The 259554-nt window shown below is 40.6% G+C and overlaps 8 protein-coding genes across 16 annotated transcripts; 5 read left to right on the top strand and 3 right to left on the bottom strand.

Moving 5' to 3' along the window:
- Window positions 1–18554: 18554 nt before the first annotated feature.
- On the top strand, window positions 18555–51019 carry LOC100559147 (IgGFc-binding protein). 3 transcript variants are annotated; one of them, XM_008117067.3, is made up of 12 exons: window positions 18555–18800; window positions 21350–21417; window positions 23050–23103; window positions 26247–27485; window positions 30252–30874; window positions 32513–33077; window positions 35731–36329; window positions 37166–37733; window positions 43544–43743; window positions 47314–47694; window positions 50102–50388; window positions 50671–51019. In XM_008117067.3, exons 3-11 carry the CDS (start codon window positions 23052–23054, stop codon window positions 50381–50383), a joined length of 4509 nt encoding a protein of 1502 aa, XP_008115274.2. In that variant the 5' UTR covers window positions 18555–18800; window positions 21350–21417; window positions 23050–23051; the 3' UTR covers window positions 50384–50388; window positions 50671–51019. The 3 variants fall into 3 exon arrangements, with proteins under 3 accessions (XP_008115274.2, XP_008115273.2, XP_062818697.1); XM_008117066.3 differs by lacking the exon at window positions 21350–21417; XM_062962627.1 differs by lacking the exons at window positions 18555–18800; window positions 21350–21417 and adding an exon at window positions 21169–21232.
- A 2075-nt stretch (window positions 51020–53094) lies between these two features.
- LOC100554827 (IgGFc-binding protein) lies at window positions 53095–87621 on the top strand. Of its 2 annotated transcripts, XM_008117065.3 has the most exons (12): window positions 53097–53253; window positions 55817–55885; window positions 60389–61618; window positions 63911–64110; window positions 66964–67105; window positions 70317–70918; window positions 71818–72382; window positions 75836–76422; window positions 77990–78560; window positions 80410–80609; window positions 83340–83720; window positions 84583–87621. In XM_008117065.3, the coding sequence occupies exons 2-12, from the start codon at window positions 55834–55836 to the stop codon at window positions 84859–84861; spliced, it is 4809 nt and encodes a 1602-aa protein (XP_008115272.2). In that variant the 5' UTR covers window positions 53097–53253; window positions 55817–55833; the 3' UTR covers window positions 84862–87621. The 2 variants fall into 2 exon arrangements, with proteins under 2 accessions (XP_062818696.1, XP_008115272.2); XM_062962626.1 differs by lacking the exons at window positions 83340–83720; window positions 84583–87621 and adding an exon at window positions 82123–83115 and having other exon boundaries at window positions 53095–53253.
- LOC100554633 (IgGFc-binding protein) lies at window positions 85583–108081 on the bottom strand. Its single transcript, XM_008117063.3, has 10 exons — window positions 107262–108081; window positions 105576–105648; window positions 101912–101965; window positions 98948–100225; window positions 97374–97409; window positions 92218–92253; window positions 91668–91798; window positions 89453–89740; window positions 86804–86941; window positions 85583–86514 (listed from the first exon to the last, which is right to left on the bottom strand). The coding sequence occupies exons 3-10, from the start codon at window positions 101961–101963 to the stop codon at window positions 86350–86352; spliced, it is 2124 nt and encodes a 707-aa protein (XP_008115270.2). The 5' UTR covers window positions 101964–101965; window positions 105576–105648; window positions 107262–108081; the 3' UTR covers window positions 85583–86349.
- A 1891-nt stretch (window positions 108082–109972) lies between these two features.
- LOC100554439 (IgGFc-binding protein) lies at window positions 109973–186218 on the top strand. The gene is made up of 34 exons (XM_016996022.2): window positions 109973–110156; window positions 113141–114370; window positions 116138–116478; window positions 119513–120086; window positions 120473–121077; window positions 122422–122989; window positions 124220–124812; window positions 126058–126643; window positions 127282–127481; window positions 127723–127864; window positions 130208–130548; window positions 131792–132365; window positions 132533–133137; window positions 133810–134377; window positions 135608–136200; window positions 136918–137503; window positions 138382–138581; window positions 138822–138963; window positions 140452–140792; window positions 144003–144576; window positions 146360–146964; window positions 151113–151680; window positions 160228–160820; window positions 162434–163013; window positions 164541–164740; window positions 165617–165752; window positions 167480–168703; window positions 170390–171009; window positions 172245–172809; window positions 176187–176785; window positions 178187–178757; window positions 179621–179820; window positions 181322–181699; window positions 184925–186218. The coding sequence occupies exons 1-34, from the start codon at window positions 110096–110098 to the stop codon at window positions 185210–185212; spliced, it is 16551 nt and encodes a 5516-aa protein (XP_016851511.2). The 5' UTR covers window positions 109973–110095; the 3' UTR covers window positions 185213–186218.
- A 4108-nt stretch (window positions 186219–190326) lies between these two features.
- On the top strand, window positions 190327–198444 carry LOC100558953 (fish-egg lectin). Its single transcript, XM_062962628.1, has 5 exons — window positions 190327–190485; window positions 191324–191377; window positions 192533–192766; window positions 194538–194886; window positions 198039–198444. Exons 2-5 carry the CDS (start codon window positions 191326–191328, stop codon window positions 198181–198183), a joined length of 780 nt encoding a protein of 259 aa, XP_062818698.1. The 5' UTR covers window positions 190327–190485; window positions 191324–191325; the 3' UTR covers window positions 198184–198444.
- Window positions 198445–202989: 4545 nt separating this feature from the next.
- On the top strand, window positions 202990–214388 carry LOC100558754 (sushi, nidogen and EGF-like domain-containing protein 1). Its single transcript, XM_016996027.2, has 7 exons — window positions 202990–203026; window positions 205300–205332; window positions 206314–206444; window positions 207930–208211; window positions 210419–210556; window positions 212506–212721; window positions 214233–214388. Exons 1-6 carry the CDS (start codon window positions 202990–202992, stop codon window positions 212677–212679), a joined length of 795 nt encoding a protein of 264 aa, XP_016851516.2. The 3' UTR covers window positions 212680–212721; window positions 214233–214388.
- Window positions 214389–219971: 5583 nt separating this feature from the next.
- LOC103279889 (membrane-spanning 4-domains subfamily A member 4A) lies at window positions 219972–237581 on the bottom strand. Of its 4 annotated transcripts, none has more exons than XM_062962632.1 (9): window positions 237459–237576; window positions 233894–234035; window positions 233638–233771; window positions 230780–230915; window positions 227552–227668; window positions 227362–227418; window positions 224838–225005; window positions 223696–223815; window positions 219972–222074 (listed from the first exon to the last, which is right to left on the bottom strand). In XM_062962632.1, the coding sequence occupies exons 4-9, from the start codon at window positions 230894–230896 to the stop codon at window positions 221994–221996; spliced, it is 660 nt and encodes a 219-aa protein (XP_062818702.1). In that variant the 5' UTR covers window positions 230897–230915; window positions 233638–233771; window positions 233894–234035; window positions 237459–237576; the 3' UTR covers window positions 219972–221993. The 4 variants fall into 4 exon arrangements, with proteins under 4 accessions (XP_062818702.1, XP_062818700.1, XP_062818699.1 ...); XM_062962630.1 differs by having other exon boundaries at window positions 230780–230967; window positions 237459–237575; XM_062962629.1 differs by having other exon boundaries at window positions 230780–230938; window positions 237459–237574.
- A 3040-nt stretch (window positions 237582–240621) lies between these two features.
- fxyd5 (FXYD domain containing ion transport regulator 5) lies at window positions 240622–259239 on the bottom strand. 3 transcript variants are annotated; one of them, XM_003224959.4, is made up of 10 exons: window positions 259094–259238; window positions 253840–253888; window positions 251221–251298; window positions 248665–248742; window positions 247345–247437; window positions 247185–247232; window positions 246274–246315; window positions 244241–244315; window positions 243180–243228; window positions 240622–241064 (listed from the first exon to the last, which is right to left on the bottom strand). In XM_003224959.4, the coding sequence occupies exons 1-10, from the start codon at window positions 259139–259141 to the stop codon at window positions 241040–241042; spliced, it is 585 nt and encodes a 194-aa protein (XP_003225007.1). In that variant the 5' UTR covers window positions 259142–259238; the 3' UTR covers window positions 240622–241039. The 3 variants fall into 3 exon arrangements, with proteins under 3 accessions (XP_003225007.1, XP_062818694.1, XP_062818695.1); XM_062962624.1 differs by lacking the exon at window positions 259094–259238 and adding an exon at window positions 257820–258091; XM_062962625.1 differs by lacking the exon at window positions 244241–244315 and having other exon boundaries at window positions 259094–259239.
- Window positions 259240–259554: the final 315 nt, after the last annotated feature.

Raw genomic sequence — 259554 nt, 5'->3', positions numbered from 1 at the left:
GAGGAACAATAACATTTAAGTCATAGTCTCCTTTGACCCCCTTTTAAAACCGTGTAATGATATCATACAGTCTATCCTGCAAAAAGTTTCTGGAGAATTTGGGTGCATATTAAATGCTAGTTGAAGGTTATCTATTTAAGTAAATAGCTTCTATGCTTTATTCAGAGAGCAAATATGAATGTTTAAACTTGATTCATTTCTGGCTAAACAAACAAGAGCAGAAATATTGATTACATTCTTGGAATTATAGTGAAAAGGCCCATTATTCTAGAATTGTTCTGATACAGAACTCAGATACTAATGTGTTGCCTTACAACATGTATGTCTTTGTCCAAAATCCAACAGTTCCACCCAATAAGAGTAGAAACATAGCATCAATGGGCAAAGCAGTATTTACAATGACTGATACAATGATTGATTCAATGGGACTGTTGTAGTTGGGATCAATAATAATATTGAGGCAATTATATAATGTACAATATAATATATAATAATATAATGTATATACATATATTATTGATAATATTATAATGTAATACAATATAATAATAATGATACTATATAATAATATACATTATATATTATACTAGCTGTGCTCGGCCACTCGTTGCTGTGGTGAAGTATGGTGGTATGGGAAATAAAGTATTGAGGAATTGGTGGTAGTTAAGGTAAAGGGTAAAGGTTTTCCTCTGACATTAAGTCCATTATAAATGGGTTATATAGCTGTGTGGAAGGGCCGTGAGTCTACACTGCCATATAATCCAGTTAAAATCAGATAATCTGTATTTTATAGGCAGTGTGCAAGAGGCCTAAATGAGGCCTAACTCTACCTGTCCCCTGGGAGACCAAGTGGGCGGAGCTTAGCCTTCTAACTGGCAGCAATTGGATAAAAACAATTATTCCTCTCCCTCTAATTAGGACTTTATTTTTCTTTTCTTTTTGTTGTATGAACGTAGAGGCATGGATGACGGGTTTTGCTGCCAAGTTTAGTGTTTCTGGGATGTGTAGTTTTGTTGTTTTGTCCTAGGCCGAAATTTCATTTATATATATATATATATATGGTGTATTTCAGCATCCAGTGCGAGTGGATTAGGAAGTTTTGCTCAATCCCTTCCCTCAAAGAATTTTCCAACCTTTTGGAGCAGATTTAGGGGTATTCTAACAATTGCAGGTGAGAAGGGGTTGCTCACTGTAGGAGAGACATCATGATATTCTTGAATTGTGACTCTGATTGCACTCATTCTCTTTTATTAGTTTTATTACAATCAAAACCACATATTGGGTCTCCACGCCTCACGAAATTCAGCGAAAACTTTCCTGCAAATATTTGAGGAAGCAAATGATCTCCATATGGAAGACACTTCCTTTGTTGACAGAGGTCTTGTAAAACAGGGCAGAGTTTATTTTTGCTGAATTGCCTGATTCCGGTTGGCACAGGGCAATCTCTGAGTTTAACTGTGCAAAAACAAAGATTGTACATTACTTAAGACTGACAATAATGATGTATCCATCTATAACTGGGCAGTACTTAGAAAGATATTGTGGGATTGGCATCATCCACTTTACTGCTCATCTGAGGACTGAGGGCGCATCCAGACAGGGCAGGAAATGTGGATTTTTAAATGGTTCTTTTGTCCGTTTTAAAGAAACAGGTTCTTCCTTACAACTCCTGGGCAGGACCCTCCATTCTCTTCCTCTTACAAAGACTTACAAACTTCTTCAAACACCTTTGCAGAAGGATATGGAAAGTTTGGCCTCTGATTGAATATTAAGAAAGTTCAAGTGTTCTACCAGCAGGCACCAACCCATCCTTCCGCAATGCCATAAATAAAGCTTAATGGTGTAATGCTAGACCAGATCACTCTGAGCCCATTCGGGAAGATAGGGCGGAATAGAAATCAAGTTGTTGTTGTTGTTGTTGTTGTTATTATTATTATTACCATATATACTCGAGTATAAGCCGACCCAAATATAAGCCGAGGCACCTAATTTTATCACAAAAAAATTGGGAAAACATTGACTCCAGTATAAGCCGAGGGTGGTAAATTTCAGAAATAAAAATAGATATCAATAAAATTACATTAATTGAGGCGTGAGTAGGTTAAATGCTTTTGAATATTTACATCAAGCTCAAATTTAAGATAAGACTCTCCAACTCTGATCAAATCATTATTCTCATCTTCTTTAATGTCAATGTGCTTTTAATAATAATAGAGTAAAATAATACATGTAATAATAATAATAAATACAGCAAAATAATACATGTAATAATAAATAGAGAAAAATAATAAATGCAATAATAAGATCAGAGTGAAATAATAAATGTATTAATAATGATGATAAAAATAGAGTAAATAAATGTAATAGTAATAATAATAACTTTATTCTTATACCCTGCCCCATCTCCCCTAAGGGACTCGGGGCGGCTTACATGGGGCCATGTAAGTAGCAACAATAGAGAAAAATAATAAATGTACCATATATTCTCGAGTATAAGCTGACCCAAATTTAAGCCAACCAGGATCCTCACCCGAGTATAAGCCAAGGGGGTCTTTTTCAGTCTTAAAAAAGGGCTGACAAACTAGGCTTATACTCGAGTATATACAGTATTTATTGGTGCAGTAATCATTAAAGCCTCTGAAACCCCAACAAGGGTGGGAAATCAGTACTGCATCAGCATAAAGAAGGATTAAAATTGTTTTTGAGTCAGTTTTGGTGAGTGAGATGATAAATACATGAAGGATTGTGTTCTCCACTGAATAAAATGGGGGCAAGAACATATTCCAGTTTTACATGTCAATCTTGCTACAGTGGACCTGGGCAGGTGTGTTATAATAAACGGACTCTGATTGGATCTACACTGCCCTAAAACCCAGTTTCAGAATGTAGGTTTACTCCATTGATCTGGATGATGGGGCAGTGTAGACTCATTTAATCCAGTTCAATGTGGTTAATCCACGTTCTGAAACTGGATTATAGGACGGTGTAGATCGTTTTAATTGGAAATAGAAATCACCTATCAATTGAGTTCTGTCCCAGTTTACTCCAGAAACAATAATGTGGGATCAAATAAAATGCTGCTTTAAAATGAATAATTTAAGTAAAGAGTTTGGTTTCTTTGGTGCAGTGTATTTAAATGCATGATGGTCCAAGACCTGGCAGTGGTCAATTGTGGTGTGTCCCACTTTAAAACCAATTGGCTCTTCTTCCAGAATTGCGTAGTCATTGATTCACACTTAATTTGAGCCCTGGGATAGATCTGCACTGACCATTTATCCTGGGGCCAATCTGACGTGGTGAATCATAGATTGGCCCAGGGATGGTTCAGACCTCCACCTCCACCACCCCAGACATTGCAGAGACAGAGACAAATCTGTAAACTTCCAGTGGCGCCAGACCCAGTGCTGCACCTACCACACCCTCCTTTTTATCGCAGTCAGTTGGTAGTTTTGGAATGTCATTTTGTCAATTGTAGTTTAGTTACTTTATATTTGGCTGGGATTTTGTAATTTTTATATAAACAAATGTTCTTTAATAGAGATTTTTCAAAAAGAAAGTTGGCAGGAAAAACTGAACCTATTTGACATGTGAGTATGACTTCTTAATCAGTATATTCAGGCCTGTAAAAAAGCATGACTGAAAACAACAAGGAGTCCCCCAGGCAGGAAGCAGCCAGGCTTTGAAGTTGCAAGGCTATTCAATGCTAATCAAGGTGGCCAACTGCAACATCCACACTTGCCTCAAACAGATGAGAGTTCTTTCTCCCACCCTAGACATAATTCTGCAGATATATAAACCCCACTTGCCTAGTTTCCAACAGACCTCACAACCTCTGAGGATGCCTGCCATAGATGCAGCTCTCTCTCTTGGCTTGGCTTGCTGCTGGTTATTGCTCTCAAAGATGTGCTAGGTCTTATTTTCAGGGGATGTCTTATTTTTCCATGAAGAAGAATTCCCATTTATTATTGAACCAAAAAAAAGAACATTTATTATATACTGTTCAGTAGTTGTCATCACAAACCAGCATAACCAGACAAACTGTGAATCCTATCAAGAATTTCTTGTTACTATCATTATTCCCATGTACAACAATCTATGGTATGTACATTTACCAATCCTGCATGCTCTGGTGTTCTGTTCAGCGGGCATGCTTCCAAGTAAAAACTTTGCTAGGTCTTACTTTTGGGGGAGGCCTTATATTTAGCAATTCAGCAAAACCTCTACTAGGTCTTATTTTCAGGGGATGTCTTATTTTCGGGGAAACAGGGTATATATAATGTTCCTTCACTTATTGCGGGAGTTACATTCCAGGACCACCTGCAATAAGTGAAAATCCATGAAGTAGGGGCACTATATTTATTTTAATATTTATACATTATTTTAGTAGTTATACACTATTATTCTCCTGCCAACCTAGAAGTTCAAAAACATGCAAATGTGAGTAGATCAATAGGTACCACTCCGGCGTGAAGGTAACAGCGCTCCATGCAGTCATACCGGCCACATGACCTTGGAGATGTCTATGGACAATGCCGGTTCTTTGCTTAGAAATGGAGATGAGCACCAACTCCCAGAGTCGGTCACGACTGGACTTAACGTCAGGGGAAACCTTTACCTTTACCTTACATTATTTTAAGTCTTTATCAACCAATTGTGTTTGATAAATCTCCTCCTTCTCCTCCCGTTGCCACTTGGGCTCCTTTTCTCTCCCTTTGGCTTCTCCTACCTCCCTTCCTTAGGCTGTAAATTGTAATTTTTTATGATTTATAATAATATTTTAGAGTTTATTGAAAAACTGTGAAACAGCGAATCCGCGAAAAGTGAACCGTGAAGTAGTGAGGGAACACTGTGTGTGTGTGTGTGTGTATATATATATATTAGTGTCAGGAGCAACCAGAGTTGCTTCTGGAGTGAGAGAATTGGCCATCTGCAAGGATGTTGCCCAGGGGACACCCAGATGTTTTGATGTTTTTACCATCCTTGTGGGAGGCTTCTCTCATGTCCCCGCATGGAGCTGGAGCTGGAGCTGATAGAGGGAGCTCATCCACGCTCTCCCCGGGTGGGATTCGAACCTGGCAGCTTTCAGGTCAGCAACCCAAACTTCAAGTCACGAGGCCTTTATCCTCTAGGCCACCAGAGGCTATATATATATATATATATATATATATATATATATATATATATGTCTCAAAGAAAATAAATTGTTGGGCTTCACTTCTCTGTTTAGAAATCAAACCTCTCTCTCTATAACTTGCCCTTGGAAAATCTACTCTTATTTTACTTTATTTTATTTTCACCCCTCTAGCCCAAAAACTGAGCGGGGGGCGAGCCTCCGAAGCCCTCCCTTTGCCGCCAATTCTGCTGCAAATTTTTGTTTTTTCGTATGCAAGACAAAAATCCCATTCGTATAGGCGTCCCATTTTCGGAAGTGGTGACAAATACGAAAACGAGACAAAACTAATGAAATAAAACAAAACGAACAGTGATTCCATACAAATGCACATGACTACTGAGTATTAAATATGACTTTTTACAGGAAAAGTAGGCAATTGTAGGGAAGCCAGGAAATAGCAAACTAGGAGAGTTTGGAGTTCCACTGCCCTCTAGAGGACATGTGAAGAATTTCACCATGTTTTCAGCCCTCTGTCATATTTGAAGCATAGGAGGAGATTTTGCAGCCTCTACTAGGCCTACAGTGCTGGGGTTGCCAGTATGTTCCTTACGTCTCTTAGAGAAAATTGGGAGCGGGCCATGTATGTCTTCAAAATGTCTCCTTTTGTCAGTTCCAAGTTGATTTAGTGCTGTTTGCTTGCATGCAAAAGGAATAATAAACCCTCTTATATTATTGTGTTCATCTTCCTAAGGAACTCTTTTAATAAACTAGTAGCTTAATTATATAGACCAGGGGTCCTCAAACTTTTTAAGCCGAGGGCCGGTCCACAATCCTTCAGACTGTTGAGGGGCTGAATTATCATTTGAAAAAAAAAATACAAACAAATTCCAATGCACACTGCACATGTCTTATTTGTAGTGCAAAAACAACAACAACAAGAACAATGAAAGAACATACAATATTTAAAAATAAAAACAATTTTAACCAACATACATTTATCAGGATTTCAATGGGAAATGTGGTAGTGCGATGTCTCATGGGCCACGTAGTCCCGTTCCTAGTACTATTGTGGCAGATGAAGAGGAAAACTTAGGTTTCCCACCATTTCTGCCAGAATTGGAGCCCTTGCACCTGCAAGATGTTTGCCCACAAGAAGACAGCCAAACAAGCCTTGAGCAGAAATCTCCCCCTTTTTCTCGCCGGATTTATTATAATCAAGATAGAAGCGCTCGAGAGGCGACTCGCAGGAGCGCCAGGATTGCTGCCAGACAATTAGCTGATTAAGGCTGCTTCCCTTGGGAAACTTTAAGGAGTCATGCATCTGGACACAGTAGGTTTCGTTTCTTGTTCCCCAGAGAAAGTGTTCCTGGCGGGAAAACAAGATCCTATATAGGTGTTTGGCCACAAAGGATTCCTTGCGGAGTCAATTCGTCAGCTTCGGGAGTAGTTTGTGTGTGGACTACGCTACTCCAGTTCCAGGACCTCGTTCTCGTTCCAGCCCTGCCTTGTTCCACGGATTTCGCCAGGGACCCTGTTCTTGCTCCTCGCTTCTTGTTGCCTTGAATCAAGCCTTGTTTGCCAAGAATCTAGTTTGCTCTCCAGCCTTGCATCAAGTTCCATGGACTAAAGAACCTTTGTCATTTCCCCTCACTTTGCTTGGCAAAGTGTGTGTTTCGGTTATTGGATTACAACTTTGGACTTTAATATCTCATATTGGACATTGTTTTCCTGGACTATATTTGACCTTTCCTGAAAGGTCTACTTCTGAACTATATTTTACACTTATTTTTATTGACTTTATATATTTCCTTAATAAAGATATTAGATAGATTCTGGTCTCTGCGCATGGTTATTGGTGCTCTGCAGCCTGGGTCTTGACAGGTACTGCTTCTGGCCAATGAGATAGTCAAGTTAATTAGGGTTGCTGTTGTGGTGGTGGTGGTGGTGGTGGTGTGCCGTCAAGTCATTTCAGATTTGGGCGAGCCTAAGTCTAAAATGTATTTATTTATTATTTATTTATTTACTGCATTTATTTACTAGATTTGTATCACACCCTTCTCACCCCAAAGGGGACTCAGAGTGGCTTACAAATTATATGTACATACAATATATTATATTATTAGCATAGCACAATGTTAGCATTATATATTACTATATTGAACTATACCACTATACTGTAATATTATTAGTAATATAGAATATATAATTAATGTTATTATATGGTATTATTATTAGTGTTATATTGTATTACATTATAATATTATTATCAATATTATATGTATATACAATATATTATATTATAAAACTGAGGGAGGGGGCCAGGTAAATGACCTCGGAGGGCCGCATCCGGCCCCGGGCCTTAGTTTGGGGACCCCTGATATAGACTTTGGCTCCCCTTGAGCTCCCTGGTAGCATTGCCCCTGAAACATCTTAAGACTTGAGTAGGTGCAGAGTATATATTGGCATTGTAGATAGTACATTTGCAATCACCAACTAAGATGGAACGGCTTAGAAGAGCATGATGAGGTGTTATCAAAAAATCGGATCCCTCTGCATTATATGGGTTTGTAGCATTGTAGGCCTAGTAGACACTGCAAGATTATTCCCCCAGGCTTCAAATATGACAGAGGGCTGAAAACATATAATTCTAACCACAAGATCTTCTCCCAGGCTTCAACTATGGCAGAGGGCTGAAAACATGTAATTCAAACTGCATTACATGGCGGTGTAGATCCTGCTCTAAATAGCGCCCTTAAAACCGGGAATAAAAATGGAAGGCTTCTTTGACATGGGAGCACCAGCCTCTGTAACCTGCCACTTTTGAATATTTATCTGCCAGACATGTCAGTTACAGAGGCTAGTGCTCCCATGTCAAAGAAGCCTTCCATGTCAAAGAAGCTGTGGCGCAGGCTGGTAAACAGCTGCTGCAATAAATCTCTCTGACCATGAGGTCATGAGTTCGAGGCCAGCCCGTGGTGAGCACCCGTCAATTAAAAATAAAAATATAGCCCCTGCTTGTTGCTGACCTAGCAACCCGAAAGATCGTTGCATCTATCAACTAGGAAATAAGGTACCACTTTTAAAAAGTGGGGAGGCAAGTTTAACTAATTTACAACGTTGGAATGAGGAAGTGAGGAAGTGCCATCAGAGTGGATGATGAAGCAGATGCTCCCCCCTGTGGCCAGAATCAAACATTCCCTCAGGAGAAGGTTAAATTGCCTCTGCGTCTGTCTGTCTGTTGTCTCTATCTCGGTTTGATGTGTTTATGGGCATTGAATGTTTGCCCTATATGTATATAATGTGCTCCGCCCTGAGTCCCCTTCGGGGTGAGAAGGGCGGAATATAAATACTGTAAATAAAATAAATAATTCTTACTCCTGGTTATAAGAGAATGTTAAATAATTCTGAACATCTCCAAGACCATTACTCTACAACAATATTTTCCCCAAGCAGCATATCCCATGACAATCCTCACTTTCTCTATTATTTCTGCGGTCTAGATATCAATATTAATAAAAATGATTTCTGCCTCAGCCTAGATGTTATTGCAATGAGTGAAAGAACAAAATCTTCATATCATGGCTATTTTTCTTCACTACAAGCCATCTCTTGAGGAAATGCACTCTTATCTTGTTCTATCTTCTCCAATTATTCAGTATCCTCAGTTTCTGATATCAGCAACCTTTTATATAAAGCAGAGAAGTGCTTATCGACTAGATCCATGTTCTTTGTAAACATTCATTTTAAAACAGTTGGCTAGTTGCAACCAAGAAGGCTATTGTAAACAAAATTAGGTGTTTGGGGTGTGAATTTAGTTACAAAACACAAGATGCTAGCTTATTTAGGGTATGAAGCAGATTTTAAATATTTCAAATGCTCTAGAGGGCACTGTTGAATTATATACATCCAAATTCATGGGATTGTGAGACTTTTTTTTCTCCCTCCGAAACGACACAGGTGTCCAAACAGAGCAATAAGAACTAAACCCCACTTTATCTTTTGGGACTGGCAATCTCAATGTCAGACATGAGTGAAAGATAAAGTTTTATAGGATGCAAAGTCTGCCCATCATTCTAATGTATCTGATTTTCTTCATTTAGAAATTAAATTGCTGCCACAGACTCTTCTGTGGGTGTCCAGTGTCTTGACTAATCTGCTCATATCTTCATAGAATGATCCACCAAAGGCTGGATGGAAGGAATATTTGTTATTGTTCATGGCTCTCTGCACCAAAAGACAAAAAATAAAAATTCTACAAATGCGAAAAGCAGCAGCTGAAACCACAAGTAGATAAATCGCGGACTGATAGGTAACTCTGAGAAGACAAAGTATCCATCCTAGCAAAAGGAGGCATTTTTGCTGTTACCACCACCAGGATCCCAGCAGAAAATGTTGAATCAGCAATTTATCGTCTTCCTAGGAAAAAGTGGAGGAAGGGGGTTGGACTGGATGGCCCATGAGGTCTCTTCCAACTCTACTATTCTATGATTCTATGATTCTAAGAGGAGAAATGGAGAGGATCCTAAGAAAGGCAAAACTTTTCCCCAATAACATAATAAGGAAAGCAAAACAATCCATCAACAACCACATCTCAGATCCAGAAATTATCAATATAGTCAAGGAGGATATCATGGTAATCATGAAAACAGAACAATACAAAGAAAAACATCTGACAATCCTGGATCCCACAACATGTTATGATTTTATTTTTAATCCTGCTTCCTCACGATCATGTAGTGTACACATTCAAAACATATTTCTGTTCGATCTTCTATTTCCCACTTCTAATTTAGGAAGAGTATTACCCCATCAAGCTACAGTAGAGTCTCACTTATCTAACATAAACGGGCTGACAGAACGTTGGATAAGCAAATATGTTGGATAGCAAGTAGAGATTAAGGAGAAGCCTATTAAACATCAAATTAGGTTATGATTTTACAAATTAAGCACCAAAACATCATGTTACACAACAAATTAGGCAGAAAAAGTAGTTCAATATGCAATAATGCTACGTAGTAATTACTGTATTTTCGAATTTAGCACCAAAATATCACGATGTATTGAAAACATTGACTACAAAAATGCGTTGGATAATCCAGAACGTTGGATAAGTGAGACTCTACTGTATTTTGTTTGAGAGAGCATCCATGTAAACTTTTGTCAGGCATAGCTTTATTTATTATTATTTACTTTATTTATATCCTACCTTTCTCCCCATGAGGACTTGAGGCTAACAACCATACAATTGGATCACAATTTAAAACAAAGTGAATACAAAACAAGCAAATAGTTTTGTTTGGACTTAGGTTAAAACACAGTTAAAATATAATGAATGCAATTTAAATTGTATTTAAAACTAACCCCCCCCCCCCAAAAAAAAATCCCACCCACAACCTCCCCAGCAGTGTGTCTTGTTATCCTTCCCCAAATAATCCAAATGTTATAGTATTTTTACTTTGTTCTTTTGCAGTAAAGGCTCCTCAAACAGCTTACAGGGGAACAACTCTGGATCAACTTGCAGGTCCCTTAGCCATTGGTGTAAAAGGGCTACAGAAGCACTCCGTACCTACTTCCCTGTAGATCTTTGGATACGGAGAATGTTACACCCCTAGGCAACTGGAGCACCGAAAACCAACACAAAGACCAATAACAATATAATATCTTTATTAAAGCAAATAAAGTTCCAAAAGGAAATAAGCAGCAAAGTTGAATAAGCAATTGACCTTTCAGGAAAGATCAAAATTAGTCCAATAAATAAAAGTCTTATGTCCAGTATTAGAGTCCAAAGTCCAGAAACCGAAACACACTCAAACTCAGCTTGAGTATTGAGTGGGGAAAAGAGCAAGTAGCAAGAAGAGTTCTCTAGAATAAATGTCCATAAATAGGATTTCAGGGCAAGGCAGAAACTAGATGTTCAGGAGCTGAAACGCAGTCCAAACTTGGCAAGGAGGTAGACTGGCGCCCGATCTCCAGTTCCTGCTGCGTGCTACTCTCGAGTAGACCAGGCGTTGTGTCTCATCTCCCTGCCACGTCTGAACTGCGATTCAGTTCCACCACGACCAACTTTGCCTTGCCTTGTTATCCTAGCCTCGGACATTAAACCTAGGACTCTTTGAAGACCTTGCTTATTTCCCCACTCAAACTGCTTGGAAGTTTGAGTGTGTTTCGGTTATTGGATTTAAAACTTTGAACTCTAATAATGGACATCTAACTTCATATTACTGGACTATATTTGACCTTTCCTAAAAGGACTATTACTGGACTAAATATTCTGCTTATTTTTGTTTGACTCTTTTATTTCTTTAATAAAGAGATTAGATTGTTTATTGGCCTCCGTGTCTGGTTCCCAGTGCTCTCGCAGCTTAGAGGCATCACACTCCTGATGTTTCGCCCACATCTATGGCAGGCATCCTCAGAGGTTGTGAGGTATGGAATACCTCTGAGGATGCCTGCCATAGATGTGGGCGAAACGTCAGGAGAGAATACTTCTGGAACATGGCCACACAGCCCGAAAGACATACAACAACCCTGTGATCCCAACCATGAAAGCCTTCAACAACACTTTTATTGAAGTTCATAAGCTCCCCCAAATCAGGTGCCTAACTCCCTAAAACTTCCCAAGAGAACTGAGCTTGTTACAGTCACTGCACCAGGTGTCTAACTCCCCAATTCTTCCCAAGAGAATAGGGCTTAGCCATAGTCACCACGCTCCGCTAATCTGGCACTTCTCCATAGGCTTTGTCTTTGTGATCTTTCTGTTTGTACAAATGCTCTACGATCAAACACTAAACTTTCCGGAGAATCTGGGAAAGCCGGCACTGTTTCAAGGGCATTCTTAATTGGCTCTGGCTTGGAGATGTCAACATGAGGCATCTGGAAGGGTGATGAATCTTGTTGACTTGGGAGAAAACCAAAATCTTCTTCGTCCTGGTCAGAAATGGGTACAGGGTCAGGAGCCAAAGGTGCCCTAGGCATCACAGAGAAACTGAAAAGTTATCAAAAAGGTACAATAGAGATACCTATTGAGATAAAGTGAGTTTATTGTCTTCAGCAATTTGGTAATTCTACCTTGAACTGGGAAAGGGAAAGAAGAAAAATCTACCCTTTCACTTGTTTCCCAGCTGTGCTGTCTGTTTGATAAAAGAAAAGGAATGACCCCTGTTTCCGATTAATTTATCGAAAAGTTTGCATATTACCAAAGGCTGGGTTTACTGGAAGGTCAAATGGAAGAGCCAAACAACCTTATTTTGAAGCTAGACAATCACAAGGGCTGTGGTTTTCATTCTGTGTGAGAGGCAAGTCATTTCGGCAAGAGGACAAAAGGGCCTTGGAGTGATTCCAATTGTATTTCTGCTTAAGCCAGAAGGTCATAAGACTGATATTTTTCTGGATTCCAACGAACTCTCTGGAAAACAGCCAGCCTTTTGGAAAGACCAGTTCTATGTGTTTACACCAAGAAGTGGACATGATTTATTGCTGGGCATTTCCAATTTAGATACAATTTTTCTTTCAAAAATACAAATGTTAGTAAGATAATTTCAAGAGAGTGAAACTATCTTTCCCTGACATCTCTGCTACATCTTCATTGTGCTGTGATTAGTGTCATGCTATTTGTCTGGCTATTTGCAATACTCATATCTCTGCCTTCATTCCAAGAGTTTTTCCCTTCCTAAATGTTTTCCTCCTAGGTTACTTCCAGACAAGCCCTATATCTCTGGATCTGATTCCAAGTTTTCTGCTTATCTCAGATTATGTTGGGCTGTCAGGGTCTAAATTGGAGATTGCTTCTATATCTTCAAAAGCTGGGCAGTAGAGTAATTGCAGAAGGTCATACAACCAGGTAACAAACAACATATACTGAAATTCCTCATTAACACAAGCATTCTGCATTCTTTGCTCTGATGTTAACCTCAGTCCTAGGCCAAATTTACAAGGACACTATAAACCAAGTCAGATGAAAATTGACTCCATGACATATATGATGCAAAGACAATGTGGGGCACAGACCTTTATATCCTTGCCTAGATATTGGATACCTACTTCAGCCTGTGGAAATTGTGTGTGATGGGCTATATTATGTTTATTTAAGTTCAATTATGTATTTTATTTAGTTTTATAAGTTCATTTTTATCCCCTGTTTTGATTTGATTATCATTGAATGTTTGCCATTTTGTTACTTTTATTGGAAACCTCCCTGAGTCACCTCAGGAAGATAGAGCAGGGTACAAATAAAATTGTTGTTGTTGTTGTTGTTGTTGTTGTTGTTGTTATTTTATTGTATGACACAGCAAACAAGATAGATATGCTGGATTTCGTATCACAAAATCACAAGTCGAACACTTCCCAAGTGTCTAGGACTATGTGATGTATTTTGGGATGATGCGCACAGATGCCAGTAGGGTGGCCTTTTGCAGTTGGCAGATCGTAATTTTGTCAATGTCTATTGTTTCCAAATGCCGGCTGTGATCTTTTGGCACAGCACCCAATGTGCCGATCACCACCGGGACCACCTGCACTGGTTTCTGCCAGAGTCTTTGAAGTTCAATCTTGAGGTCCTGATAGTGGCTGAGTTTTTCCTGTTGTTTTTCGTCAATGCGACTGTCACCTGGGATGGCAACATCAATGATCCAAACCTTTTTCTTTTCCACAACTGTGATGTCTGGTGTGTTGTGTTCCAGAACTTTGTCAATCTGGATTCGGAAGTCCCACAGTATCTTTGCATGCTCATTTTCCAATACTTTTGCAGGTTTGTGATCCCACCAGTTCTTTTCTGCTGGGAGGTGGTATTTGAGGCATAAGTTCCAATGAATCATTTGGGCCACATAGTTGTGCCTCTGTTTGTAGTCTGTCTGTGCGATTTTTTGATCTTGGCCTTAATTACCTTTGTCCTGATGGCTTGCTCCTGAGCTGCAAGGATCAGGTCTTCTGTCTCCTTCTTCAGGGTCCCATTCGTGAGCCATAGCTAGGTCTTCTCGTTGCCAGCTTTTCCTTCAATTTTGTCAAGGAACTTTCTATTATTACTATTATTATTATTATTATTATCATTATTATTATTATTATTATTATTATTATTATTTGAAGGGTTGAATTGCATTAAATTAGTTATTCTGTAACAAATTTAAAGATTGTATGTTCCTTGTAACATGCAATGTATAATACAAAATTTCAATTTGTTTTGAAGTAGGAGAAATGCCACAGAATGGAGATTGCGCCAACTTTGCCCATTATCAGGAAGCTTATAAAACTCAATATTTACTGGAAATGACCTTTTCATTACTTCCCTGTTACTTCTTCAGTCCATGCAAATTAGAATTCTTGGAATTCATGCAGATGAAAGGGAAAAGCCCTTCGGGTGAGAAGGGCGGGATATAAATATTGGAAATAAATAAATAAAGCCCCAATACATATGTAGTTAAACATCTATATCAGGCATGGGCAAACTTTGGCCCTCCAGGTGTTTTGGATTGCAACTCCAACAATTATCCAGCCTTCCTGTGGACTCCTAAATGTTTCAGGATCATAGTGGGATAAGGTTCATAGTGTTACAGTTTGTCCAGTGCAGATGGGGCCTTCAAGTTGCTCAGAAAGGTTTAATCTTCACCCTACTCTGCAAATCCCTGAAATTACACCAACTTAAAACAATTTCACAAACTCTGATGTTGTAATCAAGTGGAATGAGAAACAATTTCCAAACCACATAATGGCCTGGAGTTGACCCGGTTGCTACACAAATCACTGGAGCAATAGAATAGAAAGGATCTGCATTTTAGTTTGTGCAAACAAAAGGGGGGAAAAACCTAGTATTTTGTCCAAAGTCTAAAATGTACTGTGACATGAAAGCCTTTATGCTGTAGCACTCCCAACATTCATCCATTTAGGACATTTCCTTGATGGAGATGCATGATTACAAAAGTTTGGTAAAACAGACCTGAACTGCCAAAAAGAGCACAGGAATGGGCTACACATTAAACATGGTTGCTATAATTCCCTTGGCTATGGAATTCCCTCCCATTCCTCCTGGCATTTAGAAAACAACTTAAAACTTGGCTATTCAAGCAAGCATTCAGTGAGTGACAGCAATAATGAAGTACTTAAATGACAACCTTGGGATTGGTGCCATGTTTAATATTTTATGTCAATGTCCATGTCTGATGTTTTATAGTTTTAATGGTTTTAATCCACAGTTATATGCTATTTTTAGATATGTGATGTATTTTTACATATACAGTAGAGTCTCACTTATCCAACATTCTGGATTATCCAATGCATTTTTGTAGTCAATGTTTTCAATACATCGTGATATTTTGGTGCTAAATTTGTAAATACAGTAATTACTACATAGCATTACTGCGTATTGAACTACTTTTCCTGTCAATTTTGTTGTATAACATGATGTTTTGGTGCTTAATTTGTAAAATCATAACCAAATTTGATGCTTAATAGGCTTTTTCTTAATCTCTCCTTATTATCCAACATATTTGCTTATCCAATGTTCTGCTGGCCCGTTTACGTTGGATAAGCGAGACTCTACTGTATGTGAGGCATCGAATTTTGCCATTTTTTACATTGTAAAAAGCTTTGAGTCCCCGTTCCCCCCCACCCAGGGGTGAGAAAAATGGTATAAAAGTGCAATAAATAATAAATAATAAACAAACATAAAGTAAACTTTGGGGACTGAGATCTGTTTCATTCATTGCTTAACATGCTAGAATTAACGACTTTGCACATTCTGATTGCAAAACAGCTACTCGAACTCCCCACCCACCACTAAGAACCCAACTTTTGGAGCCTCTTTTGCAACTATTTGAACTCTGAAGTAACAGGATATCACCCTTCCACAAACTCCAAGAAAGTGCAACTCCTTGCATAATGACATTTGCTACCATGCAAGGCCCCATCAAGAGTCCGGCTGGGACCAGTTTTCGAATTCTTCTGAAAGTTGTTGAGCAAACAAGTACATTTTCAAGCTTTAGCAGAGACATACAGAACAAGAAAGATCACGTAGTGATGTGGTGGTACTTTAATCGGCTGTTCTATCTTGGGATGGGCATGCTTTGCAATTAGACCATGTTTTCCACTAAGGACCTCATCAGACGGACAGGACGTTTCCTCCCGTCTTTCCACATCTTCTGGGATGGTTAACCATCCCACGTACTTTCCCTGTCTTTCCCCTGCTTTCTCTTGCATTCTGATGGTTGGAGTTGGGTAACAACCAACTCCTTAAGATCATCTTTGGACTCCGTTTCCATGCGCTGAGAAAATCCTGAGGATAAATCCAGACACCAATAAATAGTATTGTCTTTCCGCCATCTTTCACTGGAGCTGATTTGTTCAAATGAGTGTATCGGATTCCATTATGTCCCCACCTTTTGGGATCCCTGCCCTTTAGATACAGCAGTCCAGATTCTGGGAAGAACCCAGGAAGATATGTTTACAGGGAGTTATACATGGGAGTTAGGGGTATGGGGCCTCCATGAAAAAAGGCTAACATTCCTTTTGAGGACATCTCTCTTGCTATATCTAGACTTAGCACAGTTTCCTGGTCAACATAGAATCATAGAATAGTAGAGTTGGAAGAGACCTCATGGGCCATCCAGTCCAACACCCTGCCAAGAAGCAGGAAATTGCATTCAAAGCACCCCCGACAGATGGCCATCCAGCCTCTGCTTAAACGCCTCCAAAGAAGGAGCCTCCACCACAGTCCGGGGCAGAGAGTTCCACTGCCGAACAGCTCTCACAGTGAGGAAGTTCTTCCTGATGTTCAGGTGGAATCTCCTTTCCTGTAGTTTGAAGCCATTGTTCCGCGTCCTGGTCTCCAGGGCAGCAGAAAACAAGTTTGCTCCCTCCTCCCTATGACTTCCCCTCACATATTTATACATTAGCTATCATGTCTCCTCTCAGCCTTCTCTTCTGCAGGCTAAACATGCCCAGTTCTTTAAGCCTCTCCTCATAGGGCTTGTTCTCCAGACCCTTAATCATTTTAGTCACCCTCCTCTGGACACATTCCAGCTTGTCAACATCTCCCTTCAACTGTGGTGCCCAGAATTGGACACAGTGTGATTCCAGGTGTGGCCTGACCAAGGCAGAATAGAGGGGTAGCATGACTTCCCTGGATCTAGACGCTATACCCCTATTGATGCAGGCCAGAATCCCATTGGCTTTCTTAGCAGCCGCATCACATTGCTGGCTCATGTTTAACTTGTTGTCCACGAGGACTCCAAGATCTTTTTCACACGTGCTGCTGTCAAGCCAGGCATCGTCCCCTATTCTGTACCTTTGCATTCCATTTTTTCTGCCGAAATGAAGTATCTTGCATTTATCCCTGTTGAACTTCATTTTGTTAGTTTCGGCCCATATCTCTAGTCTGTTAAGATCGTTTTGAATTCTGCTCCTGTCTTCTGGAGTGTTGGCTATCCCTCCCAGTTTGTGTCGTCTGCAAACTTGATGATCGTGCCTTCTAACCCTTCGTCTAAGTCGTTAATAAAGATGTTGAACAGAACCGGACACAGGACGGAGCCCTGCGGCACTCCACTCGTGACTTCTTTCCAAGATGAAGACGACGCATTGGTGAGCACCCTTTGGGTTCGTTCGCTTAGCCAATTACAGATCCACCTAACCGTAGTTTTGTCTAGCCCACATCTTATTAGTTTGTTTGCCAGAAGGTCGTGGGGAACTTTGTCGAAGGTCTTACTGAAATTCAGGTATGCTACATCCACAGCGTTACCTGTATTGACCCAACTCACAACTCTGTCGAAAAAAGAGTTTGGTGGAGGTTGACCACAGAGTTGCACAGGAAGGAGGACACTGGGCTTCTTAGAGAGAACATATAAATTAAGGACAGTGTTCCCTCACTTATCGCGGGGGTTAGGTTCCAGGACCACCCGCAATAAGTGAAAATCCATGAAGTAGGGACGCTATATTTATTTTAATATTTATACATTATTTTAATAGTTATACACTATTTTAAGTTTTTATCAACCAATCGTGTGTTGATAAATCACCTTCTCCTTCTCCCGTTGCCACTTGGGCTCCTTTTCTCTCCCTTCGGCTTCTCCTTCCTCCCTTCCTTAGGCTGTAAATTGTAAATTTTATGATTTAGAATAGTCTTTTAGAGTTTATTGAAAAACTGCAAAACAGCAAATCTGCGAAAAGTGAACCGTGAAGTAGTGAGGGAACACTGTACATGGATAATCAAATTTGCAAATGTTAAATTTGCAAATATGGTGGGCTAACTGTTTTCTGTGTTCTTTCCTATTGGTTTGCAAAGTTGTTGGGTTACACGGGCAATATCCCATTTGTCCAAATGCTCCTGATACATACTGAGGAAAGCCATTGCAGCCGAGCTTGTCTGACATCAGAGAAATGTCAGACAAGAACTTGTGGCCGGCAGAAAGGCAGCTTCTTCTTTGTGAAACTGCCAGGTAGGGCAGATCGATTCAACAATCAGAGCAGCAGGAAATACAGTTTGCTGAGTCTACGCCCCCACCCCTCTGGGTAGTCCATTCCAGTTTGGGCCTCGTCTATTTATCTGGCAATAACCCCACAGAGCTTCCTGGTCAGGTCTGTCGAACAAGCCCTTAATTCTTCATCCCTATAAAAGAGGAATAAGCAGCCAAGGGTGGAAGGCAGATGGAGTGAGCAAGCCCAGTTGTTCTTTGCCAGGCCAAGATCTGTTCTCCGATGGAAGGTAAGACGACCCTTTGCATTGGGCATTTATAATATTTGAGTTGTTTATTATGCTTGTATCTTACCCTTCTTCCAGGACTCAGGATGGTAAGCATATTTTCGAGCCACATTCTTTAATTCATGCAACAACGCTGCAAATTAAGATCATGATCTCGTAACAAACTTCATATGTGAATGGTTGGCTGGTATTTGAGCAGAGGTGTTTGTACAGTAGAGTCTCACTTATCCAACATAAACGGGCCAGCAGAACGTTGGATAAGCGAATATGTTGGATAATAAGGAGGGATTAAGGAAAAGTCTATTACACATCAAATTAGGTTATGATTTTACAAATTAAGCACCAAAACATCATGTTTAACAACAAATTTGACAGAAAAAGTAGTTCAATACGCAGTAATGCTATTAGTACTTACTGTATTTACAAATTTAGCACCAAAATATCACAATGTATTGAAAACATTGACTACAAAAATGTGTTGGATAATCCAGAACGTTGGATAAGCGAGTGTTGGATAAGTGAGATTCTACTGTACTTTAGCCTCATCACGCTTGAGCATTTATCCACGTCAATCCACTTTAAATGCTGTGATTGCCTCCTGAAGGATTCCGGGTCTTGTTGTTTAGGGAGCCCAGGGCTTCTCTGGAGTAAAATACAAACTCCAGAATTCTGCAAGAGGCAGTCACTGCAGAATTCTGGGGTTTGTAGATTAGGAAGGAACCTTTAAACTGTTCATCCAAAGAATCCCTGGGCCTCCCTAAACTACAAGCCCCAGAATTCTGCAGGAAGCACTGACAGCATTTAAAGCAGATTAGTATGGAAAATGCTCAAGTGTGATTTATTTATTTTGTGTCCAAAGCATTGCATAAGTAAATACGTTTGGCCCTGTGAGCTTGACCACATTGCTTCTCATGGTCATTATATTCATCAGCAGCTTTTATGGAATCTAACTAGCAAAGAAGAGATCTGGATGGCGGAAGGATGCATTTAGTCATAACAGTCATTCATCATCAATGGCTAATTAGTTTGAAAAAAATCCAATTTTTTCCTACACTGTCACATAATCCAGATTATCTGATTTGAACTGGATTATATGGCAGTGTAGACTCATATAATCCAATTCAAAACTGATGGTGTGGATTATCTGCTTTGATAATTGGATTATATGGCAGTGTAGAAGTGGAGTGAGATTTGAAATGTTCCCTTTTTTGGGTTATAATTTCCCCAAATTCCTCAGCCCATGTGGCCACTGATTGTGCAAGTTGGAGACTCTGGGAGTAATCACTAAAATATATACATTATACAGTATGTATATGTATGTGTGTGTATATATCTATATATATAAATGAGTGATGGCATCACGGCGACCAACAAAACAACAAAACTACAGCCCCCCCCCCAACCTCGAAATTTGACAACACAACCCATCATCCACACCTCTAGGTTGATACAACAAAAAGAAAAGAAAAATAAAGTCCTAATTAGAGGGAAAGGAATAATTGTTTGTATCCAATTGCTGCCGGTTAGAGGACTAATCTCTGCCCACTTGGTCTCCTAGCAACCCACTCATTCCAGGGGACAGGCCGAGTTAGGCCTCACTTAGGCCTCTTCCACAGATTATCTGATTTGCACTGGATTATATGGCAGTGTAGACTCAAGGCCCTTCCACACAGCTATATAACCCATTTATAATGGACTTAATGTCTGGGGAAAACCTTTACCTTTTACCTTAACTACCACCAGTTTCTCAATACTTTATTTCCCATACCACCAGACTTCACCACAGCAACGTGTGGCTGGGTACATCTTTTTAAATATCTTTTCCTCTCTGCTCTCAGGCCCCTTCTACACTGCCATATAATCCAGATGTTTCTAAAATAGTTATTGTAATTCTGACTCTATGAACGAAGGATACCCAAAAGCCCCAGTCATCAGAAAAGCAGTGAATAAGCCAGCTGTGGAAGATCTTAAATCAAAGAGAGGCTGGTATAGAAAAAGATACTCTTTCATGTATTTTATCTTCAATCATTTTAAATCTTTAAACATGGAAGGTTTAACAAACGCAAGCTCGCTGTCTCTATCTCTACACACAAATAGAGAAGCTGCAATTAAAGGATAAAGGCTACCGATTGGAGACCATCCAGAAATAAATATCAAATCTGCTTTGGACAGAATGCCTTTGTATTATTATTATTATTCTTTTGCCAAACCAGGCTCTACTAAATACAGCATACCTCATGTTGCAATCCATGTTGCAATTGTTCTGATGCTTGAAATCACAGCTAGGATTCATTTCTGCTTTTTTCTATTAATGATTTGTTTCTTAGCAGCGTCCCATTATTCCCTTTTCCCGCAGCTAAGTTGGAGTTTCTTTCCCTCTTTTCCTTGGCTTTACTCTGCCTTTTGTATTTACCCAACTATTACGTTGTGTGATGGTGAGTTTCTGTATAAGATGGAAAAATGAAATAAGTTTGGGAATTGAATGCAGTTTGAGAGAGCACTCACTCCCCCAAGTGTAAATAGGTATTTCTATTTCTCTTCCTGCCCAACAGGTTTTTATTTGAAGTACCAGCTCTCTTGCCATACAAAAATGTAACACAATCCCCTATACGTGACCTAGGTAGATCACCACTTCTTTTTTGCCATTGACATTTTAATGTAATACTTGCATCATGATGCTTTGGAGTAGTCTGAAGTTTCTGTGTTGTTGATGTGCTGGGTAAGGTAATGAAATCATGCTTGTCCTCCAACAATATTTGATCTTTGCCTTCTTCCTTTATTTCAGATGAAGTAAGGTGCCTTTTAAGACGATCGGACTTGGCTGGGTCTTAATGCTGGGGAAGTCTTTTCTTTTTGGTTTGCGGTGAGTTTTCCAGACTGTATGGCCATGTTCCAGAAGCATTCTCTCCTGACGTTTCACCCACATCTATGGCAGGCATCCTCAGAGGTTGTGAGGTCTGTCAGAAACTAGGCAAGTGGGGTTTATATATCTGTGGAATAATGTCCAGGGTGGGAGAAAAAACTTTCGTATGTTGGAGGCAGGTGTCAATATTGCAATTGGTCAAGAGCCTTGCAGCTTCAAAGCCTGGCTGCAGCCTGCCTGGGGGGATCTTTTGTTGGGAGGTGTTATCTGGCCCTGATTCTTTCCTGTCTGGAATTCCCCTCTCTTCTGAGTTTTGTTCTTTATTTACTTTCCTGACTTTGGAGTTTTTAATATTGGTATCCAGATTTTAATAATTTTCATGGTTTCCTCCTTTCTGTTAACACCTACCAACAAAGGGTTCCCTCAAGCAGGAAGCAGTCAGGCTTTGAAGCTGCAAGGCCATTCAATGCTAATTAAGGCGGCCAATCGCAACATTCGCACTTGCCTCAAACAAACAAGAGTTCTTTCTCCCACCCTGGACATTCCACAAATATATAAACCCCATTTGCGAGGTTCCAACAGACCTCACAACTTCTGAGGATGTCTGTCATAGATGTGGGTGAAAGATCAGGAGAAAATGCTTCTGGAACATGGCCATGCAGCCCAGAAAACTCACAGTAACCCAGTAATTCCGGCCATGAAAGCCTTCAACAACTTTTCTTGTTGATTTTATGCAACTGTTAAAAGCTACAGAAGCCCCTTTCACATTGCCCTATATCGCAGGATCTGATTCCAGGTTATTTGCTTTGAATTGGATTATATGTGTCTCCACTGCCAGATAATCTGAGATAAACAGATAATCTGGGATAAGATCCTGGGATATAGGTAAGTATGGAAGGGACCAGAGCCTCCTTCCCAAAATCTCTGTATTAGTCAACCACTAGGTTTAATAAGGCTTGGCAGATCTTGCAAAAACTGTTAAAACAGTGTTGGAACATTGTAATTTTGCTGGCTAAACATAATACTGTTTCTTTTGCAAATAATGTTGTGATTAGTCACATTGTTACAAGTTTCTTGTTATTTTGGAGAGATAAATTGTTTTCTTGGGATCGTTTGAAGGAATTTGAAACCATTTAAAAATTGGTTTAGATATACCTTTTAAAAAACAGGAATGATAATAAACCATGGATTTATCAAGGTGTTATTTTTTTCTACAAGACTCTCAAATGGTGGTGGGATGTGTGTGGTGTTTTTGCAATGTTATGCTAATGAAATCCTTCTAAAGTAATGTCTCAAGCTCTGCTTCAGAGATTGCATATATGTGCAACAATTAAAAAAAATACAGGAACACTTTTCTGTTTATTTCATGCTAAATTATTTGTTTTGCAGCCATGGCAAGAATGAGGATTCTACAAATTTTGGCTGGCTTGATGCTACTGATGAGTGAGTAAACAGAGATGGAAGATGTCTCAGCTCCCCTTTACTAGTATACACAGTAGAAAAGGAACTGAAATATGATTCTGCCACTTAAGTGTGTCCGACTCTGGGGGTTGGTGCTCATCTCCATTTCTAAGCTGAAGAGCCAGTGTTGTCTGTAGACACCTCCAAGGTCATGTGGCCGGCATGACTGCATGGAGCGCCATTACCTTCCTGCCGGGTTTGAACCCGGGACTTTTCGGTCTGCAAGTTCAGCAGCTCAGTGCTTTAACACACATAAATGTCATTTCCTAATTGTTTCTATTATAAAAACATGGGAAGAGTTTATTACACTGCAAAAAGTTTATTAAGCTGCATGTTTTGCTATGGTTTTTTAATTGTTGCTCCATTGTCACAGCTGTTATTATATTATTATTATTATTATTATTATTATTACAACAACAACAACTTTATTTTTGTATCCCACCTCCGTCTCCCCGAAGTGACTTGGGGCAGCTCACACAGGGACAAGGCTGATCAGCATAGATTAAAACATAGATCAGTAAAATTAAACATTATAGCCCCATAAAACAACATAAGACAACATCAACAGCAATTTAGAACCTGAACAGTAATAATTACTGGAAATTCAGCGGGTAGGAATTTGTGCATAGAACTCTGGGTAGGGTTTGTTGGATGGTGTAAGGGATGGTGTAAATATTCCTTAAACCCATCCTAAAATCTAGTAAAGGTAAAGGATTCCCCTGACGTTAAGTCCAATCGTGACCGACTCTAGAGATTGGTGCTCATCTCAATTTCTAAGCCGAAGAGCCGGCGTTGTCCATAGACATCTCCAAGGTCATGTGGCCGGCATGACTGCATGGAGCGCCGTTACCTTCCCGCCGGAGCGGTACCTAGTGATCTACTCACATTGGCATGTTTACGAACTGCTAGGTTGGTTGAAGCTGGGGCTAACAATGGGAGCTCACCCCACTCCCTGGATTCAAACTGCTGACCTTTCAGTCGGCAAGTTCAGCAGCTCAGTGGTTTAACCCGCTGTGCCACTGGCGGCTCCTAGGTTATTTGATATGATAATCTTAATCTGGATTATGTGGCAGTGTAGATCGAGCCTGAGGCCCCTTCTACATATAAAATCCATATAAAATCTACAGTTCTGTATAAAATCCAAATTATCTGCTTTGACCTGGATCATATGGCAGTGTAGATCCACCCTCAGTATCTGTGACACACATGCACACTGCAGCACCGCCGATGGCTACCACCTCTTGCAACAGTTGGGAGTGCATATTTTGTAATGCTGATCACTCACATTTTGGGGGAAGCCTATTGAAAAGAGAACCACAAGGAGAAATCCAGGCTCTCATTTCCTGCTTTTTCCCAAAAGAGGAAGCCTGTTGTTCTTTCTTATTTGTTTTGGTTTCACTATTGTTGCAAGAATTGTGAGGGAAGGTGAGCATACTAAATTCCAGCAACTGGATGGGTTTTGTCAGTTTAGACAGCTGACTATGCATTTCCTCATTGGATTGACACGTTTGTTGATTCCTTCATTTGTAAATATGAATAAGTGACAACAATGTTATTCAGTCCTTCAAAATGTCAGAAGATAATTTAGTAAATTTCGTTTCTTCTTCCGTATTTTTTTTATATGTGTTTTCAAGTCATGAGATGACTTGGGGTGACCCTATGTTTTTGGGCAAGAAATACCAAGAAGTGATGTTTATTCATTGGCAGTATATATATATAGCAAACAAATAAGCATCACTTCTTGGTATTTCTTTCCCAAAAACATAGGGTCACCATAAGTCATCATATACTGTATATCCTCGAGTATAAGCCTAGTTTTTCAGCCCTTTTTTAAGACTGAAAAAGCCCCCCTCGGCTTATATTCGGGTGAGGGTCTTAGTTGGCTTATATTTGGGTCAGCTTATACACGAGAATATATGGTACAGTTATTATTTTTCTCTATTATTATTGGTACTATTACATTTATTATTTTTCTCTATTATTGTTGCTACTATTACATTTATTTTACTCTATTTTTATTATTATTAATACATTTATTATTTCACTCTGATCTTATTATTATTATTATTATTATTACATGTATTATTTTACTCTATTTATTATTACATGTATTATTTTCCTGTAATAATAATAATAATAATTATTATTATTATTACATGTATTATTTTACTCTATTATTATTAAAATGATACATGAGCACATTTAGATTGAAGAAGATGAGAATAATGATTTAATCAGAGTTGGACAATCTTATCTTAAATCTGAGCTTTATGTAAATATTCAAAAACATTTAACCTACTGATGCCTCAATTAATGTAATTTTATTGGTATCTATTTTTATTAATGAAATGTACCACTCTCGGCTTATACTGGAGTCAATGTTTTCCCAGTTTTTTTGTGGTAAACTTAGGTGCCTCAGCTTATATTCGGGACGGCTTATACTTGAGTATATACGGTGTGTGTGTGTGTGTGTGTGTATAAACTTCTTAAATGTCTTGCTTCTTAAATTGTAAGTCCTGACCCCAAATAGAATCTCCTTAGCTTAGAAGTTTCTTATTGTCACCCATTTACACAAGAAAAGTGACAATCTTAGGGTCTCAAGCCTAAATTTTGAATCATATGTTATTTCTATTGTAATTCAGTTGTTATAGAGTAGGCATGGGCAAACCTAGGCCCTCCAGGTGTTTTGGACCTCAAGTCCCAAAGTTCCTAACAGCCTCAGGCCCCTTCCTTTCCCCCCTCAGTGTGATATAAGGGGAAAAACAGTTCTACTTTTAGATCTGTTGCGGAATTTCATTTGGATACGGGTGAAGAAAGCAGACTTGAAATAAAATATTCAAGAGCTGCTCCATTAGATCCATTTAGATATCATCATCATCATCATTTAATTACTTATTAATCGCCCTCCATCCACGATGCTCTAGGTGATTTACAAGATAAAATTGTAAAGGATAAAAATACATACATACAAATATTGATTAAAAATATTAAAATAGATTAAAAGCTCTAGTAAAGAGCCATGTCTTGAGTGCTAGGGTAAAAGGCTGTAGACAATATTTATCTGTAGACAATATTTCACCATTGTTGCCATGTTGGTTTCTTCAGATCTCTTTTCTTTCCTTCAGCTTCTGGCAGAGCAGTATTCCAAGGGAAACAATTCATCACAGCCTTCATGGAAAATTTTGAGACGAGATGGCCCTCTGAAACCAAATTGCAGCTGTTCCTCACCGGTTACAGCAGTTCCACCATAGTAACCGTTACTTTGACCAAAAGTGCTAACCGGAAAAGTTACTTGGTTGAAGAAGGCCAGACTCTGCCAGTGGAAATCCCAGTGACGGAAGAGATGAAAGGCAGCGGCACATTTGAGAATTCGGTTTTGATCCAGGCTGACAAGGACATTTCTGTTGTCTTGATGGACAGGAAGTTATTTTCTGTTGCCACTACAACGGTATACCCAGTCCACCAACTTGGCACAGATTATTACATCATTACTCCGGCTGGAACCAGATCAACAGGCTACTTCAAAGAATTTGCAGTCATAGCTTGGCAGAATCCGACACGAGTTGATATTCATCTGAAAGGGAAAGTGGTCTTTGATGGAAAGAGCTACAGCGCAGGAAGCAAACTCACAGTTAACCTCGGCGCTTTCCAGGCTATCCAGCTGCAAAGCTCCGACGATTTGTCTGGTGTCAGGATTGAGTCATCAGCACCCGTGGCCGTCCTGAGTGGGCACGTTTGTGTGCAGCAAAACTATTATTGTGACCATGTTTCTGAACAGCTCCTGCCAGTCCCTAGCTGGGGCAACACTTTCATTGTCCCTCCTGTGTTTTTCCAAGGCAGCGTTGATCTTGTATACGTGGTTGCATCCCAAAACACACGGATACATTATCAATCCGGAGATCTAAAAAGCTTTCAAGACATGGTGGCTGGGGAGGTAAGCCACTTTGAAATCCAATACCCACAGGCCTTTTATGTGTCTGCTAATGCTGGAATCCAGGTATTTCTGTTCTTCACTGGCATCAAGTCAGGAAATACAGGCTACGATCCATTCCTCATCAACATCCCACCCATAAAAAGCTATGGCCTGTCCTACTATACTGATGGAATGTACAAGTTTGAGAACTATATCACCATCATAGCCAAAAGCTCTGAAACCAGTCGTATTACTAGGGATAACTCAGCTATTTCGGACATTCAATGGAGAGAGATTCCTGGCGTACAGTATTCATGGGGGGAAGGCAGGTGGCCCACCAACAGCAGATCTGTCTTGCTGAAGCATCCTGACTCTCCCTTTGCTGTCTTCCTCTTTGGTACCAGAAACTATGAAGGATTTGGATTTGCTCCACCACCTTTTGGCTCAGTCGGTAAATATTCTCACATTGTGTGTAAATCTAGAAAGTAGCCTTACACATTTAATTATCCTGACTTCTTGGCCTGGTAGAATTTGCAGATCGAAGAGATAAGCAAACACTATAAAGGTTCAAAACATAAAAAGAGATGTGACATGTAAAGGCCACAGAAATAGTCAGGCCTCTCTGAGTATAGAGCTATCTTCTTTCTAAGTGAAAAAGATAAGCAAATATTATAAAGGTTCAAAACATAAAATGCGCTATGTAATTTAGAGCATCATGTACAAACATTATAACCTGAGAGTTAACAACAATAATGAAAATAATAAGTACAGTCAACTTTTGTAATTCACAGTAGTATCTTCCAGACTGTAATGTTTAAAGGAAACTGTAATTATCAAGGCTTAAATGTGGACTAAAGTCAAAACATATCAAATAATATCCACTATTTAAACAGTTTCTGAAGACTCCAATTGGATTTGGCAACCAACATAATTATGTAGTTATTATTTTCATTATTGTTGTTTTTCACTTAGAAAGAAGATAGCTCTATACTCAGAGAGGCCTGACTATTTCTGTGGCCTTTACATGTCACATCTCTTTTTTATGTTTTGAACCTTTATAGTGTTTGCTTATTTCTTCGACATTGTATAGACATTTGTGTGTATTTATCATTAGAATTTGCAGATCAACATATTCTTGATCTTTAAAGAATTGTAGGACTCTGTCGAGAATACAGAGACATTAAATACATAGTCTCGATTGTCCCACACCTCAGGGTTCCAGGCTCTGGATTTATCTGAAGTTAGAAAGCTGTCCTACCTATTCCTTTATGAATAATTGATCTACTAAGTTATATTTCTCTGCCAATTGTCTCTAAAGGTTAAAATAGACACAACGTTCAGTCACCTGCAGTTTGTTCCCTGTTTGTGGACATCATAACTTAAAGCTTCTTAAATCATTCCTTTTGGGCAGAATTTCTACTAAAATCACTCAAGTAGTTTTCATTTTCATATCATGGAGCCCCAAGTGGCACAATTGGTTAAATCCTTGTGTCAGCAGGACTGCTGACTGAAAGGTCGGCAGTTTGAATCTGGGGAGTGGGGTGAGCTCCTGTCTGTCAGCTTTAGCCCCCCATGCGGGGACATGAGAGAAGCCTCCCACAGGATGGTTAAACATCAAACATTTGGGTGTCCTATGGGCAACGTCCTTGCAGATGGCCAATTCTCTCACACCAGAAGCGACTTGCAGTTTCTCAAGTCGCTCCTGACACACATACACACAAAATATCATATCGGAAAGGAAAAGTGTAAACTCTTGTACAAACATATGTAGTTGAAAAACTATATTCTACAAATACTGAAAAATTGATTTTTTGAATATACTTGTCTTAATTGGTACCTCATCCATTCAACAGATTGCTGGGGAGAAAGTCGGTTGTCTTTTCAATATATTTGACTTTTTATATTCTTTAATTTATTTATTATATTAAAGGCGGGGTAGAGTTTAGTGGTTAGTTTTAGTTGGTAAGGATGTGGTCGTGGGGATATTATGGCATTATTTTTGTATCAGATTTTTTTTTGTTTTTTTATTTTAAATTGCTTGTAAAAAAAATACAATAAGAATTCAATATTTTTAAAAACACCTCAAGAGCTAGAATAAAATCACATTTGATGAACCGCTGAAGACATTTTAAAGCCTGAGGAAAAATACAGGATAGTTTCTCCCTCTTTCTTATGGCTGAGATCCTGTATTGTACTTGCATAAAGTAAGCATAAACTCACATAGTTACACGATAGTTAGATTATTCAACTGAATAATATTAACATTGTGCAATCAACTGTATAATTGTTCCATTGTGTAACAGGAATGCACAGTGGCTGATGCTGCAATCTCAGCGAATACAGTGGCACATTGAAAGCACTGGTGCAGAGCTACACACCATCCAAGAATGCATAGTTTCATGGCTAGAATCCTATTGGTTAATTCGACTAGAATATCAAATGAAATTTAGTTGTTGAGTCAATGCATTGGTAAATCCAGCTGATTAATTGGTTCTACTCTAGTTAGGACTAACACAAAGTGAGATCTGAAATGGTTAAACCTGGGGAATTACATGATGCAATAACGGACTTAAAATATATATTGCACAACAGTCAAAATATGTAAATTTATTTATTTATTTATTTATTTATTTATTTGCAACATTTATATCCCACCCGTCTCACCCGAAGAGACTCAGGGCGGCATACACAAATGGCAACAATTCAATGCCTACACACATTTGAAACATAGCCTTCACATGTGAATAACACCAACATGTTTCTGATTCACATTTATTTATTTATTTATTTATTTATTTGCAGCATTTATATTCCACCCTTCTCACCCCAAAGGGGACTCAGGGCGGATCACATTACACATATAGGCAAACATTCAATGCCTTTTAACATAGAACAAAGACAAACAAACATAGGCTCTGAGCCTTAACATTTCAGTTAAGTAGAGAGAGTGTTGGATTTTGCATATACGTGATAGGACATTATCTCCCAATGCACTCCAGAACAGCATATTGTTGGGATAGGAGAGATCACCTAAGGATATAAAGCTCAGTCAGCTCCCCTTTGCTGTCTAAGGCTGGACTTTAATCTGCCTGGACAAATTCTTGAGCAGTGTATTATAAATTAAGATTTGGTGCTTGTATCTATCTCAGTTGAGGAGGCTGACTAACGGATCTGAGAATTCATCTGACTTTTTAATTATGATTTATGTTTCGTTCAGCTCCATCCGCCTCCCCAGTTTCAGTCCCATTATCCTGCCCTGAGAACAGCCACTATGAGGCCTGTGGAAATGCCTGCCCGGCTACTTGTTTTAACCGAACTGCTCCTTCTAAATGCAACCTGCCCTGTGAAGAAAGCTGCCAGTGTGATGAGGGCTATGTCCGCAGTGATGAGGCATGTGTCCCAGTGATGAGCTGCAGCTGCACTTACCAAGGCGTGAAATATGGTCCTTTGGAAGAGTTTTGGGGAGACGACTGTCGTACCCGCTGCAGATGTGAACCGCGATTAGGCCGAGCTACATGCATGAGGTCTTCGTGCAAGAGGAATGAAAAATGTGTCATGGCCAACGGGGTTCTGGGCTGCCATGAAGTCACCTACACCTCTTGTACCGCATCTGGGGACCTTCATTATACAACCTTTGATGGAAAGAAATTTGATTTCATGGGGACCTGTGTTTATCAGATGGCAGGAGTTTGCATTGACAATCCCAGGCTCACCCCATTTTTGGTCACAGTGGAGAATAACAACCGAGGCAGCAAGGCCGTGTCCTTCACCAAAGTGGTGACTCTGGAGGTCTACAACATGACTATCAGCCTGAGCCAAGAGGATCCACAAAAGGTTCAGGTAGAGATGCTTGAGTCAGAATCACTGCATGGGACTGTTTCCTTTTATGGGTTGGGGAGTTTGTCTCAGTATATTTTTCTAAGCATAAAGATTTCCCTCTCCCCACCTGTCATGCTATCTACAAAGCTGACCACAATGGCAGCAGATTTATACCCCAACTTTACTATGAAGACGGCATCTCCCACCTTGCTTAAGAGTAGCAGATTAACTTGCATAGGTGGCACAACAACAGCAACAACACTTTATACCTATCTCCCCAAGGGAGATGCTGTTTTGTACAGATAGAACAGAACAGACAGAAAGGAGGTATGTTGTGTTTTCAAGTCCAGCTTCGGTGCCTTGGAGGTTGTGCTCGGATTCAGCCACAGGGGGTGCTGTTGCTCCATTCTCTATGATGAAGAGCCATCAGGACTTCCTCCTTCCTTTTGGTCACCAGTCACTGGCATTTTATGGTATTGTACAATACCTCCCCCGCTAAATTAGCGGTACCTAATTGGCAAGGCGAGCCTCTGGTGGCTCAGTGTGTTAAAGCGCTGAGCTGCTGAACTTGCAGACCGAAAAGTCCCAGGTTCAAACCCGGGAGCAGAGTGAGCACCTGCTGTTTGCTCCAGCTTCAGCCAACCTAGCAGTTCGAAAACATGCAAATGTGAGTAGATCAATAGGTACCACTCCGGCAGGAAGGCAACGGCGTTCCATGCAGTCATGCCAGCCATATGACCTTGGAGGTGTCTACGGACAATGCCGGCTCTTTGGCTTAGAAATGGAGATGAGCACCAACCGCCAGAGTCGAACACGACTGGACTTAATGTCAGGGGAAACCTTTACCTTTACTGTTTGGTAAGGCTGGTATCTGAGAACACACATCTCTGCCCTCCAAAAGAATACAATGGTCAGTGATTTTTCCTCACCATAGAATATTTGCCACTCAACATTACTTCCTTAGCTCACCTGAGGAATAGGGAAAGTGCAACTTCTAGTATTCCACACTATTGAATGTGGAAATGGACTAATGAAAATTGCAATCCAAAACATCTGGGAGGCTATGCTTTACCCACTCATTGGGCTAATGGTACAGCTAGCCCTGTTTGTAAAGCATACAATGAAGGCAATGATGCAGTAGAAAATATTGTTTTCTGCAGACTAAGATACGGAACAATGGCTTGAAACTACAGAAAAGGAGATTCCACCTGAACATCAGGAAGAACTTCCTCACTGTGAGAGCTGTTCAGCAGTGGAACTCTCTGCTGCAGACTGTGGTGGAGGCTCCTTCTTTGGAGGCTTTTAAGCAGAGGCTGGATGGCCATCTGTCGGGGGTGCTTTGAATGCGATTTCCTGCTTCTTGGCAGGGGGTTGGACTAGATGACCCATGAGGTCTCTTCCAACTCTACTATTCTATGATTCTATGATTCTATATTGGAAGAGAAGCAGCCAAATCCTTCCTAAACTCTGTGTCGTGAAGATGTTTAGTCTTCTCAAGACTAAGCATCTTATTTCTAGTTTAGGCCAGCAGATGTGAATAGTTTTTGTGGAGGAACACATACATTTCTCATTTGTCATGCAACCAATTAGAATTGAACCATATGCTTGCTTTCTGTATTCCCTGAAAACCCTTGATGGTATTTCTTATGTGTTTTCTAGGTCAATGGCGTTTCTGTGAACCTCCCATTCTCCTATGAAAATAAACTCAAGATCTACATCAGTGGCGTCCACGGCTTCATCAAAACAGACTTTGATCTGAGAGTCAGCTTTGACTGGTATAGCTATGCCAGGGTCATTATTCCCAACAGTTATTCTGAATCTGTCTGTGGACTCTGTGGTAATGCTGATCGAGATCCCAGTGATGATTTCACTATGAAAGATGGTACTCAAACCAGGGATGCAATCCAGTTTGCAAATAGCTGGAAACTGAAAGGGTCCCCTCAGTGCTCAGAGGGCTGTTCCAATAACTGCCCAGTGTGCAGTGAAGCTCAGAAACAAATTTATGGCAGTGAACATTACTGTGGTCTCCTCATCGGAAAGGATGGACCATTCAAGCAGTGTAATGCCGTCATTGACCCAACATACTACTTTGAGGACTGTGTCTATGATACTTGCCTTCACAAAGGTTTCCGCAATGTTTTCTGCGGTGCCATCAGTACCTACGCAATCGATTGCCAAACTCAAGGCGTTCAGATTGAGGAGTGGAGATCAGCTTCTACCTGCAGTAAGTGTTGCTTTTAAGGTCTGGGTCTAATGAAATATGTTTTTTAATCAATTTTTTGATATGTGAGACTTCCAGTGTCATGCATGAAATATGAATTTGTACTATAGGGATTGTTGTTTATCTTATTGATATAACAATAGAGGGATAGCATCTTTGGTCTGTAAAATGTTGCCAGTGCTAATGCCAAGTGCATGTGTGCCTTCAAGTCATCTTTTGATTTATGGCAACCCTATGAATACTGGGAAATGATTTTTCAAGTTTCTTTTTCTGAAATATGCCTAAAGCACCTGGGTTTTGTTCGCCATCCCTGCTCCAAATACTAACCAGAGCTGGCCTTGCTTAGCTTCCAAGATCAGACTTGTGGGTTTTTCTTTTCATGTCAGGAGCAACTTGAGAAACTGCAAATTGCTTCTGGTTTGAGAGAATTGGCTGTCTGCAAGGAAGTTGCCCAGGGGACGCTCGGATGTTTTTGATGTTTTTACAATCCTTGTGGGAGGCTTCTCTCATGTCCTGAGCTGGAGCTGACAGAGGGAACTCATCCACACTCTCACCAGGTTGGATTCGAACATGGCAGCTTTCAGGTCTGCAACCCAACCTTCAAGTCACAAGGCTTTAATCCACTATGCTACCGGGGGCTCCTATACCTTGTGGGTCTCTGGGGCACGTATGTCATGCACATGCTTTAAAAAAATCACATGAATCTCCTGGAGTTCGGTACAAAAATATTCAATGATGGACACTTTTTCCCAAAAAATGAATGAATATCAAGACTATTTTGGCCCCATCTACACTTCAATATAATGCAGTTTAGCTGCACTGGACTTTGGATACTTGCAAGATTCCAACTTTGTGGGAGCCTAAAATCCTTGTAAGATACCGTCCTCTTGCAAGACACATTGAAGACTCTATATATGTTTGCATTGCATATATCAGATAGTTCTGGTATATGTGAATAGAGATGGCTATACCATACTGTTGTTTTAAAAAAACCGGCACTTGTAGGTGTGATGATGTAAGGTAGACTTTTCCACCACTTGAGTCTCTAATCTGCTCTCAGCTGTCCTGGTGATGTTTTATATACTCATGATTCTTTTATATACTCATGGTTTTATTTTGTATTGTACTGTCTGTTTATTTTATGAGTTGTTTTATACACCTTGTGCCATATGTAAGCCATCCCGAGTCCCTTTGGGGAGATGGAGGTGGGGTACAAAAATAAAGTTGTTATTATTATTGACATAAAGACATAGTATGACACAGCAAACGAGATCTATATGCTGGATTTTGTATCACAAAATCACGTCGAACACTTCCCAAGTGTTTAGGACTGTGTGATGTATTTTCAGATGATATGTACAGATCCCAGTAAGGTTGCCTTTTGCAGTTGACAGATCGTAATTTTGTCAATGTTTATTGTTTCCAAATGTCGGCTGGGATCTTTTGGCACAGGACCCAGTGTACCGATCACCACCGGGACAACCTGTACTGGTTTATGCCAGAACCTTTGTAGTTCAATCTTGAGATCCTGATAACAGCTGAGTTTTTCCTGTTGTTTTTCGTCAGTCCGACTGTCACCTGGTATGGTGACATCAATAATCCAAACTTTTTTTTATTTTCCACAACCATGAGGTCTGGTGTGTTGTGTTCCAAAACTTTGTCAGTATGGATTTGAAAGTCCCACAGTATTTTTGCATGCTCATTTTCCACTACCTTTGCAGGTTTGTGATCCCACCAGTTCTTTACTGCTGGCAGGTGGTACTTGAGGCATAGATTCCAATGAATCATTTGGGCCACATAGTTGTTTGTAGTCCGTCTGTATGATTTTCTTACAGCAGCTGAGGATATGATCAATAGTTTCATCAGCTTCTTTGCATAGTCTGCATTTTGGGTCATTAGCTGATTATTATTAATAATAATTTATTTATTTGACCATTTATTATTATTATTATTATTATTATTATTATTATTATTATTATTATTATTTTCTGCAATGATCAGAAAAAAAATCTTAATTCTGTTGTATGTCATTCAGGCTGTGTGGCCATGTTCCAGAAGTATTCTCTCCTGACGTTTCGCCTACATCTATGGCATGCATCCTCAGAGGTTGTGAGGTATGGATAAACTAAGGAAAGGAAAGAATATATATCTGCGTAGAGTCCAGGGTGTGGCAAGAGTCCTTTGTCACTGGGAAGCCAGCATTAATGTTTCAGTTAATCACCCTAATTAGCATTGGAAAGGTTTTTGTCTCTTGCCTGGGGGCATCCTCTGTCCTCTGCCCTCAGAGTGTTGGTTCCCATCTACTGTTTTGATTTTGAACCAACACTCTGAGGGCAGAGGACAGAGGATACCCCCAGGCAAGAGACAAAAACCTTTCCAATGCTAATTAGGGTGATTAACTGAAACATTAATGCTGGCTTCCCAGTGACAAAGGACTCTTGCCACACCCTGGACTCTACACAGATATATATTCTTTCCTTTCATTACTTAGTTTATCCATACCTCACAACCTCTGAGGATGCCTGACATAGATGTGGGCTAAACGTCAGGAGAGAATACTTCTGGAACATGGCCATACAGCCCGAAAGACATACAACAACCCTGTGATCCCGGCCATGAAAGCCTTCGACAACATATCTTAATTCTTTCTTCCCAGGCCTTTCCTGTCCTCCTAACTCCCATTATGAAATCTGTGGACCCGCCTGCCCTGCCACATGTCATAGCCACTTCACTGGTAAAAGATGTGATGCTCCATGTACAGAAGGATGCTTCTGTGATTCTGGATTCGTCCTCAGTGGTGATAAGTGTGTCCCACTTACAGAATGCGGCTGTGTGCACCAGGGCAGGTATTACAAGAATGGAGAGGAGTTCTATCCACACACTTCATGCCAGGAGAAATGCCAGTGCAAGAACCATGGTGTCATTGACTGTCATCAGTTCTCCTGTGGACATGATGAGGAGTGCAAGGTTGAGAATGGCATCCAGGGTTGCTATCCTGTGGGGTATGGAACAACAACAACATATGGAGGCCTTCATTATATTTCTTTTGATGGAAGAAGTTTTGGGTTCCGTGGCACTGGAACTTTTGTCTTGTCCCAGATCTTTAGTGAGGAGGATCCTCAACTGGAGACGTTCACTGTCTTGGTGGAGTATGAAGAAATTGATGCTGGTTCTTTAACGCTAATCAAATCTGTTGTGATCGACATAAATGGTACTACTATTGTCTTGGAGAGGGGAATGAAATGGAAAGCTATGGTAAGTGAGGTTGGATGAATCTGCCTAATTCATTTTAATTCATTTCCTCATTTTTCCAGCGTTAAGTTGGAAACAGCAACAGCTTCCATCATTTAAAAGTGAATTGTGACCATGGCAATTGGAATTCAGCACTTACATCTTTAAAAGCATCCTCAGCTCATTTCTCGTTCAGTCATTTTCGACTCTTCATGACCTCATGGACCAGTCCACGCCAGAGCTCCCTGTCGGCCGTCACCGCCCCCAGTTCCTTCAAGGTCGAGCCAGTCACTTCAAGGATACCGTCCATCCATCTCGCCCTTGGTCGGCCTCTCTTCCTTTTTCCTTCCATTTTCCCCAGCATCATGATCTTCTCCAAGCTTTCCTGTCTTCTCATGATGTGGCCAAAATACTTCAACATTGCCTCTAATATCCTTCCCTCCAGTGAGCAGCCGGGCATTATTTCCTGGAGGATGGACTGGTTGGATCCTCTTGAGGTCCAAGGCACTCTCAGGATTTTCCTCCAGCACCAAAGTTCAAAGCACTAAAAGCATCCAGTTTTTTTAATTTATGCACAGGAATGTTATGTTTTACAAAATATATTTGGAACTAAAATATTGAACATAATATGTTTCTACAAAATATTGCGTTTTGTGAAATATAATATTTTGCCAGAATAAAGTTTTCAACAAAATTCCCAAAACATGACCCTAACCTCATCCACTAGAGAGGAAACTTTTTTATCCTCAGATGTGAGAACCAAATAAACAAATATTTACATCCAAAGTGATGAAAACTAATTCCCCATGGGCATTATTTCTATTGTTAATTACGATGCTTTTGTTTTGTTTATGGTCTAGGTGAATGGAGAGGTCCATAGTTTGCCAGTGAATATAAAAAATGAGAAACTCTGGATCACTCAGGAAGGAAACAATATAATTTTCCAGTCTTCTGACGGATTCACAGTCGTTTATGACACTGCCTCCTATGTCCACTTCTCTGTTCCCATCACCTACCAGAGAAAGGTGCGTGGGCTGGCTGGCAACTTCAATGGTGATGAGAGTGATGATTTCATGATGCCCAACGGAACTCAGGCACAAAATGTGGCTGCCTTTGGGGCATCCTGGAACATCCCTTTGGCTGGCATCAGTTGCTCTATTGGCTGTATTAAAGAACGGCCTAACATGCATCCAGACGAAGTAAAGAGCTATGAGGACGAGACTTCTTGTGGAATGATCAAGTCTGAGTCAGGCCCCTTTGCAGACTGCCACTCACTTGTGAATCCCGAAGACTACTTTACTAACTGCCTGTATGACATGTGGGCAGCTGGGACCCAAGAACACCTCTGTCAAAGCCTTCAAGCCTACACAATTGCATGTCAGACAGCGGGAGCTCAGATCGAAGCATGGAGAACAGACTCCTTCTGTTGTAAGTTGGCCGTACAGGGCTCTCTTTTCTCATAATGAATGTCCCTAAGGTGTAGTAGCCAAATATTGCTATTGTTTGAATTTTACCAATCAGCGTACAAAAGTGTGATTACAGTAGAAGTCATGACTGTCAAAAATTAATTTCTATGTCCGTTCTGATGGGATAGCAGCATTATATTGTTAATGTGGGATTTGTGTATTGGTAGTGTTTAAATGAAATTTGTGTCTTGCCTGTATTGCATACTAATTGCATCATCCAGAGTGGACTATAGTCTGTAAAGAGTTAATTACTAAGAAGCTGTGATGACCTTAATGTGTGGCTGGAGCTGGGGAGTATCCAGACACAAGTGTGTGTGCATTGCTGATTGCATCAGTTCAGTTCTGTGTTGAGTGCTGTCTGCCTAGGTGTTATGTCCTGTGTCTATTGTCTGCAAGTCTGTTTGTCTTGTACAGTAAAACTTTGTATATAGTTTTACCAGCACCTCTGGATGTCACTACTTTCTGCGTTCCACTGATTCCATCCAACTACTGCTGCACTGCAAATTACTCTGACATGTATGTGTGCATGTGCACATCTGTCTTCTAGTAATTCCTACTGAAGGTGACTCCAAAAGCAGTGGTTCTCAACCTGGGGTCCCCAGATGTTTTTGCCTTCAACTCGCAGAAATCCTAAGAGCCGGTAAACTGGCTGGGATTCCTGGGAGTTGTAGGCCAAAAACATCTGGGAGCCTCAGGTTGAGAACCTCTGCTCTAAGGTAAGTCTATCATACAGTTTTCTTTGCAAGATTTGTTCAGAGGAAGTGGGCCCGGGCTGTGGCGCAGGCGGGAGAGCAAGCCAGCTGCAATTAACTGCAATGAATCATTCTGACCAGGAGGTCGAGTTCGCGGCCGCTCGGAGCCTATGTTTGTTTGTCTTTGTTCTATGTTAAAAGGCATTGAATGTTTGCCTATATGTGTAATGTGATCCGCCCTGAGTCCCCTTCAAGGTGAGAAGGGCGGAATATAAATGCTGTAAATAAATAAATAAATAAATAAATAAGTTTGCCATGCCCTTCCTCTGAGGCTGAATGTGACTTGCCCAAGGTGACCATGTGGATTTCCATGGCTGCGTGGGGATTTGAACCCTGCTCTCTAGAGTCTAAGTTCAACACCAGTTTGGGTCCATAGCAACAATATTAAGGACAAATGTTTATATCTAGAAATCCTAGTTGTTCTTTGCTTTCCAATATATAACTTTTAGTTCTCCCAGATCTAGTTTCCTGTCCACTTTCTCTCTATTTGGGACTCTTCTGCTCTGGATCATCTTCAATTTGCCCAGTTTGCCCAGTGTCCACACTTTCAACTCACTCTCTTGCAGGGATGGAGAATGGGTGGCCTTCAGATGTTTCAGCTCAAGATGTTTTTGGCCAGGAAGTATATAAGCTGCAGCTCAGTATTATCTGGAAGGCCATGCGTTCCTCACCCTGGTATGAGGATCCATAGATTTGAGCTCACTGCTCACATTGTGTAACATCATTTTGACCCCCTCCTTCTTGGCCAGTCACCCTTGAACCCTTGGCCAGTCATCCCTCCTCCCCGTTGTAGGACACGGCTCTACAAGGGCCGGAAAAATAGTACAGGTCAATAACTGGCTCAGAAAATGGTGTCAAGAGGAGCATTTTGGCTTCCTTGACCATGGTCTACTCTTCCAAGAGGATGGACTACTGGCAAGCGATGGGGTGCATCTCACACAAGTAGGAAAACATCTTTTTGCACACAGACTCACAAACCTCATCAGGCACACTTTAAACTAGATCCACTGGGGGAGGGGAACAACAGCCTGGCGAACACTATATTACCCACGACCACAGGGAACCGCCAAAAGGCTAAACGGAGGGCTGCACAAACACAGCAAGGACCAAGTACAGAGAGCACAATAATCCCAAATAAACAGTTCGAGGGGAGGTCACAGGGGCTTACATGTCTTTACACTAATGCTCAGAGCATGGGAAATAAGCAAGACGAACTCCAACTCCTAGCACAGCACCACACATACGATGTCATAGGCATCACTGAAACCTGGTGGGATGACTCCCATCACTGGAATTTAACCATTGAGGGCTATAACCTCTTTCACAGAAATAGAACAAAGGGGAGAGGAGGGGGAGTAGCTTTATATGTCAAAAACAGTTACGTTGCAGAAGAAATGCAAGACTGTAATCCGGGAAACCAGCTTGAAAGCATCTGGATAAGAATCAAGGGAACCGGGACTCAAAAAGATCTTGTCGTGGGTGTCTACTACAGACCTCCGAGTCAGGATGAAGGACTTGATGAAGCCTTCTGTCAACAGCTGACCAAACAGGCACAAAGAAGAGATATAGTAGTCATGGGCGATTTCAATTATCCCGATATCTGCTGGAAAACAAACTCAGCCAAGAGTACAAAGTCCAACAAATTCCTCACTTGCCTTGCAGATAATTTTATGGTCCAGAAGGTAGAAGAGGCAACAAGGGGATCAGCAACTCTTGATCTACTCTTAACAAATGTGGAAGACCTGATCAATACAGTTGAAGTGGTTGGATCCTTAGGGGCAAGTGACCATGTGCTCCTGCAGTTTGCAATACAAAGGAATGCTGAAACTAAGACAAGTCAAACACGCATTCTGGACTTTAAGAGAGCTGACTTCCAAAAAATGAAGGAATTACTGAGCGGCATTCCATGGACGCCGATATTAAAAAACAAGGGAGTTAAGGATGGATGGGAGTTTTTCAAAAGTGAAATACTCAAGGCGCAAATGCAAACAGTGCCAACAAAGAAGAAAAATAAGACAAGTGCAAAGAAGCCAGAATGGATGTCCAAAGAACTTCTAACTGAGCTAAAGCTCAAAAGTGACATGCACAAGAAGTGGAAAAGGGGAGAAATCACCAAAGAAGAATTCAAACCTATAGCCAACACCTGTAGGGAAAAGGTTCGCAAGGCTAAAGCGCAAAATGAGCTCAGGCTTGCCAGGGACATAAAAAACAACAAAAAAGGCTTTTTTGCTTACGTTGGTAGAAAAAGGAAGAAAAAGGAGGCGATAGGGCCATTGCAAGGAGAAGATGGGGTGATGGCGACAGGGGACAGGGAAAAGGCAGAACTACTTAATGCCTTCTTTGCCTCGGTCTTCTCACAAAAAGAAAGCCATCTTCAACCTCAGCAACATGGAATGGATGAAGGATTGGGGGAAATCCAAACCCAAATAGGGAAACAAGTCGTCCAGGAACACCTGGCCACTCTAAACGAATTCAAGTCCCCAGGGCCAGATCAGCTACATCCAGGAGTACTGAAGGAACTAGCGGAAGTTATTTCAGAACCACTGGCAATTATCTTCGAGAGTTCTTGGAGAACGGGAGAAGTCCCAGCAGATTGGAGGAGGGCGAATGTGGTCCCTATCTTCAAGAAGGGAAAAAAGAACGACCCAAACAATTACCTCAGCCTCACATCAATACCAGGCAAAATTCTGGAAAAGATCATTAAGGAAGTGGTCTGCGAACACTTAGAAACAAATGCGGTCATTGCTAATAGTCAACACGGATTTACCAAAAACAAGTCATGCCAGACTAATCTGATCTCTTTTTTTGATAGAGTTACGACTTGGGTCGATACAGGGAATGCCGTGGATGTAGCGTACCTGGATTTCAGTAAGGCCTTCGACAAAGTCCCCCACGACCTTCTGGCAAACAAACTAGTAAAATGTGGGCTAGACAAAACTACGGTTAGGTGGATCTGTAATTGGCTAAGCGAACGAACCCAAAGGGTGCTCACCAATGCGTCGTCTTCATCATGGAAAGAAGTGACAAGTGGAGTGCCGCAGGGCTCCGTCCTGGGCCCGGTTCTGTTCAACATCTTTATTAACGACTTAGATGAAGGGTTAGAAGGCACGATCATCAAGTTTGCAGACGACACAAAACTGGGAGGGATAGCCAACACTCCAGAAGACAGGAGCAGAATTCAAAACGATCTTGACAGACTAGAGAGATGGGCCAAAACTAACAAAATGAAGTTCAACAGGGACAAATGCAAGATACTTCACTTCGGCAGAAAAAATGGAAATCAAAAATACAGAATGGGGGACGCCTGGCTTGACAGCAGTGTGTGCGAAAAAGATCTTGGAGTCCTCGTGGACAACAAGTTAAACATGAGCCAACAATGTGATGCGGCAGCTAAAAAAGCCAATGGGATTCTGGCCTGCATCAATAGGGGTATAGCGTCTAGATCCAGGGAAGTTATGCTCCCCCTCTATTCTGCCTTGGTCAGACCACACCTGGAATACTGTGTCCAATTTTGGGCACCACAGTTGAAGGGAGATGTTGACAAGCTGGAAAGCGTCCAGAGGAGGGCGACTAAAATGATTAAGGGTCTGGAGAACAAGCCCTATGAGGAGCGGCTTAAAGAGCTGGGCATGTTTAGCCTGCAAAAGAGAAGGCTGAGAGGAGACATGATAGCCATGTACAAATACATGAAGGGAAGTCATAAGGAGGAGGGAGCAAGCTTGTTCTCTGCTGCCCTGCAGACTAGGACACGGAACAATGGCTTCAAACTACAGGAAAGGAAATTCCACCTGAACATCAGGAAGAACTTCCTCACTGTGAGGGCTGTTCGACAGTGGAACTCTCTCCCCGGGGCCGTGGTGGAGGCTCCTTCTTTGGAGGCTTTTAAGCAGAGGCTGGATGGCCATCTGTCGGGGGTGCTTTGAATGCGATTTCCTGCTTCTTAGCAGGGGGTTGGACTGGATGGCCCATGTGGTCTCTTCCAACTCTACTATTCTATGATTCTATGATTCTATGATTCTATCTGCCTACTTAGTATATTACCAAATGTGATCCAAAAGTCTGTATGGTTTCTTCATAGGTCCTTCTGTTTTTGTTTCCTTGTTCTTCCTTTGCCTCATGGATCCTCTGCCTTTTTCTCAATAGTTTGCTCTTCCCTCATATTTCTCTACTGTATCCACTTTTGTTCCTTCTAGGGATTCTAGGCAAAGTGTGTTAAAGCACTGAGCTACTGAACTTGCAGACCAAAAGGTCCCAGGTTCAAATCCCGGGAGCGGAGTGAGCGCCCGCTGTTGCTCCAGCTTCTGCCAACCTAGCAGTTCGAAAACATGTCAATGTGAGTAGATCAATAGGTACCGCTCCGGCGGGAAGGTAAGGGCGCTCGATGCAGTCATGCCGGCCACATGACCTTGGAGGTGTCTACGGACAACGCCGGCTCTTCGGCTTAGAAATGGAGATGAGCCCCAACCTCTAGAGTCAGACATGACTGGACTTTACGTCAGGGGAAACCTTTACCTTTACCTAGGGATTTCATGTTTCTTTCATCTACTTTTCTGAATCAATCAGAAAGAAATTGAAACCTTTTTAATGGGATTTTTTTTTCGTGTCAGGAGCAACCGGAGTTGCTTCTGGAGTGAGAGAATTGGCCGTCTGCAAGGAATGCCCGGATGTTTTGATGTTTTACCATCCTTGTGGGAGGCTTCTCTCATGTCGCCGCATGGAGCTGGAGCTGATAAAGGGAGCTCATCCGTGCTCTCTCCGGGTGGGATTCGAACCTGGTAGCTTTCAGGTCAGCAACCCAACCTTCAAGTCATGAGGTTTTTATCCCCTAGGCCACCGGAGGCTCCTTTTAATGGGATGGTCCTGATACTTAGTCTAGATTTAAAAGTGTCTTATATTTCTCTGAATGTTTCACAGAGGGTTGGAAGCTGGAATGAGAGAGCGATCTTGCTATATTGTGACACTGTTCTATTTGGCATTGGTGAGACTAAGAAAATGCCCTTTCTGCTTCCTTGGTCTGCAGCCATGACCTGCCCAAACAACAACCATTATGTGACCTGCACTTCCCATTGCGATATGACCTGTGCCAACTTGTACATGCCACTGAAGTGCACAAGGCATTGCTTTGAAGGCTGTCAGTGCAATGAAGGTTATATATTTGATGGAGATACCTGTGTGCCTATAGACAAGTGTGGCTGTGTGCGTGATGGATTCTACCTCAAGGTAAGTGGCTTAATCCTATTATTAGTCCTGATTAAAGTAGACCCATTGGATCTACAGCGTAGATGCACCTGTAACACCCCTAAGCAGCATGATACCAACACTGGAAACCAACACGGAGACCAATAAACAATCTAATATCTTTATTAAAGCAATAAAAGTTGTAAACAAAAATAAGCAGAGTATATAGTCCAGCAGTTGACCTTTTAGAGAAGATCAAAATTAGTCCAATAAAATGAAGTTATATGTCCAGTATTAGAGTCTAAAGTCTATAATCCAAATAACCGAAACACACTCAAACTCTTTGGAAGTTTGAGTGGGGAAAGAGCAAGGTTCCGCAGGAAGATTCTTGAAGTAAAGTCCAGAACAAGGATTCAAGGCTAGGCAAGGTATTTCGTGGTGGATCTGAAACACAGTCCAAACTTGGCAAGTAGTGGGACGCAACTCCCAGACTACTCGTGAGTAAACGCGCCAGTGGGCCGCTTGGAAGCTCAGGAACAAGAGACGATGTTCTTCATTCAATAGTCATGTTGACACCGCGATAGGGAAAACTCAGTGCAGAACTTTTATTGAAGTTCAAGAGCTCCCCCCAAGCAGATGTTTGACTCCCCAAATCTTCCCAGAGAATGGAGCTGTTTCAACATCGTACCAGATGCCTGCCTCCCCAAAACTTCCCAAGGGAACTGATTTAGCCACAATCGCCTCTCTCCGCTAATCTCGCGCTTCTCCTTAAAATCTGCCTTTGGGAGCGATCTGTTTTGAGAAAAGCCCTTCTATCAAACACCAAGCTTTCTGGAGAAACAGGCTCCGTTTCAAGGGCGTCCCTAATTGGCTCTGGCACTGAAATGTCAACAGGAGACATCTGGAAAGGGACGGAATCTTGCTGAGATGGAAGAAAGCCCAAATCCTCTTCAGTTTGATCCATGATGGCTGTGGGGTCATGGGCCAAAGGTGCCTGAGACATCACAGCACCCTGAGAGAGCATGACTTGCCCAAGGTCACTCAGCAGGTTTCACAGCTAGATCATAATTTGAAGCTCCCATCTTATGCTCAAAGTGCTACATCATGCTGGATCTCTATAGTTAGTACGTTTTCCCCAGAAAGAAGTCTGCAAACCATGTGTTCAATCTGTTCTTCATTTCTCAGCATGGTGTCTCAAATATTGCGACATCCTTTTTTCATTGAGGATGACAATATTTACAGATATTCTTTATAGTCCTAAGAGGAATCCTTGGTAAGTCACAGTACCTTGTTTTACAAGACACTCTATGGATGAAATCAGAGGTTGTGTTTGTCCTCAGAGATAAAGTGAGTGGACTGTCATATACAGTAGAGTCTCATTTATCCAACACTCACTTATCCAATGTTCTGGATTATCCAAAACATTTTTGTAGTCAATGTTTTCAATGCATTGTGATATTTTAGTGCTAAATTCATAAATACAGTAATTCCTACATAGCATTAATGCGCAATGAACTACTTTTTCTGTCCAATTTGTTGTATAACATGATGTTTTGGAGCTTAATTTGTAAAATCATAACCTATTTTGATGTTTAATAGGCTTTTTCTTAATCTCTCATTATCCAACATATTCGCTTATCCAACGTTCTGCCGGCCCGTTTATGTTGGATAAGTGAGACTCTACTGTAAGATAATGTGTTATTTGTGGTGGCTTCCAAACATTGGAATTATCTTGCCAGCTTATTTGTTTATTTAAACATTTTATCCATCCTTTACACGAAAAATATAGCTCTCCAAAATTTAATCCTTAAAATCTAAACAATAATCAATAAAGATGTTGTTAAGATCAGGGATACAGGGTATAGCATGGCATTTTGTATCTGAGCATAATATTTCTGGCAGATATGTTTCTTGATCCAGGCAAGTTTGTTAGGATCTCTTGGAGTAAGTATAGAATATATCTTCCAGGTATTCTCACATGATCAATTCACTTTTTCCCTTTCTTTCCCTCAGCTCTAGGTCCAAACCCCTTATTTATTTTAAGTGGTATAATGAAGAGTATGTGGGCTAAGTTTGGTCCAGATCCATCAAGCCATGTAGGAGTCTTTGTGGTACAACCAACTAGCCAATTAACCAAAAACATGCATGCATACTTTAATTTAGAGAGATAGATAGATAGCCACATGCAATAGGTTTGTGTACAAGGTCTTGTGGGCGAATGGCTCAAGTATTTTATATTGTACTAGCTGTGCCCGGCCACGCGTTGCTGTGGCTTTGTCTGGTGGTGGTGGTGAGAAATTGTCGAGGTAGTGGTGGTATTGAATGTCTGTTGTATGGTTGTCTTTATGTTTAGTATGCACACTGAAGTGGATTATATGGCAATGTGGAGTCAAGATAATCCAGTTCAAAGCAGATAATATAAGATTCTAAATGGGTTATATAGCTGTGTGGAAGGGCCTTGAGTCTACACTGCCATATAATCCAGTTAAAATCTGATAATCTGTGGAAGAGGCCTAAGTGAGGCCTAACTGTGCCTGTCCCCTGGGCTGAGGAGGTTGTTAGGAGACCAAGTGGGCAGAGCTTAGCCTTCAAACTGGCAGCAATTGGATAAAAACTATTATTCCTCTCCCTGTAATTAGGACTTTATTTTTCTTTTCTTTTTGTTGTATCAACCTAGAGCCGTGAATGATGGGTTGTGTTGTCAAATTTCGAGGTTGGGGGGCCTGTAGTTTTGTTGTTTTGTCCGCTGCCCGATGCCATCACTCTTTTATATATATAGATGGTTTTAAATCTATTTATTGTACTTTATTAAATTATCTAATTGTTTTAATTGCTTATGTTTTATCTTTTTGTATTGTATATTGGCATTGAATTTTGCCAGACTGTGAGCCACCCTGAGTCTCTTTGGGTGAGAAGGGCGGGATAGAAATGATGGAAATAAAATAAATAATAAATACATATACCCTGTTTCCCCAAAAATAAGACAGTGTCTTATATTAATTTTTGCTCCCAAAGATGCACTAGGTCTTATTTTCAGGGGATGTCTTATTTTTCCACAAAGAAGAATTCACATTTATGGTTGAATTTTATAAAAAATGAAAATTTATTATCTACTGTACAGGAGTTGTCATCACAAACCAGAATAACAAAACTGTGAATCCTTTCAAGAATTTCTATATTTTATTGCTATACTGTTTTTAAATTACTGTTTTAAATTTCTGTCTATATGTAAATTTATGTTGTTGTTGGGCTTGTCCCTGTGTAAGCTGCCCTGAGTCCCTTCTGGGAGATGGAGGTGGGATACAAGAATAAAGTTATTATTGTATTATTATTATTTCTTGTTACTACCTTTATTTCCATGTACAACAATCTATGGTATGTACGTTTACCGATTCTGCATGCTTCCAAACAAAAACTTTACTAGGTCTTACTTTCAGGGGAGGCCTTATATTTAGCAATTCAGCAAAACCTCTGCTAGGTCTTATTTTCTGGGGATGGCTTATTTTCAGGGAAACAGGGTATTTAAATAAAAATAAAGAAAGCATTCTTGGAATGTTTATGACTTTTTTCAATTGCCGTAATTTTTCTGCTTACCTGGGTATTTGTCTACAGGCTAAAGAGACTGTTTTCTCAAGTAACTGCACGGAAAAATACACCTGCCATGCTCCAGGACAACTCACCCATGAAAAAACGACCTGCCCTCCGGATGAGATTTGCACACTTAGAGATGGCGTGTGGGGCTGCGAGGCCAGAGAAGGCCAATGTAAAGTCACACCAGAAGCCAAGTTTACCTCCTTTGATGGAGCCTCGGGGAAGTACTTTTGCAGTGGGGTTTATGACTTGGCCTCTGTTTGTGATCAAAATGATGCCTCCTGGTTCAGGGCCTTAGTGAACATTGGAAAGGATGTGGAAGGTGACCTGGCAGTTGGGAAAGCTGTCTACTTTTACTTCCAGGATGCATCCATCACTCTGAAGACCAAGAATAAAATATGGGTAAGAACACCAGATGCTGTAGGCTGTATTTCAGAAAAAAGAACTGGCAAAACTATCTCTTAGTATTCCTGACCTAAGAAAACACTATGACACTCATGGCGGTACCTTGAAGGTACACATAGGAGGTTAGACAGAAGAAAAGTTCTTAGTCAAATTCAGCATGCACCATTTTAATCCCCTTTTTAAGTACAGTAGAGTCTCACTTATCCAAGCTAAATGGGCCGGCAGAAGCTTGGATAAGCGAATATGTTGGATAATAAGGAGGGATTAAGGAAAAGCCTATTAAACATCAAATTAGGTTATGATTTTACAAATTAAGCCCCAAAACATCATGGTATACAACAAATTTGACAGAAAAAGCAGTTCAGTACGCAGTAATGTTATGTTGTAATTATTGTATTTACAAATTTAGCACCAAAATATCACGATATATTGAAAACATTGACTACAAAAATGGCTTGGATTATCCAGAAGCTTGGATAAGCGAAGCTTGGATGAGTGAGATTCTACTGTACATGTCATGCCCGGTTTTAACTTGTATTTTTAAATGTCTTTGGTTTTAGTGTAATTGTTTATTTTATTGTATGTTTATTTATGGCATCCAATTGCTGCCTATTTTGTAAGGCTGTTCTGAGTTCCCTTCGGGGTGAGATGGGTGGGATAGAAATGAAGTACAGTAGAGTCTCACTTATCCAAGCCTCGCTTATCCAAGTTTCTGGATTATCCAAGCCATTTTTGTAGTCAATGTTTTCAATATATCATGATATTTTGGTGCTAAATTCATAAATACAGTAATTACAACATAACATTGCTGTGTATTGAACTGCTTTTTCTGTCCAATTTGTTGTAAAACATGATGTTTTGGTGCTTAATTTGTAAAATCATAACCTAATTTGATGTTTAATAGGCTTTTTCTTAATCCCTCCTTATTATCCAAGATATTGGCTTATCCAAGTTTCTGCCGGCCCGTTTAGCTTAAATAAATGAGACTCTACTGTAAATAAATAATTCAGCTTTTATCTGGTTACATGACCCAGGACAGAGAAAGAAAACCTGGTTAATCTCAGATGTCGCTGGACCGCTTTGCCCATTAGCCCTGCTAGAATGGCAGTGATCTCGAATTATTTAGGTTGTAGTCTATAACATCTGGGTTGCATGCATGCAAGCCAGGGGTTTTTATAGTGTCAGAAGCAACTTGAGAACATGCTGCAAGTTGCTTCTGATGTAAGAGAATTGGCCGTCTACAGAGACGTTGCCCAGGGGATGTGTTAGCTGGGAGGCTTCTCTCATATATCTGCAAACTAGAGCTGAAATACAGAAGCTTACCCCATCTCAGAGATTCAAACCGGCAGCCTTCAGATCAGCAACCCAACCTTCCAGTCAGCAGTTCAGCCAACATTTAACCCATTGTGCCAACGCAGCTCCAACAGCCAAGATTTAATCAGATACCTCTACAAACTGAAAACAAAGAGGGACGGTTTCTGTATGTTAAAAATAAGAGGACAGAGATATGCATAAAATGTGCCTGTGCTAACTTGTATGTGTAGATGCAAATTGGGAAAAGATTGTTGTTATTTTAGGTACAAATCACTATATCTCCCCATTATGGTGCATTTTAGTTAAACTAGACATTAAGAAGGATGATTTTTTCATGCAATTAATACTTTCCTCCCAGCAATGCAAGACATATTAACTCATCAATCAGAAATGCAAAATAAGCATGTGCTATGATAAGCAAACACGTTTTACCATTTGTAATTTCAATTACAGGCTGTGTATAATTATACCTAAATAGTGTCTAGAGTATGTAACTGTGGTAAACAAACCATGATAAGGAAGATCATAAAACCATAAATCTCGTACTTTCTCTCACTTCTCCCTCATCCTTCCCAGTTCAAAAACAGGGACACAAACATGGGGCACAAATGCAGTCCATTCTCTTATTTTCAGTACATAGAGAGCGGCCTTTAACTTTATTTACAAAATATTTACAGCGAGCATGTCTGCTCACTGTGAAATCATGGCAAAAGGACAACACACTTTTGTCTTCTGATACTGGACGTTACATAGCTTGCATTCCTTCAATGTTCCTCCCTTCTATTGCATTAACTCATGAACTACTGTAACTTTTCTTCACATGCAGTTTAAACTAAATGGTATTTTCACTCAGACACCAAAAACACTGACAGTAACTTCATTTCATTCATGGCAACCCCAAAGGCTCCTTACCTTTTCAACACCAAGGTAAAGTGAGCCCCTGATACTTTCCATATGTCCATGTTTAGCCTGCCCTCCCTGCTATAGCTCAGCCTTGTTCAGCTGGTGTACATTTGAACCTCAAGATTATTCTAGTTTCTTAGTCTTTACTCAAAAGAGCATCTAATGACTGCAACTTTGTTTTATCCAGGTAAACGGGCGCTCTGTGAAGTTACCATACAAAGTCTCCAAAGCAGTAACTGTGAGCCAGGTTCAAGATGGGTTACTGATTGATCAAGCCCCCCTGGTTCAGGTTCTGCTTCATTTTGATGGGCAGGTGACAGTGAAAGTCAGGGAGACTTTATCTGAGAAGCTCTGTGGCCCATGTGGAAACTTCAATGGGAACAGATCTGATGATCTGAAGCTGCCCAGCGGGAAATCTGAGATGGATATTGCCGAAGTCCTCCATGCCTGGAGGTCCAAGGACTACTGACACTAGTAAGTTGCTTTATGGACAGTCTAATGACACATCTGTTTATTATTAAGTTCTTGTGTGATATTGAGCTTTAATTAGAACCAAACTACATCATTACTTTGAAAAAAGAAGTAGTGATCTGTTCCCAAGCCAGATCAAGGCCAGCTATTGTCAGTCCTGGCTAAAAAAAGATCACCAAAGGGGGAATTTAGTTGCAGGACCCTAACCATAGCCTTCCCTGAATCAATGCACTTTCAAAAATGGTGAAGTCAAACTCTTTTTTTAAAATTTGTTTTTCTTTGCAGTAACTCTTTGGGAAATCCCACCACCACATGCAGTGAAAGGCGGCAAGCAACTTCAGAGAAGTTCAGATTCAGAGAAGAAGCCATACAATGCTCAAAATGTTAACTATTAAACTGTCTGGTACAGCAACATCTCTATAATCCAATGTAATAAAAAGACAAGATTAACTTCAAAAGCATAACGTCCAACATTTTTCAGATTTGTTATTACTGGGAATTTCCCAGAGCTAGAAGGGAGCTTCGCTTATTATGCTTGATGTATAGCAGAATTACCACTGATTTACATAAGTACTGTACTTAGAAATAGAACTGTCAGTCAATTAAATAAAATGTTCTTGATTATGAGTTTCAACCGGTTCATTCACTCATTCCAAAGATTGCTGATGCCTCAGTAAACTACAACTCCCATGATCGCAGAGCATTGAGCTATGGCAGTTAAAGTGGTATCAAACTGCATTGACTTTACTATGTTATATGCACTCACAGAAGAAGAAAAGATATTAGATCACAGATCAACTCTGATGACAGTTAGGATGGTGTTGAGTGAGTTCAATGTAAATGGAGTTCATTCTTTGCCATATCAGGACTAAGGATAGAGTCAGATTAGAAAATTTTAACTCCATTGGTAACATAAAAGTAACTTTACTTAAGATTCAGCAATTTCTGTTTTATGCGAAGCCATCTGGTCCTTTTTTTTGACAGAGAACACTGAATTTCTCAAGGAGTCTCTGCACTGTATAATAATAATAATAATAATAATAATAATAATAATAATAATAATAATAATAATAATAATCTGAATCCAGACTGACAAAGTTCTGGAACACAACACACCAGATATCACAGGTTTGGATCATTGATGTTACCATCCTAGGTGACAGTCGCATTGATGAAAAACAACAGGAAAAACTCAGCCACTATCAGGACCTCAAGATTGAACTTCAAAGACTCTGGCAGAAACCAATACAGGTGGTCCTAGTGGTGATAGGCACTTTGGGTGCCGTGCCAAAAGATCTCAGCCGGCATTTGGAAACAATAGACATTGACAAAATTACGATCTGCCAACTGCAAAAGGCCACCCTGCTGGGATCTGCACGCATCATCCGAAAATACATCACACAGTCCTAGACACTTGGGAAGTGTTCGACTTGTGATTTTGTGATACAAAATCCAGCATATCTATCTTGTTTGCTGTGTCATACAATGTTGTTGTGTCAATATAATAATAATAATAATAATAATAATAATAATAATAATAATAAAAACACACTTTATTTATATGTCACTTTATCTCCCTGGAGGGACTCAGAGTGGATTACAGAATACACATATACAAACATTCAATGCCTTTTACACAGTGAACAATGACATACAATACACAGACAAAGGTAAAGGTCTTCCCTGTTTTCATCTCCAGCATCTGGAGGCAATGCTGAAATCTGCCCATGGGGAGGTGCTCTTCTTCCATTTTTCCATGCTAAGGTGCATGTTGTTATTTGACATCTGTCACTGGCATGTCTGCATATCTGCACAGGGCACCCTTTTACCTTCCTGCTGAGGCAGTACCTATTGATCTACTCGCATTGCATGCTTTCGAACTGCTAGGTTGGCAAAAGCTAGGGCTGACTCGAGGCTTCAAACTGCCAACCTTCCGGTTTGTAGATTTCCTGCAGCTAGTTGTTTAACCCACTGCGCTACCATGGCCCCAACTTTTAATATCCGGAAATGGAACTATAGAAAATGGCCAACTATTACACATTGAAAAAAATGGTAAGAAATACACCCCATAGCTGCTATTATGCAAGATATGACAATTTTGCCACCCCCAAAAGGGTCTTACATGTAGTGGTGACCAGGGCTGTAGCCAGAAAAAAATTTCGGGAGGGGTTTTGAAAATTTGGGGGGGGGGTTTAACCCCTAGCACACACCCCTCCCCGCTACAAACCTGTCAATATCTGCTTGAGATAGTGCCTGGAGGGACTCTTAATGTTTTGTGTCTCATAGACTTAGCATGGGGATTTGGTTAACCAGTTAAAATTCATGAGTAAACCAGTTTTTTTTATAACCTGAAAAATTTCGGGGGGGGGGGGGGGTTGAACCCCTAACCCCCCCCCCCTCGCTACAGGCCTGGTGGTGACCATTGTGCAGTGAAATACGGTATTCACTATTTAAAACACTCCAATGAATCTCATCCTCAATTGAGGCCATAAGGATTATATATTTTTCAAAAATTATTAGACTTTGTCTACTAATACTATGTTTGCTCAATTCATGCCACATTTTGATGAATGTTGTTACTTCCAGCTATTTCAGATGTTGAATTATATTTGGGAACAACAGAAATCTTTGCCAGTTTAACAAACAGATTCAATCCAAGATAGTTGGCTGTATTCTCTGGGGCGGGACATGTCTTTGTTACGTCACAAATGCATTGGTCCTTCCCATTTGGACTACTGGAGCTTCCTCTAAAGTTAACTGGGCAATAGGTTTTTGACTCATTTCTCTTATAAAAGTGCCAGATTCAGCAGAGTTATAAAAGAAACAGAAAGAGCTCTTCTTCATCAAGCCAGGACAACTTTACTGAAGGTAAAGGAATGGGGAAGTGTGGAGAAGGTATCAATCAGTTTTGACTTGTGGTATTGATCAGTTACAGCTGCTAAACCTAATTAATCAATTGCAAGTCAACTATGGATTAACAAGAATCTATCAATCTGTGTTGGGGATGGTGCCTTTAGGATCCCAGGAGGCCCTGTGAAGTATAGTAAATAGTCAAAGATAATGTTAGTTGTAGTATATTGTGCTTTCCATTTTAAAGGGGGTGGGGTGGGATCAGTGAATTTAACCTTTTCAGTGCCGTTGGTGTTGATACAAAAGGCATTCAATGTAAACAGGATTGCAGAGAGTATTAGTTTATTACTATGTAACACGATTTTTGTTCCTGGGTTATAAATGTCATTTCCTAATTGTTTCTATTATAAAAACATGGGAAGAGTTTATTACACTGCAAAAAGTTTATTAAGCTGCATGTTTTGCTATGGTTTTTTAATTGTTGCTCCATTGTCACAGCTATTATTATTGTTGTTATTATTATTATTATTATTATTATTATTATTATTATTATTATTATTTTATTATGACACAGCAAACAAGATAGATATTCTGGATTTAGTATCACAAAATCACAAGTCGAACACTTCCTAAGTGTCTAGGACTGTGTGATGTATTTTTGGGTGATGCGCGCAGATCCCAGTAGGGTGGCCTTTTGCAGTTGGCAGATTGTGATTTTGTCAATGTCTATTGTTTCCAAATGCCGGCTGAGATCTTTTGGCACAGCACCCAGTGTGCCCATCACCACCTGCACTGGTTTCTGCCAGAGTCTTTGAAGTTCAATCTTGAGCTCCTGATAGTGGCTGAGTTTTTCCTGTTGTTTTTGTATTATTATTATTATTATTATTATTATTATTATTATTATTATTATTATTATTATTATTATTATTATAACAACAACAACAACAACAACAACAACTTTATTTTTGTATCCCACCTCCGTCTCCCCGAAGTGACTTGGGGCTGTTCACATGGGGACAAGGCTGATCAGCATAGATTAAAACATAGATCAGTAAAATTAAACATTATAGCCCCATAAAACAACATAAAACAACATCAACAGCAATTTAGAACCAGAACAGTAATAATTACTGGAAATTCAGAGGGTAGGAATTTGTGCATAGAACTCTGGGTAGGGTTTGTTGGATGGTGTAAGGGATAGTGTAAATATTCCCTAAACCCATCCTAAAATCTAGTAAAGGTAAAGGATTCCCCTGATGTGAAGTCCAATCGTGACCGATTCTGGGGGTTGGTGCTCATCTCCATGTCTAAGCCAAAGAGCTGGCATTGTCCGTAGACACCTCCAAAGTCATGTGGCCAGCATGACTGCATGGAGCACCGTTACCTTCCCGCTGGAGCGGTACCTATTGATCTACTCACATTGACATGTTTTTGAACTGCTAGGTTGGCAGGAGCTGGGGCTAACAGCGGGCGCTCATTCCGCTCCCGGGATTTGAACCTGGGGCCTTTTGGTCCGCAAGTTCAGCAGCTCAGCACTTTAACACACTGTACTACCAGGGGCCCCATCCTAAAATCTAGGCAAGGAGTTTTCCAAGGGCACTGAAGCATAACATCTTCAACCCTCTCCTGTCAACAAGTCATGGTGCAACAAGGCATTTCAACAGAACTCAGAGCTGTGCTTCTATTTGTTGTACCATGGCCGGCTGGCTATGTCATTGTTCAGTGCCCGCCTCACCATTGCATCAGAGCTCCTTTATTTGATACAGATGTCTAGGTTTTAAAGAGGGTTTGGTAAGTGAAAGGAGAGAGATAATTGTACAAAACTTTTACGGTCATTCATTTTGGTGTCACTCTGTCCAATGGTGCCACCCAATATGGTTCATACATCACACATCCTCCTAGTGAACATCAGTGGATATGGTTTCATGGCTGCATGTTTGAGACAGGACCTCAGCCATTGTTTAATAATCAACATGAGAACTAGAGGGAATGAGAAGGAGAGAAAAACTGGGACATTTTAGAAGTAGTTGAAAAAGCAGAACAGCAGAGGAATAATTGGAACTATCCCTACCATATCAAGGCAGTAGACAAATCAAGCTCCTTCCATACAGCTCAATAAAATCCCACATTATCTGCTTTGAACTGAAATATATAGCAGTGTGGACTCAGATAACCTGGTTCAAAGCAGATATTGTGGGATTTTCTGCCTTGATATTCTGGGTTATATGGCTATGTGGAAGGGTCCTTAGTTGCTGTCTTTGTCATTGTTACATGGCAAGTGTGGCGAAAAATACAAGTAAACAAGAAAATGACTATAGTTTTGCTCAATTTAAATTCTCACCTCGACTGCATAAAGAACCAAGTGCTGGTGATGTTAGAAACAGTCCATGTTTTATTACGATGTGTTTTGTACGGATAGAACATAAGAAAGTAGGAACAGTCATGTAACATTGCCCAGTCACAGGCTAGTTCAAGATCTATGCTTCTGGTGAAAGACTGTTTTTTTAAGTTCGGAAAAGTAAAAGTTTGGTTGTGCTAAAACAACACTAAAAAACAACACTTCATTTTTTTCTTCCATTAGTTCATTCTTTTTCAGCCATGGCTATGAAGAGCATTGTATTCCTCTTGATTGGTTTGGCACTTTTGTCTGGTAAGTAAAAAGGAACTTGAAGATATTGCTTCAGTTTTTCAGTCTAGTACAGATATGATTTCTTGTGGCATTCTCTCACTAAACAAAAAATGGTGACCAAGAAATGTTAATGTTCATCCAATAGGACCTACCCTCAAAATGACTTTGTTTTTTTCAAAAGGCATTTATGGATTGTTATTAGTGGCTTTTCTGATCATATTGAGGCACAGAAATACTCTTATAAGAGTACATATAAGAAAATAAGATTAATTTGTTTATTTGATTTTTCCATCCTAATTGCACAATGGATGTTTCTAGTACAGTAGAGTCTCACTTATCCAACACTCGCTTATCCAACGTTCTGGATTATCCAACGCATTTTTGTAGTCAATGTTTTCAATACATCATGATATTTTGGTGCTAAATTTGTAAATACAGTAATTACTACATAGCATTACTGCGTATTGAACTACTTTTTCTGCCAAATTTGTTGTATAACATTATGTTTTGGTGCTTAATTTGTAAAATCATAACCTAATTTGATGTTTAATAGGCTTTTCCTTAGTGCCTCCTTATTATCCAACATATTCGCTTATCCAACATTCTGCCGGCCCGTTTATGTTGGAAAAGTGAGACTCTACTGTACTTCTGTGCTCACTCAACTTACGAACACTAAATAGGGCCAGTTCTACCATGAGGCAAAGTGAGATGTTTGTGAGTGAGTGAATTGTTTATTGTACTAGCTATAGGCCACGGCATCAGTAATATACAATATTTAGAAACACTTTCCAATATAAACATTGAAACATATTCAAAAATTAAAACTAGCTCTTTAAAATTATGATAGCAGAAACATAACAATGACAGTGTCCGATTTGTATCATCCCAAACTATCTCCATTTCCATTTTTGACATCAAGTATGGATTTTGCTACTTTAGCTCCGATCTTTTGGGCTACGATTACAAATGTAGCAACCTTTAGTGTTATATTTTTGGAATAATCTGCTAGCAAGTCACAGATCACAGCAGATTGTTGCCATACTGCCCTTTCTTCCAAGAGTGTTCCCAGGAGATTTTTCTTAGGATCATTATACAAGGGGCAATATAACAGATAGTGTGTTAGATCTTCTTTTTCCCCCGTGCAACAAATGCAAAGTCATTGGACATGGGGGAATGCCTTTATATTTTCCCTCTAGCCAGTCTGATGGCATTGTTTGGAAGCGCAGGGCTGTAAATGCTTTCCTAAGGACTGGAGACGTTAGGGCTTGAAGATATTGTTGACAATATTGGTCACTCTTTAGTCGGGGATACCAGGTAGAGAAACCTTGCCATTTACTAATCTGCAGGTTGTCCGCTGCATCCATCTCAAAGATTTTGTCTCTAATCGCCTTCTTGTCCAGATGCATTAGAGTTGTTGTTGACCCATCAAAATACTGATGGGAGCAAGTCTAGCCAGTATTGAACCCATCCTCCCCGCTTATATTGTTCCATCATGCATTGCTTTGTTATACTTTCGTCCTCCATTCCCAGAAGTCTCTTCCCGTATGAGATGTTGCAAAGATCTAAGAATGACTGAGGTTCTTTCAGGCAGGGGGGAAATCTTTTTAAATCCCACCTCTGCCACCAAATTGCAAAGATGTCAGAAAGGGGGAGAAATCTTTTTTAAAAATCCCCACCGCTGACACCAATTGCGGAGATGTAGAGATGGAGATTGTTTTTATTAATTATATTTATATTATTGTTATATATTTTATATCCGCTGCCACCAGTTATTAAAGATGTTTTTATTTAAAAGCTGCCACCAAATGTCAATGTCTCCACAATGCTGCCACCAAATGTCAAGGTGATCATCAACTCTTGCCACCACTATAGGAATACGTAGCCACTGGCTACTTAGAGAAGAGACTTTTAAATTGTGTTTTTCTTCTTTCTTGTTTGCTTCAGATAGTAATATAGATTTCAGAGACTGAGATGTTTGAGAGAACAATAACACGTTTATTGAGGCACAAGCTTAATGGTTACAATTCTCACTTAGAGGCAATTTGACTGACAGTTGCAAAGCTAGAATGAGGTGATTCAAACTTCCTAAAATGTCACTTCTTTCTCCACTGCTTTAATCTGCAGTCACCCTGTGAATTTCAGTCACAGACTATCTGTTCCTTATCTGGAAACAGACTACCTTAAAATAAGTCACCAAACTTATTTTAAACTTGACTCAAATAAGCACTTGAGCCTCCCTGATTCTCCAACTGAGAATCAGTCTTCACTGTAATTCATCCGATTACAGACTACCTTAAAATAAGTCACCAAACTTATTTTAAATTGACTCAAAATGAACAATTGAGCCTCCCTGATCCCCTAACTTAGGATCAGCCTTCCCTGAGATTCAACAGAGCCCAGACTGAGTTTCATTTTAAATTGACTGAAAATGACCAATTGAGTCTCCCTGATCCCCTAACTTAAGATCAGCCTTCCCTGAGCTTCAACAGAGCCCAGATTGAGTTTCATTTTAAATTGACTCAAATGACCAAATGAGTCTCCCTGATCCCCTAACTTAGGATCAGCCTTCGCTGAGCTTCAACAGAGCCCAGACTGAGTTTCATTTTAAATTGACTGAAAATGACCAAATGAGTCTCCCTGAACCCCTAACTTAGGATCAGCCTTCCCTGAGCTTCAACAGAGCCCAGACTGAGTTTCATTTTAAATTGACTGAAAATGACCAATTGAGTCTCCCTGATCCCCTAACATAGGATCAGCCTTCCCTGAGCTTCAACAGAGCCCAGATTGAGTTTCATTTTAAATTGACTCAAATGACCAAATGAGTCTCCCTGATCCCCTAACTTAGGATCAGCCTTCCCTGAGTTTCAACAGAGCCCAGACTGAGTTTCATTTTAAATTGACTGAAAATGACCAATTGAGTCTCCCTGATCCCCTAACTTAAGATCAGCCTTCCCTGAGCTTCAACAGAGCCCAGATTGAGTTTCATTTTAAATTGACTGAAAATGACCAAATGAGTCTCCCTGATCCCCTAACTTAGGATCAGCCTTCCCTGAGCTTCAACAGAGCCCAGACTGAGTTTCATTTTAAATTGACTCAAATGACCAAATGAGTCTCCCTGATCCCCTAACTTAGGATCAGCCTTCCCTGAGCTTCAACAGAGCCCAGACTGAGTTTCATTTTAAATTGACTCAAAATGACCAATTGAGTCTCCCTGATCCCCTAACTTAGGATCAGCCTTCCCTGAGCTTCAACAGAGCCGAGACTGAGTTTCATTTTAAATTGACTCAAAATGACCAATTGAGTCTCCTTGATCCCCTAACTTAGGATCAGCCTTCCCTGAGCTTCAACAGAGCCCAGACTGAGTTTCATTTTAAATTGACTCAAATGACCAAATGAGTCTCCCTGATCCCCTAACTTAGGATCAGCTTCCCTGAGCTTCAACAGAGCCCAGACTGAGTTTCATTTTAAATTGACTCAAAATGACCAATTGAGTCTCCTTGATCCCCTAACTTAGGATCAGCTTTCCCTGAGCTTCAACAGAGCCCAGACTGAGTTTCATTTTAAATTGACTCAAAATGACCAATTGAGTCTCCTTGATCCCCTAACTTAGGATCAGCCTTCCCTGAGCTTCAACAGAGTCCAGACTGAGTTTCCCTCCAAATTCTGCTCTCTCTTCAGCTAACCCAGTTGGCTCCGCCCCCTTCTCCATGGCAACCAGCCTCTGAGTGCTGAGGTGGCTGTTCCCTTCATGCAATAACAATAATGCTTACCCTTTTAAAACATAACCACACAATTAAACATGGCATTGGTAAACTAAAATTCATACTTCTTTACAAATGTTAAGCTTATGCATTCTGGCCTTAAGTGAGGGAAGATCCAATTCAAGCCTTAACAAGGCAGCTGGAGTCCCAGGGGGAAGGACTAAAAGAGCTCTTGCAAACTTATTCTGAATGTTTTCAACCTTTTTTGTATTGCCCTGTCCCCAGATTTCTGCTCCATATAACAGTTGGGGTAAAGTGAGATGTTTGATCCAAGCAGTAAATGTTATGTTATGAAAGCAAAATTATCTCCAAAATAGCTAACATATTGGATTTCTCTAATGTTCACAATGAAACCCAAAGTGGATTCACTGTTTCATTGACATCAACCTCCTCTGTGCATTAAGATTGTTTTGTTGGTATTACAGTAGAGTCTCACTTATCCAACATAAATGGGCCGGCAGAACATTGGATAAGCGAATATGTTGGATAATAAGGAGAGATTAAGGAGAAGCCTATTAAACATCAAATTAGGTTATGATTTTACAAATTAAGCAACAAATTGGACAGAAAAGGTAGTTCAATATGCAGTAATGCTACATAGTAATTACTGTATTTACGAATTTCGCACCAAAATATCATGATATATTGAAAACATCGACTACAAAAATGCGTTGGATAATCCAGAACGTTGGATAAGTGAATGTTGGATAAGTGAGACTCTACTGTATTTCTCCCTCCTCCCTCTCTTCCTCTTTCCTTATAGGACCATGTTTATCAAGCTCCCTTGGAAAGAAATTTGTCACAGCCTTCCTAAACAACTTAAATCAAAACCAACGCAATACAAAGTTTGTGCTGCACATTACTGGATATCACCCTGCAACCAACGTCACAGTGACAGCAAACAGCATTATGGAACCGAAAACCATTTTTATTACCAAAGGAGAAACATTTCTGATGGAATTTCCAGAATCCCTGGAGATCTTGCAGAGCGAAATCTCTGACAAGACAGTTTGGATCCAAGCAGACAAAGAGATCTCTGTGTTTGCCCAAAATAATAAGGATTACACAACGGGTGCCACAGTCGTGTTCCCAATCCATCAATTAGGAACTCTGTATTACGTGGTAACTCCGGAGGGCAACATACAGAATACATTCAAGGAATTTGCAGTTGCTGCCCATGAAGTTCCTACTAGAGTTGATATTCAATTGCAAGGGACAGTGAAATTTAAAGGAAAGGTTTATCGTGCAGGGGACAAGCTCACAGTTGACCTTCAAGCCTTTCAGACCATCCAGATTCAAAGCTCAGATGATTTATCCGGCACCCTGGTTGAATCCAATGCAACGGTGGCTGTCTGGAGTGGACATAGCTGTGCCATGAAGCACACACATTGTGACCATGTCATTGAACAGCTCTTGCCTGTTTCCAGCTGGGGAACCATGTTCCTTGTCCCTCCTCTGTCCTTCCAGAGGCGTTACGACATTGTGTATGTAACTGCTTCTCAGCCTACTTCCTTGTCTTACCAGTCTGGGTCAAATAAAAACTCTTATCAAATGGAAACTGGAGAGATTCTCAGGCTATACGTTCATCCCTCTAGGCCACTTTATATATTGGCTGACCATGGCGTCCAAGTCCTTTTTTTCTTCACTGGGTCTGTCAGAGGAAGTCAATTGTATGACCCATTCCTCCTCAACATCCCTGCTGTTACAAGCTATTGCAACTCATACCATATAGATGGAATGAGTTCGTTCAATAATTATGCTGTCATCCTAGCCAAAACCAAAGAGTCAGGTGAAATCACACTAAACCAAAAGGCCACCAATAACATCCGTTGGAGACCAATTCCTGGCATGGAATATTCTTGGGCTGAGTACAACTTGGGCAGAAGAGCAGCTTCTGTCTCCCTAGAGCACCCAAGCACCCCTTTTGGACTCTTCCTCATTGGGCTATCAGAACGGAATGGTTACGGAGCTGTGGCGCTTTGTTCATCCTCCTGTAAGTATTCATTTGTATTTCAAAATTCAGTTGTAGGATTAATAAATACTTTGAGAATAGTCTAGAAGATTTTTTGCTACATGGGGAAATATTATTTATTTATTTATTTATTTATTTACAGTATTTATATTCCGCCCTTCTCACCCCGAAGGGGATTCAGGGCGGATCACATTACACATGTAAGGCAAACATTCAATGCCTTTTAACATAGAACAAAGACAAGACAAACATAGGCTCTGAGCTGGCCTCGAACTCATGACCTCTTGGTCAGAATGATTTGTTGCAGCTGGCTGCAGCTGGCTGCTCACCAGCCTGCGCCACAGCCTGGGCCTATCAGACATTTTGGACTATACCACCAGCCTTCTCTGGGTTTTTTTTTTTTTTTTTGCATGTTCATCATAACTTGGCAAAACTAAAGAGGTTCCTTTCTCTTCTGTCTTAAGGATTCTGTAGCTCCACTTTAGCAAAATTAACAGGGAGCCATGGTAGCGCAATGGGTTAAACCCTTGTGCCAGCTGAACTGTTGACCTGAAGATTGGGTTGCTGACCTGAAGGTTGCCGGTTCGAATCCGCGAGATGGGGTGAGCTCCCGTCTGTCACCTCTAGCTTGCGGGGACATGAGAGAAGCCTCCCAGTTGGATGATAAAAACATCAAAACATCTGGGCATCCTCTAGGCAACGTCTCTGTAGACAGCCAACTCTCTCACACCAGAAGCGACTTACAGTATGTTCTCAAGTCACTTCTGACACAATAAAAAAGCCAAATTAATTTCTTAAAAATTAGATTCAAAGTGTGATTATTTTGTGAATAAACTCTTATTTTAATATAGCCAAGACGACCATTTTGTACCAAACCAAATTACACATAATGTATTTTATGCCTGCATAGGAACAGAATTATTTTATAATGTAGATAGTAGACACTGCATTTTCCCAAAATTACGGTTCCCACACCCAAACTAAGAATAAAGTTGATTTTTTTTCTCCTATGTCTTCAACATGTCTGGAATTGTTTTTTTACATCTTTACTTTAGTCTAAGGCTTGTCTGGTCTCACCTCCCATAACTTTATGCATCAGATTGAGAACCTAGTAAGGTAAAGGTTTCCCCTGACGATAAGTCCAGTCGTGACCGACTCTGGGGGTTGGTGCTCATCTCCATTTCTAAGCCGAAGAGCCGGCGTTGTCCATAGACACCTCCAAGGTCATGTGGTCATAGGCGCCTGCATGGAGCGGACGCTCATTCTGCTCCCAGGATTTGAACCTGGGACCTTTTGGTCCGAAAGTTCAGCAGCTCAGCGCTTTAACACACTGTGCCACCATTGAGCCCCGATTGAGAACCTACTCAACTTCAAAATAATATATATGCTTTCATCACCATTTGTTATTCCTGCTGCTTGCACCAGTTTTCTCATTTCCTAATCTAATACTGAAGTTGGGATTGTGAGTCTCTCTAGATGCTGTGGAACTGCAATGCCTAACAGACATAACCAGCACAGAGACTGGTGAAGGGTGCTGGGAGTTGTAGTTCAGATATTTCTAGTAGCCACACTCCCATTATATGGATTTCTAACTAAAGGTAAAGGTTTTACCCTGACGTTAAGTCCAGTCGTAACCGACTCTGGGGGTTGGTGCTCATCTCCATTTCTAAGCCGAAGAGCCGGCGTTGTCCGTAGATACCTCCAAGGTCATATGGCCATTGGCATGACTGCATGGAGCGCCGTTACCTTCCCTCTGGAACGGTAATAATAATAATAAAAAAACTTTATTTATACCCCGCCACCATCTCCCCAACGGGGACTCAGAGCGGCTTACATGGGGCCATGCCCAAAACCATACAATATGGTACCTATTGATCTACTCACATTTGCATGTTTTCGAACTGCTAGGTTGGCAGAAGCTGGGGCTAACAGCGGGTGCTCATTCCGCTCCCGGGATTTGAACCTGGGATTTTTCGGTCTGCAAGTTCAGCAGCTCAGCGCTTTAACACACTGCGCCACTAACTAAACTCTAACCTAAATTCAAAAGAATTTACTCAATTTGACTTTTTCCCATTTTGAACAGAACTGCATATGTAGTGTAGCGGTTTGAGCACTGGATTACAACTAGAGGTTTGAATCCATTCTTGGCTGTGAAATCTGCTAGGTGATGCTGGGCAAGTCAGACTCTCAACTTTTTTTGAAAATCTCTTGCCAAAAAATCCTGTGATACGCTGACCTTCAGGCGGCAATATATCAGAAATGACTAGAAGTTTGTTGCTTACATTCTAACATATATGCCATCTACTAATTTAGCCCCCAGCTGTCCAGCTAATAGTCACCATGAAGACTGTGCCGATATCTGCTCCACCAAATGTGCCGGATACACAGATCTTGGACCGTGCCCACAATCCTGCAATGCAGGCTGCCAGTGCGACGATGGCTTTCTCTTTGATGGCGTTAGCTGTGTTTCTCCTGAGAACTGTGGGTGCTTTGTGAATGCAGGCCAACTCAAGGTAGGATGATATTCAGGAACCCAACTTCTGTTTCCTAGGGGTCATATAATCTATTTCTTCTTCTAAGCACCCTGTGTGGCTTTGCTACATTCATTCCAATGGCTATCACAAGCAATTGTGATCAACATCTATGTTTTTCAATACATAGGATGGCTAAGGATTGCAGAGTCAATATTTAAGTTCAAGAGATTTATTAAAGTAAAAAATGAAATGCATTCTTGATAGAAAAGCCTTGGAGATAACTACAGTAGAGTCTCATCCAACATAAACGGGCCGGCAGAACGTTGGATAAGCGAATATGTTGGATAATAAGGAGGGATTAAGGAAAACCCTATTACACATCAAATTAGGTTATGATTTTACAAATTAAACACCAAAACATCATGTTTAACAACAAATTGGACAGAAAAAGTAATTCAATATGCAGTAATTCTATGTAGTAATTACTGTATTTACAAATTTAGCACCAAAATATCACGATGTAATGAAAACATTGACTACAAAAATGTGTTGGATAATCCAGAACGTTGGATAAGCGAGTGTTGGATAAGTGAGACTCTACTGTAACTTGCTAAATCTCATCTTGTAAGAAAAGTAAAAAATCCATGCAGCTATATTTTGCCTACAGAGAGGCAAAATGCGTTCTTCTTGGAGCAATCTAAACTTAAATTGAAGTTATTATTATTATAATTACTGTATATACTCGAGTATAAGCCTAGTTTTTCAGCCCTTTTTTAAGACTGAAAAAGCCCCCCTCGGCTTATACACGGGTGAGGGTCATGTTTGGCTTATATTTGGGTCAGCTTATACTTGAGAATATATGGTACATTTATTATTTTTCTCTATTATTATTGGTATTATTACATTTATTATTTTTCTCTATTTTTGTTGCTACTATTACATTTATTTTACTCTATTATTATTATTATTATTATTATTAATACATTTATTATTTCACTCTGATCTTATTATTATTATATTTATTATTTTACTCTATTTATTATTACTTGTATTATTATCCTATTATTATTATTATTATTATTATTACATGTATTATTTTACTCTATTACAGTAGAGTCTCACTTATCCAAGCTAAACGGGCCGGCAGAAGCTTGGATAAGAGAATATCTTGGATAATAAAGAGGGATTAAGGAAAAGCCTATTAAACATCAAATTATGATTTTACAAATTAAGCACCAAAACTTCATGTTATACAACAAATTTGACAAAAAAAGTATTTCAATACACAGTAATGTTATGTTGTAATTACTGTATTTACGAATTTAGCACCAAAATATCACGATATATTGAAAAGATTGACTACAAAAATGGCTTGGATTATCCAGAGGCTTGGATAAGTGAGGCTTGGATAAGTGAGACTCTACTGTATTATTAAAAGGATACATAAGGGCATTTACATTGAAGAAGATGAGAATATTGATTTAATCAGAGTTGGACACTTATCTTAATTAGAGCTTTATGTAAATATTCAAAAACATTTATCCTACTGATGCCTCAATTAATGTAATTTTATTGGTATCTGTTTTTATTTCTGAAATTTAACACTCTCGGCTTATACTGGAGTCAATGTTTTCCCAGTTTTTTTGTGGTAAAATTAAGTGCCTCGGCTTATATTCGGGTCGGCTTATACTCAAGTATATACGGTAATTCGTTTCTATCTCGCTTTTCTCCTGTGGATGGGATTCAAAATGGCGTACAGCATATACAATTCATACAAATACACTGAACAGCAATACATAATCAATTAAAACATCATATCCTGATTAAAACCTAATTAAGATATCAAATAAAACAATTTTTAAAAAGTTCCCTCACAGAATTCCATTACTCTGTCATCAAAAGGGAGAAGGAGACAGTGGCTAGCAGTAAATACAAAGCCCTTTAAAAACATGCACAGGAATGTGGTGAAAGGAATCCCTGAGTTTGGCTCCATCTGTAGTCTAGCTACTCACTGAGGATTAGAAACTTGATGAAACAAAGACTTGTGCAGTCCAGGGAAGAAACCCAACAATAATAGATAACATGATATGGGAAGAGTACAGATGAATGAGAAATTTATTTTAGTTCAGGTTTGATAAGAAAGTCTCACAAATGACTTTATGTTATAGATGTAAACTAGCTGTGCCCGGCCATGCGTTGCTGTGGCAAAGTATGGTGGTATGGGAAATAAAGTATTGAGGAATTGGTGGTAGTTAAGGTAAAGGGTAAAGCTTTTCCCCTGACATTAAGTTCATTATAAATGGGTTATATAGCTGCGTGGAAGAGCCTTGAGTCTACACTGCCATATAATCCAGTTAAAATCAGATAATCTGTATTTTATATGCAGTGTGGAAGAGGCTTAAGTGAGGCCTAACTCTGCCTGTCCCCTGGGCTGAGTGGGTTGCTAGGAGACCAAATGGGCAGAACATAGCCTTCTAACCAACAGCAATTGGATAAAAACAATTATTCCTCTCCCTCTAATTAGGACTTTATTTTTCTTTTCTTTTTGTTGTATGAACGTAGAGGCATGGATGAGGGGTTGTGCTGCCAAGTTTAGTGTTTCTGGGATGTGCAGTTTTGTTGTTTTGTCCTAGGCCGAAATTTCATTACCCTTTTATATATATAGATAACTTGATGTTTTAAGAATTCGGCTTCTAAAGAAAGTGAAACTGATGTTCTTCCTTTCCTTATTTGAAATAGTTTTACATCCAGTAGCAAGAGATAATTCTGAACTTTTGAGTAGGTTCTTTTGCCATCCAGATGTACATGTTTTCATTAGATCTTGGTGTTCTAGATTTGGATTCTGCCATAATTCTATTGCTTTACCTACTTTTTTTCTAAACCTCATACCAGCCCAATGAAACATTTCTGCTGAACGAGTGCCAAAAGATCTGCACCTGTATCCCAGAACAGGGTCTAAAATGTGAGACTCACAGCTGTGCTGCCAATGAGACTTGTGATTTGCAAAAAGGAGCCCTGAGTTGTGTTTCCAATGGTAAGAAGAAATTTACATTGCCTAGAATATATATGTGTGTGTATTGCCTAAGAGTACACTGGCTCAAGTACAAATACTGAAACTTATTGGGATAGTCACCCTTCTGCCTGAACTTCTGTAATTCTGGAACTTTGCTTCTCCCAGAATACTGTGGCCAGGTTCTTTGTTGGGGCAAAAACTCTATCTTATAGCAGTTTTATAGCTGCAAATATATTTATTATTTATTTATTGCAACATTTATATCCCGCCCTTCTCACCCGAGAGGGGACTCAGGGCGGCTTACAGTAAACACATATAAAAATTATACAGTACACATAAATCAGATTAAAAATTATTAATTTACATCAGCATTCATAAAAACATTCTAAAATACAAATAGACAAGTTCAAGTTCAAAAGACTGGGTCTGTCAATTGGTGTGTGCGTGTGTGTGTACTTGAGTATAAGCCTAGTTTTTCAGCCCTTTTTAGGGCTGAAAAAACTCCCCTCGGCTTATACTCGAGTGAGGGTCCTGGCCGGCTTCTATTCAGGTCAGCTTATACTTGAGAATATATGTACATTTATTATTTTTCTCTACTATTATTTGTATTATTACATTTATTATTAAAGTCTTATTATCTTAAATTGCAGTTTTATATAAATATTCAAAAACATTTAACTTACTGATGCCTCAAATAATGCAATGTTATTAATATCTATTTTTATTTTTGGAATTGACTCATAGCTGCTGCATTTCCCATCCTCGTCTTATACTCGAGTCAATACGTTTTCCCAGTTTTGGTGGTAAAATTAGGTGCCTCGGCTTATACTTGAGTATATGTATGTGTGTGTGTGTGTGTGTGTGTGTGTGTGTGTGTGTGTGAAATGACCGAGAGGAGGGCCCCCTCAGCTGACCACAGCACTTGTGTTGGTTTGTACACAGAGAATAGTCTGGGCCTGAATTGTTTACGGCTTTATAGGTAATAACCAGCACTTTATATTTACTAGAGCTTTTAATCTATGTTAATTTTATCAATATTTGTATGTATGTATTTTTATCCTTTACAATTTTATCTTGTAAATCGCCCAGAGCATCTTGGATGGAGGGCGATTAATAAGTAATTAAATGATGATGATGATGATGATGATGATGATGATGATGATGATTTAGCACAGAAGCAGTTTGGTAGCCAGTGGAGCTGTGGTAACATAGGAATTGTCCGCTCCCTGTACAGCGCTCCAGTTAGTAATCTGGCTGCCAATCTCTGAACTGTCTTCAAAGGCAGCCCCATGTATAGAGTGTTGCAGTAGTCCAAATGGGATGTGACCAAGGTGTGGACTACCATGGCCAAGTCTGGGGTCTCAAGGTATGGGCACACAAGTTTCAGTTGTGCAAAGGTGCTCCGGGCCACCACTGACACCTGGGGTTTTAGGGTCAGCAATGAATCTGGGATCACCCCCAGATTGTGAACTTGTGTCTTTAGAGGGAGCGCAACCCCATCTAACACAGGCTGTAATCCCATACCCTAGTCCGCCTTCTGACTGACCAGGAGTACCTCTGTTTTGTCTGTATTTACAACTTCATAGTCTCTTTTTTATCTGTGAAAGGGAGTGGGGTCTGAGCAGGATAATCCTGTCCCCTGATGTCACTTCTGTGCCACTATGCAAAATCCCAGAATTCTTGTAAAGTATCTATACAAACACAAGATAGTCTATGTACAAAGAAAATGTGTCCAAATAACATATATTATTAAAGTTCCCCATACAAAGCTCAATTTGGCCGTATCAGACAAAATGAAAAGGAGCAACAGCTCTAACACAAAAGTTATTCAAGTCTGGTATTGGTTCCAATGTATATAGGCTTCAGGGATACATAGTCAATGAAAATATCTTCCAAACAAATTAAACAGATGGTTGGTCGTGTTGCTGTATACTGGAATGAAGAAAATAATGATGGAGCACTGCTCTCAAAAAAGTCTTTGAAAGTAAAGTCCAAATAAAGTCCCAAGTCTACAGGGGTCCCGGGTATTTTTGTACCGTGTTTCAGGGAGAAAATCCCCTTCTTCAGGAGTTGTTATACTCAGCAACAATGAATTTATATCTAAAACAAAACATAGAGTAACAAGTATTTTACCAGTTAACAGAAGTAAAGGTAACCCATATAACAGTATTATACTTACATAGTGCCTAATTGCTTACACTGAGTGACTCTGCTTGTGGTGATTTCAACTGCGAGTGATTCTGGAGGTTCATTCAAAGGTTTTTAAAGAGTACATGGTAATTTAAAGGAAACAGCTAAAATTAAGTGATTCATTAAGTCCCTGAGGGGAAAAGGTTTTAAACTTAAAGATCCAGTACATTTCCCTTTGGGATAATAGTTTTTCCAAGTCCATGTAAGGTTTTTGAGTAATGCATTCCAGAGCACCATCTCCCCAACGGGGACTCGGGGCAGCTTACATTGGGCCATGCCCAAAACAATACAATACAGATCACAGTCACATGTCAAGAGATAGATTACATTGCTGCTATTACAAGTGGAAAAATGTTTTAGTGTGGTACCCACTTTGTTCCTATAATTATATATCTCAGTTGGTCTTCCAAGATTGAGGACAACACTTACAGTGACCACAAGGATAATGGCCTCTCAGGGTGCTCTTCGGTGTACCAACCATCTGTTTAATTTGTTTGGAAGATATTTTCATTGACTATGTATCCCTGAAGCCTATATACATTGGAACCAATACCAGACTTGAATAACTTTTGTGTCAGAGCTGTTGCTCCTTTACATTTTGTCTGATACGGCCAAATTGAGCTTTGTATGGAGAACTTTAATAATATATGTTATTTGGACACATTTTCTTTGTACATAGACTATCTTGTGTTTGTATAGTCACTTCTGTGCTGGCATGCCCCGAGCTGTTGAAAGAATGGCTTGAGGATTGGCTTAAATATTCCCATATCATTATCCTATGTTGTTCCTCAAATAAGGCAAAAGTCAGATTTGGAGACAGATGTTTGAATCTGTCTGTTCTTGGCTGTAACTGATGTTTGCTGTGAGAATAGAATACTATGAATTATTGGAGGTAACAATCATCGTTACAAAGATGAATCTTAGCATTTAGATATTATTTTTCAATTTATACATGTGGAGATTTAGCTTTGTAGTGAAGGCTGCAATGAGAATTCATGTGAGCAGATTTTGTATTTTCTTTTCCATTCTGATCCCATTCCAGTCCCCTTATCCTGCCCTGAGAACAGCTACTATGAGGCCTGTGGAACTGCCTGCCCTGAAACCTGTTCTGACCGCACGGCTCCTTTGACATGCAAGGATACCTGTGTTCCCACCTGCCAATGTAACAAGGGCTATGTTCTTAGTGCTGGTGAATGTGTCCCAGTGGAGACCTGCAACTGCACTTATCAAGGTGCAACTTACAAGGCAAAGGAGGAGTTCTGGGTTGGCGAAGACTGTCATACTCTCTGCAAGTGTGACCCCACATTAGGCAAGGTTGTGTGTGAAGAAGATTCCTGCAAAGGCAACAAAAAGTGTATGATGGTCAATGGGGTCCGGGGCTGTCATGCCCTCGAGCACTACACCTGCATAGGAACTGGAGATCTTCACTACACCACCTTCGATGGGAAGAAATTCGATTTCATGGGAACGTGTATTTACCAGATGGCGGGGCTCTGCTCAGAAGACCCTACCCTCACCCCATTTTTGGTCAGCGTGGAGAATAACAACCGAGGCAACAAAGCAGTGTCCTTCACTAAAGTGGTGACCCTGGAGGTATACAACATGACCATCAGTCTGAGCCAAGATTATCCAAACAAGATTCAGGTAGGTTTGCTGGATGAAAGAGAAGATAGGAAATGTGGGACTTCGAAATATGCATTCAGTCTGTGAGTCCGCCACCTGATAAACTGTGAAGATCACTTTCAACGAACGTGGGTCTTTTCCTTATGTGGGGAAAACTGAGTAGTTTTTAAGGAGGGGAACTTGTTAATACACTTATCACACATTTACAGGGTTAAGGGAGCAAGGCTTCTTTGAAGACATGATCCCTATTCAGATGTTTAAAATGGAAAATTCTAAATGTGTGAGAAAGAGAATGGGGGTGTTTTTGCCAAACAAACAAACACAAAAAAACCCCACATTTTTTCTGTGAAAACCACATTTTTCTGTGCGTTTTTGCATTTGTTACCTATAGAGTATTTATTCTTTACTGATGTTAGCAAAGGCAATATATGGCTCAGAGAAGAAGGAGAGGAGGGGCTTACTAAGCTTCCAAAGATCCACAGAGATACTTGCAGGAACACCTCAGCAAGCGAGAGTTCAATAGTGGCAGCCTAAAACCCAGAACCTCAATACATGGCTGATACCAGATGAGAAACTCTCCCTCTCTTAGATGCACAGCACCCTTGCTAGAGTTCACATTAGTAAAACCAAGGACTAGGAACTGTTTGGACCTTTGTAGCCACCACTACAACAATAAACAGTAACAAAGGTAAAGGGGAACTGTCCATCAAGGCTGAACTGGGTTCAGTCTGACTGGATAGTGTGGACTCATTTCCCATCACTGATACAGTTCAGGAAGAGGTCTGAATGATAGAATCTAGGGCTCGTCTACATAGGGCTTCCTGCTCTTGTAGATTTGCACTTAATTCAAGAGCTAATGCTAGTCCAAACAAATCCATCCCCTTTCTCAATGCACCAAAAGTCTTCTTTATGTTTTTCAGGTCAATGGAATCTTTGCCGAGCTACCTTTCTCCTATGAAAATAAAATCACCGTCTACACCAGTGGAGTCCATGGCTTCATCAAAACAGACTTTGATCTGAAAGTCAGCTTTGACTGGTACAGCTATGCCAGGGTCATTCTTCCCAGAACATATGCCAATGCTGTCTGTGGGCTCTGTGGCAATGCCAATCAGGATCCCAGTGATGATTTTGCCATGAAAGATGGCATTGAAGCCAGCGATGAAATCCAATTTGCAAACAGCTGGTTGCTGAAGGAGTTCCCAGGATGCTCAGGAGGATGTACTACTGATTGTCCAGTATGCCAGGAAACAGAAAAACAGATCTATAAGGGGGACCAGTATTGTGGGATCCTTGTTAGAATGGATGGGCCATTCAAGCTATGTCATGCAGCCATTGACCCAATGTCCTACTTTGAAGATTGTGTCTTTGACACCTGTGCATACAAAGGTCACCATGACACACTCTGCAATGCCATCGCTGCCTATGTGACAGCATGCCATAATCTTGGTATTCAGATTGGGCAGTGGAGATCAGCTTCTTTCTGCAGTAAGTATTGTTGGTTATGGCATCATGGAGTTCAACTAGATGATTTGCTTTGAATGGTTTTAGAGGAGGTGCTCCCTTAATTGATAAAGATTATGAATATTGTTACAGGAAAGGGTGGATTAACTGAAGAAAAAGACATCCTTTTTTGTGTCTAAATTGAGCCTGTTTCATTATATATTGAAGTATTTTCTGAAGGAGAGAAGGGGAGGAGAAAAATAAGCTAATGAGTGACTCAAGGCTCTCAGAAGCACCCAAATATTTTTTAAAGAAAAGCACACCAAGAGCAAATAGATACTCTTTCTTTCTCCCAAGTCCCCAAAGACACACACACACACCCCATCCACCCATCCTGCACTTTCCCAACTCCCAGTCTGTAATGCTCCTAGGCAGCGTGAACACTGGGAACCAACACGGAGGCCAATAAACAATCTAATATCTTTATTAAAGCAATAAAAGTTTCAAACAAAAATATGCAGAATAGATAGTCAAGCAGTTGACCTTTTAGGAAAGATCAAAATTAGTCCAAAAAATGAAAGTCTTATGTCCAATATTAGAGTCCAAAGTCCAAAATCCAATAACCAAAACACACTCAAACTTAATGGAAGTTTGAGTGGGGAAAGAAGCAAAGTTCCTCAGGAAAGTACTTGAAGTAATAGTCTAGAACAAGGTTTCAAGGCAAGGCTAAGGCTGTTCGTGATGGATCTGAAATGCAGTCCAAACTTGGCAAGGGACGAGAGACAACGGCCAGTCTACTCGAGAGTAAACGTGCCAACAGGCCGCTTGGAAGCTCAGGATCAAGAGACGATGAATTCTTCAATCAGAAGTTCAGTTGACACCGCAACAGAGATTCTCTGCGCAGAACTTTTATTGAAGTCCAAGAGTTCCCCCAAAGCAAGTGCTTGACTCCCCAAATCTTCCCAAGAGAAACGAGCTGCTAACAACGAGGCCCCAGATGCCTGCCTCCCCAATTCTTCCCAAGAGAACTGGCTTAGCCATAATTGCCTCGCTCTGGTAATCTCACACTTCTCCTTAAACTTTGTCTTTGAGAGCGGTCTGTTTTGAAAGTAGCCCTTCTATCAAACTCTAAACTCTCCGGAGATCCGGGAAGAGCTGGCAAAATCTCAAGAGCATTCCTAATTGGCTCTGGCACGGCAATGTCAACAGGAGACATCTGGAAAGGGATTGAATCTTGCTGAGGTGGGAAAAAACCCAAATCCTCTTCAGTTTGATCAGCAATGGCTGCAGGATCAGGGGCCAAAGATGCCTGAGACATCACACAGTCCCAGTAAATAAAAAGAATCAAGAAAATAAATGAAAATAAAGAAAAACCAAAAATATTAGATGCTAGAGAGAGTCCAAGCCAAGCCAAAAATAAAGCTGAGAGCAAGCTGCAAGGCAATAGGATTGAAGCACCTCTCTAGAGCCAGGACACAACTGGAAGCAATGGAGGTGCTCACCCCATTAAATAGACACAGCTTGCATAAGACATGTTATAGCATTCTTCTGCTCTGATTGGCCCAATAGGCAGGGTTCATAGGAAAACTCCGTGCGAGCACGTGGCAGCCTCTTTGCGCGCTGCAAGATGTCGAATAGGTGAGGAGCAGCCATGATCGGTTGCCGTGTGGCCCGTTTCAACCGAAAAAACATGGCAGTTAAGCCCTTACCGTTATGGCCAGCTGAACAAGCCAAATAAGCCAGATTGGTTGAAGGGAACCGACCAAGCCAAATCTGTGCACAAGCCTAGTAATAAGCACTTGTTTATATTTGGATGGGGACAGGTAAAACTATAGGGAGACTATCCAGGGTCCTTAACCATTCCCATTGTTTTAACTCCTGTGGGGTTTCACAAGCCAAACAGCTTGATCACAATGTTTTAGAATGTTTTTATGTAAGAGGGTTTTTTTAGAGGTGCAGGAGGTTTCCTTGGGGAGTTTTAGAAGTATTACGCATGGGAAGTATTTTGTGTAGGGAAAGGACACTGCATCATACAATATACCAGATTCTTTTCAGCTGAATCACCCAATTTCTTTTGATTTAATAAACTAAATAGGCTTGGGTCTGGTTAATACTTCGCAGGTACAAAGGCATAAGAGATATACACCAGGAGGGTCCTTAGCTCCATAGTAGACAACACTTAGATAAGGTCCCAGGTGCAATCCCCAGTGCGCTCCAAAATAGTATAATTACTCAAGGTGCTGATTTAAATGACCTACATCATAGAAAGTAGTAACTAAACACAGATGTATATTCTAAACAATAACTGAAAGATATGCAACCATGATAAAGGTTCAAAACATGAAACACAATATGTATATTAGAGCATCATATACATAATAATGTTAACAATAATAATACAAATGATAATAAAATACACACAGTAGTAACTTACAGAGTATAAAGATTTAAATGCTAAAGAAAATCTGAAGCAGAGCCAACAATACAGATATTCAAAAACATTGCCGCTTACCAGAGGAAGGGTTAACCAAAACTGGAGTAGACCCAGGAACCAGTAGTAAACGGCTTACTTCAGCTCACAGCCAGCCACTCTAAAACGACATCTGTATTTGATCGGTTTTCCTGGCTGGGGAGCTGTAAACGGCTCTTATTGACCTGCAGCCATCTACTTAGAATCGGCATCTAAGCAACATTTGTTCCCCCCACTTGGAAGCTTATCTCTGACAAACTGAATTTATTTTCAACAAACTGAAGCTACTGCTAATTGACTGCAATTACAGCCTGAGGAGTCCTAAAGAATTGCTCCAGTACTACAGAGACTTTGATTCGATTTGATTCCATGCCAAGTTTGAGTCAATTGTATTATCTACTGATTTATTTAGTTTCACAGCATATTATCACATACCATTTTTGGAGAGGTTGAATGTACACATACTGTGTTGTTAACAAAATTTGGTTGGAGTGTTGTAGATATTGTTCTGCACTGAAAACTGCTCTTTGTAGCATTTAAATCTTTATACTCTGTAAGTTACTACTGTGTGTCATTACAGCTGACCGTATTTGATTATCATTTGTATTATTATTGTTAACATTATTATATATATGATGCTCTAATATACATATTGTGTTTCATGTTTTGAACCTTTATTGTGGTTGCATATCTTTCCGTTACTACATCTTAGAAAGTCAAGAGAAAAATCATGGGAAGAAGAAGAGTAAAAAAAGCATTCCTAAGAGCATCATTTTATATCACAGAGGCATCAGGATAGATAGACATAGAGGGAGGACACTTCAGGTCACTTAATCTATACAACCTTTACTATTGTCTACTGTGAGGCATGTTTCATTTTTCACTGCTAAGTGTTCTTGCATTTCCAACAATATTGAGCTAGATGGTCTGACTCGATATAGGCAGCTTCCTATGTTTCTGTGACATTTCAGATCAATCCAATTTATATTTCAAATGGCAACAAAATGATCCTCTTTCTGTCTCTTCAGGCCTTACCTGTCCCCAGCATTCTCACTATGAGCTCTGTGGAAATAGCTGCCCTGCTAGGTGTCACAATGTCTCTTCGGAAACATGTGAGGCATGTACAGAAGGATGCTTTTGTGATTCAGGATTCCTCCTCAGTGGGGATGAATGCATCTCTCAGGAAGAATGTGGCTGTGTGCATTTTGGTAGATACTACAAGAAGGGAGACGAATTCTACTCTTCCACCTCCTGTGAGGAGTGCCAATGCATGGATCACGGCACTGTCAACTGCCAGCAATTCTCCTGTGGATCTCATGAGGTCTGCATTGTGGAGAATGGCATTCTGGGTTGCCATCCCATTGGATATGGGACTGTGGTGGCATTTGGAGGCATTCACTGTATATCTTTTGATGGGGCAATTGTTGGATTTTATGGCAATTGCACCTATATCTTAGCCAAGGTCTGCAGCAAGGATCCACAGGTAGCGAATTTCTCTGTGTCGGTGGAAAACGAGAAGCTTGATGGTGATCCCTTGACGCTAATAAAGGCTGTTGTCGTCTCTGTTCATGGATATACCATTGTACTGGAGAGAACAGTGAAATGGAAGATTATGGTAATATAATATATAATATTAATAATATAATAATATAATATATTGTAATAATATAATATATTGTACAGTAGAGTCTCACTTATCCAAGCTAAACGGGCTGGCAGAACCTTGGATAAGCGAATATCTTGGATAATGAGGGATTAAGGAAAAGCCTATTAAACATCAAATTAGGTTATGATTTTACAAATTAAGCACCAAAACATGTTATAAACACATTTGACGGAAAAAGTAGTTCAATACGCAGTAATGTTATGTTGTAATTACAAATTAAGCACCAAAATATGTTATATTGAAAACATTGACTACAAAAATGCCTTAGATAATGCAGAACCTTGGATAAGCAAGTCGTGGATAAGTGAGACTCTACTGTATATATATATATAACTTGTAAGCCACTGAATACCCTTTGGGTTGAGAAGGGTGGGATATTAATGTAGTAAATAAATAAATATGTAAGGTCCAGGGTGGGAGAAAGAACTCTTGTTTGTTGGAGGCAGGTGTGTGGTCTATTGATTGGTTAAGTATGTTTTTATTGTATTTTATTTGCCCTTGTTTTTATATGTTTATATGTTTTAAATGCATTTTGCTGTTGTAGTTTATGGTATATTTTGGGCTTGGTCCCCATGTGAGCCGCCCCAAGTCCCTTCAGGGAGATGGGGCGGGATATAAGAATTAAGTTGTTGTTGTTGTTGTTGTTATTATTATTATTATTATTATATTTTATTATGACACAGCAAACAAGATAGATATGCTGGATTTCGTATCACAAAATCACAAGTCGAACACTTCCCAAGTGTCTAGGACTGTGTGATGTATTTTCGGATGATGCGTGCAGATCCCAGTAGGGTGGCCTTTTGCAGTCGACAGATCATAATTTTGTCAATGTCTATTGTTTCCAAATGCTGGCTGAGATCTTTTGGCACGGCACCCAATGTGCCCATCACCACCGGGACCACCTGCACTGGTTTCTGCCAGAGTCTTTGAAGTTCAATCTTGAGGTCCTGAGTTTTTCCTGTTGTTTTTCGTCAATGCAACTGTCACCTGGGATGGCGACATCAATGATCCAAACCTATTTCTTTTCCACAACTGTGATGTCTGGTGTGTTGTGTTCCAGAACTTTGTCAGTCTGGATTCGGAAGTCCCACACCATCTTTGCATGTTCATTTTCCAATACTATTGCAGGTTTGTGATCTCACCAGTTCTTTGCTGCTGGGAGGTGGTACTTGAGGCATAAGTTCCAATGTTGTTGTTGTTGTTGTTGTTGTTGTTGTTATTTGAAACACAACAAGATGAGTCCACAGCAGACACTCTGCTGGCTGTTGTATTGGATCAAACATTGGACACTTCCCAAGTGTCTAGAACTATGTGATGTATAGGCGAATAATGTGAGCAGATCCCAGTAAGGTGGTTGTTGTTGTTATTATTATGGTATGTATCTAACATTAATTAACGAGTAGGGTCTTTTATAATCATTCCACTGATAGAAATGTCATGTGTACAGTGTAAGCATATATTTGTGCGTGACCAGAAATGATCTCCCAAATCATATTGTTTATTATTTGTATAGGTTGATGGAAAGTCTTATACTCTGCCAGTGAACAAAGAGAATGGAAAACTCTGGATCACTCAGGAGGGGAATAACATCATTGTGCAATCCTCCTTTGGCCTCACGGTCCTCTATGACACTTCTTACTTCGTCCGTGTGTCTGTGCCTAGCAACTACCAGGGACACATGTGTGGCCTGGGAGGCAACTTCAATGGAGACAAGAGGGATGATTTCATGCTACCCAATGGAGTACTCACTGAAAACAATGAAGAGTTTGTAGCCTCTTGGAAGGTCCCTGTGGATGGTGCCATTTGCTTTAATGGCTGTGGAGAGAGATGCCCCACCTGTACGCCAACGAAGGCTGAATCATACAAGGCTGAGAGTTCCTGTGAAATGATCCTGTCCAAATCCGGCCCATTCAGACATTGTCACTCCTTGGTGAGCCCTGCTGCGTACTTTGGGCAGTGTATCTTTGACATTTGTGCGGCTGACAGGACACAAGAATCTGTCTGTCAGAGTCTTCAGACCTATGTGACTGCGTGTCAAGCATCTGGAGCCAAGATTGAAGCCTGGAGAACAGCCTCTTTCTGCCGTAGGTTTTCAGAGAACCAAACTCTTTCCCATTTTTGCTATAAGGCACCTTCCTGAATTATATACGCATGCTCTGAATTGTTAGTTGAAGTTTAAAGCTTCACTTCTATTGTTAATTCACGTCTCTTTTCTTCAAGTCATTCTTCCCATGTTCTTTTCTACTGTGTTCCTAATTCCCTATCTGAGCTTCCTATCTCTTGCCTCTTGTATTTTTCTGAAGCTATATTTTTCGCATTCTATAGTACTGACATAGTATTTTAAACACCAAACCAAATGGATCATATTTATGTTCATCACAGAGGTTAAACTACAAATATTCTGACATTATTATTCCCTAAAGAGTTTGAATGTGCACACTCCAATCCAACCACTGTGTTTGAAAAGGCCCCTTACTACACAGATACATACTATACAATACACATAGTATTTATTTATTTATTTATTTATTTACAGTATTTATATTCCGCCCTTCACCCTGAAGGGGACTCAGGGTGGATCACATTGTACACATATAAGGCAAACATTCAATGCCATATAACATAGAACAGAGACAGAGACAGACGCAGAGGCAATTTAAACCTTTCTCCAGCTTCCAGCTTCCTGAGGTTATGCTTGATTCTGGCCAAGGGGGAGCAGCTGCTTCATCATCCACTGCGATGGCAACTTCCTCATTCCAACGGCGGCTGGGTGATTTTTATGGTGTCATAAATTAGCCTCCCCACATATAAGTGGTACCTAAATTTTGTTCTTGATAGATGCAACTATCGTTTGAGTTGCTTAGGTCAACAACGAGCAGGGGCTATATTTTTATTTTAATTGTCGGGTGCTCACCCCAACATGGGCTGGCCTCGAACTCATGACCTCTTGGTCAGAGTGATTTATTGCAGCTGGCTGCTAACCAGCCTGCGCCACAGCTGTACACGAGAGGTAAAGCAACATGTCTGAAAGTAGTTCCATTAAACTTTCATATTGGGCTGAATTCTATTCTGCTCCCAATAAGAGTTGGCATATTGACATCAAATGGGACATATATATTTTCAGAGTAATGCGCACAGCGTAGCAGCAGATGAATGACGTCAGTTGAGCGCAGAACGAAGGAACGTCAGAGACGATGTTAAAAAGTATTTACAAAGTTTTACTTGACAAGACAAACAGACTTGCAGACAATAAGACTTTCGCTCTAGAGAAACAGCACAGATCTTCTCAGCAGGCAGAAAACAGAACTCATCTGATGCAATCAGCTATATACAAACACACTTGTAGTCTGGACACTTCTATCTGGCTCCAGCCACATATCCAAGGTCAATACAGCTTCTTACCAAATTAACTCTTTACACACTATAGCATTTCCTGGATGATGCAATACATGCTATACACAAATTTCATTTAAACACTACTAATACACAAATCCCACATTAACATATATGTGGTGAATAACATGTCTTGGAGCCCCCTGTAGTTCAGTGGATTAAACTGCTGAGCTGCTGACTGAAAGGTCAGTGGTTCGAATCCAAGGAGTGGGGTGAGCTCCTGCTGTTAGCCCCAGCTTCTGCCAACCCAGCAGTTTGAAAACATGCAAATGTGAGTAGATCAATAGGTACTGCTCCGGTGGGAAGGTAACAGCACTCCATGCAGTCATGCCGGCCACATGACCTTGGAGGTGTCTATGGACAATGTTGGCTCTTTGGCTTAGTAATGGAGATGAGCACCAACCCCTAGATTTGGACATGACTAGACTTAATGTCAGGGGAAAACCTTTACCTTAACATGTCTTACATATCTCAATCCATCCACTGTAGTTGGGATGAAAGCTGATTTTGCCTCATTGCCTTTCCTAACTCTTTCTGCAGCTCTCGCCTGCCCACCCAACAGCCATTACGAGATCTGCTCTTCACCCTGTGTCACTAGCTGTGCCAGTTTGTCCACTTATGTCCAGTGCACAAAGAATTGCTTTGAAGGCTGTGAGTGTGATGAAGGCCATATGTCTGATGGGGAGGCCTGTGTGCCTATTAAGAGGTGTGGCTGTGTACATGAGGGACTCTATCTCAAGGTAAGTCTTTCTGTCCAATCTGATATTTCCATTCTTAGATAAGAACTGAGCTGAGACAATAGGAAGTGAGAGAAATCTACCCCTAGGAAGGGAAATTCACTCCTGGAAGAGTTCTTTGTTAAAATAATTTTTTATTGAGTGTATTAATGACATACAGAATATTAAATACATCTAGAGATAATCAAATACACAAAGTACAGATATACAATTTCCCCGAATCTCCCACCCATGACTTCCAGCACCACCTAGTGTGAAACTAATATCTCAAAAAAAAAACCCTGCCCTTATTTTACATTGATAAATTCCCATTTCAACTACTTTAAGATCTATATTTGTCTTCCTTTCTAGATATCCAAATACAAGTTTCAATTTTTTAACACTTAATTGCTTTCTCCTGGATACAATTGCTTAGCTTGGCCATTTGGATATATTCTAATATTTTCTCTCTCCAGTCCTTGAGCATTAACTCCTTTTCTCCTTTCCAAGATTTTGCTGTTATTATTCTTGCTTGACATATTTCAACATTGTCTTTATTGCATTTTCCACCAAACAGCCTTAAGAGGTATTTCTCTGGATTTTTCCAAAACCTTTTGGCGATCATATTATTTCTTTCTTTAATTACTTTTTCCCAAAAAGTTGGTACCAACCTACAAGTCTACCAGGCATGAAAAAAGGTACAGTAGAGTCTCACTTATCCAACACGTGCTTATCCAACATTCTGGATTATCCAACGCATTTTTGTAGTCTTTGTTTTGAATACATCGCGATATTTTGGTGCTAAATTCGTAAATACAGTAATTACTACATAGCATTACTGTGTATTGAACTACTTTTTCTGTTGTGACTGCACCTTCGAGGATTATGGTTGATGGTGATGGGATTCGAAGAGGAAGAAAAAACCCTCGTGATGAGGGTTCACTGGAGGAGTTGCGCAGGAAGTGACTTAGAGAGCTATATGGGGGATCTTCTGAGGAAGATTCAGATGGGGAGTTTGGGGAAATGGATGCTGAGGAACAGGTGGTGGCTGGGGAAGTGGGCACTGAATGGGCACAGCCACCGGAGATGTCTGGGGATTTGGGGCCTATGGATACTACTGAACCTGGGGTTTCTGCAGGAGCTGATCCCACTTGGGATGCTTGGAGAAGGGAGGATGGTTCTTTAAGTGTTCATGGCGCTAAGTGTGGGCAGGATGATTGGGACTCTGACGAATTGCTAGGTACTCCGGATCCACGAGCTCTAGCTGTGTGGAGTTCGGACTCTGAGTAGATTTGGGACACCTGGTGTTTGGGTGTGAGTGTTTGGTCACCCAGGAGGAAGGGGAATAAAATGAGAATGTTTGGCCACTGCACTTTGCGTGTGGCAAGGTGTTGCTGAGGCGCCATTGGGATCTCTGTGTTTCCGTGAAGACTGGACTTGGACTGTGATTCGGATGTAAGTTATCTGGGACTGCTTTACAGCAGAGGGATGGAACTGTGTGGGTTTCCCTGGACTGCATTCTGATTACTATTTCTAGCTGCTGATACCATCTGGCTTGGCTCTCGCTGTGTCTTATCGTGGACCTGGTTTGGATGACTGCACCCTCTTTGGACTTTGGATTGAATTTGACCTGGCTTCTGTCTACGCCCTCTGACTGACGACTACTCCCGGCTTCTGACTACTGGTTTGCCTTTCGGAATTTGCTGCTGCCTCCTGGCCTGACCTTGGATTCTCCTGACGACGGCTATTCATCATCCCTTTGAAGCTTTCGGCTTTATCTGCACCGTGGAAGCAGTTTACTGCTCTTCTAGTTTGTTTGTTTTCAAGCCAGTTTGTTGTTTTTCTTTTGGGAACTGTCCCTTTAAATCCGCAGAGCCGGCTGTCTGTTTTCAGAAACGGTTTGGAACCAAAAGAGGCTTTTGCACTTTCAGTTATACTCTGAAGCTTCTGGAAGGTTTCAAGCCTTCGTTTATTTTGCATATTTTCTTGCAGTCAACTCTATTTGTTTTCCAAAGCTGAATTGAAGCGTCTTTTTAGTTTTTATTGAATGCCAGCATGGGAAAATAGCGTGGCTTGTTTTTGAGTTATTTTTGTCCAAACTACTCTTGAAACACTGATAAGTGAAGTGTTTCAAGGATACTTTCTGTGTTTATGTTATTTTTGGCTTATCTTCGGAATAAACTCTGTTTTGTTTGTTAACTGGCGTCTGACTCTTGACATTTTCTGTCAAATTGTTGTATAACATGATGTTTTGGTGCTTAATTTGTAAAATCATAACCTAATTTGAAGTTTAATAGGCTTTTCCTTAGTCTCTCCTTATTATCCAACATATTCGCTTATCCAACGTTTACATTGGATAAGCGAGACTCTACTGTACTTTTTTATACTTTACATCAACAATCCCCCTCCCAATGATATCTATTTTAGCTATTATCTCAGGTTATTTATTTTGTGTCAAAAGCATTGCATAATAAATTATCTCAGGTGTTATATAGCTTCTGTAAAGCATATATTAATGCAAGTAAATGCCCTATATTCAAATATTATCTACTCCGCCTTCTTTGGCATTTTTTTAGAACTGTTCTTTTAAAAGTTGTGTGTATATGTGCATGGGTGCGCTTTAAAATGTATGTGTACACATACCGATACATAACATGGTAAGGTAGACTGTAAACATTGTAATTAAATGCCTATATACATAACAAGATTTTATTCCATCTCTCACAAGGACATTCTCTCTTTTTTATATAATAGGCTGGAGAGAGCATCATCTCAAACAACTGCACTGAGAAGTGTACCTGTAGCAGTATCTCTAGTCAGCTCACCTGTGAAAAAGTGAATTGCCCATCTGGAGAAACCTGTACATGTACAGATAGGATTCACATATCTGAACAGGGAGAAGGCCAGTGCGAGATCTCCCCAAAAGCCCAGCTTAATTCTTTCGATGGTGCCTCTGGACATTTCCTCTGCAGCGGGGTCTACAATTTGGCTCTTCTTTGCAATGATCATGCCATCTCTTGGTTCAGGGTCTCGGTCCACATTGGAAAGGACAGTGATGATGGACCAGTTGTTGGGGAGGCCATCTATGTCTTCTTCCAAGATACATTTATCACCATGAAAAATAGCACGATCTGGGTAAGCAAGAATGGCAAATGTACAGCAATATTCAAGATACATGTAATAATAATAATAAATACAGGAAAATAATACATGTAATAATAAATAGAGCAGAATAATAAATGTAATAATAATAAGATCAGATTGAAATAATAAATGTATTAATATTAATAATAAAAATAGAGTAAAATAAATGTAATAGTAGCAACAATAATAGAGAACAATAATAAATGTAATAATACCAATAATAATAGAGAAAATATGGTACATTTATTATTTTTCTATATTATTATGGGTATTATTACATTTATTATTTAATTCTATTATTATTACATTTATTATTGTACTCTATTATTGTTGCCACTATTACATTTATTTTACTCTATTTATTATTACTTGTATTTTCCTGTATTTATTATTATTATTATTATTATTACATGTATTATTTTACTCTATTATTATTAAAAGGATACATAAGCACATTTACATTGAAGATGAGGATAATGATTTGATCAGAGTTGTACAGCCTTATCTTAAATTTGAACTTTATGTAAATATTCAAAAACATTTAACCTACTGATGCCTCAATTAATGTAATTTTATTGGTATCTATTTTTATTTCTGAAATTTACCACTCATGGCTTATACTGGAGTCAATGTTTTCCCAGTTTTTTTGTGGTAAAATTAAGTGCCTCAGCTTATATTCGGGTCGGCTTATACTCGAGTATATACGGATATATTGACCTAAGTTTTGATTGCAGATTTTTGCCTTATTTCATTCAGGTTAGGACATTCATAATGACTTTTCTAAGGCATCTTTTTTGTGCCTAGGCCTTCATTTAAGCTTGTATCATCTCCAACCAAATCTGTTTCTTTCCAGGTAAATGGACACCCAGTATGGCCGCCATACAACAAAAATGCTGTGTCTGTGAGCCAGATTCAGGATGGGACTATGGTTGATCTGGATTCGCTGGTGCAAGTTCACCTTCATCACAATGGAGAAGTGATGGTGAAAGTCAAGGAGACCCTTGCTGGGAAGCTGTGTGGCCTGTGTGGAAACTTCAATGGGGACAAGTTTGATGATTTGAAGCTGCCCACCGGGGAGTCAGAGGAGGATACTGCTGAATTCCTTCATGCTTGGAAGGCCAAGGACTTATAAAGGTTCTATATGGACATTTGCTCAAGACCTGCACATTGGCTTCTCTTTCTTTGGCCTTCTTCTGGAAGTGACGTGTGACGCTTTGGATTCACACCAAATGAATAGACATTAAGAAGAACATGCATGTCCCATGAAAATATCATTTCATTATTGTTTCCCACTTCCATCATTCTGTAACCAGGAATAGAAAAAAAATGTTGAGCCTCTAAAGGGGTTATTCTGGTCTTGGACATGTTCAAGAGCAATGGCCTTTGAATTGGAGTGATCTCATTCCAAATTCTTTCAGTTCCCAAAATAAAATTAAAATGTATCAGAGCTGTTTCATACTACATAACAGCAATATGATTCTATTTTTTATTTCCATGGTAACATTTCATAGAATCCTGGGTGAGAGCTTTTCAACAGTGGAACTCTCCGCCCCAGTGTGTGGTGGAGGCTCCTTCTTTGGAGTCTTTTAAGCAGAGGCTGGATGGTCATCTATCGGGGGTGCTTTGAATGCGATTTTCCTGCTTTTTGGTAGGGGGTTGGACTAGATGGCCCATGAGGTCTCTCCCAACTCTATATTCTAGGTGTTGTAGCATGTTGAGGCACTAGATATTAACATTCTGAATATCTCTCTACTGCACATGTCTAATATGAATGGGACATTGGTTACTTTCCGGCTTGACACTCCTCTTCATTGCATATGAGAAACTGAATTTATATAAGTGAGAGCTCAAAATAAAATTAAAAATTTATTCTTAATACTGTCAAATCTTCCCCCAAATCCCTCTCTTCTTGTTTTTATGGCACAACAAGGACTCTTAATCCTCAGATGAATACATTCCCAAATCAGATATGCTCCAGTATTTTTGCAAGACATTGTATAATTCATAAATATACCATAGCTTTTTCAAATGACTTTTTGCTGTGTTCTGCACTGAAAGTGTTTTTGGAGGAAGTATTATATTGAGATCTAGGGGATAATGAGTAACACATTGAATGACCTTGGGTAGAATTGGTGCACTTTGACACCACTTCAACTGTCAGGACTCAATGTTATGGAATCATTGGCTGAAGCATCACCACTCCTTGCAGACAAAGCTAAAACCCCTGCAAAATTACAACTCTCAGGATGGTATAGGATTGACCCATGGCAGTTAAAGTGGTGTGAAACGACATTAATTCTTCAGTTTCGAAATGCCTTTACTAGTCCGTCAAGATGGGTTTTGGAGATACTTATTAGCAGTTCATCTGAAGATTCCTCAGAACAAAGGCAAATATGGTATCTATTAAAACTAGAGTTCAGAAGGACTGTATCATGTCAAAGAAAGATATGCAGAGGCATGGAAGAAACGCGGTGCTTTAGATCATGTTGGATTACCGTTTCCATCATCTCTCAGCATAGGCTATGTAGGTGAGAACAAATAGTCCAAAATAACCCGCAAGGACACAAAAGGCCCTAAGGCAAAGTCCCGAAGGTCCGAGCTGATCCGGTTGTCCTTGTGCTCAGAAGAAACAGTCCATGGTGTGGTCAGTAACATATTCATCCACTTGGAATACCCAGCGACCTGGGTAATTCACATTGCTTATTTTTGTTATATTGAGAATATCAGAGGTCCGGGAACCAGGCATGATATAGTAATTTGTCTTGTCTCCATTGTCAAATCCAGCCTAGAGCAGAAAACAAAGAAGAAATATATTTTTACAACACAGTAGAACATATTCAAGATAGCACATGCTCCTTTTGTTTGTGTGGATGTGTACAATGTGTGACCGTTGGTCTCAATGGCAATAAGATGCAGATTTGCATATGCATCCTTCTCACCTTGTTCTTTCCCTCTATCAATTGATTGATTCCATTGAGCTATTTATCTATCCATCCCTCTATCTATGGATCCTTTAATCCAGAGCTGGAAAGGAATGAAACTACCTGCATGGTGCAAATTTTGCTCAAAGCTACCTGTGCTGGGATTCCTCCAAGGCCTGTCTTAGCATCTCCACCACTCGATGTCCCCGTGGTCCACTGAATATCTGCATAATTCAATGTGATGAAGGATAATTCCTCATTGGTGGTCAAGACAGCCTGAAAGGTGTTGACCTGAAATAGCAAAGAAAGAAATGAGAAAGTAGGGATTGAATACAACTGGACTTTTTTTGCACATGGTAGGGCACATCCATTCTATAGTGACAACAGTGAGAACGTGAGAGCAACAACAGTGCATTCCCTGTGCTAAGCCTCAACAAAAGTGTAAAGAAGTATGAATTTTTGGTTTACAGATGTTATGTTTAATTGTGTGTTTGTGTTTTAAAAGGGTAAGTATTACAGTTATTGCATCTCAGCACTCAGAGGCTGGTTGCCATGGAGAAGTAGGCGGAGCCAACTGCCATTTTGTTGAAGAAGTGCAGAGTTTTTAAAAAGGGGGATTCAGTCTGTGCTCTGATGAGGCACAGGGAAGATTGATCCTAGGTTGAGGGGATCAAGGAGACTCAATTGTTCATTTTTGAGTCGGTTTAAAATAAGTTTGGTGACTTATTTAATGTAGTCTGTGTCCTGGTAAGGGACAGATAATCTGTGATCATATATCACAGGGTGACTGCGGTTTAAAAGTAGCAGAGGAAGAAGTTCTAACTACTTTAAGTAAAAGAAATGACACTTTAGGGAGTTTGACTCACCTCATTCTAGTATTGTAACTGTTAATAAAAGTGCCTCTAAGTGAGAAACAACATTGTAACCACTAAGCTCTGTGCCTGAATAAACTTGTTATTGTTCCTCCAATATCTAAGCCTCTGTCTGTCGCATATATTATAAACCAAGTTGCGTTACCATCTAAAGTGAATAAGAAGAAGAAGGAAAAAAATTGAAAGGTCTCCTCTCTGAGTCTTTGGTGGTTGCATCTTTGCAAATTGGTGGCAGCCGTGGGATAAGAAGATTCCCCCTGCCTGAAAGAACCTTAGTCGTTCTTAGTCCTTTACAATTGGTGGCAGTTGTTATAAATTCTTTACAAAAAGTAATTGAATTTTTCCTTAAATCAAGTTGACTTCAACATATGGCAGCCTTATGACTGAAGGACTCCAAGAACTTGCCTTGTTCAGATATTTAGACTCAGGCCTATGACTTTTTTTGTAAGCATTGATCCATTCGAAATGTATGCCTGTTCTTTTCTCATTGCATTCTACTTTACCAGTCACTTTTTTCCTTTTCTAGTGTCTATGATTGTGCAAAATAAAACAGTTTCAGCTTTGGCTTCTAAGGAGACAGCAAAAGTATCGCTGTTCTCATCTCTAGAATTCTCCCTGCATTGCCAGAATCTAATTATAGAACACGAGAAGAAAACCCATTGACCGCAAAGAAATTGGAGTCTTTATGTAATTTGGCCTCTCATCAATCCCAGCCAATGCGGTCAGTGGTCAAAGATGATGGAAGCTGTGATCCCAAACAACTGGAAGGTACCCAGTTGGAGAAAGGTTGGTACAGAAAGTAGAATCTTGCTTTTTTATTGTGTCAGAAGCTACTTGAGAACATATTGCAAGTTGCTTCTGGTGTGAGAGAATTGGCCATCTACAGAGCCGTTGCCCAGGAGATGCCTGGATGTGTTACCATCCTGCTGGGAGGCTTCTCTCATGTCCCTGCAAGCTAGAGCTGACAGACAGGAGCTCACCCCATCTCGCTGATTCGAACTGGCAACCTTCAGGTCTGACCCAACCTTCAGGTCAGAAGTCCAGCTGGCACAAGAATTAACTCATTGTGTCACCGCAGCTCCTTAGAATCTTGTTGATAAACTATATTTATTGCAGGACTGACAATGATGGCAGAAGGAAGACAGTCTATAATGGCATTCTGTTGGTGACATTGGTAGTAATAATTGCAGATTTATTTATTTATTTATTTATTTATTTACAGTATTTATATTCCGCCCTTCTCACCCCGAAGGGGACTCAGAGCGGATTACAATGAACACATATATGGCAAACATTCAATGCCAACAGACAAACAACATATATAGACAGACACAGAGGCATTTAACATTTTTTTCCAGCTTCACGATTCCGGCCACGGGGGAGCTGTTGCTTTACTGTCCACTAGTGGCTGTACTTCCTCATCCCTTTCCTCGCGTTTTGCTGGCAGTTTTATGATGTTGTAAATTAGTTAAATTAGCCTCCCCACATAAAGCGTACCTAAATTTCCCTAATTGACAGATGCAACTTTCTTTCGGGGCTGCATAGGTCAACAGCAAGCCGGGCTATTTAATGGTCAGGGGCTCAATCTGACCCGGGCTTCGAACTCATGACCTCTCGGTCAGTAGTGATTTATTGCAGCTGGTTACTAGCCAGCTGCGCCACAGCCCGGCCCAATTGACTCGGGGTATTACTTTTTTGAACCTTCTATAAGGGTTAGGTCTGAAAAAGTGCAATATTCCCCAGGACCTACCATTTTACAAGGCGGATATACTTGAGTGCAGATATATATAGGAACAACTCCTTTACTTTGGCCATTGAGAGATGTAACCTCCAAAAGTAACTTATCTACATTTTGCTTAGTTCGACGGCTTACATGCATTAAGGGGAAATCTGAGAAGGTACAACAAGTTCCAGGCAATCAGAACCTTACTTTCTTTGATTTGGATCCAAAATAGGCCACTCGGTCCCAAGTCGCAACAAAAGCCCACGTGGCTGTGAAAGACATCTCAGGGTAGTACTGATTGATTTCTTCAGTGCAGCGTTGAAGGAGCTTTGGGTCTTGAGTCTGCCTCCAGAAGACATCCCCGCGGATAGGATTGTAGACATCACCCCAAAATGGAGCGACAATAGGTGGCCCCCCATTCAGAGGTAAAGTGTCAGGTGTTCCGGCAAACTCTGGAACTGTTGCACTAAAGGAGATCAGCCCATTGTTATCCACCTGGAGAAATAAGACCCAAAAAAGAGAGAGAGAAGAGAAAGTGGGAATCAATTATGAAATGATAGTTTCATGAGACATACATGTTTTTAATGAATGTGTTTTCCTTTGGTGTGAATCCAAAGTGGAGAAAAGCGAGAGAGAAATGTTAGTAGAATTGTAGTGAATTGCCAAGGAGGAAAAGATAATGCAAACTGGTTGCTACTGTAACATCCCAAGAAATGAGAGATTTTGTGTCTGGGGAGAACAAATAGTGGAAGAGATCGAACATTTTTTGATTGACTGCCCAGCATATGCTGAACTTCGACACAGATATTTACATCCATTACTATCTAATTTTAGGTCCCCCAACAGAAATGATCTTCTGACAGTCCTCTTGCAAGGACAAGAAAGATCCACCATAATCAGAGTAAGACTTTTTATCCTGAAAGCTATCAAGAAAAGAGCACATTGCCTGAAAGAAGAATCAGGAAAATAAGATTTTGATGGCAAACAGAAGGTCAGCTGCTGTCTTCCCATCCTTTTTGCCTTGTTTTTATTTATGTTGCACTCTGAAATGGTCGTATGACTGTTCAAACAAATAAATTATTATTATTATTATTATTATTATTATTATTATTATTATTATTAGTAGTAGTAGTAGTAGTAGTAGTAGTAGAATTGTAGTGAATCGCCAAGGAGGAAAAGATAATGAAGAAAAAGCAGCAATCTAAAAATGAACCTATAAAACTATTTTAAAAAAAGAGGAAAGGGGGAAAGGAATGTACAGTATTATCATCTTTAGAACTAACTGGGTTTTTTTTTTATTTTAGCATGAGTGGTCATAGACATTAACCCACTTCATTAGATGCAGTATAAATTGGTATCTACTACTCTTTCCTCTTGATATAAGGTATATGTTGTGCATAGTCTGCAGTTTTTGTCAGTGTCATGAATAAATGAATTCATCGCACACAAATATAGTAGAGCGGGTACTCCAGAATATAGATCTGTGGTATTAAGAAAGAGAAGCAAATGGTTAGCTAACTATTTATTTTTTTATTGTGTTTTTACCATCCAGGATTGGGAGAAGTGCTTGAGAGCAGATAAATGGAAAGGTATATTATCACACCACATAAAATGTGGGGTCCTCTGATAGCTCCACATAAATCACAAAGGATAAACAACGACATACAAGGGTTTGAAGTTACAGTAGAGTCTCGCTTATCCAACATAAACGGGCCGGCAGAACGTTGGATAAGCGAATATGTTGGATAATAAGGAGAGATTAAGTAAAAGCCTATTAAACATGAAATTAGGTTATGATTTTACAAATTATGCACAAAAAAACATCATGTTATACAACAAATTTGACAGAAAAAGTAGTTCAATAAACAGTAATGCTATGTAGTAATTACTGTATTTACAAATTTAGCCCCAAAATATCATGATGTATTGAAAACATTGACTACAAAAATGTGTTGGATAATCCAGAATGTTGGATAAGCGAGTGTTGGATAAGTGAGACTCTACTGTAATCCCTAGTAGAGTAAATCTAGTGAACCAAAGAAATAAGTGTTGATTTACCAAATAACAACTGGATTTAAGGTGAAGCAACCATCTATCTGATTTTTATCATGTCAGAAGTGACTTGAGAACATACTGCAAGTCGCTTCTGGCGTGAGAGAATTGGTTGTCTACAGAGACGTTGTCCAGGGGATGCCTGGATGTGTTATCATCCTGCTAGGAAGCTTCTCTCATGTTCCCGAAAGCTAGAGCTGACAGACAGGAGCTCACCCCATCTCGCAGATTCGAACCAGCGACTTTCAGGTCACCCAACCTCCAGGCCAGCAGTTCAGCTGGCACAAGGAGTTAACCCATTGCGCCACTGTGGTTCCTATCTGATAAAGAGGTATGAGGGTGTGGTTCATTCAGATTAGGGGTTACTTACATAGATAGAGTTGTATGTCTTGCCATAGAAGGGGAAAGGCACTGCTGTGGAAATCTCTGGAGACACCCCATCATCTGACTTGGGGTTCCTTGTGTCACCATGGTCCTTCCCATAAGGATACAGCAGCGGTTCTAGAACAGGATAGATTTTGTTCATTTCAAAGTGCTGTTTCTTGGTCCTTGACACCACTTTTACTGCCATAGCTCAATGCTATGGAATCCTAGGAGTTATAGTTTGGGGGGGGGGGGGTTCATGTCAGGAGTGACTTGAGAAACTGCAAATTGCTTCTGGTGTGAGAGAATTGGCCGTCTGCAAGGACGTTGCACAGGGGATGCCCAGATGTGTGATGTTTTACTATCCTTGTGGGAGGCTTCTCTCATGTCCCTGTGTGGGGAGCTGGAGCTGACAGAGGGAGCTCACCCGCTCTCCAAAATCTCTCTGAAACTGATATTGGCCCCTTGGTTGAAAAGGGTTCCAATCCCATGCTAAACATATCAATTAATTTATTCACCCCAACGGCAAGTCTTCAATCCCAACCCATCCATCTTACCTTTTATCTTGGGGACAGAAGAAGTTAATGCTGACCCTAAAAAAAAAAACAGCAACAAAGTTTATTTATTTATTTCCATCATTTCTATGCCACCCTTCTCACCCGAAGGGACTCAGGGCGCCTCACAATCTGGCAAATTCAATGCCGGTATATAGTACAAAAATAAAACATAACTATTAAAACAATCAATTTAAAATAATCCAACAAATACATTTAAAACAGTGCAATAAGTGCCCCATCAGAGCTTTGACAGATTTCACAGAATCATAAAACTGGAAGAGACCATAAGGACCATCTAATCCAACCCGCTGCCACTTAGGAATGCACAGCCAAAGCACTCCTTGGCAGATGACCATCCAGCCTCTTTTTAAAAACTTCCCAGGGAGACTCCTCCATACTTCAGTATGGCCCAAGATCCAAACGAGCCTGACGCGGGTGGAGGAGAGTGACGACGAAGGGGAAAAGCCTCCGAGAATCCCGGCTACGCTCCCAACTGAGACCCTGGTGCCCCTGGCGAATGCCGGGCGTGGCACAGGACAAAGGGAAGCAGCAGCGGGGCCCACTGGCCCGCAAGGGGGCTTGCGACGGGCGGAGAATTGGGGATTGCCACCACAGGGACCCCTACCGAGACGAGAGGAACTAAGGATCGAGTTTGGGGGAGAGTCCTCTGAACTGGATTTTTTCCTGACCACGGTGAGGGGCTATATGGAGGACAATGCCCACACTTTTAGAACGGAATCCAGCCGGGTACGGGCCATTGGTGCAGTGTTGAAGAGGGGAGCGGCCAGCTGGTACGTTCAACTACACGCGCGGCGCGACCCATGTCTGGGGTCACTCCGACGCTTTATGGGGGCCCTGGAGACCCGTTTCCGAGATCCACTGGAGCAGATCCGGGCGAGGGAGGAGTTGAAGACCGTCTCCCAGGGGCAGAGGTCGGTATCTGAGTATGCGGAGGAGTTCCAATGCCTCGCTGAAAAGGTGCCGGAATGGTCTGCAGTGACAAAGATAGAACTCTTCAAAGAGGGGCTCAGGCGGGAGATCCTCTCCTGGGCGGTGCATCGTGATGAGCCTGACACACTGCGCGGATGGATTCAGCTGGCGGGGCGCATCGAGACATCGCTGGCCCAGGCGAGGAGGCACCGAGGAGGGCTACAGCAGCGGCCGCAGATGAAAGAGGGGAGCCGGAAGGAGGGATCAACCCCAGCCGGGAGGAGAACGGAGCCGACAGGGAACGTGAGCACCAGCAGGAGGGGCTGCTTCGTGTGCGGCCGTTTGGGCCACAGGGCTGCCGAGTGCTGGCAGAGAAAAGGGGAAGGCGGAGGCCCGCCCAAACCAAGAGCCGTGGCAGGGAAACGCGCCGAGGAAGAACCACCGATGAGGCACCACTCGGGGGGGTTGGTAAGTCAGGACAAAGCCATGATAGTGGTCCCCATTCAGCTGGAAAGTGGCAGCAAACAAGCAACCTGCAAAGCATTTGTGGATTGTGGATGTTCCAGGAACATCATCTCCCCTGAATTAGCCGAGGGATTGGGGTGCGAAAGAACGAACCTAGAATCCCCAATAGCTTTTTCGCAGTTGGACGGATCCACAGCATCGGGATCATTAGCTAAGTACAGTGCCGAAGATGTAAAGTGTAAGATAGGGAGTTGGGAAGGAAAGGTGTCATTTGTGATATCACAAATAGCCAGCTATAATGTTATACTAGGCATGCCATGGCTGGGGCAGGCCAACCCGCAAATCAACTGGGAGGATAAGAGCATGATCTTCAGGATGAAGTTGGAAGGAGGGAGCCAGGAAGTGGAAAGGGAGCCGGGGAAAAGGGGGGAGGAAGACTCTATCAGGATAGCAGAACTGGCAGATAAATTACCCCCAGAGTATCGGGATTTTGTGGACGTATTCGATGAGAAGGAAGCAGACAGTTTCCCACCGAAGCGGAGAGTTGAAGTGAAGATAGAGCTAGTCCCAGGAGCAGAGCTTCCTAAGGCAAAAATATACCCAATGTCGGCTAGGGAAAAGGAGGAACTGAGAAAATACATTGATAAAAACCTAGCGAGGGGTTTCATAGAGCCTTCAAATTCCCCTCTAGGGGCGCCTGTGTTGTTCAGGCGCAAAAAGGACCAAACGCTGAGGCTCTGCATTGACTACAGGGGCCTGAATGCAATCAGTTCTGGAAATAAATACCCCCTACCTTTAGTGAAGGACTTGATCGCCCAGTTATCGGAGGGACAGATATTCACTAAATTGGACTTAATTGAAGCGTACCATAAATTGCAGATTAAACCAGAGGACAGGTGGAAGACGGCCTTCTCCTGTGCATTCGGATTATTCAATTATCGTGTGCTCCCTTTCGGTTTGTGCGGCGGAGGCGCCGCGTTCATGCAATTAATCAACGAAGTGTTGCATCCATTGTTGTACAAGGGAGTCTTTGTTTTTTTAGATGACATATTGTTAGTATCTCGGACTAAGGAGCAACACATAGAACTAGTCAGGGAAGTCCTGCAAAAGTTGAGAGAAGCAAAACTGTATGCGAAGCTTGCCAAGTGCGAGTTCAATAAAGACCAGATAGACTTTCTGGGGTATAGGATTTCCTCCCAGGGAGTGGCGATGGACCCTGCGAAGGTAGAAGACGTGAGGGGGTGGGAAGCCCCCAAAACACGGAAGCAGCTGCAATCCTTCCTAGGGTTCGCAAACTTCTATAGAACATTTATCAAGGACTTTGCGCGCCTCACTTTGCCATTAACGGATTTGTTAAAGACTAAAGGTAGGGGAGAAACAGCCAAAGTGAAGGCCCCAGGGGCCAAACTGACCTGGACAATAGAATGCCAGGAAGCTTTCGAAGCCCTAAAAAAGCGTTTTACTGAGGAGCCTGTCCTACAGCACCCTGATATGTCTAAAGCCTTTGTATTACATTGCGATGCGTCAGACCGGGCATATGGGGCAGTTCTGCTACAGAAAGACGAGGGGGGGAACCTGAAGCCATGTGGCTATCTGTCAAAAAAGTTTAGCGATACAGAAAAAAACTGGCCGATTTGGGAGAGAGAAGCCTTAGCGATTCTAAAAGCACTAGAGTGCTGGAGACACTTTCTGGAAGGAAGTGGAACACCGTTTGAGGTGTGGACTGACCATAGAAATTTACAGTATCTAAGATCCCCTCGTAAACTATCAGCGAAGCAAATTAGATGGGCCCAATATTTCAGCCGTTTTGATTTCAGACTCAGATTCTTCCAGGGGAAACATAATATACTCGCTGACGCTCTCTCTCGGATGCCTCAGCACGGGGGAGGAATTCAGGAATCTGAAGGGAGTATTTTTCTTGATAAGCAATGGGGCCTGGCAGTACTAACTCGAACACAAGCGGCCAAAGAAAACAAACGTACTGCCATTTCCACGGGGGGAGGAGAAATATGGGAGGAAGAGTTGAAGCGAGCGTATGGAATGGACAAATGGTTACAAACAAACAAAGAAAAGGGAGAATTGTGTGGGGATTTGGTGTTTGTAAATAAGAAATTGTATATTCCTGAATGTTTAAGACGAGAAATGTTAAGGAAGTACCATGATAACAAGGGTGCGGGTCATCTAGGCCCCACCAGGACTATTAAACTGTTGGCCAAACAATGCTGGTGGCCCGGAATGAGGAAAGACGCCAGGGGATACGTCACGCAGTGTGAATTATGTGCAGAGGGAAAAACACCACCGGGGAAGCCCCAGGGGCTATTGCAGAAGGTGGTGGAGGCCATGAGGCCATGGGAATGCGTAGCCATGGATTTTGTAGGCGAACTACCCCCCAGCAGAGGCCACAGATACATTTGGACAATATTGGACCTATTCTCAAAACAGGCACACTTTGTGGCTCTGCCAAAACTTCCTTCAGCTGAAAAACTTGCTGATTTGTATGTGAAGCATGTATATCGCCTACATGGGTGTCCCGACAAGATAATTAGTGACCGGGGAGTCCAATTTACTGCAAAATTTTGGGGAAAATTCTTACAGCTGTTAGGAGCAGAAAGGAACCTGAGCTCGGCCTTTCATCCCGCGACCAACGGGGGGGTCGAACGTACCCAACAGACACTGTGCCAATTCTTAAGGATGTACACCAATTATAGACAGGATGATTGGGCGGACCTTCTTCCGTTTGCTGAGATGGCTTTTAACGGGGCCGTACATTCGGCCACAGGTCGTGCCCCATTCGAAATAGTATACGGACAGGAGGTGGCACCTTTCCCCAGGCTACCCGAGTGGAAGGAAGGGGAGGGCCAGACCGACGAGGAATGGCCGGCCAAAATCAAGCAAGGGTGGCAAACCGTGGTAGAGGCATTGCGGGAAACACAAAAGAAGTACAAGCTCTTTGCGGATCGTAGGCGCCGAGAGGGGGACAAATTGGGCGAAGGAGATCTGGTTTGGCTGAGCACAAAAAACCTGAAATTGGGGTTCCCATCCAAGAAATTGGCTCCACGCTATATAGGGCCATTCAGGGTAGCAAAAAGAATAAACGAAGTGACCTATGAGCTGAGGCTACCAAAGGACCTAGGAAAGGTACACCCGGTATTCCATTGCAGCCTGTTAAAAAAGTATAAAGGAACTCTGGACAGCGGAGAACAATAGTTGTGTTTAATCTTTTCCTTCCAGGACGAAGGGGAGGAGGACGCCATGTCAGAACCCTGCTACTAGAGCCTGGATGTGGCTCTGAGTTTCAGGGTCACTGACAGTGATAAGACACCTGCGTCCCAGGACTCGGAGGAGAAACGGCTGATGGACTTGGCGGGGAATTTGCGCGGGGTTTTACTGAGCGGGAAGAGACTGTTCAAATGAGGGGGAGGGTATATAAAGGAGGGTTGGCCGGAGCCTCCCATTCTTGGCTTTTCTGATGTTCATGTTTCCTACAGTAAAAGTTCCTGGTGATACCACAGAGAGTCTCGTGTGTTCATTCAGGAGCGGCTGTGGTGAGCTGACATTCCACTGTCAAACACATCCAAAGATTTTAAGATCTATCAAAGGGGAAGGATGATGTTTACGTTATAATTAGTATGTTTTTAATAAATCGTCTTTGAAACACAATAGCAACTGTATATTTTTTTTCAAGACATTATTGGTTAGGTTAGGAGAAGAAGTCTTAGGAACTTTTTTTCATTCCTGGTCATAGCTTAGTTGCAGCTTACCTTTTGGATTTTTGGCAGAAGACTCTGGTACTGATTCTAAAAGGGAAAAAGAAAGAGATTGTGAAATCTGTACCTGATCTGTACATTTTAATAGTAGATTTAACTAAAATTAAGACCACAATCCCTGTACCACAGAGCATTTCCAAATGTTAAGGAGGGATGACCAAATTCAGTCAGTGATGAATCAAATATTCGTCAGTGCTGTAGGTTAGAAATGTATGAAAACTCTCATTTTCACTTTGGAAAACAATTGCAATCTCATTGTTTGTATCAGGGTGTTAGCATTTCTTTTTTCCCCCATTAAAATTAGTATTTTTTGTACATTTTCCCCTAACATTCATGCCAGCCACATGACCTTGGAAGCTCCAGCTTCTGCCAACCTAGCAGTTTGAAAACATGCAAATGTGTGTAGATCAATAGGTACTGCTCCGGCAGGAAGGTAACGGTGCTCCATGCAGTCATGCCGGTCATATGACCTTGGAGGTGTCTATGGACAACGCCGGCTCTTCGGCTTAGAAATGGAGATGAGCACCAACCCCCAGAGTCGGACACGATTGGACTTAACGTCAGGGGAAACTTTTACCTTTACCTTACTTCAAAACAGATACACATGGATATCCATAATTTTATATGTCTTCTTGCCGTATTTAATAAATGCCTGTTCAGAATTATGGTCCACATAAAGGGAATTACAGGTAAATCAGAAAAGGATAGCAGCTTTATTTCATGAAGCTCATGCTAATTTGGGAATAAATCATATTAAATTGATGGGGAAACGCTATGGTATCAATAAGAAGAAAGAAGAGTAGAAGAAATCCTGACGTTTCTTCCAATGCTGAGAATTATTTTGACTGTTGTAAGGACACAAGATGCCCATCCTTGTGCTTCTCCTATGCATGTTTACTTTAAATTAAGCTCTATAAGATTCAGTGGATTTTTTCCCCATGAGAATACAAATAAGAACACACATGTATTTCATTTGGTGTTTTTGCTGCTGCAATTGGCACATAGCTGTGATTTAGCAGATCAAATTGGCCAGGATGCCAAAAACACATAGACAGTGGGTTACTGTGCATTTTCCGGGCTGTATAGCCATGTTCCAGAAGCATTTTCTTCTGACATTTCCCCCACATGGTACATCAATAGGTACCATTCCGGTAAGAAGGAAAAATAAAATTACTTACTTACTCCCAGGTTCAAATCCCGGGAGCGGAATGAGCGCCCGCTGTTAGCCCCAGCTCCTGCCAACCTAGCAGTTCGAAAACATGCAAATGTGAGTAGATAAATAGGTACTGCTCCGGCGGGAAGATAACGGTGCTCCATGCAGTCATGCCGGCCAAATGACCTTGGAGGTGTCTATGGACAACACCGGCTCTTCGGTTTAGAAATTGAGATGAGCACCAACCCCCAGAATTGGACACCACTAGACTTAATGTCAGTGAAAAACTTTTACCTTTTATCTATCTAGGTACTGACCAGGGCCGACCCTGCTTGGCTTCCATGATCAGATGGGATCTTGTGCTTTAGGGTATTTAAGCCACACTTTATCTATAAATAAACATGCAAACACTTACTGCAGGAGCAAAGGGCCACAGAGCCATAGCCACTGCGGTACAATCCTCCAAGGATGATGAGCCCAAAAGGAGAAGTGGGGTGCTCTGCAGAGAGGGCATTTGTTCCTGTCTCTATGAGATATTCAGCCCAAGAATATTCTGTTCCAGGAATTGGCCTCCAGTGGATCTTTTCAATGGCCCTTTTTGCTAGTTTAACCTGGCTGGATTCTGAAGTATTGGCAATGAGGACAGCATAATTATCATTCTGCCTCATCCCATTAACGTGAAACAGTCTACAATAATTTGTTAAGTCTGGTATATTGACAAGGAATGGATCGTAGAGTCGGCTTTCCTTGGGTGCGTCAGCTGGCAAGGGTATTAGCTGCTCATAAGATGTATTTCCAGTTGTTGCTCCAGTGAAGAAAAGCACAACCTGGAGTCCAGCACTGGCAGAGATATAAAACGGTTGCAAACTTTGCATCTCCATTTGGATAACTTGCCCAGCCACCATGTTATGAGAACCTTCAGTGAGCGTAGAGTGATACTTCATCAAAGTGTTTTGAGAAGCAACAATATAGACAATGTCAGTTTTAGTTTGGAAAGACAGAGGCGGGACGATGAAGGTGGTTCCCCAGCTGGAAACAGGAAGAAGCTGTTCCACAACATGGTCGCAGGCTGTGTTTTTCTGAGCACAACTGTGTCCTGTGAAGACAGCCACAGGTTCCTTGGAGTCAACTCTAGTGCCGGATAAATCATCTGAGCTTTGGATCTGGATTGCTTGGAAGGCCTGGAGATTAGCAACAAGTGTGCTGCCCTTAGGATAAATGTGTCCTTGGTATGCCACAGCTCCCGTTAGGTGGATGTCAACTCTGGTGGGAGTTTGATAGGATACAACTGCAAATTCTTTAAAAGTGTTAGGCAGATCACCGCTTGGTGTCACTACATAATACACTGTGCCGAGCTGCTCAACTGGGTATACAACGGTGGTACCAATGGAGTAGTCCTTGTAGTTGAGAGCAGATACTGAGATGTCTCTGTTAGCTTCGATCACCACAGTTTTGTTATAGATGCCAGTTTGCAGCATCTCAAGAGTGCTTGGGAGTTTGACAGAGACTGTTTGTCCTGTACTGACAGAAATGGTTTTCTCAAAGCTGGGACTTTTTGTTGTCACCGTGACAGTGGTTGCAGGATGGTATCCAGTGATAAGCAACTCAAACTGAGCACTGGGTTGGCTTTCCCAGATGTTAAGTAGAAATGCTGTGACAAATTTCTTTCCACGAGACCTGGCTACACAAGGGCCTAGAAGGAAGACAGAGAGAACAAAGAAAGGGTTGTTGGAACTGATATAACATACAATGGGATCTAGTGGTTTCTTCATCAATGAGGTGGCAAATCTACTCTGGGTTTTAGTCTAAACTTTAAAGTAGCGGTTTGTTTATTTATTTACAGTTTTTATATTCCACGCTTCTGACCCCTAAGGGGACTAAGGGCGGACCACAATATACATATACATGGCAAACATTTAATGCCATATATTATTATTATTAATATTAATAATAATAATAATAATAATAATAATAATAATAATAATAATAATAATAAGTTTATTTTCATATCCCACCCCATCTCCCCGAAGGGACTCAGGGAGGCTCACATGGGGCCTAGCCCAACAACATACAATAAAATACAACAGTATAAAATACACAATTTAAATACAACAATATAAAATACATTATATAAAATACAACAATATAAAATACATAACAATCACAGTAGATCAATATCACAGCTTCAACAGGGTAAAAACATGGCCATTAGAAGAGGCGATAACATGGCACTTTAGTCCATAGTCTTGGTGGAGAGGTAATTTGACATACAAACAGAGACAGAGAGTAAGACACAGAGACAATTTAACATTTTCCAGCTTCCAGGCTTCATGAGGGTGTGCTCGATCCTGGCCACAAGGGGAGCTGCTACTTCATCATCTACTGTGACAATGAGTCCTTGATGGATTACTTCCTCATTCTTTTCCACACACTGCTGGACTATTTTTATGGTGTTGTAATTAGTTAAATTAGCCTCCCCACACAAGTGGTACCTAAATTTCCTATTTGACAGATGCAACTGTCTTTCGGGTTGCTTAGGTCAACAACAAGCCAGGCTATTTTTAATGGTCGAGCACTCAATCTGACCCGGGCTAGCTTCGAACTCATGACCACACATGCTGCCATATAAAATCCAGATTTGAACTGGATAATATGGCAGTGTAGACTGATATAATCCTGTTCAAAGCAGATAATATGGATTATCGGCTTTGATAATCTGGATTATATGGCAGTGTAGGTCACAGTTGAGCTACTTGTTACTGTGTTTAACTTGACTTTGACTCCTTACGGTTGGAACATTAGAGTGTCACTCTTACAACAACAACAACAACAACAACAACAACAACAACAACAACATCAACAACAAAAACACATCAAAGTCATTTAGAAGCCCATGACTCAAATCCAAGCAGGTATTTAAGCAGGGACCATCGAGCAGAGAGAGAATGGCAGTAGAGTCTTGTTTATCCAACATTTGCTTATTCAACGTTCTGGATTATCCAATGCATTTTTGTAGTCAATGTTTTCAATACATTGTGATATTTTGGTGCTAAATTCGTAAATATTGTAATTACTACATAGCGTATTGAACTACCTTTTCTGTCAAATTTGTTTCATAACATGATGTTTTGGTGCTTAATCTGTAAAATCATAACCTAATTTGATGTTTAATAGGCTTTTCCTTAATGCCTCCTTATTATACAACATATTCGCTTATCCAACATTCTGCCGGCCCATTTATGTTGGATAAGTGAGACTCTACTGTAACTGCAAAAATAAATTTCCCTCCATGCGCAGACTGTGCTGTACCACATGCTCACTTGTTAGTCAGTCTGAAAATGAAGCTGCGAGTGAAGGTAAGTAAGGCCAAGTTGCTTACCACTCAGTAGCATCAAACCAGCCAAAAGGAAGAACATCCATCTCATTATCATGGCTGTAAAACAAGAAAGAAATAATGCAAAAGCAATGCCTTATTTGTTCTTTCATTCTGAGCCAAATTCAATAATTACTTCCAAATAGGGAATTAGTAGGAACATGGTGAGTCAACACTTGTGTAACTTCTATTGATTAACTGGATTTATTCCAATTGGGACTAGTGTTGGATATAAGCCTTTGCCCACAAGAAGAAATAGAGCCTGGTATCACAGCATACTAATACTTCTTCATTCATTTTCTCCCTGTGAATACAGCCAGTGGTTCAATGTAGATTTTTTAAAAATTGGGACACACATTGGAACCTGCAACACTCTAACGCAGGCCTGCACAACATGCAGCCCAGGGGTTGGATGTGGCCTTCAAAAGAACTTGGTGTGGCCCACAAAGGTTTTGAGCCTAAGCCTTAGAAAGGTAGGTCACATGCAGCGCTACAGCTGAGTAACAATCGGAACCCACCAGTCCTTCTTCTGAGTGTTTTTACCTCTACGCATTTTTTTTCTGTATGAACCAAAGTTAACAAACTAACCTGTGACAAAGGGGGCATCACTGATAGATCTGGTCAGGATGCTGGAAGTGCTGGTCTTTGACCTTTATTTGGGGAGATTGGAATCTTGGGCTCCAAATTATCTTAAAATTTAGCATTAGGTTGGCTATTTTAGAGCGAGAAGGAGGCAATGAAGAAGACGTAAGTAAGTAAGTAACTTTATTTTTCTATCCCACCACCATCTCCCGGCTGGGACTCGGGGCGGCTAACATGGGACAAAGGCCTGAAAACACTAGACAAAGTAGAACGATTAAAACATATTACAATAAAAACACAGTAAAATCGACATTATGCAAAACAATTACATTAAGCAGAACAGTACATTAAACCATAAAACTCATTTAACATATACAGTAGAGTCTCACTTATCCAAGCTAAACGGGCCACCAGAAGCTTGGATAAGCGAATATCTTGGATAATAAGGAGGGATTAAGGAAAAGCCTATTAACCATCAAATTAGGTTATGATTTTACAAATTAAGCACCAAAATATCATGTTATACAACAAATTTGACAGAAAAACTAGTTCAATATGCAGTAATGTTATGTTGTAATTACTGTATTTACAAATTTGGCACCAAAATATCATGATATATTGAAAACATTGACTACAAAAATGGCTTGGATTATCCAGAAGCTTGGATAAGCGAGGCTTGGATAAGTGAGACTCTACTGTATAATGAGTAAAAATAAAATAAGATGGACCACCAGGGCCTTCCTTTCTCTTTGCCTCTGTCGTCTCTTTCTTATCTGTGGCAAAACTGTCAATTCTGCCCGGGCTATGGCGCAGGCTGGTGAGCAGTCAGCTGCAGCCAGCTGCAACAAATCACTCTGACCAAGAGGTCATGAGTTCGAGGCCAGCTCGGAGCTGCGTTTGTCTCTGTCTTTGTTCTATGTTAAGGAATTAAATGTTTGCCTTATATGTGTAATGTGATCCGCCCTGAGTCCCCTTCAGGGTGAGAAGGGCGGAATATAAATACTGTAAATAAATAAATAATTCTGTACTGTTTGCTTGTGAGAGAGAAACCTGGCTATGCCACTTTTCCTTTTTGTTTGCCTCTCTCATCTCCTCCTCCTCCAGTGGAAAAAAACACCAATTACTTACGGTTCATTTGCCTCATTTGTGAAGAAGAAACAGCTTCGCCATGAAGTTATTGTGGGATCTTCAAAGCATAGCAAAGTTTATCCCTCTCAGATGAGGGAAAGGAGTGACACAGAATTGGCTGTTTTTCCTCTGTAGGAGAATGAGATGAAAGGGGCAACCCACAAAAGGACTGCAACTTGCCACAGCTCTGAAGGGAGGCAGGGAACTTGAGAATATGGACCTCTTCACATGGGGCTAAATTTAGCAGCATGTGCTGGTCACCCATGGAGCTCACCAGCTCCCATCAGTCAATGCCGGCATGGTTCCGTGGTGAAGGAGAGTGGAGTTGGTGCATCCATGGAGGGAAGCTGCATGCTCCTCAAGTGCTCCATGCTTCCCCCCATCTGATAACGCTCAGACACAGCTGGGCGATGCAGGGCATGGGGCACTGGTTTCCCCACATCCCTCAATGAAGCAGAACACCTCTGTCGGCCACGTGTCAAGGTCATATATTGCTGTGCTGCTTGCTCTAAGAGAAAGACACCCTCATGCAAACTTTGAGTGGGGTGCTAAAAGGATATCTGCAGCCCGAAGAGGTTTAGTCTACTTAATTTTGGCTCCTTACTACTGCCAAGTTGTGCAGGTCTGCCCTTAAAGGGTAGAGCAGCAGCTTCCCACATGTCTTGAATAGCAGTTCAAAAATCATTATGACACATATATGTTGCATCATTGACAAAAACAAAATCCAAACTTCAGACCAGTTGTGTAAACATAAAAATAAAAACATGACTTCCATCAAATGTCTGATGTCTTTATAGTTTGTACCTTCCCTAATTGATCATATATGTGTACGTATCTATATATATATATGCATAGATGCATTAATATATATGTGTGTATGTATGTTTATATATACATGCATATCTGTGAGGGAGAATAATGTTATAGGTAATTCGATATTATCTTATTTTATGTATATCCTTTTCCATTTTCCCCCTTTTTTAATTCTTATTTTATTTTTATTTTGTTTTGCTCCCCTCTTCTCCCTCTTCTATCTTTTCTTCTCTTCTCCCCTTTCTTTCTTTCACTGGGGGACTCACAGGGGTGTTGGTTTTGTTTTTTTTTGTTTTTGTCTGTTTGTTTGTTTTTTCTTTTGTAAAGTCTTACCGTGTGTCTATATTGTTTTTGTGTATTATAATCTTCTTGGAAAGCACTAATAAAAATATTATATAAAAAAATCATTATGACACTGCTATTCTGGCTGACACGAGGATTGTGTTCTACTATTGTGCCAGATTAAGGGCTTATTCACACAGGGCATTTTAGCCCCATTTTGCCATTTTTATGCATGGCAAGGACAGGGCCTGCCATGTGCCATTTCTCCAAAAGTGGAGGCACTTTCTCTACCACTATAAGGAGGAAAATGTGTTTTGGGTAGCTCCGATGGAACCACCTACACTTTCCTCCTGTTTTCCCCGTATAATGGGGGAAAGGGCAGCGGGGAGACACACATTGCCTTGTGTTGTCACCCATTCTCCTATCTAATGGGGACAGGGGCAGGGTGCCAACGCATCCTGTCCTCTTCCCACTGTATAATGGGGGAAGTAGGGAGGGCGCACAAGGTGTCATGAGCCACCCCATGCACCTTCCCTTTCGCCTGCAAATGCCGGCGAAACGAAATGACACAGTCATTAGTTGTTTCACCCAGGTTTCTAGAGGGGAAAGAATTGAAGCCTCTGTGTTGAATCACCTGCTGCCACAATTTAATGATGCAGCATCTCTGGTTTCTTCTGAAGAGCAAGAGAATGGAATATAGTAGTTGCACCTTAACAGTGTTTTTCATCACTATGAAATAATTACTATATAGGATTTAAACTCCCAAGATCCCACAACTAACATGGCTAAGGGATTTGGAGGTATTATAACAACAACAATAATAACAACATAGTTCTGACAAATTTTGTCCAGAGGAGACTCTTACCTTCAGATCTTCTTGGCTTGAAAAAGAATAATGTTCTTCGGTCAGCCTCCTCTTTATCAGTCACTCTCTTTCACTTTTTATAAGGAAAAGGACATCAATCAAATCCCCCCTATGCTTTTCCAAGGAAGTTCCCTAAGCACCAAAGTTTTTTGAGGTTATTGTTTGGACAAAAGCAAAAGCAAATACCACAATCAATCAACTGACTTGGCTCTTGGAAAAGCTTAAGGGAGGGGTGGGGATGCTCTCTGCACCTAGAGACATGTAATTGTAGTCTGGGTGAAGTCCAAAAACTCATCATGACACTCCACTCATGACAAAAACTCACAGATTTGCAAGATTTGTGGAATCACAGACCAATTTAAAATATACATATTTTTCAAATCCACATCAATATGGCTTAGTCAATTTTGAGAAATGAATAAAAGGTTTCCCATGACTTTAAGTCCAGTTGTGGCCGACTCTGGGGGTTGGTGCTCATCTCCATTTCTAAGCCAAAGAGCCGGCGTTGTCCGTAGACACCTCCAAGTTCATGTGGCCGGCATGACTGCATGGAGCGCCGTTTCCTTCTCGCCGGAGCGGTACCTATTGATCTACTCACATTTGCATGTTTTCGAACTGCTGGGTTGGCAGAAGCTGGAGCTAACAGCGGGCGCTCACTCTGCTCCCCGGGTTTGAACCTAGGACCTTTCGGTCTGCAAGTTCAGCAGCTCAGCACTTTAACACACTCAGCCACTGGAAATGAATACATGAGCTAAAATGCATAAATAAATTTCACGTTGCAGAAATGCATTAAAATCACACCTGAATTTCTCTGCAGGAAGGAAACACCAATGAATCACAAGCTGATATGAAATGAGAGCAAGAAGCAAACACAGGCTAACAAAATATACACTATATTCTAGGTTATTGGTGGTTGATGTTGGTTTTGATACATTTTTATCATGTTTTTGTACTCTGCTGGTTTCAATTGTTTAAAATTGTTTAGGAGCCTCCGATGGCCTAGGGGATAAAAGCCTTGTGACTTGAAGGTTGGGTTGCTGACCTGAAGGCTGCCAGGTTCGAATCCCACCTGGGGAGAGTGCGGATGAGCTCCCTCTATCAGCTCCAGCTCCATGCGGGGACATGAGAGAAGCCTCCCACAAGGATGGTAAAACATCAAAACATCCGGGCGTCCCCTGGGCAACGTCCTTGCAGACGGCCAATTCTCTCACTCCAGAAGCAACTCAGGTTGCTCTTGACACGAAAAAAATGGTTTAAATTAGATTGTTTATATTATATTATATTTTACTATGGTTTTAACTGTGTCTTAACCTTGTTTGTTTATGCTAAACTTGGTCCCCATGTAAGCCGCCCTGTTGTTATTATATTATTATTGTTTGTTGAGCTGTTTCCTGGGGTTATTTGGGGTGCTGATTCGGAAAAATGCATTGGATAGACCACATCAGCTCTAGTTTCTTAGGTTATCATGGTTTTCTATGCAGGAGTGTCATGAATATTTTTTGAGTTTTAAAATGTTATTTAATCAATTTTTCAATGGGATAGGGTGTATTAGACACTTTCAGAGAAAGAAGTGGACACACAGTACTGGGTTTTATAATAACTATGTTGATATACAGACAAAAAGAGAAACATTCACATGTACTCTAATATTCATTCATAATCCATTCATTCATCGTTCATACTTACCATCCTTCTTCACTAAGTTGATGAGCTTCTTGAGAGGAGACGGTGGCTCATAATGCTGTTTAGAATGGTGGTCCTGCAGGTCCCATATACTTTTTCTGAGATAAAAAGGTCCCTTTTATGTAGTATTTTTGCTGTTGTTGTTCTAAATTGATTGACAACTTATTGTTCAGCTAAAGCTTGACGAAAATCCATACGTTCTGGACAGATGTGGTTTTTCTTCCTCCATTCTGAAAACCTTCAAAGGCACTTAACAATGTCTGTGAGTTTTTGGTATAAGAAGTAAGATTAACAAAGTGTGCTGGATTCTCTCTTAGCACTTGAGTTGACCATAACTCAAGAACCTGTCAGAATTAAGAATAATTTGCAAAAAAGTAAAGTCAGCTGTCCTGGAGACTAAAATCCCCAAAGCCTCAATATTCTTCTTCTCCAGAATTTATTATCTCTCCGCAAACAGCAGCTCCTTTGAGACACATATTTAAGTAATGACTAGTCTGTTGGGCCTTTGCTTATCTTCTAATCACCAGTCCCAAAACAAAGGACACTAATAAATGCAAGGTGAGGGAAATTACAGTATTTTCCATGGAAAAGCAAGCTAAACCTATTTGATTCGCTCTTTGCCAAAATTTATCATGTTGCAATACTCCGAATGCAGGGATTCCAACACTCTCACCTGCAAACTTTCTCTTTCTGCATCGTAAGCAGTTTGGCAGAAATCTACAATGACCTTGGCTTCTGCTTTTGGCACTTTTCCTCCTGTAAACAAATGGGCTTCCCTAACAAACCTTTTCCTAGGAAGAGCAGTGACCTGACCTCTGAAAGACCCAAAACTTCCCCAGAAATCATGTGTTTATTTGGAAGTAAAATTGGTTTGGATCTTTTGTTATAACTTATGGTGCAGCTATACTGTAGAATCAATGTGGTTGGACACCCCTTTCACTGCTGTGGGCCAATACAATCATTGTTTCCCAGTCTCATTGATACAAAATAATTTCCAGTCTGGGTCACCTTTACATGTTTACTCACTGCTCCATACTATTCCATTTCCAGATTGATCTACATTTCCTTGTTTTTTAATGTAGCTTTTCTGCCTGCTTGTTTCCAAACATTTCTTAAGCTGCTGCCACTTTGAAGAACTCTTTGGGAACTGATGAATCAAGTCTCCTAATGACTTTGGGCTATGCAGGGTGACTAAATTTGTTTCAAATAATGGCATTGGAAACCTCTTTATTTGACATCATGTTAATTGCAAACATGCTTTCTTCTGTGTATCACAACACCTAACTGTTTTAAAAACCTTTAAAATGCTTCATGCTCACTTTCTAGAGATTTGACTGTGGTTTGTTCCAAAAATCCACAACTCCAGCTGACTCCTTTCCTCTATGGGCTGCGATGAGCTGGCTTCAAATCTCTTGCTTTTGCCCTGCCAGTAAATTTAGCTTTTGGTGATTGTAGGGGATTCTCTGGAAGTTCTTTGGAAATGAAACCTCCACCTTCTTTTCTATAAAAGGAGAAGGAGCGAATGAAAAGGTGAAGGGAAAACAGTGTTGTTTCCCTCTCATTCTGCTTTGCCATCCAAAGACAGATCTGAGGGGAAGGTAAGTGACTCCTTACATTGTGCCTTATGATCATTGTGCTGTAAAAAGGCAACAGGTTGTTCCAGAAAAGATAGTCACATTATTTTATCAAAAAAAGTTGTGGAGTTGTGGTGGCGCAATCGGTTAAACCCTTGTGCCGGCTGAACTGCTGACCTAAAGGTTGGGTTGCTGACCTGAAGGTGTTGGAGGTTCAAATCCGTGAGATGGGGTGAGCTCCCATCTGTCAGCTCTAGCTTGCGGGGACATAAGAGAAGCCTCCCAGCAGGATGGTAACACATCTGGGTGTCCCCTGGGCAACGTCTCTGTAGATGGCCAATTTTCTTACACCAGAAGCAACTTGCAGTGTGTTCTCAAGTCACTTCTGACATGATTAAAAATATTTCATGGATGACACTGGAAGTCTCAAATATTAAAAAGCTGATTAAACAGTTTGTTCATAAATAGGGAAAGGCAGTGGCTAGTTGATAGGAAATTCTGGGAGTAACTTTGTAAGTAGTAATGAGCTAACAGGAGCTATGCCGGGCCAGTTTGCTTTTTTTAGGGTCCCCGTCTATACTGTCATATAAAATCCAGATTATCTGCTTTGAACTGGAATATATGGCAGTATGGACTTGGATAACCCAGCTCAAAGCAGATATTATGGGATTTTCTGCCTTGATATTCTAGATTTTATGTCTGTGTAGCAGAGCCCCAAGGCCATATAATCCAGATTATAAAGGCAGTAATCCACATTATATGCTTTGGATTATATATGTCTACACTGCCATATAATCTAGTTCAAAGCAGATAATCTGGATTTTATATGCCAGTGTAAATGGGGTCCCTAAAAAAAGCAAACTGGCACAGCTCCTCTTAGCTTGTGTGTTCTTCCTCCTTGATACCTTTTGCCATCTTGACCCCACTCCGATGGTGCTTGGCCACATGGGTCCAGGTTTTTTATCTGTCAAATATTGGAGGATATGCTACACTCCACAAATTCTAGTGTCAAAGCCAGAGACCAATTTGTGTGATTTGTTTTTTTCTTGCAGTTGCCCTGCAAACAAACCTAACCTTTGGAATTGTAGAAAATTCTGTAGAATTTCGTTGGAAATCAGGCTTTGACCTTTTTGCTAACAAAAAGGGAGAGGGCAACTGAAAGGAGTTCTCTTAGTTGATTTGTTCTAAGAGACACTATAGGTCTAAAGAACTGAGGAAAAATAAGTGAATAGTCCTTAATATATTGTTTTATTTTCTATTTTGATGTGCAGCATGTCTATGAAAAGGATTGTGTTCTTCTTGGTTGGTTTGACACAATTATGTGGTAAGTAAACTGGGCTAGGAGGTTCTATTTTATTTTCAAAATGACTATACAGTAGAGTCTCACTTATCCAAGCTAAACGGGCCAGCAGAACCTTGGATAAGCGAATATCTTGGATAATAAGGAGGGATTAAGGAAAAGCCTATTAAACATCAAATTGGGTTATGATTTTACAAATTAAGCACCAAAACATCATGTTATACAACAAATTTGACAGAAAAAGTAGTTCAATACGCAGTAATGTTATGTTGTAATTAATGTATTTACAAATTTAGCACAAAAATATCACGATATATTGAAAACATTGACTACAAAAATGCATTGGATAATCCAGTAGCTTGGATAAGTGAGTCTTGGATAAGTGAGACTCTACTGTATCTCTTTTCAACTGTGTATTGTCTAGGCATAAAATAATCTATACCTGCATAGAATTCACCAGTATTTATATGATGTATAAAAGGAGGGAAATTCAGGACCTGATGCTCATTCAGTGTGATGCACATGCTCAAACGTTTCTAAAGTTAACATTCTCTGGACTTGTTCTCCTTTTTCACCATTGGAATCTTCTTCATGTGCCTTCAGTTAATATAATTGTTGTTTTGCTTATTTGCTATCTGGCAAGAGACTAAGTTGTTTCAATGATGGATAAGAGGAGAAGGAGCTGATGACAACGACAGTGAGAAGGCAGACTAAGGGACTAATTTGGCATCATTCCAATACATCTCTGGAGGAACACACTTACTATGGCACCACAGCTGCAGATGAGTTCACACAACTGAGGGGACAATATATAGTCCATGTGCCACATGTTGCTCATTCGAGCAAGTGTCCATGGATGCTATCTTGCCCAGGTTCCTTCAGAAACCTGTAGGTGTGTATTACACACAAGTATACAAACACATTAATTCTCACATTCACAATATATCTCAATTTTCTCTGTCCACATTCCGTTAAACCATGGTAAGGGAAATGTTGGACTTTTGGCTGTCAGTTTCAAGACGTCCTAGTGAGTATGATCAGTGAGGTGGAATTATGGGAAATTCTGAGTGATAGGGATTTTCCATCACATCTTGAAATTTAGTAGGTACTCACATTCAGGTTCTCTCTACCCTTTTCCAAGCCATGCAATATCATTTTTGGAGTGGAGTTATAAGAACAATGCAGGCAGATCTTGATTTACGTTAAACATACATCCCTGAGCAGGGGCGGTTCACCCGTAAGGCAATTTAGGCAGTTGCCTCGGGTGGCACAATTTGGGGGGTGCAGTTGAGGCACCTCAGCAGGTGGCAGGACCGAGACAGGGGGCAGGACCGATTGGTAAACCGGCGGCGACATAGGTGGCCGCCCGCTTGTGCCATCGAAGGATATGGGGCAGAGCCAAGCGGCCGCATAGCGCAAGCAGGCAGCCACCCATCTCGCCACCGGTTTACCAATCGGTCTTGCTGCCTGCCTTGGAACATTTTGCCCACATCTATGGCAGGTAGCCTCAGAGGTTCTGAGATCTGTTGGAAGCTAGGAAAGTGGGGTTTATATATCTGTGGAAAGTCCAGGGTGGGAGAAAGAGCTCTTGTCTGAGGCTAGTGTGAATGTTGCAATTGGCCAGCTTGATTAATAATAATAATAATAATAATAATAATAATAATAATAATAATAAGAAGAAGAAGAAGAAGTAGTTGATTTATATCCCACCTCCATCTCCCCCGAAGGGGACTCGGGGCGGCTTACAGCAAAATCAAATACAAAGCAATGATAACATATGAAACATCAAAGAACAATAACAAAACCAATAACAAAATATACACAATAACCGGAAGGAAAAAAATGATTAGCATTTAATGGCCTTGCAGATTCAAAGCCTTGCTGGTTCCTCCCTGGGGGCATCCTTAGTTGGGAGGTGTTAGCTGGCCCTGATTGTTTCCTGTCTGTTTTCAGAGTGTTGTTCTTTATTTAGGCTTTTCCTTAATCCCTCCTATTATCCAACATTTTCGCTTATCCAACACTTTTATTTTTCAGTGATTGATTTGGGGGGGGGCGCCAAAATTCTGTTCACCTACACTTGAAAATGACCTTGGGCCGGTCCTGTTCCCGAGACTAATGTAAAATGGGTTGTAGGATGGTATTGGTAGGAAATCACTGGATACTAGAGACTAGGCCCGGGCTGTGGCACAAGCTGGTGAGCTGCCAGCTGCAGCCAGCTGAGACCAATCACTTTGACCAAGAGGTCATGTGTTTGAGGCCAGCTCGGAGCCTGCATTTGTCTTTGTTCTATGTCAAGACATTGAATGTTTGCCTTATATGTGTAATGTGATCCGCCCTGAGTCCCCTTCGGGGTGAGAAGGGTGGAATATAAATACTGTAAATAAATAAATAAGGAACCAAAATGTTTGCTCAACCTACCACTAGTTTTGAAGCAGTTAAATGCAGCAAATACAAGAGTTTACTTTTTCCAAGTTTGACAAAATGTGTAGTACTTTGCAGAGGGACTAGGAGAGGAAGAAACTTCCAATCCCATGACAGCTTGGCTAGGGTCAAATGTCTTAACGTAGGCCCCCATCTACACTGCCTTATAATCCAGTTTCTGAATCCAGATTAACTGCTTTGAACTGGATTCCATGGCAGTGGAGACTCATATAATCCAGTTCAAAGTAGATAATCTGTATTCTGAAACTGGATTATAGAATTGTGTATATCCAGCCATAGATTATAGTTCCTTTGCAGAGGAGCCCGTAGGCGGAGAGCAACTGGTAAAAAAAGTTGTTCTTCTACAGAGCCTTCTCCATAAGGCTCCCAAGGTGAAGAAAAAACATCAGGAAAGAGAAAGAGAGGGGCAGCAAATCTCATTTATTACTTCATTTTTGGGGAAGCATTAGAAATTAGGGCAACGCAAAGTGTTTCTCTCCCATTTTTCAAACATAGCTATACCATTCCTGAATGTGTGGTCTCACTGTCATTTGCTTTCTGAAAGATCTTTCTGTTCTTTCTTGCAGGGTCCCAGGTATCAGGTTCTCGTGGGAAGAAATTTGTCACGGCTTTCATGCAAAACGATCAGAAAAACCTCCCAAATGATCCCAGTGCTAAGCATGAGCTTGTTATTACTGGTTTTTCTCCTAAAACCATGGTGAGAGTAACAATAGGCAAATCCATGTACAGAAGAACTTTCCCTCTCAAGGAAGGACAGACAGTGACTATTAAGCTTCCAAATACCATAGAGTTAGTGGGGACCGATAGCTTTGATGGGACGGTGCTCATAGAAGCTGACAAGGACATCTCCATCTTGTCTCGCAGCCGTGACAGGACTTCTGTTGGTACTACAGTCCTGTACCCAGTCCAACAATTGGGCACACTGTATTATGTGGTGACTCCAATGGGAAACAAGGCAAATACCTTCAAGGAATTTGTGGTTATAGCCGATGAAACTCCCACTAGAATCAATATTTCCCTAACAGGGACTGTGACTTACAAAGGCAAGGTTTATCCTTCTGGAAGCAAGCTTGTTGCTGATCTTGAGGCCTTCCAAGCAATCCACTTCCAAAGCTCAGATGATTTGACTGGCACCAAAGTTGAATCCAGCGAACCTGTGGCTGTTTTGACTGGACACAGCTGTGCTCAGAACAACAAAGCATGCGACCATGTTGTTGAACAGATCTTGCCCATTTCCAGTTGGGGTTCCTTCTTCATTGTCCCTCAGATGTCCTTTCAAAATAGACATGGCACTCTTTATGTAGTAGCTGCCCAAAAGACTTCCATCAAATACCAGCATGGAAATATAGAGAAGTCCCTGGACATGGAGGCTGGGCAAGTTCTGAAGTTTGACCAGCAGTCTTCTGAACCAATGCACATTTTGGCCAACAATGGAATCCAGGTCCTTTTCTCCCCTACTGGTTCTGAAGATCAAGACTATGGGTCTTCTCTCATAAACATTCCAGCAGTTACAGGCTACTGCATTTCCTATAGCACAGGTGAAATGAGTCAGTATGATAGAGTTGCTGTCATCATAGCCAAAACCTCAGAATCCAGTGGGATCACAGTCGAGAGGAAAGCCATTGAAACCCTCCAGTGGAGGCCAATCCCAGGAACAGACTATTCTTGGGCTCAACACAGTTTCAACAAAACAGCAGGTGTGCTCTCCTTAGAACATCCCAGCTCTCCTTTTGCCACCTTCATCCTTGGAGTCTCACAAAATGAAGGTTCTGGTTCAATGGCTGTTTGCACCACTGGTAAGTCTCCTACATATAAAACATTTTGCCTTTTGTTTTGTCGAAGGCTTTCATGGCTGGAATCACTGAGTTGCTGTGAGTTTTTCGGGCTGTATGGCAATGTTCCAGCAGCATTCTCTCCTAACATTTCACTTGGCTTTAATTTGATGTTAGGTTTTAATGTTCTTCTTATATGCGTAGTTTCTCTGGGATTTTATGTCAGTATTGTTTGTTTACGGAGACATTGAATGTTTGCCATTGTATGTTGGAATCTGCCCTGAGTCCCCTTGGGGAGATAGGGTGGAATACAAATAAAGTTATATTATTTTATTATTATTGCATCTGTGGTTGGTATTTTGGCTTTTTTCAATGAATCATTAGTATCACTATTAGATGTATATTCTGTGATTCCAACTATTTATGCGCTGAAAAAGCCTCCCCCTGCTTATAATTGGGTCAAGGTCAAGGCTGGCAATGGAGTCTGCAGGCTATTGCTTGCAATATGTGATGTATTTCTCTCTTCTCCTCCCTTGTCAGTGTTTTCTTTTGCAAAGCCTCCCTGCTCTTAATCAAGGGAATGTTTTGCAAAGAGAGACACCCTTGCAAGTCAGGAAGAAGAAAAATATATATTCATTAATCTTATGAAAGCATTTTCCCCTGAAATATTTGTTAAACTCTCCAACAAATATATAGGCATTAACCCTTTGCAAGCTTTTGCAATCCCTAAGCACATTTATATGTGTATCTATCTATATACATTAATTTTATATATATGTGTGTGTGTGTGTGTGGCTTAAAATATTGTAGGGGAAATGCACACACACAAACATAGAGAGAGGGGTGGATTTGCAAACATTTCAGAGGGAAATGCATATGTGAAATTAGTATCTATAATTATAGATCTATATCCAGCTCTGCATGGTTTATATAAGCATTGAATATTTGCCTGTTACTATGTTGGAAGCCGGCCTGAGTCCCCATGGGGAGATAGGGTGGGATCCAAATGAAGTTTTGTTGTTGTTGTTGTTGTTGTTGTTGTTGTTGTTGTTGTTGTTATTATTATTATTAGGTTATTGTTGATACCATATTGTTTTTGTTGCCCCTACTTTTCCACTTATAGGGCTAGTTTATTTTTTTTCTTTGAAATACGGTAAATAGTCAAAAACATTTAACCTACTGATGCCTCAATCAATGAAATTTTATTGGTATCTATTTTTATTTTGAAATTTACTCGTAGCTGCTGCATTTCCCACCCTCGGCTTATACTCAAGTCAATAAGTTATTCCAGTTTTTTGTGGTAAAATTAGGTGCCTCGGCTTATATTTGTGTCGGCTTATACTCGAGTATATACGGTAAATGCAATTGTAAGTATATTAGAGCGATTCAATTGGCATATGTACTATTTAAAACATACTGTGCTGCTTCCATCTCTGTTTTTATTCCAGTCTGATGTAAGAATAGATGTGGAAACTACCATAAAAGTTTCCCCAGAGCTGGGTTGCTGTGGGTCTTTTGGGCTGTATGGCTATGTTCTAGAAGCTTTCTAACCTGATGTTGTATCTCACAACCTGTGAGAATGCCTGCCACAGATGTGGACAAAACATCTGGAGAGAAAGCTTCTGGAATATGGCCATAAAGCCTGAAAGACTCACAGCAACCCAGTGATTCTGGCCATGAAAGTCTTCGACAATACATTTTCCTGAGCTGTTGTTAACTTCACAGAGTATTTTTTTTAAAATGAATGACACTATTATTTAGTGAAATGACAAGGCAGTTGTTCCATTCTAGGTGCACCAGTTGCGTCATGCAGCTTGATCCAGTGCAAGAAGGAGGAGACGTGTGAGATTCAAGAGGAACGTCCAGTGTGTGTGGCAGGGTCTGAATCTACTTGCTGGGCACAAGGAAATCGCCACTATCATACTTTCGATTCGAGGAACTATGACTTCAGAGGCAGCTGTACCTACACTATTGCCAAGACTTGCAGCCTGGATGCGGCCGTGCCTTTCTTCAGCATTAAGGCTAAGAATGAAAACAAGGGGGATGTCCGTTCGTCTAATGTTGGTTCAGTGACTATAACTGTCTATAACATCACCATCTCTATCATCAGAAATGAGAATGGATTTGTCAGGGTAAGACAGGAAGACAAAGATATTTCCGTTTCTTATGACTTCCCAATTTTTAAAGAGTAACTGCATCAAAATGGCTTACGTATTTCCCATTCTTTAAAAGTAATGGCATCACTGGTGGCTCAAACGGCATGCATGTTCTATTGAATTTGCAAACATTTCTCTTTCTTATGCTTTAAGTTAAAACTGTTATCCAATATTCTTTTCAGAATGCGAAACTAAGCACATTTCTATTTTAACATCCTAAACTTCCTATTTATGTCTTCTTCTAAAATTGATTTCATCTGAATCAAATGCATTTAACTGTTTTATTTTTACGGCAATAACATCTGAAACTCTGCCTCCACAATCATTCTTCCTTTGGTTAAATTTATTATTATTATTATTATTATTATTATTATTATTATTATTATTATTATTTTATTATGACACAGCAAACAAGATAGATATGCTGGATTTCGTATCACGAAATCACAAGTCGAAAACTTCCCAAGTGTCTAGGATTGCGTGATGTATTTTCGGATGATGCATGCAGATCCTAGTAGGGTGGCCTTTTGCAGTTGGTAGATCGTAATTTTGTCAATGCCTATTGTTTCCAAATGCCAGCTGAGATCTTTTGGCATGGCACCCAATATGCCGATCACCACTGGGACCACCTGTACTGGTTTCTGCCAGAGTCTTTGAAGTTCAATCTTGAGGTCCTGATAGCGGCTGAGTTTTTCCTGTTGTTATTATTATTATTATTATTATTATTATTATTATTATTATTTTATTTGACCAGTCATATGACCATTTCAAAATACAACACTAATAAAAACAAGGCAAAAAGGAGGAGAGGATGGCAGAAATGTTTTAAACTCACATACTAATCCACATGTATTTGACTGTTTGGTTTTTTTTTTTTTGCCTTGGTTTGGTTTTTTGTTTTGTATACTGACAATACTTCTACAACTCCATATTTTGCCATTGTTCCTCTTTACTGGATTTTCCTGTTGAGAATTGCCCATCATTCCAATGATTTTTATGATAAACCAACTATTTATGCTCAGAGGAACAAGAATTGGCATTCTGATTTTAACAGTGACACTTGAAATTGCTTTGGCTCTTGGTTTTTCTACCACTTAGCACCAAAAATATAATATAAACTATGATGGTAAATACCCCCCCCCCCCCTTCTAAGAAGTTCTATAAGGGAAGTCATGTTGTTTAAAGTATCCTCTATTCTATTTGTAGTTGAATTGAGCTGAAAATTCTAAATACTTTTGCCTAAACTGCAAATTTCACTATTCCATAAGATGTCGCTATGGCATTGTAGAATAATGTAATGTGAAAGTGAATGTAATGTAATGTGAATGTTTCAAGTCTACTATTGGATAAACACAGATGTCTATTCTAAACAATGTAATGAGCTATACAAAACACAATAATGGTTCAAAACATAAGTAGTACACAAAATGTATATTAGAGCATCATATACATATTACATACACAGAATCAATGCTCAGTCCTATGGTATATAACCCAAAAGTATCTAACTCAGTATTATAAATCAAACAAGATGATATAAGTCTCTGCATTCCTAAAAGGATTTGATTGGCTTAAAAGCAAACTGATTCAGAGTCTCTGCAGTTCTGGAAGGATTCCTCAGGACTCCACAGGTTTAGAATCAATAATAAAGCCAAGGAGACAGAATCAATGCTGATGTAGATCATGAGTAGCTGGTTATTGACTGGAGTAGGTGGTAATATTTTGAAGCTCGCACTACAAAATCCACAGCAGCATATTGATACTGCAAACATAATACCTGAAGCAGAGTCATCAATAAAGAAATTATAAAACATTTGCCGCTTACCAGAAGAGGAGTTACTGAAACTGGGATAAAACCCGGGAACCAGTTGTAAACGGCGTAAACTGATATATTATCACCTACTCCAGTCAATAACCAGCTACTCAGGATCTACATCAGCATTGATTCTGTCTCCTTGGCTTTACTATTAATTGCATTTAAGGCAATCAAATCCTTTTAGGACTGCAGAGACTTATATCATCTTGTTTGATTTATAATACTGAGTTAGACACTTGAATGTTTCAATCTAGTCAACCTTTGAGATGGCAAAGTAATGTTATCCTGAACTTTGTGTTCTTAAATGAACCATTACATGCATATTTCCTTCGTATATTTAGAGGGTGGCTAATATGTTGTCTAATGTTATCTTTTAAATTTATTTATTTATTTATTTCGTGTCAAAAGCATTGTACAACAAATACATTTCAAATAATGGAAATTAAAACAAAAAGAGAAGAGAAATCACAAGCAACTAAATAGTTTTGGACCAAAAACTGGCAACAGCAACCGCATTGTCTGTAGCTTTAAACAACTCCTCCTCCGTACATGAGGCAGGGCATTGTGGGCAAGCATACATATGCTGAGTTGTTTGTTCAGCTCCACAGTCACACAAGGTGGAGGATTCCTCCAGGTAGTGCCACCTTGCCAAGTTGTCTTTTGATCTGCCCACTCCACTTCTGAGTCTGTTCAGGGACTTCCAAGTTGCCCATTCTTGGTTTGCCCCTGGAGGAAGACCCTCTTGGGGGGCCATCCAGTTGGGATTGCCAGGTTTAGCTGCCCAGAGAGACACCCTTGCTGCTGCTGGAGGAACATCAAGAGGAGTGGTGGTTCTCATGAAGCCCTTCCTTGATTTGAGTCTGGTGGGAGGAGGGTGATAGCCATGCAGTGGGTGGCTTTCACAATGTTCGACCTTTTTTCTCTCACCGTTAGCAGCAACTTCCCGTCGCACGTCAGGAGGGGCAATGCCAGCTAACTTGTAAATGTTATTATTACTATTCGTGTGGTCTTTCCCTCTAATATATGCCTTTCTATTGTTGATTGGAAACATACATAGCAAAAGGTAGGAAGCAGCAATCTTGATAGTGGAGTGAGCATGTTTCACCTATCAGTAGGATAAATCATGCCTTTATTTTTTTTATAAAAAAAAAGCCCTCACCCACTGTTCTTGGTTGTGTTTGTTCTTTTCTGCAGGTGGAGAACCAACTGTCCCACCTGCCCATTTCCTTGAATGAAGGGAAGCTCCGTCTCTACCAGAATGGAGGCTCTGTCTTTATTGAGACTGAATTCTCCCTGAAGGTCTCCTATGACTGGGATGATTTTCTTTTGATCAAGATCCCAAGGGGATTTTCAGAGAGTGTGCGTGGCCTTTGTGGGAACTACAACAATGACCCCGCAGATGATTTCACTACCCCCAGCGGAGCCTTGGCCTCCAATCCCGTGGAGTTTGGGAGCAGCTGGAAGGTGGAGGACGAGGACAAATTTTGCTGGGATGACTGTCCAGGGGGTTGCAAAAGCTGCTCCTCTGCCCTGGCCAGAAAATATAAAACTGAGCCCTTCTGTGGCTGGATCAGCAAAGGAGAGAACGGCCCATTCAGCCAATGCCATTCTGTGATCAGCCCTGAAACCTTTCTGGAAAACTGTGTCTACGATGTATGTTTGAGTGATGGGTTGAAGGAAGTGCTGTGTAAATCCCTGAAGAATTATGCAGAAACCTGCCAGAAAGAAGGAATTGCTGTTTCTGACTGGAGAACACCCACTGGTTGTGGTGAGTATCTCAGGGAAATGCCGGGAAGGAGGATTCAAAACAAATGGAAATGTTAGGAATAGAGATTGCCCATGAGACGACTGCATTAAAGCAACAGTTGCCCATCTGTGGCGCAGGCTGGAGAGCAAGCCAGCTGCAACCAGCTGCAATGAATCACTCTGACCAGGAGGTCATGAGTTCGAGGCCCGCTCGGAGCCTATGTTTGTCTTGTCTTTGTTCTATGTTAAAAGGCATTGAATGTTTGCCTATATGTGTAATGTGATCCGCCCTGAGTCCCCTTCAGGATGAGAAGGGCGGAATATAAATGCTGTAATTAGTAATTATCTTTGTAGCTTTGTCTCCATTAGATCTTTTTGTTTTTAACTCCTGTCTTCTTCCTTCCACAGCCTCCTTAGTCTGCCCTGCAAACAGCCAATACAAGGCCTGTGGACCTGCATGTCCCATTACCTGCAACAATGAAGCTCTTCCCAGCAGCTGTGCCTCCTTGCCTTGCATTGAGACCTGCCAGTGCAACGAAGGCTTTGTGTGGGATGCTGGGAAATGCATTCCCAAGGGTGACTGTGGCTGCCTCTTTGAGGGAAAGCTCTTCTCTCCAGGAGAGCAATTCTGGGGAGATGGCAGCTGCACAAGACGCTGCTCCTGTGACCCAGAGACCAAGCGTGTGATCTGCCGGAAGACGGGCTGCAGGAGCGGAGAGCAGTGCAGGGTGGAGGGTGGCATCCAGAAGTGCTCTCCCACCAGTTATGCCACCTGCTCTGCTTCCAGGGGCACTCATTATAGTAGCTTTGATGGTCAGAAGTTTGACTTCCAAGGCACTTGTGTGTATCAGTTGACAGGGCTCTGTGAGAAGAGAGAAGATTTGGTGGACTTCCAGGTCCGTGTCCAAAATGACCATCCAGTCAGCTCCTCTGCAGTCTTCCCCAAAGTGGTGGAGATCAGGGTGGAAGGAACAGTGATTGTGATTAGTAGAGAACACCCCGGAAAAGTCATGGTGAGTTAATTCCTTTGAAAAAGTGATTTCATTTTGTGCAATCATTTTTCCATATTTTCTAAAACCACACATTACAATATATATAACAAAGACAGCTGCTCCCTATTCTAAGCTTCATTGAGATGTCTCCTAAATGGGGGAGCGGGATCCTTTAGTGCAGGATTAGGGGGAAAATTCACTTCCCCAGTTGTTGGAGCTTAGTTCCTATGAGTTTAGATCAGACTGAATATGGACTGTGACATGTGTAGTTAAACATACCTGAAAGGTTGGATTACATGTCATTAGATTAGGTTGGCTCCCTCTCTATCTTCCTTCAGGAAACAACTGAAGACTTGGATGTTTCAGCAGGCCTTTGGAGATACAGTCATTATTTAATCAGCCCCAGAGGGTTTTTAATAATCTATCCTGTATTTATTATGGTCTTACCTTTTATGTGTTTTTAATGTAATTTTTTATCCTGTATTGTTGTTTTAATTGATATATTGCATTACTGTTTTATCTGTTTTATATTGTGATTGTATTATGTTGCTTATATTTTGTCCTTATGTTGTTTGGTCCTCTGCCCAAGTAAGCCGCCCCGAGTCCCCACGGGGAGATGGTGGTGGGGTATAAATAAAGTTTTATTATTATTATTATTATTATTATTATTATTATTATTATTGATCCACTGGCTTGGTGTCATACATAAATAAACTCCAAAAAATAAATAAAAATAAAAACAAGAGTAAAATTGCTCTTTGAACCATAGAAGAAAACAGAGCAGAATGTTATCAGACAATACCTGTTTACCATTAGGCAAAGGTAAAGGTTTCCCTTGACATTAAGTCCAGTCGTTTCCGACTCTGGGGGTTGGTGCTCATCTCCATTTCTAAGCCGAAGAGCCGGCATTGTCCGTAGACACCTCCAAGGTCATGTGGACAGGATGATTGTATGGAACGCTGTTACCTTCCCGCTAGAGCGGTACCTATTGATCTATTCACATTGGCATGTTTTTGAACTGCTAGGTTGGCAGAAGCTGGAGCTCACTCCACTCCTTGGGTTTGAACCTGACCTTTCAGTCTGCAAGTTCAGCAACTCAGCGCTTTAACACACTGAGATATAATTAAAAGTCAAGAAAAAATGTATTATTCATTTTAAAACTTTATCATCCTTTCAATGGACAGATTTGAGGACAACTAAACCATAGAAAACTGTGCCCTACTTTAAAAAACAGTGCTCTGTGTGTGAAAATTTGATCTCATGATAAGCAAAAACATTCATTACCCCGGGAGGGAAGTGAAAATATTCTTGGTTTTTGTACATCCAGAATTATTTTCCTGTTGCTCTTCTATTCAATGTTCCCAGGTGAATGGCTTGTTGACGCGTCTGCCTTACAGCATCAGAAGCAATGAGATCCTCCTCTTCCGGAAAGGGAAGGAGGCAGTGGTCCAGACTGACTTCCACCTGACTGTCACCTTTGACTGGCAAAACCGGGTCACCGTGACAGTGCCCAGCATTTATGCCAATGCCCTTTGTGGTCTCTGTGGGAACTTTAATGGCAACAAACTGGATGAGATGACCATGAAAGATGGGAAAGTGGCTGCGAGTCCATCCTCCTTTGGCCAGAGCTGGAAAGTGAAGGATATTCCAGGCTGCACTGAGATGGACAAAGAAGAATGTCCTGGGCTGTCAACCATTGAGAGCCACCAACGACACCTTGGGACAGAATGTGGGCTCATCCTAGCCAAGAGCGGCCCCTTTCAATGGTGTCACAGCACAATTGAGCCTGAGGAATACTTCCAGGATTGTGTGTATGATTATTGCTTCTCTGAAGGCCAAGAAGCTGTGATTTGCCAAGCCATCACCAACTACGCAGAAGCCTGTCAAGCAGCTGGGGCAAGCCTTGAGGCATGGAGAACCAAAGCCTTCTGCAGTAAGTGCAAACCATGCTGAGTAAATTTTCTGGGTGAAATAAAGCATTTGTATAATGTGTGACAAAAATAAAAAGAAAGGAATACTGTGTGCTTTGTGTTCAGACAGCAGTTAAAGTAACCTTCCACAGAAGAAAAAATGTATTTAATAGCCTAGATCAGTAGTTCTCAATCTGTGGGACCCCAGGTATTTTGGCCTACAACTTCCAGAAATCTCAGCCAGTTTACCAGCTGTTAGGATTTCTGGGAGTTGAAGGCCAAAACATCTGGGGACCCACAGGTTGAGAACCACTGGCCTAGAGTTACAAAACTTGGCTTCACCTGTATTTGTACTTGGGTACTTTGGTGCCAGACTGGCAGATACAGAAGGGAGCAAGATTCCTTATATTGTATATAAGGCAAGAATACAAACAATAGGAAATGTATTCTACCACTGAAGAGGAGACAGGAAGGATGATGTGCTGACAAGGAAGAAAACGGGACAAGCCTGTAGCTCTCCATTCTGTTGGGGTGAGAATCTTATTGTCCTCCTAGCCTTGTTGAACTGCAGTTCCAAGCATTGTACCTGCTGCTTAAGGCAGATATAACTTATTGTTCAGCAGCATCTGTCGATCCTCCTAAATTTATCAGCCAAAACTATAGCATCTTTATATGTCTCCAAAAAAAATCTGGAAAAATATAGAAAATTGGGGTGGAAGGAAGAATGAGTTAGAGGAAAGATGGAATCAGATGTAGTAAGGTAAAGGTAAAGGTTTCCCCTCTGACTGACTCTGGGGGTTGGTGCTCATCACCATTTCTAAGTCGAAGAGCCGGCATTGTCCATAGACATCTCCAGGTCATGTGGCCAGCATAACTGCATGGAGCGCTGTTACCTTCCCGCCGGAGCAGTACCTGTTTTTCTGCTCACATTGGCATGTTTTCGAACTGCTAGGTTGGCAAGAGCTGGGGCTAACAGCAGGCGCTCATTCCGGGATTTGAACCTGGGACCTTTTGGTCTGCAAGTTCAGCAGTTCAGCACTTTAACACACTGTGCCACCAGGGGCCCCTAGATGTAGTAAACGGATGCTTTATTGTCCACCTGAAAGATGGTTTCATAATATGGCCATGGTATCCAAACAGAAGCCGTTTGTATGCAACCCTGGATAGACTGAGTTTAGCATGTCATTCTAGATTTATTGATTGATTAACCTGTTTCATTCCCCCACCACCACCTTTTTATTTCCAACGACCAGGTCTGCCTTGTGCTGCAAATAGCCACTATGAACTCTGTGCTCAGGACTGTGCCCAGACTACCTGTGGCAGCATCTCTGTCCCTGTCCCTTGTTCATCCAAATGCCAAGAAGGCTGTGTGTGTGATGAAGGCTTTGTGCAGAGTGGCGACCAGTGTGTCCCCATGTCCCAATGTGGCTGCCTCTATGAGGATCGCTATTACTTGGCAGAAGACACGTTCTACCCAACATGCCAGAAGCGTTGTGTATGTCAACCTGGAGGGACTGTGAGGTGTGATGCTGTTTCTTGTGGTCCTGATGAAGAATGCAGACTCCTTGATGGTGTTCAGAAATGTCACTCCATTGGCAACGCTACCTGCTCAGTCTTTGGCAACCCTCACTATGTTTCCTTTGATGGACTATACTTTCATTTCCAAGGCACATGTACATACACCTTGGCTAAAAGTAATACAGAAAATGGGAAACTGCTTCAGTTCACTGTGAATGTGGAGAATGAGGTTTATGGTGATGGGAAGAGCTCAGATACCAAGGCAATCTCTCTTGTGGTTTATGGTCTTACGATGACATTAGTGCAGAACAAACCAGGACAAGTGAAGGTGAGTATGTTTTTGAAGCAGTTCTTCTCAACCTGGGGTCCCCAGATGTTTTGACCTACAACTCCAGAAATCCCATCCAGTTTACCAGCTCTTAGGATTTCTGGGAGTCGAAGGCCAAGACATCTGGGGACCCACAGGTTAAGAACCATTGTTTTAAAGGAACCAGTTAATTTTAGGTGATGTTGCAATTACCATTATTAAATCCAAAATAGGTTTGAAAGTTACTTTTAAAACCTATTAATGATGTAATTCATTAAAAGACAATTCCTTAATTTATTCATTACTAGCTGTGCCCAGCCAAGCGTTGCTGTGGCGAAGTATGGTGGTATGGGAAATAAAGTATTGAGGAATTGGTGGTAGTTACGGTAAAGGGTAAAGGTGCCGGCCTGTTTATGTTGGATAAGTGAGACTCTACTGTATATTTATAATCTTGTATTATCTGCTTAGAACTGGATTATATGAGGCCCCTTTTACACAGCTGTATAAAATGCACACTGAAGTGGATTATATGGCAGTGTGGAGTCAAGATAATCCAATTCAATGCAGATAATATAAGATTATAAATGGGTTATATAGCTGTGTGGAAGGGCCTTGAGTCTACACTGCCATATAATCCAGTTAAAATCTGATAATCTGTGGAAGAAGCCTAAGTGAGGCCTAACTGTGCCTGTCCCCTGGGCTTTTCTTTTTGTTGTATCAACCCAGAGACATGGATGAGGGGTTGTGCTGTCAATTTTTGAGGTTGGGGGGTGTTTAGTTTTATTGTTTTGTCCGCTGCCGTGATTCCATCACTCTTTTATATATATAGATTGGTAAAATGGTCTGTTGTGAATATGTAACTACTTTTGTTATTTGTTTTGCTGTATATTGTTATTCTGTTGCCTTTTTCTTACTTCTCTTCAAAATATGAAGAGAATGGCATTAAAATGGAAAGTTCTAATTTAATTAATTGTTGGAGTCCCCTTAGCAAAAATAACGTGTTATCTGTTATTTTAAATTTTTTAAAAAGGATAGATTTCCCACTCAATATTTTGCTCCTGAAATTTGCCTGTGTTATACCCAAAAGCTCAATCCTTGTGGATGTTCCCATTGTTTGTGACTAATTATTTCAAAGGCCTGGTTGTTTCCAAAAATGTGATATCCTCAGCTGCAGGGATATGCTTTCCCTCCAGTTGACTTTTGGTTATCAGGCATGGCTTTTGAAAGCAAACGAATGTGACTTAATCCAAATTGTTTTCCTCTTAGGTGAATGGTGTGTTCCAACCCCTTCCTGTGACCCTTTCTGTTTCCGGAGGACAGCTTAGAGCCTACCAGCATGGCCTGAAAGTATTGATACAAACTGACTTTGACCTCATTGTGGGTTATGACTTGGTTTACCACATGATGGTCACTGTCCCAGGCATATACCGAGGTGAAATGCAAGGCCTGTGTGGGAACTACAATGGCGTGAAGGATGATGAGTTTCTACTCCCTGACGGCAGGGCAACCTCCGATGTAGATACATTTGGGACGTCCTGGAAGGTTCTGATTCCTGGGAGAGAAACATCCTGTTCGGATGGATGTTCTGGGAGTAGCTGCCCGGTCTGCGAGGAGAGGAAGAAGGACACGTTCAAGCAGCGCAACTACTGTGGGATCCTCAATGCATCCGATGGGCCCTTCAGAGCTTGCCACAGCCAGGTGGACCCCAGTGTGTACTTCAACACCTGTGTTTATGATGTGTGTCTCGCCGATGGCGACAACCCTGCCTTGTGCAAGAGCATCCAGAGCTATGTGTCTGCCTGCCAAGGGTCCGGAGCTTCCATCCAGCCTTGGAGAACTCCATCCTTTTGTCGTGAGTTATGTTTATGCAACACACTGTATCCAACTCAAATAGATCAACCATTCAGCTTCGCTACATGATCACAATATTTACCCATTCCCACCTTCCCTGTCCTTTTGTATAAAGAAGTTGCTGTGCCCGGCCACGCGTTGCTGTGGCGAAGTCTGGTGGTTTGGGAATTAAAGTATTGAGGAATTGGTGGTAGTTAAGGTAAAGGGTAAAGGTTTTACCTTACATGAAGTCCATTATAAATGGGTTATATAGCTGTGTGGAAGGGCCTTGAGTCTACACTGCCATATAATCCAGTTAAAAGAAGATAATCAGTGTTTTCTACGCAGTGTGGAAGAGGCCTAAGTGAGGCCTAACTCTGCCTGTCCCCTGGGCTGAGTGGGTTGCGGAGACCAAGTGGGCGGAGCTTAGCCTTTAACTGGCAGCAATTGGATAAAAACAATTATTCCTCTCCCTTTAATTAGGACTTTATTTTTCTTTTCTTTTTGTTGTATGAACGTAGAGGCATGGATGAGGGGTTGTGCTGCCAAGTTTAGTGTTTCTGGGATGTGTAGTTTTGTTGTTTTGTCCTAGGCCGAAATTTCATTACCCTTTTATATATATAGATCTTTCCATCTAATTCATTTTTTCTTCCAATTCAGCTCTCAGCTGTCCAGCCAACAGTCACTATGAGGTGTGTGCCAATCTCTGCTCTGCCAGCTGTACCAATATTACTGATGCCAGAGCTTGTCCAGAGACCTGTGCAGAGGGCTGCCAGTGTAACAATGGCTACTTTTTTGATGGCCTTGGCTGTGTTCCTGTGGAAAGTTGTGGTTGCTACAAAAATGGACGCTACTACAAGGTAGGCTTATCTTGACATCTGCAGTTATGACCCTATTAGGAAATGGGCAGGGCAGAAATCTCCACCAGAAATCTCCAGGTAGTCTCTGGTTTAAAGGCTACTCCTTTTTCTTCAATGGCCTGGTTACCTTCACACATTTTGGGGGATATATTCCTTCAAAGAGACCGCATTCTAGCAACAATGCAGAATTTATTTACTCTTTCCACTATCTCTTTAGGTCTAATCTTTATTCCTCTTCTAGCCCAATGAGCAGGTTCTTCTGAACAGATGCCAGGAGCGCTGCCGCTGTCTCCCGGGCCAGGAAGTGACCTGTGAGGCTCACAGCTGTGCCTCTGATGAAACCTGTGAGATCCAGAATGGAGTCATGGCTTGCATTGAGAAGGGTGAATAACATTCTTTAATTCCTCTGGTTATGATGACTGTTAAACAATTGCAATATTTTCCCTCACCCTTGACAATAAAACGATTCTTGACCAAAAGGGGATAACAAGATTATGTCCTTTCCATATGAAATTGGCATGTTTATCTTGTCAGTAATGGTGACAGGAAAAATATCCTACCCTGTTTCCCCTAAAATAAGACATCCCAAGAAAATAAGACCTAGTAGAGGTTTTGCTGAATTGCTAAATATAAGGCCTCCTCTGAAAGTAAGACCTAGCAAAGTTTTTGTTTGGAAGCATGCCCGCCAAAGAGAACACCAGAGCATGCAGGATCGGTAAATGTACGTACCATAAAGTGTTGTACATGGAAATATTGGTAGTAACAAGAAATTCTTGATAGGATTCACAGTTTGTCTGGTTATGCTGGTTTATGATGACAACTACTGTACAGTATATAATAAATGTTCTTTTTTTTTTTTGTTCAACAATAAATGTGAATTCTTCTTCATGGAAAGATAAGACATCCCCTGAAAATAATACCTAGAGCATCTTTGGGAGCAAAAATTAATATAAGACACTGTCTTATTTTCGGGAAAACACGGTAACCCTTCCTAAACCCTTTCCTAAACTCGTATTGAAAATAAAATTCTTATCCCTTGTACTCTTGCCCAGTAGGGAGGAAGCTCCTCTATTTTTTGGTTCACACATGGAACCAAAATAATTGCAATTATATCCCAATTTGCATATCTGCTGAGTCAGCCTTTGCTTGGACTGTTGTGCATATGCAAGAATAATCTGGTCCACCAGTGCACACAAAGACATCGTAGTGCAAAAATCCAAGAAAATATTTTCACCAAAAAGGTCCCAAATATGGTAAAGGTAAAGGTTTCCCCTGGCGTTAAGTCCAGTCGAGTCCGACTCCATTTCTAAACCGAAGAGTCAGCATTGTCCGTAGATACCTCCAAGGTCATGTGGCCAGCATGACTAGATGGAGTGCCATTACCTTCCCGCTGGAGAGGTACCTATTGATCTACTCACATTTGCATGTTTTCAAACTGCTAGGTTGGCAGAAGCTGGAGCTAACAGTGGGTGCTCACTCCGCTCCCCAGATTCGAACCTGCGACCTTTTGGTCTGCAAGTTCAGCAGCTCAGCGCTTTAACACACTGCGCCACCAAGGGCTCCCAAATATGATAAACTCTTAATAAGTATATATTCTTAAAAACCATATCCATTGAGAGTCTCCTTGTTTTCACCTTTGCTTCTTCTATATGCACTTTGTGAAAGTCTTTTTACCTGTTGCATTCACAGATCTAAGATGTCCAGCATTAGTCAGCTTAAGAATCAAGTCATCTTTTTACCATTGTTTTCCACATGGTTTTCTGCTTTCAGTTCATTAGTCTGCCAACTGAGAAGTAATGCTCAGTTCAGTCTAGATCAGGGGTCCCCAAACTAAGGCCCGGGGGCCGGATGCGGCCCATCGAAGCCATTTATCCGGCCCCCATGGCACAAGGGCAGAAGGGGGTTGGGCTAAATGACCCAAGCGGTCTCTTCTTCTCTTACAACCCTTATTATTATTATTTTATTGTGTGACACAGCAAACAAGATAGACATGCTGGATTTCATATTTTTTGCTGTGTCATACAATAAAATAATAATAGGGTTGTAAGATAATAATAATAATAATAATAATAATAATAATAATAATAATAATAATTGTTATTATTATTATTAACATTGAGCCTGGGTGGCCATCTGTCAGGGGTGCTTTGCTTGTGCACAAAGGCAGAAAGGGATTGGACTCAATGGACCAAGGGGTCTCTTCCAACCCTTTATTATTATTATTATTATTATTATTATTATTATTATTATTATTATTAACATTGAGGCTGGGTGGCCATCTGTCAGGGGTGCCTTGCTTGTGCTTTCGGTGCACAAAGACAGAAGGGGAATGGACTCAATGGCCCAAAGGGTCTCTTTCAACTCTTTTATTATTGTTGTTATTATTATTATTATTGCTCGGTGGCCAACTATAGTCCGGCCTTCCAACGGTTCGAAGGATCATGAACTGGCCCCCTGTTTAAAAAGTTTGGGGACCCCTGGTCTAGATTAATTCACAATAGTGAATTTTATCTTATCATCCAAGTGGTAAACAAAACATATACACACACAATTTTAACTACATTAATGGAAACAAATTTCATTTGCACAACATCTATCTTGTTTGCATGATTAGTAAGTTGGGACCTTAAAGTTCTCCAAATGTAGCTTTTGACTGACAACACATTTAGAGATGCTATCGGGTATTAGCAGTTTAAAACAAATTGCTTGGAATTGCTCCTCTCTAGGTGACCCAGTTTCTTCATGCAGCTTGATCAAATGTGGGAAGGAGGAAACATGTGAGATTATAGAGAGCCGTCCAGTATGTGTGCCGAAATCTGAATCTACCTGCTGGGCACAAGGATATCACCATTATCACACGTTTGATGGGAGGACCTTTGACTTCATGGGCACTTGTACCTATACTGTTGCCAAGACCTGCAGCTTGGATGCAACTCTTCCTCCTTTCAAGATTGAGGCCAAGAATGAAAATAGAGGCAATCCTCGTGTTTCTTATGTTGGTTATGTGACCATCACAGTCTACGACATCAGCATCTCTGTCTCCAGAAATGAGATTGGATTTGTGAGGGTAAGGCAGGAAGATGATTAATTTTCCATTTAACTCTCGCTTTCTCAAATATTTTTTTCAAAGGCCTGTTAGGTTACCTGCTTTGTCTTTTGTTTGCATGTTATATTGGGCAGAAGCATCCCTCTCCAGTAGCTGAAATCAACTAGTATAACTAGTCTATGCTTAGAAAACAATGGTAAACTGAAGAAGCACATCAGGGAAAAAGTGTGGTAATGGTAATCCTAATTCATAACAGAATTGGGTCCTGAATACAGGGATTTGTAGTTAGTTTTGAAATTTCAGAATTCTAAGCCCAGGGCTTGGATAAACAGCTTCCAGGATTCCTAATTTCAAGATCTTTCCATTCTGAATATGACTCTTTTATGAGTAATTTCATGTAATCATGTTTACAAATGAGCTCAAATGTTATTCCTTCTTTGTTTCTTCATTTGTTTCTCTTTGGTTTTCATGGTGTGATGAGTTCTCCAACCCCAAGTTTGAAATATTTCCTTCTCCTTGACTTGCTGCTTACAATTTCCTGTCATTTTTTGTTTTAGTAATATATCAACATGTTATATTTATAGTAACAAGAACAAGCATTCTGATTTAACAATGAAATGGCAAGAAGCTCTGAATGATCCATAGATAGATAGGCCTAATTTTTCAATCTCCGAGGCAAATATATAAAGGAAAGTACCTAGAACAACAATGATAGAACAACCTTCCAAGTTAGTGCTTTAACAATGTTAACAACTTTGTTCTATCTCCAACTAGATCAGTGGTTCGCAACCTGGGATCCCCAGATGTTTTTGACCTACAACTCCCAGAAATCCCAGCCAGTTTACCAGCTGTTAGGATTTCTGGGAGTTGAAGGCCAGGAACATCTGGGGACCCTAGGCTGAGAACCACTGAATTAGATTGAGAGTAAAATAAGTGACTCTATGCAGAAAAATAGCGTTGACTTCGCTGATAATTATCTGAAATTGATCTCAGAAGCCAATTTTCAATTGAAAATAGACTTTTCAAGATTTAGTGTTTATGTTTCCTGTATATTTCCTCTAGTGGAGTGCTGTTTCTTGCTGTCAAGTTCCGATAATTTGAAACAATTATTTTGGAAAAGATTCCATGCCATAACTGATCAATTAAAAATATGAAAGTAATTTTTAAAAACCCTACTCTAAACCTGTCAACAGACAGATATATGATACCTTTATAACAAAATAAAACATCCACTGTTCTTGGTTGTGCGTGTTCTTTTCTGCAGGTGGAGAACCAACTGTCCCATCTGCCCATTTCCTTGAATGAAGGGAAGCTCCGTCTCTACCAGAATGGAGGCTCCGTCTTTATTGAGACAGATTTCTCCCTGAAGGTCTCCTATGACTGGGATGACTTTTTGCTGATCAAGATCCCCAGGTGGTTTTCGGAGAGTGTGTGCGGCCTTTGTGGGAACTACAACAATGACCCCGCAGATGATTTCACCACCCCCAGCGGAGCCTTGGCCTCCAGTCCCGTGGAGTTTGGGAGCAGCTGGAAGGTGGAGGACGAGGACAGATTCTGCTGGGATGACTGTCCAGGCGGTTGCAAAAGCTGCTCCTCTGCCCTGGCCAGAAAATATAAAACTGAGCCCTTCTGTGGCTGGATCAGCAAAGGAGAGAATGGCCCATTCAGCCAATGCCATTCTGTGATCAGCCCTGAAATCTTTCTGGAAAACTGTGTCAATGATGTATGTTTGAGTAATGGACTGAAAGAAGTACTGTGTAAATCCCTGAAGAACTATGCAGAAACCTGCCAGAAAGAAGGAATTGCTGTTTCTGACTGGAGAACACCCACTGGTTGTGGTGAGTATCCCAGGTAGATGCCGAGAAGGAGGATTCAGAACAAATGGACAGGCTAGGAATAGAGATTGCCCATGAGAAGACTGGATTAAAGCCACAACTGTTCATCTTTGTAGCTTTGTCTCCATTAGATCTTTTTGTTTTTAACTCCTGTCTTCTTCCTTCCACAGCCTCCTTAGTCTGCCCTGCAAACAGCCAATACAAGGCCTGTGGACCTGCCTGTCCCATTACCTGCAACAATGAAGCTCTTCCCAGCAGCTGTGCCTCCTTGCCTTGCATTGAGACCTGCCAGTGCAACGAAGGCTTTGTGTGGGATGCTGGGAAATGCATTCCCAAGGGTGACTGTGGCTGCCTCTTTGAGGGAAAGCTCTTCTCTCCAGGAGAGCAATTCTGGGGAGATGGCAGCTGCACAAGACGCTGCTCCTGTGACCCAGAGACCAAGCGTGTGATCTGCCGGAAGACAGGCTGCAGGAGCGGAGAGCAGTGCAGGGTGGAGGGTGGCATCCAGAAGTGCTCTCCCACCAGTTATGCCACCTGCTCTGCTTCCAGGGGCACTCATTATAGTAGCTTTGATGGTCAGAAGTTTGACTTCCAGGGCACTTGTGTGTATCAGTTGACAGGGCTCTGTGAGAAGAGAGAAGATTTGGTGGACTTCCAGGTCCGTGTCCAAAATGACCATCCAGTCAGCTCCTCTGCAGTCTTCCCCAAAGTGGTGGAGATCAGGGTGGAAGGAACAGTGATTGTGATTAGTAGAGAACACCCCGGAAAAGTCATGGTGAGTTAATTCCTTTGAAAAAGTGATTTCATTTTGTGCAATCATTTTTCCATATTTTCTAAAACCACACTTTACAATATATATAACAAAGGCAGTTGATGCCTATTCTGAGATTTATTGAGATGCCTTCTAAATGGTGGAGCAGGATCCTTTAGTGCAGGATTAGGGGGACAATTCACTTTCCCAGTTGTTGGAGCTTAGTTCCTATGAGTCTAGATCAGACTGAATGTGGACTATGACATCTGAAGTTAAACATACCTGAAAGGTCGGATTACATGTCATTTATCCACTGGCTTGGTATCATACATAAATAAACTCCAAAAAATAAAAAATAAAAACAAGAATAAAATTGCTTTTTGAACCATAGAAGAAAACAGAGCAGAATGTTATCAGACATTACCTGGTTATGTCAAAAAATAATGTATTACAGCTTTATGACATTATTGAATTTAAAACTCTAGCATCCTTTTCATGGACAGATTTGAGGACAATTAAACCATAGAAAACTGTGCCCTACTTAAAAAAACAAAAAAAAAACCAGTCCTCTGTGTGTGAAAATTCGATCTCATGATAAGCAAAAACATTCATTACCCAGGGAGGGAAGTGAAAATATTCTTTGTTTTTGTACATCCAGAATTATTTTCTTGTTGCTCTTCTATTCAATGTTCCCAGGTGAATGGCTTGTTGACACGTCTGCCTTACAGCATCAGAAGCAATGAGATCCTCCTCTACCGGAAAGGGAAGGAGGCAGTGGTCCAGACCGACTTCCACCTGACTGTCACCTTCGACTGGCAAAACCGGGTCACCGTGACAGTGCCCAGCATTTATGCCAATGCCCTTTGTGGTCTCTGTGGGAACTTTAATGGCAACAAACTGGATGAGATGACCATGAAAGATGGGAAAGTGGCTGCGAGTCCATCCTCCTTTGGCCAGAGCTGGAAAATGCAGGAGATTCCAGGCTGCGCTGAGATGGACAAAGAAGAATGTCCTGGGCTGTCAGCCATTGAGAGCCACCAACGACACCTTGGGACGCAATGTGGGCTCATCCTAGCCGAGAGGGGCCCCTTTCAATGGTGTCACAGCACAATTGAGCCTGAGGAATACTTCCAGGATTGTGTGTATGATTATTGCTTCTCTGAAGGCCAAGAAGCTGTGATTTGCCAAGCCATCACCAACTACGCAGAAGCCTGTCAGGCAGCTGGGGCAAGCCTTGAGGCATGGAGAACCAAAGCCTTCTGCAGTAAGTGCAAACCATGCTGAGTAAATTTTCTGGGTGAAATAAAGCATTTGTATAATGTGTGACAAAAATAAAAAGAAAGGAATACTGTGTGCTTTGTGTTCAGACAGCAGTTAAAGTAAACCTTCCACAGAAGAAAAATGTATTTTAATAGCCTAGAGCAGTAGTTCTCAATCTGTGGGACCCCAGGTATTTTGGCCTACAACTTCCAGAAATCTCAGCCAGTTTACCAGCTGTTAGGATTTCTGGGAGTTGAAGGCCAAAACATCTGGGGACCCACAGGTTGAGAACCACTGGCCTAGAGTTACAAAACTTGGCTTCACCTGTATTTGTACTTGGGTACTTTGGTACCAGCCTGGCAGATACAGAAGGGAGCAAGATTCCTTATATTGTATATAAGGCAAGAATACAAACAATAGGAAATGTATTCTACCACTGAAGAGGAGACGGGAAGGATGACGTGCTGACAAGGAAGAAAACAGGACAAGCCTGTAGCTCTCCATTCTGTTGGGGTGAGAATCTTATTGTCCTCCTAGCCTTGTTGAACTGCAGTTCCAAGCATTGTACCTGCTGCTTAAGGCAGATATAACTTATTGTTCAGCAGCATCTGTCGATCCTCCTAATTATATCAGCCAAAACTATAGCATCTTTATATGTCTCCAAAAAAAATCTGGAAAAATATAGAAAATTGGGGTGGAAGGAAGAATGGGTTAGAGGAAAGATGGAACCAGATGTAGTAAGGTAAAGGTAAAGGTTTCCCCTCTGACCGACTCTGGGGGTTGGTGCTCATCACCATTTCTAAGTCGAAGAGCCGGCATTGTCCATAGACATCTCCAGGTCATGTGGCCAGCATAACTGCATGGAGCACTGTTACCTTCCCGCCGGAGCAGTACCTGTTTTTCTGCTCACATTGGCATGTTTTCGAACTGCTAGGTTGGCAAGAGCTGGGGCTAACAGCAGGCGCTCATTCCGGGATTTGAACCTGGGACCTTTTGGTCTGCAAGTTCAGCAGTTCAGCACTTTAACACACTGTGCCACCAGGGGCCCCTAGATGTAGTAAACGGATGCTTTATTGTCCACCTGAAAGATGGTTTCATAATATGGCCATGGTATCCAAACAGAAGCCGTTTGTATGCAACCCTGGATAGACTGAGTTTAGCATGTCATTCTAGATTTATTGATTGATTAACCTGTTTCATCCCCCCCCCCCACCTTTTTATTTCCAACGACCAGGTCTGCCTTGTGCTGCAAATAGCCACTATGAACTCTGTGCTCAGGATTGCACTCAGACTACCTGTGGCAGCGTCTCTGTCCCTGTCCCTTGTTCATCCAAATGCCAAGAAGGCTGTGTGTGTGATGAAGGCTTTGTGCAGAGTGGCGACCAGTGTGTCCCCATGTCCCAATGTGGCTGCCTCTATGAGGATCGCTATTACTTGGCAGAAGACACGTTCTACCCAACATGCCAGAAGCGTTGTGTATGCCAGCCTGGAGGGACTGTGAAGTGTGATGCTGTTTCCTGTGGTCCTGATGAAGAATGTAGACTCCTTGATGGTGTTCAGAAATGTCACTCCATTGGCAACGCTACCTGCTCAGTTTTTGGCAACCCTCACTATGTTTCCTTTGATGGACTATACTTTCATTTCCAAGGCACATGTACATACACCTTGGCTAAAAGTAATACAGAAAATGGGAAACTGCCTCAGTTCACTGTGAATGTGGAGAATGAGGTTTATGGTGATGGGAAGAGCTCAGATACCAAGGCAATCTCTCTTGTAGTTTATGGCCTTACGGTGACATTAGTGCACAACAAACCAGGACAAGTGAAGGTGAGTATGTTTTTGAAGTAGTTGTCCTCAACCTATGGGTCCCCAGATGTTTTGACCTACAACTCCAGAAATCCCATCCAGTTTGCCAGCTCTTAGGATTTCTGGGAGTCAAAGGCCAAGACATCTGGTGACCCACAGGTTAAGAACCACTGTTTTAAAGGAAACAGTTAATTTTAGATCATGTAGCGATTAGCATTATTAAATCCAAAATAGGTTTGGAAAGTTACTTTTAAAACCCATTAGTGATGTAATTCATTAAAAGCCAATTCCTTAATTTATTAATTATCGGTAAAATTTCCTGTTGTGAATCCGTAACTACTTATGTTATTTGTTTTGCTGTATATATTTTATTCTGTTGCCTTTTTCTTACTTCTCTTCAAAAGAAGAAGAGAATGGCATAAAATGGAAAGCTCTAATTTAATTAATTGTTGGAGTCCCCTTAGCAAAAATAACTTGTTAAATGTCATTTTAAATAAAAAAGGATAGATTTCCCACTCAATATTTTACTCCTGAAATTTGCCTGTGTTACACCCAAAATCTCAATCCTTGTTGATGTTCCCATTGTTTGTTACTAATTATTTCAAAGGCCTGGTTGTTTTCAAAAATGCGATATCCTCAACTGCAGGGATATGCTTTCCCTCCAGTTGACTTTTGGTTATCAGGCATGGCTTTTGAAAGCAAACGAATGTAACTTAATCCAAATTGTTTTCCTCTTAGGTGAATGGTGTGTTCCAACCCCTTCCTGTGACCCTTTCTGTTTTCGGAGGACAGCTTAGAGCCTACCAGCATGGCCTGAAAGTATTGATACAAACTGACTTTGACCTCATTGTGGGTTATGACTTGGTTTACCACATGATGGTCACTGTCCCAGGCATATACCGAGGTGAAACGAAAGGCCTGTGTGGGAACTACAATGGAGTGAAGGATGATGAGTTTCTACTCCCTGACGGCAGGGCAACCTCCGATGTAGATACATTTGGGACGTCCTGGAAGGTTCTGATTCCTGGGAGAGAGACATCCTGTTCGGATGGATGTTCTGGGAGTAGCTGCCTGGTCTGCGAAGAGAGGAAGAAGGACACGTTCAAGCAGCGCAACTACTGTGGGATCCTCAATGCATCTGATGGGCCCTTCAGAGCTTGCCACAGCCAGGTGGACCCCAGTGTGTATTTCAACACCTGTGTTTATGATGTGTGTCTCGCCGATGGGGACAGCTCTGCCTTGTGCAAGAGCATCCAGAGCTATGTGTCTGCCTGCCAAGGGTCCGGAGCTTCCATCCAGCCTTGGAGAACTCCATCCTTTTGTCGTGAGTTATGTTTATGCAACACACTGTATCCAACTCAAATAGATCAACCATTCAGCTTCGCTACATGATCACAATATTTACCCATTCCCACCTTCCCTGTCCTTTTGTATAAAGAAGTTGCTGTGCCCGGCCACGCGTTGCTGTGGCGAAGTCTGGTGTTGGACATGAAGTCCATTATAAATGGGTTATATAGCTGAGTGGAAGGGCCTTGAGTCTACACTGCCATGTAATCCAGTTAAAAGAAGATACAGTAGAGTCTCACTTATCCAAGCCTCGCTTATCCAAGCTTCTGGATTATCCAAGCCATGTTTGTAGTCAATGTTTTCAAAATATCATGATATTTTGGTGCTAAATTCATAAATACAGTAATTACAACATAACATTACTGCATATTGAACTACGTTTTCTGTCAAATTTGTTGAATAACATGATGTTTTGGTGCTTAATTTGTAAAATCATAACCTAATTTGATGTTTAATAGGCTTTTCCTTAATCCCTCCTTATTATCCAAGATATTCGCTTATCCAAGCTTCTGCCGGCCCGTTTAGCTTGGATAAGTGAGACTCTACTGTAATCAGTATTTTCTATGCAGTGTGGAAGAGGCCTAAGTGAGGCCTAACTCTGCCTGTCCCCTCGGCTGAGTGGGTTGCTAAGTGAGTGGAGCTTAGCCTTCTAACTGGCAGCAATTGGATAAAAACAATTATTTCTCTCCCTCTAATTAGGACTTTATTTTTCTTTTTGTTGTATGAACGTAGAGGCATGGATGAGGGGTTGTGCTGCCAAGTTTAGTGTTTCTGGGATGTATAGTTTTGTTGTTTTGTCCTAGGCCGAAATTTCATTACCCTTTTCCATCTAATTCATTTTTTCTTCCAATTCAGCTCTCAGCTGTCCAGCCAACAGTCACTATGTGGTGTGTGCCAATCTCTGCTCCGCCAGCTGTACCAATATTACTGATGCCAGAGCATGTCCAGAGACCTGTGCCGAGGGCTGCCAGTGTAACAATGGATATTTTTTTGATGGCCTTGGCTGTGTTCCTGTGGAAAGTTGTGGTTGTTACAAGAATGGACGCTACTACAAGGTAGGCTTATCTTGGCATCTGCAGTCATGATCCTATTAGGAAATGGGCAGGGCAGAAATCTCCACCAGAAATCTCCAGGTAGTCTCTGCTTGAAGGCTACTCCTTCTTCTCATATGGCCTTGTTACCTTCACACATATTGGGGGATATATTCCTTCAAAGAGACTGCGTTCTGGCAACAATGCAGAATTTATTTACTCCTTCCACTATCTATTTAGGTCTAATCTTTATTCCTCTTCTAGCCCAATGAGCAGGTTCTTCTGAACAGATGCCAGGAGCGCTGCCGCTGTCTCCCGGGCCAGGAAGTGACCTGTGAGGCTCACAGCTGTGCCACTGATGAAACCTGTGAGATCCAGAATGGAGTCATGGCTTGCATTGAGAAGGGTGAATAACATTCTTTCATTCCTTTGGCTGTGATGAATGGTAAATGGTTGCATTTTTTTTCCTCACCCTTGACAAGATTCTCGACAAAAGGTGATAACAAAATTATGTCCTTCCCACATGAAATTGGCATGTTTATCTTGTCAGTAATGGGGAGAGCAAAAATATCATAACACCTCCTAAACCCTTTCCTAAACTCTTATTGAAAATACATTTGTACTTTTGCCCAGTAGGGAGGAAGCTCCTCTATTTTTTTGATTCACACATGTTAACAAAATAATTGCAATTATATCCCAATTTCCATATTTGGTCAGTCATCCTTCGCTTGGACTGTTGTGCATATGCAAGAATAATCTGGTTGACCAGCGCACACAAAGACATTGTGGTGCAAAAATCCAAAAAAATATTTTCACCAAAAAGGTCCCAAATATGGTAGAGGTAAAGGTTTCCCCTGACGTTAGGTCTAGTGGTGTCCAACTAGACTTGCTGCTCATCTCCATTTCTAAACTGAAGAGTTGGCGATGTCCATAGACACCTCCAAGGTCACGTTGCCAGCATGACTGTATGGAGCGCTGTTACCTTCCCGCTGGAGCAGTACCTATTGATCTACTCACATTTGCATGTTTTCAAACTGCTAGGTTGGCAGAAGCTGGAGCTAACAGTGGGTGCTCACTCCGCTCCCCAGATTCGAACCTGCGACCTTTTGGTCTGCAAGTTCAGCAGCTCAGCGCTTTAACACACTGCCCCACCAGGGGCTCCCAAATACGATAAACCCTTAATAAGTATATATTCTTAAAAACCATATTGATTGACGACTCTTCTTGTTTTCACCTTTGCTTCTTCCAGCCTCTATATGCACTTTGTGAGAGTCATTTTGCCTGTTGCATTCACAGATCTAAGATAATAATAATAATAATAATAATAATAATAATAATACTTTATTTATACCCCGCCACCATCTCCCCGTGGGGACTCGGGGCGGCTCACAATGTTACAAAAGTAACAGCGCAAATACATTAACTATACACATAGTTTAAAACACAAGAAGATGATAAAACAAGTTAAAACAGAGATTTAAACAACAGTAATAATATCAATAATAATAATAATATCAAACAACCACCAATGTGCAGCATTAGTCAGCTTACGTATCAAGTCATCTTTTGACCATTGTTTTCCACTATCACACTGTTTTCTGCTTTCAGTTCATTACTCTGCCAATTGAAAAGTAATGCTCAGTTCAGTCTAGATTAATTCACAGTGGTGAATTTGATCTTATCATCCAAGTGGTAAACAAAACATATATACACACACAATTTTAACTACATTAATGGAAACAAATTTCATTTGCGCAATCTCTATCTTGTTTACATGATTAGTAAGTTAGCACCTTAAAGTTGTCCAAATGTAGCTTTTGACTGACAACACATTTAGAGATGCTATCGAGTATTAGCAGTTTAAAACGAATTTCTTGGAATTGCTCCTCTCTAGGTGACCCAGTTTCTTCATGCAGCTTGATCAAATGTGGGAAGGAGGAAAAATGTGAGATTATAGAGAGCCGTCCAGTATGTGTGCCGAAATCTGAATCTACCTGCTGGGCACAAGGATATCACCATTATCACACGTTTGATGGAAAGACCTTTGACTTCATGGGCACTTGTACCTATACTGTTGCCAAGACCTGCAGCTTGGATGCAACTCTTCCTCCTTTCAAGATTGAGGCCAAGAATGAAAATAGAGGCAATCCTCGTGTTTCTTATGTTGGTTATGTGACCATCACAGTCTACGACATCAGCATCTCTGTCTCCAGAAATGAGATTGGATTTGTGAGGGTAAGGCAGGAAGAACAATAAATTTTCCGTTTAACTCTCACTTTCTCAAAAAAAAAAAATTTCAAAGACCTGTTAGGTTACTTGCTTCGTCTTTTGTTTGCATGTTATATTGGGCAGAAGCATCCCTCTCCAGTAGCTGAACTCAACTAGTATAACTAGTCTATGCTTAGAAAACAATGGTAAACTGAAGGAGCACATCAGGGAAAAAGTGTGGTGATGGCAATCCTAATTCATAACAGAATTGGGTCCTGAATACAGGGATTTGTAGTTAGTTTTGAAATTTCAGAATTCTCAGCCCAGGACTTGGGTAAACAGCTTCCAGCATTCCTAATTTCAAGATCTTTCCATTCTGAATATGACTCTTTTATGAGTAACTAGCTGTTGCTGTGGCGAAGTATGGTGGTATGGGAAATAAAGTATTGATGAATTGGTGGTAGTTAAGGTAAAGGGTAAAGGTGTGGAGTCCAGATAATCCAATTAAAGCAGATAATATAAGATTATAAATGGGTTATATAGCTGTGTGGAAGGGCCTTGAGTCTACACTGCCATCTAATCTAGTGCAAATTAGATAATCTGTGGAAGAGGCCTGAGGCCTAAGTCTGCCTGTCCCCTGGGTGAGTGGGTTGCTAGGAGACCAAGTGGGCCAAATTTAGCCTTCTAACTGGCAGCAATTGGATAAAAACAATTATTCCTCTCCCTCTAACTAGGACTTTATTTTTCTTTTCTTTTTGTTGTATCAACCTAGAGGCATGGATGATGGGTTGTGTTGTCAATTATCGAGGTTGTGGGGTGTTTAGTTTTGTTGTTTTGGCGGTCGCCAGGATTCCATCACTCTTTTATATATATAGATTTCATGTAATTATGTTTACAGATGAGCTCAAACATTATTCCTTCTTTGTTTCTTCATTTGTTTCTCTTTGGTTTTCATGGTGTGATCAGTTGTCCAATCCCAAGTTTGAAATATTTCCTTCTCCTTGACTTGCTGCTTACAATTTCCTGTCATTTTTTTTGTTTTAGTAATATATCAACATGTTATATTTATAGTAACAAGCATTGTGATTTAACAATGAAATGGCAAGAAGTTCTGAATGATGTGTAGATAGATAGCCCTAATTTTTCAATCTCCAAAGCAAATACATAAAGAAAAGTACCTGGAACAACTATGATAGAGCAGCTTTCCAAGTTAGTGCTGTAACAATGTCAACAACTTGCTCTATTTCCAACTAGATCAGTGGTTCTCAATCTGGGGTCCAAAGATGTTTTTGGCTAACAACTCCCAGAAATCCCAGCCAGTTTACCAGCTGTTAAGATTTCTGGGAGTTGAAGGCCAGGAACATCTGGGGACCCTAGGCTGAGAACCACTGAATTAGACTGAGAGTAAAATGTATTTATTTATTTATTTATTTATTTATTTATTTATTTATTTATTTATTTATTTATTTATTAGACTTGTATACCGCTAATCCCAGTTTGGCTCAGAGCGGTTTACAGAAATAGATTAAAACAATACAATTAGCTTTAAAATAACAATAAAAAGAGACATAATCCCGAGTTTTTCACTCATCGAAAGCTTGTCAGAAGAGAAAGGTTTTGCAGGCTTTCTGAAAGGCAAGTAGGTCTCGGATAGTTCGAGTTTCATCTGGCAAGGCATTCCATAAATGAGGATCTACAATCGAGAAGGCTCTCTGCCTAGTAGAAGACAAATGATAAGTCCATATGTTAGTGACTCTATGCAGAAAAATAGCATTGGCTTGGCTGATAATTATCTGAAATTGATTTCAGAAGCCAATTTTCAATTAAAAATAGACATTTCAAGATTTAGTGCTTTTGTTTCCTGTATATTTCCTCTAGTGGAGTGCTATTTCTTACTGTCGAGTTCTCATAATATGAACTAATTATTTTGAAAAAGATTCCATGCCAAAACTGATCAATTAAAAACATTAAAGTAATTTTTTTAAACTCTACTCTAAACCTGTCAACGGACTGATATATGGTACCTTTATAACAAAACTAGCTGTGCCCGGCCACGCGTTGCTGTGGCTTTTTGGATTTGTTTGTTGGCCAGGTGGATTAGCAGCAAACTCTCAAGCAACCAGAGACGCCTCTCAGTTATCCGACATCGACCGCTCCCCACGGGTGCCGGTTAAATGAGAGTCAACAGTCATAGCATTAATACAAACTCTCAAGCAACCAGAGATGACTCTCAGTTATCCGACATCGACCGCTCCCCATGGGTGCCGGTTAAATGAGAGTCAACTGTCATAGCATTAATACAAACTCTCAAGCAACCAGAGACGACTCTCAGTTATCCGACATCGACCGCTCCCCATGGTGCCGGTTAAATTAGTCGACTGTCATAGCATTAATACAAACTCTCAAGCAACCAGAGACGACTCTCAGTTATCCGACATCGACCGCTCCCCATGGGTGCCGGTTAAATGAGAGTCAACTGTCATAGCATTAATACAAACTCTCAAGCAACCAGAGACGACTCTCAGTTATCCGACATCGACCGCTCCCCATGGGTGCCGGTTAAATGAGTCGACTGTCATAGCATTAATACAAACTCTCAAGCAACCAGAGACGACTCTCAGTTATCCGACATTGACCGCTCCCCACGGGTGCCGGTTAAATGAGTCGACTGTCATAGCATTAATACAAACTCTCAAGCAACCAGAGACGACTCTCAGTTATCCGACATTGACCGCTCCCCACGGGTGCCGGTTAAATGAGTCGACTGTCATAGCATTAATACAAACTCTCAAGCAACCAGAGACGACTCTCAGTTATCCGACATTGACCGCTCCCCACGGGTGCCGGTTAAATGAGTCGACTGTCATAGCATTAATACAAACTCTCAAGCAACCAGAGATAAGTCTCTAATGTTCTGACCATTTCTAATTTAAACTAAACAGCGAAACTGAGGCCCTGGGCTGATTGGGTTGCTAGGAGACCAAGTGGGCGGAGCTTAGCCCTCTAACTGGCAGCTATTGGATAAAAACAATTATTCCTTTCCCTCTAATTAGGACTTCATTTTTCTTTTCTTTTGTTGTATCAACCTAGAGCCGTGGATGATGGGTTGTGTTGTCAAATTTCAAAGTTGGGGGGTCTGCAGTTTTGTTGTTTTGTCCGGTGCCCTGATTCCATCACTCTTTTATATATATAGATAAAACATCCACTGTTCTTGGTTGTGTGTGTTCTTTTCTGCAGGTGGAGAACCAACCGTCCCATCTGCCCATTTCCTTGAATGAAGGAAAGCTCCGTCTCTACCAGAATGAAGGCTCTGTCTTTATTGAGACTGAATTCTCCCTGAAGGTCTCCTATGACTGGGATGACATCTTGCTGATCAAGATCCCCAGGAGGTTTTCGGAGAGTGTGTGTGGCCTTTGTGGGAACTACAACAATGACCCCACAGATGATTTCACCACCCCCAGCGGAGCCTTGGCCTCCAGTCCCGTGGAGTTTGGGAGCAGCTGGAAGGTGGAGGACGAGGAGAGATTCTGCTGGGATGACTGTCCAGGGGGTTGCAAAAGCTGCTCCTCTGCCCTGGCCAGAAAATATAAAACTGAGCCTTTCTGTGGCTGGATCAGCAAAGGAGAGAACGGCCCATTCAGCCAATGCCATTCTGTGATCAGCCCTGAAATCTTTCTGGAAAACTGTGTCTATGATGTATGTTTGAGTGACGGGTTAAAGGAAGTGCTGTGTAAATCCCTGAAGAATTATGCAGAAACCTGCCAGGAAGAAGGAATTGTTGTTTCTGACTGGAGAACACCCACTGGTTGTGGTGAGTATCCCAGGGAAATGCCGGGAAGGAGGATTCAGAACAAAAGGAAATGCTACCCTGTTTCCCCCAAAATAAGACAGCGTCTTATATTAATTTTTGCTCCCAAAGGTGCGCTAGGTCTTATTTTCAGGGGATGTTTTGTTTTTGCACAATGAAGAATTCACATCTATGGTTGAATTTTTTTAAAAAAATGAAAATTTATTATCTACTGTACAGTGGTTGTCATCACAAACCAGCATAACCAAACTGTGAGTCCTTTCAATAATTTCTATATTATATTTTATTGCTATACTGTTTCTAAATTACTGTTTTAAATTTCTGTTCGTATGTACATTTATGTTGTTGTTGGGCTTGCCCCTGTATAAGCTGCCCTGAGTCCCTTCTGGGAGATGGAGATGGGATACAAGAATAAAGTTATATTATTATTATTATTATTATTATTATTATTATTATTATTATTATTATTTGTTACTACCTTTATTTCCATGTACAACAATCTATGGTATGTACATCTACCGATCCTGCATGCTTCCAAACAAAAGTTTTACTATGTCTTACTTTCGGGGGAGGCCTTATATTTAGCAATTCAGAAAAACCTCTACTAGGTCTTACTTTTTGGGGAGGTCTTATTTTCAGGGAAACAGGGTAGGAATAGAGATTGCCCATGAGAGGATTGGATTAAAGCTGGGGTCCCCAAACTAAGGCCCAGGGGCCGGATGCGGCCCTCCAAGGTCATTTACCTGGCCCCCGCCCTCGGTTTTAGACTTCGGCTCGCCCAAAGTCTGAAATGACTTGAAGGCACACAACAACAACAACAACAACAGTCCTACTTAACTTGACTATCTCATTGGCCAGAAACAGGCCCAGACTTCCCATTGAAATCCTGATAGGTTTACAGTATGTTGGTTAAAATTGTTTTTATTTTTAAATATTGTATTGTTCTTTCATTTACTAATATTGTGCTATGGTAATAATATAATATATTGTTTATACGTATAATATTGATAATACAATAGAGTCTCACTTATCCAAGCTCACTTATCCAAGCTTCTATATTATCCAAGGCAGTCTGCCTTTTAGTAGTCGTTGTTTTTGTAGTAAATGTTGTAATGTTTTGGTGCTAAATTTGTAAATACAAATCCTTCCTTATTATCGAAGATTTTCGCTTCTTCAAGGTTCTGCCGGGCCGTTTATCTTGGATAAGTGAGACTCTACTGTAATATTATAATGTAATACAATATAATACTTATTTATTTATTACAGTATTTTTACCCCCGCCCTTCTCACCCAATAGGGGACTTCAGGGCGGCTGATAATAATAATAAGACAATATAATAATATTGTATAATATAATAATATTAATTATATATTATATATTAAATGTAATATTACCAATAATATTACAGTGTAGTGGTGTGGTATAGTACAATATAGTAATATATAATGCTAATATTGTGATATGCTAATAATATAATATATTGTATGTACATACAACTTGTAAGCCGCTCTTCGGGGTGAGAGAGGGTGGGGTATAAATGTAGTAAGCAAACAAATAAATAATTGTTGGGGGGTATTCGCACTACAAATAAGACATGTGCAGTGTAAAATTTGTTCATTTCTTTTCAAATGATAATTTGGCCCCTCAACAATCTGAGGGACCATGAGCTGGCCCTCCACTTAAAAAGTTTGAGGACCCCTGGATTAAAGCAACAGCTTTTTAATTTTGTAGCTTTGTCACTATTAGATCTTTTTGTTTTTAACTCATGTTTTCTTCCTTCCACAGCCTCCTTAGTCTGCCCTGCAAACAGCCAATACAAGGCCTGTGGACCTGCCTGTCCCATTACCTGCAACAATGAAGCTCTTCCCAGCAGCTGTGCCTCCTTGCCTTGCATTGAGACCTGCCAGTGCAACGAAGGCTTTGTGTGGGATGCTGGGAAATGCATTCCCAAGGGTGACTGTGGCTGCCTCTTTGAGGGAAAGCTCTTCTCTCCAGGAGAGCAATTCTGGGGAGATGGCAGCTGCACAAGACGCTGCTCCTGTGACCCAGAGACCAAGCGTGTGATCTGCCGGAAGACGGGCTGCAGGAGCGGAGAGCAGTGCAGGGTGGAGGGTGGCATCCAGAAGTGCTATCCCACCAGTTATGCCACCTGCTCTGCTTCCAGGGGCACTCATTATAGTAGCTTTGATGGTCAGAAGTTTGACTTCCAAGGCACTTGTGTGTATCAGTTGACAGGGCTCTGTGAGAAGAGAGAAGATTTGGTGGACTTCCAGGTCCGTGTCCAAAATGACCATCCAATCAGCTCCTCTGCAGTCTTCCCCAAAGTGGTGGAGATCAGGGTGGAAGGAACAGTGATTGTGATTAGTAGAGAACACCCTGGAAAAGTCATGGTGAGTTTATATATTTCCTTTTTTATGGTAGATTTAATTTCTCACTAATTCACATACAGTAGAGTCTGACTTATCCAACACTCACTTATCCAACGTTCTGGATTATCCAACGCATTTTTGTAGTCAATGTTTTCAATACATTGTGATATTTTGGTACTAAATTCGTAAATACAGTACAGTAGAGTCTCACTTATCCAACATAAACGGGCCGGCAGAATGTTGGATAAGCGAATACGTTAGATAGTAAGGAGGCATTAAGGAAAAGCCTATTAAACATCAAATTAGGTATGATTTTACAAATGAAGCACCAAAACATCATGGTAGACAACAAATTTGACAGAAAAAGTAGTTCAATACGTAGTAATGCTATGTAGTAATTACTGTATTTATGAATTTAGCACCAAAATATCACGATATATTGAAAACATTGACTCCAAAAATGCGTTGGATAATCCAGAATGTTGGATAAGCGAGTGTTGGATAAGTGTAATTACTACATAGCATTACTGCGTATTGAACTACGTTCTCTGTCAAATTTGTTGTATAACATGATGTTTTGGTACTTAATTTGTAAAATCATAAACCAATTTGATGTTTAATAGGCTTTTCCTTAATCCCTCCTTATTATCCAACATATTCGCTTATCCAATGTTCTGCTGGCCCGTTTATGTTGGATAAGTGAGACTCTACTGTAATTTGTTTCTCTACTTGTTTTCTCCATCTGTTTATGGCAGATTATTTTGCAGCACAATTTTTCTCTTCATTTCTTCATTCTGTGTCTGTGTGGCATCACTTCCCAAGATTACTTAAAGCAGTTAACTTTCTATAAAGGTAAAGGTTTCCCCTGATGTTAAGTCCAGTCGTGTTTGATTCTGAGGGTTGGTGCTAATCTCTAAGAAATCTCTAATTTCTAAGCTGAAGAGCCGGCGTTGTCCATAGACACCTCCAAGGTCATGTGGCTGGCATGACTGCATGGAATGCCATTACCTTCCCGCCGGAGCAGTACCTATTGATCTACTCACATTGGTATGTTTTCGAACTGCTGGGTTGGCAGGAGCTGCAGCTAACAGCGGGCGCTCAAGCCGCTCCCGGGATTTGAACCTGGGACCTTTCGGTCTGCAAGTTCAGCAGCTCAGTGCTTTAGCACAGTTTGCCACCGGGGCTCCTATATAGCTTTCTATATTCATGAGGAATTGATTCCAGGACTCCCTATGGATATCAAAGCCTTGGATGCCCAAGGGAACTCCATATATTTTTATCCAGGAATCCTTTCAATGCTTCCACATGCACATGCATCCCAAAAAGAACCTCCCCACATCCATGAGCTCTAGCCTCAGTCCCTACTTGAGGACCAATTCCTCCTTTCCTTCCTTCATTTCATTCTCTCTCCTTTTAACTCTCAGCATCTTCTTCTCCTTCAGCGAAGCACCATAGAACAACTTCTGCCTCTCAAAAGGCCACTGAGCAGGGAGATTCCCACACTTTAAAAAGATTTGTAATACTATATTTTTTATTTTTAAATATTTAAATATTTATTATTAATTTTGATCTGCAGACTCCACAAATCCAGAATTTATGATTCTTGCTAACCATATATGAATTAGCATGGATTTTGGCTGAAAGCAGAGACAGAGAAAAATATTGTCATGTAAAATATTCACTTGATGGTTCCAGAAAGTTTGGAAATAAAGCTAGAAAGGCTAGGCTCTTTTTGCACTTCAGCTGCCCATAAACCAATAGTCACCCTATGTTTACACATGTTGTTTTAAATTGGGTTGTTGTATGTTTTCCGGGCTGTATGACCATGTTCCAGAAGTAATCTCTCCTGACGTTTCGCCCACATCTATGGCAGGCATCCTCAGAGGTTGTGAGGTATATACCTGCCATAGATGTGGGTGAAACGTCAAGAGAGAATACTTCTAGAACATGGTCATACAGCCCAGAAAACATACAACAACCCTATGATCCCGGCCATGAAAGCCTTTGACAACACATTGTTTCAAATTGTTTTATTTATTTATTTATTTATTTATTTATTTATTACAATATTTATATCCCGCCCTTCTCACCCAACAGGGGACTCAGGGCGGCTTACAATAAAACGCATATATTAAAATTATACAGTGCAATATAAATCAGTTAAAAAAATTATTATTAACTTATTATTAATTGCTTTTAACTGTTGTTGTTGCTCGGGCATGCAATAATGCCACTCATGTAAGCCGCTCTGAGTCCCCTTATTATTATTATTATTTATTATTATCAACACAACAACGTTGTATGGCACAGCAAACAAGATAGATATGCTGGATTTCGTTTCGCAAAACCACAAGTCGAACACTTCCCAAGTGTCTAGGACTGTGTGATGTATTTTCTGATGATGCATGCAGATCCCAGTAGGGTGGCCTTTTGCAGTTGCCAGATGGTGATTTTGTCAATGTCTATTGTTTCCAAATGCCGGCTGAGATCTTTTGGCACGGCACCCAGTGTGCCCATCACCACCGGGACCACCTGCACTGGTTTCTGCCAGAGTCTTTGAAGTTCAATCTTGAGGTCCTGATAGCGGCTGAGTTTTTCCTGTTGTTTTTCATCTATGCGACTGTTACCTGGGATGGCAACATCAATGATCCAAACCTTGTTCTTTTCCACAACTGTGATGTCTGGTGTGTTGTGTTCCAGAACTTTGTCAGTCTGGATTCGGAAGTCCCACAGTATCTTTGCGTGCTCATTCTCCAATACTTTTGCAGGTTTGTGATCCCACCAGTTCTTTACTTCTGGGAGGTGGTACTTGAGGCATAAGTTCCAATGAATCATTTGGGCCACATAGTTGTGCCTCTGTTTGTAGTCTGTCTGTGCAATTTTCTTACAGCAGCTGAGGATATGATCAATGGTTTCATCAGCTTCCTTGCACAGTCTGCATTTTGGGTCATCAGCTGATTTTTCAATCTTGGCCTTAATTGCTTTTGTTCTGATGGCTTGCTCCTGGGCTGCAAGGATCAGGCCTTCTGTCTCCTTCTTCAGGGTCCCGTTCGTGAGCCAGAGCCAGGTCTTCTCCTTATCAGCTTTTCCTTCAATTTTGTCAAGGAACTTTCCATGCAGTGTTTTGTTGTGCCAGCTGTCAGCTCTAGTTTGTAGTGCGGTTTTCTTGTACTGGTATTTTGTCTGCTGTGTTTTGAGGAGTTTCTGATTTTTGACTTCAATCAAAGCAGGTTCTTCACTTTGCTTGACATATTCTGCCAGGGCATGTTCTTCTTCTTTGACTGCTTGATTTACTTGTAAGAGTCCTCTGCCCCCTGATCTTCTAGGCAGATATAGCCGGTCAACATCACTGCGAGGGTGCAGGGAATGATGAATGGTCATGAGTTTTCTTGTTTTTCTGTCCAAATTGTCCAGTTCCACCTGTGTCCAATTTATAATGCCAGCAGTATATCTTATGACAGGTATGGCCCAGGTGTTTATGGCCTTGATGGTGTTGCCTCCATTGAGCTTGCTTTTGAGAATTTTTCTGACCCTTTGTGTGTATTCTTTGCTGACCACAGTTTTCACATGTTCCTACTTGATGTTGTCCAGCTATAGTATGCCCAGATATTTATAGGCCTCTGGCTGGTGACACTTTATTGTTTGGCCATTGGGCATATTTATGCCCTCACTTTCAATGATTTTTCCCTTCTTCAATGCCACCGTCGAACATTTGTCCAAACCAAACTCCGTGTTGATATCAGTGCTAAAAATTATTTATTATTATTATTATTATTATTTAAATAAATAAAAAGCAAAAACTTCTTACAAAGAGATGTGAAGACTATTCATTAAATGCTCCATATCTGCAAGAGGAGATTTAAAAAAAACCAGAAATCCTTCTGCTGATGTAATTTTATTTTTATTTGAATCCCATTTTCACTTCACTTCACTTTATTTTTTTATTAGTCGCTCTCCACCAGAGTGCTCTGAGCGACTTACAATTTAAAATATCATTCCACAATATAAAAAACATTCATCATAAAAACATTCAACATAAAAACATTCAACCTAAAAACATTCAACAGTGACTATTTGGCAAATTAGATCTGATTTACTTAAATGCACATTAAATTTTACATTAGAAAGGCGCACCTGAAATTATTATCTCCTTTTTTTAATGGTCCTAGGTGAATGGCTTTTTAACCAACCTGCCTTACCAAACTCGGAACAAGAAGATCCTCCTCTATAGAAGAGGACAAGAGACAGTGGTCCAGACTGACTTCCACCTGACTGTCACCTTCGACAGGCAAAACTGGGTCACCGTAACTCTGCCTAGTACTTATACTGGTGCCCTTTGTGGTCTCTGTGGGAACTTCAATGACAACAAACTGGATGAGATGACCATGCCGGATGGGAAAGTGTCTCTGAGTCCATCTATCTTTGGTCAGAGTTGGATAGTTCAGGGGACACCAGGCTGCACAGAGGTGGTGAAAGAAGAATGCCCTGGTCTGTCATCCCTTAGGAGCCGTCAGCGGCGTCTTGGAAAGGACTGTGGACTCATCCTATCCAAGAGAGGCCCCTTCCAAGCGTGTCATGCCAGAATTAATCCAGACGGATACTTTGAAGATTGTGTGTATGATTCCTGCATCTTCAAAGGCCAGCAAGCTGTTATCTGCCAGGCCATCAGGAACTATGCAGCAGCCTGTCAGACAGCTGGAGCAACCCTTGGAGCTTGGAGATCTGATACCTTCTGCAGTGAGTACAACTGTTCTGAATAGATTTTTCTGGTTGCAAAAGAGCATAGGCATGATGTGTTTTATACAGCACTAGCTGTGCCCGGCCATGCGTTGCTGTGGTGAAGTATGGTGGTATGGGAAATAAAGTATTGAGGAATTGGTGGTAGTTAAGGTAAAGGGTCCCCTGGGCTGAGTGGGTTGCTAGGAGACCAAGTGAGCGGAGCTTAGCCTTCTAACTGGCAGCAATTGGATAAAAACAATTATTCCTCTCCCTCTAATTAGGACTTTATTTTTCTTTTTTCTTTTTTTGTTGTATCAACCTAGAGGAATGGATGAGGAGTTGTGATGTCAATTTTCGAGGTTGTGGGGTGTTTACTTTTGTTGTTTTGTCCGCTGCCGTGATGCCATCACTCTTTTATATATATAGATAATGTGTTTTTCTAAGCTAAGGAATCATGGTGTTTGATTTTTAAAAGAGAGATATTGCAGTATCATATCATTATTTATAGGGCCTCTGGTGGCGCAGTGTGTTAAAGCGCTGAGCTGCTGAACTTGCAGACCAAAAGGTTGCAGATTCGAATCTGGGGAGCGGAATGAGCGCCGGCTGTTAGCCCCAGATTCTGCCAACCTAGTAGTTCGAAAACATGCAAATATGAATAGATCAATAGGTACCACTGTGGCGGGAAGGTAATGGCACTCCATGCAGTCATGCCGGCCACATGACTTTGGAGGTGTCTACGGACAATGCCGGCTCTTTGGCTTAGAAATGGAGGTGAGCACCAACCCACAGAGTCAGACACGACTGGACTTAATGTCAGGGGAAACCTTTACCTTATCATTATTCATGCATCAAAGCTCAACCTCTCCCCCAAAGAGAAAATCTCTATTGGGCTAGTTTATAAAGTCAATGAGCTGCTCAGAAAAGGCATGTTTATGCCTGGTGACCATAAAAAGGGGGATGGAGTTATGCAGCCTTCCAGATGTTGCTCCCATATCTGCAGTTCCCATAAAGCCTGTGCTTTTAGGGCTGCACAGAATTGCAGTCAAACAGCAACTGGAAAACTGCATGAATTCTATCTCTGCTTTGCTTATTTCTATTTTTATTTCTAGTTACCTATGCAGTTACCTATTTTCCTGTATTTATTATTATTATTATTATTATTATTATTATTATTATTATTATTATTATTATTGTATTATTTTACATTTACATTGAAGAAGATGAGAATAATGATTTGATCAGAGTTGGATAGTCTTATCTTAAATGAGAGCTTTATGTAAATATTCAAAAACATTTAACCTACTGATGCCTCAATTAATGTAATTTTATTGGTATCTATTTTTATTTCTGAAATTTACCATTCTCAGCTTAAACTGGAGTCAATGTTTTCCCAGTTTTTTTGTGGTTAAAATTAGGTGCCCCAGCTTATGTTCGGGTCGGCTTATACTTGAGTATATACGGTACATTTCATTGAGCATGGACTCAAATGTGAGCAGTACATTAAAGAATATTTTCCACCTGAAAGTTTCCTCCAGATTAGTCCATACCATTCTTATATAACCACTAGCTGTGCCCGGCCACGCGTTGCTGTGGTGAAGTATGGTGGTATGGGAAATAAAGTATTGAGGAATTGGTGGTAGTTAAGGTAAAGGGTAAAGGTGTGGAGTCCAGATAATCCAGTTAAAGCAGATAATATAAGATTATATGGTTTATATAGCTGTGTGGAAGGCCCTTGAGTCTACACTGCCATCTAATCCAGTTAAAATCTGATAATCTGTATTTTATAGGCAGTGTGGAAGAGGCCTAAGTGAGGCCTAACTCTGCCTGTCCCCTGGGTGAGTGGGTTGCTAGGAGACCAAGTGGGCGGAGCTTAGCCTTCTAACTGGCAGCAATTGGATAAAAGCAATTATTCCTCTCCCTCTAATTAGGACTTTATTTTTCTTTTCTTTTTGTTGTATCAACCTAGAGGCATGGATGATGGGTTGTGTTGTCAATTTTCGAGGTTGTGGGGTGTTGTGATGACTCATGGGCCTTGTAGTCCTGCTCAGGACATTGTAATTCCTGATGAAGATGAAAACTTGGGTTTTTTACCTTCCCAGTCTGAACTGGATTCCTCTCAGCCAGATCTTTCCCAGGCAGATCTGGGAACCTTGCACCTGCAAGAAAGTTGTCTCCCAGAAGTATGTCAAACAAGCCCAGAGCCTACTTCTCCCGTATTCTTGCGCCGGGAGTTTTGTAAACAACAGAGAAGTTTAGATTCAGCTTCGCGCAGGAGTGCGAGGATTGCAGCTAAGAATGTGGCCAATTAAGACTGCTTCTCGTGAGAATCTTTGGGGAGTCTCACATCTGGTCTCAGAGTTAGCTTTCGGTTCTGATTCCCAGAGAACTGCTTCGGCGGGAAGCTAGACTCTATTTAGGTGTTTTACCCGCGTAGTAACTTCGCGGAGTCAATTCGTCAGCCTACGGAGCGAGTTGTGTCTGGACAGCGCGCTCCGGTTCAAGCCTCGCTCCTGCTCAAGCCTTGCCTTGCTATCCAGCCTTCGCCTTGCTTCCCAGCCTTTGTTTATCTACGGACTTTGCCTTGTTTCCCAGGATCAATCCTTGCCTTGTTCCACGGATTTATCAAGTTATTCCACGGACCTTGTTCTTGTTCTTAGTTACCTTGTTCCACGTTCAAGCCTTGTTTCAAGTATCAAGTTATTTCCTAGCCTCGCTCAAGTTTCATGGACTAAAGGACCTTGTCATCTCCCCTCACTTTGCTTGGCAAAGTGAGTGTTTCGGTTATTGGATTACAACTTTGGACCTTAATATTTCTTATTGGACATTGCTTTTTTGGACTAATTCTGACCTTTCCTGAAAGGTCTAATTCTGGACTATTTTCTACACTTGTTTTTATTAACTTTATATATTCCTACAATAAAGATATTAGATAGATTCTGGCCTCTGTGTATGGTTATTGGTGCTCTGCAGCCTGGGTCGTGACAGTTTGACTCCGCCACCCTAAGCACCAATTAACCTCGGTCAGAATGTCTACCGGAACCGTACCTGGGCCGAGCGGCCAGCCGATTACCTACACCATCGACAAGGAAGAGGTGGACCGAATCCGTGATAAGCTCAATGCACAGGATGGAGAAATAAGGGGTTTGAAGGAACGCGGAGTTCGTCTTCCGGCCATGGCGTTGCCAACCAAGTTTACTGGAGAAGCTTCTAAGGTTCATGTCTTCCGTCGCCAATGTCAAGCTTATCTGGAGGCCCGTGCTGCCGAGTTTCCCCAAGAAGACATCAAAGTGGCATGGGTTTACAGTCTTCTAGACGGGCCAGCGGCCAGCTGGGCGACGGCACTGTTCGACCAAGCCTCTCCACACCTAAGATCAGCGCAACACTTCTTGGACCACCTCAAGGAGACTTGGGGAATCGAGGACAATTTGGAGGCAGCCGGTCACAAACTCCGTCGCCTTTTCCAAGGAGACAGACCTATGTCTCAGTATATAGCCGAGTTCCGAGTGCTGGCCCACAACACCGGCTGGAACGATGTAGCCCTCAGGGGACAATTCCGGGAGGGTCTCAACATTGAAATGCTGGAAGAAATCTCCAAGGTGGATCCTCCCCAGACCCTCGAGGCACTCATTGATCAATGTTTACGGGCTGAAGTCATGATTGCCAACAGGAAACAGTGGGTTCGAGGCCAGGGCAGTAGAGCCGGGGCAAAACCCCCCGCTCCCGCCAGCGTTCAGCCACGTCCGGTGTGGAGACCCCCACCGCCAACCCCATACCCCAGAGGAGGCGAGGAGGTGCCGATGCAGTTGGGCAATGTGCGTCCCAGACTAGATGCCGCCGAGAAGGCCCGTCGTCAACGCTTAAACCTCTGCTGGTACTGCGGGAACGGGGGCCACTTCGCCAGAGAGTGCCCAGCCAAAGGGAAGCCTGCCGCCCGTCTTGCGGCGGCGTCCTCCACGGAGACGAAGGCGTCTGAGCCGACTGGCACACAGCCGGCGGGGGAAGCCAACGACCGGGTGTAGAGGGGCTCGCCAACCCGGTCAAAAAATCCATCCAAGAGCCGCCAACCGGGGTCCTGTTCCTTCTCGTGGTCACATTATGGTCAGCAAAAAGGGGACCCGTCATGATCCACGCCATGATAGACTCTGGAGCTACCAACAATTTCATCGATAGAGAGTATGCCGACTCTCTGGGATTACAATATCATGATTTCAAGAATGCCCGTGTGGTGCAAGCCATAGACGGCCGTCCCCTCAAGACGGGCCCCGTAAGTCAGTGGTCGGAACCCACCAGGATGTGGATAAGGGAACATATGGAAGAGATTTCCTTCTTTGTTACCGAGGTTCCCCATTTCCCTGTGATTTTGGGAATTCCATGGCTGACTCTCCACGACCCTAACATCTCCTGGTCCAACAGAGAACTGCAGTTTGCTTCACCGTACTGCCAAAACCATTGCCTCGTAGCCAAGGTATGCCATGCCACAGACACCGAGCCCATCATCACCTTGCCAAAGAAGTACTCCGAGTATTGGGATGTATTCAATGAGAAAGAAGCCGAAAAATTACCCCCACATAGACCTTATGACTGTGCCATTGACTTGGTGGAGGGGGCCCCGATCCCGCGAGGGCATCTCTACTCCCTGACTGAACCAGAGCAAGAAGCTCTCAGGGAATTCCTAGAGACAAACCTTCGCAAGGGATTCATCAGACCCTCTCAATCCCCAGCCGCCTCCCCAGTGATGTTTGTGAAGAAGAAGTCAGGGGAACTACGCTTGGTGGTGGACTACAGAGCATTGAACAATATCACCAAGCGGAACAGCTATCCCCTGCCTTTAATCTCGGATCTACTGGATCGGCTTCGAGGAGCCAAGGTTTACACCAAGCTGGATCTTCGGGGGGCTTACAACTTAGTTCGCATCAGGGAAGGGGACGAGTGGAAGACCGCCTTCCAGACCAAATTCGGATTATTTGAGTCCCGAGTTATGAATTTCGGTTTATGCGGAGCCCCCGCAACGTTCCAGCATTTTGTCAATGACATTTTTCAGGACTATCTAGACAGGTTCTTGATAATCTACCTGGACGATTTTTTGGTGTTTTCCAGATCACAATCAGAACATGAGAACCACGTCAAAATGGTGTTACAACGATTGCGGGATCATGGACTTTATGCCAAGCTGGAAAAATGCGCTTTTGATCTACAAGAGGTAGATTTCCTTGGTTACCGCATCTCGCCTCTAGGGCTTTCCATGGATCCAGCCAAAGTTTCAGCAGTATTGGAATGGCGGGCGCCAACTAACAAGAAAGAGGTGCAGCGTTTCTTGGGGTTCGCGAACTACTACCGCAAGTTCATTCCAGATTTTGCCCGCTGGTCCGACCCCATCACTAGCTGCATCCGTGGAAAGCAGCCTTTCCGCTGGACTGATCAAGCAGAGAAAGGGTTCCAGCAACTAAAGAAACTATTCACCTCCCAGCCAATTCTACAGCACCCAAATCCTGGAACCCCTTTTGTGGTGCAAGCGGACGCCTCTGATGTGGCAATTGGGGCTGTACTCTTACAACCGGTGGGAGATCACCTCCACCCCTGTGCCTTTTATTCTCGTCAACTAACCACACCAGAGAGGAATTACACCATTTGGGAAAAAGAACTACTGGCCATAAAGGCAGCCTTTGAAACTTGGAGACATTGGCTAGAAGGGGCCAAATTTCCCATTGAAGTCCACACTGATCATCGTAATCTAGAACATCTAAGAACTGCCCGCAAACTAAATCAGAGGCAGCAACGTTGGGCTTTATTCTTTGAACGTTTCAACTTCCAGATCCATTATGTGACCCCAGCCCAAACCAAGCAAGCAGACGCCCTGTCACGTAAACCGGAATACGCTGCAGGACGCAAGGAGACCTTTGAATCCCAACTGCTACAACCTGAGAACTTTGCCACGCTCACGGTGGGGAACACCAAATCCATTCCCATTGGTTCAACTTCCCCTACTCCAGGACCCATCTGTGCTCAAGAAATCAGGGCTAGTCAGCAAGCAGATGCCTGGGCGCAGGACCAACTTCGCCAAGGTCTGCATTTTCCCTTTTCGCTTAAAGATGGGCTGCTCTGCTATAGAAATCATGTCTATATCCCACCCGGACCGGGCAGGGAAAAGGCGCTTCGTCTGTGTCATGACTGCAAACCAGCAGGACACTTCGGACTATTTAAAACTATGCATCTGATCCTAAGGGATTTTTGGTGGCCCAAGATCCGCAAGGATGTGGAAAAATATGTCAACACCTGCCCAGTATGCCAGCGCTCCAAGATACGAAGGGAGAAGCCCTCAGGGCTTTTACACCCCCTTCCTACCCCATCTCGCCCATGGGAAATAATTTCCGCGGATTTCATCACTGACCTACCACCTTCCTGTGGGTTCACCACGATCTTAGTGGTGGTGGACCTATTCACCAAGTTAGCCCATTTCATTCCCTGCGAAGGCCTCCCCACGGCCAAGGAAACTGCGGATTTATTTCTTCAACATGTCTTCAGACTACATGGATTGCCCAAGAGTTTAGTCACAGACCGTGGATCTCAATTCACCTCTCGTTTTTGGAAGGCACTACAAAAACTATTGGGCATAGACTCTCGCTTATCTTCAGCTCATCATCCCCAAACAGATGGGCAAACGGAGCGCACCAATGCCACTTTGGAGCAGTATCTTCGCTGTTATGTAAACTATCAACAGGACAATTGGGCTTCTCTGTTACCACTGTCTGAGTTTGCCTACAACAATGGAGTTCAAGCTTCTACAAAAGAAACGCCGTTCTTTGCAAACTACGGCTTCCATCCACGTTTCTTTCCCCCTGTCATTGAAACTTCAGAGGTTCCCGCAGCAGAGGATTGGCTGCAGGAACTCACAGCGGTGCAACAACTTTTGCTCCAGCAACTGGACCAAGCCAAGGAGGACTATAAACGCCACGCTGACAAACATCGCCAGCCGGGCCCCGAAATCAAGGTAGGAGATCGGGTTTTCCTGTCCACTCGCTTTCTGCCCTCCCACCGCCCTTGCCGGAAGTTAGATGCCCGTTTCATTGGCCCCTATCCAGTGGTGGCGCAATTAAACCCCGTGACTTTCAAACTCCAACTTCCGCGTTCAATGCGCATTCACCCAGTGTTTCACCGTTCCCTGCTCCTTCCGGCGGATGGTGTGCGTCCTGATACAGACCAACCGGCCCCCCCTCCTGTTTTGATGAATGGGGAGGAGGAGTTCGAGGTTGAGGACATTTTGGATTCTCGCTTTCACCGCCGCCGCCTACAATATCTCATTGACTGGGTGGGTTTTGGCCCTGAAGAACGCTCTTGGGAAGACGCCTCCACAGTCCATGCTCCTGATCTAACCCGTCGCTTTCATCAGACCTATCCCGCCAAGCCGCGACCTCGCGCCTCGGGGAGAGGGCCCCAGTTTGGGAGGGGCCTTGAGGAGGGGGATAGTGTGATGACTCATGGGCCTTGTAGTCCTGCTCAGGACATTGTAATTCCTGATGAAGATGAAAACTTGGGTTTTTTACCTTCCCAGTCTGAACTGGATTCCTCTCAGCCAGATCTTTCCCAGGCAGATCTGGGAACCTTGCACCTGCAAGAAAGTTGTCTCCCAGAAGTATGTCAAACAAGCCCAGAGCCTACTTCTCCCGTATTCTTGCGCCGGGAGTTTTGTAAACAACAGAGAAGTTTAGATTCAGCTTCGCGCAGGAGTGCGAGGATTGCAGCTAAGAATGTGGCCAATTAAGACTGCTTCTCGTGAGAATCTTTGGGGAGTCTCACATCTGGTCTCAGAGTTAGCTTTCGGTTCTGATTCCCAGAGAACTGCTTCGGCGGGAAGCTAGACTCTATTTAGGTGTTTTACCCGCGTAGTAACTTCGCGGAGTCAATTCATCAGCCTACGGAGCGAGTTGTGTCTGGACAGCGCGCTCCGGTTCAAGCCTCGCTCCTGCTCAAGCCTTGCCTTGCTATCCAGCCTTCGCCTTGCTTCCCAGCCTTTGTTTATCTACGGACTTTGCCTTGTTTCCCAGGATCAATCCTTGCCTTGTTCCACGGATTTATCAAGTTATTCCACGGACCTTGTTCTTGTTCTTAGTTACCTTGTTCCACGTTCAAGCCTTGTTTCAAGTATCAAGTTATTTCCTAGCCTCGCTCAAGTTTCATGGACTAAAGGACCTTGTCATCTCCCCTCACTTTGCTTGGCAAAGTGAGTGTTTCGGTTATTGGATTACAACTTTGGACCTTAATATTTCTTATTGGACATTGCTTTTTTGGACTAATTCTGACCTTTCCTGAAAGGTCTAATTCTGGACTATTTTCTACACTTGTTTTTATTAACTTTATATATTCCTACAATAAAGATATTAGATAGATTCTGGCCTCTGTGTATGGTTATTGGTGCTCTGCAGCCTGGGTCGTGACAGGTGTTTAGTTTTGTTGTTTTGGCGGTCGCCAGGATTCCATCACTCTTTTATATATATAGATTATTATTATGGAATCTTGCCTTAATTCTTCCCCTCTCTTTTTATTTTTCTTGTTCTTTCCAACGACCAGGTCTGCCTTGTGCTGCAAATAGCCACTATGAACTCTGTGCTCAGGATTGCACTCAGACTACCTGTGGCAGCATCTATGTCCCTGTCCCTTGTTCATCCAAATGCCAAGAAGGCTGTGTGTGTGATGAGGGCTTTGTGCAGAGTGGCGACCAGTGTGTCCCCATGTCCCAATGTGGCTGCCTCTATGAGGATCGCTATTACTTGGCAGAAGACACGTTCTACCCGACATGCCAGAAGCGTTGCATATGCCAGCCTGGAGGGACTGTGAAGTGTGAACCTGTCTCTTGTGGTCCTGATGAAGAATGCAGACTCCTTGATGGTGTTCAGAAATGTCACTCAATTGGCAGCGCTACCTGCTCAGTTTTTGGCAAGCCTCACTATGTTTCCTTTGATGGGCTGTACTTTAATTTCCAAGGCACATGTATGTACACCTTGGCTACAAGTAGCACAGAAAATGAGAGACTGATTCCATTCACAGTCAGTGTGGACAATGATGTCTATGGTGATGGGAAGAGCTCAGATACCAAGGCAATCTCTCTCATGGTGTATGGTCTTACAGTGACATTAATACAGAACAAACCAGGACAAGTGAAGGTAAGTCTGCACTGCAAGGAAACAGCCAATTTTAGGTGACTAGCCTGCAGGCCATTAAACTCTCTTCATATTTTGGAATGATATTCGCAGAGTTCCTTATCATTGAACTCTAATTATTTTGGGAAAATCTCATCTTTAGCTCTTTGTTTTGTACAAGCAGCTGATAAGTATTCTACCACAAATTTATTTATTTATTTACTACATTTATATGCCGCCCTTCTCACCCCGAAGGGGACTCAGAGCGGCTTACAAATTAAATTTACATACAATATTATATTAGCATAGTACAATACTGGTAATAAATTACTATATTGTACTGTATCAATATATTGTAATATTATTAGTAATATTACATGTAAAATATAATATATAATTAATATTATTATATTGTATTATTAGTATTATATCGTATTACAATATAATATTATGAATATTATATGTATATACAATATGTTATAATTATTATATATTATTGTAAATTATATTGTATGTGTGTGTGTGTATATATATATATATATATATATATACACACACATACATATATATATGAATGGAAGAATGGCTATCTCATTTGGGCTTTTTCAAAGGCCACCAAATTGCATTGTGGCTGAGTTTATTTGATTTGTTCTCCTCAAAACTGAGTATTTCCCTCCACCTCTTTTAGTGTATGTTTTAGATAAGTTTGGTGCATCACAACTGATTGAAATAAAAATTATAATATGACTTGAATTTTATTTTAAAATTATACTAAAAGTGTGAAGGGCCAAAACTCAATTAAAATAATATTGCTTATTTCTTTTCTGGCCACCAAACATGTCTTCTTCACAAAATGACATAATAATAGTAATAATAATAATAATAATAATAATAATAATAATAATAATAATAGAACTTCCCAAACAATTGAACTGTCCCAAAAGATCTCAGCCGGCATTTGGAAACAATACACATTGACAAAATTACGATCTGCCAACTGCAAAAGGCCACCCTACTGGGATCTGCACGCATCATCCGAAAATACATCACACAGTCCTAGACACTTGGGAAGTGTTCGACTTGTGATTTTGTGATACAAAATCCAGCATATCTATCTTGTTTGCTGTATCATAATAAAATAATAATAATAATAATAATAATAATAATAATAATAATAATAATAATAATAATAAATAAATAAATAAATAAAGTTTTAAAAATACATCACACAGTCCTAGACACTTGGGAAGTGTTCGACTTGTGATTTTGTGATATGAAATCCAGCATATCTATCTTGTTTGCTATGTCATACAATGTCGTTGTGTCAATAATAATAATAACTTTATTTTTGTATCCCGCCCCATCTCCCTGAAGGGACTCGGGGCGGCTCACATGGAGACGAAGCCTGGTTTATCATAAAATACAGTATAAATGCATTTAAAACAAGCATGTAAAACAGCTATATAAACCAGTAAAACATAACGAACAATAAAAAGCATGTTAGAGTATTCAATGGGATCAGGCGCTGAAATATATATGTGTGCAGTCATTTCAATTTCTGGAGCTGAGCCAATAGGTGCAGTAGAGATAGGATGAGTGACGTTACTATGACAGGTTAATTTTCTTCTTTCTCAAAGGTGGATGAAGTCCTCCAACCACTTCCTGTGACCCTTTCTGAAGGAAGGCTAAATGTCTATCAGCATGGTATTAAAGTATTGATAGAAACTGACTTTGGCCTCATGGTGGGATACGACTTAGTCTACCACATGGCAGTCACCATCCCAGGCACCTACCGAGGCCAGGTGCAAGGCCTTTGCGGGAACTACAACGGGCTCAAGGATGACGAATTCCTCCTCCCCAGTGGAATTGTGATCTCTAATGCAACTGCATTTGGGTCTGCTTGGAAGGTTCTTATTCCCAAGGCAGAAAGCTCCTGCTCACATGGATGTTCTGGGAGTAGCTGCCCAGTCTGTGATGAAAGGAAGAAAGATGTTTTCAAGCAGCGCAATTACTGTGGGATCTTCACTGCACTTGATGGCCCCTTCAAAGCTTGCCACAGCAAGGTGGACCCCAGCGTGTATTTCAATAATTGCATCTATGATTTGTGCCTGAGCAATGGGGACAGTCAAGTTTTGTGCCAAAACATCCAAAGTTATATGTCTGCCTGCCAAGAAGCCAAGGTCTCTGTTGTGCCTTGGAGAAGTCCATCCTTTTGTCGTAAGTTACCAATTCTGGTGTAGGTGGACATTGGGAAGTGAAGTGGCAGTAGTATCACCTTTTCTGTGAGATATAATTAAAGGAGGATTTTAAAAATTTATACCACACAAATATACTCATAAAGAAGAGGGGTGTTGAGTGGCCTAGGGGATAAAAGCCTTGTGACTTGAAGGTTGGGTTGCTGACCTGAAGGCTGCCAGGTTCGAATCCCACCTGGGGAGAGCGTGAATGAGCTCCCTCTATCAGCTCCAGCTCCATGCAGAGACATGAGAGAAGCCTCCCACAAGAATGGTAAAATGTCAAAACATCCAGGCGTCCCCTGGGCAACATCCTTGCAGACTGCCAATTCTCTTACTCCAGAAGCAACTCCGGTTGCTCCTGACACCAAAAAAAAAAAAAAAAGCTCTCTAGTAGTGTTAGACTAGACTATTCTAACTGATGATAAAGTGGATAAGTTTTGTCCAGATCTTCCAAACTTTGACTTTTAAAAACACACTGGATTAAACAGAAAGCATGGGTAGTTGTGCCCATTGGTTTTCAGGCAAGGAAGATAAAGACCACATGCAGGAAATTAGAACAAAACTATGAAACAAAATGTGAAGAAAATTCTGTTTCTGGTTTGAAAGTGTTATTTCCTGTTTATTTGTGTAGTACAGTAGAGTCTCACTTATCCAAGCCTCGCTTATCCAAGCCTCTGGATAATCCAAACCATTTTTGTAGTCAATGTTTGCAATATATCGTGATATTTTGGTGCTAAATTCGTAAATACAGTAATTACAACATAACATTACTGCATATTGAACTGCTTTTTCTGTCATATTTGTTGTAAAACATTATGTTTTGGTGCTTAATTTGTGAAATCATAACCTAATTTGATGTTTAATAGGCTTTTCCTTAATCCCTCCTTATTATCCAAGATATTTGCTTATCCAAGCTTATGCTGGCCCGTTTAGCTTGGATAAGTGAGATTCTACTGTACTTACTTTGAAAGTAGTTGCTACACTCCATAAACTTTGTTTTTGTGGCTGCTACAAACTATGTTGAATTGGTTGAGACTCTATCAGATATTCAGTGAAAAACTATAGCAAAATGTGCTGCAGGATGTCCCACAAAAACAAAGTTATTGCAGTTTAATAAACTTTTTCCATGTTTTTATGTTAGAATCGGTTAGGAAATGGCGTTTATAAGCCAGGAACGAAAATCATGTTACATATTGTAATAGGTTCCTGTTTGTGTTTCTAGGCAGCTTGAACAGAGAAGCATGGTATTTTAAGACAAAGTCATCAAATGGAAGAGCTATTGAACCAAGCTCTCTCCATGATGAACTGATGTATGCATGTCTGCTTTGTTTACATCGTGTTTGGGAAATGCATTGGATAGTTCTACTATACGGCACATATGAAAAACTTCCTTGTATCTGACCTGAACTGTCCACTATTTGGTTTCATTGGATGATGGGAAAATCTAGCTGCTTTCCCACTTCCCAGTCATCCATTTTCACTTAATATATGTCTACTTTGAATTTAGCTCTTAGCTGTCCAGCCAACAGTCACTATGAGGTTTGTGCTGACCTCTGCTCTACCAGTTGTGCAAGGATTACTGACCCAAGAAGGTGTCCAGAGAGCTGTGCAGAAGGCTGCCAGTGCAATGATGGCTATTTCTTTGATGGCGTTACCTGTGTTCCTGAGGAAAGCTGTGGGTGCTTCAGCAATGGACGATACTATAAGGTAAGCCAATATTTACAATTTTATTTTCCCAGCTTCTTTTTTCTTGCTGTCACTTTGGATCAGATCAAGTATTTTTTTTAAAGTATTTGTGCTTTCCTTAATATCATTCATATTTTTGACTACTCTGATGATTAGTTTCAGCTTTTCATCCCTCTCACCCCATGGAAGGGAACATTCGGGTGCATAGAAAGTGCTACTGTCACTATCGACTGAATGTTGGGTAGGAAGCAAAGAGGCAATGTGACAGACAAGTGAAAAGAGCTGATGTCAATCTCAGGCATATTTATCGACTCACTGGAGATAAGAGAGGAAGACATCTGCTTTCTTCACTAAATGGTAGAACTGTAACCTTCCAGTTTTTACCTAGGCAGCTCCTCCTTCTTTCCTCCCCAGTCAGTAAAAAGCCATGAGGACACAGTCTAGGTACCTGAATGCTTCATGAACTTTGGACAAGATGATTATGAATATATATTTTTCAGCATCAAGAAAGGATATACCTGTACGCAACCACAGATTGTGCACATATGTGTCAACAGCCATGAATTGGTGACCTTAGCATTTTGAATCCATCTTTGTCTTGGTTCAAAATAATTCCCAGCAAAACTTTCAGGGGATTGGTACTAGCTTTTCTAACATTTGTACAGAATTTTCATCTAATGGGTATGTTTTTATGGACTAATCAATGCATTTTATTTTTGCATTGAAATATTTATGTGGAATTTTCCTGTTTGGCCATTCCTTCCACTGTGTTCTTACACCATTCATTTCTCTGTGCCCTTTGTTTTTCTATTCTTCTCATGCAAACAGCTACTCATCAGTCCATACTTCCTAATCACACCCTCATAATTCCAATTTCTTTATCATTATTCCCATCAGCCTAATGAACAAGTTCTACTAAATGGGTGCCGAGAGCACTGCCATTGTACCCCTGGTTGCGGGGTGACCTGCAAGACACACAGTTGTGCCAGTGACGAAACCTGTGAGATCCGAGATGGCACCATGGCTTGCTTTGGTAAGGATACCCGAAGATACATTCACATCAGTAGGCTGCCTAGAAGTATGTAAATTCTTCTTTGTCTTGCTTTCACATCTGACAACAACAGAAACAACAAACATTTTTCTCCTTGCCTGAAATATGACCCTGCGCTGTTTCACAAGAGTACTTGCACTTGCATGAATGATTCACTGCATATCAGGACCGTGATAGTTCAGTCACTCCACTTGTTAGCATTGCATAATGGATGCCCATATGTTGTAAAATCACAGCAGGCTCTCAGTGAGTATGGATGATAGAATAAGATTCAATATTATTTGTTGCTACGGAAACGGATTTGATATTCCACCTTAGTTTTAAAAGCTTAAATTTAAACAATGATAATTGTTTAAATTACTTGTTTTAACTTGTTTTATGTATGATATTGCCTGTTTTTTTTGTTTTTGTTTTTTGTATTTTTACTTCGTTTTATACAGGCATTGAATGTTTGCCTTTATTACGCTGGAAGCCACCCTGAGTCCCCTAGGAGAGATAGGGCGGCCTACACATAAATTAATAATAATAATAATAATAATAATAATAATAATAATAATAATAATAATAATGGGCCCATGGTGGCACAGTGTGTTAAAGTGCTAAGTTGCTGAACTTGCAGAGCAAAAGGTCGCAGGTTCGAATCTGGGGAGTGGAGTGAGCGCCTGCTGTTAGCTCCAGCTTCTGCCAACCTAACAGTTCAAAAACATGCAAATGTGAGTAGATCAATAGATACTGCTCCAGCGGGAAGGTAATGGCGCTCCATGCAGTCATGCCGGCCCCATGACTTTGGAGGTGTCTATGGACAATGCCGGTTCTTCGGCTTAGAAATGGAGATGAGCACCAACTCCCAGAGTCGGACACGACTGGATTTAATGTCAGGGGGAACCTTTACCTTACCTAATAATACTAATAATAATTATAATTAATTATAATAAGACTCTGGCAGAAACCAGTACAGGTGGTCCCGGTGGTGATGAGCACATTGGGTGCCGTGCCAAAAGATCTCAGCCAGCATTTGGAAACAATAGACATTGACAAAATTACGATCTCCCAACTGCAAAAGGCCACCCTACTGGGATCTGCACGCATCATCCGAAAATACATCACACAGTCCTAGACGCTTGGGAAGTGTTAGACTTGTGATTTTGTGATACAAAATCCAGCATATCTATCTTGTTTGCTGTGTCATAATAAAATAATAATAATAATAATAATAATAATAATAAAAACAACAACAACAACAACAACTCATGGTTTATTATAAGCATTTTCTAAGTGATAATAAGAATCAGCAAGTTTGTTATTGTAATAGAGCAGCTGTTATGTGTTAGTTGAGCATGTTATCAGGCATACAGTATAAAACAAAGCTATGAGCTAGCAGACGTTGCTGGTAGATGGCAGATAGTCGCTGGAAGCCGATATCAACACCGAGTGAATGTTTATCTCATTGCACTACCAGTCAAGGGCATCCTGATTCAGTGAAGAAGAAAGAAGCAATACTGTTTATTGCTTTAGTTTCTGATCATATTCATGAATTGCCATATTCATGAATTCCAAAATGAGACTAGAGCTACAAATAATAATAGCATTATCTGGTGATCTCTCTTTCAAAAAAAATCAGACGTTGAAGTTGATTTGAAAGCACATAATAGCAACAACAGCTTTGAATCTTGCATTTTCATAACGACACTTTTCTTCTTTTCCTTTAGGCTCTTGTGCATCGAGTTCTAAGGGAAAGGAATTTGTCACAGCATTTCTTCACAACTGGCAACCTGTACAAAACACCAGACTTGTGTTGCTTATAACTGGACATCATCCTGCAACCTCAATCACAGTAACAGTAAAAATCCCTGCTTTTCACAGAACTATTGAAGTGAATGAAGGACAGGTGGTGTCAGTGGAACTCCCAACCTCTGTAGAGATGATGGGAACAGACATCTTTGATGCAACCGTGCTGATACGTTCTAACAAAGACATCTCTGTTTTCTCCCTGAGTTACAAGCCCTATTCTCCTGGCACAACTGTAGTGTATCCAGTCCAACAGCTTGGCACACTGCATTATATCATAACTCCGCCAGGGAATGTATCAGAAACATTCAAGGAATTTGCTGTTGTAGCCCATCAAAACCCAACTAGAGTTGAGATTCGTCTCACAGGAACTGTGACATTCAAAGGAAAGGTATATGGTGCAGGAACCAGACTTTCTGTTGACCTGGAAGCCTTGCAAACACTCCAGATCCAAAGTTCAGATGATTTATCCGGCACCAGAGTAGAATCCACAGAACCTGTGGCTATCTTGAGTGGACATAGCTGTGCGGAGCAACACACAGTGTGTGATCATGTTGTTGAACAGCTCTTGCCCGTTTCTAGTTGGAGAACCACCTTCATTGTCCCTCCGTTGTCCTTGCAGAGGACATTTGACGTTGTGTATGTGATTGCCTCTCAAGCCACTTTGATCAAATACAATTCTGGGCCCAAAACAGATACCCGGAACGTGGCAGCAGGGGAAGTTGTCCCATTTCAGGTGCAGAGCCCTGAGCCATTATATCTTTCTGCTGATGCTGGAATCCAGGTTGTCTTTTTTTTCACAGGAGTCACAAATGAAGGTCTGGCGATTGACCCATTCCTTATCAATTTCCCAGCCTTAACAAGCTACTGTAACTCATACTACATTAATGGAATGAGTCAGTTTGTTAGTTACGCTGTCATCGTAGCCAAAGCCTCAGAAACCAGTGGAATCAAATTAGGAAAGGAGCCCTTAGGAAACATCCAGTGGAGACCAGTCCCAGGCACAGAATATTCTTGGGCCGAATACAGTCTGAAAAAGGATGATCATGCTGTCAAAATGGAGCATCCCAGCTCTCCTTTTGGGCTCTTCATCCTTGGAGGCTCACAAGTTGAAGGTTATGGCTCTGTGGCTCTCTGCTCTTGTAGTAAGTATTTGTTTGCGTATGAGTCATTTACCTATTTTATTTTCATGGCTGTCTGTATTTCCTTAGTGCAAACTCTTTCAAGTAGCTTATGACAATATACTTTCCTAAATAAAACTCATCAAATTATTTTGCTAGAAAAAAGTTTCAAATAAATCATTTAACCATATAAGTTGTCTGAATTTGACAGATAGGATGGCGCACAAGAAGAAAATTAAATGACCAATCACTGGCCTTAGTTGAATCAATCACTTATGTTCCTTCATAGCCTCCTAAAGCTTTGCAATAATGTTTTAAAAATGTCTTTAGTGGATTTATGTATCATTTCAGAAGTGACTTGAGGACATACTGTAAGTCACTTCTGGTGTGAGAGAATTGGCTGTCTACAGAGACGTTACCCAGGGATGCCCAGTTATGTTAGCAGGGAGACTTCTCTCATGTCCTTGCAAGCTAGAGCTCATAGATAGAAGCTCACCCTATTTTGCGGATTCGAACCGGCAACCTTCAGGTCAGCAGTTCACAAAGGTTTAACCCATTGTGCCACTATGGCTCCTTCTTCAGGGGATGGGCACCAAGAAACACACTATATATTACTCCAGGTGGAGAGCAAGTGCTGCTTCACTTTTTCTTCCAGGTTTCTTTGTACTCTATCACAATTTTAATGAGCAGAATAACACAACTGGGAGGGAATTGTGAGAAAATGGACTTGTTGTGACTCAGCTGGAACCTCAGAGTGACTCTGATGGGGATTATGGGATTCAGGTTCAGAGTGTCCCTGTTGTGGAAGATGAGGAACAGGGAGTCTTTCCCACAGCAGGAAATGATGTTGATACTGAAACTAGCCAGGTGCAAATTGACTCAGAAAAGGAGGACAGTTCTCAGTCTGATAGCATGCAGACAGACGCCAACGAGCTGGCTGGCCTTGATGAAACGGAATCTCTAGATCGAGCTGGCCATTTGGAATTCAGTGTTAGAAGGAGTGTGAGAATAGCAAACAAGAAGGAGGTCAGAGGCCAAAGAAATGCTTTCATGCTATGCAAAGGATATTACTACAATGTTTTGGGAGACAAACCTCTGTCAAAGCAACTTCTCGCTCATGTCAAGAAGCAAGCTCTTGTTTTCCTGGATTATCTTGCAGTCTTTGGGTATTCATGTTCATGGAACTTTGTCATGCTCTAATGGGACCTTGTCTACTCCTTATGATTTCTTGGATTATTCTTTGAAGCCTTGTTTTGTAACAATCTTTTGGAACTTTACTTTTGCTTTTGAACTATTATTTTCTATTTCTTAATAAACTACAAAAGACTTCAACCTGTGTGCAGCCTGGTGTATATAGCAAGGTGAAACTAACCTGAGGTATGACAGGACTCATGGTAAGTGGAGGAAGGTTCTAGATCTAGATTTGCATCTAATCTTTCTTTCTCTATGCTCCTTTGTACTCTTACATTTCTGTCCCATTCTAGTTCTTTCACCCCTACGTTGTTTCAAGGATGTCTGTTATTTAAAGACATGAAATGGAGTTCTTTTTAGTTTATTTCAGATTCTTATGAAAAAAGGTATACTCTGAGATAATTAGAGCTGCTAGTTGAAAAGAGGGAATGAGTATTACATCTATACAGGTTCAGCTCAAAAATAGAAAGCTTCCATATTAGAACTGTCCCAATGACTTTTGATTACTGTTTCACACAGATGCAATTCCTGTCCCAGTCCCCTTATCCTGCCCTGAGAACAGCCACTACGAGGCCTGTGGAAATGCCTGCCCAGCAACCTGTTCTGACCGCACTACTCCTTTGACGTGCGATGATACCTGTGCTCCCACCTGCCAATGTAACAAGGGCTACGTTCTTAGTGCTGGTGAATGTGTCCCAGTGGAGACCTGCAACTGCACTTATCAAGGTGCAACTTACAAGGCAAAGGAGGAGTTCTGGGTTGGCGAAGACTGTCATACTCTCTGCAAGTGTGACCCCACATTAGGCAAGGTTGTGTGTAAAGAAGATTCCTGCAAAGGCAACAAAAAGTGTGTGGTGGTCAATGGGGTCCGGGGCTGTCATGCCCTCAAGCACTACACCTGTATCGGAACTGGAGATCCTCACTACACCACATTCGATGGGAAGAAATATGATTTCATGGGAACATGTATTTACCAGATGGTGGGGCTCTGCTCAAAAGACCCTACTCTCACCCCATTTTTGGTCAGTGTGGAAAATAACAACCGTGGTAATAAGGCTGTGTCTTACACCAAAGTGGTGACTCTGGAGGTATACAACATGACCATCAGTCTGAGCCAAGAGTATCCAAACAAGATTCAGGTAGGTTTGCTCAGACAAAGGATAAAGTGGTAAGATTTTTTTTAAAAAAGAGGCACTGCAGTTCCTAAACCCTGAGAGCTTTAGTGCTTTCATGTGGACGTTTTTGGACAATATTGCATGAAGAAGCTAGCAGATGCAAATTTGCAACCTGAAAAACATAATCTGATAAATGAGACAGAAATTGCCCGTGAGATCAATGCAGATTTGTGGGTTTTACACAGACCCAAAGAAGAGTCAATAGTGTAGCAGAAAGGCATGGATCATACCGTGTTTCCCTGAAAATAAGACAGTGTCTTATATTAATTTTTGCTCCCAAAGATTCTCTAGGTCTTATTTTCAGGGGATGTCTTATTTTTCTATGAAGAAGAATTCACATTTATTGTTGAAAAAAAAATGAACATTTATTGTATACTGTACAGTAGTTGTCATCACAAACCAGCATAACCAGACAAACTGTGAATACTATCAGGAATTTCTTGTTACTACCAATATTTCCATGCACAACACTCTATGGTACGTACATTTACCGATCCTGCATGCTCTGGTGTTCTGTTCGGCGGGCATACTTCCAAACAAAAACTTTGCTAGGTTTTACTTTCGGGGGAGGCCTTATATTTAGCAATTCAGCAAAACCTCTACTAGGTCTTATTTTCTGGGGATGTCTTATTTTAGGGGAAACAAAGTAGGTAAGGTAAAGATTTCTTTCCCCTGGCGTTAAGTCCACTCGTGACCGACTCTGGGGGTTGGTGCTCATCTCCATTTCTAAGCCGAAGAGCCAGCGTTGTCCATAGACACCTCCAAGGTCATGTGGCTGGCATGTCTGCATGTAGTGCTGTTACCTTCCCGCCAGAGCGGTACCTATTGATCTACTCACATTGGCAAGTTTTCGAACTGCTAGGTTGGCAGGAGCTGGGGCTAACAGCGGGTGCTCATTCCACTCCCAGGATTTGAACCTGGGACCTTTCAGTCTGCAAGTTCAGCAGCTCAGCGCTTTAACACCACCATAGGCAGACATTATTAAAATTCAGTGGAATGTTTATATTTTATGTTTTTAATAATGGATGTGCAAACTTGTTTTTGCTTTACATCCCAGTCCTTAGGCATTGGCTTCTAATTTCTTCATATTATCTCTTGCTTGGACTAGCAGAATCTTAAACAGTAACTACAAAACTGTGCATTATAATAGGTTGGATCCTTGTGTTTACCCTTCTTGATGTCTTCCATGTGTTTTCCAGGTCAATGGAGTCTTTGTGGACCTCCCATTCTCCTATAAGAACAAACTGAAGGTTTATGCCAGTGGAGTCCATGGCTTCATCAGAACCGACTTTGATCTGAGAGTCAGCTTTGATTGGTATAGTTATGCCCGAGTCATCCTTCCCAGCACTTACATCAATGCTGTTTGTGGACTCTGTGGCAATGCCAATCAGGATCCCAGTGATGACTTTGCCATGAGGAATGGGGCACAAACAAAGGAAGAAATCCAATTTGCAGATAGCTGGAAGCTAAAGGATATCCCAGGATGCTCAGCAGGCCATGCCAGTGTTCACCCAGCATGCAGTACAGCAGAGAAAGAGACCTACAAGGGTGACCGTTATTGTGGAATACTCATCAAAGGGAGTGGCCCTTTCAGACAGTGTCATAAAGCCATTGATCCAACAACTTATTTTGATGATTGTGTCTTTGATACCTGTGCATACAGAGGCCACTATGAAACACTCTGCAAAGCCATCACTTCCTATGTGACTGCATGCCAAGATCAGGGAATCTTGATTGGGGAGTGGAGATCACATTCCTTCTGTAGTAAGTGTTACCTCCAAGTTCTAAACTGTACTAAATAGATAGAATGGGCAAAAGAAAGCACTGTTTAAAGACAAGAAATAAACATAAAGCAGAAACTCTATTTTCCATTAAATTATGAAATTAGATTAGAGTTCATAACCTATAGACCCCAAATATTTGGATTGCAGCTTTCATAATCCCTTGCCATCATCTATGTTTTCTACAGTTTCTGGGAGTTGGTGTCCAAAATAGGCAGAGAACCACTTTATATTTGAATACTTAAATTGTACAAGGCTATTATTATTATTATTATTATTACTATTATTATTATTATCACAACAACATTGTATGACACAGCAAACAAGATAGATATGCTGAATTTTGTTTCACAAAATCACAAGTCGAACACTTCCCAAGTGTCTAGGACTGTGTGATGCATTTTTGGATAATGAGCACAAATCCCAGTAGGGTGGCCTTTTGCAGTTGGCAGATCGTGATTTTGTCAATGCCTATTGTTTCCAAATGCCGGCTGAGATCTTTTGGCACGGCACCCAGTGTGCCCATCACCACCGGGACCACCTGCACTGGTTCCTGCCAGAGTCTTTGAAGTTCAGTCTTGAGGTCCTGATAGCGGCTGAGTTTTTCCTGTTGTTTTTCTTCAATGCGACTGTCACCTGGGATGGCAACATCAATGATCCAAACCTTTTGTCCCCCCACATCTGTGATGTCTGGTGTTGTGCTCCAGAACTTTGTCAGTCTGGATTCGGAAGCCCCACAGTATCTTTGCGTGCTCATTTTCCAATACTTTTGCAGGTTTGTGATCACACCAGTTCTTTACTGCTGGGAGGTGGTACTTGAGGCATAAGTTCCAATGAATCATTTGGGCCTCATAGCAGTGCTTCTGTTAATAATAATAATAATAATAATAATAATAATTATTATTATTATTATTATTATTATTATTATCACTTATCCAAGCTAAATGGACCGGCAGAACCTTGCATAAGCGATTATCTTGGGTAATAAGGAGGGATTAGGAAAAGCCTATTAAACATCAAATTAGGTTATGATTTTACAAATTAAGCACCAAGACATCATGTTATACAACAAATTTGACAGAAAAAGTAGTTCAATGCATAATAATGTTATGTTGTAATTACTGTATTTACAAATTTAGCACCAAAATACCATGATATATTGAAAACATTGACTACAAAAATGCTTTGGATAATCCAGAACCTTGGATAAGCGAGTCTTGGATAAGTGAGACTCTACTGTATTATTATTATGTGTATATTAATATTATTAATATGTCATTATATTATAATATCAGTTTTCAGAATATGATTTGTATTGTGTCATGAATCCAGAGTACAGTCTTCTGGATGTTCACTTAGATTCAGTAGGTTTACTTTCCATTCTGTATAATTGCACTCAAAGCCTGAAATGTTGTCCCACTTTCCTAGAAGTAACCTTATTGAATTCAATACAATTATTTTTGGGGATGAATGTATGAGGTTATACTGGAGGTAGAGTTGCAATAGATCTCTGAGGTTGTGAGATCTGGGAGACCATACTAATTCCTAGTATCATTTTCTATGGTGTCTCATACATTATGCAATCTTCCTCAGGCACATATTTCTTCAAAATCTCATGGAAGTAAAGGGTTGGGTTTGCATTTCATTTCTATTGAAATCAATTTGATTTAAGTTAACTAAATTTTCCTATTCGTTCTGTTGGGTTTTGTTGAGTAGATAAGTCTTCCAATGCAACTGTATTGCAACATATGGGAAAGCATACCATTGCTTCACCTGGAAAGCCTAGAAAATTTTTAGAAATATGTTTTTTTCCAGGCACGGGTAGGTGAAACCATGGATATGGATCCATTGGTTGTAGGGAGTCTTACTATATGAGATCCCCAGCAGAAATACTATGTATTCCAATAGTAGCTTTTAGGCCAGACACTTCCCTTTGCAGCATATCCATTCTCAGAAATAAGTTTTCTGCTGTCTGCTCTACTAGGAAGCATTGGTCTCGCATGATGTCATGCAATGAAGGGATGGCGTTCTCCGGTGGTATCGCATCAAGTCTGCCAATCCTATCTTTGAGAGTGTTTATAATTTCTATGTAAGCAGCCGATTGTCTTTTTGGTGGAGGTGGAGGGGTCAATTCCATCAAACCTGGGTCAATGGATCAATTTGCGGCACCTTCATTAAGGGAAAGTCCAGCACTAGACACGTCCTCATCCATTTTCTCTGCTGTTGTACAGATTGTCATTGACGTGCCCGCTCTGCCCATTGCAGTCAAGTTCATGAATTCATGATCCAGCTGGTGTTCACTTGCTTCTGGTTCTTTCCCAGTGTTTGCTGGATCATAGTATTCTAGAATTGACTTCTGAACTAGGTTAGGCACAGTGTTCATAGTGGAGGCTTTGCGTAACTGGGGCCTTGTAGAAACCATCCTAGTGGTTGAAAGCTTCTCAGGCTAACAAAACCAGAATGGGTCAGTTCTCCTGTGCTTTGTGCCTTTTCCAAAAAAATATGGCTCCCACTGAATGATTAAAGATACTAAAATGCTAGATTAAAAGGTACTAAAATGGCAAAATAGTAAAGTCTATAAAAAATACCTAATGCAAGAAATGTTCTGCGCCCAGCTGGAAAGGGACCTGGAGCTGCAGTCTCCTCTCAAGTAGTTCCAAAGGCATCAACAGAAAGGCTGGTTGGAGGTTGGAGGTATTCTGACCCCTTCTGCAGCAGTGCAACAGACTCGCTAGGAACTTGTCCCTGTGGTCAGCAAACTTTGTGTTAATTTTCTTTAAGTTGTAAGTGTCCCGAAACCTCAAGCTCTGACTTGCTTAGTTGTTTCTTCCTTCTTTCTTTCTCCTTCTTGCTTGCTTGCTCTTCTTCAGCATTAGAATAAGCTCACAACAAACAAAAGCTTTTGACTCTGTAGCCACCACAAAACTAACTATACCAGCGGGTGAAAAACTAATTACAAGCAAATACTTGTAATAGAATAGTTGTTATTTTTGCTACTGATTTTAAGTCTGTGTTTGCTTCTGCCTCCCTTCCTTGGAATGTCAAAACAAGTCAGTTTAGTTTAGTTTCTCACTCCCACCTCTTTTGCTCTTCCGAGTTACTTTGGAGTATGTTGAGAATTAAGTTCAAAGCTTCCCTTATGATAAGAGTAACTTAATATAAACTTATCTGACTGTTGTTATTATTTCTCTTCATTTGGATGTCTCAGAAGGTAAACATGTTAGAAGTTTGTTAAGGTCTTATTTGTTGATGAGCAGGGTCGGAGCTCCTCCAGCTCCTCCAGCTCCTCCAGCTCCTCCTACTCATCTTATATTCCAGGCATCAGTAAAATTTTCTTTTTTCATTTCCCTTCTTTTCCAGGCTTTTCCTGCCCTCTTCATTCCCACTATGAACTCTGTGGAAGTGGCTGCCCAACCACATGCCAGAGTCTCTCCAATCCAAAACCATGTGATATTCCATGTACTGAAGGATGCTTTTGTGACCCAGGATTCCTCTTCAGTGGGAGCCAATGTGTTTCTCAAGCTAAGTGTGGATGTTTGCATGAAGGCCAGTATTACAAGCAAGGAGAGACATTCTTCCCCAGCAGAAGTTCCTGTGAAAATAAGTGTCATTGTAATGACAATGGAGCAATCCTGTGTGAAAACTTCTCCTGTGGAGCAGGAGAAGAGTGTAGGATAGAAAATGGCATCCAAGGCTGCTATCCAATTGCGTATGGTACAATGGCAGTGTTTGAAGATCCTCATTTTATTTCTTTTGATGGGAGAAGTTTTGACTTCCATGGCTCCTGCACATACATCTTAGCTCAAGTTTGCAACAAGACTCCACGACTAATGGATTTCTCTGTGTTGGTGGAGAATCAGAAACTTGATAACAGACCTTTAATTCTGATAAAAACGGTTGTAATCTCAGTTCATGGATATAAGGTGGTCCTTCAGAGGGGTATACAGTGGGAAACAGTGGTAAGTGATTATCATGTTAAGTCAGTAGACCATGTCATACAGTACTATCATGAAAGAGACACCAGACTAGTGATAGGAAGCAGGGCTGCACTCTTGATCTTCCTTCTTCCCCTGCACACTCACAACAATGCTTGCACCTACTTAGGACCTCATCACATGAAGGTCCAGAAGCTTGGGGACAACATAGGAAACTGTGGGGTGACGTCCAGTTTCATCCCTTGTGGGTCGTGGAGTTAGAGATGTCATCTATTAGTATGATTTTCTTATGTATTGGCATATCAAGTTACTATGTATTAAATCAGTTACTACTGTAAAATAGCTGTAAAGTTTCAGACAGTAATCTCTTTCATACATACACCTAGAAGAAATATCAAGGGACATTTATAATGTAAACCATGGCCCCTTCTAATCAGCTGTATAAAATCCAGATCATCTGCTTTGAACGGGATTATCTGGCAGGGTAGACACATATAATCCAATTCAAAGAAGATAATCTGGATTATTGATTATTACCTGGATATTCTGAATTATATAGCAGTGTAGAAGGCCCCATGTCTTAGAGCAATGGATTATGTCCCTGTTTCAAGAAATAAATCTGTATTTGCTTTTCTAAAAGCACACAACCAGGATATTCACTCTGATCCAGAGTGTTCTTGTTCTTTCTTGGACAAGAAAGATCCACCATAATCAGAGTAAGCCTTTTTATCCTGAAAGCTATCAAGAAAAGAGCACATTTCCTGAAAGAAGAATCAGGAAAATAAGATTTTGACGGCAAACAGAAGGTCAGCTGCTGTCCTCCCATCCTTTTTGCCTTGTTTTTATTTATGTTGCACTTTGAAATGGTCATATGACTGGTCAAATAAATTATTATTATTACTACCACTCTATTATTATTATTATCACTCTGGTGCTCCAACCAAAGAGGGCAAACGTAGTCAGAAATGTTCCAACTGTTGAGATGTGATGCTTTGATATTCTGGAGACCACATCAAAAAATGTTGGGCAATATGGAAAATATTTTGATTTGCACAAAACAACAACTACAATTTAGTACAAAGCCAAAGAAAATTAGATTTTTTAAATAAAAAAAATCCAGAATGCAAAGCTGCAAGAAACATTTATAATCTCACAAAAACTGGGGAAAACCTTTTGAAATGTAAGAAAAAAGTGAAGATTAGATACCTAAACTAGGTCCCCTGTAGATTGGTCAAGTTGAATGCACAACACTGGCAATGAAGTCAGGAGCTCAATTCAATTCTTTGTTTAGTGTTCTTTTTCCAGACACAATGCATGGGGGAGATCAATCTATGGATCACTAGTACTAACGTGTATACAAGCATGCAGTAGTATGTAGTTTTCCCCAAGATTAAGGCCCAGTTTTGTTCTCTGTCATTTCTACAGTTGAATGGAAAATCCTACACCCTGCCAGTGAACAAAGGGAATGGAAAACTCTGGATCACTCAGGAGGGGAATAACATCATTGTCCAATCCTCCTTTGGCCTCACTGTCCTCTATGACACTTCTTCCTTTGTCCGTGTGTCTGTGCCTAGCAACTACCAGGGACACATGTGTGGCCTGGGAGGCAACTTCAATGGAGACAAAAGGGATGATTTCATGCTGCCCAATGGAGTACTCACTGAAAACATGGAAGAGTTTGGAGCCTCTTGGAAGGTCCCTGTGGATGGTGCCATTTGTTCTGATGGCTGTGGGGAGAGATGCCCAACTTGTACGGAAACCAAGGCTGAACCATACAAAGCCGATAGATCCTGTGGAATGATCCTGTCCAAATCAGGCCCATTCAAAGACTGTCACTCCTTAGTGAGCCCGGCTGAGTATTATGCACACTGCCTCAATGCTATGTGTGCAACTGATGGGACACAAGAATCTCTCTGTCAGAGTCTTCAGGCCTACGTGACTGCATGCCAAGCATCTGGAGCCAGGATTGGAGCTTGGAGAACAACCTCTTTCTGCCGTAAGTTCAGAATATGAAAATACATTTTTCCCACTGTTAGTCATAGAATCATAGTTAGAAGAGACCTCACGGGCCATCCAGTCCAACCCCCTGCCAAGAAGCAGGAAAATGACATTCAAAGCACCCCTGACAGATGGCCATCACACTTTGGGGCTGAGAGTTCCACTGCCGAACAGCTCTCACAGTGAGGAAGTTCTTCCTAATGTTCAGGTGGAATCTTCTTTCATGTAGTTTGAAGCCATTGTTCCGCGTCCTAGTCTGCAGGGCAGCAGAAAACAATCTTGCTCCCTCCTCCGTATGACTTCCCCTCACATATTTGTACATGGCTATCATGTCTCCTCTTAGCCTTCTCTTCTGCAGGCTAAACATACCCAGCTCTTTAAGCGGCTCCTCATAGGGCTTGTTCTCCAGACCCTTGATCGTTTTAGTCACCCTCCTCTGGACACTTTCCAGCTTGTCAACATCTCCCTTCAACTGCGGTGCCCAGAATTGGACCCAGTGTGATTCCAGGTGTGGTCTGTCCAAGGCAGAATGGAGGGGGAGCATGACTTCCCTGGATCTAGACGCTATACCCCTATTGATGCAGGTCAAAATCCCATTGGCTTTTTTTGCTGCTGCATCACATTGTAGGCTCATGTTTAACTTGTTGTCCATGAGGATTCCAAGATCTTTTTCACACGTAGTGCTGTCGAGCCAGGCATTGTCCCCCATTCTGTATCTTTGAATTTCATTTTTTCTGCTTAAGTGGAGTAGCTTGCATTTGTCCCTGTTGAACTTCATTTTGTTAATTTCGGCCCATCTCCCTAATCTGTTAAGGACAATACTTAGCTAATGTCACTCCCCATCCCCAAATATCTCCACAGCTCTCACTTGCCCAGCTAACAGCCACTACGGGACCTGCACCAGAGCTTGTGATTTCACTTGTGCCAGTCTATCCACTCCAATTCAGTGCACAAAGAACTGCTTTGAAGGCTGCCAATGTGACGAAGGCTATGTGTTTGATGGACCCACGTGTGTGCCAATGGACAGATGTGGTTGTATACGGGATGGAATCTATCACAAGGTAAACTGCAAACTGGATATATTGCTTCCACTTTGCATTGGAAAATCTTCAAAGCTTCTGAGTTAACGTGGCCAAATGCTTCAATCTGTTGCATCAGGATCGGTGATGGAAACATTAGAGGACTGGAGAACTATTGATGGGTTTAACCCATTAGTAGCTAAGGATGGTGGAGAGCAGCAAACCTGTAGTTAGCCTGCTTTTTGTGATAAAGTCCTAAGAATAGAACAAATTCCCAAAATTCAAGCTGAATCTTATCTCACACTGGAGAACTGAAACAGACATGTCCATTCAACTTTAGTGAGGACTGCATAAACTTATTCCTATCTTCTTCTTCCATAAGAAGGAATTCTTATGTCACTGATAAATAGTGATGGAAGGGCTATTTCCTGTGTGGGAAACTATGTATTGTAAAGAGAAAACATTGTTTTCTGCTGGAAAAATACAATTTCTGTGCAAAAATGGATTTTTGTGCAGAAATAAATGTATTCTTGGCAGAATAATTCCTTGGAAGGTGGCACAGTGTGTTAAAGCGCTGAGCTGCTGAACTTGTGGACCAAAAGGTCCCAGGTTCAAATCCCGGGAGCGGAATGAGCGCCCGCTGTTAGCCCCAGCTGCCAACCTTGCAGTTCGAAAACATGCAAATGTGAGTAGATCGATAGGTACCACTCCGGCAGGAAGGTAATGGCGCTCCATGCAGTCACATGACCTGGAGATGTCTATGGACAACGCCGGCTCTTTGGCTTAGAAATGGAGATGAGCACCAACCCCCAGAGTCAGTCACGACTGGACTTAATGTCAGGGGAAACCTTTACCTTTTTATTTGCAAAGTAGAGGTAAAACTAACAAAACTATTCATCTTTGCATGCAAGGATGAGAAATGTGAAGGTAAATTATTATGTGCAGGGCTGTAGCCGGGGGGGGGGGCGTGTTAGGGGTTCAACCCCCCCCCCCCCCAAATTTCAGGTTTTAAACATCTGGTTTACTCATAAATTTTAACTGATTAGCCAAATCCTCATGAGTATCCACTGAAGTTTATCTGTCTTGAGTGTCCACTGAAGTTTATCGATGGAGCCTGATTTCTAAAAAAATTTGCGTTATGGAAATATTCTTCATGATTCGCTTTAAAAAGGTTTCAACCCTCCCCACCCCCTGAAATTATTTTCTGGCTATGGTCCTGATTATGTGCCATTCCACAATCAAATCAAATCCGTGGATGGGGTGAGCTCCTATTGTTAGCCCCAGCTTCTGCCAACCTAGCGGTTTGCAAACATGCAAGTGTGAGTAGATCAATAGGAACCACTTCAGTGGGAAATTAACAGCACTCCATACAGTCATGCTAGCCACATGACCTAGGAGGTGTCTATGGACAATGCTGGCAGTTTCGGACTCGACTAGACTTAATGTCAAGGGGAAACCTTTACCTTTTATTCCACAATCAAAGAACAAAAAATAAAAATATTTTCCTTTGTTGACAACTGTTCTCTTCGGGGTTTCCCAACAGATCAGAGAGAGCTTTCGCTTAAACAATTGCACAGAAATATGTACCTGCAGGTCCTCAGGCCAACTTGTCTGCTTCAAAAGCAGTTGTCCTGCTGGGACGACCTGCCAGCTCAGGGACAGTGTGCCAATCTGTGTGGAGAAGTTCAGGGAATGCGTACTCACCCCACAAGCCCAGCTCATTTCTTTTGATGGTGTCTTGGGTCACTACATCACCAGCGGCATGTATGAAATGGCCTCTGTTTGCGATGAAGATGCCTTGACCTGGTTCAGAGTGTTTGTGAGCATCAACAAGAATCATGCTGGTGTGTCAGCTGGAAAAAATGTCAACATTTACTTCCCAAATGGAATCATCTTGGTTAAAAACAATGAACACATATGGGTAAGTAGAGGCATGGAGAATCATATGTGCAACTTCTAGAATTCAGCATAACATTCAGCATGCCTTCTTTTCAGGAACAGTTCCCTACAATCTATTCATGCTATTTTAATGTTGCCACAACCACATAAAGGACCTTGGTGACTCTTCCCTGACAGCAGAACAACCACATTATGTCCTTTATTCTTCAGCTTTAGTTCTTTTGCCAATAGATCCTGTTGCTGATTATTATATTGCTTTGACTCTAAGATGCACTCCCCCAATATAAACATCTCTAAAAATGAGATGCAACTTAGAATCACAGTGATTTTTATATGCATAAATAAAGTTTTTTCTCTCTCTCTTAGGCCCCTTCTACACTGCTTTATATTCCAGGATCTGTTCCCAGATTATCTGCTTTGAATTTATTATGTTTATTTATTGGATTATACGAGTGGTTGTTGTCAATAATCGTGTTTATATATCCCCTTTTACTCCCAGTCAGGACTCAAGATGACTGTCAAATGGAATTGGATTTTAAAATACATAAAATTATCAGTAAAATGCAATTACACTTTCAATAAAGTTTTAATGCACTTAAAACTCTATTAAAGAGAAGCTGGCTTTTTCCAAAAGCAGAGCAAAGCAGTCCCCAAATCTTCTTTTTTTTTAATTTATAATTTTACCTATACATAAAAATGAGAAAAAAGCGTAAAGAAAAGAGAAGAAGAAAAAAAGGAATACATACATAGATTGTGAATACATATGACTATATAGTTAGACAGACAAAAAAAATAGAGTTGAAAAAACCCAAAAACAAAACACTATATCCACTTCCAACTCCTCTGCATTGCTTTGTAAATCGTCATATAAACATTTGATGTTTTTCAGCAAGTTTTCATATATAACCTGAAGTCTAAGATTTCCTGTGAGCGAAAATCACAAAAGTTCTATATTGCTTCTTGATAAATATTTTCTTAGTTTATTCCAGTCGGTCCGTTTTCTTGGCGAAATGCTCTGTGATATTTTTTGTGTTAATAAATCCATGTTTTCGATATCGATTATTACAACCAATTAAATACAATATAAAATATAAAACATAAAACATATGTTTAAAATCCGTTCGTCCAATATCCTCCTACTTTATCCATATAACAGTCTTAAAGGGGGATTTTCCTGCATTTTTGATGTTTTAAATGGAATTTTGCAAATTTTCTTCCATTCTCGGATCAATTCTGATGAATTCATTTTTCCCAAATGTTTAAAAGTACAGTAGAGTCTCACTTATCCAACATAAACGGGCTGTCAGAACGTTGGATAAGCGAATATGTTGGATAATAAGGAGGGATTAAGGAAAAGCCTATTAAACTTCAAATTAGGTTATGATTTTACAAATTAAGCACTAAAACATCATGTTATATAACAAATTTGACAGAAAAAAGTAGTTCAATACGCAGTAATGCTATGTAGTAATTACTTTATTTACGAATTTAGCACCAAAATATCACAATGTATTGAAAACGTTGACTGCAAAAATACGTTGGATAATCCAGAACATTGGATAAGTGAGTGTTGGATAAGTGAGACTCCACTGTATACAAATCTAGGCTGGATATACACTGTCCTATATCCCAGAACCTTTTCCCAGATTATTGGTTTATCCCAGTATATCTAGCAGTGTGGACTCATATAATCCAGTTCAAAGCACATAATCTGTGACCAGGATTGGAATATAGGTTAGCATAGATCCAGTCTTAATGACAATCTTATCATAAGTGCCATTTCGCCAGAAGGCTCTGTCGAACCACACGCCACTTCCCCTATTACATCAGGGAGGTGCCACCCAAAAGGGCAGAAGTGTGTTGTTGAAGGCTTTCATGGTTGCTCTGTATTTTTCGGGCAGTATGGCCATGTTCCAGAAGTATACTCTCCTGACGTTTCGCCCACATCTATGGCAGGCATCCTCAGAGGTTGTGATCATAATCCTAGAACACTTTAAGCCATTTTGTATGACACGGCAAAAAAGATAGATCACATTATTTTTATTATTATTATTATTATTATTATTATTATTATTATTATTATTATTATTATTAACATTGAGGCTGGGTGGCCGTCTGTAAAGGGTGCTTTGCTTTTGCTTTTGGTGCACAAAGGCAGAAGGGGATTGGACTCAATGGCCCAAGGGGTCTCTTCCAACCCTCTTTATTATTATTGTTGTTGTTGTTGTTGTTTTTATTATTCATTATTATTATTATTATTTTATTGTATGAAACAGCAAACAAGATAGATATGCTGGATTTCGTATAACAAAATCACAATTCGAACAGTTCCCAAGTGTCTAGGACTGTGTGATGTATTTATTATTATGATTATTATTAACATTGAGGCTGGGTGGCCATCTGTCAGGGGTGCTTTGCTTATGCTTTCATTGCACAAAAGCAGAAGGGGGTTGGACTAAATGGCCCAAAGGCTCTCTTCCAACCCTCTTTTATTATTATTATTATTATTATTATTATTATTATTATTATTATTATTATTGCTTGGTGGCCAACTATAGTCCGGCCCTCCAACAGTCCGAAGGATCGTGAACTGGCCCCCTGTTTAAAAAGTTTGGGGACCCCTGCTTTAAGCCTTTTGGGGGGATGGAGCCCCACACTGGCCATCCCACAACATTGTGTGACCTCTGGCGGAGGCCCCGCCCCCCAACTGGTACATCCTTGGACGTTTCCCCCATAAACATAGGAGCCTTCCTGTGTTGTGCTGGCTCCAATGGAGCTAGCACACTTCTGCCCTGGAGTTGTTGTGTGTTTTCCGGACAGTATGTCCATGTTCCAGAAGTACTCTCTCCTGACGTTTCACCCACATCTATGGCAGGCATCCTCAGAGGTTGTCGGGGGGAAACGTCCAAGGATGTCCCAGTTGGGGGGCGGGGCCTCCACCAGAAATAACACAATGTCGTGGGATGGCCAATGTAGGGCTCCATCCCTAAAAAAGGCTGAAAGTGTTCTAGTATTATGAATTTGATAGGTGTGATGAAGTTTGTGAGCATCTGTCTCCTGTCCAAAACAAGACTTATGACCGTACAAGCTGCACTTATGCATAGCAAACCACTGAAAGGACATTGACCATAGGCTGCATTTTTCCCCTTATGGGGATGCTGGTGTCTACTTCTAGATTTCAAGGTTTTACTGGCTTATGGGCATCCACACATCAATATTTTATCTCCAACTTTGTGATGTTTTCCAGATAAATGGGCGCCAGGTAACACTGCCTTTCAAGAAAACCTGTGACGGAAGTTCTGTATCTCTGAAGAGAGACATGGCTGGAGTCCATTTTGACCTGGACTCTCGGGTGCAGATTCACCTCTCTCCTGATGGAACGGTGACTGTGAAAGTCCAGGAGGACCTCAGAGGGAAGCTTTGTGCCACATGTGGAAACTTCAATGGAGACAAATCCGATGATCTGAAGCTGCCCAACGGCACTGCTGCAAAGAGTTTTAGTGAAGTCCTCAATGCCTGGAAGGCTCCAGCCTAGCAACATTGGTTAAAACATTCAATGGACAGCTTTTTGACATTTATAGCTCTCCCAGTTCCATCTGGACTTAGTATGGAAGAACTATAGGCGATGGCTGGGCAGAAGTCTGTGGGAGAGTCATCATTCATTTCAGATATTAAGAAGACCTATCTCATTTCAGGTCTTAAGCTTTGTCAGTGCCTATGAATATTTGGAATGATCTCCAAATCTTAACCATCAAGTGACCATCAAACTTAACCATCAAGTGACCTACTTGGAATCAACCTTCATTCAAAGATGGAGCAAGGACCTACTTTGCTGCATTTGAAGCTAACTAGCTGAAAGACCAAATGGGAGAGAAATTAATATTATTCAAAGTTTTTGCTTAAAAACATATAAAGGAATCCTGAAGGACTTGAGACTAACTACAATAAAGGATTTTTTTAGCAAAAATTTTAATCAGATGATGAAGTGGAGTAGATTTATAATAGATTTTTTCCTTTTAAGTTAGTCTCAAATGTCCTATGGAATGCCTTTACATTTAAAACATGGGTAGAAGAAATAAGATGTAAATTGTTATAAAAACTATATATTATGAAATTGTTTGCAAAACTGTGTATCGCCAGAAAAACAGTATACGTATATAAATTGCATGACATTCGTACAAAACTGTGTACAGATTTTTATACAAACTTTTAAAAATATCAAAATGAAGTGTCCTTAACAATAAAAGAATGGGGAGACATTCTATTTTTTAAAAGTTTTTTATTAATTGATTAATTGGGTTGTTGTATGTCTTTCGGGCTGTGTGGCCATGTTCCAGAAGCATTCTCTTCTGACATTTCACCCACATCTATGGCAGGCATCCTCAGAGGTTGTGAGGTATGGATAACATGGCCACACAGCCCGAAAGACATACAACAACCCTGTGATCCCGGCCATGAAAGCCTTCGACAACAAATTGATTAATTATTAACACAAGTAGAGTAATACAAATCCAATAATTAAATTCTGCTTTATATTTTCACTCAATATAATGTGTCTTATTTACTTAACTTTACCTTAGAGGAAATAACATGTAACATTGCACAACTGTGTATAGCCAGAAAAATAGTACATATAAAATTATAAATGCATGTATCATATGACATTCACACCATATTGTGTACAGATTTACATGCACACTTTAAAAAAAACCCAGAATAAATTGTCCTTAAATCATTCTAGAATAGAGAGACATTCTAGATTTGTTTTGTTTAAGATTCATTTATCCTTATTTCAAAGGAAGATAAAAGTCAGCCTTTGTCCTAAAGAATATACAGTAGAGTCTCACTTATCCAAGCCTCTGGATAATCCAAGCCATTTTTGTAGTCAATGTTTGCAATATATCATGATATTTTGGTGCTAAATTCATAAATACAGTAATTACAACATAGCATTACTGCGTATTGAACTACTTTTTCTGTCAAATTTGTTGTATAACATGAAGTTTTGGTGCTTAATTTGTAAAATCATAACCTAATTTGATGTTTAATAGGCTTTTCCTTAATCCCTCCTTATTATGCAAGATATTCATTTATCCAAGCTTCTGTTGGCCCATTTAGCTTGGATAAGTGAGACTCTACTGTATATCTTTCTGGAAGAATGATGAATTACTTGCATATTATATACTGCACAAATGATATTCCCATGTCTGATGGTTCTGAGAGCAAGTCTGTAAAAGTTACTTTTGTTGATCTCAACGCCCAGAACCTCCCAGCAAGGGGATTGTCAAAAATGTATCTATTTTGACATCTATTACCAATTTTTTTTAAAAAATAGAAGGGGAAAGGTTTGTGGTACAGACATTATTACTTTTACACAAAAGCAAATACCATGTATTGCATCCAGGCAGGCTGATCCTATTTTGACCTCACCAGAAGCCAATTTCAGTTCAGTTCATAAGGATTTATTCCTCAGTAAGAATGCAAAGAATTATCAGTTGTAACAGTTTAACCCAGCCTATATACTAGGCCTTTGGTTCTTACTGGGGTCTGGTTCCAGTGGATGCCAAAATCTCTGGATGCTCAAGTCATACCTATGGCTGGGTAGTACACAATGACTGTAGGAATACCAATTCCGGATTCCATATAAGAATCTGCAATGGATGTCTGAACTGCACAAATAGAGGGTAAAGTTAGAATCTTGCTTCAGACTACAGACTTTCCCCTGTGTTTTTTTTTTTAATGCGGTGTAATAATTATAATTATAATACTTTATTTATATCCCGCCACCATCTCCCCACAGGGACTTGGGGCGGCTTACATGGGGCAAAGCCCAACGACATAATTAAATGGAATAAAACAAAAACATAATACACAATTCACAATATAAAAGACTAGCTGTGTCCGGCCACGCGTTGCTGTGGCGAAGTATGGTGGTATGGGAAATAAAGTATCTTATATTATCTGCTAAGAACTGGATTATATGAGGCCCCTTCTACACAGCTGGATAAAATGCACACTGAAGTGGATTATATGGCAGTGTGGAGTCAAGATAATCCAGTTCAAAGCACATAATATAAGATTATAAATGGATTATATAGCTGTGTGGAAGGGCCTTGAGACTGCACTGCCATATAATCCAGTTAAAATCTGATAATCTGTATTTTATAGGCAGTGTGGAAGAGGCCTGAGGCCTAACTCTGCCTGTCCCCTGGGCTGAGTGGGTTGCTAGGAGACCAAGTGGGCGGAGCTTAGCCTTCTAACTGGCAGCAATTGGATAAAAATAATTATTCCTCTCCCTCTAATTAGGACTTTATTTTTCTTTTCTTTTTGTTGTATGACCGTAGAGGCATGGATGAGGGGTTGTGCTGTCAAGTTTAGTGTTTCTGGGATGTGTAGTTTTGTTGTTTTGTCCTAGGCCGAAATTTCATTACCCTTTTATATATATAGATAAAAACAGCAATACAATATAAAACTGAAATATTGTCACAATAATTAGTAATATATCAGTCAACCACCAGGCACAGTTTTATCATCTGCATGGGTTGGGAAACTAAGGCAGCAATGCAACATAAAATTATGGTTAAAGTGTATAGAAGGAAGGATTTAATAAAATACAGGATAGATTATTAATACCATCTAGAGCTGGTTAACTAACGACTGTCTCACCAAAGGCCACATTAATGACCTTATCACAAAGGCCCATGGATTTATCCCGCATCTGGGTGAATCAATGGGCTCCCAGTGGGGAGCATGGAAAAGCCACTGCTCCACGTTCCGCATTGCCAACCTTTTCTTCTTCTTCATCCAATGGGAAAGGTCCCATGTTGCAGCGGCAGCAGTGAGTGCTGGTTCACCATCCTTTTCGGTACGGAACCCAGGTGGAAGTCCCTTTATGTCGTGTGAAGGGCTCTGTGCCGAAAAAGGAGGTGAACTGGTGTATGACAGGAGGGAAACCCCGTCTGATAAGGTGGTAAATGGCAGTGTAGAATGCCCTATGTGACCTTGGCGTAGACATTATCATTCAGGATAACCTAACTGTGAGGATTAAAACTAGCCAGAAATTGCTGTGAGGATTAAATATATTTATTTATTTTATTTCATACATTTGTATCTCAAATGTATCCAGTTGTGGCTTCACAACTGGAAGTCATTAGATGCTGTGCCGTTGCGCCTGGGGCTATAACTCTTAGCGAAAGAGGCATGGACATGACATCTTTCCCCAGGGGATTATTTCTTGCCCTCCTTTAGGGAAACTGGAACTCCCAAGGACCAAAACACTGTAGATAACTCAAAACTGGTTTTATTGTTCACAAAAGGTTATCCCAATAAGCTGGAAGTTTCAAAGGGGTAAAGGAAAATATACATTACAGTCTTTAGTTGTCTTAAGTCCAAGGAGCTCTACAGCTGAGAAGCTTTTCCAGGTCCCTCTTTCTCAATGGCTGTGAATGCCGGAGCAATCCTCAGCCTCAATCCAAATGGCCTATGTTTGAAGACACAGTCTTCCTCTGATGCCAAAGAACTGTTTTGAAGGTGCTTGAGACTCCTCAACGTCGTCCAGGTTGGCCCTGAACATGAAGCATAAGTCTTAAGGGTAAGAACCTCAGAATTGATACTGAGAGGTAGCTTAATAAAGGGCTTTTAGAGCCAAGTCCCTCTCTCACGTTCATCTGATAGAAAGTTTGATGGTGGAATGAAAAAGGAAACACTGACCCACTACAGGAAAGGGTGGAGTCAAACAATTGAGCTGAGGGAGCAATATAACTGGTGCAAACAACATTGATTGACAGCTATAAATAATCAATCAGTCCAACTATATTTACAGGGTAAAGGCAAAATCAGGCATGATACAACAATTCAAATCTTGCAACTTACAGTTCGACATATAGATGGCGCCACTTGTGCCATCAAAGATGCCAAAAACAAACCGTTATAAAAGCAATACAATACAATTAAAAACAGATAATTAAAACATCAATTATAAAAAAAATCATTAAAATTGCACAAGTCTAAATCATAGTCTGGGGTCCATTCATTACCAGTCACATAAACCGTTCTTATTATTATTGCTGCGTTTGCTGTTCGAATGCCTGGTCCCACAGCCATGTTTTGAGTTTTTTCCAAAAGGATAAAAGGGAGTGGGCTGACCTGATTTATTTAGGGAGGGAGTTCCACAGACTGAGAAGACCCTGTCTCTTGTCCCCACCAATTGGGCTTGCGAAGGTGGTGGGATCGAGAGCAGGGCCTCCCCTGAGGATCTTAACCTCCGAGGGGGAAACTAGTCAGAAAAATAGCATGACACTGATCACAGCATAGCAGACATATATCAGATGGGTCAGGGGAGGATATTTTAATTCTCTTGAATCTGCCTCATTAACATTTGAATTTTTTATTTAAAAAAAAAAACCCACATAGAGCTGGACTGGCCATAAGGCTGGCTGTTTTCCAGAGTTCTTTGGAATTTGGGAGATAAATAAATATTGTCATTTCCTGGCCTAAGCAGAAATACAACTGGGATCTCTCCAAGGCCATCTCGTTTTCATGCCAAAACCATAGACCTTTTTTTTGGAAGAATTAAGCTCATAGCCCATGTGGTTCTCTTACTTCATAAATAAGGTCATATGGGTCTCCTGTTTGCTCTGCCAATAAACCCAACCTTTGGGACTAAGTAAACTTCTTTGTAAATTCATTGGAAACAGGGGTCGGTCCTTTTCCTGTATAAAATAGACAACAGAGCTGAGAGACAAGTGAGAGGGAAAGTGTTCTTCATTCACTTTCTTAGTCCAAGACAGGACTACAAAAGAGCCTAAGGTAAGAGTAGCTTCCTTTCCCATTGTAATTAATGTTATCTTCTGAGTTTCTCCTGATCCAACTGTCTGCAGAGCCTTTGTAGACAAGGAGCTCTGCTATTTACTAGTCTTACCGAACAATAGCTAGTGGGTCTGCAAGTTACGTTTCTAAAGCTTTCTCTGATCTTGTTTCCTTTCTATAGCCCTCCTCCTGTCCTACTGGTAGAAAGGTAGCTATTTAAATGTTTTGTTTGTAAATGCAACATGAGTTTTATTATAATATCCTTGGGGACCCTGGGGGCTGTATGGCTCCAGGCTGAGAAACATTAAAGCATCCTTCCATCTAATGCAAGCAGAGGGAACTTTCTCTAGATATTGCCAAGCTGTTCTAAAGAAACCTGGCTTGAATACTGTACAAATGCTACTTGGATTGGCACGCAGACATCATAGGAAAACAGCAGCAAAAAGTATCCCTTTCAAGAGAAAAAGGTCATTTTTAGCTCCTGAGAAACTCATGAACTGGCAGGACAGTTTTGTCTCTTAACAGGACAGATTGTTCTGTCGCTTGGTCTCCGCATTATGGCAACTTCCATGGACCTTTTTTCTACGGCATTTAACTGCTTCATTCTTAGTCCTAGTCAGCACTACTAATTTCAAGGGATTTGGGGAGGTGAGTTTAGGAGATAGATCATGAGATATATGCAGCTTTGCTTTCCAACAGAGGCATGGTTTGCAGAGGGTTCAGAGAAACAGCTGCTGCTGACTCCCTGGGTCATCTGCAGCTCTAATACTAGGACGGACCCAGGCAAAATCTATTCTTAGCACTCATCTTCCTATGTCCTTCTTTTTTCATTTTGCAGACATGGCAATGAGGAGGATTCTATTTGTTTTGGCTGATTTATTGGTCCTAAACGGTGAGTAACTTGGATGGAACAGCAGCGGCAGCAACATGGGCAGGCACTATGTAATGGCAGTGCTGTCTCTTTAGACAGGAGATCAGGCCAAATCAAATCCAGTACAATTGTAAAGATTGCCTTGTATCTCCTGACTTTGCCTAAAGCAGGGCAAAGTCAGTTCAAAATTTTCATAATATTAAAACCCAAAATCCCAATGATACTTGGGCCCGGGCTGTGGCGCAGGCTGTTGAGCAGCCAGCTGCAACAAATCACTCTGACCAAGAGGTCATGAGTTCGAGGCCACCTCAGAGCCCCGCGTTTGTCTTTGTCTTTGTTCTATGTTAAGGCATTGAATGCTTGCCTTATATGTGTAATGTGATCCACCCTGAGTCCCCTTCGGGGTGAGAAGGGCGGAATATAAATACTGTAAATAAATAAATAAATACTCATTAGAAACTACTGTCAGTGTATATGGGCTTTTTTGATCCATCAATTGCCATCTCAAATCATCTTTGCGGAAATTGTTAGGAAGTCTTTCAAACATAGTTTTAATACTAAGTTGCTTCATCTTTCTGCTCCTTCATCTGTTTCTTTCGATCACTAGAAGTTCAGAAAGAAAAAGGTGGCAATGATGAACTTTAAGCAGAGCTTGAAAGGACTGCTTATTTGGGTGGACATAAAGCTATGACTGGCAGAAATTTACATGGAGGCGTTCCCTGTAACAAAATAGTTTGATGGGTTAAAGCTGTTCGTAAACTGGAAGTAAATAGTTTAAAGGAGTTCATAAACTGGAAGTGGGAAACCGAAGATCAACTGTTGAAATCTCCTTCAAGTGTTGAAACCTCAAAAGAGATTTATTTGTTATAGCACATTTTCTTCCTCATCTAAATATTTATTTATTTATTTATTTATTTATTTATTTATTTACAAAATTTATACCCCGCTTTTCTCACTTGAGGGAACTCAGGGTGGCTTACAAAAATTGGCAAAATTTAATGCCCAAAATGCAATCATAAAAACCAAACAATATATCACATTAGCTGTGCCTTGTTTTCTAATTGGCCATTTGAAGGTAAATTGACTTTATGCTCTGCCATTGCAATGCCGGATCTTGGCCATGATCTTTTCCAGTATAAAACTACTTGGTAATTTTTTTTGTTCTATTGTTTGCAGCTCAACTCTGCACAGAAATTCCTAATCCTGGGCTTCTCAAACAGATTGATGCTGGCAATGGCCTTGTGGTTGGCCTGGAGCCTACTGGCAACGTATTTATGTTGAATGGAGAAGACTGGCTTTATTTGGCAGGAGGGATGAAGCATGTGTCCGTTGGCATTAGTGGCATATGGATGGTTGATTATGACAAAAATATCTATCGTCTCATAGGAAGCAATTTGGAAAAAGTATCAGGTACTTTGATATGCATAGTATTTTACTGAAATCCCCATGTCAAACAATAATCAGAAATATATCAGTACCAGGCTCTGTGGAGATTTTTCAAATCAAATAGTTTCTTGTGGAGATGAAGCTGTTCCTTAAAAATGAAATCAATTAGTGTGAATATTTCTGAAAGTTGGAGGAAATGATACCCTGTTATCTTGTGTCATAGAAAATTCAAGGAAATAGCTCTTGTAGTTTAAATGTTGTTAACAAAAGCTTTGAAAATTCCCCCAAAATCTGTGGATAAATAAAACATTCTGAAACTTGAGGAGCTAACAGTGGTAAATGTGTTCTACCATTGTACAAGGGCTGAATGAAAAGTAATGCCTCCACCTTCGTACCTCCTCAAGAGATGGCAGTACTGGTATGTTGCAGGTACTGGCTTGTTCAGTAGACTCTCCTCTACAGTTCCATTTGGCAGGAAGCCTTAGCATTGAACGGTTGTGTTGTTAAAGTGCGAAGTGTGGAACCCTGTGCAGATGGTTGGTCAATGCGTCTTAGGCAACATGCAGTCATTGAATTCTTGACAGCAGAAGGTGTCACCTCAAAGGAGATTCATCAGAGAATACAAGCTGTTTGTGGTGATTGTGTTGATGTGAGTCCTGTGTGTCGTTGGGTGAGTAAGTTTAAAGATGTTGACGTGGGAACATCTGACTTGTGTGACAAAGAGTTCTTCCGTGACGACTTCAGAAAACGTGTTCATTGTTGGCAGAAATGTATCCAATTGTCTGGTGATTATATGGAAAAGTGAATAGTGGTAGTTTAAAAGCACATTCTAAGGATTATTTCTGCATTTGATTTATTAAAATATTCCCATCCAAACCCAAGTAACGAAGCTGGAGGCATTACTTTTCATTCAACCCTCGTAGCAAGTTTCACCCCAATAATTGTAAAAATGAGGGAGAAAGGAGCTCCTGAAGTTTCCCCACTTTCGCAGTTACTATAATGAAAAATTAATGAAGTTCTGTTACTCTTGTTATAGCAACACAAATTTCAATAACAATACTTTAGAAACACTTTAGAAATGAAATGCCAGCACATCCTAATTTTGTAATGAGTTTTGAAACACACTTTTCGTTGATCATATAGCCCTAATAAATACATTATTGCTTGTGAATAACATAGAATGTGAAAACCAGCAGAGTTCAATATGGAGTTGCAGAATATGCTCAATACGTTTCAGCATATAGTCTTCCTCACAGGTTGAGACATATGGAGAACAAGTAGAATGCTAACTTATAGCATTTAAACATGGACAGGAGGTGGATGGTTGGATCTATTAGTATATCACCTATAGGATCTGAATTTGGTCAAGCAAATGAACACTTAACTGGTAGGAATCATCACTTGAACACAGGAGTCAGTCTCCATGACTTTATTTATGTAGAAAGTGACAAGTCCAAAGAGCAAAGACTTAAAGGGGAAGAAAACATTATTCTTGCTCAAACAGGAAGTTCTCTCTTTCAGATTTGTCCATTTCTGTATGAGAAAAACAACTATGGAAAGGATAGGTCAAAGCATTTTCATATTTGCATAGGAATTCCCACCTGGTACGTAATACCTAAACAGGGCTTTGATGAATCTAGAACCCACTGTTCAAGTATGAAAGAGAGAGTGTGTGAAATGAACCATTGTCCTTATCTTCATCTAGCAAAAGTTTAAGAATGTCATGTCTCTCTCTCTCCAGCAGTAATTTTATTAATTTTTTTCCAATCCGATTCTATCCATTCTTCTTTCTCAGAATCATTTGAACACATCGATGCAGGTGGAAATCTCTTCGTGGCTGGTATTAAATCAGACACTCATCCCGTGTGTCTTCCAAGTTCTGAGTTCCTTGCAATGAAGCCTAGCTCCTCAGTAACCTGGACTGACATACAACTCATAAGTGGAACTATGAAATCCTTGAGCTGTGGTTTGCAAGGCTGCTGGGGTGTGAACACTGCAGGCAGTGTCTATTTTCGTGCTGGCATGGAGCCACACAGATGCCAGGGAACCCGCTGGGACTACATCCCTAGTACATTCTCCATGATTGATGTTGGAAGTGATGGAAATGTCTATGGAATGAAGAAAGGAGGGGACGTCTATCACAGGTGAGAGCTGCTGGAATATATCGTTTGTGGGAAATACCATATTACATTTGCCTAGAATCATAGAATCATAGAATACTAGAGTTGGAAGAGACCTCATGGGCCATCCAGTCCAACCCCCTGCCAAGAAGCAGGAACATCTCATTCAAAGCACCCCTGACAGATGGCCATCCAGCCTCTGCTTAAAAGCCTCCAAAGAAGGAGCCTCCACCACACGCCGGGGCAGAGAGTTCCACTGCTGAACAGCTCTCACAGTGAGGAAGTTCTTCCTGATGTTCAGGTGGAATCTCCTTTCTTGTAGTTTGAAGCCATTGTTCCGCGTCCTAGTCTCCAGGGCAGCAGAAAACAAGCTTGCTCCCTCCTCCCTATGACTTCCCTTCATGTATTTGTACATGGCTATCATGTCTCCTCTCAGCCTTCTCTTCTGCAGGCTAAACATGCCCAGTTCTTTAAGCCGCTCCTCATAGGGCTTATTCTCCAGACCCTTGATCATTTTAGTTGCCCTCCTCTGGACACTTTCCAGCTTGTCAACATCTCCCAGAATTGGACACAGTGTGATTCCAGGTGTGGTCTGACCAAGGCAGAATAGAGGGGTAGCATGACTCCCCTGGATCTAGACGCTATATCCCTATTTTTGCAGGCCAGAATCCCACTGGCTTTTTTAGCAGCCGCATCACATTGTAGGCTCATGTTTAACTTGTTGTCCACAAGGACTCCCAAGGTCTTTTTCACACGTAGTGCTGTTGAGCCAGGCGTCCCCCATTTCCATTCCATTTTTTCTGTCGAAGTGAAGTATCTTGCATTTGTCCCTGTTGAACTTCATTTTGTTAGTTTTGGCCCAAGATCGTTTTGAATTCTGCTCCTGTCTTCTGGAGTGTTAGCTATCCCTCCCAAAGAAGAAAGTGAAAACAGAAGAAAGTAGATATACTGGACTCATAAAAGAATCGGGGGAGTTATTCTGATTTATGACCTCATCAGACGGGGTACTTTTCAGCAGCATGTGCTGGTTCGTCTTTGCTTTTACCATTACACAACATAGAGCTACTTCTGGCAGGGCTCCATCACTAAAGTAAAGATGAACCAGAACATGCTGCCATGGTTGCAACTCGGGAGGCTTCCTGTGTTGTATTGGATCAATTGGGGGGGGGGGGGGAGAACCGGACAGCCGATGCTTCTCTCTGTGGGATGGCGCAATGGATAAGTCAGGTGATGTGGAGGTCATATGTTTAGAAATTAGGGATGTTCAGCCAGGTGAGAGAATCTGTGCATGGGGACAGAGTATCTGAAATACTTTCTACAAAGTGTGGCAGAAAAAATTCATTTGGTTCAATTTTTAAAATGACAAATACTCAAAAATCAGTTATTTCTTCAAAGAGTTAATGTAAATAACTTGGACCAGAATTCTATATTAGCTACTTAGTTAATAAATACAGTATTATCCCAGTTTCTGCAGGGAATACATTCCAAGACACATAAACACACTCTAGTGTTTATATCGGTAAAGGTTTTCCCCTCACATTAAGTCCAGTCGTGACCGACTCTGGGGGTTGGTGCTCATCTCCATTTCAAAGCCGAAGAGCTGGCGTTGTCCATAGACACCTCCAAGGTCATGTGGCCGGCATGACTGCATGCAGCGCTGTTACCTTCCCGCCAGAGCGGTACCTATTGATCTACTCACATTGGCATATTTTCAAACTGCTAGGTTGGCAGGAGCTGGGGCTAACAGCGGGCACTCATTCCGCTCCGGGATTTGAACCTGGGACCTTTTGGTCCACAAGTTCAGCAGCTCAGCGCTTTAATACACTGTGCCACCACCAGGGACCCTAGTGTTTATATAATATATTGTATATTATATATTGTATACACATATAATATTGATAATGATATTATAATGGAATACAGTATTATACTACTAATGATACAATATAATAATATTAATTATATATTAGATGTAATATTACCAATAATATTACCATATAATGATATAGTACAATATAGTAATTTAATGCTTATATTGTGCTATGCTAGTAATATATTGTATGTTCATTTGATTTGTAAGCCACTCTGAGTCCCCTTCGGGGAGAGAAGAGTGGGATATAAATGTAGTAAATAAATAAATAAATAATAGTGGGGTATATATAATATATACAATAATATATTGTATATTATATATTGTATATACATATAATATTGATAATAATATTATAATGGAATACAGTATTATACTACTAATGATACAATATAATAATATTAATTATATATTAGATGTAATATTACTAATAATATTACCATATAATGATATAGTACAATATAGTAATTTAATGCTTATATTGTGCTATGCTAGTAATATATTGTATGTTCATTTGATTTGTAAGCCGCTCTGAGTCCCCTTTGGGGTGAGAAGAGTGGGATATAAATGTAGTAAATAAATAAATAATAGTGGAACTGAAGCATTCCATAAAATCATACTGGAAGACCCATAAAAACTTCTGGAGGAGAATATCTTTTGAAGATGAAAAAATGAAACTGTGGGTATCAGATCTGTGGCATGGATCAGGGAGTCATCCTATATATCCTACCGTGTTTCCCAGAAAATAAGAGAGTGTCTTATATTATTTTTTACTCCCAAAGATGCGCTAGGTCTTATTTTCAGGGGATGTCTTATTTTTCCATTAAGAAGAATTCATATTCATTGTTGAACAAAAAAATGAACATTTATTCTATACTGTACAGTAGTTGTCATCACAAACCAACATAACTAAACCAGACAAACTGTGACTCCTGTCAAGAATTTCTTGTTACTACTATTATTTCCATATACAACTGGTATGTAAGCCGCCCTGAGTCCTTCTGGGGAGATGGAAGCGGGGTATAAAAATAAAATTATTATTATTATTATTATTATTATTATTATTATTATTATTATTATTATGTACATTTACCAATCCTGCATGCTATGGTGTTTTGTTTGGCGGGCGCCGGGCATGCTTCCAAACAAAAACTTCGCTAGGTCTTACTTTCGGGGGAGGCCTTATATTTAGCAATTCAGCAAAACTTCTACTAAGTCTTATTTTTTGGGGATGTCTTATTTTCAGGGAAACAGGGTATATGCTTAGTTAATTATCTTATTTTCACTTCTCTATTGATTATTTTAGGGATGGGATCACAGACAGCAAAGCTTCAGGCACCAGGTGGATTAAAGTCAACAGCATCAATGCCCGTGCCAAGCATTTGACTTACGATGCGAATATTCTATGGCTGATCACCCAGGATGACAAAATTCTACGATGCCAGATGTAGATCTATATTACTCTGTAATGCATTGCCTTTTACAGATTTGACTCCAAAGTGACTGACATTTTGTAAGCATTTCTTTTAAAATGCAAAAAATGTTTGGAAGATCTTTATACTTTCTCTGCCAACTGTTTTCAGGCAACGTCTGCCGTCTATTCTAATTAAGGGAACTTTTGTGTTCATTGATTTTGCACAGAAAGATGTTGTTGCTCTGAAAATGGCAAAAGCAACCTACTAATAAAGGCATCATGAGTACGAGAGAAGGAAGATATTATGTATACTTCAATTCATCCTTTATGTTGGAGAACCCAGAAATTCAAATGATTTCCTTTGACAGCTCATTCCACATTTTCCCACTTCTTTTTCTTTCCTCACTTGAGGAAGGGAGGTTATCCGTAAGCACAGCTGTTGCTGTTGGCTAGATTTTGTCATACTATGCCTTGGAGATGTATCCATCCAGTCTGTTCCATAAATAGTCTGGAAACCCATATGCTTTTAATTAATGTACGCTTTAGATGTCCAATGAATTTCCCAATTCCGGAATCCCCAAGCTTTACTTACAAACAGCCAACATGACGTTTATTTAGCTCCAAAACAGACAGCTATGTTAGCAATACATCCAGATTGGAAGACCCTTGCTAAGGCAAAGCAGCCAAAACATCATAGAAATTGAAGTATTTCAAAATTCAAGTCTTTTTTAAACATGTTTCTAAAATGTTTTCAGATCTAATTACTGTATATACTCGAGTATAAGCCTAGTTTTTCAGCCCTTTTTTAGGACTGAAAAAAACCCTCCTTGGCTTATACTTGGGTGAAGGTTCTGGTGGGTTTATATTCAGGTCGGCTTATCCTCAAGTATATATGGTATATTTATTATTTTTCTCTATTATTATTGGTATTGTTACATTTATTATTTTACTCTATTAATTATTATTATTACATTTATTATTTTACTCTGTTATTGTTGTTACTTTTACATATATTTTACTCTTTTTTATTATTATTAATACATTTATTATTCTACGGCATTTATTATTACATTTATTATTTTACGGCATTTATTATTATTATTATTATTATTATTACATTTATTATTTCACTCTATTACAGTAGAGTCTCACTTATCCAAGCCTCGCTTATCCAAGCTTCTGGATTATCCAAGCCATTTTTGTAGTCAATGTTTTCAATACATCGTGATATTTTGGTACTAAATTCATAAATGCAGTAATTACAACATAACATTACTGCGTGTTGAACTACTTTTTCTGTCAAATTTGTTGTATAACATGATGTTTTGGTGCTTAATTTGTAAAATCATAATCTAATTTGATGTCTAATAGGCCTTTCCTTAATCCCTCCTTATTATCCAAGATATTCGCTTATCCAAGCTTCTGCCGGCCCGTTTAGCTTGGATAAGTGAGACTCTACTGTATTTATTTTGCCATGAGAAGGATTCTATGAAATTCAAAAGCTTACACATGCCAACTGAAAATAATGATATAGAGAACAATTAAAATAAGTGATTTTTGCTCATTTGCACAATGAAAAAAAAATTGGAATAATACTATAAGACTCTTACACAGGATAGAGAATAAAATTAATTTGCATTTATATCTGCCCTATCTTTGTCAATCACAGGGTTGTCTCCCTGGTACAGAAAATAATTGCTGAAATATATACAAGTTTATTACAACTGAAATTTGGACTTAGTCTTAGAAGAAAAAGGAGATATTCAAGATGTTACTTTTTGTGACTATACCTTCAGATTATCTTTGGCCATGCTTCATAATGGATTCTAATAATCCCCCAAATAACCTTTCCTAGTTAAACTAAGAAAGGGTCAAAGATGTTTTCCTAAGCAGCCCTTTCCTTTGCTATTTGCAGGTTGTTTTGTTTGCTTCTTCTATTTATTTTACAGTCACCATTTAAATAATCTTCTGAGCCTCTTCCGTTTGCATCTTTGTTTGTTTTGTTCTATATGACTTCAATTCTCCACTGATGAGAAATTGTGTAAATTCTAGACATGGAGTCCAACATCCTACATAAGATCCTAATAAATGATAACTGTCTAAGTTACGATATGCAAGCCCTATGCCGAATATAGTTAACATAGTGTAACATACTTGGATCAGTGAGCACGTTGCATGACTGAAATCCCATTGTGAAATGGCAATGCATACAGGCAATGCACAGTCACTTTGTGTATTTTAAAGCACTGTGTGTACACAGCAGACATGCACAACTCTGTTTCTGTTGCTCTCAACTAGATGCAACTATTTTGATTTGTCGAAGAAATCAATCTGCAAGTGCAGCACAATATACACTGCATATGTCACTAAGACGAAGTTAAACTTGACTTCTTTATCTTTAACTCTTTCAAACCGAGACCCATTGTATTTTTTTAATCGTGTCAGAAGTGACTTGAGAACATACTTTAAGTCACTTCTGGTGTGAGAGAATTGGCAGTCTACAGAAAGGTTGCCCATTGAACGCCCAGATTTGTTACCATCCTGCTGGGAGGCTTTTCTCATGTCCTCACAAGCTAGAACTGACAGACAGGAGCTCGCCCTATCTTGCAGATTCGAACTGGCAACCTTCAGGTCAGCAACTCAACCATCACATCAGCAGTTCAGTCGGCACAAAGGTTAAACCTATTGCGCCACTGTGACTCCTACTCATTATATTGAAGAAGGCAATTACATAATAATAATAATAATAATAATAATAATAATAATAATAATAATAGTAATTCCGAATTCAGACAGACAGAGTTTTGGAGCACAATACTCATGACCTCATGATCGTGTTAAAAAAACAAAGTATGGATTGTCGATGTTGCAATTCCAGGGGATAGCAGGATTGAAGAAAAACAACTGGAAAAACTGACAAGATATGAGGATTTAAAGATTGAATTGCAAAGACTCTGGCACAAGCCAGTCAAGGTGGTCCCAGTCGTGATCGGCACACTAGGTGCAGTGCCTAAAGACCTTGGCCTGCACTTAAACACAATCAGCGCTGACAAAATTACCATTTGCCAGCTGCAGAAGGCCACCTTACTGGGATCTGTATGTATTATTCGCCGATACATCACACAGTCCTAGACACTTGGAAAGTGTCCAACATGTGATCCAACACAAGAGCCAGCAGACTCATCTTGTTGTGTTTCAGATAGTAATAATAATAATTATTATTATTTTATATCCTGCCTCCATCTCCCCTAGGGGACTCGGGGCAGCACACATGGGGCAAAGCCCAACAACACAGTTAAAATAAAAATTACATAAAAATGCAATTCACAGTATAAAAACAGAATAAAAACAGCGGTATTATAACAATACATAATGTCATAAACCGGCAACCAAACACAACATATTGCACAGGAAGGTATTGGATACCTCCTAATGCAAATGTGTAAATAGTAGAACCCATGGCCCAACCAGGAATTATAAGGTCACATCATCTTCAAAAGAGATTATATCCAAATATCTATCAAGCAACTTCTTGAGTAAGCCCTTTGAGATGTACTCTCCCAACATTTCAAAGAAGAAAACCAAAATCCTGTATATACTCGAATATAAGCCTAGTTTTTCAGCCCTTTTTTAGGGCTGAAAAAGCTCCCCTTGGTTTATACTCGAGTGAGGGTCCTGGCCGGCTTCTATTCAGGTCGGCTTATACATGAGTATACAGGTATTCAGAGTTGGACAGTCTTACCTTATTGAAGTCTTATTATTATCTTAAATTACATTTTTATATAAATATTCAAAAACATTTAACCTACTGATGCCTCAAGTAATGCAATTTTATTAATATCTATTTTTATTTTTGAATTTGACCTGTAGCTGCTGCATTTCCTGCCCTCGTCTTATACTCGAGTCAATAAGTTTTCCCAGTTTTTGTGGTAAAATTAGGTGGCTCGGCTTATATTCGGGTCGGCTTATTCCCGTGTATATACGGTAAATAGGATCAAGTAATATCAGAGTCTGGTCAAGATGGCAAATATTATTAATAAGAAAGAAACAGGCAGGTTAGAAGAGTCTGGGCTTACCGGGAAGGATTGGATTTCTTGATTTTGTTAATTATGCAACTACTTTACATTTTGAACTCAGTTTGAAGCAAGTGAAGTAAGCAGAGGACAACAGGGAAAATTGTAGGAGTAGGAGAGGGGAAAAAGACATTTTAAAGTATTTTGGAATGTGTGACAAGAGGGGGATTATATGTGACCGTCTTTGTCAAATTGGGACCATAGGAAGGTTCACTCCTTTAAGGAAGGTTTCCTTGAACTTCACCCTAATTATACCATTCTTTCCACAACCTTCAACTTGTATACAGTAGTTCTTTCCTTCCTGTTTCCTGTATGCACAGTTCCATCACTGTCCTCATTGCTTTCATCCAAAGTCAACACTATGCCATCTGAGTTGGGCTGTGCTCCAGTTAACATTTTAAGCAACACCTTGACAACATTAGTGCAACATTTATTTGCCAAGGTGCAGAGTTATGAACATTTCCCGATTCGGTCCAGGAGCTGGCCTGCCCATCTATTGTGGTCTTGATCTGTATCTCACATAAAATGTGTAAAAGAAAATCAATGGAATTAAGACTGTTGTTTGGCTTATGTCCCCTTACCTTTGTGTGAAATGTTTGCTCTCGCTCTGTAAAGATTGGTGTAGACGGATGGGGGAGCACATACGTATATATATATGCTCTCACATACATACATATTCAATCCATTACTTAATCTAGGGAAACTGCAACCCGCAGTTAAGGCCTCTCCGGTCTTACACAAATTAGTTCAACTAAAAACGAGCCGGTAACATGGAGATGTTCTATGTCTTCCTTCTTCTGGCAGTGGGTAAGTTCCATAAATTCAATCTACTGTATATACTTGAGTATAAGCCTAGTTTTTCAGCCCTTTTTTAAAGACTGAAAAAGCCCCCCTCGGCTTATATTCAGGTGAGGGTCCTGGTTGGCTTATATTTGGGTCAGCTTATACTCGAGAATATATGGTACTTTATTATTATTGATACATTTATTATTTCACTCTGATCTTATTATTATTATCATTGCATTTATTGTTTTACTCTATTTATTATTATATATATTATTTCCCTGTATTGTTATTATATGTATTATTTTACTCTATTATTATTAAAAGGATACATAAGCACATTGACATTGAAGAAGATGAGAATAATGATTTAATCAGAGTTGGACAATCTTATCTTAAATTAGAGCTTTATGTAAATATTCAAAAACATTTAACCTACCAATGCCTCAATTAATGTAATTTTATCGGTATCTGTTTTTATTTCTGAAATTTACCACCCTCGGCTTATACTTGAGTCAATGTTTTCCCAGTTTTTTTGTGGTAAAATTAGGTTCCTCGGCTTATATTCGGGTCGGCTTATTCTCGAGTATATACGGTATTTTATAGAATTTTCCTTTTGTAAGTGGGATATCAAGACGGATTGTAACCTGATTGTAAAGAGGCTGGGAATGGGATTGATTCAATATACCAATGATTTACTATAGTTGATTCAGCGCGAAATTTTGCTTAATTGTACAGGATTGAATCCTGATCTGGTCAATGCTATGGGGCTGCCAGAGGAAAACTGGCTGTCCATAAATACAATTCATAAATGTAAATATAACTCACTATACTCACAGGTCAATAATTTGATAGATAAAGGTTTTCCCTTGACGTTAAGTCTAGTCGTGTCCAACTCTGGAGGTTGGTGCTCATCTCCATTTCTAAGCTGGCATTGTTCGTAGACTCCTCCAAGGTCACGTGGCTGGCATGACTGCATGGAGCGCCATTACCTTCCCGCCGGAGCAGTACCTATTGATCTACTCACATTTGCATGTTTTCGAAGAGAGAAGAGAAAGTTGAGAGGAGACATGATAGCCATGTTTAAATATGTGAAAGGATGTCTTAAGGAAGGGGGAGCAGGCTTGTTTTTTGCTGCCCTGGAGACCATAACTCAGAGCAATGGGTTCAAATTACAGGAAAGAAGAAGGGAAGACCTTCCTGACCGTGAGACTATTTAACAGTGGAACTCTTTGCCTCAGAGTCCTGTGGAAGCGCCTTCTTTGGGGGCTTTTAAACAGAGGCTGGATGGTCATCTGTTGGGGGTGCTTCGATTATGCTTTTCCTGCATGGCAGGGGTTGGACTAGATGGCCTATGTGGTCTCTTCCAACTCTATTATTCTATGGTTCTATTATTCCCTGCAGAGTCTTAGGGGAACTCTATGGTTCTGAGACTCAACTGCAAAGTTCCTGCTGCAAAGCATAATGAAGTAGGTGGTAGACAGACATTCAGTGGTGTCAGCAAAGTATAACAGGAGAGAGCTCTGTGCTGCATGGATATCCAAGTTAGTCAGTTTAATTTGAGTAGAATCAAGGATACAAGATCTCTAACAGTACTACAGTAGAGTCTCACTTATCCAACACTCACTTATCCAACGTTCTGGATTATCCAATGCATTTTTGTAGTCAATGTTTTCAATATATCGTGATATTTTGGTGCTACAGTAGAGTCTCACTTATCCAACACTCGCTTATCCAATGTTCTGGATTATCCAATGCATTTTTGTAGTCAATGTTTTCAATATATCGTGATATTTTGGTGCTAAATTCGTAAATACAGTAATTACTACATAGCATTAATGTGTAATGAATTACTTTTTCTGTCAAATTTGTTGTATAACATGATGTTTTGGTGCTTAATTTGTAAAATCATAACCTATTTTGATGTTTAATAGGCTTTTTCTTAATATCTCCTTATTATCCAACATATTCGCTTATCCAACATTCTGCCGGCCCGTTTATGTTGGATAAGTGACTCTCTACTGTATTTGCACTCCACATCAGTTCACTTTTCAGCATGAAACCTTCATGTTCTTCCCTCAAAGCAGCTCAATCTTAAATTATTCTAAACTCAACAAACCTCCATGGTAGTGTAAGACATAAGGTGAGGAAGGCCATCAGCAATTGGTCAATTTTAGATAAGCCAAGGTATATATTCTTTGTTAACTGCGACACACTTTTGTTAGCATCATTACAGTAAGTGATGTGTGTGCTCATGTGTTACATACCTAACTGTCTATTTATTGTTGTTTTCTTAGGATTAGCAGTGACTTCTGCCGAGAACCCAAAAGGTAAGGTCTGGTTGACTGGAATCCTTGAATTTTGCCTAAATTATGCCAGAAAACAATAAAAGTATGTTCCCCTTCTACAGTAGGGCTGGGAAATATAGTCCAAGAGCTACTTGAAACGTGGGTCTCCCTATTTGCTAACATTATAGCCAAAACAGGGTGAACATACTCCCTTTTTAAAAAATTATATAAATATGTGCCTTATATTTTAGGAGAGCCCTATAATTGTACTAAATCCAGGGCTCACAGGTTCAGAAGAGAAGGACGTTTTAATAATAATAATAATAATAATAATAATAATAATAATAATAATAGGAAAAAGTCAGCCGCTATCAGGACCTCAAGATTGAATTTCAAAGACTCTGGCAGAAACCAGTGCAGGTGGTCCCGGTGGTGATGGGCACATTGGGTGCCGTGCCAAAAGATCTCAGTCGGCATTTGGAAACAACAGACATTGAGAAAATTATGATCTGCCAACTGCAAAAGGCCACCCTGCTGGGATCTGTGCGCATCATCCGAAAATACATCACACAGTCCTAGACACTTGGGAAGTGTTCAACTTGTGATTTTGTGATATGAAATCCAGCATATCTATCTTGTTTGCTGTGTCATAATAATAATAATAATAATAATAATAATAATAATAATAAGTGCTTAACTTGTTATTTTGTGAAACGAAATCCAGCATATCTATCTTGTTTGCTGTGTCATACTATGTCGTTGTGTCAATAATAATAATAATAATAATAATAAGCAGTGACTGTGCCATCATCTTCCATATCTCAGGCTTGTTCTTTCTGTGTACAGTAAATCTAATTTGATTTTTCACAACTGAGGATCTTGCATTGGTTTCCTAGCAATACTAAATTGTAATGAACCAGCACAGTTTAGGCTTAACCTGATGCATCACAGTTGTTATATTTGTTTTAGAAAGTTAAGTGCTGGCCAAAACTCTATTTCACAAGCCACTATCTCTTATTCTAGCATCATTGATGTATCCTTATGGGACAGACCAAGGTGACACGAAGAACTCCAAGTCAGATGATGGGACGTCTCAAAAAATCATTACTTCAGTGCCCTTTACCTTCTATGGCAAGAAATACAATGCCCTCTATGTAAGTAACACTTGGGAAAAACAAATCTGCATGTTCCATTACTAGAAGGGAAGCTGGCACAGAACTCAAGGAATGTCAGGAAAAACAGAAATAATTTCAACTACAGTAGAGTCTCACTTATCCAACCTAAACGGGCCGGCAGAACGTTGGATAAGCGAATATGTTGGATAATAAGGAGAGATTAAGAAAAAGCCTATTAAACATCAAAATAGGTTATGATTTTACAAATTAAGCACCAAAACATCATGTTATACAACAAATTTGACAGAAAAAGTAGTTCAATAGGCAGTAATGCTATGTAGTAATTGCTGTATTTACAAATTTAGCACAAAAATATCATGATATATTGAAAACATTGACTACAAAAACGCGTTGGATAATCCAGAACATTGGATAAGCGAGTGTTGGATAAGTGAGACTCTACTGTATTGAAATATAAAACATCTCATATTGCCTTTGAAGGCATTCCCCTTTCGAATAAGAATCTCCCCAAATGAAAGTTTCCTTGAGTCCCAACGTTTCTAGCATTGCAGAAAGAGAGAAAATGAAGATAAATCATACTTAGGACTTTTGTACTTATTCACAACCCCTTGGTCCCTTTGCCTGCCTATTTACTTGGATGCCTAAATTATATTTCTGAATTATTAGGTGAACTGAACTTAAATGCTTACATTATTGTAATGCTAGAAATTACATTTTGGAATGCTAGAATTTCATTGGAAGACAGGATTTTCTTCGTGTCTCTGTTTTGCCCCCAAACAGCTACACCCCTGCTACCTACTTTATTTATTTATTATTATTATTATTATTATTATTATTATTATTATTATTTATTTATTTATTTACTACATTTACATCCCACCCTTCTCACCTCGAAGGGGACTTAGAGTGGCTTACAAATAATATTTACATACAGTGTATTATATCAATAGCACAGCACAACACTAGCACTATATACCAGCATATTGCACCACACCATTATACTGTAATATTACCAGTAATATTACATGTAATAAATAATATATAATTAATATTATTATATTGTATTATTAGTACAGTAGAGTCTCACTTATCCAACAGAAACGGGCCGGCAGAATGTTGGATAAGCGAATATGTTGGATAATAAGGAGGCATTAAGGAAAAGCCTATTAAACATCAAATTAGGTTATGATTTTACAAATTAAGCACCAAAACATCATGTTATACAACAAATTTGACAGAAAAAGTAGTTCAATACGCAGTAAAGCTATGTAGTAATTACTGTATTTACGAATTTAGCACCAAAATATCACAATGTATTGAAAACATTGATTACAAAAATGTGTTGGATAATCCAGAACATTGGATAAGCGAGTGTTGGATAAGTGAGACTCTACTGTAGTATTATATTGCATTACATTATAATATTATTATCAATATTACATGTATATACAATATATTATTTATGACTTATTGCCATTCTCATCTTCTGTCTCTTTTCTTCAGGTAAACAACAACGGTGTGGTCTCCTTTGGTGTGAATGTCTCACAGTTTACACCTGATCCTTTCCCCCTGGAAGGCGGATCTCCCTTTGTTGCTCCGTATTGGGGAGATGTTGACAATCGTAAAGGCGGAGACATTCTATGGAGACAAACCCAGGAGCCAGCATTGCTTAGTCGCTGCACTGCAGACATCAATCTTTATTTCCCTGATATCCCTTTCACAACTACTTGGGCCCTTGTTGCGACTTGGGACCGCGTGGCCTATTTCGGAACAGCTTCACAGAAGGTAGACCTCGCACTGACCTTCACGCTGTGTCATAAATGAAAACATATCCATGTAGTAAGGAGAACATTTTAGTGGCCCAAATATTTGAAAGACCCCCCAAGAGCCTCAAATAAGGTGCCCACTTATTTGTTGTCGAAAAAAAGAGGAGGCAATGCATCAAATGAAAGTTTGTATACCTTCTACAATTTTTCAGTCGAAAATCAGGAACCGTGTGGCCAAGCATTATCAGAGTATAGTCAAGATAGAAAAATTATTAATAGGATAAATATACAAGCTGAAGCAATGTGTTGTCGATGTGCAATGTGTTAATAGGATGAATATACCTGTTGCCTGAACATGAAAATGGGAGGCAAAAGAAAATGGGTCATTTTTAAAGTAGCTGAAAATATGGAATGACAGGGCATCAATCGAGGCTTACCTTTCCAAATTGGGACAGTGAATGATATGGCTTTGCACAAAATGTTGACTTCTATTTTACATATGTAGGTGTACATTGTAGCCTCCAATGACACAGTGGGTTAAACTGCTGAGCTGCTGAACTTGCTGACTGAAAGGTCAGTGGTTCAAATCCAGGGAGTGGGGTGAGCTCCTGTTGTTAGCCCCAGCTTCTGCCAACCTAGGGGCCCCTGGTGGCACAGTGTGTTAAAGCACTGAGTTGCTGAACTTGCGGACCAAAAGGTGCCAGGTTCAAATCCCGGGAGCAGAATGAGCGCCTGCTGTTAGCCCCAGCTCCTGCCAATCTAGCAGTTCGAAAACATGCAAATGTGAGTAGAGGAATATGTACCGCTCCGTCGGGAAGGTAATGGCGCTCCATGCAGTCATGCCAGCCACATGACCTTGGAGGTGTCTATGGACAACGCCGGCTCTTCGGCTTAGAAATGGAGATGAGCACCAATCCCCAGTTGGTCACGACTGGACTTAACGTCAGGGGAAACTTTTACCTTTACTTCTGTCAACCTAGCAGTTCAAAAACATGCAAATGTGAGTAAATCAATAGGTACTGCTCCAGCGGGAAGGTAACGGTGCTCCATGCAGTCATGCCTGCCACATGACCTTGTAGGTGTCTATGGACAATGCCGGCTCTTCGGCTTAGAAGTGGAGATGAGCACCAACCCCCAGAGTCGGTCACGACTGGACTTAATGTCAGGGGAAAACCTTTACCTTTACCTTTGCCAACCTAGCAATTCAAAAACATGCAAATGTGAGTAGATCAATAGGTACCGCTCCTGTGGGAAGGTAACAGCGCTCCATGCAGTCATGCTAGTCACATAACATTGGAGATGTCTACAGACAATGCCGGCTTTTCGACTTAGAAATGGAAATGAACACCAACTCCAAGAGTCGAACTCAATGAGATTTAATGTCACGGGATATCCTTTACGTTTACCTAGGTGCACATTTAGTAATGATGAACGCATCTAGGTACAGTAGAGTCTCACTTATCCAACATAAACGGGCCTGCAGAATGTTGGATAAGTGAATATATTGAATAATAAGGAGGGATTAAGGAAAAGCCTATTAAACATCAAATTAGGTTATGATTTTACAAATTAAGCACCAAAACATCATGTTATACAACAAATTTGACAGAAAAAGTAGCTGAATACACAGTAATGATATGTAGTAATTACTTTATTTATGAATTTAGCACCAAAATATCACAATGTATTGAAAACATTGACTACAAAAATGTGTTGGATAATCCAGAACGTTGCATAAGTGAGTGTTGGATAAGTGAGACTCTTCTGTATTGGACAACCTCTATCATACTCAGTTAACCTGAAGAAAAGTACCTGTTGCTTTTGAGTGATGCCAAAGTGAACATATACTAGGACTTTGAAAGATTACACTATGTAACAAAATTTGAAAATGTTTTTGTTCCTTATTTGAAAGTGTTATTTTCTTTTAAAGTAGTTATTATACTCCAGAAACTTCATTTTTGTGGCTGAGGGTAGTACTGTTTTTTACTTCAGTCTAGGCACTTGGTTTGTAATTTTCCTTAATGAAAATATGCCATTTTAACCTCTCAATGTACAAACCACAAAAGCAACATTTTTGCAGTTTAATAAACCTCTTCCATGTTTTTTATGATAGAACCAATTAGGAAATGACATTTATGACCCAGGAACAAAAGTCGTGCTACATTGTGTTATCTTCCTGTACTTTTATTAACTGCACTGTCAGCCAATATTTCTTTCTTGTCACAGGTCAATACCTTCCAGGCTGTCTTGATTTGCAATGGAGAACTATCCTTCATCATGCTGAACTATGCTGACATTCAGTGGACCACAGGGGTTGCAAGCGGAGGGAAGCCGAAGACGGGTCTTGGAGGAACGCCAGCACAGGTCGGTCTGGCAAGGTCTCATACTATGCAATACATGGGCAGTTTCGGATCAGTGGGTCCCCAGGAGTTTTGGCCTGCAACTCCCAGAAATCCCAGCCAGTTTACAAGCTGTTAGAATTTATGGGAGTTGAAGGCAAAAACATCTGGGGACCCACAGGTTGAGAACCACTGACTTAGGGCATATATGTTGGGATGTTGTGATAGTTATTACTGTAGTACTTGTAGTTTATTTATTTATTTACAGTATTTATATTCCGCCCTTCTCACCCCAAAGGGGACTCAGGGCGGATCACATTATGTACATATTGGACAAACATTCAATGCCCATATACACATAGAACTGAGACAGAGACAGACGCAGAGGCAATTTAACCTTCTCCTGAGGGGATGTTCGATTCCGGCCACAGGGGGGAGCAGCTGCTTCATCATCCACTCTAACGGCACTTCCTCACTTCCTCATTCCAACGTTGTAAATTAGTTAAACTTGCCTCTCCACTTTTATAAGTGGTACCTTATTTCCTACTTGATAGATGCAACTATCTTTCAGGTTGCTAGGTCAGCAATGAGCAGGTGCTATATTTTATTTTTAATTGACGGGTGCTCACCCCACCACGGGCTGGCCTCGGACTCATGACCTCATGGTCAGAGTGATTTATTGCAGCAGCTGTTTACCAGCCTGCACCACATCCCGGCCCTATTTCTTTAAACAAATAAACAAAACTGGATGATAGTTCCATCATCCCGGACTATTTTCTGGCAACTCTTGGCACCAACTGGCACATTATTTAATTCTCACCCTTTCTTTTTAATTTGAGACTTTTCCTATTTTCTGTCTTTTTTTAAAGTTATAATGCAGCAGTGCATTCCTGAAATGTACTGTAACACGCCAATACAAAGAAAATAAAATTGAAAGAGGAGAATATTTGCCTTTCATAGGATCCTCCATGGGCTCACACCAACTTTTCTTAAGTTGGAAAAGCTCAAGGGGAGATCCATGGAATCACCCAAAATAGCAACAAAAAGCAACAAAAAATTGAATGAGTGGATGCAGAAGAGACAACAAGCAACAAAACCCAGCAAAAATGAATGGGATTTAGTGCAAGATCACACTTCTTTAAACTAGCCTTGAAGAACTGTTAGTCATGCTTAAAATACACCCATTGAGATCAGTATTAAAGTTAGAAATCAACAACATAGAATCTTTTGATTCCATTATATCTAAGTATGATCAATTCAGTGTAAAAAGGTAAACAAAACATTTCAAATTGCTACATAACCAGTCCACGCCCACCCCCTAATTTTCTATTCACTATTATTTCCTGAATTTCAAAAACATATGACTTAGCTAGTGATATTTTACAATACAATCCATTGCTTTGTGCTATATGATAGTTAAAATTAATCCAAAATGGCAAATCAAATTATACTGGATAGGTTTGCTATGAGTTCGAAGCCAGCCGTGTTGGAGTGAGCACCTGACCATTAAAAATAGCCCTGCTCGTTGTTTACCTAAGCAACCTGAAAGATAGTTGCTTCTATCAAGTAGGAAATTTAGGTACCAGTTATACGGGGAGGCTAATTCAACTAATTTATGACACCATAAAAATCATCCAGCAGCGTTTGGAATGAGGAAGTATCCATCAAGAACTTGGTGTCACAGTGGATGATGTAGGAGCTCCTCCCCCTGTGGCCGGAATCGAGCATACCCTCAGTAAGCTGGAAACTAGAGAAAGTTAAATTGCCTCTATGTCTCTGTCTCTATCTCTATGTTCATACGGCATTGAATGTTTGCCATGTATGTGTACATTGTGATCCGCCCTGAGTCCCCTTTGTATTGAGAAGGGTGGAATATAAATACTGTAAGTAAGTAAGTAAGTAAGTAAGTAAATACTGTGCTGCAGGACTGGGTGGTTCATAGTTCATGGCGATTCTCTTGTGTTCCCTGCCCAGGCTGGATTTGACAGCGGAGACAAAATCAATTATTACAACATCCCAGGTTCCCGCACCCCTGACATCCTCAACATTGCAGTAACAACCAATGTGAGAACTCCAGGGCGCTGGGTGTTCCAAGTGGACGAATATGTGATTGGAGTCTCCACGGAGAAAATAAACTGCTTGGAGTAAGCACCAGGTCTTCTCTTCTCACTCCTCACTGCTTTGTGAAAGGTACAGCTCTACATTTGGCTTGAAACTCATGTAGCTTGTGTTTTACTTAACTTTGGACAATAAAACAAGGTGAGGGCTATACAGAGTACAAACCTCCAATGATTACTGAAAGGTATGTATAACCTTCAGACCTATACAAAAGCAGTATTCAAATCCTAGCACCTACCTCTGAATAGAGGAAAAAACATGATGCAGTTATGACAGGCTAAACATCAATGCAAAAATAACCCAAGAAAACCAGTGCAGAATGCCAACAAGAGCCAGTAGGCTAATAACTATCAATTCATTCACCAATCTATAATTACAGTAGAGTCTCACTTATCCAAGCCTCGCTTATCCGAGCTTCTGGATTATCCAAGCCATTTTTGTAGTCAATGTTTTCAATATATCGTGATATTTTGGTGCTAAATTCGTAAATACAGTAATTACAACATAACATCACTGCGTATTGAACTACTTTTTCTGTCAAATTTGTTGTGTAACATGATGTTTTGGTGCATAATTGTAAAATCATAACCTAATAATAATAATAATAATAATAATAATAATAATAATAATAATAAAAACTTTATTTATACCCCGCCACCATCTCCCCGTGGGGACTCGGAGCGGCTCACAACGTTACAAAAGTAACAGCGCAAATACATTAAACAATATACACAGTTTAAAACACAAGAAGATGATAAAACAGAAGTTAAAACAAAGGTTTATATAACAGTAATAATATCAAACAACCACCAATGCAAATCCGTCAACTTCAAAGGTTGGAGGGGGGAGGGGACTATAGCAGCAATATAAGATAAAATCATTAGATTAAAATACCCCGATGAAAGGAACCTAATAACATTCAGAATAGAATTATAATTATATTTGATGTTTAATAGGCTTTTCCTTAATTCCTTCTTATTATCCAAGATATTAGCTTATCCAGGCTTCTGCCAGCCCGTTTAGCTTGGATAAGTGAGACTCTATTGTACTTACAATTTAATATGTCTTTATTTCTTTCCAAATATAAACCTGTAAGGAAGGCTGTGACTTCCGATAGTTACCACACAAACTGACCAAATCGGGTTGATATGTGGTCTGGAGAGAAGCAAGATATACTTTAAAATAGAAAACAAGATCCACTTTTATAAGCCAAGGGTCTCAAGAGGACTTTAACAAACTAAAGGTCTCTGGAGAAGCTCTTTTATAGACTGAGAATCCCCATTGGAGACAAGTGTTCCCATGATGTATATCTGACTGTTTCAACGTTTTTCTTTGGTCATACTTACCATAATCTCTAAAAATCAAGTTACACCAATGTGGTGTCCCAACATGATTCTAGTTGACTCTTCTAATGTGCATGGCCATGACTGCACTGGTTGGAGAAATCCAAACAGACAAACCCTGACTCTTACCAAAGCTGCTTAACAGTAAGACCCAGATGAGTTTAGTGGCAAATGTATTAGATTTAAGCCTTACTGCACGAAGTGGAGGCCTTATTAAAAGTATCTGTTTCTTTTCACTAGGTGACATCCTTTGACTCAAGGTTGTCCAGTTTGTATCCCGGCATCAAGACAGTCAGTACACAAATCCTTACAATGATCTCTCTTTTATCTCCTACAATCAGGGAGGTTTCTGGAATGACTATCATTGTAGTATAGCAATAAACAATTGTGCTCACATTACTGCTCTCTCAGATCTATTTTTTGAATTATATGAGTTGGTCAAGTTGTCTGATAAAATCCATAACTGTTAGAATGCAAGTGCTGGAGTGTGAATGTGTGTTTTTCTTTTGAACAGAGGGCTACTGAGCTTTCAGTTGGGAGACGTGTCATCTGAACCTTACTCTCCTAGCTATAGATCACACTCAGAAAACAGGGGAATTCCAGGCATGAAAAATGAGGGCCACCTAACACTTCCTAACAAAGGATTCCCCCAGGCAGGAAGCTGCCAGGCTTTGAAGCTGCAAGGATATTTGATGCTAATCAAGATGGCCAACTACTGCATTCACACTTGCCTCAAACAGACAAGAGTTTTTTCTCCCAACCTGAACACCCCACAGATATAAAAACATCACTTGCATAGTTTCCAACAGGCCTCACAACCTCTGAGATGCCTGCCATTGATGTGGGCAACGCGTCAGGAGAGAATGCTTCTGGAACATGGCCATACAGCCTGGAAAGCTCACAGTAACCCAGTGATTCTGGCTCTGAAAGCCTTCGACAACACAATGATGATGATGCTTTGCAAATTGATTCCAGGTACTGAATATATTTTTGCAGACTGGTTCAATGCTATTTTCATGCATTGTTGTTTCAAAAATCTATATTTCCTTCAGCTACTATTTAGGTTACACTAAACTTCAAGAGAACTGAGAAGTCCAAAGGTAACATCATCTCCTGCTAATACAAAAATACTAGAACCTGGGCTTTACAAACTCCGACTCCACTAAACCACTAGTGTTAGGCCATATGAATGTTCTTTCTTTTTATTACTGCTGTATACATTCAAGGAAGGGCTGTCCCATTTTCCCCTGTATTTTTAATAGCATCCTTCCAAGCAGAAAGTCAGATAACACAGCCAAAAAACTGATGCAAACTGAATCGATAGCCTAAAAGTAATTTGCACTCAGCAAGAGAGAAATGAGAGAATGGAATCATTGTTATAAATGATACAAAATAGCAAACTAACCAAAACTAACTATATAGCAATGTTATTTTAACTGTTTTTAATTGTTTCAAAATGCATTAGTTTTGTAACTTTGTAGGTTTAATAGATTTATATGTTTATTTAACTATTTAAACTTTGTGAGTAGTTGTTATAATTTGTTATAGATGTTTTATTCCTAGGGCTATTTGTTAATTTTGTATTGTTTTATGACATTGAATGTGTGAATCAAAACCTAACACATATAAAGATTAAAATAGATTTAAACATATAAGTATTAAAAATACATAGTTAAAAGCAATAAAACTATTAAATTACAGAATATATGCTTGTAGGGCTCTTAGGCCTTACTGCAACGCATACTGGGAAGGAAGGGTTGAAGAAACGCATGAACTCTGCCTATGCAATACAAGATTTCAACTTACACCTGTTTTAACGCCACTGATGTGCTAACATTTACATTGCAGAGCATGTCAAGATTAAGCAGGATGTAGAGCTCTTGAAGAAAGGCTAGAGAGACAAGCCGTGTGACATAAATATGAGGCACACCTCAGAGGTGATGATATGAGCTGCTAATGGGAATCTGTGGCTGATTCTGTAACCAGATCCTCTGCCAGATTTGGCACCTTAAAGTAACATTATGAGTCTAACATTTATTCAAGTAAATATTACTGTAATGGGACCAGAACATGCAAGTCTGGAGTCCCACAAGGTGGGGTTTTTTGAAATAATCTTTGGAAAAGAAGCCAACTTCCAACCTTTTTTAATAGAATACATGACTATTTATTAGGGTTGTGCTTTCAGTATAAACATTGGCCCGTTTTGTGTTCCAGCTTTCAGTGGGGGCCCTGATCAATTTTTTGGGAGCCTTCTGAAATCAAGTGGGCAAATTTCTTTCTTTCTTTTTATTCAGAATTTTAACAGTGATATAAAATAAAAGAAGAAAGAAAAAAATGAAACATTTTGAAATTGGATAATTAAAAGTGTGGAGAGGGTGTGTAGAGGGGAAGGGATGGGATATACATTTGGGGAAATTTTCCAAATGTCTAAGTTCTGGGAAATGGGTAGTGGAACAAAGTGTGGGGGTATAGGAAAAGGGGAATATAGGGTATTGGATAATAGTTCTTTTGGTCTTCCGTTCCTTTTCTCATCACATTTTTATCATTCTATAAAGTCTTACTGGTCTCGTCACTAGATTCCTCCATTATTTTATCGTGGGAGCTCCTGTGTAAATCTGTGTAGTCTTCATATTTCTTCCAGTCCGTCATTTTTAGTGATTTTCCTTTGTTTTCCCTTAACAAAAATGTTAGTCTGTCCATGTTGTATATTTCATTTATTTTCCCTAGCCAAAGATCTTTCGAGGGGATTTCTTGTAATTTCCAAAATCTTGCAAAGGTTATCCTTGCCGCTGTGGGGGCCCTGATCAATTTTTTGGGAGCCTTCTGAAATCAGGTGGGCAAATTTGTTTTTTTGCTCTGGGGTGAAGATTTGTTTTCTATCGGCCCTTTATGGGGAAGGGGCTTCCCAGGCTCCCCTTCCCATCATTTTAGGCATTTAAGCCCTGGTGGTGAAGTATGTTAAAGCGCTGAGCTGCTGAACTTGCAGACCGAAAGGTCACAGATTCAAATCCGGGGAGCGGAGTGAGCGCCCACTGTTAGCTCCAGCTTCTGCCAACCTAGCAGTTTGAAAACATGCCAATGTGAGTAGATCAATAGGTACTGCTCCGGCGGGAAGGTAAGGGCGCTCCATGCAGTCATGCCAGCCACATGACCTTGGAGGTGTCTACGGACGACGCCGGCTCTTCGGCTTAGAAATGGAGATGAGCACCAATTCCCAGAGTCGGTCACGACTGGACTTAACGTCAGGGGAAAACCTTTACCTTTACCTTACTCTAGAGTGCAGGCAGGCACGCACTTTGAGTAGGCTTCTTATATGTTTCTACTCTAGATGAGGTGCTTGGCTGCAGGCAGGCACAAGAGCTTTCTGGGTTTGCATGCCATACATGCACTCTCCAAGGCAAGGAGGCAGGTTCTGACTTTCTTACTCTAGAAGAGGTGCTCGGCTGCAGACAGACGGATGCTGGGCTTGCACACCACACATTCACTCTTTCTTTTCAAGGCAACAAAGCATGGAGCGCCACATGCTCACGAAAGCAGAGGGGGAGGCAATAATTGGCTCTCACTTGTTTTCATGTCAAGCTAATTGTCATAGGAGGGGGCTTCCGATTAAGTGATCCTGAAGGTTACGAGATACGAAAGAACGCATGCAACAAAGGAAAATGGGTTCCCCGTGCACAACTCTATTATTTATAGTGAGGCAGTGCCACTTCCTGGATGCTGGGAGAAATGCAAGTTGAAAAATAGGCAAACATATCACATTGGATTTATAAGTCAACATCCACATCCTATATGCATTTCCCATTTTCTTCATGCCTGCAGTCCTATATGAAAAAAGGACAGTAAAGCCCCCCTGGTGGCGCAACGGGTTAAACTGCTGAGCTGCTGGTTTACTGACCGAATGGTTGGCAGTTCAAATCCAGGGAGCGGGGTGAGCTCCCGCTATTAGGCCCAGCTTCTGCCAACTTAGCAGTTCGAAAACATGCAAATGTGAGGAGACCAATAGGTACCGCTCTGGCAGGATGGTAATGGCACTCCATGCAGTCATGCCAGCCACATGACCTTGGAGGTGTCTTTGGACAATACCGGCTCTTCAGCTGAGCACCAACCCCCAGAGTCAGAACGACTAGACTTACCTTTACCTAAAGTCCCAATACACCTTGCCAAAGTTCTGAATAATACTGTATAGGATATGATCTTGTTAACATAGCCACCTCCTACTGTTTCTCTCAAAATATTAAGTCTTATAACAACACCACATCTACAGTAGAGTCTCACTTATCCAACATTCGCTTATCCAACATTCTGGATTATCCAACGCAGTCTGCCTTTTAGTAGTCAATGTTTTTGTAGTCAATGTTTTCAATACATTGTGATATTTTGGTGCTAAATTCGTGAATACTTTAATGACTACATAGCATTACTGCATATTGAACTACTTTTCTTGTCAAAATTGTTGTATAACATGATGTTTTGGTGCTTAATTTGTAAAATCATAACCTAATATGATGTTTAATAGGCTTTTCCTTAATCCCTCCTTATTATCCAGCATATTCACTTATCCAATGTTCTGCCGGCCCACTTATGTTGGATAAGTGAGAGTCTACTGTATTTTCTTAAAGTCTATAACTTGAAACATTTGCTCAGGCCTGTTTTTGGCTGTGATGCATGGCATCTGGTGTGTTGTTATTGTTCTGCATTGCCTTTTTCTTTCTTTAGGTTTTACCATTTTTCTCTTTTTTTGGTTTAGTTTACATTATAATTTTCGAAAAAGGAATTTGCGATTTTTCGGGTTTCTGGCCTGCTTTCAGATAGGCAGTTTAACTAGAGAAATTTATTTATTTATTTACAACATTTATATTCCGCCCTTCTCACCCCGAAGGGGACTCAGGGCGGATCACATTACACATATAGGCAAACATTCAATGCCTTTTAACATAGAACAAAGACAAACAAACATAGGCTCCGAGTGGGCCTCGAACTCATGACCTCCTGGTCAGAGTGATTCATTGCAGTTAATTGCAGCTGGCTTGCTCTCCCGCCTGCGCCACAGCCCGGGCCTGTGCTAGTTTCACAATACAAAATAAATATGGCTTTTTTACTCTATGTGTATTGTACAAATATTTGCAAGAATCCAGAGAGCTGTCCTTCCAGGAAGTTTCACATAATGCAACAAGAGAAAGTAATTCACCTAGAAATCTTATCTAGCTGGGTCTCTGAATGTCTATCTACGTTACATAGTTTAGTTACTTTAACTGTTATGACTCCAACACGTGTAATAATAGGATTTGTAGTCAAAGAAATAGTTAGAATTCCTTGCTAGAGATCTCAGTTGGAATTTAAAGCATTAGAGCTCTCTCTCTGAATTCTAAGTGCCCTGACAACCTGCAAATTTCAGAACTCTATGAGACAAGGCCATGGCTGTTAAGCGGTGTCAAAGTGCTATAATTATGCAGTGTGGATACACCTTGAGCCTTCCCCGCTCAAGGAACAAGTCTTTAATATGGATACAGTGTGAGCACATTAACTACAGTAGAGTCTCACTTATCCAACGTAAACGGGCCAGCAGAACGTTGGATAAGCGAATATGTTGGATAATAAGGAGAGATTAAGGAAAAGCCTATTAAACATCAAATTAGGTTATGATTTTACAAATTAAGCACCAAAGCATCATGTTATACAACAAATTTGACAGAAAAAGTAGTTCAATACGCAGTAATGCTATGTAGTAATTACTGTATTTACGAAATTAGCACCAAAATATCACGATGTATTGAAAACATTGACTACAAAAATGCGTTGGATAATCCAGAATGTTGGATAAGCGAGTGTTGGATAAGTGAGACTCTACTGTATATGTATAGCCCTCGATGTGACTCTATATTTATAGAGATGAAGAAGACATTGTGTTCAGAGCAACAGCCTGTTGTGGCACAAAAAGAATAAAAGTGGGAAAGGAATCCAGAAACACTTTAACACTAATTTATTTTAGCATTATGTTTATTTATAACCTGCTTTTTCTCTCTACAAATGAGAATCAAAGCAATTTACAAAACAAGTCAATACAATTTAAAAAATATATCTTTGAATATGTGCTTCATTTATTCATATGCACTGATGAAGTGATATTAAAGCCAATGGCTTTTAAGCATTTTAAAATAGTTGGGGGAGGGGGGTAAGGTAGAACATAAATGGATACAGAAAGTTGTAAATCATGACTAGGATTTTTAAAAAGCTTAAAAACCTATGGCTTGGGTGTTGGTAGTGAATTGTTGGCAGACAATACAGACAATACATACAACACAGAGTGCCAATTGCTGTCTTATGACATGGCTGAATAATTAAGGAGCTATGAAAGGCTTTCATGGCCGGAATCAATGGGTTGCTGTGAGTTTTCTGGGGTATATGACTATATTCCAGAAGCATTCTCTCCTGACATTTCACCCACATCTATGGTAGGCATCCTCTGAGGTTGTGAGGTCTGTTGGAAACTAAGCAAGTGAGGTTATATATCTGTGGAATGTCCAGGGTGGGAGAAAGAGCTCTTGTCTGTTTGAGGCAAGTGTGAATGTTGCCATTGGCCATCTTGATTAGCATTGAATGGTGTAAGGATGTTATGAGTTAATGGGAATTATTGATATGATTTTATTTGTTTGTTAAAAGGGAAAAAAGGGAGTTATGTATTAATGAAGGCAGGTCTCACATAGAAGCCTGTGGAAGCAGTGTACAGCAGGTTACCATAGCAACGTAGCCTCTCTTTGGAGGAAAAGGGGGCGTGGCTTAGTTGGCAGTTAAAGCTTACCCTTTTTGGAAAAAAAAACTGTTGCTGTTAGACTTCTGAAGTAGGAGCTATTGAAGTTAGCTGGATAGAAGCTACTCTTTAAAAGCTTGGAATATTAGGAAATTGAGGCTTGTTTACACAGGCAGACGGCAGCTTGGTGTCATTCAGGGAAAGGCTGAAGATATAAGCTGACCGGGAGTTTAATCTATTGCATTCTGAGAGAAGTTGTTTAAGAAATATTCATTCAAACAAGACTGCACTGTAACTTAAGATCCTGAAACATCTATATATTGGAACCACACACTTATGTACAAATAAATTTGAATTTTGTTGTTCATAAAGATCAGTCTCCTTGCCTCACTCGGAGCCTGAAGGAAAGCCATTACCATTGACTATTCATCACCTACTTTAAAAGACATTACCTCACGTTGGTGGCAGTTACCGTACTTTCCTATATAAGTTACCATACTTACTCATATAAGTTCATCAGTTTTGTTATCCTTCTTTACCCTCCAAATCCTCCTGATATATATATACTCCAAACATATCTTCCCTTCATATTTGAAAGGCTGTTTACAATTGGAAGCAAGTGGTGGGATCCAAAAGGATTCCTCCCTCACACCGTTTCACAAATTCACACATCGCCTCTTAGCAAATGGCCTTGCAGTTTCTAAGTCTGGTTGGTTTCTGCCTGCCTGGGAGAATACTTTGTTGGGAGGTGTTAGCTGGCCCTGATTGATTCAAACACTAAAATCAGGACAGTAAATAAAGAATGACACAGCTTCCCAATCACCTGTCCTATAGAATAGGGATGGAGGCATTTCACCCTCCAGATGTTTGGGACTCCAACTCCCAGACCATGGAAGAGATTAAGTTATATGTGATGCAAAACATATGGAAGGTCAGTGGTTCACTCTCCCCTATAGAGGTAATTTTAAAATGATCCCATTCATTCCAGTGCCCAGTTTTAGAGCTTCCGTCTTTCTACTCAATTTAAATTTTGGCTTAAATATCAAAAGCCGGCACCTTTCCTAATACAAAAGCTCTATTCTACATTATCAGTATCTTTCCACATTGTTCATGATATTCACAGTACTTGACTGATTGAAAAGATAAGGATTAGTTAATATATAGTTCATGTATAGTTCATAACGCATTTCATCTTCCTCTGCGAGTTGGAAGTATGAGATAGTTCAGAAGAGTTGAGTTGAAGAAAAAAAAGTTCAGAAAGTCTTGGGATCCTTGGACACATCTGTCTGGTTATCAGCGCTGCTGGGGGCCATGTTCTGATAAACCACCACAATCTGAAGAATGGAAAAAGCCATGGACAAAATGATCTCCTTAGCCACTTATTCTGCTCCTCAATATCTAAACAGCAGCTTGCATTTGCCCACAGCAATAATAATAATAATAATAATAATAATAATAATAATAATAATATTTTGCCATGCCAAAAGATCTCAGCCGGCATTTGGAAACAATAGACATTGACAAAATTACGATCTGCCAACTGCAAAAGGCCACCCTACTGGGATCTGCACGCATCATCCGAAAATACATCACACAGTCCTAGACACTTGGGAAGTGTTTGACTTGTGATTTTGTGATATGAAATCCAGCATATCTATCTTGTTTGCTGTGTCATAATAAAGTTAATAATAATAATAATAATAATAATAATAATAATAATAATAATAATAACAACAACAATAATAATAATACACTTTATTTATATCCCACCCTATCTCCCTGAGAGGACTCAGGGCAGTTTACAATCGATATCAGCAAACATTCAATATTGTGAGAAGTTGAACAGAGACAACCTCCAAATCCCAAAAACAAATCCACATCTACATCAATAATAATAATAATACACTGTACTGCAATATTGCTAGTAATATTATATGTAATTCATAATATACAATTATATTATATATTATTATATTGTACTATATTATTATACCACAATATATATAATACCCTACCAGTATATTATACTATTATACACTATTATTATTATACACTCCACAAGAAACTTAGGCAAGCCCACACTCTACAGCACATAAGGAAAGAACTAAAAACTTGTTTCTTTCAACAGGCCTTTGATAGCGCCTAAGAGAACAGCCAGACCATTCTTTAAACAGGGAAGGCTAAACTGTTTACAAGAATTTTTAATCAATAACTATTGCTATATTTTATTCTTCTCAATTTTATAAGTCTGGTTTTAAATGTGTTATTGTATTTTTAATGTTGATACACTTTATTTTATATGTGGAGGCACCATGTGTGCTATTCTAAGTCATCTGAAGTCCCTATGGGAGATGGTGGCAGGGTATAAATAAAAGCTTATTATTATTAATAATAATAATATTATTATTATTAGTGGAAGTAGTAATAGTAGAAGTAGTATTGCACCATATCATAAGTTGTAGTATATACAATATACAATATATTATAAAAAAAGGTTTTCCACTGACATTAAGTCCGGTCGTGTTCGACTCTGGGGGTTGGTGCTCATCTCCATTTCTAAGCCGAAGAGCCGGCATTGTCCATAGACACCTCCAAGGTTATGTGGCCGGCATGACTGCATGGAGCGCCATTAAGGTCCCGCCAGAGCGGTACTCACATTTGCATGTTTTCAAACTGCTAGGTTGGCAGAAGCTGGGGCTAACAGCGGGTGCTCACTCCGCTCCCTGGATTCAAACCTGTGACCTTTCGGTTTGCAAATTCAGCAGCTCAGTGCTTTAACATGCTGTGCCACTAGGGGCTCCACATAAGATACTATACTACAGCATTATTAATATTACATACAATATACCAGCACTATTACATCACAATGTTATTATTTCTATATATTATTATATTGTATATATTGAGGGGCTCCCAAGTGATGCAGTGAAGATGCGCCCTCAGACTGAATATTACCGTTTCAGCATAGGTATTTCGGCACACAGTCTTGCACCCAAAGGCAGCAGAAGAAATGGCGATACAGCACTCGAGGATGGCAAAAACCAGTAAAACTGCAAGGATCCCATATCTGGTATTCTGCCAAGAAAACATACAGGAAAAGGACTCATTCTTCAGGGCTGAACATATAACCAGGATCTGACTCAAGGTTGATGCAACCAAACATGATTCAATAACAAAGAAAGAACCACAAAGTGAGCTAAACTGGAAGACACGCATACTACGAGGGTTGAATGAAAAGTAATGCCTCCACCTTCGTAACTCCTCAACGGATGACAGTACTGATATGCTGCAGGTATTGGCTTGTTCAGTAGACTCTCCTCTACAGTTCCATTTGTTGGGAAGCCTTAGCATTGAACAGTTGTGTTGTTAAAGTGCAAAGTATGGAACCCTGTGCAGATGGTTGGTCAATTCTTGACAGCAGAAGGTGTCACCCCAAAGGAGATTCATCAGGGAATGCAAACTGTTTATGGTGATTGTGTTGATGTGAGTACTGTGCGGCGTTGGGCGAGTAAGTTTAAAGATGTTGAGGTGTGAACATCTGACTTGTGTGACAAACAAAAAATTGGACGTCCTGTGACCACAACCACTGAGTTTCACAAGCAAAAGGTTGACAGATTGATTCAGGACGATCGTCGTATCACTAGAGAAAAATTTCCAGCATAGTCGGCATTTCACAAGAACATGTGGGTCACGTTATTGCTTTGCTTGGCTATCGGAAGATCCGTGCACAATGGGTCCTGTGAGACGCTGGTTGTGGAAACAGAGTGTCGACTTCTTCCGTGACAGCTTCAGAAAACTTGTTCTTTGTTGGCAGAAATGTATCCAATTGACTGGTGATTATGTGGAAAAGTGAATAGTGGTAGTTAAAGAGCACATTCTAAGGATTATTTCTGCGGTTGATTTATTAAAATATTTCCATTCAAACCCAAGTAACGAAGGTGGAGGCATTACTTTTAATTCAACCCTCGTAGGATAGCTAAGAGAATGTTATACTCCTTTAAAGAGCATGGGGGACGGGGGCAAACACAAGATAACTAATTGCAAATGTCCCTTTGGATAAGCAACCACGGTCTACTACAAATGAGATATTTACTTACACGATAAATCATTTTATCAGCGCACTGTTTTTTATCTGCTTCCGATTCGAAGTCGTGACATCCAAAATAGTAATACCTTCGGTCAAATATCAATGACATGCAAAGCAATATGATTCCAACGCCAGCTGTGACAGCACCCACAACATTCATTCCCAGCATGCCTTTCACCTAATAGTGAGAAACAATATTATATTATTTCATTAAGTATGGTACAGGTATATCTCTCCTGATGCTGGACCTATAAATTTCTCTGATTTTTTTTTTTTTCGTGTCAGGTGCGACTTGAGAAACTGCAAGTCGCTTCTGGTGTGAGAGAATTGGTCATCTGCAAGGATGTTTTGATGTTTTTACCATCCTTGTGGGAGGCTTCTCTCATGTCCCCACATGGAGCTGGAGCTGACAGAGGGAGCTCATCTGCACTCTCCCCAGGTTGGATTCGAACCTGGCAGCCTTCAGGTCAGCAACCAAACCTTCAAGTCACGAGGCTTTAACCCACTATGCCACCGGGGGCTCCATTTCTCTGATAAAAAGAAAATACTGAGCAAAATATTTTGCCAGTTGCCAGTTGTAAGGTTGCTGCTTCCATTTTCGCATAAGCTTTTTTTTTTATCATTCTAAAACGTTGAAGGGCCTATTGCAAGGATTGACTATTGGTTAAGTAACAAATGGAGATATCTTTGGTCCTGCCTTTGTCTTTAGGATTGCTGACCACTTAAACGTAGATAGTCAAACTTCTCCCAAATAGATTGTATTTGCCCCCATCAGTATTCTTTTTCCTAACCATTTCTGGGCTTCTCTATACTCTCAGCACTGCTGAATACAGATATAAATCACTACATTTAGTGCATGACACACACTTTTGGGGGATGTAACTGGCATGTTTATTTCCATCTACATATACCATATATACTTGAGTATTAACCGACTCAAATATAAGCCGGGTCACTTAATTTTACCAAAAAAGTCTGAAAAAACTTATGAACTCAAATAAAAGCCAAAGGTGGGAAACTTCTGGTAAATTCCAAAAATAAAAATAGATACCAATAAAATTATATTAATCAAGGCATCAGTAGGTTAGATGTTTTTGAATATTTACATAAAATTGTAATTTAAGATAAGACTATCCATCTCTGATTACTACAAATACTTGAGTATAAGCTGACCCGAATATAAGCCGACCCAAGTATAAGCCGACCCGAATATAAGCCGACCAGGACCCTCACACGAGTATAAGCCGAGTTGGGCTTTTTTAGTCCTAAAAAAGGTAAAGGTAAAGGTTTCCCCTCATGTTAAGTCCAGTCATGACCGACTCTGGGGGTTGGTGCTCATCTCCATTTCTAAGCCAAAGAGCCGGCATTGTCCATAGACACCTCCAGGTCATGTGGCCAGCATGACTGCATGGAGCGCCCTTACCTTCCTGCCGGAGCGGTACCTATTGATCTACTCACATTTGCATGTTTTCGAACTGCTAGGTTGGCAGGAGCTGGGGCTAACAGCGGGCGCTCATTCCACTCCTGGGATTTGAACCTGGGGCCTTTTGGTCCGCAAGTTCAGCAGCTCAGCGCTTTAACACACTGTGCCACCAGGGGTCCCTTTTAGTCCGAAAAAGGGGCTGAAAAACTCGGCTTATACTTGAGTATATACGGTAAGAAAAATGGCTCACATTACTAGCTTACTGATTAAAAGAATCCCACCCACAGGAGAAAAGCGGGATAGAAAGGAATTTATTATTATTATTATTATTATTATTATTATTATTATTATTATTATTATTCTGCAAAGACTCTGGCAGAAACCAGTGCAGGTGGTCCCGGTGGTGATGGGCACATTGGGTGCCGTGCCAAAAGATCTCAGCCGGCATTTGGAAACAATAGACATTGACAAAATTACGATCTGCCAACTGCAAAAGGCCACCCTGCTGGGATCTGAGCGCATCATCCGAAAATACATCACACAGTCCTAGACACTTGGGAAGTGTTCGACTTGTGATTTTGTGATATGAAATCCAGCATATCTATCTTGTTTGCTGTGTCATAAAATAAATAATAATAATAATAATAATAATAATAATAATAATAATAATAATAATAATAATAGAAGCAGAGATTTAGGACTGCCACAATCCTTCTGTTATTGGTATCAGTTTTGCAAGCATTTTTAAGTAGTCCTTGCTAGAATCCATAAAAAGATCCACAAAGTGTTTCAACAATAATCCATAATGCTTCAAAACACAGTATTGGCAAAAATGACTTTGGTGTCTCTCAGTTCTACCCAGCCTTGGCCATTCGGATGTTTTGTTTTGTTTTTTACTTCATTTAAGATACTTTGTGCTTTTCCTGCACAGCAAGGGGTTGGACTGGATGGCCCATGTGGTCTCTACCAACTCTATTATTCTATTATTCATCGCCTAGAATCCTTCTCCATGAACAATGCTGGCTTGGGTCCAAAGCGTCTGTGAGCCACTGCTCTCCCATTAGGCCTATCCTCTCAATCATATCACTCATTCGCCAAATGGATCACTTACCAGTGACATCTTCGGATTCCTGGCAGCTGCCACAGACAGAGATCCTGAAATGATATACTTTGAGAGATAAAAGAAAAAGTCAGAAGAGGCAACGAATAAAATTTAAGTGACTGCCTTGTATTCCTCCAGTTTTATCTATTAGATCTTAATCCAAAAAATATCATTTGAACATGCTCTTAAGTAGAATTACCAATATTCCAGTCCAGTACGATGCTTTAAGGATAACGTAAATCTCATAGTCTGTATCAGTGGCATCCATCACGATTGCAAAAATTATCCCAATAATTCCTGTGAGTATCTGGGTAATCTGGAAGGACAAAATGGAACAAGTTGGTTTAGGTAAAAACAAAATGGTATGTCAAGGATAAACACTAGGCTTGCTCAAATAATTCGTTTTCCCCGTTAACCGTTATTAATTCGTTATTTTCATTTGTTTTGAAGCAATATACGGCATTGGTTGTCCACACGTCTGGATATCGCGGTTTCGAATCGCGAGAGGCCGTTTTTCGTTATGTCGTCGTTTTTTTCGTTAGGAAAAAAAAGCTTTTGCAAATCACCCAAACTCCCACCATTCAGGCCCTTTCCTTTTGCCCCTCAGCAAAAGGGGCGTCACGGGCTCAGCCAATGGGAGGGGGCGAGGGGGAAGGAGGCCGAGGAGGAGGAGGAAGACGGAGGGGGGAAATGGCTGCCGCCGCCGCCTCGCCTCAGCTCAGGCCTGGTGTCTCTCTGTGAGGCGGGAAGGTGGCGGATGGAGCCGGGAATGGAGAGACCGAGAGAGACAGAGAGGGGCCCGGCGGTGAGGAGGAAGAGGCCCGGGATGCGAGGGGGTGTGGGCCAGGCCCGTCCTCGGCTGCTCCCGGGGAGGGAGGGAGGGAGGACTACGACTCCCAGGGGCCCAGATTCGCACCCTCCCTCCCCCCAATACAGGTCTCCATACGACGCTACATGAACTTGAATGGATACTGTGGTTGTGTTGTCGAAAGCTTTCATGGCCGGGATCACACTGTTGTGGTATGTATTCCGGGCTCTATGGCCATGTGCCAGAAGCATTCTCTCCTGACGTTTCACCCACATCTGTGGCAGACATAGAGGTTTTGACGTCTGTGCGAAGCTAGGCAAGTTGGGTTTATATATCTGTGGAAGGTCCAGGGTGGGAGAAAGAACTCTTGTCTGTGGGAGGCAAGTGTGAATGTTGCAATTGGTCACCTTGATTAGCATTGAATAGCCTTGCAGCTTCAAAGCCTGGCTGCTTCCTACCTGGGGGAATCCTTTGTTGGGAGGTATTAGCTGGCCCTGATTGTTTCCTGTCTGGAATTCCCATTTTCTGGGTGTTGTTCTTTTACTGTCCTGATTTTAGCTTTTCTGTAGCTAAAAATGCATATAAAATTGATTCTATAGGGAGGATAAATGATTGGATTTCAACTCCTACAGCTTGGCTTTCTCTGCCAATAATGGTACCATATCAAACTAAACCTCCCAAGATTCTGTAGCAGTGAGCCATCTTGGATATTGTAAGGGATTTATTATTATTATTATTATTATTATTATTATTATTATTATTATTATTATTAGACTTTGCTCCCAGGAAGGTGCCTTCGCTGTGGCTCCCAACTTATCTATCTATCTACCTTTCCACATATTCTCCACATTGTGTGTATGTGTATGCATATTATATATACATGAGCCCCGATGGCGAAGTGTGTTAAAGCACTGAGCTGCTGAACTTGCAGACCGAAAGGTCCCAGGTTCAAATCCCGGGAGCAGAGTGAGTGCCCGCTGTTAGCTCCAGCTTCTGCCAACCTAGCAGCTTGAAAACATGCCAATGTGAGTAGATCAATAGGTACCGCTGTGGCGGGAAGGTAATGGCACTCCATGTAGTCATGCCGGCCACATGACCTTGGAGGTGTCTATGGACAACACTGGCTCTTGGGCTTAGAAATGGAGATGAGCACCAACCCCCAGAGTCAGACATGACTGAACTTAACGTCAAGGGATACCTTTACCTTTACCTATACACACACACACACACACACACACACACACACACACATTATGCAGGGACTATATATATTATATACACAGTATATATCACACACACACCAATTTAACAAATTTTCAGCCACAAAAACAAAGTTTCTGAAGTAGAACAATGACTTTCACAGTAAAGACAACCCAATTTAACAGGAAATAAGACTTTCAAACCAGGAACAGATTTCTGCAATTATTAAAAAATGGTTTATTATAAAAGCTATGAAAATTCGCCAAAAATCAGAGGATAAGGGAAACGTTCCAAATTTTGGTGAGCTATCAGTGTTAAATGTGTTCTACCACTGTACCAAGTTGGAAGAAGATCACTCAAAAAATGAGGGTGGGAGAGTCCTGTAAATTCCTCTCCCTCTGTGCTGTTTTTGGGAATTGCGCATGCGCGTCCGCCATTAACGAATTAATTTAGAAAATAACGAATTTTCGTTAATTTCGAATTTTTTGGGGGGCCAAATTCGGAAATACCATCAGAAACGAAAAGCTGCCCCCCTCTAGTTTTGAAACGAGTTTAGAATCAAATTTTTCGTGGATCGATCAAGCCTAATAAACACCAATGTATTATCAGTAATGTAAATGTCAGATTAATATAAAAAAGTTTGTATTGTCAAAGGCTTTCATGGCTAAAATCACTGGGTTGCTGTGAGTTTTTTTCGGGCTGCATGGCCATGTTCCAGCAGTATGGAGTATGTCCATACACCCTGAAAAACTCACAGCAACCCATAAAAAAGATAGATTTTTTTGTTGCAGGGATGATTATTTTGTTTTGCTTAACTTCTAGTCCTTTTGTCCATCAAACCCAAGGTGGCATATATGGCTCTTCTTCACAACATTATTCTCATAACATTACAAAGCAGATTAAATAGATAGTGTGATCCCAAAGTCACTCAATACGTTTATGGTTCAATGCATCCATTCCTTCCAAGTTTCAGCCTCAACACTACTCTTCTTTCATTGTATGTGATAAAGAGATAGAGAAGACCAAACTAAACAAGACTTGAAATGAACTATTGACTGTAATGTGAAATTTCCTCCTTATGCCAACATAAGAGAGGAATGCATAGACTGGGGGATTTTGACAAAGGATTTTGCCCACTGCTATAACTTCAATGAAAGGAGTAAACAATAGCTCTGAAATCAGTATACCTTTCCTTGGTGCATATCCAAAACTCCCTTATACCTGTCATATGCATGCAAACGTATACATGGGAATGGGTAGTTTTTGCAAACTGCAAATCATATGTTGTTATTAATTCTCTTATTGCAAAACTTCTCAGCTGCCCAGAAAGAACCCTGAAAACATTTACTGTCTCAAAAGACGTGCATAGTGTTCATAGAATAATTCACATGTACTTTTTCCTATATGGGTACTACTCACCCCCAGGACAAGCGGTTCTCCCAAATAGAACTTCTTCAATGGTTGTGGCAAGGAAGGTTTTGTCTCGTGGCTTGTAGAAGGATTTGACAGCTGGGGCAAGACTGGTATTGAATCCATGATTGTGTTTGGAAGCAGGCTTGCAAAACAGCAAAATTTCCACTTTATAGGAGGAGCAGAGGAGAATATCACTGTCACCAAACACACAATTCACCATGGAAAAAGAAAATGAAGGAAAACTGCCATTTCTAGATGTCCTAGTCATCTGTAAACCAAATCATCAATTGGGCCACACAGTTTACAGAAAACCTATACACATGGATAAATCTATATATATAAAAGAGTGATGGAATCAGGGCACCGGACAAAACAACAAAACTACAGGCCCCCAACCTCGAAATCTGACAACACAACCCATCATCCACGGCTCTAGGTAGATACAACAAAAAGAAAAGAAAAATAAAGCTCTAATTAGAGGGAGAGGAATAATTGTTTTTATCCAAATGCTGCCAGTTAGAAGGCTAAGCTCTGCCCACTTGGTCCCCTAGCAACCTACTCAGCCCAGGGGACAGGCAGACTTAGGCCTCACTTAGGCCTCTTCCACAGATTATCTAATTTGCACTGGATTATATGGCAGTGTAGACTCAAGGCCCTTCCACACAGCTATATAACCCATTTAGAATCTTATATTATCTGCTTTGAACTGGATTATCTTGACTCCACACTGCCATATAATCCACTTCAGTGTGCATTTTATACAGCTATGAAGAAGGGGCCTCATATAATCCAGTTCTAAGCAGATAATATAAGATTATCAATATACAGTACAGTCTCACCATACTTCGTCACAGCAACGAGTGGCCAAGCACAGCTAGTATCTACATAAAAACTCCAGCCATCACTCAGGTAAAAAAAGAAGCATAATTAAAATATGATGTTTTGGTGCTTAATTTGTAAGATCATAACGTAATTTGACATTCAATAGGCATTTCCTTAATTCCTCTTTATTATCCAACATTTTCACTTATCCAACTTTCTGCCGGCCCGTTTATGTTGAATAAGTGAGACTCTACTGTATTATATCCTTTGGCACATATTTATTGGACCAATCTAAGTGTTGCATAATTGTGAACAGGGTCTCAAAAATATGTGATTCACCAGATACCATGTTTCCCCGAAAATAAGACAGTGTCTTATATTAATTTTTGCTCCCAAAGATGCGCTAGGTTTTATTTTCAGGGGATGTCTTATTTTTCCATGAAGAAGAATTCACATTTATTGTTGAACAAAAGAATGAGCATTTATTATATACTGTACAGTCGTCATCACAAGCCAGCATAACCAGACAAACTGTGAAATCCTATCAAGAATTTCATGTTACTGCCATTATTTCTATGTACAACAATCTATGGTATGTACATTTACCAATCTTGCATGCTCTGGTGTTCTGTTTCACGAACATGCTTCCAAACACAAACTTTGCTAGGTCTTACTTTCTGGGGAGACCTTATATTTAGCAATTCAGCAAAACCTCTACTAGATCTTATTTTCAGGGGATGTCTTATTTTCGGGGAAACAGCGTATGTGGTGGAAGCTCCTTCTTTAGAGGTTTTTAAACAGAGACGGGATGACTATCTGTAGCGGTATTTTGATTGTGCTTTTCCTACATCATACAGGGTTGGCCCATGTAGTCTCTTCCAACTCTATTACTCTAGGATATATTTTAAATATTTATGTAACAAATACAATACAATGGTCTTCAGGGGTCTTAAGACTCCAGATCTGCAGATTATCATTCCACACATCATTAAATGAGAGAGAGGGCTGCTTCCCCATTACATCCAATGTGTCCCAATGGGTCTTAGTAATAATATTAATATTAATCACAATAGTTATTCTGGGACCCTAAGCTGAGTCTGAGAGAGGGATGCTTAACCTTGACAACTAATGTGTCCCAATGGGTGATGATGATGATGATGATGATGATGATGATGATGATAATCACAGTAGTTATTCTGGGACCCTAAGCTGAGTCTGAGAGAGGGCTACTTCCCCATTACATCCAATGTGTCCCAATGGGTCATAATAATAATAATAATAATAATAATAATAATAATAATAATCACAATAGTTATTCTGGGACCCTAAGCTGAGTCTGAGAGAGGGCTGCTTCCCCATGACAGCTGATGTGTGACAATTGGTGTTAATAATAATAATATTAATAATACAATAGTACTCTGTGGAAGACCCAAATGGGCTAAAAGGGGTCAAAATACCCTCCGTGTGTGGTGATTTTCACCCCTCTAGCCCAAAAACTCAGCTGGGTGGGGTGAGCCTCAGAAGCCCTCCCATTGCAGCCAATGGTCTAAAAATGTTCATTTATTTTTTAGCCAGTCAAAAATTTGAGTCGTATAGGCAGCCCATTTTTGTTAGTGAGTCACAAATACAAAAATGAGATGATACAAATAAAACTACACAAAACAAACAGCAATTCCATATGAATGCACAACACTAATAAACTGTACAAGTAGCCGTTAAGTTACAAACAAGATAGGTTCTGTAGATTTGCAAGCTGTGGTGCCTGTTATGCTTTCTGTCCCTGAGATCACTGGATTTTGAAAATGTGGCTTGTTGTGGAAACAAAGATTGGAGAGAAAGTATCAGTGGAAACACCTTTTCCCCATGATAATAAATCTTTCAGGAGTGAGTTTCTTTCACTCCCATTCTTTACGGCATGAGTCCTTTGCAAATTGGCTGTTTGTAACTCTTGGACTGCCTGTATGCAAGACTAAAAATAAATACAATCAGAATATAATATATACTAAAACATGCTTGTGTGTATGTGCCTTCAAGTCACCTACCTGTGGATTTATGGTTTTAGGGTTTTCTTAAGAGAAAGAGAAAGAAGTTGTTGGTGTTTCCTCTTCCAAAACTTTGCTTCGCTTCCAAGATCGTTCAGGATCTGATGCCTTTAAGGCATTCAGGCAGAGAATCACTACACAACAGAGATTTAAACAGATTAAAGAAGAAAAAGGCGATCATTGTTAGCCTCATTTGAACTTTGTGTTGAAATTGCTAATATCACAGTGCATGAACCTGGGGAAAACAAGCACTCACCTCTTATTTTCCAGAAAATGCCACCCCACTTAGTCCTCCAGCTTCATATGCAGCAGTCCATAATGGAAGAAGAAATGTGGTTCCAATTGCACAATTTCCTGGCACTCACTCCACACCCAATTTATGCAAAATGTATCAAGTTCTGCATTTTTTAAAAAAAAAACAAGCCCGTTTGTAGCCTTGCATTGGAAACAGTTTCAGATACATGTCAAAACTAATCAAACCACATTTTAGGGACTTGGGTGAGAAAAAGCCTCCAAATAAAAAATGTAAATAAATAAATCATGCAATGTGTTACTGTGAGTTTTCCAGGCTGTATGGCCATGTTCCAGAAGCATTCTCTCCTGACATTTCACCCACATCTATGGCAGGCTTTCTCAGAGGTTGTGAGGTCTGTTGGAAACTAGGCAAGTGGGGTTTATATATCTGTGGAATATTCAGGGTAGGAGAAAGAGGTCTTGTCTGTTGGAGGCACATGTGAATGTTGCAATTGGTCAGCTTGATTAGCACAGAATAGCCTTGCAACTTCAAAGCATGGCTGTTTCCTGCCTGGGGGAATCCTTTGTTGGAAGGTGAATAGCTGGCTCTGGTTGTTTCTTATCTGGAACCTGGGACCTTTTTTGGTCTGAAAGTTCAGCAGCTCAACGCTTTAACACACTGAGCCACCAGAAGCTCCTGAAATAGATACAGTAGAGTCTCACTTATCCAACACTCGCTTATCCAATGTTCTGGATTATCCAACGCATTTTTGTAGTCAATGTTTTCAATATATCATGATATTGTGGTGCTAAATTCGTAAATACAGTAATTACTATATAGTATTACTGCGTATTGAACTACTTTTTCTGTCAAATTTGTTGTCTAACATGATGTTTTGGTGCTTAATTTGTAAAATCATAACCTAATTTGATGTTTAATAGGCTTTTCCTTAATCTCTCCTTATTATCCAACATATTCGCTTATCCAACGTTCTGCCAGCCCGTTTACATTGGATAAGTGAGACTCTACTGTATATACATGCAGGAAAAGCACAAAGCACCACCAACAGATGGCCATCCAGCCTCTCTTTAAAAGCTTTTAAGAAAGGAGCTTCCACCACCCAAAGGCACAGTAGTAGTATTATTTATATCCATCCGTTATTCAGGACCTAGGGCAGGATGCATCGGCCTCACTGTAGGGCGGGCTCTGCTTGTTTTTCTCCTGAGAGCAGGGCCTTTCATTGGCTGAGTCCCCCAGTGCCAATCAAGCCTCCGCCTTCTCCAGTGATTGGTCCCTCCTCCTGTCAAACTGGGGCGGGAGTTGTCTCTGACACACACCGCAGCCAAAGGAACGAAGGCGCCTGGATTGTCCATCCCAGGGGTCCCCAAACTAAGGCCCGGGGGCCGGATGCGGCCCTCCGAGGTCATTTACCTGGCCCCCGCCCTCAGTTTTATAATATAATATATTGTATATACATATAATATTGATAATAATATTATAATGTAATACAATATAACACTAATAATAATACCATATAATAATATTAATTATATATTCTACATTACATATAATATTACTAATAATATTACAGTACAGTGGTATAGTTCAATATAGTAATATATAATGCTAATATTGTGCTATGCTAATAATAATAATATTGTATGTACATATAATTTGTAAGCCACTCTGAGTCCCCTTTGGGGTGAGAAGGGTGTGATACAAATGGAGTAAATAAATGCAGTAAATAATAAATAAATAAATAAATAAATAAATAAATAAATAAATTTTAGACTTAGGCTCACCCAAAGTCTGAAATGACTTGAAGGCACACAACAACAACAACAACAACCCTAATTAACTTGACTATCTCATTGGCCAGAAGCAGGACCACACTTCCCATTGAAATCCTGATAAATGTATGTTGGTTAAAATTGTTTTTATTTTTAAATATTGTATTGTTCTTTCGTTGTTGTTGTTGTTGTTGTTGTTGTTTTTGCACTACAAATAAGACAAATATGCAGTGTGCATCGGAATTTGTTTGTATTTTCTTTCAAATGATAATCCGGCCCCTCAACAGTCTGAAGGATTGTGGACCGGCCCTCGGCTTAAAAAGTTTGAGGACCCCTGGTCCATCCAGTGGGGTCCTGGGAGTTGCCAAAGCTGTAGCAATAGTAGTGTCGTTTGACACCTATGAAGTCCTGGGATCTGTAGTTTGGTGAGGCACCAGAGAAGGGAACTACAACTCCCAAGGAGTTGAACTGGTCATTGACTATAATAAAGTGAACTTGAACTCCTAAGGAGCCAAACTACAGTAGAGTCTCACTTATCCAACATTCGCTTATCCAACGTTCTGGATTATCCAACGCATTTTTGTAGTCAATTGGTGCTAAATTCCTAATTACTACTTAGCATTACTGGTGGCACAGTGCGTTAAAGAGCTGAGCTGCTAAACTTGCGGAACAAAAGGTCCCAGGTTCAAATCCTGGAAGCGGAATGAGCGCCCACTGTTAGCCCCAGTTCCTGCCAACCTAGCAGTTCAAAAACATGCCATTGTGAGTAGATCAATAGGTACTGCTCCGGCGGGAAGGTAACGGCGCTCCATGCAGTCATGCCAATGGCCACATGACCCTGGAGGTGTCTATGGACAACGCCGGCTCTTCTGCTTAGAAATGGAGATGAGCACCAACCCCCCAGAGTCGGTCACGACTGGACTTAACGTCAGGGGAAAACCTTTACCTATTGCTGCATATTGAACTACTTTTTCTGTCAAATTTGTTGTATAACATGATTTTTTTTTCGTGTCAGGGGCAACCGGAGTTGCTTCTGGAGTGAGAGAATTGGCCGTCTGCAAGGACGTTACCCAGGGGACGCCCGGATGTTTTTGATGTTTTTACCATCCTTGTGGGAGGCTTCTCTCATGTCCCCGCATGGAGCTGGAGCTGAATGAGGGAGCTCATCCGCGCTCTCCTTGGGTGGGATTCGAACGTGGCAGCTTTCAGGTCAGCAACCCAACCTTCAAGTCACGAGGCTTTTATTCCCTGGGCCATCGGAGGCTCCGCATAACATGATGTTTGGGTGCTTAATTTGTAAAAATCATAGCCTAATTTGATGTTTAATAGGATTTTTCTTAATCCCTCCTTATTATCCAACATATTCGCTTATCCAACGTTTTGCCGGCCCGTTTATGTTGGATAAGTGAGACTCTACTGTACATGGATTTCACAGTATGGGCGCATCCAGTGTCCCATGCACTTTGCAAAGGCATGTTATGTTCAGTGCAGGTTCCTACTATGCAGTTGAAACAATCCCATCTACACTGCTATATAATACCGCTTCTGAATCGATACTAGCTAGTAGCTACATTGTACTTTGAGCAGAGTCTCTCCAGCTATACTGGATTCCAGGAGAGGCAGCCAAAGCGACGGAAAGCGGCATGGGGAGGGGCTGGAAAAAGCAGATCTGACCCAAACCCGGCCTCGAAACCCCGCGAGAGGCTCAGCCAGGAAGGGGAGGGGGCTGCCCGCGGGGGAGGGGACTCTTCGGAGGGCGATCTATGGGGAGAAAGGGCCCCCCAGCCAGGACTCACCTCCCGACCCTCCGAAGAAGCCCTTCCCGTTCAGAGGCCCCAGGCCGGAGGGCGAAGAGCCGGCCAAAAAGCCAGGCGCCGCCTCTCTTGTCCTTCTGCCCACCAAAGCTCCCAATGGCTCTCTAAACTGCACTAGAATTGGGTTGCTGTGAGTTTTCCATGTGAGGTTTCCATGCTGCATGGCCACGTTCCAGAAGCATTCTCTCCTGACGTTTCGCCCACATCTATGGCAGGTATCCTCAGAGGTTGTGAGGTCTGTTGGAAAACTAGGCAAGTGGGGTTTATATATATCTGTGGAAAGTCCAGGGTGGGAGAAAGAACTCTTGTCTGCCTGATACAAGTGTGAATATTTCAATTGGCCAATTTGATAAGCATTGAAAAGCCTTGCAGCTTCAAGGCCTGGCTGCTTCCTGCCTGGGGGAATCCTTTGTTGGGAGTTAACTGGCCCTGATTGTTTCCCCTGTTTTTAGCGTGTTGTTCCTTATTTACTGTTCTGATTTTAGAGTTTTTAAATACCCGGTGGTGAAGTGTGTTAGAGCTGAACTTGCAGACTGAAAGGTCACAGGTTCAAATCCTGGGAGCGGAGTGAGCGCCTGCTGTTAGCTCCAGCTTCTGCCAATCTAGCAGTTTGAAAACATGCCAATGTCAGCAGGCCCGTAGCCAGGATTTTGTTTCGTAAGGGGCTGGGATTTTGGTTCGGGGGGGGGGGGGGGACTGAGTCTGAGCGGGAGAGGGTCTACGCTAGCAAACCTTTTGTATCGTTATCCCAATACCCCCATGCATATGGGATATATTGAGCATGGTGATCAGATCATGATATGAATAAACATAACAGTTTAAATAATAAATGTAAGGCCTTCTTGCGGACCACCCTGAGAATTTCCGGGGGGGGGCTGAAGCCCCTCAAGCCCCCCCTCCCCCCCGGCTACATACCTGAATGTGAGTATATCAATAGGTACCGCTCCGGCGAGAAGGTAACGGCGCTCCATGCAGTCATGCCGGCCACATGACCTTGGAGGTGTCTACGGACAACGCCGGCTCTTCAGCTTAGAAATGGAGATGAGCACCAACCCCCAGAGTCAGACATGACTGGACTTAATGTCAGGGGAAACCTTTACCTTACCTTTACCTTAAGCCTCAACAAAATAGTGAAAAGCAGAGACATCACACTGGCAACAAAGGTCCGCATAGTCAAAGCAATGGTATTCCCCCTAGTAACCTATGGATGCGAGAGCTGGACCATAAGGAAGGCTGAGCAAAGGAAGAGAGATGCTTTTGAACTCTGGTGCTGGAGGAAACTCCTGAGAGTGCCTTGGACCGCAAGAAGATCCAACCAGTCCATCCTCCAGGAAATAATGCCCAATGGCTGCTCACTGGCGGGAAGGATGAGGCAAAGATGAAGCACTTTGGCCACATCATGAGAAGACAGGAAAGCTTGGAGAAGAGAATGATGCTGGGGTAAATGGAAGGAAAAAGGAAGAGGGGCCAACCAAGGGCAAGATAGATGGATGGTATCCTTGAAGTGATTGGCTTGACCTTGAAGGAGCTGGGGGTGGCCACTGGCGTGGGCTGGTCCATGAGGTCACGAAGAGTTGTAAGTGACTGACTGAATAAACAACAACAATGGTTACACACCCATTTGCGCTACAAAAAAGGCATAAAGCTTGTCACGATTATGTGCCTTCAATTCACCTATTGACTTATTGCAACTCCACAAATTTCATTGGGTTTTCTTTAGCAAGGAATACTCAGAGCTGTTTTTCCAATTCCTTCCTCTGAAATATAGCCTAAAACATCTTGTATTCATTGGTGGTTTCTCATCCAAGTACTAATCAGGGCTTACATCACTTCATTTCCAAGCTCAGATGAGATCTGCTGTCCTTCGGGTATTTAAAAAGGTAAAGGTTTCCCCAGATGTTAAGTCCAGTCGTGTCCAACTCTGGGGGTTGGTGCTCATCTCTATTTCTAAGCCGAAGAGCCAGTGTTGTCCGTAGTCACCTCCAAGGTCATGTGGCCGGCAGAGCGGTACCTAATGATCTACTCGCCAGAGCGGTACCTATTGATCTACTCACATTTGCATGTACATCAGAGAAATATACTGGACACCAACTGGTACAACTCTCAAGTAGTTTCCAGTTAGAGAACCCAAATTTTTCAGTGAGTTAATAGGCTAATCAGTGCCAATTTCCACATTGTATGATTCCAGCTGCCTCTTTGGACCTCATTACAGAACACCATAGCCTTTAACAGAAGTTTGTTTACTTGTAATACCAAACCTTGGGTGTATTTTCACTGCACAGCAATTTTCACTGCTATTACCTTCCTGCCGGAGCGGTACCTATTGATCTACTCACATAGTCTAGCTTACTGTTGACCTATTCATCCCGAAAGACAGTTGCATCTGTCGAGTAGGAAATTTAGGTACCGCTTTATAACATCATTAAAAAAAACCTTCCTGCAGCCTGCAGAAGAATGAGGAAGTACTCCATCAAGGACTTGGTGTCACAAGTGGACGGTGAAGCGACAGCTCCTCCTGTGGCCGGAATTGAGCATACCCTCATGAAGCCGGAAACTGGAATGTTAAATTGCCTCTGTGTCTCTCTATATATGTCGTATTTCTAATGGCATTGAATGTTTGCCATGTATATGTGCATTGTGATCCGCCCTGAGTCCCCTTTAGGGTGAGAAGGGTGGAATATAAATACTGTAAATAAATAAATAAAATTTGCATGTTTTTGAACTGCTAGGTTGGCAGAAGCTGGAGCTGACAGCAGGCACTCACCCGGCTCCCCGGATTCGAACCTGTAACCTTTCGGTCTGCAAGTTCAGCAGCTCAGCACTTTAACACACTGTGCCACCGGGTATTTAGGACTTGACAATTTTCTACCAAAAAGTGGTGATAGTGAAGTGATGGCACTGAATCTTTGTCATTACAAAGAATAATATAAGGTATCCAGTATAAAGAGCTCACTTTTCAAGTTGTTAAAATACTGATCCCATGTGTGTCTTCATTAAATCAAGAATTTGAGTCCTTGGGTGCAAATGAAGGCAGTCGTAACTTCATCTGGTAGTGTGTATTTATGTGACAATTCAGGCCTTTTATATTATCATGGCCTCGTATGCAAAGGATAACAAAAGAACACAGAAATGAAGCCAGAAAACATAGGAGGGGGAAAACACACCCAAAAGTATTATTGTGAGTACAGAACATGAGACTTGTTGGAACAGAACTTCACAATGAGGTTTCTCTTGGCAACTCAAGTCTCTCTAAACCTGAGGCTGCACAAAAAAAAGACAGTTCATTCCACGATTCTTTCAAACTTTCTGATTCTACAGGGGAATTAGATTAATAGAAATATATCTTAGGTATAGAGCCAAAAAAATTAAATAGGTGTTGTAGGAAAAGCGGGGAAAGGTATATTGAAGGTCAGATAGACAGGATGTTGCGGACGGCGTTGAGAGAAGCTAAGCAGCTATTTTTCCACGGAGAAGAATAGGAAAGGCTTCCATATGATACATCCAGGGTGATGCTGAATGGTGTGCTTGTGTCAGTGCAATGCTCCTCAGGATATGAAATGGCTTCAGGCCTGGGCCACATCATAGGTTCTGTAAAGGAAGGGGACAGAGTTCAGATAGGAAATGTATCAGAAGGAAGTTCACCATCCAGACCTGGCCTAAGATACTGGGATGCCTGAAGTGAAAGACTGGGTGAAAGTGTCTCATAATGTGCTCAAGCCCCTGGATGCCCATTAATGCTGCTTTAAACTCCTACCATTGGTGGTTGTCTGATATTATTACTATTGATATTAATACTGTTGTATAAACCTTTGTTTTAACTTCTGTTTTATCATCTTCTTGTGTTTTAAACTGTGTGTATTGTTTATGTATTTGTGCTGTTACTTTTGTAACATTGTGAGCCGCCCCGAGTCCCCACAGGGAGATGGTGGCGGGGTATAAATAAAGTTTTTATTATTATTATTATTATTATTATTATTATTATTATTATTATTATTATTATTATTATTATTATTACCAGTACCACAAATTTGTAAATTGCCTCCTCAATTTTTTTTAAAGGAGTGCAATTTCAGGCATGTTGAAAAACGACACAGAATGTGATTTTCTGCTTCTAGGCAGTGGGTTGGACTGGATGGCCCATGAGGTCTCTTCCAACTCTATTATTCTATGATTCTAAACACTGCACATGCATGTAGTGAGATCTTTGCTTCTTCCAAATACAGTAGAGTCTCACTTATCCAACGTTCTGGATTATCCAACGCATTTTTGTAGTCAATGTTTTCAATACATTGTGATATTTTGGTGCTAAATTCGTAAATACAGTAATTACTACATAGCATTATTGAACTACTTTTTCTATCAAATTTGTTGTATAACATGATGTTTTGATGCTTAATTTGTAAAATCATAACCTAATTTGATGTTTAATAGGCTTTTCCTTCATCCCTCCTTATTATCCAACATATTCGCTTATCCAACGTTCTGCCGGCCCGTTTATGTTGGATAAGTGAGACTCTACCGTACCTCTATTTTCATCACCACCTCTCTCAAAATGATGACAGTTTCATTTCCTATTACAATTTTCAGACCAACTGCATAGGAAAATGGAGATATTTACTTGGGAGGAGCTGCAGCTTGGGGAGGTGTGGGATGACTAGGAAATTGATCCTCGCACCTACAAAGTTGACCACCGCTAGACTAGATGCTAGTGCTCCCTTTTCCGTATTCAGATGTTGAGTGGACTGTTATTTGAATATGTAACTGGAGGACAGTTGTTATCAATGGTGCTATGGATTTTGAAGAGGCACAAATACAAGGTAAAAGAGCAAAACCTGGTCGTGACCACCTTCCATCTGGAAATCTATGCCAGTGGTTCTCAACCTGTGGATCCTCAGTTGTTTTGGCCTACAACTCCTAGAAATTCCAGCCAGTTTACCAGCTCTTAGGATTTCTGGAAGTTGAAGGCCAAAACATCTGGGGACCCACAGGTTGAGAACCATTGATGTATGTTCTCAATGCGAAAGACCATGTAGATCCAGAATAGGTCTTCACAGTCATTTATGGATCCACCACCAAGACTACCTCTAGAAGACAATCGTACGTGATTATGAGTGATCAACCATGAGTATAACAATTGACAATTTGCATCGTCCTTTATATCTGAGTGCAGCAAACTAGTTTAGATGGAGAAGGCAGGAAGGTGGCCAAAGGGTTCATGAGTAAGAACCAGGGGTCTGCTCATGGTTCACTTTGGACTTTGCTAAGTGAGGCAACTGTCACATTCTGCTTCTTGCAAGAACTGATGTGGTCCATTTATCTTGGGAGTGTTGAACTTCACATGCTGGGATCAAGTCAGTTTCTCTGGGCTTTTCCGAATGGCTGTGGACATTTCCCCATGGCTTCATTGTTGGTGGTTTCTCAGCTTTTGGTTTACGGCATCCCAGTTTGAAGAAGCTGACATTGCTTGCCCAATGCTTGGTTGTGGCACAAAAAGCATTGAGCAAATATATACTGGTATTTTTGGTTCTGCCCATTTACTCTGCCCATCTGTGGAATGCAGCCTCCAGGAACCTTTCTGAAATTGAATATGGGCTTTGTGTGAAAGGAGTTCCTTGGCTTTTATTTATATACTGCCATTCAGCTTCATTCAAGAAATAATAGATTAGAAAAAGTGAAAGGGAGTCAGGGTGGATGGCATCCTACCTTGCCCGTTTCTTTCCACGGCATCTTGGGAATTTCCCATGTTTACCGCCTGGAAAAGGAGAAAGAACAAAGAGTTACAGTGTCAAGAACCAAAGGGAAAAATTGGGCAGCCAGCGATGCCTAAGCAACCACAACCCAGACTTCTCGGAGATAGGAAATGATGTTGTGAAAGTAATATTGCCAGATTTTCAAAATATCAATTGAAAGGTATGCCATCAGGAATGAGCCAATAACAAATTTGTTTTCTACCTAAATAGCAAACGACAGTATTGATTTCAGTACAGCTAGCTATGTATTGCCTATATTTGTATATTCCACAAAATACCTTTCTTTCTCTATGAAGGATCCACACCCAACATACCAGATTGTTTTCATATGTGGCTCAAAATCCTTAAATGCACAGGTTAGCCTCCTCTCTATTCTTTTACCAACAACCAAAATCACTTGATTCCTAATTGGTTGTAGGTTTTTTTTTTTTAATAATGTGCATTTGGAGGTAAAGGTTTCCCCTGACGTTAAGTCTAGTCGTGTCCGACTTGGGGGTTGGTGCTCATCTACATTTCTAAGCCGAAGAGCCAGTGCTGTCCATAGACACCTCCAAGGTCATGTGGCTGGCATGACTGCATGGAGCGCCGTTACCTTCCTGCCAGAGCGGTACCTATTGATCTACTCACATTTTCATGTTTTCAAACTTCTAGGTTGGCAGGAGCTGGGGCTAACAATGGAAGCTCACCCCACTTCCCAGATTCGAACCACCAACCTTCTGGTCAGCAAGTTTAGCAGCTCAGCTGCACCACCACAATTCCACACTTCTGTAAGATCATTTCTAACATAATCACTTTAAAACTAATCATATCCTCTTCCATTGTGTTTTAACTTTTTCCCATCAGGTTTTCAGCCTTGTTTTGGCCAAGTGAGTTGCCCTGGGTCCTATGGCAATACTCAATGAATGAATGAAATACACTTGTTACACTGTTTCCACCCTCATAACACAACTGAAATTTCGGATGCATTCATGTTAGATGATTTCAGATGCATTCATGCCAGTCATCCATTCTTACAGGTGAGAATGAGAATGCCAAGGATGAACAAGATGGCAGCGGCTACTAAACCCCATTTGCGCAGGAAGTGGTAATCTGCAATAGGAAAAAAACAAAACAAAACAAGAACAGAGCACTTAATACAAACATCAAATGGTATGCTAAAATGCATTAATGCTGGTGGAAAAATGATGTCTGGAACAAGAGCCAATTCTTAAGGTTACTTAAAGACATTTGAAATGCTCAGTGTTGGGTGCAGGTCCCATCTCACAAATAAGCTCACTTTGAAGTTTTTTTTAATCTTGTCAGAAGCAACTTGAGAACATACTGCAAGTTGCTCCTGGTGTGAGGGAATTGGCTGTCTATAGAGACCTTGCCCAGGGGACGCCTGGATGTCTTACCATCCTGCTGGGAGGCTTCTCTTACGTCCCCACAAGCTAGAGCTGACAGACAGGAGCTCACCCCATCTCGTGGATTAGAATCACCCACCTTCAGATCAGTAACCCAACCTTCAGGTAAGCAGTTCAGCTGGCACACGGATTTAACCCATTGCACAACCGTGGCTTTGAGGTAGACAAGCTTTACTTTAAAAAGTAGGAACAAGCTACTATACTATACTACTAGCTGTGCCCAGCCACGCGTTGCTGTGGTTAGGACTTTATTTTTCTTTTATTTTTGTTGTATGAACGTAGAGGCATGGATGAGAGGTTGTGCTGTCAATTTTCGAGGTTGTGGGGCATTTAGTTTAGTTGCCGTGATTCCATTACTCTTTTATATATAGAGAATACTATTCTCAACATCACAGCGTTTATAAACTAAACATTTCTAATTCTTTGGTATTTTCCCATTAAGTGTAATGTATGTTATACAGTTTATTGTCTTTTCTTCCACTGGTGAAATAATTAAAACATCTCATTCCCAGTTCTCCATCTTTCACATGAGAAAAACCTTGGGTCATTTTTACCACCAGAAAACCACCAAACGGTCTAAATCAGTGGTTTCCAACCTGTGGTCTGTGCACCACCAAAGGTCCCCAAGAACTAAAATATGGTCCACAGACTCACAGTTAGCACACCATTGCAATGAGAGTGACAGGTCTCGCTAAACCCTCTTATAATGCCAAGGTAACAGAAATGTTGGGAAGAGAGAGGCTGACTACCTACGACAACAAGCCTCCTGACTGCTGCTTCTCCTCCTCCCTCCACCTAAGCAGAGCCGTTCCATGTGGCACTTGGAAGTTATTTGGGGTGCTGATTCAGAAAATTGCATTGGATAGACCACATCAGCTCTAGATTATTAAATATGATTTTATGTGAGCGAGCAGATGGCAAATAGAGGGCGACTACTGGATGGCATATGTTCTATATCAGAAATTAGAGCTGATGTGGTCTATCCAATGAAGTTTTCTGAATCGGCACCCAAGATAACCAAACTGAATCTAAAGTTGACCAAAACCTAATTAGTAACCCTTTTGGTATTGATGTTGGGGAGTGGTCCCTGGTCAAAAAAAAGTTGGGGAACCACTGGTCTAAATATTGCATCTCCATATTCCTAACGAAAGAAATTATACTATCGTCTGCTGGGAAATTAGTTTCCAATAAGCATTTTTCTCATGTACTCTTAATTCCCATTACATATAAGTGAACTAATGAAATATAGAATGCAAAATACTAACATAGCCTGCATATGGATACCATGCTGCACTACAGCATGTGTGAGATATCTAAATTAGCCAATATGGTATACATAACATATATCAGAACCATAGAACAAAACATATAAAACAGAGACACATGCAGGGCCGAGGCATATGATCCTGACACCCAGTATTTCTCGCAGTTGTGCCCATAGTATTTTTTTTTTTTGCACTATGATGGTCTCTAATCAAACAAATTTTGCTACTCCCAAAGCCTACAAAATCTATTTTCCAAAAACAAAGCCAGCAAGGATGAAAAAATACCAGGAGAAGGCCTCATTTATTCCAAACCCTCAATAGGAAACAGAGCTGTCTTTTAAAATCTCTTAAGCATCACTTTCTTCATCTTGGGACTTACCATAATGGAAAAAATCTTGGTTGTAATCTATCTGTTCAAGGTCTGTGAAAATAAAAAAGAACGTTAGATGGAGAAAATGCAAATTTTGCTATCATGAAAATGTCAAGATATGATCCTCTGCATATAAATGATAGCTCCAGTTCCTAATGCATCATATATAATTAGCTTCCTATATGTGGATATTTGTTAATATCTAGACACTGTTGAAACATATATACAGTACAATCCCCATATATGCAGGAGATATGTTCCCAGACTTCATGTAGATATGTGAAACTTCAGACCCTAAGCAAATACTATTATTTTCAATGGAAAGGGGGGTTTATTATTTTAGGAATGACTGATATGAATTTTAATAAGAACCAAGAGATTATATTTAATTACTTTGTAACAGCAGCCATAATAGTATATGCAAAGAAGTGGAAATTAACAGAAACACCAACTAAAGAAGAATGGATATTAAAAATTATAGATATAAAGAACATGTATACACTGACATATTACTTGAAGACTCATCATGGTAAACCAAAAAAAGAAACAGATTGGACATTATTGACAACTTATATAGAACAATAAGAACTTATTACAAAATCATAATGCCGGAGTGGTCGTATAATGATAACAAATACAAAATACTCTATCACCTAGAAGAAAAGACGGGAAGTACATTTTCTTTCTTTCTTTTTTTCTTTTTTCTTTTGGTTTTAATCGGGGTTTTTTTCTTTTTTTCTTTTTTTTCTTTTTCTTTTTCTTTTTTTAATTTCTCCTCCTCCTTATCACACACACCCTTTTCACTATCTTTTCTATACTTATTATTGTTCTCACTTATGTTCAAAAACACTTAATAAAAATATTTTTTTAAAAAGAAAAGAAAGGAGGGATTATTCCTCCTTTTCAAGCCATCAATATACCTGCTTTCATCTTCTGGTCATCAGGTGGCACTTCAGGTGTAGTAACTCCTGGAAAAGACAATGCAGAGATGCCATTCGGTTAAGTTGGGAATGCCAAAGTCGCTTGGTCTCTCCCAGTTTTCTCTCCCAGTCTTTCTCACGGCTTGTTTCTAGTGCTCACCTGCAAACCTTGTGGCCTTCATATTGTTCGTGGTGACAATGCCCGTTGTTGGTGTTTCAGTCACAGCTGTCACTGTAGTTATCACTTCATTTGCTTTTGTGATTTCGATTATAAGCCAAGGAAAGAATATTAAAGAAAATGTAGAGGTGAGCCAGAATTCCTTAGGAAGAAAAAATATTCTGAGCTTTGGGGACAAATAATATAGACTTGTTTTTAAACCAACCCTTTAACTACGACACAAGCATAATATTAGTGGGAAGGCTGTCTCCACTCAGGTATGACTAGGTAAAGGTTTTCCCCTGACATTAAGTCTAGTCATGTCTGACTCTGGGGGTTGGTGCTCATCTCCATTTCTGAGCAAAATAGCCGGCATTGTCCGTAGTAATCTCCTAGGTCATGTGGCCAGCATGACTGCATGAAGTGCCGTTACCTTCCCACCAGAGCGGTACCTATTGATCTACTCATATTGGCATGTTTTCGAACTGCTAGGTTGGCAGAAGCTAGGGCTAACAGTGGAAGCTCACCCCACTCCCTGGAGTTGAACTCTTAACCTTTCGGTCAGCAAGTTCAGCAGCTCAGTGGTTTAACCTGCTGCGCTATCAGAGGACTCTCAGGTATGACTACGGTTGCCATATTAGCCAAACCTGAAAAAGATCCTGATAGCAAATCTGGAAGGACTGTATTATTTATTTATTTTATTTACAGCATTTATATTCCACTCTTCTCACCCCGAAGGGGACTCAGGGCGGATCACATTACACATACAAGGCAAACATTCAATGCCTTTAACATAGAACAAAGACAAGACAAACAGGCTCCGAGCGGGCCTCGAACTCATGACCTCCTGGTCAGAGTGATTCATTGCAGCTGGTTGCAGCTGGCTTGCTCTCCAGCCTGCGCCACAGCCTGGGCCTGTAGTGGGGCCAATATTGTCACGCAGAGTACAGTTATAGCCAGCCAGCCATGCCTTCTGCCAAGATACTCCATGTTATTCTCCACCCCTGATGAACACTGATCATCAGTCCTCAGTGGTCTATTTTAGAGGGTATTTCCCTACTCCTGAACATTTTTGCCCTATAAATATTTTTGTTCTTCTGGCACTTTGAGAGTTCTTGCTTTTGCCTCCCTCTTTTACCCTGATGATGCCTTTAGGCTACAAAAGTACTGAGGCTTGGGAGATACATCTATGCTGGCTGGGAAGTACTTGGTCTTAGTAAGAGACCAAGAGAGCTCCAAAGCAGTAACCTTTCCAAGTTCCACACAGAACTGAGATCAATATTATTAAAGGATTCCAGCCCGAACATGTTCTCTTCCACATACCATTTGTTGTCTCAAGTTCTTGCAGGAAGTTCAGCTCAGTTCTTGCATCTTCCAATCCCTCTGCCATATAAGATGACGCTATGGAACAGAAAAACTGACTTAGATGGACTTGGACCGTAAAACCAGGGCAGCTCTTCTATTGGTTTGAATTGCCTAGTGTGTGTTTTAACCTGTTTTTTTAAAAATGTTTTTAACTTATGTTTTTGGTTGTTCTGTCTGCTTTTATTTTGTATACATTACCTGGAAGCCATCATGGGATAACAGGTAATATTCAAATACCAAAAGAAATGTGTTGTCGAAGGCTTTCATGGCTAGAACCACAGGGTTGTTATGTGTTTTCTGGGCTGTATGGCCGTGTTTCAGAAGCATTCTCTCCTGACATTTCACCCACACCTATGGTAAATACCTCACAAACTCTGAGGATGCCTGCCATAGATGTGGGCGAAACGTCAGGAGAAATGCTTCTGGAACATGGCTATATAGCCCAGAAAACACACAACAACACTAGAAGAAATGAAGGCTAGATACCTGTTTCATCAGCCAAAGGATGTACCACTTCTATATACAGTAGAGTCTCACTTATCCAACACTTGCTTATCCAACCTTCTGGATTATCCAACACATTTTTGTAGTCAATGTTTTCAATACATCGTGATATTTTGGTGCTAAATTCGTAAATGCAATAATTACTACATAGCATTATAGCATAATGAACTACTTTTTCTGTCAAATTTGTTGTTAAACATGATGTTTTGGTGCTTAATTTGTAAAATCATAACCTAATTTGATGTGTAATACAATTTTCCTTAATCCCTCCTTATTATCCAACATATTCACTTATCCAACATTCTGCCAGCCCGTTTATGTTGGATAAGTGAGACTCTACTGTATATCTGTTTATATATATCTGTGGAAAGTCCAGGGTGAGAGAACTCTTGTCAGTTGGAGGCCAGTGTTAATGTTGTAGTTAATCACCTTAATTAGCATTGATTAACTACAACATTCGCACTGGCCTCCAACTGACAAGGGTTCTTCTCCCACCCTGGACTTTCCACGGATATATAAACCTTCCTTGCTTAGTTTCTCCATACCTCACAACCTCTGAGGATGCCTGCCATAGATGTGGGAGAAACGTCAGGAGAGAATACTTCTGGAACATGGCCATACAGCCCGGAAAACATACAACAACCCTGTGATCCTGGCCATGAAAGCCTTCAACAACACAATAAGCCTCCTGACTGCTGCTTCTCTTCCTCCCTCCCCCTGAGCAGAGCCATTACATGTGGCGCCAGGAAACGGGGGCACCTTGGTGTTTTTGTTTTTAGGCCTGTTCCTGGGGTTCTTTGAGGTGCTGATTCAGAACATTGCATTGGATAGACCACATCAGCTCTAGATGATTAAATATGGCTTTCTGTGGGCGAGCAAATGACCACCACTGGATGGCCTATGTTCTGTATCAGAAACTAGAGCTGATGTGGTCTATCCAGTGCAGTTTTCTGAATCAGCACCCCAAATAACCAAACTGAATCTAAAGTTGACCAAAAACTGATTCGTAACCCTTTCGGTACTAATGTTGGAGAGTAGTCCCTGGCCAAAGTGGTCCCTGGTCAAAAAAAGGTTGGGAACCACTGCTGTAAAATGATCTTATTTCTCTATCCCAACTCATGGACATTAAAATAGAGACCCCCCCCCCCCCCCCCGCCTTGCCACCCTGTTAACAAAAGAAGGAAACAGCATCACAAATTGCTAAGAACAAGTTGTCACAGAAAATCCTTGAAGTGTTTAAAAATGAAAAGCAGCCTGAAGATAGAATGGAAATGCAGCACAAGGAGAAAACACTTGATCCTTTCCTAGTGAATGTTTTTTCACTTAAAATCATGCACATATTCAATGATTGTTCTCCTTTCATTAAACATCTGAGCATGTCATAGGGCAAGATACTCAGATGGTAAGGGAAGCAAATACCTTGAAGGAAGGAGCATGCAGAGGCTAGCTGCACTACAAACAACTACAGTAGAGTCTCACTTATCCAACATAAACGGGCTGGCAGAACGTTGGATAAGCGAATATGTTGGATAATAAGGAGAGGTTAAGGAGAAGACTATTAAACATCAAATTAGGTTATGATTTTACAAATTAAGCACCAAAACATCATGTTAGACAATAAATTGGACAGATAAAGTAATTCAATAGGCAGTAATGCTACGTAGCAATTACTGTATTTACGAATTCAGTACCAAAATATCACGATGTATTGAAAACATTGACTACAAAAATGCGTAGGATAATCCAGAATGTTGGATAAGCGAATGTTGGATAAGTGAGACTCTACTGTATCTTTGGGCTGGCATGTAGATGCAGCCTTTCTGCAGAGGGCAAAATACACAACCATATAAGACAAAATATCAAGGCTGATAATCCACAATATCTGTTTTGAACTGGAATATCTGAGTCCACACTGCCATATAATCCAATTCAATGTGGATTTTATGCAGCTGTGTGGAAAGGGCCTTGGCCATATTGGCCAGAGATTATTTACCAAGCCATAAAACTCACATGTTGAAAACAACTGGGGTTCCATTGTGGCTCCATCTGCAGCATCCTCCTCCTGTTCAACAACAGAAGCTGGGCTTACTATAAAATCAAAGCAAGCATGGAGTCAGTCATCATACCATGGCCATGAACATCTTCAGACATTAATGGACCAAACCTCTGCAGACCAATATTTTTCCCATACCCCCCTCCCCCCTTTTAATTTTAGCAGTCTTTAAGATTCCTTAAAACTTTTGGATAGATTCCTCTTCCATACTAGTAGTACTATTTTGGCTACTGAAGTGAAATCTACAAGCTGAGGTTCAATGGTGTAGATCAGGGGTCCCCAAACTAAGGCCCGTGGGCCGGATGCGGCCCTCCAAGGTCATTTACCTGGCCCCCACCCTCAGTTTTAGACTTCGCCTCACCCAAAGTCTGAAATGACTTGAAGGCACACAACAACAATCTTACTTAACTTGACTATCTCATTGGCCAGAAGCAGGCCCACACTTCCCATTGAGATCCTGATAGGTTTATATTTTATTTTTAAATATTGTATTGTTCTTTCATTTACTAATATTGTGCTATGTAATAATTGAATATATTGTGCATACATATAATATTGATACTAATATTATAATGTAATACAATATAATACTAATAATTATACAATATAATAATAATTATACATTATTGTTTTTATTGTTGCTTTTATTGTTGCTTTTATTGTTTTTATTGTTATTTTAAAGCCAAGTGTATTGTTTTAATCTATTTTTGTAAACCGCTCCGAGCCAAACCGGGAGTAGCGGTATATAAGTTTAACAATAATAATAATAATAATAATAATAATAATAATAATAATAATAATAATAATAATAATAATAATATATTAAATGTAATATTACTAATAATATTACGGTAGTGGTATAGGACAATATAATAATATATAATGTTAATATTGTGCTATGCCAATAATATAATAGACTGGGTCTATTATATACAGTAGAGTCTCACTTATCCAACACTCGCTTATCCAATGTTCTGGATTATCCAACACATTTTTGTAGTCAATGTTTTCAATATATCTTGATATTTTGGTGCTAAATTCATAAATACAGTAATTACAACATAACATTACTGCGTATTGAACTACTTTTTCTGTCAAATTTGTTGTATAACATGATGTTTTGGTGCTTAATTTGTAAAATCATAACCTATTTTGATGTTTAATAGGCTTTTTCTTAATCTCTCCTTATTATCCAACATATTCACTTTTCCAACGTTTTGCCAGCCCGTTTATGTTGGATAAGTGAGACTCTACTGTAATTGAATATATTGTGTATACATATAATATTGATACTAATATTATAATGTAATACAATATAATACAAATAATTATACAATATAATAATATGAATGATGCATTATATATTAAATGTAATATTACTAATAATATTACGGTAGTGGTATAGGACAATATAATAATATATAATGTTAATATTGTGCTATGCCAATAATATAATAGACTGGGTCTATTATATAATAGACTGGGTCAATTGACAGACCCAGTCTTTTGAACTTGAACACACCCATTTGTATTTTAGAATGTTTTTATTAATGTTGATGTAAGTTTATTTATTTATTTATTTATTTATTTATTTACAGCATTTATATTCCGCCTTTCTCACCCCGAAGGGGACTCAGGGCAGATCACATTACACATATAGGCAAACATTCAATGCCTTTTAACATAGAACAAAGACAAACAAACATAGGCTCCGAGCGGCCTAGAACTCATGACCTCCTGGTCAGAGTGATTCATTGCAGTTAATTGCAGCTGGCTTGCTCTCCCACCTGCGCCACAGCCCGGGCCCAGTTAATAATTTTAATCTGATTTATAGTGTATTGTATAATTTTTATATGTGTGTTTATTGTAAGCCGCCCTGAGTCCCCTCTCGGGTGAGAAGGGTGGGATATAACTGTTGTAATAAATAAATATATAATATAATATATTGTATGTACATACAAATTGTAAGCTGCTCTGAGTCCCCTTTGGGGTGAGAGAGGGTGGGGTATATATGTAGTAAATAAATAAATAAATAAATAGTTGTTGGGTTTTGGGGGTTTTTTTGCACTACAAATAAGACGTGTGCAGTGTGCATAGGAATTTGTTTGTATTTTTTTTCAAATGATAATTCGGCCCCTCAACAATTCGAGGGACCATGAACTGGCCCTCCACTTAAAAAGTTTGAGGACCCCTGATGTAGATGAATGACAATGAATTACCAATTTCTAGGAGGGCTTCCACACAGCCCTATATCCCAGAATATCAAGACAGAAAATTCCACAATATCTTCTTTGAACTGGGTTATCTGAGTCCACACTGCCATATATTCCAGTTCAGATAATGTAGGATTTTATTCAGCTGTGTGGAAGGGGCCTAAGTGACTACTCTATAAAGTAGCTCTGACTCATCCAGCTTTGAGAAGGATATCCCTAACAACAGGATGACTCATGCAAGTCAGCTCAGGTGAAAAATGATAACTTGTGGAGAACATGGATGTGCACCTTCATTGTTGTCTATTGCTGTAGAAGTAATAGTTGGAAACACTTAGAAAATGTAATGAAAAGGCAACATCTCACCTGCATCCAAAAAAGTTGTAAGGCTCATAAGACCAAGCAGAAGAAAGATCTGTGAAATAAATACAGAGATATAGTCCGTATTATTCAATTGTTATGACCCATAGTCCCAATTGTGAATATCCAAAATACCTCCAGTGTGGACCAAATGAGATAACATCATAAGTTGTTAGAAGGAGGAGGACCAAAATATTTTGCTGCTTAAGGCAAAAAAAACAAACAAACCCAAGATATGTTGTCAAAGGCTTTCATAGCTGGAATCATTAGCTTGATGTGCATTTTCTGGGCTGTATGGTCATGTTCCAGAAGCATTCTCTCCTGATGCTTTGCCCACATCTATGGCAGGAATCCTCAGAGGTTGTGAGATATATTGGAAAACTAAGCAAGTTAGGTTTATATATCTGTGGAAGGTCCAGGATGGGAGAAATAATGCTTGTCTGTTGGAGGCCAGTGTGAATGTTAGAATTAATCACATTGATCAGCATTAATGGCCTTGCAAGTTTCATTCCTGCCTGGGGGAATCCTTTGTTTGGAGGTGTTAGCTGCCCCTGATTGATTCAAGTCTGTAATTCCTCTGTTTTCAGAGTCTTGTTCTTTATTTACTGTTACTGTTCTGATTTTAGAGTTTTTAAAATACTGGTAGCCAGATTTTATTCGTTTTCATGGTTTCCTCCTTTGTGTTGAAATTGTCCACATGTTTGTAGATTTCAATGGCTTCTCTGTGTAGTCTGGCATGATTATTGCTAGAGTGGATACTGGGTTACCGGTACAGTAGAGTCTCACTTATCCAACATAAACGGGCCGGCAGAACGTTGGATAAGCAAATATGTTGGATAATAAAGAGAGATTAAGGAAAAGCCTTTTAAACATCAAATTAGGTTATGATTTTACAAATTAAGCACTAAAACATCATGTTATACAACAAATTTGGCAGAAAAAGTAGTTCAATATGCAGTAATGCTACGTAGTAATTACTGTATTTACGAATTTAGCACCAAAATATCATGATGTATTGAAAACATTGACTACAAAAATGCATTGGATAATCCAGAACATTGGATAAGCGAATGTTGGATAAGTGAGACTCTACTGTATATGGCGGTGTGGAAGGGCCCCAGTTCAGAGTACATATTGTGGGATTTTTCTGCCTTGATATTCTGGGTTTTATGGCTGTGTGGAAGGGCCCCTAGAGAAGTCCTTTGCATGCAAACCTTTCAGGATAGCAAACCAGAACCCGTATCATTATAAACCTTCCCAGGCTTTAAATGACCTTTTTTTGCCTCCAGTCTCTGATCAGAGATAAAAGAAGAACAGAATTTTTAAAAATCCTAATTAAGTTAGAAAACAAAAACTGCAGAATTGGTTCCCCTTGTTTGTATGGTTTAAAAAAAATCTCAACAAATGTGAACTAGTGAATTATTCTGAACAGCTCTTTCCAAGCTCTGTTAGAGTAGGAACTATATTCTGGTATTCTATTCCCCAGGGTTGTTAGCACTTAATTGACCTTCTGCTAGGAAACCAGACAGTTCAGCTCAAACAGATGCCTGATGCTGCCTTCATTGGATTTCTCCTTTCTTCAGTATGACTGTACAGATGCATTCAGCTTCCAAACAACATTTCTTATCTTTTCTCCATAGAAATGCAAGTTTCTCATCCTAGAGTAGGCAGTGTTATAGGTAAAGATAAAGGTTTTCCCCTGACATTAAGTCTAGTTGTGTCTGACTCTGGGGGTTAGTGCTCATCTCTATTTCTAAGCCGAAGAGCTGGCGTTGTCCATAGACACCTCCAAGTTCATGTGGCTGGCATGATGGCATGGAGTGCTGGTACCTATTGATCTACTCACATATACATGTTTTTGAGATTGGCAGAAGCTGAGGCTAACAACAGGAGCTCACCCTGCTCCCCAGATTCAAACCGCCAACCTTTCAGTCAGCAAGTTTGGCAACTCAGCGGTTTATCCTGCTGTGCCACCAGGAGCTCCTAGGCAATGGTATACTTGATATGAAAACAATGCCTGTAAAAATCACACCAATCCAAAAAGTGGCTGTCAATTTTTTTTATCTTATTGGAGAGGGGATTTACAGTGCAATCTTATACGAACATAATGTACAGCCATACTGTAGAATTGATGTAATTTGACTCCACTTTAGCTGCCATGGCTCAATTTGACAGAATCATGGGAGTTGTAGTTTGATGAGACACCAGTCCTCTTTGTCAGAGAAGGCTAACAACCTTGAAAAACTATAACTCTCACAATTCCATAGCTGTGGGCTTTGGCAGTTAAAGTGGTGTCGAACTGGATTAATATAAAGTGTAGATGCAGCCTTGGAGCTCAGTAAGCTGGTATGGAATGACAGCTACTCTTATGAAAAGTAAATCAAACCTCACAACCTCTGAGGATGCCTGCCATAGATGTGGGCGAAACGTCAGGAGAGAATGCTTCTGGAACATGGCCACACAGCCCGAAAGACACACAACAACCCTGTGATCCTGGCCAGGAAAGCCTTCGACAACAAATCAAAGTAAGTTGTGCAAATTTGTGAACCTATCAGAACACATTTTTGCACAACAATGAAAGACGTATACATATTTGTCCAGTTTGCATAATGCATCCTGGTCCCAGACTTTTAAAATGTCCTGTTGCAGAATGTCTGTTTTCTGGATGAAGATTATTTTAGGACAGGACAAACATAAGGCTTATTTATGTTGGTTGCCAGGACAGCATTTTTATTTTCCTGACAAGTTCATGATCTAGGATGGCACGTGCAACAGTGACCCTCCAAATGTGTTGGACTGTGACTCCTATCAGTCATTCTTAGTAGTAAGGAATAATGACGTTGTCAGCCTCACAGCGACTATAGTTGCTTATCTCTGGCATACAATAGGTCAGTTATTTTTACAATGAAAATCTGTATGAAACAATCACATACTTGACATATTTTTCCATATAAAGGAAAATTATTGACAGTAATTAAGAGAATAATATAAATTGAAAAGTATTGTCCGATAGTGTGCAAATGGAATCTAATTCTTAATAAGCCTATTTAACAAGAAACTGTTTCTTGGTCTGTCATTTAATACATTTACACTGTTTGCGTTCACTTTTTAAAACCACAGAACCATCCCATCACTAGATACAACAATCCCAGTCACCTCTTTTGAAATCTGATTGAACATTGACTTGTTGTAAATATACAATAGCATTTCACATTGATTGTCCCCATGTAGGTCCTTGTAAGATAAAGGTAAATGTTTTCCACTGACATTAAATCTAGTCGTGTCCGACTGGGGGTTGGTGCTCATCTCCATTTCTAAGCCAAAGAGCCGGCATTGTCCGTAGACACCTCCAAGGTCATATGGCCATGGGCATGACTGCATGGAGTGCCGTTACCTTCCCGCCGGAGCGGTACCTATTGATCTACTCACATTTGCATGTACATCAGAGAAATATACTGGACGCCAACTGGTGCAACTCTCAAGTAGTTTCCAGTTAGAGAACCCAAATTTTACAGTGAGTTAATAGGGCTAATCAGTGCCAATTTCCACATTGTATGATTCCATCTGCGTCTTTAGACCTCATTACAGAACACCATAGCCTTTAACAGAAGTTTGTTTACCAAACCTTGTGTGTATTTTCACTGCACAATTAAAACACTCCGATCCCACTTTCTTAGCTATATCTTATGGAATTCTGAGATTTTTGATTTCAGACAGACAGCTTCTCTAGTGCTACAGATCAGGATTAGAGACTTTGAAGTCTCTCCTGAACAAACTGCAACTCCAAAGATCATGTAGTTTTGGAATCATGGAAGTTAAAGCGGTATCAAACTTCTAACACTGTGCCACGTGAGTCTCCTTGTTCAATATTCTACCACTACCAAATACAAATGAAATGTTACCATATATGGACAGAATGGTGAAAACAATTGCTGCAAAAGCCACAAGGAATAACAACCACACAAACATACATGCAAGAACCCTACCCTACAAATTGCCTTCTGGTATTCTAGGTGACCATCTCATCAGCCTGATGGACATTTCTTCCTCAGCAGCTCAACTGAGGTCTCAAGCTCTCGATCCAGTCTCCAAAGATGGAAAAATACTGACATTTCCTCTCAACAGAAGATCTACTTCTTTGACTCTGAGAGCTGCTGACATGGTTGCTTACAATGGCAGAAAATTTCAAAAAATGTGAGGACCGTGATGCAGATATCTGAGCAGGTGGTGCTGAGCTATCCAGCCATTCTTCTCTTAGAAAGGAGTCCCTTAGAGCTCATTGTGACTGCCTCACAAAAGAAACGTTGGTGTTTTTGTTAAGCCTCTCCTACTGGATTGGATCCAGTCTTCTGTAGTCCCAACATTGCTGACATTAATCAGCCACCCCCTCCTTCTTGGCTTTGTGACAAAAGCCGAATCCCTTGTTCTCCTCTCTCCCACACTTAACAATCCCACGGGCTCATACCAACGCTCCAACACTTTATTACTTTCTGTCTACTTTTAGAAACAAAACTTTGTGCAGAGCATGGAAAAGTTAAGTTTCGAGATGGCAACTAGACCAGAATCTCCCAACCGATGGGGCCGGCAACGGGGTTCGAGGAGCTGTATTTGGCTGTGTGTGCCCTATATCTCTGCCCAGAATTTATAACACTTTGTCTTAAGTTTCTCTCCATGGTTGGGAGCAGAGGGAGTCTTTGGGTTGTTGTATGTTTTCCGGGCTGTATGGCCATGTTCCAGAAGTATTCTCTCCTGACGTTTCGCCCACATCTATGGCAGGCATCCTCAGAGGTTGTGAGGTATCACAACCTCACAATGTCTGAGGATGCTTGTCATACATGTGGGCGAAACATCTGGAGAGAATACTTCTGGAACATGGCCATACAGCCCGGAAAACATACAACAACCCTGTGATCCCGGCCATGAAAGCCTTCGACAACACAAAGGGAGTCTTTGAGAGTGAGACCATGGTGGCAACAAAAGTGATGGGGCATTCAACATATAGTTTACCCACCTATCTTACACTCTTTTCCCTATTTTATTCTTCCTCGCATCCTAATCTTAATTGGGGACATGTGGCTTTCATTTCCAAAGGCCTCACTCTTGTACCGACAATTCCTTCCCAAAGTGTTAACCCCTAGCAGAAATCTGGCTGGTAAGTTGTTCCAGAGACAGGAAATAAATGGGAGGAAGGATGTAAGTTATTATTAGAAGGGAGACCTGGGTGGTCTGGTCTACGCTAAAGAGACCGAGGGTCACTCACCTTCATGGCGGATGCTTCACAACACCAGGCGTGCGGCATGCCGGGCATCGGTGAGGGAACGAAAGGCCCCACTAGTCATTTCCTCTTCTTGCCACTTCCTGGCACTTATGGAGTGGGTGTGAGTCACAAGGCACGTGTTCCTACATTTCCAAGTGTGTGGGTATATATAAAGTCCGGCCAGTGGCGTGTGTGTGTGCTCCAGGGGAGCATTTTGCAGAAGTACCAGATCTCTTTGTACATGACGGCAGGCTGTAACCAAATCTAGAGCCATTTATAAGAACAAAAACAACCTTCTGCTTTGTACGCTTGGATGAGCAGCAAAGGCCACGTGGATCGTCAAGAGCCATTAACTGGAACCAATATATAAACAGCTGGAATTGCCCACAGAACAGATTTCGGAGTAAAAAACAAAACAAAAAATGGGAGTCTGGAAAACAAAAAATGGTAGTCTGGTACAAAGC

Source organism: Anolis carolinensis, unplaced genomic scaffold (genome assembly GCF_035594765.1).
Source record: "Anolis carolinensis isolate JA03-04 unplaced genomic scaffold, rAnoCar3.1.pri scaffold_10, whole genome shotgun sequence".
NCBI classification, from domain to species: domain Eukaryota; kingdom Metazoa; phylum Chordata; class Lepidosauria; order Squamata; family Dactyloidae; genus Anolis; species Anolis carolinensis.
This window is presented reverse-complemented; position numbering and strand designations above follow the sequence as displayed.

Bases quoted from the DNA above. Each gene is read 5' to 3' on its own strand.
- LOC103279889 (XM_062962631.1), bottom strand. From the start codon at position 230,896: ATGGATTCAATACCAGTCTTGCCCCAGCTGTCAAATCCTTCTACAAGC. The intron at 225,006-227,361 runs GTAAGTGATCCA...TCTCACTATTAG, and splicing joins GGAATCCGAAGATGTCACTG to GTGAAAGGCATGCTGGGAAT. The intron at 223,816-224,837 runs GTAAGTAAATAT...TTTTCTTGGCAG, and splicing joins CTGATAAAATGATTTATCGT to AATACCAGATATGGGATCCT.
- LOC100554633 (XM_008117063.3), bottom strand. From the start codon at position 101,963: ATGATAATGAGATGGATGTTCTTCCTTTTGGCTGGTTTGATGCTACTG. The intron at 97,410-98,947 runs GTAAGTGTTTGC...TTTCCCTTTTAG, and splicing joins TGTGGCCCTTTGCTCCTGCA to AATCAGTACCAGAGTCTTCT. The intron at 86,942-89,452 runs GTAAGGTTCTGA...TTGCTATTTCAG, and splicing joins TTGGATCCAAATCAAAGAAA to GTCAACACCTTTCAGGCTGT.
- LOC100558754 (XM_016996027.2), top strand. From the start codon at position 202,990: ATGGAGATGTTCTATGTCTTCCTTCTTCTGGCAGTGG. The intron at 203,027-205,299 runs GTAAGTTCCATA...TTGTTTTCTTAG, and splicing joins CTTCCTTCTTCTGGCAGTGG to GATTAGCAGTGACTTCTGCC. The intron at 210,557-212,505 runs GTCGGTCTGGCA...TTCCCTGCCCAG, and splicing joins TTGGAGGAACGCCAGCACAG to GCTGGATTTGACAGCGGAGA.
- LOC100554439 (XM_016996022.2), top strand. From the start codon at position 110,096: ATGTGCAGCATGTCTATGAAAAGGATTGTGTTCTTCTTGGTTGGTTTG. The intron at 120,087-120,472 runs GTGAGTATCTCA...TTCCTTCCACAG, and splicing joins GAGAACACCCACTGGTTGTG to CCTCCTTAGTCTGCCCTGCA. The intron at 138,964-140,451 runs GTGAATAACATT...GCTCCTCTCTAG, and splicing joins CATGGCTTGCATTGAGAAGG to GTGACCCAGTTTCTTCATGC.
- fxyd5 (XM_003224959.4), bottom strand. From the start codon at position 259,141: ATGCCCGGCATGCCGCACGCCTGGTGTTGTGAAGCATCCGCCATGAAG. The intron at 253,889-259,093 runs GTGAGTGACCCT...TTTATTTCACAG, and splicing joins GTGAAGCATCCGCCATGAAG to ATCTTTCTTCTGCTTGGTCT. The intron at 246,316-247,184 runs GTATATTGATGG...TTATTTTCACAG, and splicing joins TGACCAGAAGATGAAAGCAG to ACCTTGAACAGATAGATTAC.
- LOC100554827 (XM_008117065.3), top strand. From the start codon at position 55,834: ATGGCTATGAAGAGCATTGTATTCCTCTTGATTGGTTTGGCACTTTTG. The intron at 55,886-60,388 runs GTAAGTAAAAAG...CTTTCCTTATAG, and splicing joins TGGTTTGGCACTTTTGTCTG to GACCATGTTTATCAAGCTCC. The intron at 64,111-66,963 runs GTAGGATGATAT...ACCTCATACCAG, and splicing joins TGAATGCAGGCCAACTCAAG to CCCAATGAAACATTTCTGCT.
- LOC100559147 (XM_008117066.3), top strand. The intron at 23,104-26,246 runs GTGAGTAAACAG...TCTTTCCTTCAG, and splicing joins TGGCTTGATGCTACTGATGA to CTTCTGGCAGAGCAGTATTC. The intron at 37,734-43,543 runs GTAAGTTGGCCG...CTTGGTCTGCAG, and splicing joins GAGAACAGACTCCTTCTGTT to CCATGACCTGCCCAAACAAC.
- LOC100558953 (XM_062962628.1), top strand. From the start codon at position 191,326: ATGGCAATGAGGAGGATTCTATTTGTTTTGGCTGATTTATTGGTCCTA. The intron at 192,767-194,537 runs GTACTTTGATAT...CTTCTTTCTCAG, and splicing joins CAATTTGGAAAAAGTATCAG to AATCATTTGAACACATCGAT. The intron at 194,887-198,038 runs GTGAGAGCTGCT...TGATTATTTTAG, and splicing joins GGAGGGGACGTCTATCACAG to GGATGGGATCACAGACAGCA.